Source organism: Rattus norvegicus, chromosome 1 (genome assembly GCF_021556685.1).
Source record: "Rattus norvegicus strain SHRSP/BbbUtx chromosome 1, alternate assembly SHRSP_T2T, whole genome shotgun sequence".
Taxonomy (NCBI): domain Eukaryota; kingdom Metazoa; phylum Chordata; class Mammalia; order Rodentia; family Muridae; genus Rattus; species Rattus norvegicus.
The window spans coordinates 259,784,315-260,071,220 of NC_141534.1; the positions used below are offsets into that span (position 1 = coordinate 259,784,315).

The 286,906-nt window shown below is 45.2% G+C and overlaps 6 protein-coding genes, 2 long non-coding RNA genes, 1 other non-coding gene and 2 pseudogenes across 28 annotated transcripts in view; 7 read left to right on the forward strand and 4 right to left on the reverse strand.

The window, feature by feature from the left end:
• The first annotated feature begins 14,782 nt into the window (after nt 1-14,782).
• LOC108349794 (40S ribosomal protein S8 pseudogene) lies at nt 14,783-19,015 on the forward strand (annotated as a pseudogene).
• An 8,658-nt stretch (nt 19,016-27,673) lies between these two features.
• Slk (STE20-like kinase) lies at nt 27,674-83,426 on the forward strand. 3 transcript variants are annotated; one of them, XM_087584761.1, is made up of 20 exons: nt 27,674-27,841; nt 28,062-28,384; nt 46,439-46,603; nt 49,090-49,138; nt 49,456-49,605; nt 53,459-53,531; nt 53,669-53,863; nt 54,614-54,695; nt 57,360-57,488; nt 57,796-59,148; nt 60,397-60,527; nt 60,730-60,853; nt 64,378-64,557; nt 66,756-66,848; nt 73,184-73,313; nt 73,991-74,115; nt 74,863-75,051; nt 75,554-75,679; nt 76,624-76,737; nt 80,152-83,426. In XM_087584761.1, exons 2-20 carry the CDS (start codon nt 28,235-28,237, stop codon nt 80,296-80,298), a joined length of 3,705 nt encoding a protein of 1,234 aa, XP_087440887.1. In that variant the 5' UTR covers nt 27,674-27,841; nt 28,062-28,234; the 3' UTR covers nt 80,299-83,426.
• A 1,835-nt stretch (nt 83,427-85,261) lies between these two features.
• Nucleotides 85,262-131,345, reverse strand: Col17a1 (collagen type XVII alpha 1 chain). Of its 2 annotated transcripts, NM_001415840.1 has the most exon segments (54): nt 85,262-86,186; nt 86,422-86,502; nt 86,635-86,697; nt 86,940-87,068; nt 87,517-87,858; nt 88,080-88,226; nt 88,764-88,874; nt 88,973-89,062; nt 89,461-89,601; nt 89,995-90,060; nt 90,561-90,698; nt 91,204-91,326; nt 91,780-91,830; nt 92,552-92,611; nt 93,259-93,312; nt 93,494-93,535; nt 93,650-93,703; nt 94,549-94,626; nt 95,247-95,282; nt 96,286-96,366; nt 96,603-96,638; nt 98,409-98,444; nt 99,279-99,305; nt 100,121-100,192; nt 100,421-100,456; nt 101,389-101,451; nt 102,048-102,083; nt 102,535-102,570; nt 102,818-102,871; nt 103,445-103,480; nt 104,025-104,087; nt 104,759-104,863; nt 105,385-105,447; nt 105,554-105,580; nt 106,385-106,411; nt 106,754-106,783; nt 107,063-107,281; nt 107,765-107,986; nt 109,109-109,153; nt 109,575-109,655; nt 109,992-110,153; nt 111,056-111,124; nt 111,937-112,008; nt 113,335-113,406; nt 114,020-114,178; nt 115,438-115,581; nt 117,100-117,147; nt 118,083-118,118; nt 119,375-119,422; nt 120,267-120,398; nt 121,673-121,777; nt 122,649-122,693; nt 125,121-125,183; nt 131,136-131,345. In NM_001415840.1, coding segments are annotated over 53 exon segments (4,398 nt in total). In that variant the 5' UTR covers nt 125,173-125,183; nt 131,136-131,345; the 3' UTR covers nt 85,262-86,133.
• Nucleotides 107,512-168,734, forward strand: LOC147997145 (uncharacterized). Of its 11 annotated transcripts, none has more exons than XR_015653503.1 (7): nt 107,512-108,055; nt 108,426-108,741; nt 128,934-129,097; nt 129,637-129,871; nt 139,621-139,667; nt 139,759-139,916; nt 140,208-142,626. It is a non-coding gene; the product is annotated as an uncharacterized LOC147997145 (long non-coding RNA). The 11 variants fall into 11 exon arrangements; XR_015653505.1 differs by having other exon boundaries at nt 128,975-129,097; nt 140,208-140,999; XR_015653508.1 differs by lacking the exons at nt 128,934-129,097; nt 139,621-139,667; nt 139,759-139,916; nt 140,208-142,626 and adding exons at nt 157,976-158,077; nt 158,184-158,348; nt 168,565-168,734.
• LOC120100451 (small nucleolar RNA SNORA17) lies at nt 151,048-151,147 on the forward strand (annotated as a pseudogene).
• Rnu6-982 (RNA, U6 small nuclear 982) lies at nt 155,233-155,336 on the reverse strand. Its single transcript, XR_015656074.1, has one exon. It is a non-coding gene; the product is annotated as a U6 spliceosomal RNA (small nuclear RNA).
• Nucleotides 168,735-172,994: 4,260 nt separating the features above from the next.
• Sfr1 (SWI5-dependent homologous recombination repair protein 1) lies at nt 172,995-177,010 on the forward strand. Of its 2 annotated transcripts, none has more exons than NM_001047856.2 (4): nt 172,995-173,071; nt 173,962-174,131; nt 174,760-175,152; nt 176,297-177,010. In NM_001047856.2, the coding sequence occupies exons 1-4, from the start codon at nt 173,059-173,061 to the stop codon at nt 176,489-176,491; spliced, it is 771 nt and encodes a 256-aa protein (NP_001041321.2). In that variant the 5' UTR covers nt 172,995-173,058; the 3' UTR covers nt 176,492-177,010. The 2 variants fall into 2 exon arrangements, with proteins under 2 accessions (NP_001041321.2, XP_087407311.1); XM_087551185.1 differs by having other exon boundaries at nt 173,009-173,200; nt 176,297-177,003.
• A 1,512-nt stretch (nt 177,011-178,522) lies between these two features.
• Nucleotides 178,523-266,058, reverse strand: Cfap43 (cilia and flagella associated protein 43). Of its 3 annotated transcripts, NM_001432356.1 has the most exon segments (38): nt 178,523-179,368; nt 179,493-179,646; nt 180,222-180,302; nt 181,779-181,943; nt 185,112-185,271; nt 186,290-186,402; nt 187,444-187,657; nt 190,042-190,130; nt 190,710-190,796; nt 191,896-192,003; nt 194,109-194,228; nt 197,277-197,402; nt 198,057-198,137; nt 198,346-198,435; nt 199,967-200,173; nt 202,876-203,109; nt 204,745-204,861; nt 206,509-206,613; nt 207,665-207,790; nt 209,272-209,349; nt 210,561-210,644; nt 213,419-213,569; nt 215,139-215,269; nt 218,072-218,221; nt 219,500-219,675; nt 220,740-220,880; nt 222,949-223,052; nt 228,841-228,989; nt 230,936-231,016; nt 236,287-236,403; nt 239,342-239,473; nt 241,012-241,079; nt 244,167-244,326; nt 250,407-250,557; nt 253,600-253,767; nt 260,081-260,177; nt 264,516-264,769; nt 265,905-266,058. In NM_001432356.1, coding segments are annotated over 38 exon segments (5,025 nt in total). In that variant the 5' UTR covers nt 265,994-266,058; the 3' UTR covers nt 178,523-179,201.
• Nucleotides 266,059-274,931: 8,873 nt separating this feature from the next.
• On the forward strand, nt 274,932-284,817 carry Gsto1 (glutathione S-transferase omega 1). The gene is made up of 6 exons (NM_001007602.1): nt 274,932-275,047; nt 275,140-275,248; nt 277,827-278,049; nt 280,024-280,122; nt 283,685-283,791; nt 284,594-284,817. The coding sequence occupies exons 1-6, from the start codon at nt 275,014-275,016 to the stop codon at nt 284,745-284,747; spliced, it is 726 nt and encodes a 241-aa protein (NP_001007603.1). The 5' UTR covers nt 274,932-275,013; the 3' UTR covers nt 284,748-284,817.
• LOC147997146 (uncharacterized) lies at nt 283,721-285,795 on the reverse strand. The gene is made up of 2 exons (XR_015653513.1): nt 284,218-285,795; nt 283,721-284,142 (listed from the first exon to the last, which is right to left on the reverse strand). It is a non-coding gene; the product is annotated as an uncharacterized LOC147997146 (long non-coding RNA).
• The window catches only part of Gsto2 (glutathione S-transferase omega 2), a 21,921-nt gene continuing 20,590 nt past the window's right edge, over nt 285,576-286,906 (forward strand). For 2 of the 4 annotated variants that reach the window (XM_087564708.1, NM_001419742.1), the window contains 1 exon segment: nt 285,950-286,077. The gene's annotated coding sequence lies outside the window, so the exon portion shown is untranslated. 4 annotated transcript variants of the gene reach the window in all.

The following is a 286,906-nucleotide window of genomic DNA, read 5'->3' on the forward strand; positions in this document are numbered from 1 at the left end:
GAACATGGGAACATCCAGACAGGCATGGTTCAGGAGAAGCTGAGAGTTCTACATCTTCATCTGAAGGCTGCTAGCAGAAGACTGACTTCCAGGCAGCTAGGATGAGGGTCTTAAAGCCCACACCCACAGTGACACACCCACTCCAACAAAGCCACACCTCCTAATAGTGCCACTCCCTGGGCCAAGCATATTCAAACCATGACAACCATATAGGCTCAAAGTAAAAGCTCATTAGGGTGGGTGGCAAGAGCCTTTGCTTACTGGGCTGTTTTCTCCTGCCTGTTTCTGTTTTAAATTTCAAAGTAAGTTTTATTTTCCCCATATTATGTTACTTTCTTTTCTGTAGCTGTGATAAAAAACCATGAACAAAGCAACTTAGACAAAGGAGTTTATGTTGACTTAACAGATCTAGACCTAGACAGATGAATCCATCAGGGTGGGAAGCAAGGCAGGGCAGCAGGAGCAGGAAGCTAGAGACCTCCGTTCTATCCACACACAGGAGAGAAGAGAGAACCATCTGGTTGTGGGTTGAAGCCATCAGGTTCCATAACCTGTGCCCTGTGACTTACTTCCTGCAGTAAGGCTTCACAGCCTAAAAATTCCATGATTTCTCTCAAATGGTACCACCAACCGGGAACCAAGTGTTCAAACACTTTAAGAGGGGTGTTTATGATTCAAACCTCCATATGTATGTAATCTGCAAAAATTTCAAGGGAAACATAGCTTCACATTCAGAAACAGAAGACTCCTTTAAGAAATCCTTTAGTCTGGACTGGTGTTGGTGGCACACGCCTCTAGTCCCAGCACTCAGGAGGCAGAGGCAGAGGGGCAGAGGCAGAGGCAGAGGCAGAGGCAGAGGCAGAGGCAGAGGCAGAGGCAGAGGCAGAAGGCAGAGGCAGAAGGCAGAGGCAGAAGGCAGAGGCAGAGGCAGAGGCAGAGGCAGAGGCAGAGGCAGAGGCAGAGGCAGAGGCAGAGAGGCAGAGGCAGAGAGGCAGAGGCAGAGGCAGAAGGCAGAGGCAGAAGGCAGAGGCAGAAGGCAGAGGCAGAGGCAGAGGCAGAGGCAGAGGCAGAGGCAGAGGCAGATGCAGATGCAGATGAATCTCTGAGTTTGAGGCCAGCCTGTTCCAGGACAGCAGAGAGAGAGAGAGAGAGAGAGAGAGAGAGAGAGAGAGAGAGAGAGAGAGAGAGAGAGAGAGAGAAATACTTTAGTCTTAAAGAATGATCATTGGGCTGGAGAGATGGCTCAGTGGTTAAGAGCATTGACTGCTCTTCCAGAGGTCCTGAGTTCAAATCCCAGCAACCATATGGTGGCTCATATGTAATAAATAAAAAAAGAGTGACCATATTTAGATGATGGAAACCAAAATTGTATATAAACGGGATTAACAAGCTTAAGTGAAGGATTTTCCTTACAAGGGTTATTTTACCATCTAACCCCTTTGTGGGGAATTTAACTCTTCCAGGAAGGGAGTTTATAGGGACAGTTTGATTTCTCAGTTAGATTGCAACCTAGGATAGAGCATTTAATCTCTTTTCATTTCCTTCCCTTTTGGAAAGTGTAAGGCATTCAGGCATGTATGGTGGTGCCAGTCTGTGATTTCAGTCCTTGGCAGGTAGAGGCTGGAAGATCAGGAGTTCAAGGTCACCCTCTGCTATATAGTCAATTCAAACTTTTCCTTAGTTTCGTGAGATCCTGACTCAAAAAAACCCAAAACAAACAAACAAAAAAAACCAAACCCCAAAAAAAAAAACAGTATGAGAAATTTGAACATACAAGCTACTATAAAGATTAACAAAATTAGCACCTATCTTCCACTCATATCCGTGCTATTTTAATATTTTACCAAGTATGCCAGAAAAAGTGCTGTGTTCATTAGATCCTATTTCCTTTTCCTTTCCTGGGAACACTACAAGACTGAACTTCCCAGCCTCCCCTGTGGTGACACTGTTACCATGGCGCAAGTTCCACCACCGGGCCACCGTAAGCAGAGTGGTATGTGTTATTTGCAGGGTGAGCCTAGAGGAATGACTGGATCCTTTTTATTACACTTCCCTGATGCATAGATCCTGGAAACCATCCTGCTTTGAAATAGCAAAGCCCAGAGACACTGGCTCTCCTGTAGGCAGCCCATACCCTTGGGTGGTTTTGTGGATTAGCGTTTGGGAATCTCCCTTGCCGCTTATCTTTACAAGCGAGCAGCGAGCGTTGGGTTTTGCCCTCTATATAACATTTCTCAGTGAGCGTGATGGTCTACAAACCATTGTTTTAGCTTGTGTGTGGCTGACCCTCGGTGTCACGAAGCAGCTTTTCGAATGCTTGTTTAGGATTTGTGGGCTTGATCTGCAAGTGCCCCAGTTGCCGTTCAGTCTGAAAAGCGCCCCACAGCGGCAGTGCTGAAGGCTTAGAGGGTCGTTTAGAAGTGGGTCCTGTGGAAGCTGATAGGTTTTCGGGGTTCTGACCTAGTGAACGGACTAATCCACTCGCGGATTCATAGATTTTTGTTTTTTTCTTGGAGGAACTTCACTATAAAAGCAAGAGGCTAGTTTCTCTCTCCTCTCCTTCAGCTATGAAGAAAGCAGTTACATCCCACCATGAGTTCCCGGCCAGGGTAGTTTGTCTAATCGGGTCCAAAACCTGTGACACCTAAGAATGTGGATTAAAATCTCTGAACCAATTATCTTGCTGAAGTGAACAGAAAGAAATGTTCAAAAGGAACACAACTGGCCGATTAACGGCTCTATTGAGTGTTCGACGTCCTTGGTTATCAGAGAAAGGAAAACTAACGCTACCTTGAGACAACGTCTCACCCTGTCAGAGGCGAGGGTCAAGAAATCTGCCAACAAATGTGCCTTACTTATTGTTGTTGAGGGAGCAATTTAGTAATGCTATTGTGGAAATCAGTTCGGAAGTTCCTCAGAAAGTTAAAAATAGTACCACCACATAACCCAGCTATTCCACTCCTGGGCACACATCCTCAAACTCCACATCCTATCATCCTATCCCAGAGCTATTTTATTTACTCATTCATTTTTGTTGCTACCGCACCATATACCATAGCAAGGAAACAGAACCAACATAGGCTTGCGGGGAATTTGCAGGGAAATTGGCAGATTTCTTGCTGACAGCCTCCGACAGACTTAGACATTGTCTCAGGGAAGCTTTACCTTTTATTTCCCTGGTAACTAAGGGCATTGAACCAACCCAGGAGGAACATAGGTGTTCCTCAACCAAGGGATGAATGAATATTCAGGGCATGTCCCAAAGGGAATATTTATTATTTGGCTAACAATAAAAATAAAAAATAGCGTTTGGGACTGGGCAAGTGTTTGAGTGGTTTCCTTAAACTAGCCATGTGATGATTTTATTTGTGACTTAACCAATATAAAATGGTTTTATTTATTTTTTAAAATTTAACTCAAGTCTTTTGTCACAGTTATGGAAACAGAGTTAGCCAACACCTCTTGTCTGTGTTCACTGCTCACTGTGCCCTTGGGAAGAGTTTCTCATTCTAGTTTTATTTTCATGTTTATTCCTTCTTCCGACATCAACAGCAGAAGGGCAATGGTGAGCCAGGCATAGTGCACACATCTGTAAGTCCAGCACTCGAGAGGTGGAGGCAGGGTGATGGGAGTTCAAGACCATCTACAGCTATATAAATAAGTAAATTGAAGGCCAGCCTGGGCTACATGAGACCCCTACAAAATGAACCAAGGCAACTGTGCTTGCTAAACACTGAGCTATTTTTGAGGGAATCACTTTTATTCTTTGGAACCCAATCTTTTTATTTTATTAATCTGCATTTGCTGCAGATACTTTCTTCAAATACTGGCTATGTTCCTGTGTTGTTTCATTGTCTCTGCTTAACAAGTTTCAACTGACCACGGTTTAGTTCTTAGGTTCTGTGTAAGAATCCTTTCTTATTTCCAGGTCATAAAGGTCCTCTCCTGTAGTATCTTTTGAATGTTTTAAAGACCTTTTACGATTTTTACTTCGACTGTAGTTGCATGGGGGTGGGGGTGGGGTGGGATGGTGGGTAGAAAGACCGCCCCAGGAACCGGCCAATTTCCCAAAGTAAACTTGTTACCTGCTCATCTGTTCTGTGGATAGTGAAACAATGTTGCCAATATCAATGGTTTGTTCATGTTGGGGTTTCTTTACAACAGTGGTTCCCAAACTTCCTACAGCGACCCTTTAGTGCAATTCCTAATGTTGGGGTGACCCTCAACCATAAAGTTATTTTTGTTGCTAGTTCCTACCTGTTATTTTGCCAGTTGTGAATCATAATGTAAATATCTGTAAGGCCGAATATGTGACCTGCGACCCCTGTGAAAGGGTCCTTTGACTCCTCAAGGGGGTTGCCACCCTTGTGACCTACAGGTTGAGAGTTGCTGCTTTATGTTGTGTTGGGTTAGTCACCTGTCCTACCGTCCTGCCATGTTTGCTGCAAGTCTTGTTATCTGGATGCACCTCGCATCTTGTTAGTCACTAGTCTCACGTATTAACATTGACTTTTTGCACGTCAGCAGAACTTGATGTCGCACTTGGTACGTTCTACACAAAAACCTGAGCCAGCATCTCCGTTGAAATTGGATTTGCATCTCTTGTTTCTGTAGCTTTCTGCTATTACATGTTGATGTCAGTGATGTGCGTGAATATTAATTTTTTTATGCCCGGGGAAAATTGTTGTACCCTTAGCGTCTGTGGAACGCTTTGAATTTGTCGATCACCTGTATTCTTAGTGAGACCAAGTAGTCTTTGGATTCTCCCTTGTTCATTCTGTACTATGCTGCACGGAAGTGGTGAATCTTATTCTTTTTATGTTTTTTTTTCTTTTTTCCGGAGCTGGGGACCGAACCCAGGGCCTTGTGCTTGTTAGGCAAGCGCTCTACCACTGAGCCAAATCCCCAGCCCCTTATTCTTGTCTTTAAAAGCGTTTCTAAGCATTATTCTCAGTTCTATAATCATTGGCCATTTGAGTCTTCTCTATGTTGTTAATAGCTATATTTAGGCAAAGAAAGCATATTCAAGCCCTCTTCAATACATAATATGATATCCATATTGCCACCCATCTTGCACACTTTATTAGACCATTATGAAAGTTTTTGTTTGTTTTTCTGTTTTTTAATTAAAAATTTTTTTTTGTTTTTGTTTTTGTTTTTTTTTTTTTTGAGACACGGTTTTTCTGTGTAGCCTTGGCTATCTTAAAACTTGCCTTGTAGACCAGACTGGCTTTGAACTCAGAGAAAGATTCACCTGAGTCTTCCTCCTGAGTTCTAGGATTAAAGGTACGTACCACCATCACCCAGTGACCATTATGAAGTTTAAATGAAATGCCATCAGAAAGTACCTCATTTCACTCCAGTGTTAGTTGGTATGTAGGCATACATATTTGTGCATTTGCTTTCTGTTGTGTGCCCAGTCCCTAGAATACTTTTTGAAAGATAGTTGGTATGCCACAAATAAATGTTCGATGGTTATAAAGAAAGAATTAATATTAAAGAGGTGCTTCGTGTAGTATAGAATTTTCTCACATGGTAATAGGAGTGAGAACACTGAGATATGCACACTGACATTCCCCATGTTGTCAGTTAGTGGCAAAATCCACTGTATTATCTCCGGACTCTTTCTGAGCTCAACCGTCAACCTTGGTGTTCTAGGCAGCTATTTCCAATCTCCTGTAACTGGCATAGGAACAATGACTTATTCGCCAAGCTACCGTAGGCTTTGTTAAAATTTAATAGCATTTAACCTCTAACCGGTTTGGCATTTGGTATTGTTATGAGAAAGAAATTTAGGGAGCGAGGGTTTCATTCTTCCAAAGGTATAGCCACAGGATATCCACAGCGCAGCTCAGCCTAACGACCTCTTCTTTGGATTTCTTCGTAAGTTGAAAACAGTGATATCTGAGTAGAACCCAGCAGCAGGCCTCCATACATTACCCCCCCCCCTTTATTAGTGAAGTTCTTTGTTCGTGAGTTTATCTTTCTTATTAGGTGACTGGCTGGAAATGAGAACTCCCAGCCCGATTTCAATACGTGGATTAAAGGGCTTTAAAATTTCTAAAAACTCTTCCAGGGAAGTCTGCCGAATCTTTTATTCCTGACGGCTAGAAATTGAGGTGAGTCATAAACAAGAATAAATGCACGCCGGATTTACAAAGCAATGAAAAAAAAATCCCATCACGTGATTTTGAACAGCGTGTTGCTTTTCATAGGGTGCACGCCATTTTCCCTTCTCTCCATGTTATCGTTCTAAGGTTTCATGCCCAGAGGACTTTGCTGCATTTCTCTTCTCAAACGCTCCCGGCTGCCACTTCTCTCTCCCCCTCCCAAGAGGCACAGACTCGGCCGGTTCTTGCTCCCGAATACCCAACACTGAGAGATTAAAGATGGACATGTAAGGCCCGTGTCAGTGTAGAGATGTGTTCATTTGTCGAAAAGCAAACTTGTCGATCAAGAACACTTAGGGTTAGCTGTGCAACAAGCCACAAACGCCTTCAGCCCAGTAGGACTCGAGGTCTTTTTACCGACTGATGCCTGTCGTTGCCGCACTGCCTCCTGGGAGATGGACAAGCTCCAACTTTGCTGTCATGCCGCTGAGCTTTTAGAAAATGTGTCATAGCATTAAAAATAAGATATATAAAAAAAAAAAGATCAGATGCTATATTCTCCACCAACCAGCATTGCCAAAACCAAGCTTTGAGGCTCTTAGAAAAAGATTAAAATGTCAAAGCCAGTACTTTGCAGCGAAGGGCGCACGTCACTACTTTGCTCTGATCTGCAACCACCTGACAGGCCCAGGGAGCAAGCACCCAGAATCCCAAAGACAGTAAAGGCATTGTTGATGCTCTGTATCGATTCAGCCGGTTCAGAAGCAATCAAATAAGGAATAGTTCGTGATACAAGGATTACATAAGAAAAGAACAGTTAAAGCTGTTGAAGGCATATGCGTCCGTACAAAACACCGAGCAGGTTAGTGGAGGTTTGTAAGCACCAACTTCCCCTCCTCTAGATCGAAAACAGTATAGAAATATAATAAATCTCATAGCATGATGACAGTGAGTGAGACACAAACCCAGGGTCTGGCCAGAATGTGTGCAGAGTCTTGCAGACATGCACTGCTGTCAGTATTCTAGAATATTCACAGGCTGAATATACACATCTAACCCACGCCGGCCATTTTTGGGTGCTTTAGGGTGAGTGCTACTTTCTTTCCTCTGCTTTGACAGTATTTCCACATGTTCTTCCTTCTGTAAGAAGACGCAGGCGTTCATCTCCTTCAACACGGTAGTTAGCCCACACTCACCGGGCTGTAGAAGATTTAGTAGGAGCATCAGTATCAGCGGCGAAGCGGATAGAACTGCCTGTCGTGTGTCAGCCGCAGTGAATGCCGTCTCTCTAGTCTTCAGTGTGACCTTGCTCTGCTGTTCTGACGAGAGCGCAGAGAGTCTAATTTCCCATCCGCGGACTCTGGGTTGTCCACGTGATGGTCTTTGACTCCCTAGGCAGAGTGATGCTATGTGGATCGTAGACTTTAAAAGGCTTTGCAGCTTAAGTTTTTAGCATCTTAAACCAATGAGATGCTTTGTGCAGTGGAGAAGGTCAATCTGTATTATAGATGGCGTGAACCCCACGGAGACCCAACTCCAGCTACCACACGTGTGAAGACACCATCTTGAACTCTCTAGCTCTGGGCAGGTGGTCACATGACCAGGGGTTCCTGAGTGACTCCAAAAGTGACTGAAAAGGAAGGACCCAGATGGCCAATGAATAGGACATACGATAGAACATCAATATTTTAAGGTCCTGTAATGGAGATTTTTAAAAAAAGATTTATTAATATGTATATTATATTGTTTATTTTGTGGCTGTCTTCAGACACACCAGAAGAAGGCATTGGGTTCCATTACAGATGGTTGTAAGCTACCATGTGGTTGATGGACTTGAACTCAGGACCTTTGGAAGAACAGTCAGTGCTCCTAACCACTGAACCATCTCTCCAGCCCGTGTGATAGGGAAATTTGTCCCACTGTATTCCAGAGGTGCCAATCCCACTTTAGAGAGACTACAAAAGGGACCGCCTCTCCAAATGTTTTATTAATTTATTAAATTAAAAGTGGAAAGTAAAAAAAATAGTTCTCTTTTATTTTTGCTTTACAACCTGAACGTAGACTGCAGTAAATGTATATGGTGGTTATTCGGTAACTGTAGAATTGAGGGTCCACTCATCAGTGAAGCAAGTGTTCACCTTATCCCACGGTGCTAGGAGTCCAATGTATGATACTTTCTAAAACGAACAGCTCCTCTCTGTTTCCCACTGTATGAACCCTGACCCTTTTTTTTCTGTAGGCAGTGGCTAAGATATCAAAGAAGCATACAGTAACACATTGGCTTGTTGATCTAGGTCTCAAATACTTATTGACCACACGCTGGATACAGGACTGGATTAAGTAACAAAAGGGTAAAGGACCTTAAGATATGGTTACTGCTCTTTGCAGCAGGGAATGTAACAGAGTTAAGGGCACAGAAGTTTGTGCTGCTAGATTGGCTGTACAGGCTTCTCACAAGTCATGCAACAGAAGACTTCCAACCAGGACAAGCAGAACTTCCTTAATAGGAAACATGTGACTTGAATTTGGCGTTAAAGATAGAATTAAGAGTCACATGAAGGTGAGAACGTTAAAGGTCTGTCCAGGAAATCTTGGTAGCGGGAAGCATATTTGAGTTGTTTCCAAGAAAAGTGTTCAGAAGATTTCATTGTAGTAGTGGGCTTCTTTACTGATGATCCCTTTGTGGATCCAGCGGCCAAGTGCAGAGTGTCTGGAAGTGTCAGAAACTCTGCCAGCTCTGAAAATACTGTTATGCTGATGTCGAAGAGCCGCCCGTCGAAAGGAAAAAATAATCTCGTGCACAGGCAGCAAACAGTCAGTGTAATCCGTAAGGCGACCGAAGCCTGTGGTTGAGAACGAAGTCTAGAAAAGTAGGCGAAGAGACGTGGCAGCCTTGGAAACTGAGATTTCCTACTCTGATGCAGATAATGAGTCACTTTTTGGAGAAACAGTAGCATTTTCTTTTTTATGTGAAATGTTACTTGAAGCAACCATGTGAAAGACAAGGTAGCCAGGTATGATGGCACGTGCCCCAGCTACTTGAGAGGCTGAGGTGGGCAGGTCTCTGTGAGTTTAAAGCCAGCCTGTTCTACATAATGAGACTGTGTCTCCAAAAAAAAAAAAAAAAAAAAAAAAAGAAAGAAAGAAAGAAAAAGAAAAAAAGAACTAAAACACTTATATTACCTGTTATTCAAGAGGCCCAGTGTAAGGCCCTGGTGCTCTATGCAGCTTGGCCTGAAAGCTGATCAGTGCTGTTTGGCCAAGGGGACAACTTGGAGAGAAACAGTATTCTGTACGGCAAACCCCATGTTCTGACATGACTATCTGTCCAGACAGTAGCAGCGGTCCAGGAGAAGGGGAAGATTTTAAAATTCTTTCCCTTAGACATGTTACATACAAAGGTGCTGTGGGTCTATGGGGACCCTAAAAATAGTATTTTCTACCTGCTACTGGCAAAGATGAAAATGTTTTGTTGTGTTTAAAGCTGATGAGCCTTCATGGAAAGAGGCACTCTCTTTCATCGGCTTTGGCACTCTTTGGAGTTTAAACCTGCACAGCTCTTAGGGGGTCAGGAGGAGATTATTTGGTAATATTTTTTTAAAAAAATTAAATCCCCATAGCTTTTGTTCCAAGAATTCTAGATCCTACCTTATGAATTTGTCTCATGGCTATAATACTATACAACTAGGCAACGAGTAGTTGAGGATCAGTTCTTTGAAATTAGTGTTCGTGAAAGGGAAACATCCAAATAATTCTGATATACTCCTGTAGGGAAGACTAGTTAAAAGCACGCTATAGTTATGTTACAGAGTGATTGGCATATGCTAATAGGAAAAGCTATTTATGCAGAATATATGGAGATGAAACCAATGCGAGAGTAGGGCAACTTATCTATTAAGCTCTTGTGATAGTTAATTTGAGTCAAATTGATTGGTTTAAGACACTCCTAGGGCATCAATAAAGGTGTTTCCTCCATCCCGTAGGCTGAGGTCCTGTCGTGAAGAAAAGGGCAAAAGGACAGAGTGAAAGTTCAGTTTGGGCAAATATTCCCTCATTTATGCTGCCTGGTCCGACGAGGCTAGAGCAAGAAGCCTCACATGGCCGTGTCTTCCTTCCAAACCACCGCAGATTGTCTCTCCTCAAATCACAAGAGAAAGGAACCCTTCCTCCCCTAAGCTCATGTAACAGGTTCGGTCACAGTGACAAGTAATACAACTCTTGTTTATATAAAAAGTAATGCGTAGGAAGAGAGGGGGCTCATGGGAAGGCGGGGGGGGGCGGATAAAAGGGTACATAAATGTTTCTGTAGATGCAGATTTATCGGATAGTTCTGGAAGATATCTAGGTTATAGTAATGATTTGCTCGAAGGAACAGTTTTAGTGGACCGGGATTCTGACCACTCACTAAAAGTTTTTGGAAGTCAGCGCTGGGGCCGAGGAGTGGGCTGTAGGGTGTTGGTTAGTGCTACTGGGTTCCATATCTGTAGAAGGGGAAGGAGGAAAACAGGATTGGGCAGGAACGTGGTGGAATAGTCTCAACAGAGGAAGGCCTCAGCAAACTTCACTGTGATTCCCAGGTTTGGGAGGGTCCTTGGGAGTTCTTCATATTAAGAGACCCTTGAAAGACCCTGGCATCATTCAGCCAATGGGCGAGCTCGTCCAAGGAAATGGGTGTGGCCTAGAAAGTGAATCGTCACAATTTTGAAGCGTTCTAAAGTGGAGCAGTATGGCACACTGAGCTCATTTCTGTAACAATCCCCCCAGCCCACTCACCACCCCCTGCTTTTAGATTAATGTCAATTTAAACATCATAAATTCTCTTACTTTCGGAACCACTGAATACAGCTAAGAACAGCTCTGGGATTTGACCTTGCTTTTACTTGGCCTTAGCTGTCTTGTCTGTTCTAAAGTACAGACCAATGTCATTTCATTGCTGGCCTCGGGCTAGGAATGTAGGTTGGTTAGTAGAGCACTTGCTTTTAGCATAGGCAAGGTCCTGGGTTCAATCCCCAGTACCGATAGAAAACCACCCCTACAACAGAACAATCTGCGGGTCTTTTATGAGCTTAATTTGTGCTAAGACATTAAAAAAAGACAACGATATCACTGGTACCAGAAATTTCTCTTTGTTTTGTTTTGTTCTCGTGTGTGTTCTGTTTTTAAACCCTGCTTCCATTCATTGTTAAAAATTCTTGGTAAAGTGGTTTAAAATCCTCTGGTTAATTTGCCTCAAGCTCTTGGGAATTAAGGTGCTATTGAATTGTTCCTTACAGAAACCTCATTAATAAAAAAAAAAAAAAAACAAAAAAAACCTGCTGTCTCCCTGAAGCGAGGAAGCACACCATCTTCCAGTGCTATTATATTAATAATTGAGCTGGTTCGCTTTGCTAGCTCAATAAAGTGGTGAGTGATTGGGAAATAACGCGGCTGGGTGGCTTTGCAGGAGCATGCCACATTGTGAATGAGTTCATCTGGAGGATCCGGATACTATCAAAACAGAATGGAACACCCCGCCCCCGCTTAGGGAAACCAAATCACACAGCTTGAGAGGTGGACAAAGGAAAGGGAACAAGGACTTCTGAGGCTGTTGGTTCAGCAGGATTGGTTCTGGCGCTGGGCCGCAGTAATACTTGGTTTCAAAGCAATCTTTATCCCCTAATAAAATCCCTAATCCTCGTTGTTAATGTGAACCGGGGAACATGTGAAACGCACTCGCTAAGATTAGAATCAGGATGGTCTCCTGAGTAAAGCAGAGGCGCGCGCACATGCGCGCTCTCCACGGAAGCGCAGGACTCAGAAGAGGGTCTGCTCACGTCTGCGAACTCAATGAATTCTGGTCAGAAGGGCGGTGTCTACAAATCAGCGAACTATCGGCGCAGTTGAAGTTCTAAGAACTAATGAAGTGGCTTCATGTTACAGGAAGGGTCACAATAGGAGGAAGGCCTTGTCGGGTGGTAGAGGGTTTGTTAGGGTTGGTTAGAATCAGACAGAGAACTTCTCTTCAAACCGCTTTCATAGCGTCTTATCTCATACCAAGGGGTGGGGGAAAGGCATCTATTCTATTTGTCCATTTCAAAGCACAGTGATTGCCAAGGAGGCTACGGCAACGCATTCATAACTGTGCACTTGGAATTAAGGAAGCCGAGGTAGGAGTATGGTGCAAGCAAGGACACCCTGAGTTTCAGAGACAGAACATGTTTTAAAACAGAGCAAACAAATTCCAACAGTAACAGAAAGACTGGGGATTGTTAACCGCAATGCTATTCAGGTCAAACCTGTCAGTTGCCTGTCAAGCAGATACAAGATTACACTGATTGCATTTATCCGCTGAGGAGACAACTGTTAGAAAGTACTTTTCAGTTCCGTTGAGGTATAATTGACAACTAAGTTACACAGATTTGAGGTGTGTCGTTGGACGTCTTGACCTCTGTGAATCTATCACCACAATCATTGAACATGATTGTCACCCCAAAATTCCCATGCTCCTCTGGAAAGTCTCTGTCTATGTCTACCCAGACTCTCTAGTCAAAAACCAGTCTCTCCTTTTACCTCTCTGTACTTCGTATTTTAATCTCCATTTCCTGTATGAATGGGCTGGAATTTTTTAGGGAGGAGGGTCTGCCTTTTTTTCACACAGTAATTCTTAAGATTTATTTGTTTGTTTACTTATTATGAGTACACTGTAGTTGTCTTCAGACACACCCGAAGAGGGCATCAGATCTCATTACGGATGGTTGTGAGCCACCATGTGGGTGCTGGGATTTGAATTCAGGACCTCTGGAAGAACAATCAGTGCTCTTAGACACTGAGCCATCTCTCCAGCCCATGCACAATAATTCTTTTGAGGTTCGTCTACACTACTGTGTGCAGCTGTAGCTCTTTTGTATTGCTAATTAGTGCTCCTTTTTAGGAGCATATCACAAATTTTTTAAAAAAATTTTTTCCTCTTTCTTTTTTTGGTTTTTCAAGACAGGGTCTCACTATGTAGCCCTGGCTGTCTTACATCTCTCTCTGTAGACCAGCTGGCCTTGAACTCAGGGACCTCTTCCTCCTGAATTCAGGGGTTTAAGGACATGTTCCACCGCCATCTGGCAATTTCATTATCCATTTCTTCATTGGTGACTATTTGGGCTCTTTCCAGCTAATTTGAACATTCATAGGCAAACCTTCATACGGCCATACATCTCCTCTCCTCTTCAGTAGATGTAGGAGTGGAATAACAGGATTGTATGGTGGATCTATATTTACTTTCTTTAAAAAAAAAAGATTTACAGGGGTTGGGGATTTAGCTCAGTGGTAGAGCGCTTGCCTAGCAAGCGCAAGGCCCTGGGTTCAGTCCTCAGCTTCAAAAAAAAAAAAAAAGAAAAAAGAAAAAAAAAAGATTTACTTATTAATAAGTAAATAATAATGTACACTGTTGCTGTCTTCAGACACACCGGAAGAGGGCATCAGATCTCATTACAGATGGTTGTAAGCCACCGTGTGGTTGCTGGGATTTGAACTCAAGACCTCTGGAAGAGCAGTCAGTGCTCTTAACCACTGAGCCATTTCTCCAGCCCATATATTTACTTCTCTATGAAACCATCAAGCTGTTTTCAGAGCAGCCACCTCGAGTTCTCGTACCCGGCAGTGCGGGAGAGTTGATCTACTTGTTCTGCTTCCTTGTTAATATCTACTGGGGAGTGTCCTTTAAAACCCTGTCACTCTGGTAGGTAGGTGAGAAATAGTATGTCATAGCGGTTTTAATTTGCCTTTGAGGATATTCACATATATGTGCCTTCTATATATTATCTTTGGTGAAATATGTGCTTGAATCAGTGAACTCGGATTCAATTGGAGATCTTGTCTCAAAAAGTGGTGGAAGGTGATTGACATTTACCTCTGACCTACACACACACATATATGTCACATATGTATATACACACACATGCATCTGTGTAAAGGCAAGATATATGTATCAGAATTATTTTAGGCTGTCTCTTTTTAAAAAAAAAACTCATTAAAAAGCAACCATAGGGGGTTGGGGATTTAGCTCAGTGGTAGAGCGCTTGCCTAGCAAGCGCAAGGCCCTGGGTTCAGTCCCCAGCTCCGAAAAAAAAAAAAAAAAAAAAAAAAAAAAGCAACCATAGACCAGGTAGTGGTGGCATACATCTTTAGTCCAGCTCTTGGGAGGCAGAGAGAAGCCTCTGAGAATACCAGAGCAGTCAGAGCTACATAGAGAGACTCTGTCTCAACAACAACAACAACAACAACAAGAAAACAATCAAATGTGACACAGCACTTAAGAAATGAGGCATCCTGGATGTTCTGTGTCGCCTACGGCAGGACATTAACCCTGTTAAAGTCAGCAAAAAGAGGATTGTCTGGGTGGCCACTTAACGGGACTCTGGCCATTCAGACTGACAGACAAATGAATTTCAGTCCCACCTGGATCCCCTTCATGGTGTGGTTTTGCAAGGCACACAGAAGCCAAACAAACGCTTATTCCACAAGCTGAGGAGAAATCTAGAAACCAGAATTCCTACCACAGCTGGTTGGTGAGGGAGATTAGAGTCAGCATACTTTGGACACAAAGGTTCAAAGAGGAAAAAAAGCCTGGTTGGGTTATCAGATCCGGGTCATCGAGGGTCAGACCTGGGGGGTAGTCAAGGCATCGCAGGCCCCCTGGGAGAATGGAGGAAACAAGACAGAGTGAGAGGGGAGCACCACTCATCTGTAGTCTCTGCTCTCTGGAGGTGAATGAGGAGGAGCAGGAATTCTGGGTAATCCTTGGCTACTTGGCAAGTTTGAGGACAATCTGTGTTACTTGAGACCATCTTCCAATCAAAACAAACGTAAAACTGAATGGAGGACATTTTGAAAGCAGGTTCTAGTAAGAGGGTCTGAGAGGCTAAAGAGGGATGATCCCCTGGCACCCGGAGATGGATGCGTGCCTTAGCCTTCTCAAAGCTATGCTTGGACCCTGTAGTTTCCATCCTCTAACCAGCCATGCTCAATGAACATGCCTTTTAAATATAATATTTTGATTTTTTTTTTGAGAATCCCATGTAATGTCTGCTGGTCATAGTCACCTCCACTGTTTCCCCTAACTCCTCCCGGGTCTAACCCCTGTCTCCACCTCCTCCCAACCTCATGTTCTTTCTTTAGAGCTCACTGTTCCAATTGTGCTCCCCAAATACTCCTAGGTATGGGGGATGGTTATGTTTGAGGAGAAATATAGAGGAATTGTAGGTGTATAGGGGGCTAGAAATGGGTAGGAAAAATAAAGCCTGTTTGGGGGTAATAACAAGAACAGACACTGTACCTTATTCATATATTTTCTTTTTGTTGAACTTTCTTTTTCTTTTTTTTTCTTTTTTTCTTTTGGTTCTTTTTTTCGGAGCTGGGGACCGAACCCAGGGCCTTGCGCTTCCTAGGTAAGCACTCTACCACTGAGCTAAATCCCCAGGCCCTTTGTTGAACTTTCTCTCTCTCTCTCTCTCTCTCTCTCTCTCTCTCTGTGTGTGTGTGTGTGTGTGTATGTGTTTACTAACTGATCCATCTCCTCAACTTCTTTTTGCTGAGTTTTTAAGGAAGAGGAATTTGATGAGTAATTCTAAACAGCAGTCATATGTTAAAGGAACCTGTGATTATTTGTAAAGGTAATCTAACATTATATTATGTGTCTGAAGAGGAAGGGCGTCATTTTCCATAAAAAAAGGTGGAAGTTTTAGAAGTTCCTTGAGTAGGGGTAAAACTTAAACAAAATAATACAAAACAAAACAAACCTGCACAAGTATGTATGGACTCTTTCCCCCACTACCCCAAGTCTGAGGATTTAATCCAGAGAGACACAGAACTTTACATTAGTGTATATTTAGGGAGTTGTGGGCCACTTGATGTGGGTTATGAGAACTGAACTCAGGTCAAAGCTGAGTCATCTCTCCAGCACCTAGAGTTCCTTTAAAAAATGTTTTTAATGGTGGTCGTGGTGACACACAATGGTAGGGTTTGCTGAAAGAGGCAGAGGCAGGAGGATCACGAGTTCGAGGCCAGCTAAATAAAAGAATAAAAAAAAACAATAAAAAGAACAAAAAAAGTTTTTAATTTAACATGCTTCCGGTTGCAGACCAAACTTCCCGAAGACCTAGTGGCTTTACCTAGCAGCAGTGGTTTACTCTTCAACCTGTGATGTGGGCAGGGCCCAGCAGGGCTATGTGTTTTTTCTGCACAGAGGGGCAGGAAGGGAAGTTTGTCTAGCAGCCTGAAGATCCACTTCAGAATTGTTCATTCACATGGCTGGCAAGGTGATGGGAGCTGTCTGTGGCAGTTCAGTCAGGACTCAGGGATTTCTCGAAGGCTGTTTGAGCTTCACCAGGTATGGTGTGGGTTCCCCAAGAGAGTGTCCCACTTAAGTACCAGGAGTGGGAGCTGCTCCTTTTTCTTTTAATATTTATTTATTATGCGTGAATGTGTGAGTGTGAGTGTGTGTATGTGCGTGTGCTCATTCTCACTCACATTCAGCATGCTAGTGGAGGTCAAAGGATAATTTATGGGAATTAGTTCTCTCTTTCCACCGTGCAGGTTCTGGGGATTGAACTCAGGTTGTCAGGCTTGGCAGCAAGAGCCAAGCTGAATCATTTTACTGGTCTAGAACTGCTAACTCCGTAAGTCCTGGCTCTGGAAACCCAAGCAACATTGCGCCTGGTGCATCCTGTTGGTTAAGTAGCCAGAGATCCAAGTTGCAAGAGGAAGGCACATGGGTCCTACTTTCTCTGGGAGGACATTCAAAGAATGTGAGGACTCTACACTATAATATGAAGAAAACACAAATGCAGGGTTCTGTGTTCAGTTGGCACCCAGGAACCTTTTTAGGCCCTCTTGCAGTCACCGCTCCTTCAGGGGTAGCCACCATCTTCCAACGCTATAACAAGGAACTCTTTTGAGCTGTTTATTCTGGGCTTGTAGACGGGTCAACAACATCCCTCCCCTGAACCCCTCAGATGCCGCTAGTTCTCTGCAGCCTAGCTATCCTAGCTATGACAACCCAAAACAGACTTCAGAAATTACCAGATGTTCAAAGGGTTGCTGAAAGCATGTAAAACCATCCCCCAACCTTGAGAAGAGTCAGTGAAATCCCGTGTGATCACCGGGATGTAAGTTTCATGTGTGAGTGTAAGATCTTTTTGGTTTATTTTGATTTTGAATGATTCCTGGGAGCCTGTCTGGCACGCCATGAAAAACCGATGCTCTCCTGTTGGGTGATAGAATAAATGGCGATTTGGAAATAGTCAACTTTGAGATATATAGTTTTTTAAGTCAACTGGATCTTTAATCACAAGTCATTTGACTCATTATAGTTAGTGATGTCCATTTTACGGAACTGGCATTGATACAAAATACACTTGTCTCTGACAGGAAGCCATCTTGGTTAACTGCTTCACATAGCAACATGAAATATGTACCATGGAGATAGAAAAGACTGTGATTTGCCAGACACGGAGGCACTGTCTTGTGACAGTGCCAATAATCTATCAAGGCTGGAACTGGTTTGTAATCGCTGTTCGTAGCAGTTTTGTGAATCAGAACTGTCGCAGAGATGATTCAGGAAGCTCTTGCTTAACAATAGTGTTGTGTGACAAAACTTTCCCTAGGGAGACAATACAAATCTACTCACCACAGACACCACCAAGTCTAACTTAGTGAACCATGACCTTTATTGGGGTTGCTTACAGGAATGTGGGTGAGGGGTCTCTTACAGGAGCAGAACTGACTCAAAGACAACTGCATCACCAAAGCCCACCCCAGCATGGGTGACAGCTCACAAAGGTGGGAACCTGGAACACTGCACAGCCTGGGGGTTGGTTTAAACCTCTTCCACACAGCTGTAGCTTCGCTGTAGCTTCTGAGGAGGGTGACTTCCAGCTTTTAGTGTTTGCAATAGAAGGCAGGGTGGGGCCTAGTGAATCTGGTTAGTTTCAGGGACTTCCTGAAGCTATTTTGAGTTGTTTACCTTCTGGTTTAAGGAGTATCCCTGAAGGATGGACTGATTTAATCTAGGAGGAAACTATTATGACAGCATGCAGAAACTTAAATACCTCTTTTGGAAGATAGACGTTGATACTATTTTAAAATCTCCCTCTCCCAGCCATCTCTTGGGATAACTGGAACAAGAGCCACAAGGGTTGGGCTGGAGAAATGGCTCAGCCAGTTAAGAGCACTAAAACTGCTCTTCCAGAGGTCCTGAGTTCAATTCCCAGCAACCACATGGTGGCTCACAATCATCTGTAATGAGATCTGATGCCCTCTTCTGGTATGTCTGAAGACAGCTATAGTGTACTTATATATAATAAATAAATCTTAAAAAAAAAAAAGAAACAAAAGTAAGAACTGGAATGGCCTGCTGCCAATGCTAAGATTGCCCCTTGCCGCATACACACCATCTGAGTTCGAGGCAATAAGAAGTACGTCGCCCTGAGATTGGATGTGGGGAACTTTTCCTGGGGCTCTGAGTGTTGTACTTGCAAAACAAGGATCATTCGTGTTGTCTACAAGGTATTCAATAATGAGCTGGTCTGCACCAAGACCCTGGGGAAGAACTACATCGTGCTTATTGACAGCACACCGTACCCACAGTGGAACCAGTCCCACTATGCATTGCCCCTGGGCTGCAAGAAGGGGGCTGAGCTGACTCCTGAGGAGGAAGAGATTTTAAGCAAAAAAAAAAGATTAAAGAAAATTCAAAAGAAATACCCGGAAAGGAAAAAGAAAGCCAAAATCAGGAGTCTTCTGGAGGTGCAGTTTCAGCAGGGCAAGCTTCCCGCCTGTATTGCCTCAAGACCGGCCCGTGTGGCAGAGCAGATGGCTTTGTGTTCGAAGGCAAGGAGCTAGATCTGTGGAAGATCAAAGTTCGGAAAGACAAATAAACCGCCATTCATAGTTCGTATAATAAAAGTGTTTGCTTTTGTGTGTAAACAAAAAAAAAAAATCTCCCTCTCTTCCCTCAGGGTCCAATCTCACTATGTAAAATTCTCATCTCAAAAAATTTGCCCATCTCACTATGTAAATCACTTAAGGGTACCCCAAAAATACTTTTCAGTGGGAGGATGGGATTTTTTTTCTGTGAGTTTTACCAGCTGTCCTTTCTGAAATGTACCCCTGCATTTATTCACTGGCCAGTCATAATTATGTCAGTAAAAAAAACAAAAATGGTCACCTTACTAATGCATAAAGAAATCAAACCTCGGGGCAAGGTGGAAATAGAACTGTATGCCCACAGAAGCCCTTGGAGATCATGTAGTCAGTTAACGTGGTGATGCTACAAAAGATCTGACCTTAGCGGTGATGCTGCCCTGTCACTCTGAGCTGCTTCAGTTCCTGGAAGCCATGTGTGCTAACAGTACAATGCACGCAAGCCTGGTGGTCAGAGCAGCTTAGTGACAGGACAACTACTTTAAAACTATTTTTATTTGGCAAGCGTGGTCATGCATGCCGTTATATTTTGTTTTGTTTTGATGCATTCCTTTAGTCCCAACACTTGGGAGGTAGAGGCAGGAGGAGTTTGAGGCCAGCCTGGTCTACACTGTGACCAGGCTAGCCAGGGCTACGTTGTAAGGTCCTGCCTCCAAAATAATCTTTTAAATTGAATTCTTCCTGAGTTTCACACAATGTGTGTTGATCACTTCTTCCCGTCCCCCCCCCCCCAGCTCTCCCATGTGTGCTCCCTCCTCTTGACCTTTGTACGACTTTGAGGACAAATAATTTTGAGAGGATGAACTGTCACACAGAACACAGAACAAATATAGTACACGCAAAGGAGAGACGGGCTGGAGAGATGACTCAGGCATTACGAGCACTTGTTCTTGCAAAAGACCCAGGTTCGGGGCTGGGGATTTAGCTCAGTGGTAGAGCACTTACCTAGGAAGCGCAAGGCCCTGGGTTCGGTCCCCAGCTCCGAAAAAAAGAACCAAAAAAAAAAAAAAAAAAAAGACCCAGGTTCGGTTCTCAGAACCTCCAAGGTGGCCCACAACCTTCCATGAGTCCTGTTCTAAGGGATCAGATGCCCTCTTCTGACCTCTACAGAGACCAGGCCAAGCACACATGTGGTGCACACATGTACGTGCAGCTAAAACAATTGCATGTCTAAAGTAAAATAACATAAATCTTCAAAACAAACCAGCTAACACAAACTCCCTCCTCCTCTTCCTCCTCATCTTCCTCCTCATCTCTCTCCTTTTGTTGATGTTGATTGGTTAGATCCTGAGCCTTACTGTGTTAGGCAATGCTCTGTCTCTGGGCTGCATACTCCGTGTCCTATTGACTTTATCAGGCCTACAGGGCTGGTTGCTAGTGGTTTCTACTCCTGGGTTGCTCTCACTTGGTCAATGTCAGAATAAAGAAAATTCAATATTGACCATCGTCTTAGGGTTTTACTGCTGGGAACAGACACCATGACTGACTAAGGCAAGTCTTATACAGGACAGCATTTAATTGGGGCTTACAGGTTCAGAGGTTCAGTCCATTATCATCAAGGTGGGAATACATGGCAGCATCCAGGCAGGCATGGTGCAGGAGGAGCTGAGAGTTCTACATCTTCATTTGAAGATGGCTAGTGGAAGACTGACTTCCAGGCAACAAGGAGTAGGGTCTTAAGCCCATGCCCACAGTAACACACCTACTCCAACAAGGCTACACCCACTTTAACAAGGTCACACCCACTCCAATAAGGCCACACCTCCAAATAGTGCCACTTCCTGGGCCAAGCATATTCAAACTATCCACAAGCAGCCAGGTGTTTGGGATGGGGTGGGTCTAGGTTTTTAAACAGAATTTGAATGTCACTTATAAGCCAATTGTGCCCATATTGTTTTCATTTTCTGTTTTCCCAAGGCTTTAATGTGTTACTCTTTTCCATTACACTGTCTTGAGTTCATGATTCATGTTAGCAGAAGTGAGGAGGAACCAGAAGGGCAGGGATGTAACAATTCCCTGTGACGCAGAGAGCTGAATTGGAAGTGAGGATATTTTTAGAATCCCTTTTTTTTTTTAAACAGAAGAAAGCTTAAAGCAGGTGACTGTTTAGTTCTCTTTCACGTTGAAAACAGAGAAAATGACCAAATTTCCCATTTGGAATGGTCTGAAGGACACGCACATCTGTCTCAGGAGATAAATTGCCATAACTGCAGGTATCTTTTAGAAAAGGACTTGTAAAATTCCTTTCCAGAAATACTATACCCAAAGATAGAAAAATGTGCTTAACCACTGAGCACATCAGAGGAGTTTGCTACCTCTGCAATACCAACTGACTGGCAAACTTACCGTCTAAATTAGAATTGCGGAAGTGGAAAGGAATGAATGTGTACTTTCTTTAACCTATTCATTCAAGAGAAGTTTGTGCAATAGAAAGACACTGGGATAGATTTAGGAGTCCAAGGATGAGAGGGTTAGCCCAGTCCCTACTCTCAAAGAGCTTCTACTCTGAACACAGAAACATATATACACCCTCACACATGTGTACTGACATACAATGTTCGCATGCAAACCCCCACACACAAGTCGCACATCTGCACATCCTTATACAATATACACAATACACACATCGCTACACATCGATACTGCGCAGATAAGCACATAAACACATGAGTGACCGTGTACGCACACTCACAAGCTTATGTGCTTGAGAGCTGACAGAGTTGAGGTTGGGAGCGGAGCATGCCTTTGTTAAGTTAAGAAAGGGAGGAAGAAGCAAGCTGGGACCTTAGTCAGAGAAAGTTACTACAAAGCGTAGTGAGGCCAGGGTGAGCAGCTTTGTGGAGTTGCTAATTACCAGATAGTTAGGTTTTTCGAGCTGCATTCAAACGCAGTTGCCATCTTTATCCGTGAGAAGTGAGAGCTTCGTTTCAGTTTCCCTCCCTTTAACACAGGTTATTATAGCAACTACCTATCAGCTTTGGTATGAGGCTAAAATGAGGTGAGGTACACAAACGGTTTAGCAAGGGCCAGCTGTGTAGGAAGCACTCAGTGTATGCTAAGTGTCTATTTTTTTTAATGTTGCCAGTTCTACAAGTGTTTTACTTTTTAATTTATATAAGTACAATGTAGCAGTCTTCAGACACACCAGAAGAAGGCATCAGATCCCATTTACAGATGCTTGTGAGCCACCATGTGGTTGCTGGGAGTTGAACTCAGGACCTCTGGAAGAGCAGTCAGCGCTCTTAACCACTGAACCATCTCTCCAACCCTAAGTGTCTATTTCTAATGACATCCTTATTATCAGAGTTACCAGGTAAATTACTAGTCTCCTCAGTGAGGTTAAAATGGAGCTAAAATTTGTTTATTAAGTGAGTACATGATGACTGGTTAAAGCTTACTTACGTTCAGAAAATTCAGGAAAGACAGACTTTGATTATAAATGATATAAATGTGTAGGTAGAATAGTTTATTAACAGAAAATCTGGATCAGCCTGAACGGCATCTCACCCAGCATCATCAAATAATTCCTGTGGCCTATGACTTCAAAGTGGAAATGTCCAAGCTATTATTTAGCTCTATGAACACATCTCCAGAGTAGGTCAGACTTGATCATCTCATCAGTAGGGTACCAACAAAATCATCTGGTAGCCATCATGGACCCGAGATAATTTATAAGATAGGAAATAAAAGTGGCTAAAAACCCATCTGAGAAGGCGTAATCTCACCAGTGATCCGAGCGTCGTTCATTAAATGAGAGGGGATTTGGGGCTGTCAGCCTGGCGATGATTCAAGCAAGTATGGCTACACTCGCTGAGGGTGCAGTGCAATTGCCACACCCAGGCATTGTTGATGGAAGTCTAAGTTGGAGAGAGCCACACTTTCAAAGCTAGTTTGGCAGTATAGGCAAATCACTTTAGTGCAGCTCTCGTCTTCTCAACTCTACCTGGATTGTGCTTTAAGGGAAAACAATCAGAAGAATTACACAAAGATGCTCGTATCTGCCTGCTACTGTACGGAGTGTTTATAATGGCGAACTCTGGAAGCCACCTGAATGCCACCAATAGGGAGGTGTCCAATAAATTAGGACCTAAGTAGATGTGGGGCTCTAGCCAGCCACTGAAAACAGCTAGAGAGATTGACTAATGACAGTGTTGAAAGATGATGTATATAAACGACTTAGGGCTTGCTATCTAATGAGCGCTTAATGTATGCTAAGTGCCTATTTAAACTTCTTTTATTTTTCCTTTTATTGAAAATTGATTTTTTTCTTACATAATATATATCCTGATTACACTTTCCCCACCCTCTACCGCTCCCGGCTCCTCCCCTCTCCCCTTCCCATCTGGATCCACCCCTTACTGTCAAATCATTAGAAAGCAAACAGGCTTCTAAGGGACGACAATAAGATAAAATAAAATATAACGCGATAGGGGTTGGGGATTTAGCTCAGTGGTAGAGCGCTTGCCTAGCAAGCACAAGGCCCTGGGTCCGGTCCCCAGCTCCGGAAAAAAAAAAAAAAAAAAAAAAAAAAGAAAAAGAAAAAGAAAAAGAAAAAGAAAAAATATAACGCGATAAACCAAAGCTATCACAGGGGAATTGGACAGAACAAAAACAGAAGGAAAGAGCCCAAGAGAAGACACAAGAAACAGAGACCCACTCATTTGTACACTTAGTAGTCCCATAAAAACTGCTAAACTAGAGGCCATAATAACATACACAGAGGACCTGTAGGGTGAAAAGGGAGAAGAAAAATATTAATAAAATAGAGTAAAAATAATAAGAAACCATTACTCCCAAACTAAAAGACAAAGAACACCAATGCGACAGACGTTATGAGTCAGGGAACCTCTAAAGATACCGTTGACTTCATTTTCCATTGGTCAACTACATTTTCATTTGCTAGTGGATCAGTTGGAGACAGGTTTTGGGGTATGGGTGGGGGCATAGGCCCGCTTCTCCTTTCTGCTCTAGGACCCCATCTCATGCGGAGACATGGAGGCTCTGCGCATGCTCCCTAGTCTCTGAGTTCGTATGTGTGCTGGCCCTGTTATGTTCTGAAGGCTTTTTTGGGAGGTGGTAGTGGCGGTGTCAGAATTCAACTACTTTTCCAGGGCTGATCTTGGATTCTTAGTCATCCTGTCTCAAGCTCCGGAGTCTAAGATTATAAGTGCGTTTTATCACTCGCGGCTTTGCAACAGCATTCTAGAACTTCTGTTTTGACTGCGTGTACCATATACCTTGTGCATGCTTTGTGTTGATGGAGGTCAGAAGAGGTGTCAAATCTCCTGGAGCTGGAGTTATGGAACATTGTGGGTTACCAGGTTAGTGCTGGCAACTGAACCTGGATCTTCTCCAAAAACAAAATGCTCTCGACTGCCGAGCCATCTCTCCAGTCCCAACTTTGAGAGCTTTTAATTATCTCCACTTCAAGTTACTTCATATTCATAGGCTTAGCATCTTTGGCCATGCCTAGTACTTTAATTTTAAAACATTTTCTTAAGAGGTTCACTTATGGACTGGAGAGATGGCTCAGCAGTTAAGAGCACTGACTGTTCTTCCAGAGGACCTGAGTTCAATTCCCAGCAACCACATGGAGGCGGACGACCTTCTGTAATGGGATCACACACCCTCTTCTGGTGTGTCCAAAGACAGTGACAGTGTACTCACATATATAAAATAAATAAATCTTTAAAAAAAAAAGAGGTCCACTTATTTTTTCCACAATATATGCGGAAAAAAAACTATGACAATATTTATAGTTGTTAATATATCTGAAATTTTCCTTTGCTTAGTGTTTTTACTTTTTCTTTTTGTAAGATTTATTTATTTTATGTATATAAGTACATTGTAGCTATTTTCATACACACCAGAAGAGGACATCAGATCCCACTACAGATGGTTGTGAGCCACCATGTGGTTGCTGGGAATTGAACTCAGGACCTCTGGAAGAGCAGTCAGTGCTCTTAACTGCTGAGCTGTCTCTCCAGCAGTTAAGCTCTCTCTCAGCTCCCATGTTTTTACTTTCTAAACACAGAGCAGCAGACACTTTCCTTAGAGGAGCCACAGATGAGATCCACTCACCTCCCTGGGCTTTGGTCTTCCTCCTTGTCCTCTGGCTATCTTCTTTACTATATTGGCTGCTTTTCGTTTATTTGAATTTACTTTTTTAGAAAACACTTTATTGAAGTATGATTGACACATATAAATCTGCTCGTAGCTAAGGAAGGGTTTGAAAATAGGTAGATACTCATGGAGCCATAGCAATGGTGCCTGTCAGGAATGTATTGAATATATCTACTATTACAGTCTTAGCTGTGTGCAAGTGCACATGTGTGCACTTTTGTGCATGTGGAGGCAGAGGCCAAGGTCGGATGTTTTTGTCTCTTATTCCCTACCTAATTTTTTTGAGATAGTTTATCTCACTGAACCTGGTGTTTGAGGTCCCTGGGGTCAGTCTGTCCTCTCCTCTCCCTCCCCCCAGCACTAGGGTTATCAAGGTACTCTGCCTGGCTTTACATGGCTGCTGGGATTGAACTCAGGTCCTCAAACATGTCCAACAGTGCTTTCCCCACTGGGCCACCTCCCTAGCCCAGCCTTAGCTTTTTACCAGGAATGAATCTGACTGAGGAAGAATTCAAACGGTGAGAGGCATAGACGGCTCCCTAGATTACAGTTCCTGTATTTTATTTTTGAGATGGAATCTCACACTGTAGGGTCAGGCTGGAATTAAAACCCACGAGGTGTTGTGGGTGGCGTGGAATTCATTGTCAGCCTCAGGAATGCTGGGATTACAGGTATGAACTGTCTCGCCTAACTTTTACTTCTTAAGATTTAACATGTATGTATGCAATCTTCTGGGAAGCCGAGAAAGCCTCTCCTATTCTGAAATGAACAGCAACGAGAAGAACCCCAGCCTTTCACCCAAGTCTGCTTCAGGTGCTTTACACTGAGGAAGTAATCATGTATGGTGGACTGTGAGAAAGGATTTGTATACAAAGGTATCTGTCGGTGATGCAGAAATATTGTAAACGATCCAAATCTGTCGTTATGAAACAGAACAATACAGATTATACTGGAACCCTGCAAGTGCTAGACAGACATCTTTATACAGAGTGTAATCCAATTTATATAAAAATATAAAGTTAATCCACGAAAAAAAAAGCCCTGTTTGAAAATATGAGAAAAATCTTACCAGTGGTTATGTTGGATGGTGAAATTGTAGTACTTTTTATTTTATTCTTTATACCTTTCTTCCTTTTCTCCATAAATGGTATTAAAACTGACTAGGTCTACTTCATGGTGTGTGTAACTTTAAATATATGAAAGTGTATATTTTTAATGTATGCGGTTCAATGTATATCAACTATACATAAAATATCTTGAACAATCAGAAGGATCTTGAAAAACCAATCTTAAGCCTTTTACTGGAAAGCTGCTACCTTTTGAGGTTGGAGCAAAAAACGTGGTTAAGAGTAAATGTTCTTAACTGTTGCGCTATCTCTCCAGCCCCAAATGTAAGCGCTTACTGTTGTCCCCTTTGTGGTCATAGGCTTCATCGTTTGTCCTCTACTATTTCAATTTTAAAACGTTTTCCTCGTGGTTCTTTCACTCATTTCCTGGTTTGCTTTCTACTCCTACCCTGGAATGTGGCCCAGCACTTGGGACACCTTGGTGGGTGTCCCCGCCTCTGACCGGAAAGGGCTTCTGTCAGATGGAGGAGGGGAAGGTAAATTATTTGACAGACTCCAGGCAACACCCACAAAGGCCCAGCAAATCTAGAATCCCCGGCTGGATTAGCTCAGGTGAGACTCAGGAAGGGCGGCACCAGTTTTCTGGCTGTGGAGGTGACCCGGAGGTTATCCTTAAGGGAGTGTCACCACTCCAGAATCGAGTTTAAACAATTTCCTCTTTACTTTATGAGACCGGGCTTCTTTATGTAGCTCAGGCTGGTCTCGAACTCGTATTCTTCCCCTGGCTCCTTCCCCAGGTCTCCACCACACCTATACCTTTTAAACAATCTTTTTACAACCTAGGTCTGCACTACCCTTCTATTGAGCAGAGTTAAGATTGAGCACTTGCTGGTGCAGGCCCCGTGCAAAGGGTTCCTTTTTATTGTCGCTTTTGATCTATGCTGCAACCTACCAGTAAGGACTATGGGGATCATCGCAAAGGGGAATCTGATGCTCTATTCAAAGTCACTGGACTGTGGCTTCCCACTCTCCCTCTCACTGGACTCTTGTACGGGTTCTGAAGCGGAAACAGTCCACTCTCAGGGACCAACTAGCATAAGCCTGTTTTCCCGCTTCCCCCTGTGCAGAATGAGGCAACATCCGCCAGCGCAATCAACAGGGTCGCGCCGAAGGAGACCTCGTCAACGACTCTCCGGCTCACGGAGGTCAACGTGAAACACTCTGGGAGGATGGAGGCGCTCAAACATCCACCACACCTCCCGCCGCAGGCGCCAGCGAGCCGCCCAGCCACCAGCCCGGCGGACCCAACGCGCGTGCGCGGGGCCAGAGGGTACGCCCTCGCGAGCGCGCGGTGAGTGGGGCGCGTCACCGGACGGGCGAGCGCGAGCGCGAGCGCGCGGCCGAGGAGCTCGGGCGCGCCGCGAGTCGGCGTCGGCGTCCGTGCGCGCTGCAGTCCGAGGCTGTGTGGGCTGAGGCGACGAGCGAGGCGGCGGCGCCCCAGAGCCGAGGGGACGCGCGGGCGTCGCGCAGCGGGAGCGGACGCTTCGGAGCAGACGCGGTGCCCCAGCGGGAGAGCTCGGCTTCGCCACTGCGCGCCCGGTGGGCGCCGGCCGCTTCCCGGGCCCGGAGCGGCCGCCGCCCCGGGAGACGCACGGTGACACGGGCCTAAGGCGCCGCGGGCCGCGGGCGTCCGCGCCGCTCGGACCCGTGCGGCCCGGTGCGGGGCGGGGGCGAGCGCCCGGGCAGGTGCAGCCTCCGGGGTCCACCAGCGAGGTGCCCACCGCGCCGCTTGGCCCGTCCCGGCTCGCAGCGGCCGCGCGCCCCCCTCCGGGGCCGGAGCCCTGTCGGCGCCCCGCCTTCTCCGGGGAGCGCCCGGCGGGAGCGGCCCGGACCCCGGGCTCGCGCGGGAGACGACGCGCCACAAACTTTGCCTTTTATTGTTCCTAGCCCTTTAAGTGCAAGGGGCTCTGTTGGGCTGGAAAAATGTCCTTCTTCAATTTCCGTAAGATCTTCAAGTTGGGGAGCGAGAAGAAGAAGAAACAGTACGAACACGTGAAGAGAGACCTGAACCCCGAGGAGTTTTGGGAGATTATCGGAGAGCTGGGCGACGGAGCCTTTGGGAAAGTGTATAAGGTAAGAGGGAGAAAACGGGAAGTTGGTTTAGGAGATGAAACGCCCGCCTGTCCGGAGTGGCACGAGGACTTCACCCCCACAGCCCTTGCCGTGTCTTGCCCGCTCCTTGGCTTTGTAGGTTGAAACTTCAGCTCAGCATCCAAGCAGCGGCTCGGAAGGTCGGGCTTACTGAATACCTTGGGGCCGGATGCAGCTTCAGTAGTGACGGTTCTGCAGTCTACCCTGTCAAACTTCCGAAAGGAATGAGTATAATTTAAATGGGAGGAGCGGGCGGTTGTGGCCCTCGTGTCTTTTAAAATCGGAAGCTCAGTAGCTTCTCACTGTGCTAGTGTTTGTTTACTAATGGCGTTTGCCTGTGTGCATGAAACAGGTAACTTTTTGGAGATGGGTACATCTAGCTGGCAGTATCTATAGTTGAAATAAAACGAGCACAAGATGATTGCCAGCTTGGAGTGTGTTCTTGAGTTGGTCGCTTGGCCACATGGGGTGGAATTTCTGACAGAATTTCCAGAAGAAAATCTGCATCTCACCCTAGTTTTGAAATATGATAAGCATTGGCTAGAAGGCAATACCAGTGCTTGAGGAATTAAAAAAAAAATACACGAGTATTTATTTATTTCAATAGAGGGTTGATGTTTCAACACAGAGGTGTGAATGTTCACTGTTTAGGAAGTATATGAATGATGTCATTGGAATACTTTTTTACTTCCTGAAGGGTGAGGTTCTTATGAGCCACATTTGAGGGGAAGGACCCACAGGTTGCCTAGAAGTGAAAACATAAATTCTAGACTTTGAAGTCTCATATAATTTGTGTCCTATGTAAGTCCTGGGAGGTGAGCAGGTACGTGGCAGTGTCCACCTAGTTCATGGCCACATTGGTTCAGTCTGGCCTTGAACTCAGGTCTCCTGTTCTCATATGCAGTTAAGTGTTTTTACTTTAACTCCATTCAGTAGAAAGCATGTCCTCTAATTTCCAAGCATGGTACACTTTGTCTTGTAATGCGTGCCTTGACTGCGTTCTGTCAAAATCCCAGTCATTTTTTTTTTTTATTCAGTCTGAAAGACATACTTTGATTGCTCTATGTGTTTTGAGAACATCTTGTTCACATGGCTACTCTAGCACTTGTCACATATTATAACTGACATTTTTACGTTTATATAATAAAATTAAGGCCCGACGTTTCACATTTGAATCTGTTCCTCAGTACATGCATTACCTCACGTATTTGTTGAAAGAAATAGTGTATGTTACCCTCAAATGAGTGCGGTGAAAGTGGGCGAATATATGGTTTCAGCAAGAGCTACTGTGTAAGGTGCACGATAGGAAGGGCATTGAAGTGTGGTAGGGAAATAATTCCAGAGGAGACTCTGAGTACTGGCCGTCATAGCCAGCTTGGTGGCCATGACCTCCTCCGACTTCGACTTTTCTTAGTTGTAAAACTATAGGCTTCCTTAAACATTTCTTCAGATCTTTCCACATAGTAATGTCCTCTGAATCAGCGATGAACTCACGAGGGACCTGGAATCTTGTAGTGAGAAGTGGTCGGTGACCAGGAACAGCTTTCATGGTGTGAAGACATTTCATCAAATGTAAACAGCACAGGATCAAGAGCATGGGCTTCCATACCAGAGTATTTCTTAAATAGCTCCCCAACTCAGAAGTCTGTGACCTTGGGCAAGGTACCTATTCATTCAGTGACTGAGTTCCCTCGTTAGAGGGCCTGCTCAGTATCTGTAGTATTAATATGTAGAAAGTATAAGGCAGCCAGAGGGGCTCAATAAATGGTACAATTTTTTTATTGTCTGTAGAGGCTGTAGGAGCCAAATGTGGGATGGGAAGCCAAATGTGGAATGGGAGAGAGGAAAGGGACCTAGAAGCTACTGACTTGGTTCCTAGGGCAGATGTGTAGTTGTACTCCGCAGGAGCTGATGTATAATCCTATTGCAATGGTAGTTGAATTTCCTGAGAAACTTGAGGCACTGTGTAGCTCAACATTACCAAGTGCCAGCATAATTCCTGGGGGCTCAGAGATTTCTTTACAGTGATGTGGACTAACAGATTCTCTGCATCTGTTTCTGAGGAGTCAGACAGGAAATTTTGTTTTGTTTTTTTAACAAAAATTTACATTTAAACCTCTCCGACTTTTGGCCTTATTTTCCCACTTCCAGAAATTGTTTATTTTTTTTTTAGAATTCTCTGGAAGTTGTAAACTTACCTGAGGGAAGCTAGACTTCTTTTTGTGTGGTGGATGCCATCATACCTTAATGTTTTTGGTAGTGTGCAGTAGACAACTATTTTAAAACTTGATTCCAGCTACCATTTGCCTATAGAAATTGGTGACTACTAAAAGGTTAAGTTATAGCCAGGCAGCCGCGTTGTGCATTCAGTTCTCAGAGTCTGCTTCCCATCGTATAGCTGCACTCCCTCCGCTCAGCCCACATCTGTGTGGCTCTCACAGTTACTCACATGCTTGAAAAGTCACCTCTGTTTTAAGTTTGTTTTCTGTTTAATGTAGTGTGGTTAAATGTAAATGAGGATATGTAATATCCTTCATTTAATCAGAAACAAAAAGGTAACATGAAAAATATGTATTGAGTTGCAAGTCTAGAAACTGTTACCTATTTAAGTGGTTGAAAGTCCTGGTTGTGTGTTTGTTATGTCACAACTGGCAGCCCTAGCTATCTATGCCTTATAGAAAGCAGTGAAATGTGTAATTCGTGTGTGTGTGTGTGTGTGTGTGTGTGTGTGTGTGTGTGTTTAGCTGATAATAAGTTTACATTGACAACATCCAGGTCAAGGAATTCTGTTGTACCTCAGACTCTCAATTCAGATTATAAGTGTTTGAGCATTATAAAAATAGAACACATTGAGTGTATGCCGCGTCTTCCCTCTCAGAGCCGTTATTGAGTGTGTGTTAGTTACATGACCTTGGTTATTATCTGTCGCTGTGGTTAGTGGTCTTCGTTGTTGTGCAGCATCCGTTATACGGTGTATTGTGCTTGTTTGACGTTTTACTGCTAGGAGGCATGTTGGCTGTTTCTAAGTTTTGATGCTGACATAAAACTCAAGGATACTTCACTAAGACATAATTTAGGAGTGGCATGGCTATGTTTCTGGAGAAGTATGACATTAATTTTATTAGATGCCGTCAAACTAACCTATTTTACATCCCTGCGGCTGTGTGAAGGTGTCTTTGCTCTTCATCCTTGCCAGCATTAGATATTTTTAGAGTTTTTGGGCGTCTGATTATTAATAAATGCCTTTTATGTTTGTCGTGGTTCACATTTGTTTGTAAAGCATTCTTTTGTTCATTTTCTTATTAATACCACTCTGCATCTCAGTGTAGTGTGCATATTTGTAGTATATTCCAAACGTGTACATGTGTATCATTTTAACTGTTTTCTGGTTATGGTTTCCTAAATACCTTCTCATTCTGTGTCTTGTCTTTTTACCATAATTACAGCGTCTTTGCTGAGAGACTTCTTCAAGTCAGAAGGGCACAATTTTTCAGTTCAATCTTTTCAAGGCATTCTTTACTAAAACAGATCGTGGAGATATTTGACTTAATCTTCCAAAAGCTTTAGAATTTTACCTGTAACAAGTCCACAGGCTACTAAGTTTTGTCCTGTGTGCTGTGTTCTATAGTCCTCTCACCAGTCAGGATCTCTCCCTTAAGGACTGTTACTGCTCTGAAGTGTTTTATCTACTATAAAACTGTGTCTTTCTGCAGTTTTCAGTTCATCAGTCTGTTCCTATCTCACTACCCCACTGTCTTAATTAGAAAAGCATTAAAGCAAGCTCCTAGTAGAATAAGACAGCTCCTTATTCTTTTCAAGTCTCTAGTGTATCCCTGGCCCTTAACACTTCCCTGTTTGTTTTACAAATACCTTGATTGAAGTTCAAAACAAACAACAAAAGAAAAAGCAACAAAACCCCACACACCATTGTGCTGTTTTTGATGTTATTGAATTTATTCGGTAGTGTTGGGAAAATGGTCATGTCTTGCTGTGTATATTTTAATTTTTGTTTATGTCTTTCCTCAGTAATGGGTTCTAGTTTTTTCCTGGAAGTCTTGGGAGCACAAACTACTTCCAGGGGTCCTTGTGTTTAGGATTTCTTTCTTGATTTTGTGTAAAACCTTTAGTAGCCTTCTGAGAAAGAATCCATAGGAAGTATATTTTATACCTTGCCTGTTGGAATATCTTCTTTTTATATTACTGTGAGTAGCATCTAGATTCTACTTCAAAACACAGGTTTTAAGAATGAGAAATTTTCTGATTTTGTTCCATTCATTTCTTTTGGTTTCAAGTGTTCATGTTGAAAATCTGATGTCAGTTTATTTCCTGATTCCTTGTGATCTTTTTCGATTCATAGCTTCTAGGATTTACTTTATTTTTATGGTAACATGAAACAAATATGTGCCCCTCACTTCCTGTCCGTCTTGCTGGACTTAGTCCTTGCAGTGCAGGGCTCATGCATGCCCTTCATGTCTGTGTCATTTTCCTATATTGTTTACTGGGCAGTTTCTGCCCCTGCCCCTGCCCCTGTCCCAATAGCTACTGTCTGGTTTTAAGATTCACTGTCTCTAAATTCAGTGGTTACTTACTATCCCTCCTGAGTTTTCAGGATCCTGTGACACACCTGGCCCCTCTTTCCTATTTAAAGCCTTCCGTTGGCTTTATTTCCTGTTTCTTCTGTGTTTACTTCCCAGGCTTCTTTGGTAGCTCATATTTAAGTGTTGAGTTTCTCAAGGATTTGGGAGTGCCATTTTCTCCCCCCAACACCTCTGACCCCCACCCTCGGATCCACAAGGTGGTCTGGAACTCCCTGTGCTGGTGAGGCTGGCTTTGAATTTACAGCAACTCTTCTGCTATTGCCTCCTGAGTGCTAGGATTACAGACATGCTACCACCTTAGTTTCCTTTTCTCCCTTTCTCCTTTGCTTATGAGGACCCTTTTTGTCTCATGCTTTAATTGCCACTGACGTGTAGTTTAAGTCTGTGCTCAGATATTCTCAAAATTTGAATTCACGTGTCTAGGTGTCCATTAGCAGTGTCTTGGCTCTTTTTTTTGAAACAGGTTTTGTTGTGTATCTGTGATTGGCCTTGAACTGTCAAAGGAGCCTAGGCTCCTTAGTTTCCTGAATGCTGGAATTTCAGGCTTGGTGATGTAATTTTATGTGGCTGTCAGTAATTTAGAATTGAGTCGACATTTACCTTGAACAAATCCAGAACATGAATTCCATATAGGTTAGCCCCTACTTTATTCCTGTGGCCTGTTCAGTATTTTCTTACCATCTGGAGCTACTGTTTGCTTAGGCTTACACATTTTCTGTTAAGATGGGGGTCTCATGTATTTAACACAGTGTGCTTTGAATTTTGCCTCTTCCTGCTTCTTCCTCCAAATTCTGGGATTACTGACCTAGTGGGCCATTTCTTGCTTTCTAGAGGTTATTATTTTTAATTTCATTTTTCAATTAGCTTACAAAGTAGGTTTCCCAGTGGCATTTCATACATGCTTAGTTTTGGTTGGCCCTCCCTTCCCGCTCCCCACTTCGCATGTTCTTGCTCTCTTATCTTCCTTAACTGCCAACTCCTACTCCCATTCCCTTCCACCGTAGCAACTTGTTTACCTAACACCAAACCAGGTGTACATTGTTATTTTCCATTTTGTGTGTGTGTGTGTGTGTGTGTGTGTGTGTGTGTGTGTGTGTGCGTGCGTGCGTGTATGTGTGTAGGTAGGTCCTCATGCCACAAGACCTGTGGTTGTCAAATGACAACTCTCAGGAGTTGGTTCTCCCTGGGATGGAACTCTTGTCGTCAGTTCTGCCCCTGATGTGCCTCTACCATTGCAGACATATGGCCGATCCAGGCAAAGCGTACCTGATAAACAGATCTTACCCTCCCCTCCTTACCCTTGCTCCCTTCCCACCCCTCTCTCTCTGTCTCTCTTGCTCTTTTCTTGCTCCTTCTCTCCACTCTAGTTTTTTAGGCAGCTGCTCTGTCTTACATGTACTACTGTGATTGTTATTGCTGTGTTTTGGGCTTGATATAAGTTTATTCTTTTGAGTAAGGTTATATATAAGGTTTTGATATAATGAGTTAGACCATTTGATGTTTTTTTCTACAGTATTAAAAATTTTGAAATGCTACAGTTTACAGTTTATTCTTTTGTTGGTAGCATTTGGATTACTTTTACTTTTTGTATATTAATAGTAAGATTAATCTATGTACATATGTGGTTTTTCTCATATATGTGTGTGTATGGAATTTTTCCTTGTGCAGTATGTGTGTGAAGTGTGAGTGCACAAGTGCACAAAGGCTCAGGGTCCCTACCTCTCTACTTTATTCACTCAGTCAAACGAGAGCTCTCTCAGTTGAACTCAGCTTGCTGGTTGAGCTAGTCTAGCTGGCCAGCTTGTTCCAGGACTCCTGTTTACCCTTTCCTAGCTGGAATTCAGTAGGCTACCATGACTACATAGAATTTGCATGTTTCAAAAATCTGAACTCAGATCCTCATGCTTCTGTGTAAGCCTTTTCACCACTGAGATAGAAGATCTTTCTGTAGTCCAGACTGGCTTAGAATTTGTAGCCCAGGCTGCCCTTAAATTTGTAGTCTTCCTGGCTTCTGATTCTCAAGTGTAGAGATTGCAGGCTTATGCCACCTCGCCTGGCAACATCAGTATTTTTGTGTTTGTATGCATGCCTGTGTGCATGTGTGCATGTGAACCTTCATTCATTTGTGTTGGATCTGTACCAATGGATTTTCTTGCTTATAAGTACTTTTGTGAATTTGCACTCCCACCAGGAGGATTCTAGAAGTATTTTGATAAATTTTTGATTACTATAACCAATTGAGTATAAAGAATAGAGTATTATTTGGTTTATGATCCTGGAGTTAGGCTCATCTAAGAGCTTGGCACATCTGCTTAACATCTGGTAAGAGCTTTTATGGCAAGAAACAGCACATGGAGACAGTAAATGTGTCAAGGTTTGCCTAATAGCCTAACTTTTTCCAGTAATCTATTAACCCATCAGTGGAAGCAGTTTCTGACTACGAAGTGTGTGCAAGGGAACTTCTTGATCCTGACAAACGGATTCGAAGCTTGACTGTGGCAGAGCCTTCATGATCCTGGTGCTTCCTTAAGTCCCATCTCCAGATACCATTAATGTGTGATTTTGGGACTTAAATATCCTGCCTACGAAGTTTAACTCAGACAGGAAAGTGCTTGTAAAGACCAGAGTTCAGTCTCTGAGCACCTATGTAGGAATCAGTTTTTTGCAACCTACTTTTTTTTTTCCTTTTTTTTCGGAGCTGGGGACCGAACCCAGGGCCTTGCGCTTACTAGGCAAGCGCTCTACCACTGAGCTAAATCCCCAACCCTGCGACCTACTTCTAATAAGGGTTCAACCTCTCCTCCAGCCCACCACCCAGCAGAGGCAGCGGAAGAGAAAAGCTATTAGGATCTGGGGGAAGTGGACTGTTCAGCAATAGTTCTTTGGGGCGAGCTTGATCTTCTTGGGCAGCAGTTCAGTCCCGTAGCAAACACCAAAGGCAGGCAGACACCACACAGGAACTGGCAGTTCAGTCCAGACTTTCCTCTAGGCAGACACCAGCAGGAACACCAACCGGCCTGTGGCGAAGCTGTGGAAGAGACTAGCTCCTTCCTGCAGGAGCCTCACAAGCAGTTCTTGGGCTAGTTTCTCTCTGACATCACCACTAGTGGTGATCAACTACGCTATGAAAGGTGAACCAACACATGCGTGTCATTAGTGAGGAATCGCGAGGGAGCAAACCAAGGCTCATGCTCGTCTCCCACTGTCTGTGGGGTCACATTTATACTCCTTCATTATGGGTTCTTTCATGTGTCTGCTCTATCCACACATCCTCTCACCCGTGTCTGCTTCAGGAAAACATTCTTTCTTGTGTCTGCTTTAGCAAGACGTCCTTTCACCTGTGTGCCCCAGCAGACCACCATTTGACATAACTAACTTTCCAAAGAAATAGAAGTTTCCACTTCACACCTGTGGAAACAGCTGGGACACTTGTGGTCCCAGAGCTGGGAAGGTGCAGGCAGACAAATCCTTTACCAGCTATCTCAGCTTAGTGGTGAGTTCCAGACCAGGGAAAGCCCCATCTCAAAAAGACCAAGATGAATAATACCTGAGGAACAGCCGTGAGGGTGTCTACTGTGAGTGTGTGCAGATGCTCACGCCAGTGTACACTTAGATGAACTTGTGCACACACGCAAAGAGTGCTTTCTTTACCCAGCTATTGTCTGATTCAGTAAGAGAAACAGTTCTTTTGCCAAGGTCCACAGCTGCTTGGGTATAAGATGCTGCTGCTGCTGTATAAATGTTGCTTCTTCATTATAAAAATTAGTGTTCTGTTAAATACTAAAATGGGAACGGAAAAGTTTTAAATTTCAGAATAGTTTTTAATGTATGATACTAACCTGAACTGCCGAATTTATTTTCATTCTAAAACTTGATTTCAGAAGGCTTTAAGTAAATAATTAATCTCAAGATTATGAAAAGAAAAATGTTAAAAACAAGACAACTTATTTTCTACCCCTCCATTTTCTTGTTAGCTTTCTGCTTTCTATGTGGTTATAATTATTTGTTCACGTAGAAGGAGTAAAACAATATTTAGCCTTTCTTCTTTTAATCCGTAAGATAGTAGTCAGCCTTGCCAGTTTATCAGTGTATTTCCTCTCGTTTCCCTATAAATTAGTGCTGGGATATTAGGAGTGCTTTTATGGAAAACTATTTGAATTAGTACTTCCTCTTTCTCATTCTTCTTTCTTTTCCCCATCTGTTTTCTTCTCTCCCTCTGGCCTTCCCATTCCCCTCCTTTTTTCCTCCATCTTGTCTCATCCCCCTCCCCCATATATATGCATGCTTGAAAATTGTGAACTTTTAGATGTAATATATATTTCTATATTAACAATGAATGGAATGTGCAATGTGTACAGATCAGTTAAAGTTACTTTTTTGTTTCTTATTTGAAGAGGTGAAATATAATGTCTTTTTTATGAGTTAGATTTATCATATGACCAAACTGTAATATTAATCTTCATTCATGCCATATGAAAGAGTATGGTCATAGTTATGTACTATAATGCTTAGCTCTTTTCTATTTTTTTAATCATCTTTACCTTTCTGCTTTTCAGTGTTGAACCTGAATATTTCTTTGTGGGGAGGGGTGGAGCAGTGGATTTTGAGACAGGATCTTGCTACGTAGCTGGTCTGGCATGGCTCTCACTGTGTATAACAGGCTGTTTTGATTCAGTTCTTCTTGCTTACCCTTCCTAATGCTGCGATTACCAGCATGCATAGCTATGCCTGGTACTGTATGTACTCTTTTAAGTGGGCTTAAATATGACAAAAATGTTTACCACCACTCCTACCTGGCTACATAACTCTTCATTTTGTAAAACTAACCCTCTTCCCATTTAAAGACAATAACTTCGGTCTCCAGCTCTCTGGGCCATTATTCCACTTTATGATTTTGATTGCTTTAATTACATTGTATAGTATATATCATTTGGGGTCATCAGAATTCCTACTTTTTTTTTCTTCTTCTGAGCAGTGATGGCGCATGCCTTTAATCCCAGTACTAGGGAGAAAGAGACAGGCAGATCTCTGAATATAAGGCCTGCCTGATCTACCAGCTGATAATCAGAACAGCTAGGGATACAGAGAGAAATACTGTTTTGAAAACAAAAAAATAAACAAAACTCTCAAACCGAACAAAACAATAACAAAAAGAAATTCGTTTCTACTTTTTAAAAATCTAAATAATATTCCTCTGCATATATTCATATATTTTACTTAGCCACTCCTTTGTGGATGGGACTTTGGGTCATTTCTATATTTTAACTATTGTCAATAATGCTTTTGTGAAGAAAAGTGTTGGACCACATGTAATCTCATTTTACCCTTTTGCGATGCTGCTTCCCACAGTCAGCTGTGTGATCTTACATTCTCACAGATGTGCAGCGTGGTTCAGCCTCCTCCACTTTTTTTTTTTTTGGCAAATGTTGCTCCTTTTGTAAGTTAGCTTCTCTGAGGAGTGAGGTAGCATTTGTTGTAGTTTCTTTTTGCATTTTTCTAGTTAGTGGTGCTCAGCATGTACCATATACTTATTGGCTATTCCCATATCTTCTTTGAAGGGATTTTGTTCAAGTTCTTTGCATATTTATTTCATATGTATATTATATTTATGTATACATGGTATATATGTTTGGATACAAATGTGTGCATGTGTGTGTATGTGTGTGTGTAGGCCAGAGGTTAGTGTTTGGTGCCTTATTCAGTAGCTTTCCATTTTGTAAGAAATGGTCTCTGGGGCTGGAGAGAATGGCTCAGGGGTTAAGAGACTGACTGCTCTTCCAGAGGTCTTAAATTCAATTTCCAGCAACTACATGGTGGCTCACAACCATCTGTAATGGGATCTGATGCTTTTCTGGTGTGTCTGATGGCAGCAACAGTGTACTCACATACATAAAATAAATTAAAAAAAAAAGATTAGAAAAAGAAAAGGAGGGGTTGGGGATTTAGCTCAGTGGTAGAGTGCTCGCTTAGCAAGCACAAGGCCCTGGGTTCGGTCCCCAGCTCCAAAAAAAAAAAAAAAAAGAAAAGAAAAGGAATGATCTCTCATTGAACCTGGCGCTTACTGATTTTAGATTAGTAGGTCTTAATCTGTAGGTGATCGATCCCCTGGGCTTGTCGGACTGATCCTTTCACAGGGTTTGCCTAACACGATCAGAAAACACGGATATTTACAGTACCCTTGATTCATGGTGTAGCCATATTACAGGTAGGAAGTAGCAAGAACAGTTGTATGGTTGGGGGTCGACGTAACATGTTTTTCTTTTATAAAGTTGTTTTGCCTATTTAGGGTTGTTTGGAATCCCGTATTTTAGGATGGCCTTTTTTTATTTCTGAAGAAAACCTTGAGATTTTGATAGTTTACATCGAATGTATAACGCAGAATATTAACATTATCGCCTCTAATTCATGAGCATACAGTAGGTTTCCACTTTTTAATGTCTTTATCTTTTTTCAGTAGTGTTTGGTTGTTTTCATTGTATAGATTTTCTATTTTTTTTTTAGAATTATTTATTTTATGTATATGAGTAGTACACTGTTGCTGTCTTCACACACACCAGAAGAGAACATCGGATCTCATTACAGATGATTGTGAGTCACCATGTGGTTGCAGGGATTTGAACTCAGAAAAGAGTAGTCAGTGCTATTAACCACTGAGCCATCTCTCCAGCCCCCTTTCTGTCTTCTTGATTACTTTTGAGATGTTTCATTTTTTTGCAGTGCAGTTGTAAATGCAATTAAGAGTGTTAAATGTTGAAAACATTTTTTTCTTAAATTCTAGAAGGTAGTATACCTTTGTCTTATTTTTAAACATATATCTTGAAACCCTTTGCTTTCTCAATTTTCCATATCTTATCTGTCACTGTTGCTTTAAGTATGTTCAGGCCGCTCAGAGTCAACAATCTGTGAACTCTGTGGGACGATGATGTAATCTGAGAGTTGGTAGACATTTTAAGTGTCTTTATGCTCTGGACAGTTGGGGTCTTACCACTTGTTGGGTGGTGGAAATAATATCCTTTGCTTTGAACCCCCAGAATCAGAAGCAGCCAAATTAACAGAATCAATACTAGATCAGTATTAGGGATTGGATTTCATTTTTGTCTTTTATTTTTTTTCTAATTTATTTTATATTTATCATGTATGGGGTTTAACCTTTCTCTTCAGATTGACATCTTTGTGGGCTGGAATCAACTTGATTTTGTGTGCAGAGCATTTAAATTTCTTTCTCTCATTCTTTTTTTTTTTTTTTTTTTTTTTTTTGGTGTTTAAATTTCCAGTCGAGATTCTTATTAAAATTTGCTTGTTTTAAAAATATTATGTAGAACTGTAGAAATAAAATAGGATTTAAAAATTCCTCACCACCCAGGAAGTGCAACCACTGTTAAAAAAGTAGTGTATGAGAGTCTAGTTTTTACCCTCCTTCATGTAGGCATAAAATCAGTAGAGAACTCAGGGAAATTATGCTTTTCCACAGTTCTCTGTTTATGAATAGTGGTCATATTATATTGTTAAGCTATGCAAATATAACTATAATGACTTTGAATGTCCATGGCTGACCCTTGAAACCTTTTATGAAAAGTCATATTTTAAATGAATTTTTACTACTTGTTATCCTGTTCTTATGTTTTTATTCATGTTTGTTTAGTTACTTCATGAAGTCTTTTATGTGGGGCTGTTAGAGCATGTGTTTAGCATCTTCAAGGCTGTGGGTTCAATCCCAAGCCCTGTATTAAACAGGACAAGACAAAACTAACTAAAAATACCTTAGGCCTCAAGTGAGGCATTTTCGTGCCTTGGTTATTGTTAGGTGACTTTAGGGTCATGTACTTAATAGTGCTTAGTGCAGCGTGGGTGCTCTAGACTCTTTGGAACCACATTCCAATGACTGATTGTTTTCAGGCAGAAAACGTAGAAGCCTTTTTTCTGTGGGTGTTTTTTGTTTTTGTTTTTGTTTTTTTTTGTGTGCCAGGAATTGGAACTAGGGCCCTCAGATGGTAAGTGTGCCAGTGTGCAGAGCTGTGCTTGCAGCTTTTTGATACGCTAATGTAACTTTGGTTTGTTATATTAAGCAGAAAGATACCATTGTTGGTCTAACATTATATCTAGGACGGGGATATAAGAATTTGTTACAATACAGAATTTTATAGATTACCTAATGTTAGGTGTTTTTTCTTTCTCCATTCTCTTCACTAGGGCTAACCCTTCACTGTGTTCCTCTCAGGATGGGTTGCTTTGGGTCTGCTCTTCCTACAGTAAAATAGAAGAAGATTTTTGTCTGCCTCAGAGGAAAAGTATTTTTTAGTTACTGGCTCAGCTGTAGTACTTTTCAAAGGGGACAAACTAAATGCTGCATTTTACCAGCGGTGATAAATTTTCTCTCTCTCTGTATTTTTTTTTTTTTCAATAACTATGAAAAGTAGCAAAGTGGGAGCTGCTTTTGTCAATGCCATTTTAAACTGTCATCATGTAGCCATTCCTGCATCATTTGCTTTCATGTGTCCCTAGTGTTAAACAATTACAACTCCTCAGTATTTTAGCCTCTAACCTATTTTCAGTTCCTTAGGAAGAAGCAATGTGAATACTACTCACTTAAAATTTCTCTCTCTCTCTCTCTCTCTCTCTCTTTTTTTTTTTTTTTTTTTTTTTTTTTGTGGAAAGTTCAAGAGAGCATCAGCAGTATTACCTGCAAAATAGGAGTCGTTATCTTCCAAGATCTTGGGGAAGATGCTCATTTAACAAGTGCTGAAGCTTAGCATGGTGTTCTCAACACTCCACTGGTAGAAGCAGGAGGAACCTAGTTTGAGGCTAGCCTGGGTTTCCGCAGCTAGCTAGGATCCCATCATAAAGCCAGTCAGTCACCCAGCCAGCCAGTCAGCCAGATGACCAAAGTGTCTCATTACTAAAGCTTCTGATGACCAGAGGATGATAGTATATGGAAAAACAGAAATATCTGATAATGGTTAGTCAAATGTAATTCACAGGAGTCAAATTCAAAGTTCCATATATTCACAGGGACCATAGATATACAAGAGCAATTTAGCTGGATTGGCAAATTTAATTAGTTTTTTCCTTTGGTCTAGAAAATAATAGCACATCTTTTTGTTTTGCTTTTATTGTTTGAAGTAGGGTATAATTTGGTTGGCTCTCACTGTGCAGCTCATGCTGGCCTCCAACTTGGAAGAAGGCACTTTCCTCAGCCCCCAAGGGCTGGAGCTGCAAATGTGTGTTAGTTTACTCAATTTATTTTTCTCAGTAATAGTGTATCTTAAAAGGAATCCTAGGTCTGATAAAATTTGATGGATTAGGGTATCCTAGAGTGGCAGAGCAGTAAGGGAACACTGTATATCCTACCCCCCAGGTGTTATGGCTACCATTACATTTAAGAAATGTTAATTGATTGATCAATTTTAGTGTCTGAGTTTCCATTTTGGAACTGTTCCGTGTGATTTAAAGGGGCTCTGATTAACGAACATTAAGCTGATCAGTTTTTCTAGCATCGTTGTAAATAATGCCTTGATAGCATTTTTATGTGTGAATCATTTATGGAATTACATTCTTCTGATAGAGTGTGGGATGTGTGTAAGTGTACAGTATTCCCATACTGAAGCTGTGCACACTTGTAGACAGATCCCAGGTATGCATGGCAATGGTGTGGCAGTGAGGATGGAGGGCCTGACTTGTGACTTCTGGTACTTTTCATAGTATTTGAATTCTCTAAATAGACGTGCATGTAAAAAGTGGGGCTTGGGGGTTTTGTTTGTTTGCTTTGTTATTTTGTTTGTGTTTGAGATGACATATCACTATGTAGCCCTGGCTGTTCCAGAACTATGTGTAGACCAGGCTTGCCTTGAAATCAGAGGTGCTCCTGCTTCTTCCTTCAAAGTGCCAGGATTAAGGGCATGCACCACCATGCCCACCTTGGAACGAGTAATGTTTGAACACGCATCTATCTATACACTCATTTGTTACTTGTTAGTAGTTTTCACACTTGGTCTCAGCTGAAAGGCCAAGAAAGACTGTTAGTAGTTTTTAAAAAGTGTATTTTATTTTTTAAAGGTAATAATGCAGTTTTGATAAAATGATAACACATAATATTAAAACATCTTATAAAAACGACCTAATTAGTATTTTAAGATCTGATTCCTAACGTTTAAAAAAGTGATCTTGAGGTGGGTGAATCCCAAGATTAGACACTTCCTACAAAGCCTGGTACCCAAGTAGATCCTGAGATCTACAGGCTAGGAGAGACCTGACTTCCATGTTGGTGCGTGGGTAATATTCATTGTTAGTACACAGCAAGATAAATAGAACTAAAAAGTAAAACAATAACAACGCCCCGAACTACTTACTCAGACCTTTAATTTGTAAACATTGGAAATGAGAAGTTATTCAGCTACAGGGGAAGAAAATGGAAAACAGCAAAATGGAGCAAGGAAAAGAAAGGAAGTACTGAAAACCTAAAGGATGTAAGGAGTTGGAACTGACCCTGTACTTTTAGAGTCCTAACTGGGTCTGAGAGTCAAACTGATGTAGGGTGATTACTAGGAGAAAAGCATACAGACGTCACCCAGGCTTTACATACATTCCTCCTAAAGGAACCAGGCCCCAGTGACGTAACATCATATGCTCCAGATTTTAGGTTGGTCGGAGGCAGTTGTGGAAAGCTAGACATGATGCACAAAGATTACAAAGATTTTTTTTTAAGATTTATTTATTATATATAAGTACACTGTCGCTGTCTTCAGACACAACAGAAGAGGGCATCAGATCCCATTACAGATGGTTGTGAGCCACCATGTGGTTGCTGAGAATTGAACTCAGGCCCCCGGGAGAGCAGTCAGTGCTCTTAACCACTGAGCTGTCTCTCCAGCCTGTGGTTTGTCTGTTTTTTGTTTTTTTAAACAAGATCTACCTGTATGGGATTCTCTGGGCTGTGGCTTCTATTAAGAATAAAAAGGGTGGGCTGGAGAGATGGCTCAGTGGTTAAGAGCACTGACTGCTCTTCCAGAAGTTCCAATGCCCTCTTCTGGTATACAGGAACAGCATACTCATATAAATGAAATAAATAAATCTTTAAAAGAAAGAATAAAATGGGGCTAGAGAGATGGCTTTAGTGGTTAAGATTGTTTACTGCTCTTATTAGATGATCCAGGTTCAGTCCCCAGCATCCATATAATGACTCTTTACTTGTACCTCTGGCTCCAGGGAATCCAGTGTCCTCCTGGTTTCCATGAGTTCCTACACACGAGTGCATACAAACTCATATAAGCACATATAAAATCAGTACATCTTTTAAAAAAAAAAGAAGAAGAAAAAGGACGAAGATGTTTCCTTTGGTGTACGGAGGAAAGATATCTTTCTTGCTTGCCTTAAAAGATATGGAAAACTCTATTTTCAGAAATGGGGATGGTGAGAATTTTTTGTGTGATGTTTTTCAAGGCGTGTAGTTGAAAGTAACCCTCGTGCTGGTGTGATGTATTTGGAGTACTCTTAGACAGTAATGATTAATGTGAGACCGGGCTTGGAAAGGTCTGGATTTACATCCTGATACCGCCTCTTCCTAAGCTGTAAGACTCGAGGAAGCCTGTTGACAACTCTCTTAGTTTGGGTTTCTATTTCTGTGAAGGGACGCCATAAACTTGGCAGTTCTTAATGAGGAAAACATTTAACTGGGGCTGGCTTACAGTGCAGGGATGTAGTCCATTATTGTCATGGTGGGAAGCATGGCAGTGTGCAGGCAGATGGACGTGCTGAAAAAGAAGAGAGCAACACTGGGCCTGACTTGAGCATTTGAAACCTTAAGCCCCACCCCTGGTGACACACTTCTCCAACAAGACTGCACCTATTCCAACAAGGTCACAATCCTAATAATTCCACTCCCTCTAACCTCTGGGGACATTCTCTCTCACACCACCACACCTATTTATTTATTCTCCTTTGAAGTAGGGGCGATGAAATATCACGGTGTTGTTTTAAGGATTAAATAATACTGCTGATACTTTTGATTTCTTACTATGCGTGCGAGACATATTAAATGCCTATATATATTTATTATATATATATATATTTAGATAATACATATAGTTAGTATGTGTTATCTTAGTTCTCAAAAACTGTGAAGTGTAGGTAAAATTCACTGATGAGGAAACTGAAACGGACTTAAAACCATTTGCTGAAAGCAACATAGCTTAGAAGTGACAGCTGCAGACTCTGAGCCCCTGGGACACTAGGACAGTGGGTGCTGTCCTCTTCCTTGTAGAGCTTGGAATCACTTAGCCCTCTGTATAGCAAGTGCAATTTATTTATTTTTTTTGCTTTGTAGCTCTGGCTGGCATGGAATTCTCTGTGTAGACCAAACTGGCCTTAAACTAGTGTTGGTTCTCCTATCTCTGCCTCCCGAATGCTAGAATTGCAGGTGAGAGCTACCTCACCCAGTCTGCGTAATTAATATTTATGTTTAAGTTAACTTTTAAAAATTGTGTGTCAAAGAATGAGAAACCACAGGCTGGGAGAAACTATTTTCAGAAAACATAAGGTAAAAGTTTGAAAACTCTAAAACTCAATAATTAGAAATTAAACAAAACAAAATAAAATATGAACAGCTACCTCACCAGAGAGAACATATAGAGACAAGCAAGTACCGAAAAGATGTCCCACACATATCTGTCGTGAATTATAATTTGTAACACCCAAGAGACTTGGAAATTACACGGACAGCATTGGGATGTGGAACCAGTAACATCACTAGTAGAGATGCAAAATGACACAGCCACTTTGGAATTCAGTGTGTCAGTTTCCTGTTTTCTTCAAAACTAAGCCCTCTGTATGCTCCAGTAGCTATGTTGTTTGCTATTAACTCAATAAATTGAAAACTTATCTGTATTGCCCACATGATACTTCATAATTCCCAAACTTGGAAACAGCACATATCATTAGTTAGGTGAGAGAGTGACAAGCTGTGGTACGTCTAGACAGTGGGAGACTGTTCAGCACTGAAAAGAAATGAGCCATCAAACTGTGAAAAGACCTGCAGGAACTTGACATGCACATAATTAAATAAAAGCCAATCTGAAAAGTGTGATTCCAACTACGTGTCATTCTGGAAAAGGTGAAAATATGAGCAGTTAGCAGCAGTCAGGCAGTTGTAGAGGTGACTAGCAGAGCGGTTATGTTTCGTTCATTACACATCTGTTAGTTCTCAGTGTGTAGCAGCCAGAGGGAGGAGCACTGATGTGAGGGTGCACAGAAGGGATAGTAGCATGTTAATGTAGGCTCATGGCCTGCAGCAATGTACCAGCCTGGTGTAGACTGAGCTGGGGTGGTTTGGCTGCTGCTTGGTGTTGATGAAAACCTAAACTGTTACTTTAAAAAAACCCAAAACATTAAAATATAAAAGCAAGCATTTAAAGTGTGACAGAATTTCTGATACTTTCATTTTTAGGCCCAGAATAAGGAGACCAATGTTTTAGCTGCTGCAAAGGTGATTGACACCAAATCTGAAGAAGAACTTGAAGATTATATGGTTGAGATTGACATATTAGCATCTTGTGATCACCCAAACATAGTCAAGCTTCTAGATGCCTTCTATTATGAGAACAATCTTTGGGTATGTAATTTTCATTCCTTGACCAAGAAGCTAAAATGATTTAATTAGATTGTGAAAGCTCCTTTTGTGTGTTACCTCTTCTGTTTAGTTATGTATATTGCTTGATTGAGGGCTGATCTGCCAGGGAGAGTTTCAGTGGATGTTCAGCTTAGATTTCAGATTAGAACATTTTATCATAAGTATTTGACACTGAGTCTAGGTGGGAGAGCTTGGTCAAGAATATTAACATTTCCAAAATGTGTCTGTCTGTAATTTCAATTTAAGTATTTTAAATATTTTTGGAGAGTTTTTCTTCTTGTATTTTGAGACAGTGTTTCTCTGTGTATCCTGGCCACCTTGGAACTCCCTCTGTAGATCAGGCTGGTCTCAAACTCAGAGATCCGCTTGCCTCTGTGTCCTGAGGGCCAGGGTTGAGGGTGTGCACCACCACTGCTCAGTGAAGGTTTATTTTTCTTTGTGTTATTTATAATTTTTACTCTAAAGTTTTTATGAAACATACAATACTGTAAGCTATGAGTAATGCTAAATATTAGGCTCAGCTTCTCTTGATGAAGTGGTTACAATTATATATAAATATATTGCTCAGTTTTAAGAAAATGGGCACAAATAGATTAAGCAGTAAAATTTTAATATTTACTATGATAACTACTTATACCAACCTAGTTTTATCAACAGTCTTTTTAAAAAAACAGTTAAAAAATATTGACTTATGTATGTGGTGTTGTGTCTGCTCACCACGCGTGCCTTGTTCCCGTGGTGGTCAGAAGAGGACGTCTGCGGACTAGAGTTACAAACAGTTGTGAACCTCCACGTAGGTGCTGGGAATCAAGCCTGGGCTCTCCGAGGCGCAGCCAGTGAGTGCTCTTGACTGTTGGCCATCATTCCAGCCTATCAAGAAAGCTTATTATAAAATAGCGTTTTACAGGGTTGGGGATTTAGCTCAGCGGTAGAGCACTTGCCTAGCAAGCGCAAGGCCCTGGGTTCAGTCCCCAGCTCCAAAAAAAAAAAAAGAAAGAAAAAAGAAAAAAAATAGCGTTTTAGATGTTTTTCTTAGAATAAAGATGTAGCTTGAAATCAAAAGACTTCTCTCTTGGATGCAGCTGCCGCTGGTTTGGAGCTTGGCTGGGTGAGCTCCCTCTTGGGCTTGTTTATTTCTCCAGAGGATAAAGAGTTTAGCTTTCAAATTAATTTTCAGATCACATAATGATTTTTGAAAGTAAATCGTTATTGGTGAACATTTATAAAAAATACTGTAGTAGCCTGGTGTGGTGGTACACACCCTATTCCCAGCGCTCAGGAGGCAGAGCATTTGGATTTCAGTGAGTTGGAGGGCGGCTTGGTCTGCATAGTGAGTTCAGGACAGCCAAGGCTGTGTAGAGAGATCCTGTCTCAAAAAACAAAAAGAAAAAAATTTTTAGCAAGAGGGAAAACATATGTGGAATTATACATTTTGCTAAAATACTATTTTAAAAAAGTATAGTTATTATTGGTGTGATGTCTTCTAAAATACTTGTTCAGGGTTCTATCAGAATATTTCTAAATATTACAAAATAAAAACTCAGGCATTTTAAGAAATAGACCTTGTTATTACTGCAAAATAAAAATTTAGTTTACTATGAGGGACACTTTAACGGGAGCCATTAATATAAATAAAATAATCATTCTAGGATGATAACTGTTAATTAACAGTTAAAGATGGGCACATGACAGTGATAATTGAGTTTGAATCTGTGTGCCTTTCTTTTTTTGACTTAAAGAAAAGGGCGTGAGAGATGGCTCAGTGCTTAGAGCACGTACTGCTCTTACAGAGGAGCCAAGTTTGGTTCTCAGCACCTGTTGTTTGGTAGTTTCCAACTGCTTTTAACTGCTTCCTGGCCTTCAAGAAAATATATATTCATATATATTGGCATAGGTACATACCCGTATGTATAGTTAAATATGTATAAATAAATCTTTAAAATAAACCTGCTTTTTTCAGGATTTATTTATTGAACGATAGACAATATATTTGGTTACTTAACATTATAGTAATTAATTGAAAAATGAAGGTAATGAACTATTTTAGTAATAAGATTAATAAGATCTTTTAAATGTGTATATATAATATTACAATGATTAAACAATGTATGTTTGCTAATTTTAGAAAAAAAGATATTAAAAACTTATTTATAAAAATGAGCATAACTGGGTGTGGTGAAACATGCCTACCAGTTTTTGGAGGTAGATACAGGGGGATTGCAGATTTGAGTCTAGCTGGGGAAACCTGACTCAAAAACAAAAAAGAAGAAAAGGAGGCATACTTGTATAGCGTTCTCCTTGTGAATTCTGCGAAGAACGTCACTTAAGGCCAGTAGCTGATGACAGAGAGCCCTTCATGTATGGCATGGTACTGTTTCTATAGCCTAGATTGAGCAGTAGCTTTTCGTTTGTTCTTGCTAAGCTTTGAAACTTGGTATAATTACAAACACTTTTTCATTTGTGTGCAGATCCTCATTGAATTTTGTGCAGGGGGAGCAGTAGATGCCGTGATGCTTGGTAAATATCTTTGTTTTTATGTTTGATTTTTAAATTGTTCTCAAATTTTAACCATAATGTGCATAAATGTAATTTTAGAATTCGGTACATTAAGAAATCAACTTAATTATATTTTTGATAAATATAATTATGTAATGTTGAATAGTCTGTCAGGAAAATAATTTTTGTTGATACTTAGCTCTTCTACAATAAATGACTGCAAATAATCTTTGAAAAGATCACAGTGAAGGAATGCACTGAAAAATATTTAATTAGCTGTATATTCTCATTGTAGAAAAATAAAAAAAATATATATTTTTTTTACTTTCTCCTTGTAGAACTTGAGAGACCATTAACTGAGTCCCAAATTCAAGTAGTTTGCAAGCAGACATTAGAGGCGTTGAATTACCTACATGACAATAAAATCATCCACAGAGATCTAAAAGCTGGCAATATTCTCTTTACCTTAGATGGAGACATTAAATTAGGTAAGTTATTTAAACCTTTGAATGACAGTGGAATGGATGACTTGATGCTGTTTCGGCCTACCCAGGTGTGGAGCCCTGGAGACTTCCTCCCAGCTGCTGCTGTAACACTGCGGTGGTTACACAGTTCCCAGTGTGAGCATCCCTAAGTCTGAGTGCCTAGTGACACCTGGACAGGAAGGAGGAGGGTGTGCTCTTTTTCAGAAGCATGAGTTTGTAAAGCACTAGTTCAGATTTCTTCCTGTACGTTTCTGAATATAGATTGAACACTTGGAAGCGCTTTATATTTGGAACATTTTATCTTTATGATAATGTATTTCATAGGTTTTGTTCCACATTTTTCTACCCAGAGCTGGGTACTGCTTAAGCACGTGCTATCATGTCAGTAACCCCCCACTCTGGTTTCTTCCTTTATTTTACTGCTATGCACTTACTAAACTAACAAGTAACTTCGGGTGTGAAAATAAAGTAAGTTTAAGGATTAGCATTTAATTTTGTCTTTTATACCAAAGGAATAAATGGTGAATGTCATTTATTAGATAAAGATTAAATATAGAATTAGATGTAGATTTCTAGTTGGAGTAGTTAAATTCACACGTATACATGTAAGTAGAAGATGCAGCCTTTTAAAGTTTTTCTAAACTGGGCAATTTTAAGTAGTGCTGTTTAAATTTTTTTTCTGAAAAAGTAAAATTATTCAAAAGCCATGTTGATGTTGGTTCCAGTGATTCTGCACATCTTATTCTACATTGTCACAACATGTAGTGGGATGTGCTAAATTTTATCCTTATTGTGCCATAAAGATACAGACATCCACAAGGAAGGCTGTGTAAGTTTTTAGACAAGGTGAGGATTAGACTCGGCCAGCCCCCACCCCTCCCCAGGTCTTTCACATGCTTGTCTGACCTCAGCCCCCACCGCTCCCTTTCCACTCTTGTGTTGACTTGTATCACCACTCATTTGTGTCTCTTTATGGCTCCATTATCCCAAGAGTTTGAATTTGCTCATATATAAATTTTGACTTTTCTTTGCCGTTTCTATAAATTACACATTTCTTCTCTATCCTTTTTACATAATAGCATGCATTCTCATCAAATTAACATTGTTCCAACCAAAAGAGTTATTATGGCAAATATTATAAAATGCCTGAACCTTTTATCCTGTGCTGGCGCTGGTACACATAGGGCCACACAGCACTGCCAGGTATCTTTATGTTAGCGGCTTCATGCTCCCCCCAAGTACTCTCTGACTCAGGCGGTCCTTGTGCCATTCCACCTTGCCACACTGGTCCCTGGAGTTAATTCTGACACTTGTGGGGCCACATAGAACTAACCATAATTTATCTCTGGTTAGTATCTCTCCTGGTGGCTCTCTGCTAGCCGAGAACTCTCTGGTTCCAGCTAGGATTTAGAAGTCCAGCATGGGGCTGGCCTATTGCGGTTCCCTGCCATGGACGCTGCCCACACTCCCAGTAACGGCCCCCTGGTAGTTAAAGTATAAGCTCTCAACTACCTGGGAAAATCAAGACTCAACAAACTGTAACCCAATAATCAGATTTATATATTAAATTCTCCATCCAATATGGCCGCACAATAAACTCACAACCAATAGATAAAGATATAAACTTCCCACCTAAATAAGATACATTGACCTATAGAAACCCATCCCTTAAATATTTATAACTACCTGTATCTATGTAGAGATGCATGGGGAAGATCGTTTACATCTGCCTCCATGTTGCCTCTCCCTTCTCTTCTGCTTCTCCTTCTAAAACGTCTGTTCCCATCCCCCTTCCTTCTCATCTAATGACAGGCCTTGTTTTATCTTGTGTCTGCCTTCACCTACATAGTATCAACCTACAGAGAGTAATATTTGATTGCTCGGAAGACAAAAAAAGAAAGAAAGAAAAGAAAAGCAGAAAGATTATCATAATGGTTGTGACTTCTCCAAAGTCTGCAGCATGCAAACAGATACACTGTACATATGTGGTTTAAATTTCCAGTGACTGGATGGTTAGGAAAATGTCTCTCTCTCTCTCTTTTTTTTTTTTTTCTGGAGCTGAAGACCGAGTGAGTCAGTGAGGGAGCGAGTGGTTGAAGCACAGGCTTGGTGGGGGCTTGGTGCGTCTCAGGCCTCATAGAACAGGTTGTCTTGTGCTGCTTTCTGAGCAGGTGTCAGGGACCTTTCTGCTTTGGTTAGCGTTCTTTTCTCATTACTGGGTATTGAGTCCAGGTCTCACATGTGCCAGGAAACCACCCTACCAAGACTAACACCCCAAACTTATTTGTCCTTGATATCCAGATAGTTTTTCTTTGAGGCCTCAAAATGGATTATATCATTTTTCATTTATTATTTTTGATAAATTTATAATTAGTTTATTCTTTATTACTGTAAGTTAATAATTTTATAAGAAAAGATTCTCTTTAGTTGTTTGATTATTTGGGACAAAAGCAGAAAAATGTTTTATTTAGTTTTTGTTATTTTGTCTTTTTTTTTTTTTTTTTCTTTTTGGAGCTGAGGACTGAACCCAGGGCCTTGTGCTTGATAGTCAAGCGCTCTACCACTGAGCTAAATCCCCAACCCCGTTTTACTTAGTTTTTAAGATAATTAGTTGGTTCTGAGTTCTAAGCTAAATGTAGGCTGAACCTCTGATAAAATTCAGTGGCACTGTTCTTTATGACTTAAATCAGAAACCATAAAGCTTCCCAAGTTTCTTTTGTAATATAATTAAGTTTTTAAATTTTTTGTTTGTTTGTTTATTTTTAGGTAATCTTACTATACAGCCTAGAGTAACTTTAAACTCCTGATCTTGCTGCCTGAACCTGTCACACTGTGAGCACAGGCTGCCTGAACCTGTCACACTGTGAGCACAGGCTGCCTGAACCTGTCACACTGTGAGCACAGGCTGCCTGAACCTGACACACTGTGTGCACAGGCTGCCTGAACCTGACACACTGTGTGCACAGGCTGCCTGAACCTGTCACACTGTGAGCACAGGCTGCCTGAACCTGACACACTGTGTGCACAGGCGTGCACCACTGCTCAGCTCAGCTTTTGTAGCGTGGCTTCCTGATGATGCTCATGAGATACAGTGCTGTCATGAGGGCGGCTTGGCTATAATTTCTGTTTTTCACACTACAGGAAGGTATCGCCATTGATTTGATTATAGCGTGCAAACTTGGCATTTGTTTTGAAGTATGTAATTGTTTTAATTTAGAGTGACTGTTTTTTGTATTCAATTCTGAGAAATTTATCATTACTTATCATTTGTGTATCTAGATGTGATCAGTATATTTGTGATGAGAAATTTAGCAATTGTTTGAAGGATGAGAGAAAGGAGATGGTTAAGATTAGAGAGGTTGAGATGGCTCAGTGGGCAAAGTGCCTGGTGTGGTATATGAGGTCCTGATGTTGGATCCCAAGAACCCATGGAAAAGCTGGGTGTGGGGATGATGCTCATAACCCCGGTGCTGGGTCTGGAGACGGGAGGAATCCTAGTGCTTCCTGGCCAGGCTGGTTTTGCCAAAATGGTGATCTCCAAGCTCATTAAGAGGTAACGTTTCCAAAAGTAGGATGAAGAAGAATAGGGGAAGACACCTGACATTGACCTCTGGCCTCCATGAGCATGTATGCACACACCCTATATGCACACATGAACACATATATGTACTACACAGTACACACAGAAATTTAAAAAGGAATTAGAATGGCAAAGAAATTCTTTGTGTTCTGCTTACCTTTTAATAAGGGAGGCCTTACTAAAGACGTGAAATACTTGCCTCTTTTACTCCATTGAATACAATTCATCATGCTTAAACGCTGTCATTAACATTGTTGTATGATTATTTATTTCAAGCGGATTTTGGAGTGTCAGCTAAGAATACCAGGACAATTCAAAGGAGGGATTCATTTATTGGCACACCGTATTGGTAGGTACTCGTTCTCATGAGTTTATGCTGTTAGTTGTGTCTGCAGTAGCTACTGTCCACACATAGTCATTATCCTGACTGTGGTGTGTAATGACCATTATTTACACATCTGGACTTTGATTTTCCTTTCTTTGTAGGATGGCTCCTGAAGTCGTCATGTGTGAGACATCGAAGGACAGACCCTATGACTACAAAGCGGATGTTTGGTCCCTGGGAATCACTTTAATAGAAATGGCTGAGATAGAGCCGCCTCATCATGAGCTAAACCCAATGCGAGTGCTGCTGAAAATAGCAAAGTCGGAGCCCCCCACACTAGCACAGCCATCCAGATGGTAAGCTGTTGTAAAGAGGGTCCTGAAAGAACCGAAATGAAGTGTCCTGTTCTCCTAGTTTGCTAAGGGTCTTTAAGTTTGAGAATGTGGCACAGAGACTGTCAGTGAGGAAACTGATGGGGGTCTGTTTCTAAGACTGAAGGGCCTGGGGAGGTTGCTCAGCCATTAAGAGCACTGGCTACTCTTGCAGAGGGTCTGGGTTGAGCCAGCACCCATTTGGTGGCTCACAGCTGGCTGTAATTCAGATCCTGGGGCTTTGATGCCCTCTTCTGGCCTCTGTCAGTACTAGACACATACTTGGTTATGTGAAATGCAGGTACTCAACATCTGTACATAAAGTAAAAACAAAAACACCCGAGAAAGACTTAAGGCTCGTGAAAACCGTTATAATAACTGATTGACAGGGTTCTGTGTGAAAGACATTTTCTGTTCTGTAAACTGAAGCCCGTATACAGTTGGTATGTATTTGCGGGACTTCGTGTGACAGTTTTTGTTACATTTTGACAACTTGTGAGGATGCGGCTGCACCTCAGTGTCATCCGTGTGCCCTATTGCTTATCTGTCTAACATATTTACAGAATATGTTTCATAAAGCCTTATCTTATTAGTTTTCTTACCTTAGTAAATTAATACTAATCTATACTAAATATAGTGAAACTAAACATAATTTATTAAGGAGTTTTATTTGATTTTTAAAATTAATAACAAAGAAGTAAAATAAAATGCTCTTGTTGACATTTTATTTGGCAGGTCTTCAAATTTTAAGGACTTTCTAAAGAAATGCTTGGAAAAGAATGTGGATGCGCGGTGGACCACATCCCAGCTGTTACAGGTGAGACAGGACAGTGTGATGCCAACAAGTCAGAGTGTCTTAGCATTGTCTTTGAGAGGATGCACTGTCAGAGCCCTTCATTGTTCACCCTGTCCACTTGGGTGTCTCTGTGGAAAAGCATTACGTAGCTGTTTACATGACCTAGGAGCACATGTGTTGTCATTATTCACAGGCATTTAGTCTGTAAATGGTCTCTCCTGTGTAATTATGTTCTGTTTGTTGTAATAGCTATTTGCATGCTCTCTCTAATGACTGAAAGCTAACACCTTATTGCAGAGGTTATGGGCTCATGAATCTTTTTTTGTTCCTTTTATTTCAAGAGTTAAGGGTACAGTTAATAGTGTTGACTTTTCAAAGTGCTGTAGGGGCTGAGGAGGTGGGTTATTCATAATGTGTTTGCTGACCAGACGTGGGGACCTGCACTATATCCCCAGAACCCATGTTAAAAAGCCAAGTGTGGTGGCACATGCTTTTAATCCCAGTGCTGAGGAAGCAGAGGTAGGTCCATTCCTGGGTGTGTTGGCCATCCAGTATAAACCAAAGTGGCAAGCCCCAGGTCAGTGAGAGATCCTGTCTCAAAAAAAAAAAAAAAAAAAGGTGAATGGTGCCTGAGGAACAATGACACCGAGGTTATCCTGGCCTCTGCACATAAGTGAACAGCACCTCCCCCCACCCCAACCCCTCTCTCTCTCTCTAATGGAAGATGGCTAGATAAATTGGATTTTATTTTAAAGTAGGGCCTGTTCCTTATATTTGAAATAAAAGTGTGTCATTACATTATCTCACAATTTTAGAGATAAACAGAATAACAAATCTTAGAGCAGTTGCTGTAAGGATGTATGTTGTGTAATGCCAGTGTGGTAGTGTATTAAGCTGACCTGTTTATCTTGGGATAGGGTGTGGGAAAATTGCCTTGCTCTGTTTTAACAAGTATATCTCTATGTCCCTAAACACTTTTAGTATTTCATTGTCCCTGTATTTGAAGATCTTAGCTCAAGCAGATGGTATTAGGTAGGGTTCCCTAGAGAAACAGAACCGATAGAGAGCAGAATTGATAGAATTGATCTGTGTGTACAAACAGGTTCTACGAGAGTGACTTACAGGTATGGTATGACTGTTTCAACAATGGCTGTCTCCTGTTGGAAAGTTTAAGAATCCAGTAGTTGTTCAGTCTGTAAGGCTGGATGTCTCAGATGGTCTTCAGTATGTGATGGGATTCCAAAAGAAGTAAGCTCTGATGCCAGGGAAGGAGTGGGTTTGCCAACACGAGTGAGAGGGAGCAGGCAAAGAGTAAAGTAAAGCTTCCATTTTCCACATCCTTTTTTTTGGGGGGGGGGGTTCTTTTTTTTTCGGAGCTGGGGACCGAACCCAGGGCCTTGCGCTTCCTAGGCAAGCGCTCTACCACTGAGCTAAATCCCCACCCCCCATTTTCCACATCCTTTAAATAGGCTGCCGGTGGAAAGTGTGGCCTGGGTTAAGGTGGATCTGCCTACTGCAGAAGGTGGAATATAGGTAAGGCCCCATTTCAAATGGTTTGATCAAGAAAAATTCCTCACAGCATACCCAGCGGCTTGGGTTTTAGCTAATTCCAGATGTTGACAACTAAGAGTAGCTACCACACAGACACTGTTATGAGCTAAGAGCACAGAGATGAGGGAAACATCCTTTACTTGACCTTAGGATCATTTTAAAAGGCAAGTATTTGTAGATACTGTTAGCATAAATGTAAAGGACTTTGTAAAGGTTTTTACTAATACTCTGATGGGATTTATGTAGATACTGATGTAATACAACTGTGTGGGCGTACATACCTGTGTGTAGTGTGGCTGCTTTTCCACAGCACTGTGTGTGTTTGGTGACTGTCAGGAGTTCTTGTCCTTCCAGGGTTGTGCTGATGCTCGGACTCAGGTTGTTAGCCCACAGAGCTGTCTCGCTGGCCTTAAGGAGTTACCTTCTTAAGGACATGATGCCTAAACTTAAAATGTGCTTTATTAAATCTTAAAGATTGTAATGATGGGCTGGAGAGATGGCTCAGCAGTTGTTGAGTTCAATTCCCAGCAACCACATGGTGGCTCACAACCATCTGTAGTGTGATCTGATGCCCTCTTCTGGTGTGTCTGAAGAGAACGAGTGACAGTGTACTCACTTACATAAGTAAATAAATCTTGAAAAAAAATTGTTAATGAAACTCTCAAACTTAGAAAAACCAAATTGTTTTAATTATTGACAAAATTCCTTCAAATTAGTAAAACAAAGCAAAACATAGAGGTCTGCAAGATGGCTAAGTACAGGTACCTGCAGCTGAGCTTGCAAACTGAGTTGGATCTCCAGGACCATATGACAGAGAAAACTGACTCTTGACACTCTGACCTTTTCATGTACACACACACACACACACACACACACACACACACACACACACACACTAAATAATAGTGTTTTTAAAAAATAAAAACTAAATTATACAAAACAAATTCCAGCTCAGGCAATCTTCCATTTTGCTCACTCCCCTCTCCATTTTGTTCCAGGTATAATGTTTGAAGTTGTATATGTTTTTATATCCATATTTCATAGTTTTTATCACAGGAGGATCTTTTTATATATTTAAAATTTACAAGCATTTCAGTTATCATTGAGCATGCTTTTTTTTCTAACGGTCAACAGCATCCCTTTGTTACCGTTGATTCCAACAAACCAGTCCGAGAATTGATTGCTGAGGCGAAGGCTGAAGTAACAGAAGAAGTTGAAGATGGCAAAGAGGAAGATGACGATGATGAGACAGAGAGTGCTCTGGTCAGTTCTTCAGGAGTCTTGTTAGAAGAGTTTTCGAGGCAGGCTTTGAGGTGTGGTTGCACATGGATCTAAGGGTGCAGTGCAAAACCTTCAGTTAGAAGTGACGCTAGTGACAAGGTTCCCTTGTCCCCTATTGTCATCATGTTCATTATTGAAGAAGGTCACTTTTCAAAGTTATTTTATAACCTCAAGTTTTATAGAATATAGCTATTAAAATACCATCTGAGTATAGATATATAAAGCCATTATTTAGATGACCATCTTGAGCTCACGTTTTAGTACTAATGATGTATAAAATCTTTTGTAGCCAATACCTGCGAATAAACGCGCCTCCTCTGACCTCAGCATTGCCAGCTCTGAGGAAGATAAGCTTTCACAAAATGCTTGTATTTTGGAATCTGTGTCAGAAAGAACAGAACACAATACTTCTGGGGATAAATTTAGCAACAAAGTTCTTAGTGAGAAGCCTACTCCTGAGGGACCTGAGAAGGCTGTGGATGTGGATGGGCCTGCAAATGATGTTAACTTAGAAACTGTGGCTGAACCAAATGACCAAGCGGTAGGATTCCATGAGAATGGGAGAGAGAAGAAAAGACCCAAACTGGAAAGTCAACCAGATACAGAAGACCAACAAACTGTGGATGTTAATTTAGTCGGTGAAGGAAATGACAGCAATATAGTAATTTTAGAAACAAACACTGATTGTCTGAAACCAGAGGAAGACAGAAATGAAGAAAACCAAGAGATAATTGAGAATAAACTTACACAATCTGAAGAAATTAAAGATATACATATTCAAACAATGGACTTAGTTTCTCAAGAAACTGGAGAAAAAGAGGCAGATTTTCAGGCAATTGACAATGAAGTTGGGTTTACAAAGGAAGAAACCCAAGAGAAATTGGGAAAAGATGATAAAACTCAAAAAGTTGTGATCAGTGATATAAGCAGTGAGGTGGGAACAGACGAGGCTCCAGGTGATACCCAGAAGGCTGCTGAGCAGAGCCAGGATGCAGAGGGTGGGGCTGGGGAAGAAGCCCCGGAGCCTGCCCAGACACTAACAGAGAAGGCCACTGAGGGCCCTGAGGCTCATGGTGCTGAGGAAGAGCCTCGTAGTGGAGAGAGAGTAGAGGATAAGCAGCTAGAGCAGCAGTCTGCAGTGTGTGAAGGTGAGGGACAGGTAACCAGCACTTCAGAGAGCACACGGGCAACCACGGAGGAACCAGAGACTGACGAAGTTGACCAAGTCAGCGAGTCAAATAGCATTGAGGAACTAGAGAGACTTGGAGTTACTGGTGCTGAGGAACAGGCTCTAGGGAGCAAAGGGGAGGCTGCTACGGAGGTAGATTTGGAGAGAGAAGAAAATGCACAGGAACTGCCAATTAAAGCAGAGCCCCAAGCTCCTGCAGCATCGCAGCCCAGCGAACCTCCCCCTGTCTTAATACCCAGTATTAATATTCATTCGGAAAACACAGAAAATAAAGGAGAAATGGGTGCTTTGCCAAAACCTGAAACCATACTGCCACCAGAGCCTGAAAATGGAAAGGGAAATGACACGGACTCAGGGACTGGGTCCACTGTGGAGAACAGCAGCAGTGACCTGAACTTGTCCATCTCTAGCTTCCTGAGCAAAACCAAGGACAGTGGCTCGGTGTCTCTGCAGGTAAGTGTGTCTGCAGCCTTGTTTGGCTTTGCTTTGTTATTTTGGCAATTTCTAGTTCATTGCAACCTAAAACACTATTATATCAGTGTAATAGTAATTCTATTAGTTCTTTTGGAGTTATAAGGCAATCAAAAAGAATTGGAGAGAGATTCTGGGAATAATCGTTAGAAGTTTTGGTAGAGCGTGCTCCTTTCTTGCACATATCTCAGTGTAGCTTAGCAGGTTTAACAAAGCTCCTGAGGGTTAGGGTATGTAGTAATGGGGGTGTTTGTTACTTTGAATGTTTATGGGCGAAGTTAGTTCTCTTTCACTGTAGCTATTATGTGAGAACTAAGGGAATGCTAATTGCTTATCCCTTATTGTAGAAACTGGAGAAATGTGAAATTTATAGGTTAAGGAATGTGTGTGCGTGCGTGCTTATGAGAGCGAGCGAGCGAGAGAGAGCGCGAGCGCGAGCGTGTGCGTGCTCTCAGGTACATGTGCATACATTTAAAGCATGCCAGTGTTAGCAGCTGGGGCTGCTGCCGTAGTCCAGTTTGGAAGGCACATTTTGGCCCTAGAACTGGAGGATGGAGAAGTGAGGTGGCTGGAAGGTGCTGGGTCAAACCTGAATTCTGACACATTTTCAATTTCATGCCTGTTCTTCCACCAGGGAGTTTTTGGTACTCCTTTTTTTTCTTTCCCCTTTTGGTCCCCTCCTTTCCCCTTTGTTTCCTTCTTTCTCTTCCCCTTCTCCTTTCATAGTTTTTTTTTTTCCCTTTCATTCCCTCCCTGTGTTTCTTGTTTCTTTCTAGAATCTTGTATGGAGCCCCCCAACCTCTCATCAGACTCTTGAGTGCTGGGTGTGGCTTTCTACACCCTCCATCTCCAGTAAACAAAGTAATTGTCTCCCTGTAGGGGTGAGAATCCACAAAGTGAAAGATGAAAAGGTTAATATGTAAAAGTTATCCTGTTTATATGAAATTTTTATTATTATTTTGCCAAATTATGCAGTGTCATAGGATTTTATATGCACATGACCAGAATGCCCAATTTCACTTAAAATTAAAGTTTTTTTCTTTCATCTTCAAAGTTGAGTGTGAGTTCTCAATGTAGGTATGAGATGATAATAGCTGTTGCACAGACGATTCCTATTGTTTTATACGTGCAGTATTCATGACTGTTGAGACGTCTTCATTTTTAAAGAAGAAAATATCTTTCATGGGTGATATTTATACAAAGCCTAACCCCAAATGAAATCTCACTCAGGAGACAAGAAGACAGAAGAAAACATTGAAGAAAACACGTAAATTTATTGTTGATGGAGTAGAAGTGAGTGTGACAACATCAAAGATAGTTACAGACAGCGACTCTAAAACCGAGGAATTGAGGTTTCTCAGGTAAGTAGAGAAACCATGTAATTAACATGAGTTTTAACCTCTTTGCTGTTTCTGGAACCTGAAGAATAGAGAAGGCAGTACATACTTGGTTAATTTTAGATTATTTGAAAATTTGTTTTTGGTTTAAAACCCTACAGTTAAAGCTTTTATGTAAACTGTTACTCCAAAGTACACTTTGCTTCTTTCTATTACACCTTGTCAGGCGTCAGGAACTTCGAGAGCTAAGGCTTCTCCAGAAGGAAGAGCAGAAAGCCCAGCAGCAGCTCAACGGGAAATTGCAGCAGCAGCGCGAGCAGATCTTCAGGCGCTTTGAGCAGGAGATGCTGGTGAGGCCTTAGGTCCTGTGTGTGACGTCAGGGACTGAGACCACGTGCATTTGAGACCCTAGAGTAGCTGCAGACACTGATCTCTGAGGAGGAGGTTTCCCTGCTCTTGTGATGGATCACTCAGGCCTCTGTTTCTGAGGGGTTTTTTAGAAACACAGCTTCTTGAAAGGGATTTCCAATTCCTGTCTTCTCACTGATTCATGTAAGCCAAGTTTCATTTGAAATGTCATGAAAGTTAGTATTAGGAGCCTGGTAGACTGTTTACCAAGGTTTTAGAGAGCCCTGTTACTGAATGCCTCTTTCGGGTTCCAGTTTTGTCTTCCAGTTTATAATCTTAGGGTTTTGCTTTTTTTTAAAACTATTTTGAAATTAAAATATTATTACATAAATTCCCCTTTCCCTTTCCTCTCTCCAACTCTTCCCCTTTAAATTCATGGTCTCAGACCTTTTTTTCCTTCCTTCTAGCATATGTGTATTCCTAAATGTACAACTGTAGCATGCCCAGTTTGTGTAATGTTGCTTATATGTTAAATGATTTCAGGGCTAACCACTGGTGTCATATCAGTTGGAGGGCTTGTCTCTGGGGAAGGCCATTTCTTCACTCTCAGCATTCCTTAGTCAACTAAGTTCTTTGTTCATGGGTGTAGTGTTCCTTACCTTCCTGGGAGACTCAGTCTCATAGCAGATACCCTGTTCCTCTGTTTCTTACGGTTGTCTGCTCTCTCTTCCGTAGTGTCCCTGAGCCTTGAGTGCAGGAGTTGCGTGTGGATGGGTCGGCTGGGGCTGGCACCAGATGATCACTCGTTCTCTGCGTTTTAGTTAATGTCGTGGTCTGTCATGATTTTGTTTGTTTGTTTGTTGCTGTGGAGGGGTGAAGGCTAGTTGCCTGTAGGTATAAAGACAAACAGTGAAGTGCAGTCAGGGATCATGCTGGGTTTGTGAAGTGATGGCTGTAGGTCTCCCCCCAAACCTACAGCTCCAGATAAGCTGGCTAGGTTTCCAGTACCAGGCATGTTGGTTACCACCGAGATATGAGTGCCATGTGGTTACCCTGCCGTGCTGGTTGGTGTAGTTCCTAAGCATCAGAGCTGGACACATAGGTGGGACACAAGCATCAGAGCTGGACACAAGCATCAGAGCTGGACACAAGCATCAGAACTGGACACATAGGCAGGATGCAAGCATCAGAGCTGGACACATAGGCAGGACACAACGCTTGCATGGGATTTTCTGGTACCATAAAAGCTGCTCCGTTTGGGAGGAGGCTTTCAGGTTAGATTCAGCCTGGGTCTTCTTCTGGTCTGGTGTATGAAATGGGTGGTGTCTTCAGCAATAGGGATTTACCTTCAACTTCTAGGAGGCAGCCAGAGGCAGCTGCAGTGAGCTATAGCATTTTGGGAGTTTCTTGGACTCCCCTGACCAACAGCTCATAAGGGGGCTTCTAATGCCTGGTTTTGGGGTTTTTGTGAGATAGTCTATAGCTTTTGGGGGGAAAAACATTGTCGGCCAAGGTGGGAAAATTTTATTTAGATTATGCGTGTGTGTGTGTGTGTGTACGCGCACACACACATATATAAACATAAACACATATAGACTTAGATATATTATGTGTATAATTTAGGTAAATAGGTAAAAAGATTTCTTATGACTTTTTCAGATGTTCTTACTATACCCTCCTTCCTCTTACGCATTGACCTTTGTCCCACTTCCCACTCCCACCACCACCCCATTTCTCCCATTTCCTCTTCAAATTACATTTACCCTGCTCCCTGCTACTCTCTTCTGTATTGTACTCACCTTCCCCCATGCTCCTTTGCTAGTTTTCTGGCTTCTGCTATTTTTCTGACTCTAGGTTATAGAGTAAAATGTGAAGATTTGAATTAAGAGCTATCGTGAAGGAGAATATGTGATGTTTGTCTTTCTGGGACTGGATTAACTCAATGTAGTCCTTTCTATTTCCATCCATTTGCCTACAGATTTCATGGTTTCATTTTTCTTAACTTCTGCATAGTATTCCATAGTGTGTATGTATCATATTTTCACTATTCACTCCCCAGTTGAAGGACATTCAGAATGGTTCCGTTTCCTAGCTGTGGTTAGAGCAGCAGTAAGCATGGCTGAGCAAGTGTCTGTATTTAGTAGGATCTGTCAGGTAGGTAGCAAGTATCTGCCAGGTCCTTTGGGCATATGCCAAAGAATGGTCTGTTCAGTCGTGTGGGAGATTTACTTTTCCTTTTCGAGGATTCTCCACGCTACTTCCCCTAGGAGCTGTAGCAGTTTGCAGTCTACCCACTCCCTCACTTCCCCTCCAGCATTTGCTGTCAGTTATCCCATTGGTCTTTTTGCCATTCTGATTGGGGTAAGATAAAAGTCTCAAGGACTTTTCTGATTTGTAATTTTCCCAATTGCTAGGGAGTGTGAACATTTATTGAACTATTTCTTAGCCATTTGTTTCTTCTTTTGAAAAGTCTCTACTCAGGCCTCGGTTTCAAATGGGTTGTTGGTTGTTGCTCTTTGATTTTGAGTTGTGTGTTCTGGATATTAATCCTGTCAGAGTCAGAGCTGGTAAGGGCTCTCTTCCATTCTGTGTACCTCCTGTTCAGCTCACTGTTTCTTAGCTTTTCAGGAGCTTTTTAGTTTTATGAAATCCTATTTATCAGTTGTTGGCCTTAATTCTTGGGCAAATAGAATTCTACTTAGAAAACCCTTTTCTATACCTTTATCATCTAGGAAACTGTCCAAGTTTTCTGGATTCTAAAGTTTTAAGGCAATCTAGCTCGAGCTGAGATTAGAACTTGTTTGTGGCTTTTCAGAATTTACTTTCTTCCCGGGCTCGTACAGTTAGTCAGGCCCTCGTGGCCTCGTCACCGCTGCTGTGCTGTGCACTTGTTTCGGAGACTTTGAGGGCTCACTGTGTTCGCAGTTGGGAGGGGAATTTAGGAATGTGGTACAGAATCTCAGTAAGGTTGGTTGAATATCTAGCTTGATGTATGTTAGAAGAAAAACATCATTTAGAATAATATGGAAGTTTAAGTTATAATCCTTTGCAGTCTTGTGTTAAGTGTTGAGGACTGTGGTGTGTGGCATTGTTGATTTTGTGTTTGGTCACCACAACAGTGTCCTGAGAAAATAATGAGAGATATTCTCACCCAGAGCTTTCGTGGTCCTTTTATTCTGTTTTCCATAATTTTAGAAATTATGTCTTCCCTGCATAGATTTTTGCAAACTGTTTTGTTTTCAGTTTCTTTTATTTTTGAGAACTTTGTTTTGTCTTTATTTTGTGAGACAGTGTCTCAGTATATAGTGTTCATTCTTATCTTTTCAGGTGCTAGAATTGCAGACATGTGTACCATGCCTGGCTTCAACTTCCTTCCTTCCCTCCTTCCCTCCTTCCCTCCTTCCTTCCTTTCTTCCTTCCCTTCCCTCTTGCATACTTTGTAATAAGTTTTTCTATATTGAAGATTGTGCCATACTTGGATATTTGATGATTAGTTAGCATGCTAGCAGACTGCATTGTTTTACAGAGTAAGAAGCGACAATATGACCAAGAAATTGAGAATCTAGAGAAGCAGCAGAAACAGACAATTGAACGACTAGAACAAGAACACACAAACCGCCTGAGAGACGAAGCTAAGCGCATCAAAGGAGAGCAGGAGAAGGAGCTGTCCAAGTTCCAGAATATGCTAAGAAACCGAAAGAAGGAGGTAAGGGTAGCTATTGTTGTTAACTACCACAGCCGCTTTTTAAAATGCAAATCGCAGACTAAGGAATTAGGGATAATTGTGGGTGACTGAATAGTACTCATTTATTTGTTCCTCTGTTCTGTCTTCCAAACAGTGATAGGCTGGCAGTTAATAAAGTCAGATATTATCCTCATTTTGCTGGCAAGAAATCGGGAATAAAAGAGGTTTCAGTGCCTGTTTTTGAACTAAGTCTTCAAATACAGTCCAAGCTGTATTTCTTTCTGCCATCCCTTCTTATTAATGCGATATTTAGGGCCTTCTTTGGAAATACCTTTTCAAGAGAACTTAACTTCTTTGGTATTTACTGGTAGCAGCCAGAATTATTATTTACAATTTACTTGACATTTGAATTTTTTTATTAGGTTTATTGATTTTTTTTAAGACATTTTACCAAGCAAAACCTGAATAGCTTGATATTCAAAATAGCACCTCTTACTATACCTTTGGGGAAAAAAAATTATGTGATTATAACAAGGTTTTGACTTTCCCGAGCTGCTTCCGGGTTGTTTTGTAGCTGGTTATCAGCTAGTAAAGAGGTTCCTAGATTAAAATCAAATACATCCAAGCGATTGCCAGTGATGATTTTATGATTTGTTTTACATCTGCAGTGCAGGTGAGGGATTTACATTTTCAGTATATAAACAACCCCAGGGGAAAATAATTACGGTCAGATCTATTAGGGTTGAAAGAAAATATCTCAGCCAAACTAGGAAATACATTTTCACTTTTGTTTCATGTCTCAGTTACCAAGATTTTAGCATCTGACTTACACATTTAATTAAGAGGAAAACTGAACATCATATTATTAACTCCTGAGGATATATTCAGGTAGGACTGAGCATTAACAGCAAGTACCTGATGCTGTCCTTAGGACTGAGCATTAACAGCAAGTACCTGATGCTCTCCTCAGGACTGAGCATTAACAGCAAGTACCTGATGCTCTCCTCAGGGCACATGTACATGCTGCTGTGCAGCTTTATCCGCTGTAGTTAGCATTTCTAAGAGGTTGTTTTATTGTTAGGTTTTATATAGAGTTGCTTCATGATAAAATCTTTGCTAATTTAAAAAAAACCCTGGGTCATTTGAGAGGCTAATATTTGCATCACATTAAATTAAAAGACTTAATTCTAGATGAGTAAGTCTGTAGTTCTGTTACTATTTTGAATTTGGGATGTTCTGTTTGAGATTGTGTTGTGTTTATATTGAATAATCTCATTGTGTATTTTTTCCTTACTGCTAAACTTCTTGCAATTTGGGAGTCTCTCGCTCTGATTGGTGATTTGGTTTCATGAGGAATTATTGTTGGGAACTTTAAGGACACTGTTGAATCAGAATCAGTCTCTTTCTTGGGTGCCGTGGCATGTGGTGATTTGGAGTCTGGGCTCTTTCTCTTGCGAACACGCGCTTGTTTTTCAGAGCTGGGCTCTGGAGCTTCTGCTGCGTGAAACTCACCTTTAGGCTTTTGATAAAGAAGAAGGAATTAAAAAATATGCTCCATTTTAAAATATATGTGGTTTAGTGTAACAAATCATAGTTTACCAAACTTTAAGATTCCTTATGTTACTGATTTTAAAGCTCACCAACTTGGCTTCAGTTTCCACCAAAGAGAATGTTATCTAATCCTACAAAAAGTTGTAAGCGATATGCATTTTGTCATACCATGTATGAATGGTATATTTTATGGAAAAATTGATTTTTCTCTTGTGCCTTTGAAGTCCCACTTGCTTCTTGACCCCTTTCCTACCCTTGCCATGATGTGGAGCATTTAGTACTCTTCCTCTGTATTGTCAAGTCAGTTGTAAATTTGCACCTTATAAATGGCATTAGCTTTTCGTGTGCTTTGAGTCCTAAATGTATGGATAGGTGGGTTTGTAGTTTCTGAGTCTGTCACCGTCCTCTCAGCTGTAAGCACTCTGTCACTGATTAATACGAGGGGACAGTCAGGCAGGGAGTAACCTTGCGTGCTGCTGTCTCTTTCTGCATGGAGATCAAGCATGCTCTCTGTTTCTGTTCTTCCCACCAACTCTCGCTTCTGCTAATGCATGCTGAAAGGAAGCTTTTTAACAGCTTTAACCTTGATCTGTAGCTTTCTGCTCACATACACGGCTTCTGTGGAGAAAGTATCATCTCCCCACCTCCTGCATGCTTATATACTGTAGGTTATAAATGAAGTGGAGAAAGCACCCAAAGAGCTGAGAAAAGAGCTCATGAAGCGCAGGAAAGAGGAGCTTGCACAGAGCCAGCATGCTCAGGTAACAGCAGCCGCTTCATGCTACTAAAACCAGGAAGCAGCCTTTTCTCTTGACTCAGCAAAGAGGATGAAAGAGGAGATTTTAACTGTAATTATTATTTAATGTCAAACTTTTCCCCATCTATCGATACCCGGGATCGTTTTTTAAAGTATGTTTGTTGAATTTATACTTGGTGATCTTTAAATTGCTAATATGAAAGTAAGTGAAATGTTTAAGAAGTTGATTACAGATAAAAGAAATGAATGCATTAGGGTAATGGCTACTGTTTGCTGGTTTTATCATGATGGAAGCGCTTGCTTGTGTGTGTGTGTGTTTGTTTTCATGTACGTGAGTTCACTGCTGCTGTCTTCAGACCCACCAGCAGAGGGCACCAGATCCCATCACAGATGGTGTGAGCCACCATGTGGGTGCTGGGAACTGAACTCAGGACCTCTGGGAGAGCAGTCAGTGCTCTTACCGCTGAGCCGTCTCTCCAGCCCAGCTTGTTTTTTAAGTAGTGGTTCCAGTGCTTGCTAGAAGACCTTTAGGAGAGAATTGGAGGGTAATATATAACCCCATGCTTAGAAAAAAAATGACTATTAGAAAACCATTTAGAATAAAAGTAGTAAATTTTAATATTAAATGATAGATCAAACATTTGCTACTTTTTAAAAAGATCAAGAACATAATCAACTTTAACAACATTTTTAGTATATTTATTTTTGGTTTAAGAATCTTACAGTTAAGTGAACAGTTTTTTGGTTTTTTTTTTTAACAAGAGGGACGAATTAACCAAATAAACGAATATTATAACAGAATTTCCATGTTACCTCAATATATTATTTTAATGTGGTTTTATGTGATAACAAATGATTTTTAAACTTTTGGACTTTATAGGACCCTAGAAAGAAACACATAAGTAACAAAACTCCATCAGGGACCATGGCATGCATAGACTGCTACTAAAGCTTAAATGACTGACTGTGTGCGTGCATGCAGTAAGGATATTTTAAAACTGTTTGCCTGTTGTCATTTCAGAGCTGATAATATTTTAATACTATGGAAAAAAAGGGAACTATGATCTTAGAATTTACAATTTTAATAAACTCAGGGCAATATAGCCAATATTTTCCTAGCTATAAGCCATTGAGACACTTTGTCTTGTGGTGTGGGGTGACTAGTTGAGGGACACGGTAACAGACATAGGATTTGCTGTGTACAGAACACTTACTCTGATGCCGCAATCTCTCACCCTGTCTTAGAGGTGAGGGAAGAAGCCCTGGAAGGTGTTTGGAAGGTGGCATGTTTGGCAATGGTAAAGCATGATTCCCGTCCAGACAACCTCAGCTCCAGGGCAGACAGTGGATCCCCACATAGCACGCAGGCTGCCTACTCTGCCCAGTCCATGTGCTTAGCCATCTGCTTTATTGGGTGTTTTTATGAACAAAGTGAAAAGGGAGCTGGCTACACGGATACTTGTGCTTAGTTTAGATTTCAAGCTAGGTAAGAGCAATGTAGTTTTGCCTGAAAAAGGACAAAGCAGATGGTTTTAGTTCCATAAGTATATCATACGAATACAAATTTATTGTTGAGTGAAATTGAGTGATCCTGTACTTTAATTTTAGTTCACCTTCTTAAATGACTTTACATGTTTTGGGGGCTGGTTTATGTTTTCCTACGAAAGATAAAACAATTGGTATATTCTTTCTGTAAATTTAGTGTTTAGAATGTAGCATTTCAAATGTATTTATTTCTTTGATAAATTTATTAAAATATGAAGCTGGTAATTTTGCAGTCTGTTTTAGATTTTGTTAGAGTTCTTAAGTCATGGCTGTGTAGCCGTGGGGTTGGTACATATTTGACATCTAGTCCACAGGCTTTCACACTGTCTTCAGAGGACCTTTTACTCAAAGGCAAGGGCTGCAGGGCTCAGGGGGCCGCTTCCCTGTGCACGAAAGAGAAGGATTTTTTTCTTTCCTTGTCCCATTCTTCCCCTCCCCCCTTTCTTCTCTCTCTTCTTCTCTCCTTCCCTCCCTTTGTTTCTTTTATTTTCATATTTCACTTGTTTGTGTTTTTTCAGAGGATAACATTGAGAGTTGTTGTAGGCTCACAGGAGCCTAAGCAGGTTCTGTACCCACTCAGGTTGGGTTGCAGGCCTAAGAACACCACTTTTAACCTGACTTATAAGCTGTCTGTCTGTCTGTCTGTCTACCAATCATTTATCTATGTATCTATGCTTTATCTATTATCTTTTTTTATCTTCTATCTATTATTTATCTCTATCTTCCTGTCTTTCTGTCTTTCAATCAGTCATCTATTCGGACGAGCTTTTAAAAGGGAAGTCTACTGATTTACAAATGGGTAGCACATTAGAGTTCGGAAGCTACTGACTGAGTTCTCATCTTTTTATTCTAGAGATGGGAAATAGGTTCTCCGTTGTTATAGGTCTAAAAGCCAGCATTTGTACAATTATTCTTTCCATTTACACAAAGCCATTCAGATACCTACCTGTATTCTCACCTGGGAGGTGCATTGTATTCTGATCCACAGGGTGTTGCTCAGGTCATGATTCAGTCTTTTCAGTTGTCATCTTGTGCAGTGTTCAACGCCCAAATGCAGGACGTAAGTCCGCGTGCTGTGGGAGGTGCCTTCTCTTACCTGTGCTTTCTTTGACTCACATGTGCCTTTCCTTATTAACTTCATTGACTGAAATGTGGAGCACTGACTGTGCATGCCAGGAATAACAGTAGTAGTCTGGCAGACTTTGTGTTAACAGTGATGTTGGGAGTTCCTATCTGGTTCTCACTGGCACCATCCTCATGGAGGCTGGAGGATGTCTTTCGTCCAGATGCAGAATGTGGGCACAGAAGACTGGCCATCTGCTGCAGGCCAGTGATCCATGGCATCAGTGCAGAGCTGGATGGAGAACGTGGAGGGCTCTGTTTTTCTGCCTTCCCACCACAGATTTTTAACTTGAAATTGTCATGATTTTTAAGAAAAGTAAAGTATCTTCCTGGTAGAATTTTATAAACTTTGCACATGTGAGGAATCGAATGCTGTGCTTAGATCTTTATCTTTGTGTGAAGTGACATTTTGATTATGTATATAATTTAGATGTCTTAATTATGGATATGGTCAGAAAAGCCATGGTAAAAGTAGTGATTTTACTCCTGTGTGTCCATTTATTCAAATTCTCAATAATAATAAATATTGTGGTACTGTTATAATTACTGTAGTTTGAAATTAAGTCTGAAATTTCAAACTGTATTCTTTCTCACAGTTGCCATAGGAAAGGCTAGCCAATATAACGTGCTAATTTTTGTTTGCGATGTTTGGTATGTATAACTGGAGTAGATAGAATACAGCTTGATTTCAGCCATTTCTGTTTTCCTTATTCCCAAATTAGATTTCAGAAAGTAATTGGCAGATATTTTTTAAATCAAGAAATTATGATTTATAATTTCTTTTCTGATCATTACCATTTCTGAGTAAATTTGTTGAGTAAGTGATTAAATTTCATACAAATAATTTAATTTGTCATAATCTTTTTCTGATAGTTTTTAGGTACAAAGCTGTAGTTTTAATACAGTTGGCTAACTGATATAAAATTACTTATGAGATCTTGAGCTTGTACTTTTAAAGGCCATTGACTTCATTGTTAGGCCATTGTTAGAAATGGCTTTGGCTTTCTTAGTGTGGGTTTTTTTGTTTTTGGTTCTTGTTACTTCTACTGATTAAGCCCATATGTATTTTTAAAGACAAATGTTTTAGAATGGGTAATTTCTCTTAGTTCCTGTTTCTAAGAGCAATTTCTAGTTACAAATTGTACTACAAATGTATTTTGAAGTTGATAGGTTTAGTGAATGGGCAGTAGTACTAAATTTGGATACATTTATTTGAAGTAAAGAAGTCTATTAATTTCTGTCTGGGGTCTTTTTAAGGTATTTATTTGGCTTTTAAAAATTTATTAAAAGATTTGTGTAGTGTCTGACCTGCATTATCTGCTCAGTCAGCTGCGAGTCCACCTGGTTCCTTGCTACCTCTGGTCAGGAAGCACTCAAGGCGCTTCAGCACTGCTACCTTGCAGGACTGTCTTGGGGGCAGCATGGGACCTGTTCTGAGGTCCCTGAGCCCTTCGTCCCCAGCTTTGACTTCCCTGTGGTTAGTTTTGAGCCTTCAAAAGTTTGCTGCTTGGGCTGAGAGATGGCTTACTAGTTAGAGCCTTGCTGCTCTAAAAGCATCCGGGCTTTGTTGCCTAGTCCCCAAGTGACAGCTCACAATCACCTGTAACTCCAGATCTAGAGGATCCAAATGTCTCTACTGATCTCCATGGGTCCCAAGCATGCACATTGTGCATGTGTGTACTTGGAGGCCAAACACACATACACGCAAAGTAAATAAACAAAAAAAAGTCTTTGATGTGGCTCTGCCATAAGAGACTAATGATTCAAGGTTATTGGCACTTGGGACCAATAGCTTGGTGCAATTTGAAGGCTTTTTAAAAAAATTTTAATTACATTGTACCTGACACAGGGCCTGGCATGTACTGAGTCAACCTGTACCTAGCACTGCCCAGCATGTACTAAATACCTCAAGAAAGTTCTCTTTGAACTGAACTCCCACCTTGTGTAGTCCTGAGTATAGCAGCATGGCCACCACTGTGCAGGGAAGCCAACACGCACTTATATATAGGGTGGCTTTGCTCACAGTTGACACGCACCTGGTAGCGTGGCCTTTGCTCACCTTTTTGTTTACACGTGTTTATTGCATGGGTCTGTGGGTCTGAGTCTAATGTAAAGTTGACATATATATTAGTTAAGCTGTTGATACAGATATTTTAAAAATCTATCATAAATAGATATAAATCTTAACCAGAAGGAACTCCTTACTGTACCTCGAGGTTAGACGTTTACTGAGCAGGTTTGCATGTTGACATCTGCATCAGAGGTTGAAAGAAACAGTATTTTAATACAAACAATTGCTCTAGGAAAAGGAGGAGCTTGAGTAGCTCTGTTGTTTGTTATAGCTGCTTGTAGGCAGCATGCAGATCTCACATCTCTTTAATAAAGTCCAAAAGACTTTATTCTAGACGATTACATAAATAGAAGCTTTTAGGCTGTGAGCTAATTGCGTTTTATAGAGACACTTCACTTGTCTGTCTTCTACTGTGTGTTTAGATTCAGAATAAAACATATATGACACTCCAGATGAACTGGCGGTAATATTTGCAACTCCACATCACTCCCTCACAGCAGCCTGAAATGACCAACTCGAGGCAGTGCCATTGGCTAGCTCTTGGAGGAGCTTTGCCAGCCTGTGCGCCTTGAGGATCAGGCAGGCAGTGATCCAGAGTGACAAAGGATAGCTCTGAAACAGAGCTGGGGCTTGACTGTTTCCTGGATACATGAGAGAAAAGGTTTACAGATTGATTAAGTATTGTTCAGTCCTAAAATGTAAACCCACATTTTTATTTGTGCATCCTCTTCACTAACACCATCTTCTATTGTTGCCAAAGGGGCTCAGGTCCAGACTTATTTTTTTAAAAAACGCATAAATGTGGCAAATGGTAGGCATTCAGTAAGTATATTTAAGTGAATGAGTGAGTCTCAAAATGTTTTGGTAGAATTCCTTTATAAGGAATTCCTTCATAAGGTGTCTCTTAGTCCTACCACTACGTTATGTCTCTCCAATGCATTGATTCTCACTAGGTCTTCAACCCATTCCTTTTAGGCACAGGTTATGGGTGATAAGCACTGTCCTCTTCTGTTAGTGCGGGTGTGGGACTTCTTCCTTGTTTTATTTCTTAGAGAAAAATAGGGTTTGACTGTGGTCTGTGTTTCTTCATTGCTTCTATTCTTAAGGAATTTCTTACTCTTGCCCTAGTTATGCTGCAGTGTAGCAAACATTCAGCTTTAGAAGCTGTCATTTTGATATTTTCCCAAAGCTGTTAATGGAATAGAGCATTTTAATTGAATGGGATGTATATTTTTATTTGTATCATTTTTAATAGTGAATTTAGAATGTTGTACATTTTAGTACTTTCTAGATGAGTGTTGGATAACTAATACATTTGTGTTGACCCTCTATAATATAATTTTGTGATTTTTATTTTAAATCCCACCAGCTTTATGAACTTCACTTAGAATCTTATAAGGAGATATATATATATATTTCAGTGCCAGAGTACTTGCCTGACATGCACAAGGCCTGGGTCTCCATTATCTGTCTTCAAACGAGAAGAAAGAACCATCACTAACCACTAATATATAGATAACCAAATACATAACTAATACATTGATAATTGAATGCTTAATTCAGTAGCTCTGTATTAACAGATGGTTAACCATGTCTATTAGGAACAAGAATTTGTTCAGAAGCAACAGCAAGAGTTAGACGGCGCTCTGAAAAAGATCATCCAGCAGCAGAAGGCAGAGTTGGCCAATATTGAGAGAGAGTGCTTGAATAACAAGCAGCAGCTCCTGAGAGGTATGTAGGAGCCCACAGGCACACAAGACAGGGCCTCAGCAACACGCAAAGGCTGCACTACTTATGTTGTACGCAAGAAGGCCTCATGAGATACAGTGGAAGTCTCCACAAGTGCATCCTTAAAGCCGACTGGGATGTAGCTCCGTGACAGCAGGTGGACTTAGTGTATGCATGGTGCCCTGGACTTGAGGGCCTGGCTCATCTCGGCACCTCAGACGTGAACTCCCTCCCTCCTTCCTTCCAAACAAACAGACAAAAAGCAACCACCCAACCAAAAACACTTCCTTCTAGATAAGCTAGAAATCTATTTGAATAATTTTATATAGTCACTATGCCTTCTAATTACTGGTGTGTGTGTGTGTGTGTGTGTGTGTGTGTGTGTGTGTGTGTGTGTGTAAAATGAGGAGATGATAGGATGGAATTTTAAGACCTTATTCCTCCTAACAGATTAGTTTTTAAGTTAGAATTTTGGCATTCTTGGTAGAAGATTCTTAGTTTAGGACATTAAAATAAAATAAAAAGTGATAATAAATGCTATTTTATGTTGGTAATATTTTCTTTATACCTTAGAATATCAATTTGTATGTATGTTAGTATATATAAAATACTTTAAATACTAAAATGAAGAGTGTTAGTTAAAAGAACCAAGTGACATTTTGAAAACTACTTCCTTGTAGCCCGAGAAGCTGCAATTTGGGAGCTTGAAGAACGACATTTACAAGAAAAGCACCAGCTGCTTAAACAGCAACTTAAAGATCAGTATTTCATACAGAGACATCAGCTGCTTAAACGCCACGAGAAGGTGAACGAAAGGGAACTTCTTTTGCTTCTTCCCACGTTTTACTTTAAAATTATTTCATTGCGAAGTTTATTTTCTTAGAGGATGGATTCTTGACTTTATTCCTGTCTTTTACCCTAAATTTCATTGAGTTTTGAGTAATTGATTATGCTTTATTTGGATAACTTTTTTGTTGATTATACAATAGTTTAAAGATCTTATGAATTGTAATCTTCATTGTATATCTCCCTCCCTGATTCCAGTTGTAATTCAAGTATCTTAATAACATGTTATCTTAGTTAGGGTTTTACTGCTGTGAACAGACACCATAACCAAGGCAACTCTTATAACGATCAACATTTAATTGGGGCTGGCTTACAAGTTCAGAGGTTACAGTTCTATCTCTTGTTCCAAAGGTAGCTAGGAGAAGACTGACTTCCAGGTAGCTTGGATGAGGCTCTTAAGAGCCCATGCCCACAGTGACACGCCTCCTCCAACAAGGCCACACCTACTCCAGCAGCCTCCTAATAGTGCTACTCCCTGGCCAAGCATATTCACACCACTACACGTTTTTCCTGAAATTGGGAAAGTTTTATTGTAACACTACTGTCATCCAATAACTTTTCTTATAAATTATTTTTGCCTAGTATTTTGTTGCTCATTATGCAGTGAGGGAGGGTGACAGTAACAAATGCTGTCTTAGAACATGCATGCAGGTTCTGAGAGTTAAGTTATAGTTGCACTGTTTACATCTGCTTAAATCCTTCTCAGGAAACAGAACAAATGCAGCGTTACAATCAACGACTTATTGAAGAATTGAAGAACAGACAGACTCAGGAACGAGCTAGACTGCCCAAGATTCAGAGAAGTGAAGCCAAGACACGAATGGCCATGTTTAAAAAAAGTTTGAGGATTAACTCAACAGCTACACCAGACCAGGACCGTGAAAAAATTAAACAGGTATTTGAACAGATTATTTTCCTTTTGAGGGTTTAGCACATTTGAATGACCTTTAAAAGTACCTCATAATTGGGTTTGGACATTTGGTCTCAGCTTAGGACTGTTACTTTAACTTTCTGGGATGGGCAGGGTGCATGCTATGTACCAATTAGTCTTCCCACTCAGGACCGCAGGGGGCAAATCGTGCTCTCTCATGACAGGTCTCAGAGCATGGGGGTGAGATAACTTGAATAGCTTTTGCAGTCAGAAACATGTCTGCCCCGTGATACTTGCCCAGCCACAGATGACCTTCTGCCACTGGAAGTCATTAAGCAGTTAGAACACAGAGGCTTGAAGTCAGAAGGTTGTCCCTCTGCCTTTACCTGTCATACTGGCTGCAGGCTATGTTACAGGGTAGTGTCCCAGCTTCGTGGTCAGTATCTCAGGCTTTGTTAGTTGTCACTCTGGAGTGTGCAGATCATGCTGCTTCCTAACTGAACTGTTTTGTGTGTCTTATTTATAGTTTGCTGCACAGGAAGAAAAGAGACAGAAAAATGAGAGAATGGCTCAGCATCAAAAACACGAGAGTCAGATGCGGGACCTTCAGTTGCAGTGTGAAGCCAACGTCCGAGAGCTGCACCAGCTGCAGGTCAGCTCGGGAGCCCGGCAGCAGGACGTGCAGGGGCTGGGCGCCCATGGGGCTAACTGAGGGCTACTGTGGGGAAGATAACTCAAGTTCCAATATGCTGGTTATGTAAGAGCTAGAATCAAAAGCTTGGACTGCCTGTGTAGACTCACGAGGAGAGCTGTGCAGTGCTGTAGACCCTTGTTTTTATTTCATATGACCAAGATGAATGTCAACGATAGAGCTAAAGTAAAACCTGAGAAATAGTTTTTGAACCTGTCGTTAAATATGCCTTCTAGTATTAGTGATGGCATGTTTAAGGTTCTGAATTTATTTTTTCCCATTTAAAAGGATATGGCTGGCTTTTTTGTTTTTGTTTTTGTGAACAAAGTAAACATGTGGAACATGTCTTTGTTCAGTAGTAATGTAGTGGTTTAGACTTAGAGAGGACGGCGTTCAGAGTTCATACTGTGTGCATACATAGTCCATGTAGTGAGTGCCGGCAATGCCTACACTTCCAGAGAGAAGGAGGTCACTTTGATACTCTGTATATTGGTTAATTTACTGGAGTAGAATGAATATAATTAAAAAATTTTTTACCAACTAGAAAGCAAAGGCCTAATGTATTTCTACTTAAGTCCTTTTTATATGTGATAATAACAACTTTATATGATATTTAGTATTTTTGCAGAAAGATATAAAAGTTTCAAAAACAGTGAAGGTATTTATACACTTATAAGATAGACTGTTTCACTACTTTTGGCACATTGTTTTTAAAGGAGAATTTGAACTTCCATAATAGAATGATGTTTAGCAAATAATTTGCTATTTTGAAAGAAAATTATATCTGTTAAAAAGTACTCCCAGCCCTTGGGAGGCAGAGGCAGGCTATACAGAGAAACCCCTTCTCAGGGAGAAAAAACTGCTTCAGTGATCTGAAAAAAATTTAATACCAACTTTATTTTCAGAATGAAAAATGCCACCTGTTGGTTGAACATGAGACTCAGAAACTGAAGGAGTTAGATGAGGAGCACAGCCAAGAGCTCAAGGAGTGGAGAGAGAAGCTGAGGCCCAGGAAGAAGGTAACGTGGAAGCCGTGCTTACACTGCTGTGTGGTCCATGCATTGCTGTCTGTTGCTGGTTTTTTTTTTTTTTAATATTTTATTTATTTATTATATATATGAGTACACTGTAGCTGTCTTCAGACACACCAGAAGAGGGCACCAGATCTCATTACAGATGGTTGTGAGCCACCATGTGGTTGCTGGGATTTGAACTCAGGACCTCGGGAAGAGCAGTCGGTGCCCTTAACCACTGAGCCATCTCTCTAGCCCCCTGTTGCTGGTTTTTTACTTCTCTGTCTGTCTCAGGCTCATGACAGGGATGGATAGAGATGAAAAGGCGGTACACTATCTCCAAGCTCAGGGGCTCATGAACAGTGAGTGCAAGCTGGGGTTATTGTGGAGAGGTAGGTAAACAGGATGCAGGGGAGCAGAGCTTGTGAGCACAGGAGGGGTGCAGAAATCTGTGAGGAGGCTAAAGAGGTAGAAGCTGGGTGAGGTATGGAGCATGAATGAGAACTGAGGCAGGTGGGTGGGCTGGAAGGGAATGGGACCAGTGGAGAAAATAGAACGAGCACAAATATTATCACATGTCGAAAATTACAAGTAGTTCTCCTGGCTGGCAGTACAGGGTCTAGGGCATTAGGGAGGGGACCGCAGAGACCGCAGTCTGCAGGTGTCAGCTGGAGCCACAGGAGCACGGTCCTTGAACTAAATTTAAGATATGAAACAGAAGAATGGCTTGTTTCCCCTTTCCCTCAATTCCCCTTGTTTGTAGGGAACCCCGCTGCTGGCCTGATTGCACTGGCTAACCACTGTGTCTGGCTGTCACTCTGCAGTGCACATCTTTGTGACATGAGCCTTGTAGCCTGGTGTACATCTCAGTGACTCTTTACATGTAAACATGTGCTTAGTTTTCACTATGTGCCCGAGATCTTGTAAAGGTGTCAGACTTTGTTTTAAGCACACTTCAAAGGTGACATAGGTTGTACAGGAGACATCTTTTTTTTTTTAAAGATTTATTCATTTATTATATATAAGTACACTGTAGCTGTCTTCAGATACACCAGAAGAGGGCATTGGGTCTCTTTACAGATGGTTGTGAGCCACCATGTGGTTGCTGGGAATTGAACTCATGACCTCTGGAAGAGCAGTCGGTGCTCTTAACCGCTGAGCCATCTCTCCAGCCCCCAGGAGATATCTTTAAACTTTTAAAAATTAGTATGTACTGAGGGAGGGCATAAAATCACAAAGCCATGTAGGTATGACTTCTCACCGCTTATTCTGTATAATTTTGACACTTAATATTTATTTTAATATTAATTAAATTCAATTTAATTAATTTAGGCTCAATTTTCCCTATTTGTATGAGGACGATACTGTCTCCTCATGAAGGTTATTAAGAAAATTAAGTTCTGGGGATGTGGCTCAGTGGGGTGCTTGCCTGCTATGTGCTCAGTGTTCAGACATGTACTACTTAGTAAGTAGAGGTAAGAGGCTCAGAGGTTCAAGGTCATCCTTAGTTACTCAATGAATTGAAGGTTAGCCTGTGCTTATGACACTAAGTCTTAAAAAGGAGATGGGAAACCAGTTGAAGGAGTGATGTGTATAGCAGAGTCTCAGGACTTGAGGCCACAGGGGTTTATATTGCTACCTCTCTTCTTTGGTGCTATTATTATTACTGTTTTGAGCCAGGGTTTGCTTGTGTCCCATGCTGGCCTCAGACATTCAGTTCTCCTGCCTTAGGCTTGGCAGTACTGAGATGCAGGCATGCCCACAGCACCCAGCCCATTGGTTTCTGTTATCAGTGTGAACTTCACCCTCTCATTTTGTAGTCTTCTAGATGCCCTGTCTTCCTCGTCTCATTCCTGCTGTGTGTGAGGTCCTTATCATTTGATTTCCACCTCAACTTTCTGTGTCATGGCGTATTTATTTGGTTTTCTGGATTATATTCTTTGCCACCAGGTTTGTTTCTCTACTGTTGTAGTCCATGAGAATATAGGCCCCTTTGAGACGGAGTTTGTCTCCGCTCACTGATCTGACCCTTGCTTAGAGTCCTTGGCACACCTGTTTACATCTGATGGGCGAGCGTAAACCCAGCAGATACCAATTGAGCTCAGTATTTATCTCCCCTCCCCTCCTTCCTGAGGCCTTAGCAACAGGAAGTGTGCTTTCCACATCCTCTCTCACGAGTGACTTCCAGATTAGAAACCCAGCTCACACAGGTTAGAAATCTGCGGCACTCAGCATTCAACAAGGTGTTAACTGTGACTCCTTTCCAATCTGTACTCTCTTCTGCTGCTGCTCAGCCGTGTCCTCACGGGTGTCACCCTTAGTTTCTCTCCTTATTCTTATTTGGCTGGTGTCAACAGAGTACTTCTCCTCATGAGCCACTGAAGGGGGTTGATACTCTTCAGTGAGACAGTGCGCTGTAAGCTTTCTCACTCTGTGTGCTGTGGCACGGGCAGACAGTTCTTCCTACAGCTTCTGTGTCTGTGTCATGGCTCCGGCTTGTCTTGTCTGGAATACATTCTCTGTCCTGCCTGTCAGTTCTAACCATTGCTTCATGGCTAAGCTTATGCTCTACGTCTACTGGGGAACCTTCTTGTACTTTGTTTCAGCCTAAATAATAGCACTTTTCCTTTAAATGACTGATTTGTAGTTACTGATACCATTCATTCATTCACCATAACAAAATACTAGAAGATGAAAGCTTGAGAAGTCCGTGTCTAGAGTTCCAGCATGGCCATGTTTTGGTGAGGGCCACCTTCTTCTTCAGAGAAGAACTCTCTGCTTCCCCCTTAAAAGAATAGTAATCCCGTTTAGAGGGCTCTGCTCTTGTGACCTCATCACCACTCAAACCGTCTGTGTATTGTGGGGATGTAAGATGAATATAGTTTAGATCTTAGGTTTATGCGGCTTGTAGTTCAGTGTGGAAGAGAGACATACGTGTCCGTAACTGACACATAGGCAGGCCACACTTACTAAAAGGCTTGCTCCCAGGCTGCGAGCTTAGTGTAATGCTCACGTGCATGCCAACAAGGTGAGTTAGCTAGGGCCCCTCTTCTGTAGCAGAGAACCGGCCAGAGCTGTTGCAAAGTATGTGAACTTAAGTATTGAATAAAATGTTTGGGGCTAGAAGTTTGTTTTTGTTTGTTTTCATTTTGGTTATTTTAAGATTAAAAAGTTATGCATTAGTATCTAGGTGTGGGTTTGTGCATGTGAGTTGAGGTGCCTATGGAGACCATCAGATCTCTGGAGCTGGAGTCACAGGCAACTGTGAGCCACCCAGTGTGGGCACTAGGAGCTGAACTGGTCCTCGCAAGAGACACTGAGCCATGTCTCCAGATCTTGGCAGTGGTCTAATCGTGGTTGTCAGGATAAATCTGTGTACGATGTGAAACAGTGCATAATTGTCTGTCTTTCCCTCTTAAGACACTGGAGGAAGAGTTTGCCAGGAAACTTCAGGAACAGGAAGTGTTCTTTAAAATGACCGGGGAGTCCGAATGTCTCAACCCCTCAGCGCAGAGCCGGATCTCCAAATTCTACCCTATTCCCACCTTACATTCCACTGGGTCATAGCGGCAGCAGTGTCCTCATCTGGATTTGCCTTCTGAGTGCATCGTTGTGTTCTCTCCCACGCGTGTGACTACAAAGACAATCGCCTGCTTCATCTTGGTTTTTAGAATTTCTTTCTTGGATTTTATTGTTAAACAAAGATGAAGGGCAAACGAACTAAGATAGATGCTAGGCCACGCTGCAGCGTAGATCTGCAGGGAATCCCTAAGGTGATTCTGTGTATCAACCTTAGATACTGTATTCTTTAACACTCTTAGTGAAAACTGCCAGAGACATAATGTTTAAAGTTATTTGGAAAACATATCTGTTACATCACTAAGTATTAAAAAATATTGTTTTATCTGATTTCTCAATGATGCTAAATTCTATAGATAGGATTCTGCTGTAGAATTGGAATAATTTTCTTTGGTAAACCAACTCTTAATTTAAAAAAGCCATGAGTTACAGAAATACATTATTGATCGAGTACATAGATATATTTTTATCACTAAACAGAATCAAAATCTTTTAAAAGAGAAAAGTTATTTCAGTAATTTGTCACAAACATTAGCCTGTGTGGGTAGGAGCTAATTATTAAGGTGCTAATTTTTATTAAGATAGTGCCTAAAACACTAAATTTTAAACATATGTAAATGGGGTTTTCCTTTTGGTCAACAGGAACAAAGTACCCTTCTCACTGAGCATCACTTCTCAATAGAAACTTACATCCTAAAACAAAGGAAAGATGGAAGGATTGGCTTTAAAATGTGAGTCGACTGAGCCTGCATCTCAGCGAGTTCTGTCCGTCACTGGGAGCTCAGATGGCACTGTGCCAGTCACAGCTGCAGTTCTGAGGCTGGTCTTAGGGGACATGTTTGTCCACAAAGGACATTCATATGCGTTCATATCAGGCAAACACACACCCAAAGTGACCCTGGGTCGTTCCCAGTGAGGTTAGTCAAGAGCATTGTGGTTTTAGTTTGTCTCTGTTTAAATTAACTGCTTTGAGTAGGAAAAGTCTGAAGTCTTTATCATGTGGCAGCTGGTCATGTGACTGTTGAGGAAATGCTCACGCTTAATTCCTTTAGAAGTTCAGAGTCTCAGCCCCATGTCAGGTCAACAGTGTTATAAACAGCGCCTTTGTGAACGCTGCTCACTGCCTGCCATTGGCAACCTGTTCTCTTCTAAGAGTGCTGGGTACCAAATTGTTACCAGTGTTTATATTTCAAGGTCGGTGAAAAGTAGAAGTCTCAGTGTAATGTGGGAACAGCAGTCCACGTAAGAAACTGTAGATGTCTGTAGTACTTTCTTGCAGTTCATTTGAAACTTTGGATGCTGAGCTTTATCTGGTTTAGATGGTTAAAAAATGCATGTGTAATTTTAATTTTATAATTATTTTGACAAGCATAATTTTTCTGGACAACCTTGTAGGTGGTAGCCTTAACTTTTAGCCAACTTTGTTTTTTTTTTATATAAATATATATATACATATTATATATATAATGTATGGTTGTAAATTCATACACTTATCACATGAATATGTTACTATATACAGAACTCTTAATGCTTTATTTTCAGATGCTGGGTTGAAACTGTTTGAAAGCCTTTAAATATATATCTTTATAAAGTAATATTTAGGATGATGATGGAAATTGTTTATATTGTTATGATAAAAGATGGTATTATGTTGCCCAGTGTGTTTAATGAGTTATTTGAGGAGGAGAGGGGAGGCAGGCTCTCAGACCACTTTCTCCTTTAAGTTTTACAGATCAGCTCCCCAGTCAGTGGGTTTTCTTTCCGTTGCATTCAGGTAATCCAGACATGATTTGATCTGAGCGTCTCCCCTTCCTGTTCTTGACATTCAGAGTATTGTATCTGGGAGGGAGGGCAAAGGGTGTCTCCCTGAAGCCTGCCCTCTAGAGTCCCTGCTCCTGCTTGGAGTTTTCTTTCAAACATGGCGGCTGCCTTCCTGTGTGTGCAGGGACTGTTAGTGGAGCACACTCATCTCAGCACTTCAGGTTATGTGTAGGACGTGTTTGTAACAGAACATGCTGTTTCCAAGCAAACTTGCCTACTCCTTCTAAGGCCTTACCCCAAGTAGATAATGGTGATTGTTCTCTCCTGCATGAAGTACAAGTGGGGAGGGGCCGAGGGGCAGAGGCATCCGTTCATACGGTGAGTCTGTTCCTGTTTAGGTCGCTTGGTTGCTGTGGCAGAATGTGCCATGCAGAGCATAAAGGGAATTGTCAACAGTCACCTCCCCAGTCCCTGCATGCTGTGGACACGCCTCACCCCTCCCCATCTCTGCAGGTCCAGCTCCTAGAGCTCGTACAGGGTTTCCTCCCTAACCCTGTCGAGGCTCAGGCCGTGGGCTGCTCCATCAGCTGTTGTATTAGGTGGAGTCGTATCCAGCTCTTCCTTACCTTTTCTGCGTGTGAGGAGGAAGTTGGGAGTGTTTCTAGGTTGCTGACGATACTGGAAGCTTCTCCCATGTTAGGACACAGTGAGTGAGGACAGCAGGAGCAGAACCAGAGCTACCTCTAAGCAGTGTTTCCTCAAGCACGCGCTCTCAGGTCAGGAGACCCTCGCGGAGGCTCTCTGATTTCTTGAGCATCAGCAAGTCTCAGAAGTGATTGTTTTTGTATTCTTCCCGCTCCCTCACACCTTCATACTTTCCCCATCCTACACTGTGCTTATTAAATGACAAAGACTCTTCTAAGAAGCCAAATTTGGCCAAATTAATAGCTAGAAACATTGCAGAATAGAACACCTAGAGCTGCTGTGGAAGAAGGGGCCTCAGCTCTCTGACCCTTCTGGTCCTCCCTGGAGACGGCCATGCAGGATGCGGGGTGCTGATTTTTAATGCTTCTCGTAAGACAGGCCACAGTCGATGCCTCTGCTGTCCTGTTCTTTGGCTGACATGGTTTTAATAATGCTTTAAAATTTCTGCTACAAAGCTTGGAGTAAAGTGTTTTACCAGTTTCAAATGTTGGCTGCAGCTTAAAAAATGTGATTCTTTGCAGTATAATAAGTTCACAAGCTAAGTTTTCAAAGAGAATTTTGTTTCACAGTGTGCTTCTTGTCTATTTGGGATCAGAAACATGCCTTTTCAATCATGGGATTGTTAAACAATAAAATTATTTCTTAATCTATTTTTGGGAATCATTTTTTTAAATTAAAAATCTTAAAAATGAATTGTCCTGCCTGAGACACTTTGAAGCTTTTTTTTTTCCCCTTTTGGTTCTAGCTATATTATTAAGCTTTTCTTTTTCCCAGTCTTCTGGCCTTCCATGTTTATTACTGATGTTGTCTGTATATATTTTTTGAGGAGGAGAGGGGAGGCAGGCTCTCAGACCACTTTCTCCTTTAAGTTTTACAGATCAGCTCCCCAGAGAGCCTGCCTCCCCTCTCCCTCTCCCTCTCCCTCTCCCTCTCCCTCTCCCTCTCCCTCTCCCTCTCCCTCTCCCTCTCCCTCTCCCTCTCCCTCTCCCTCTCCCTCTCCCTCTCCCTCTCCCTCTCCCTCTCCCTCTCCCTCTCCCTCTCCCTCTCCCTCTCCCTCTCCCTCTCCCTCTCCCTCTCCCTCTCCCTCTCCCATTACCGACAAATGTAAATTTTGCTTTGCTGGTAAGTACCTTCCAACCTGTAAACTCCTCCTTTGGGAGATGTTAAAAATGTTTATGTTGGCATGCAAATGAGTATGTGCTTTTATCTCCCTTTCTTCTCACTGGGGTAGATTATTTGTTTCAAATGGATGAAAAATCACATGCTAAAACCCCCTCTTGTCACTGTCATCAATATGGCCTGTACCACTCAGTAGACGCCGTGGCTGCCTGGTTTGTCCTGGGTACAGCTTGGCTGGAGGAGCTCTTGATGCCACTCTCTAGTCTCAGAGGGATCTGTGCTCTTGAGCTCGTTCCAATCACTCCCCACTCTCCCAGTGAAACGAGAGGTGCTCAGACCCACTGCTCTCCCGCCGAAGACATGGCTGATGTCTGTTGTCCTCTTCGGATTTTGTCTGGAGAAGGTAGCACAGTTGGACTTTCCTCCCATTTCTTCTGGGTGCACAACTCTACGAAGACCTTTAGATGATGTCTTTTTAACGTCTAACTACAAGGGAACATTTCCCAGGCCTGATTAATCAAGGTAGGAATCATGAATAAGTAATACTTGAGCTCCAAAGTAAAAAGTACTGTCTCATAGGGTTTTCATTATGAAATTGATAAATTCTTTAAAAGTTAAAAGATGCATTTATTATTAAACACAGTGGGTTCTCTTCCCCATGGGTAGGTAAAGCAAGTTATCTGAAATTGTGAAGTCCATATGAATTCGTTTGCAAATATTCTCATGTTGGTCCCCCTGGGCAGCCATCGGGATAGTCTAGCCAAAAGACCACGCAGCATTCTCATGCTTGGCTCATGCATTGGTGCCACTCGCAGCCGCTTGTGGGAGTGGACCTAAATTGTGTGTTTCCTCTAGGATGGCACGTAAGGGCCTCAGGAGAGAATATAGGAAAGTAAGTCCAGACTTGGAAGAGCAGAGGTGTGGAAGTGGGTTTCCGTTCATCCATGCTTAGCTAATTGCTCAGCAATTGAGAGTCACGGCTTGTAACCAATGAACAGACTGCCGTGCTGAGTGCAGACTTCTGGCTTTACTGTGCATTTTCTTGAGGCATTTTATGCATGTGTATTTTCCTTAGACAGACATCTTCATCTATATATTTGGCTTCCACTCATACATTCATTGCAGAGAAGCTTGCTAATGTGTTGAGATTTCAAGGAACTTAGAGACAACAAAGTGCTGTGTCTGGTGTGTCCGGTTGAGGAGGTAACTTTCAGAAGCCTGCCTTCAGAGACCCCGGTGATAAAATGCTAAAGGCTGGGCCAAAACTACAACCAGTCATCTTGTCCATTTGTGATAAACAGGGTTAGAAGCAGACCTATTTAACCCAGATTCTTTTTCTAAACTTTCTCACATGATTAAACGTACATTAAAAAAGAAAAAAAAACCTTTTAATTGAAAAATTTTACAATTGAAATGATTTCTCATCTTACAGATCACATACAAGTGCTTTTAGACAGTGAAAAGTGCTTAAAACCCACCGTACCCGGCTTTTATGCCATTTCCTAGTGCAGAATGGGGGTGTGGAAGCCATGTTTCCCCAGTGTCAAGAATTCTGTACTCTCTTTTCTTCCTTGCCCACTGCCCCTCTTGTCCTGTCTGCTGTGGCCTAGTGTGGTGTCATAATTGTTACTTCTGGCATGTAGCTGTGGACACGGGCCACAGCTACAACCAGTCAAACCGTGTAAGCCCGTGGGAAGGTGATCGGTGTCCGTACCATGATAACTGAAATGTCGCCGCCTCTGAGGAAGCGACCTTCCGAGTTTCTTCAGCTGCAAGAACCACTTCTGTGACTGGAGAATTCAGAGCGGACAGGGGAGGAAGGGGCTGACAGCAGCCTTTGTAACTTACCCAACCCATCATGCGTCACCCACAAAGGTCCCCATTCCCATTTTCCATTTTCTGGGCTTAATTTTTAGGCAAAGCTCCAAGATCCCACAGCCAGCATTTCAGTAACTGGCTTCTGAGGCCTGGCAGGGGCCTGAGCTAAATGCTGAAGAAGCCAGGGAGCTCAGATCTATATAGCAGAGAAGCTAAGTCTCATATTAAACACTGCAGCTATTCCGCAGGTCCACCCAACCAATGGAGCTGTTTCTTTGTGTGTCTTTGAGTTTGCTGTATGTATATATTTCATTCAGACTAAAACACGTGTTGCTGGGTGACTTGGTCTCAGCAGGATGGTGACTCTTGGACATAGGCGCCCAAGAACTGGTCCAGGAACTTGGCTCTGCCCGGTGCAGCTTATGGCTTGATGGCAATACTTCTCTTCCTCCTCCCAGTATAGACTTGGTCACCTGAAAGTCCAGAGACGAGTAGGGGTTAAATACCTCATGACCTATGACCTTGCCCCCTTCAAGATATCTTGCTATTTTGTTACCAGGTTCTTTCTCACACTGCAGCAGCTCTGGTCTTCCCTTTTCCTCAGCTATGCAATACCATTTTCTGCATTAGTTTTTGCTTGACTCTCTCAAATGACCCCTTCTCTACTGAACCCCAGAACCTCAGAAGTCACACGCTGCCCGTGCTTACCTTTATCCCCTTTCTCTCCTTTGTTCCCTCGGGGGCCCGGGGGCCCCGGAGGACCTCGTGGTCCAGCAGGGCCCCTGTCACCTAGAAGGACAGAAAGGGTATGACACTAGTGTCTGAGTACAGAGCCAAAGGCATGGCACAGGATGGCACAGGCGACCCCAGTAAGAGGCCGCATAACAACTGGTCCTGTGAGCCCTGCTGTCTGTCACTCACCTTTGGGACCTGGGGTTCCCATGTCTCCTTTCTGCCCAGGGGGTCCTGGGATAGCGCCATATGCTGCAAGGAGGGAGAAAATCTAGCCTTAGACTAGAGCTTGCCTGAGGCTTGGGAGGTCAAGGGTTTGTTCAAAGCTACACAGATAGTGATGGTGTCCAGACTTGTGCAAGGAACCAGAGCTAGATGTCACAGATTTTACCTTCTTGGCTACGGGGAGAAGATTATTAAGTTGGTATTTGTCTGTTGGGCCCCATGCAAGACTAAGCAGGCTAGTGCTGGAAGAGCCCTCAAGATATACTTACTTCGGAAGAAGTCCATGAGGTCTTGTGTCACGTTGCTGTAGGCAGAGAAGACCTTGCTGATGCCAGGAGGGCCTTGTGGCCCTGGTGGGCCCTGGACAGTGTAGGCCATCCCTTGTAGCAGACCCTGACCTGCAGAATACCAGGGTACCACTTCACTATCATCAGCAGGAGGGCAGCACCCTCAGACTGCCACACTCGAAGCAGCTAAACTAGATGAAACCGTTTGAGGGAAAAGCCGTGTAGCTTCCTTCTCTGATAGCTAAAGAACGAGCTTCTTGGCTAACAACTTCCACAAAGCCCACCCACTCCTGACAGACTTGGTCTGAGCAGAGTACCAAGCCCTTTGCTGTGTGCCCTGGTCTCCATTACTCAGGTATCAGTCTGTCTTGGGGTCCCTTGCACTGAGATGATGTAAAATTAGGATGGGGTCTCCTCTCTTTCAGTCCCCGCCCATCTCATTCCAGAGTTGCTATCTGCATGGTCCAAGTACATTAAAAGCCAGGGTCGTTCTGCGAAGCCCAGATGCTGAGGTGCACACGTGCCCCTCCCCCTCCAAGGTCCACAGGTTCCGACTTACGCTGCATGCTCTCCGACACCCGCAATGCCAGCGTGTTATAATCTAGGTCTCCAGTGAAGCTGCCCCGGAACGATTCGCCATTGGTGCCATATACACCACCACCTGCAGCTGCCCCGTAGCCTCCGCCTGGGCCGACGTCAGTGCCGTAGGGGCCCCCATCTCCTGCACCAAAGGCTCCACCTTCGCCCAGGGAGCCACCATTGGTTCTCCCTGTGCCCATGGAAGAGCTGTAGGAAGTGCCCCTTCTGGCTGAGGAGCCGCTACCCCAGTTGTAGTCTCCAGGTGGTCCCTGTGGCCCTGGAGGACCTGGAGGGCCAACGATGAAGCTGCGGACATCAGGACCTGTGGGGTAGGAAGGTGCATTACCCCAGACTGTGGGGGACAACATGAGAGCTAGGGATCTCTGGAGTGTTAACACCCCCTAGAGTGAACTTTGAGGCCCTTGACCATGCACAGAAGGATGGTGGTGAGCAAAGAGACTGGTTTGTCCACACTGCTGACCATCTTACATCCTGCATAAGGTCTAGCGGGAGAGCGCGGGAGACTGACATCAAGGCACCTACTTGTAAGGTAGCTAATCAGCTCACTGCGGAAGTTGTCACTGTTCTCAGCTGCGTAGGTGGCCAGAGCTGCTGACACACCCGGGGGCCCTCGAGGACCTGGGGGACCTGGGGGGCCCGGGGGGCCTGCGATGGAGGACAGACCAGCAGCTGTGTGAGAGAAGAGAAAGAGGAAGGTCAGGATCCTGGGCAGAACAGCTAGATTCTCAGCCTGGCCTTGGCCTACGTTGGGCCCCCCATGGATTGGGTGCAAGAGATGAGGGCTGGGGGTGGAGTAGAGGAGAGTGGGCGAGGCCTAGTTGGTCCCTTTCAGGCATCATCTGGGAATGGCTGCTTCCAAGGGATGCTTCCACCCCTCACCCCACATCCTGTGTCCTCTTAGACCATCACTAGGCATTAGAACATAATACAGGGCAATGCCTTGTTCAGTGACTAATCCCATAGTTCATAGGCTCTGCAAGGGCCATATTTAGGAGCTTTGTTTCTTCCCATTTCCTCCCCTGCCAAGGCTCATGGTTCTTTACAGCCATGTGGCTCTATCCAGGGCACCAGGGCTCTCCTGTGCATGCTCCACTGGGGAAGGGCACATTAATTCAGTTCTCCATGGCAGCCCTAGAGGACTAGGGGATGCCCTCAACGCCAGGCTGCAGCCCTCTGCTCTTCTCTCCCTGTTCTCTAGTGTCCTACTGTGCAAGTATGACGACAGGTCCTCCACACTGATGCTGGACCATGCACTGCCTGGTATCCCGGGTGGCCCTGGGGGCCCTGGAGGTCCAATGATGTCTCTGTAGTCAGACCCTGGGACATCGATGGGCAGTAAGTAGTCAGTCACAGCCTGAGCCAAGGGTTCAGTTTCCATCCCAAACCTTTTGATGGATGTTCCTGCTTGGCCTTACCTCGGAGCATGGTCAGTAGCTCCTCATAGGATGTTCCTGGCAGGCCAGGGGGGCCCGGTGGTCCAGGATGCCCAAAGCTGATCCCAGAACCTAGGGAACAAGATCCCAAGTAGTTGGAGACTCAAGTGGGATAGGGGAGGGTAGATAGCAATTTGGAGGAAAAGTGGGGTCTGAGGAAGGGAAAGCACGGTGGTAGGAAGGAAGGTAGAGAGGAGCGGGATGCAGACACACTGTAGGCAGTGGCACCCAATGAGGAGAGCACTAAGCAGGGCTCAGGTACACTGCCAGCTGCTGGGTGTGGTATACCCATGTGCTCCTCTTGGCTTCTTTTGCTGTGCTCTCAGGCTTGCTCTTTCTGAGCAACTCTGGAGACTGCTGCCTCTGCAAGGGTCAGCGCAGCTGGTGGGCAGGGGTGGGAGTGCTCAGTGGGGCCATCTCAGTGGCATTGGATGCCCTTGTCCGTACTCTGTGCCCTCCTGACCACTCACTTGACATATAGTTGAGAATGTGTCTGCTTAGCTCTCCATAGTCCAAAGACAGGAGGGACCCATCTCCACTGACTCCTGGTGGTCCCGGGGGACCCGGAGGGCCCACCAGGTGCTGACGTAGGTACTGCCACACATCATTGCCTGGAAAGGAGAGGATTCCTTATGGATCAACCTAGGAGCCAAGTTGGGTCTACCTGCCCAGCCTGGTTCCCAATAACAGCTGGGAGTTCCTGGTTCTTGGTGAGCACGCATTCGTCAGCGGAAGTCAGCCTGGCTCTAGGGGCCTGGAGTGGAAGAAGCTGTGAGATTCCCTCTCCCATTTTCCATGTATTTGTACTCAGCACATAAGGCAGAAAAGTGAATGAGCGGCTACTTGTCACAGAGGATTTCCTCTTGCTTGCAGCCCTTACAGAGCTCACCACCCAGTGACACATGTGCCCTACAGAGCTCACCACCCAGGATACATGTGCCGTCCTATTGAGAACAGAAAAAGAGTACAGAGGCCCTACTCTTTCCCCACTCTGTCATACTCACGTCTCAGCATGGCCAAGATATCTTCTGAGGAGGAGGCAGAGGACAAGCCAACACCATAGCCTGATGCTGTGGGAAGAAGACCTTGGCTGACCTCCTTGGTCTTGGAGCAGACCCTCTGCATCCAGACTATGAAAGGTTAAGTCGATTGGTCATTGTCTTTGGGTGAAATGAATGAATGGGGCATTTCAGGCTAGTCAGGAGGCCAGAAGAGGCCAGCAATCGATGTTGGCTTTTCATAGGGAGTGCCATGTTCTAGAATGTTCTTTAGCCTGACTCCTACTAAACACTGCCAAGCTGAAAGGTCTCTTTTTCTGAACAGAGATGAGTCCATACTTGGGCACATGGTGGTCAAATGCTTAGCATGCCCGCCCCTGTTATGCCTTTGTCCCAGTCTGACCCAGGGTTTGCTGAGGATGGGCACTGTGGCCCAGCTATAATGGGTGTAGAATCAAAGGTGATGTATTCAGGAGAAGAGTGGAACAACCCATGAATTAAGAGATGAGCTTCGGGGAACAAGGGGTACACATTAGGAGGGCAGCAGAGCACAAGAAGTTTGACAGACTTACATCGCAAGTAACTCACAACCTGGCTTGCCAGCTGGGAGTAGTCGAAAGTCTCCCCTGTGATGGTGATGACAGGCCCTGGGGGACCTGGTGGGCCGGGGGGACCCTGAACTCCTGAGAGATAAGTCCTGATGTTGTCACCTGCCAACAAGGGATGAAGCAGTCAGGCCTGCTGCCGAGAGCATCTGACTTCCGTATGATCCCAGGAGGAAGAGAGAGAACCTGTCCTGGTCCACACAGCGCCTGAGCCTAAGGCCTGTGCTGTTCGTGAGGTTATAAACAGACAGGGCTCCAATTAGCCTTCTGTTTGACACATCACCTATACACAGGGATGGGAGGGGCATGGACACTTCTGAAAATGTGTTCGTGTGCATATGTGTGCTCGTATGTGTGCTTGTATGCGTGCATATGTGTATTTGTATGTGTGCATACAGACTTCCAGGTAGGATGAGGATGAGGCACATGTATGGACAGGAATGTTGGTCAGCTGACTACAGGCCAGCCTTCACACAGATTACCACCCCAATATTCCTTTTCCATCCCTCTCAACCTCCTCTCTGAGGGGTGTATAGGGGTGTGTGTGTGTGTGTGTGTGTGTGTGTGTGTGTGTGTGTGTGTGTGTGTGTGTTGGGGGCGGGGCACTCACTTTGCATGTACTCTGCAATATAGCGCTGGAGTTCCTGGCCGGAGCTGCTGAGAGATCCTGGAGGCCCAGGAGGTCCTGGGGGACCAGGTGGGCCCTGTGCGTACATAGTGCCTGACGACGTCCCTGGACGGAAGAGAAAGCATCCTGACTCAGCTCCTTCACTCTAGGTCGGGCCAGGGCTTTGTGTTCCTGCCTGGTCTGAGGCTTTGTCCATAGAGGAACTAGGATGGTGGCAAGCAGAAGGAGCACATCTGCAAGGGGGCAGAACTGGGTGCTGGCCCAGGCCAGATGTCCTGCCCCTTCCTTTCCTTCAGCACTCTGCTCCCCACCTCAGCCGCCTTCCTCTCAGGGCCTGGGAGCTCCAAGGGCCTGCTCCATTCTCTTTGGTCCCCAGGCACAATCGATGACACTGGATTTGCATTTCTTTCCTTCCATCCCCACAAGCCTGTGGCCTCCTTAAAGGTGGCTCTAGATCGTTAACAGGCAAATCAGAGAAGGGAAGGATCACCACTGCAATGGAGCCCTCAGGCTCCCTCGGAGGATGGGAGAGGAACTTTGGTCTCTGTTAGTTCTTACCATGAGAAAGACCACCAGGGATGCCAGGAGTGCCTGGGACACCGGGGTCACCTGCAACCCAAATCAAGAGTGTTGAGTGTACCTCCTTCTCTGGGCAGCTCCCAGTGAAGTTTAGCACCCTTAGTGGGGGCGGTCATTCCATGCTTGCAAAGATACCGTATCTCTCTTTGGGAAGGCTTCTGAAGGGCCAGAATTGCTCCAAGAGGGATGCACTCTGAGCAGACACACGCTCATACACACACATCCATACACACGTGCACACACGCACGCACGCACGTTGACACTGCACTGAGACTTGCACACACTTGTCCATTTCACAGTCACTCTTTGATCCACTTGTGTGGACCAAATGCACTTTGAACAAGCTCAGAGTCCTTGGGGGACAGCTCTTGCCACCTCACCTCCTACCCCACGTAGTGTTTGATGTACCCTGATGTCCTCTGAGTCCTGGAGGGCCTTGTACAAGGACGCCTACCAGTAGCTACTGTGATTTCCACTGGCCACTGTGAGAAGGTATGGGGACTTCAGACAGAACTCATGGCGTCTTATTCCACACAGTCGGTCAGGTGGAGACTGCTGACAGAGTCCCTGACCACCCTGCCTCTCTCCTGCTCCCATCCCGTGCTGCAGGCTGCTGAGCTGCTCATAGGCCGTGGCAGGAGGATCAAGAAGCGCTCCTGCCTGACCTGTCTCCTCCACACTATTTGTCACCAGGCAGATGAGCAGAGGACACAACATGATGGCTTCTGGGACCCCAGGACACTGTTCTTACCTTGGTCTCCCTTGGGACCTGGGGGGCCAGGTGGACCTGGAGGGCCAGAGAAGAAGGTTTCTGCAAGGAAGGAGAGTGGGGCTGTGGATGAAGTGCTGTTTCTGAGGAAGCAGCAGCTAGCACAGCCGGGCACACTGCAGATGCTCTCTGACATCCGCTGTGCCTGTGAATCCGTAAGGACATGTGTGGGGATATCTGCATGGTCAAAGGGTTGGGCATGACTGGGAAGGTGACTATGCAGATGGTGGGTGGGTGGGTGCATGCATGGGTGAATGGGTCTTCCACAGTGGCCAACACTCTTCTTTACTCCATCCATTTCTTTGTTAGTGGACACTTTTTTTTTTTTTTTTGGTTCTTTTTTTTCGGAGCTGGGGACCGAACCCAGGGCCTTGCGCTTCCTAGGCAAGCGCTCTACCACTGAGCTAAATCCCCAACCCCCCATTTCTTTGTTAATGTTGCCCTGTTTGTGTGCCTGTATCCTTCCTACTTCATCAAATCCCCGAGTGCAGTGGCCATTCCCCAGGGGCAGAGCTGGTTCTCGCCCTTCCGGCCAGGTTGCTAGTATAGTTGGGTTGGCTCCCATATTTTCCCCACAAGCAGCAAGGGCGATTCTGTATTCACTCTCCCCTCAGAGAAGATCGATGTGGAACCACAGACAGGTTAGGTCTGAGGTAGGAGTAGGTGTGACTGGATGACCCCAATGTTACCCGAGTCAGTCAGGAAGGATCCTGGTGGGCCGGGTGGGCCTGGTACGCCTTCCCCTAGGGAAAAGAAGCCCAGGATTTAGTCATGCCAACAGGTGTGTCAAGAGCCCCACCAGGATCAAGTCAGGAACGCTCTTCCTGAGAACCAGCCCAGGAGAACATGGGCTCTGGGCTCTGGGTTTCCTTGTCTCCCACCCCCCTGTCTTTATCCCCTCATAGCAAGGAGTTCAGCTCTCACCTGGTGGGCCTCTGGGTCCTGGTGGGCCTGGAATGGAAGGCCCTGCAGAAGGAAGAGAACGTGCTTGCTTTAAGGGCATGATTAACTCCTGTGGTCTGAGCTTCCTCATGACCTGCCTCATGACTCCCCACCTTCCAAAGAGCAATGAGTTCTTACCTGGTGGCCCTCGTGGGCCAGGTGGGCCAGGGGGACCTCGAAAGTCAACACCTTCTGTGGAGAGAAGCAAATAGAAACAGAAGGTTGGGCCAGGTTCCTCACCAGGCTCCGAATCTTTTACCAAGATGGCTAGTGTCTGGGCTACAGCTCATGCCCCAGTTGCACAACTACCCCCTAGGTTCCCATCTGCTGAGATGCCACCATTCTGAAGCAGAGCAGGGCTGACAACTGACAGTATGGCCATGTGGAGTGATGGGTAAGAATTGGGACTTCTGTGTCAGCCAGCCAGAGTTTAATCCCCACTTCTGCGTATCTAGCAGGTGACTTGAGGCAACTTTGCAAATCCTCTCTTAATCTCTGTTTCTTCCGCCATATGCCGGGGTCACTGAGACCCTCTCCATGGGGATAGTGGGATGGCTCAGATCCAGCGAGACGCCAACCAAATGTTGAACCCCTAATGCGCTGGCTTCACACTGCTGGGGTTGACTGGCTTCACACCGCTGGGGTTGGCTGCTTCTTCATTGCTTGACAGCCCAAGCGTTCAGGTGGGAGCCCAACTGCAGTCCCCCTTGGGCTCTTTGCCGACAGGAGGTCACAAGAGTCAGCCCTCCTGGGACTGAGACAACTCCAGCCGGTCACACTCACTCCCAGTGTCTGACCTGACCCAGGTTCTGCTGGAGGGCCACAGCCTGTTGGCTGTCATATTCTTGTGACTGTGCCTCTCACACAAGACATTCTCTGCTGTTCTTACCGGCTCCCACTGCAGAGCAGAGGACATGGCCACTCTGACTTGAAACTTCTCCATGACTCACTGGTGTAGCTGCCCGGGCCCTGACAACACTGTAATCTCTTCCATTCCCTCCCCAGCAACCCCTGCCCTGGATGGCGTGTGCACTCACGGGCAGAGAGGACTTCGGAGATGGAACTGCCACTGTTTAGGAAGGAGTCCCCAGCAAGTCCCGGCTCCCCTCGTGGGCCTGTGGGGAAGACACAGGGTTAGCATGCACGCTGCTTCAGTAGATTTCTGTGGGGAGGGGACAGACTCTGGGCGGGGCCAGACTCAGGGCGGGGCCTAGTTGAGGAAGGGCGAGGCAAGGAAGGGCGGAATCTAGAGAAGAGAGGCTGCGTTCCAGTTGAAGGAGGAAAGACAGATGGGGGGGGGGGGGGGAGAAAGTAGGGCCAAGGCAACGATGGCTGCTACTTCTGACTTTGGCCAAAGCTCATGGTGACTTAGGTCAGTTTTTCAAACACCATCGTTATCCCGATACTTAGACAAATTGGTGGACGGTAATGTTGTTATCAGAGTCTGGTGTCTGAAGCCCAAGGACTATGAAAATGGTGGTCTGTTTAACCTTGGCCAGAATACTACAGAGCATCCTGACCTGAGGAGCCCTGACCCTCTCAGAAATATGGGCAGAGACAAAAGATGGTGGAAGCTTTGCAAGGCCCATGGTGAAGAGAAGCCCGATGTTTTGGAAAGTCCAGGGGGCCCTCCTATCCCCTCTCCCATCTATAACTGAAGGACTTAAACCCCACCCTCACCCCATCCCGGCCTCACCCAGCCCACAGCTTGTGATTTTTACAGAGGGAGACATACCTTGTTGTCCTGGGAGACCAGCAGGGCCAGCCGGACCTGGAAAGGGTTATAGAAAAGGCTAAACCACAGCCCCTCCATCCCCCAAAGCTGAGAAAAGGGCAGGCAACTGGGGACACAGGAGTCCTCCCAGAGTGAACTAGCTGGCTACCTTAGGATTAGCAACCAGAGGCCAGTCCTGTAAGGCTGACAGGAAGCGGACCCCGAGGTGGGCAGGGCTGCCTCTTTTGATAATTTCTTTACAGTTTGGGGACATCTAGGTCACTTAAATGTCCACCACTCACTACAGCATGCTTACATAGGAGCGCGGTACACTTGCATTGGGTATAAATTGTGTATTTAATTGGAATATAAATATTTTAAACAAAACATAAAACAAGGTAACTGGCATTTTGGAAAATGGGGGAGGGGCATCCCAATCACGATTTTTTTTTTTACACCGAAGCATTTTGCTTTGTTTTAGTTCGGCGGTATTTTTTGGTTTTGTTTACGTTTGTAAGAAGGCAGCTGTACCCAACTGTGAGGCTCTTTTACTTCCTCTTAGGTTTCCTACATAGTTCTGCAGCCTCACAGAGAGCTGGCATTTGGATGACCCAGACCCTCTTGTATTATTTTTCTAAGAAGCAAAGAGTTCAGGAGCCTTCCTTCTAGGTACCCTGGTTCTGGAGACAGAATGATCCAGATGGAGACCTCCCCTGCCCTTTGTCTGCTTTGTGACCTTAGATGAGTAATTTACCCACTCTGGGTCTCAGCTTCTCATCTCTAAGTGCTGAGAGTAGCACTGGGCTCCTCCGTTATGAGCATGAGCGTTCTCTCTCTCTCTCTCTCTCTCTCTCTCTCTCTCTCTCTCTGTCTCTCTCTCTGTCTCTCTCTTTCTGTCTCTCTCTCTGTCTCTCTCTGTCTCTCTCTCCCTATCTCTCTCTGTCTCTCTCTCTGTCTCCATAGTTCCTGCCTTCAATGTCAGGGTTTGAACAAATGTGGCTAGAATCCATTGTATCCACAGCCTGCTGCTGATTGGGGCAGAGCAAGAGAACAGACTGACCTGGAGTCCCTGGAGGTCCTGGGGGTCCCATGGCACCGGGAGGTCCGGGAGGTCCCGGCACAGTGATTGCTGAGGATCCCTCTGGAAACAAAACAAACATGGAGTACAGGTCACCTTCAGAGGTGCCAGGCCCCCCAGTAGGCTGCAAACCAGCAAGACAGGAGTCTCTGCTTCTCATCCCTCTGACATCCTTCCTTCCCTGTGCTGACCTACGGGTCAAGGAGCCACAACATGGTCTGTGCCCACCTTCGTCCCTCCCTAGATGACCCACATAGGACAGGTGAGTAGAACTCAGGGAGGAACCCTCCGCTGCCTACCTGAAGTCATGACTCTGCCTGGAGCGCCAGGTTCACCTGGGAGGACAGAGGGAGTGGGCGAGAGGATTAAATTGACTTGATGAGTCAATTTCAGGTTCTGGTTGCATTTGAGGGTCATTTGTGGTCCCCTTGCCCTCAAGTTATGGGATTTTAGTGATAAAGGGAGTCTACGCTACACTGAGCGTCTCTCAACTTAAGACCCAGGCCTTAGAGCATCAGTCATCTCTCAGAGAAGGGTTCTCCTGGGAGGCTGTGGAAGAATTTGCCCTTCCATGAGGCCAGAACGGGAGACTAACCTGAGACTCATCCTCAGCCCCCGCCCCATCTTTTCCTCCTGTCATGGTCATAGGCGAGAAAATGATCTGAAGATCACAGGGTAAATAAAAGTCACAATCCCATGCGCGAATTCCCTGGATGACAGGACAGGACACCAGGAAAAGAGTTTTGGCAACTGGCAAATCTGGTCAGTTCTGAGGTCACGTCTCTTCTGTGCCATTAGTCTCGAGGGACAAGAATGAATTCATGAGTGAAGGACTTCTGGGAAGAGGACGCCGGATTCATATGTTCCCCAAACATATCTACCACTCCAGCAGCTCTTGACTAGAGATCCACAGATGCATGGATGGGCTTGGGGCCAGCAAAGGAGTAGGGAAGGCCGTGCATGCTGGGGCTGGGAGCCAGGCTCAGTCAAAGAGCCTGCCTACCATACTTGAGCTTTATTCTCAGAACTAAACAAAGAGGCTCCCTTGACCAGGTCCTTCCATGGGCTCTAAGGTGTGTGGACAATTATGTTAAGCCCCACAGTGGAACGAACGGTGGCTTTGGTTTCCTCTCAGGGAGAGCACAAGGGTGGGATTTGCTCACGTTCCCACAGCAGGAGGTCAGGGCCAAGGCAGGAGAAAGGTCTGTGAGAATACACTGTAACAGTTGATAACCAGCCTCACCAGTGCATCTCCTTCAGGAGAGCCTGAAGTCCCTGAGGAGGAATACTTTGTGGTATCTCTAACCCTCTGAAGCCACCAGAGATCTACTGGCCCGGGGAAGTAGGAACTTGGCCGTCGTATTTTACACCTGCAATCATTTATCCTCCAAGATCTTTTTGGCTCAACTGCTCATTGAAAATAATAGTTTTTAAAGCCTTTTTTTCCCCATCTAAGGTCCCACTTGGGGGTGTTTGTAATGGTCAGAGTGCCGAGGATCAGGAACATGAGGACGCAGGACAGAAAAGAGTGTGTGTCCCCAAGCACTCCGCGTTCCTAGGTTTGCTCAGGCCTGGGGTCTGACAGGCAGGACTGAGCTAGAGTGTTACTTTGTGTCAGACCGCTTGGAGCCTTTGACTTGCCTCTCCCTTCCTACCTAGAGCTCTTTCTTCGTCTCTGCTGTCCTCGGTCACACCTGGGATAGGGTGGAGGGTAGAGCCAAGGGTGGCCCTAGTCTCAGGTAGCCTGAGGTAAGTGTGGGATGGGGCCTTGATGACAGGAATATTTTAGAGGCAATGCAGGCATTTTTAAAGGCAAACAGAGGTTTAGACAGCTTGGAGCAAGCAAACTTCCTTTCCTATCTTCTTGACACATGGACTGGGGGGAACTGAAAATGAGTCTCCGGTTTGAGCCTAGAGCAAGTGGGCCTGAGTTCTCAGGGTCTCAGTGCTCCCACCTCTCAGCTGCCCTTTGGAGCCACTAGATGCCACTGTTGGTCTAGGCTCTGGTCAGAGCAGACCTCCCACCTGCCAAACTCTCCCAGCTGTAAAAATGGCTGGTGAGAAGAAAAAAAAAAAGATCCACCTTATTGGGAGAAATCACGTACCTTTAGTCCCTGGTCGGCCAGGGGTACCAGGAAGTCCTGATGTGATTAAACACAAGTCAGTCAGGATGATGAAGGCCCAGGCTCTGGATCCCTGCCCTCCCTCCCTCTCTTCCCACTGGCAGTAACCAGCCAGCACTCTGCCACTCAACTTGGCCTCACTGGCTGCCTGACAGAAGCAACAGGATTCACTCAATGGAGCTCTCATCCAGAACCCTGTCTATCTCTAAGAAATGGAGTCCCATCAGGGTTGGGTTGAAGCAGACAGAGGCTGGGGGGGGGGAGGTTCCTGTCACCCTGTGTTACAAAGCCGTCACTCTCCCTCTCCCTGTTACTGCTGTGGGGGTCTTGCTGTGTCCAGAGTAGAAGCAATTGTCAACATTTTCATAGCCTGGGCTTGGTTTCGCTATCTTTGACTAGAGGAAGTGAGGGGCTGGGTGTGGTAAAGATTTCTTAAACCTGAACAGGTTTTACCAATGGGCTTCAATAAAGCCACCATCTAAGAGGGACCTCTGGGAGCCAGTGGCATGCAGGTGTGTGTGTGTGTGTGTGTGTGTGTGTAATCCACATCTGCTGGCTAAGAGACTTCCTAGCCAGCAGCGTCCTTCCTCAGTGTTCCTGCCAGAGACAGAGCGCACACCACAAACAGGATCTGACATTACTGATATCAGACCGTCACCTATATTGTTCTATGCATGGGGGTGGGGTAGGGGGGTTCCCCTTGTGGTCCTTCTCAGGACTCACTGTGATGGAGCCTGAGTCTGTTTTGCTAGAGACAGGAGAGGGAAGGACAGGTTCATGTAACTACAGAGGTGCTGGTCATAGCGTTTGGCCTGGCAGGAGATGGCATCTGGGAGGGACTGAATGACTCACCCTGAGGTCCTTGGGGTCCTGTGAGACCTGCAGAAAAGAAGCCATCGGGCCAAGAGTTGAAGGATTAAGGACTGCACCAAGAAGCCACAACACAACACAACCATGCCTGCAGAGCGGGTGGGCAATGCCAGTGAAGGGTCAGAGGCGACAGGAGGACACGCCTCAGAGTGGTCTGACCCATAGTCCTCCCATCTCTGGGCAGAGAGCAATTGTTGTGATATGACCCGATGCTCCATTGGGCGATGGTCTTGAGCCCATTTTAGTTCATAGATGCTTCAGGAACATAAGGAGAGCCAGGAGTCCAGAAAGTACTGGGTCCCCATGCACACGCAAATACACACATGACACCAAATACTGCCATCACCCCCTCCACACACACACACCACCACCACTACACTTCACCGAGCACCAGCTGAGCAGTCAGGGTTCCTGAGTGAATGGTCACAGTGTCTGGTTTTGACTTCTTCCTCCCACAGACCTGAGAATCCTGCTCTTGCCTCTCAGTGGACATGCTAACAAGGTCTCTCCTTTCTGACTTGTAGCTACTGGTGAAGGCCTGGGTACAGCCCCAGGAGAGGAGACGGGCAAGATCCTGAGCTTGAGTTCAAGTGTTCATTTTTGAGAGCACTCATGCCCCTTTCTAGAACTCCTTGCTTACTTTAATCTGTCCTTTTCGAAATGTCGACTTGTGGTCAGAGTTATGTATTGAGCCCGATGAGGTTCACGCACACACCATACAGCATCCGTGTACCTCCCACCTCCCCAGTGTGCAAACACGCACGGGAACATTCCCTAGTTGCACACACACAGAGGACCATGACGTCCCTTTCCTGTCTCATTACCTGGCTTCCCTGGGTCTCCGGTGGGTCCTGGTGGGCCCCGGGCTCCAGGCATCCCAGTCAGGCCTTGTTCACCTGCAGAGAGAATGAAATATGGGGATGGCTCTCCCTTGGGAAAGTGCCTCCGAGCCAGTGGGTTTTCCTCAGCGGCTTGCTGGCAGGTAGGCGGGAGGAAGCACGGTGACCAAGACTGCTGCATGTCCCTTTGTCATCAGGATGGAGGGCCCAGGCATGCGTGTGGGGGCAAAGCAAGGGCAGGCAAGGGCAGCTGGTGACCATGAAGACCACAGCATGGCGACTAACCTCTGGAACCTTGCTGTCCATCGGGGCCAGCGGGACCTGGTAGAGCAGAAAAGTAAAGTCTGTTCAATACACTCTCCTGTCCCACTAGGCTTGGAGCACATGGCCTCCTTGGTGGAAGGTTCATGCAGCTCTCCCATGGCTGCCAACCTCAGGAGCCCTGTCTTGGTGATACACTCCAACACAGTCTCCTCACAGCTTCTTTCTCCTAAGGCGTATTTCTGTGTCCCCAGTGCACCACCAGAGCAGGGCCTGCCTCGTTCACCCAAGGACCCAGATGTGAAGGTCCTTCGGGTTCCTGTCATTTCCCCCCTAAGCAACTTCCTAACTTCCTTCCAACGTGAGTCCCCCTAGGACTTCCCTCATTAGCCACACCATTGGTACCTCTGCACGGACAGTTTTCCAAACTGGCCATGATTAAACACTTTCTCGGATTTAAGGAACATCTGAAATGCCCTTTCTTCTTTCTGTGCCCCAGGCTATAAACCATCTCTTCTCAGGTTGTATTCTAGCTCTCTGTGCCCCTCGTGGTCCCTGTCACCACTGACAAGCTTTGTCGTAACTTGCAGGGATGAAATATGCCACACCCTAGTAGCTTACTGTCCGGCATACAGTAGGCACTTACTAATGCTTAGTCAGTGAATGGTAGTGAAAGTGCCATATCCCAATTGCAGGAGTGGGTGGGGAGGGGTGAGCTTCTGCGGGACTTGAGGCTGAGGCTGGGCTCCCTGTCTAGATATATGCATCTCAGTCATGGCTAGTCAAAGGGTGATGGCCTGGATCTGGCTTGGAAGCCATCCCTGAGGTGGACCACTGCAGGGTTTTGTGGAACCTCAAACCTTGGAAGTCCTTGGTAGACAGGAAGTAGCCAGGGAAGAAGGGCAATGCCTATTCCAGAACTATGAGAAATTCCCAGAAACCTGCAGCTAGAGAGCCCCTGGGGTGCTCAGCTCAGACTGCGGGACACTTACCCATTGCTCCTTTGGCTCCAGGTTCACCCACAGCTCCAGGCAGACCTCGGATGCCAGGCTCCCCTGCAAAGAACAAAGGACCTGCTGCTGGAGGCTAGTGAACTATCGAGTCTCCACAACTAGAAGTACACAGTTGCCTGCTTCCTCCTGCGTACTCTTCACCCAGAGGAGCTGAGAGGGGCAACCTCTGCGTTGCCACCAAGGTCAGAACCACCCTTCAGCTCTGCCCCGTAGGCAGCAGGTTCAGACTGACCCAGAAGCCATGGCTAATCTGAGGGGTACATGTATGAGTGCGGTTTCCTCTGTGGTCAAAGTGCTCTCACTTTCAGCCATCTTTAAGCCATGCAGTTGGCAGGATGTGAGCAGCAGTGGCGGATTGGTGTACACTTTAGGCTGCTTTGGGAATTGATTCCTAATTTCCCCAGCCGGATTCCCCCAAAGGATCAAAGACAGCTTTAGCCTTTGCACCAAACAGACACGGCTTGTAGCTAAATGGACTGCATTTAGACACATGCTTAACCTCCAACCCTGGTGTATCTAATTTTTGTCAGAGCTTTACTTAGAGTAGAAGTACTTTGACAGTTCTAAGACAGAAATTCTGTATTTGTCCTACTTCTGGTGATTGCTAGGTCTTAAAAGGTCATGAATGGGTTACTGACCTGTGAGGCCTCTGGGTCCTTTCTCACCCTGGTCACCTAAAGGTACAGGGGGAGGGGAAAATCATCAATTATGAACAAGGAAAGCAATCTCCCTTCATGACACGGATCACTGCAGCAGGATACTGGAGAGTCAGCTCACGGATGATGTTGGAGGAGCTGGTCCACCCATGATTCACCCACAACATGATTCCCCCACAACCTCTGCTGTGGCTAATTTAGGTGTCCTGGGCACACAGAGGGCAGACACCTCAGAGTGTGCCTCCTCACCACTGTGAAGACCACTAGACAATGCCTATGTGATGTGGATACTTTGTTTCCCTTCTTTGGGCCTCAGTTTCCCTTTCTGAGAAGCTGGGGAAGAATGGACTCTCAGCCCCCTCTCAACCCCAGAGCCATATGTGCCCTTGAACCCTGTACACAGGTTGTGTCTGGGCGCCTGGCAGCAGAACAGACCGTGGGGAAGACAGCTGAGGCGGGAATTGTATACCTTTGGGTCCTGGTGGTCCCACGAGTCCTTTGTCACCTGAAAGGGAGACAGTTACCTTAGTGTGGAAAGCCCTGTAGGGGATGGCCAACAAGGGCCAGTCTGTCTCTGTCTGTCTGTCTCTGAAGACAGCTTTTACCCCATACTGGTTTCACCTCCTGCCTTGCACTTGGTGGCTTGTGGTCATGTCTGTCAGACCCTCTCTGAACCCTGAGTCCCTGGACCTTCTTCTGGAATAAGAGGTCTCCACAGAATGCTTTTATTTCTTGCTCCTCCCCTAGCTTACCTTTGACACCCGGAAGTCCCACTTCACCTCGGAGCCCTTGGGGACCCACAGAGCCTGCCCAACAGAGGATAACATATAATCAGGTGACTGTCCCATCTTGGACACACGTGTACACTTAAGCCTGGATACCCTGAGGAGAGAACTGGAAGCCAGGCAGCACACATACACAGAGGTGCACATGCACCTTGAAGCAGAAGTCAGGGGCTGCTCCCGGTGGACTCCCTCATCTCTCTAGGCTCCTGCTGGCCCAGAGCCAGTCACCTTGGTCCCTGCCACTCACCAGGCTCAGGCATTAGAATGCCCCAAATGATGCTGACAGAGACACTGACTGTAGCTTAAGCTCTCCGGGTAACAGGATGGGTGATTTGGCACATATGGGACAAGACAGAAGCCGGATGGGAACTTCCTGATAGTGAAGCCACTGGGAGGTCTCGGACCTGACACCAGTCCCTCAGTGATCTGGATAGGACACGTAAGCTCAGCCGCAGGCTACACCGTGGACTTCCGTTTTGTATGTCCAGGAAGCCTTTCGTACAATCACTTCTTTTGCTTTCAAAATGTTTGGTTTTCCCTTCAACATCCCTTTCTCTACCACAGAAGCAGCATGTATTTACAAGCAGCACTGACCTGGGGGGCCCTGGGGACCAGGAGAGCCACTGGTACCTGAGAAACAGGAGAGAGACAATCATCAGAAGGCCAAGTACTGGCTGGGACAACTGACCCCAGTGTGAAAAGGGCATGTGAAGTTCCAGGAGCTCATTCTGAGGACCGTATGGGTCCTTGCTAGGACAGTACACCAGAGGGTCCAGGCCTGACCCTTGTGGGGACGCAGCTTGGCAGGGTCCACAGACCTCTGCTTCTTCCTAAGATATAGAAAGACACGTGTCTAGATCATAGGTGGAGAGGGGAGGCTGCCCCTGGGCTGCCCTGTGTGTGTATTTAGGTCCAAGTCAAGGCAGAAATCACCTGGTTTCTCATTAGACACCACATAATGTGTCACTGGACAGACATAGGGATCTGTCTCACATCCGGCTGTAAGGCCAAAATCGAAGCCCAAGTCTTGACAACCAGAACTCCTTTGTGGAGGGACACTTGTAGCCATCTAGTACAGATCTGGGGCTATCAACCAGCACTCTTGGGAAGTCCAGGTCCTGCTTCTCTGAATGCAGCCCCTCCCTGAAAACTTGAGATGGTCTTCACGACATACCTCTGAGACCCGGAGAACCCGGGACACCGGGAAGACCCCGAGGACCTTGTTCTCCAGCAATCCCTGAGGAGAAACAGCAGAAGCATGCTGAGAAACTCCTGCCCTGGCGGGGGTTTGGAAGGGAGGCTTCCCGCTCTGCCAATGGTCCACTTGGTGCCTCTCATGGTGAGACTACTAATGAGCCTCAGTCTCCATGAACTCGGGCACCCAGACATAGCAGTCCTCAGTGACTTTACCCGAGCAGTCTTTTTTAGGGAGGGGGAGGCACCAAAAGATTCCTGGTGTCCTCCTCAGTTTCCCGTAACATCTGTCTTATGGTTAAGAAGCTGAGTTCAAAACCTCCCCAGCTCCCTAAAGCTCTAGGCTTCTCTGACTCAGGAATTCTGCCTTTTGCTCTGCTAAGTCCCAGCCCCAGAGGCTGGAAGGCTCACCCCACACCTGGCTGTGCTTCCTGCTCTGTGGAGGACCTGGCTCTGCTCCTTACCTGCTCTGGGAGGGTCACTTCCCCGAGACCTCGCTCTCTGGGTAAGCCCGCAAATCACAGATTCTTCCTTAGCCCTGGATCAGACCCTGCAGCCTGGCCACACTTCACCCCTAGTAACTGGCCTTTGCAGGGTGTAGCACGGACCTTCCTGACTATCCATCCCTGCAGGCGTTCAGCCAATGCTGCTAGAGAAGGGAGGTGCGGTAGGGAGGGAGGGTGCATCCTCTTGGGGGTAGGCATCACGTCTTACCTCTGTCTCCTTTCTCTCCAGACCCCGGAGGCCCAGGTTCACCAGGAGGTCCCATGGGGCCTGCTAGTCCTCTCTGGCCTATGGGTCCTTCCATGCCTGGATCTCCTAAAGGTGGGAATAGTCAACCTCACAGTTAGGGTCCCATGCCATGGCCCACAGACAACCCCTCCTCAGCAGAACGATGGCCCAGTGCCTCTTCTAGACCTTTATTGTTTCTCTTCCTCTGCAGCCTGGCTCAACCCAGGACCAGAGTGACCCTGTGGGTATCTGACATCCTGCCTCTGCCCCAAATCTGTAAGTTCCTTCTCAGTTCACCAGGAGGCAAACTGTCTTTGCACCGGTTTAGCCTTGATGTCGTATGTTGCTTGCTGCCCTTAGCCGCTCCCGTTGCCTCTTCAGCTTCCAGCCCCCTCATCTACCTTCCAGGGCTTTGGCTTCGGTTGTCCCCTCTGTTCTGAATGTGTCCCTAGGTGTATGCCTACTGTGCCCTCTCCTTTTTCAAATTCCATGTCCAGCTCTCCGTCTTTTTCTGTTGTAGTTTCTGCTGCTGTCTTCTAAAACAGGGTCTACTGAATGGATGCTTAAGAGCGAGGAGAAAATGAACGCTTAGGAAAGGGGGTTCTTACCAATGCTGCCTTTTTGTCCCTTTGGTCCTTCCGGGCCGGGGTGGCCCAGGGGCCCAGGGGTACCTGTGGGTGTAAAAGAAGATCTCAGCCTGTGCTTCCTCCTGAAGTTGGCAGCTAGGACTGAGCGCACCCAAACCAACAGCACCAGAGATCACTGCAGGTTACACACCTGGGATCCCAGGAAGGCCTCGGTCTCCTGTGGGGACAAAAGAAAAGGAGATGTCAGATGGAGAACTGGCCCTGTCCCATGAGGAGCCACTAGCAGGATTCACATGGGGATCTCGGGAGCGGATACATCCAGTTCCATTCAAATTGCTAAAACCGCAGATACTTTCTTGTATCCTTAGGCCCCATAAGTTGTCCGGGACATAATTATAGAGAAAATTGGATGGTTTTCTGAAGTTCAGATGCATTCAGAAGTCCTGCCCTTTACCTGACATCATATCAGGCTCCAGAAGCACCAAGCTCCCATCCTACGTAGGGTCAGGAGGAGTGTGGGCTTGCAGGCGTTGGGAGGCAGACTTAAGTGGGGGGCCAGGGTGTGTGCTGAAGTTGGACGTGTGTGGGAACCATGAAGGAGACAAACGGGAGTGAAGGACTGACAAAGGAGGGTCCCAGTTCCTGCCTGGGATCTCTTGGGAAGTGAGTTAGAACAGAGTCAGGTCAGAGGGGAATCTTTCTCCTGGAATGGGGCTTCCTAGGTACGGCACCCCTGAGTGCAGAACCCCTGGGGGTGAAGACAGAAGGTTCCTGGGCCCATGTCCACTGGGAAGGGCCCAGAGTCTCTGGGTAGTTCCTTCCCACGCCAGAGTTCGTAAGACTCCCAGTGAAATTAGGCAAGAGAAGCTGCTTTGTGTCAGCAAGGGCCGGTGGGACCAGGTACCTCCTCTTCCAGCAGGTGAGGATTGTAGCTGGTTAAATCTTCTTTCTCAGCCTGAGGTGTTTCCTGCTTGCTTTAACCCCTCACCTCCCCAGTGTTTAAGGTCTTTGGAATATTTACCTTTAGGTCCTTGACTCCCCGTGTCACCTAAAACCAGAAAGACGATACTGTGAGATCGTGCAATAACCAAGAACCACTTTTACGCCCGTGTTTCACAGAGGTCTGACAACATATGAGCCACATATCAAAGGGAGAGGCCGACCCCTGCAGCCCTGCCAGACACACAGGCACAGACCACTAGGCTTCTCCTGTGTGGTGCCTAGGCTTCCAACCCTGCTGTGATGTCTGACTGACTGCAGATCCTTCTGACAGACAGTTAGGTGGTATCCACACTTTTCCGTTTGGACAGAGGAAAAAGATTCCAATCCCAGGGAAACATGCCTTCCTTCCAGGACTAAGAACAGGGGAAAGGGCGGGCCATTCCAATACCTTTTGGACCAGGACTTCCTCTGAGATTTCCTACAAGAAAGAGCGAATCTTGAGACACACACATACCTGCTAGCCATTAGAAACATAGCCTCCGCCCCCTTGTCATTCAATGCTCTTGAACAATTCTCTCCTGGACTCAGTTTTCCCACAGTGAAAATGGAGTCCCAGCCCAGTTCCCTCTTGCCTCTTAGAGTAATGAGGGACAGGATGGGAGGGGGGGAGAGGCTGAGTAGTGTCCCCAGGACAGACATAAGGCCACCCAAACCCAGTGTTCTGGGCTCCCTGGCCTTGTCCCTAGCCCGCTCTCACCATTCTCCTGCTCTGTCATCAGCTTGTTCCTTACAAACAGCCAGATGGCCTCCTGGCCGTAGTCATCCATTTCAGCCTTGCTTAATCCAGGTCCCAGGCTGGGTGCCTCACCCTGGAGGCGGTCCCTGCTGCTTCGGTCCGTCTTGACGATGTCATGATATAGCACCTTGGTCTTTTCCAGCTCCTCCACGCGGGCCTTCAGCTTCCTTACCTCCTCCGCTGTGAGGGACACATGTGAGCCATCCCTGAGGACTGAGTCTGGCACTTGCTCTGGGGCTCTGGGTCTGGGGGCCTTCTTTATACCCATGGGTACATATTCCAGCAATACGGATGCAGAGACAATCCTCGTGGCCGATAGTGACCAATGTCCTCCTGAACCTCAAGGAACCCTGGCCCTGTCACCACCGGAACCGAGTCAAACAAAGCTGGTTCTCCTTCCTCTGGGAGGTGGAGAGGTGGTAGCAAGGAAAGAGATTAACTGCTCAGGCAGAAATACCATGGGGCACTGTGGCCCTATTAAAGGCCACCCGTGAAGGAGCCTGGGACCTTAGACTCCCAGCGTTCTGCATGGTGATCTGTACTGGGTTCACGCTTGTGAGCTCCAGCCACGTGGACCCAACACTCAGGACCACTTGTGGTTTCCCATCCCTAGGAAAGGGTAGAGGGGCTGGGGACTAGAGGCTTGGCGGCCTTGACACCTACCCAGGGCAATGAGGCCGAAGAGCAGACCCAGCAGCAGCAGCCAAGTGAGCAGCAGGCCCAGCAGCCACTTCCACCAGCTGCAGCAGGAGCCGCAGGGACACCAGGCAGGTGCAGCCCCCCATGTTCCGCCGCCGCTGCCGCCGCCGCCACCACCACCACCACCGCCGGCGACTCCGCTTTTGCCTCTGCCACCACCGACACCTCGGTCATAGCTGTGGTTTTCTGAGGAAGAAACAGGAAGAGAGAATTGAAGGCAGGGAGCTCCTGCCTATCTATCTGCCTTTAGAATTGGTAACGTCATGTGGGGAAGAGGAGGAGGAGGGAGAAGAGGAGGAGGGAGAAGAGGAAGAGGAGGAGGAGGAAGAGGAGGAGGAGGGGAGGAGGAGGAGGGAGAAGAGGAGGAGGGGAGGAGGAGAAGAGGAGGAGGAGAAAGAGGAAGAAGAGGGGGGCAGGAGGAGGAGGAGAGGAGGAAGAGGAGGAGGAGGGGAGGAGGAGGAGGGAGGAGGGGAGGAGGAGAAGAGGAGGAGGAGAAGGAGGAAGAAGAGGAGGGCAGGAGGAAGAGGAGGGGAGGAGGAGGGAAGGAGGAGGGAAAGGGGAAGAAGAGGAGGAGGAGGAGGAGGATGATTTGAAATTACGTGCATGCAACTTTTCATGAACACAGGGTTACGGCTGGAGAGTAAGTCTGAAAACCCTAGACTTGGCTGTGTGACCCTGACACCTTATAAAACGAGGTTCAAAGAAGACCTGCTTCATAGAACGGGTTACGGAGTGAAATCATCGGAGGACTCAGCCCACAGCGCTGGCTTTAATACATCTTCACTGTTTGAGAGTGCCACACACATCTGTCCCAACGCCTTCGTCTGATTAAGCCTAAACCGGCACATTCTGGTCGCTGTGCCTCACTGACCGTGCCTGTGGTTCCCACAGTACTTTGGAGATACACTTAGCACCGTGAACCTAAGAACACGCTTCAAAAGGTAAAGCTGGCAGTTCTCTTAGGGAGATGGGAACTTCATGCATTCTCCCCCAAGGCTGGGGAGGAGGTGACGAAACCGCAGGGGAACAGCACCATCTTGGGCCTGTCCTGTTAGCCTATTCTGGTGGGAGACTCTGGGCCTCAGGGATCACACAGGCTGACGGTTAGGAGTTGGAGCCTGGGAAACATCGTCTTTGTGACTCCGTGGTTACCCACAGCCCTCAGCCTGTCGACTCCCTTTCTAGCCTTCTTACTTTCTGGCCTTTAGGAGGCCTGACCTGAACACCTCACATGCACTATCGTCTGCCCTGCTAACCATGGCCGGACCCTCAGATCCTTCCACAGCAGGGCCCCCCACTCTTACTCACCTGCCGAGATGGCTTTGCTCTTCGTAGACACAGTGTTTAGGTCTCCTAGAAGCACATACATAAGTTTGTAGCTGATCACGAGGAGTGGAAGATCACACAAGCATGTACATGTGTACCCCACACAGTTCACCCTCATACATGTGCACCCCCATACGTGAAACCCCATGCAGTGAATGCCCACATGTGACCCCCTCCACCTGTACACCCACACATGCACCCCTACACACATGCATCCCACACAGTGTACCCAACACACGTGCACACACACACACACACACACACACACACACACACACACACACCCATTCCCATATTAAAACTGCAGTTTCCCACCCAGTAAGTCTCTACATTCCTAACACTCTTGGGTGAGGTCACTTGACCCCACATCAGTGTTATGGTCCCAGAAGACAAAGCAATGAGATGCAACTTTGTTGACGTCAGGTGGACAGGGTCGGATTTGTCTCACCGTTCACATCTGCCTTTAGACATGTGTCAGCGGCATACGCAGCCTGCTTCTCCTTTTTCAGGGTGTCCTCTGAAAAAGAAGCTGTGCAGAGAGCTGGTGATAATCTGGTCTCTTCTCCCCCCACTCTCCCTGGGAAGACCAAGGTCAGCCTAGTAGGAAATTAGTCTAATTTTCCTGGGTTAATCTCCCTCACTGGGGGCTGTGGCTAGCCTCCTGTTGCCCATAGACTCCCTGTGGGAGCACTCAAGTTTTCCTGGCTTCTCTGCACTCCAGGCATGTCCAGTCAGTTTTTTTTCCCCATCAAAGTGAGATCCCTATGATTTGATGACTCAACCGGTTCAAACCACCTTGTGAGAGTGTTGGGCCTCCTGCACTTCTGAAGCGCACACCACCCGCTCTGCCTGCGTCCTGGCTTACTTGAAGAGATGCTGGCGGGGGAGGCAGTGAAGACCTTCCCACTGTCCTTGGACATGATCAAGAGCTCCATCTCCTTCTTGGCGGGCACGTTGTCTTTCTCCAGAATCAGGAACTTGCAGTCTTTATGCAAGAGGTCGTCGCTCTGGACACTGGTGGTGCAGGCTGTAGAGGACAGAAGTGGGTGAGGGGGGAGGAAAGGAGGTTCGCCAGCGTGTATGGGGGTGCTCCTGGTCTCTTAGACAGTGATGCTACGAAGCATCTTACCGGCTAGGTCTGGCTATCATGAGGTTAGACCAACATCAGCAGCGCTGGATGACTGGTTTATGGGGCTATCTCCCTACCTGTAGGCATAAGGCCTTCCTTGATTTTGTAGAGGTCTCCTTCACCAGCTAGGCCCTTCTTAAACTAATTGGATAGAGTTGTGTCATCCTGGGCAGCCCTATGCTAGCGCTCTACCCCCTCGTGCATGGACCACATGTCTACCACATCACTTGCTCGCTTGGGGACCATGTCATTCTCTGGAACTGTCTGGTGTACTGTGTATTTCTAATCTGCTCTACCTCCCTGGATTGTCCTGCTCTCCCCACGAGTCTTGTCCACAAAATTTTAATTTGAATGAGTGAACTTCTGATTAGGAGGTGACCCACCAGGATCTAAGCACTGGAAGAAACAGCTTGTTGTGTGGGGAGTGAACTCAAACTGATAAAGATTCTGTAGAAAGCAGTGAGGTGCTGGCAGCTCCTTTTGGGCTCCCTGCCTCTGACAAACCTATCGTGTAGGTTTATCACGTGATAGGAGAAGGCCAACAGCTCCCAGATAAGTGTGGTGGCTGGGGTGTAACAGACAGTAGGCAGGTGCGAGGGGTGGAGTTTCCTGCTCCTGGGAGGATACCAGGGGAGTGCTCATCTCTGTAGAGACATCCAAGAGACCTTTGGGGTGAGCTGTGTCTGTGGGTCCCAGACCACGCACGGATTCTCGCCTCTCTTCTAGGACACCATGTGTTCTACCAGAGCACTTCTTTCTGTGTGCCAGCCTGGGCCCTCGAAGCTGGTACTAGTACTCACCGGCAGAGGTGGACACGCCGGTGCTGGTGACAGTGGGTGGCTGGGGCACGTTTTTCTTCACACCATATGCTGCAGGAGAGAAAGCACCAATGAGCTGGCTAACCTGGGAAGGTGGCTCGGGAGCCGTCTGACCAGCCAAGAGGAAGCCTATGAAATCAATTCTCCCCAGCAGTGTGGGGCTTAATGTCCTATCTTGTCCTAGTTCTTTTTTTTTTTTTTTTTGGTTCTTTTTTTCGGAGCTGGGGACCGAACCCAGGGCCTTGCGCTTCCTAGGCAAGCGCTCTACCACTGAGCTAAATCCCCAACCCCCTTGTCCTAGTTCTTAAGCCCACTTCCTTCAGGAAGGCCTCTTAGACCTTATTCTTTACAAACTCACTTAATTCCTGTTGTGTTACGGGATTCTCTTAGTGCTTCCTGCGGGCTAGGTGTTTTCTACTCCAACTAAGGAACAGGCAAGTTGGAAGCAGGAACTGAACACCGCCATGCCCCTTCTCCTGCTCTAACCCCAGGTCTGCACAGGGGCAATGGCCCGGGTGGTACACCGTAAAAACGATCACTAAGATTTATTTGTGTGGCAGTGGGCTGCAGAAAAGTGAGTTGTGAGCTCAAGAGACCACTGCCCTGACCTGCTGGGCTGAGGGATGTGTGGGAAGGAGAAGTCGAGGAGTCGCAGGGTGAGGGGCTCGGTTTACAGGCTCCCTGTGTATTTTACTCATACCAGAGATGGTGAGGGATAAAAGTTGGCCTCTCTAGGCTCAGAGGGAGGGCTGTGTTTTATGGGTGGGAAAAAGACCACTCAGTCCTTTCAACTGTTTGTAAAAAGGTTTGTGGTAGGTTGTAGCCTCTGAGGGCTGTCAGTTCCCAGTTCTTGCGCTACCAACCTGTGGAAGCCGTGGTTGTGCCATGGGAGAGGACAGAAGAGCAGGGGGCCAGATTGTTCTGCATGCCAAACACTGTGAGAGAGACGGAGGATAGATAAGGAGATTCCCCGGGTGTCCGAAGGCTCCTGGAGCCCCCTCCCTCCCACCCCACACCCCAGATCATTTTCGTGAGAACTCTTTTTGGCAGACTGTAATAGTTTCCCGGTTTTCATTGCTCTTAGTAACGTGATCATTTCCCATCCAGAGTAAGCATTATTAATGACTGTTTCAGGGAAAGAGCCATGTGCCTTCATAGCAGCGGTGCTAAATATTAGCCTCCCTCGAAATCCTAAAATATCCCGTTCCTGTAGCTCTCTATGGCTAGCTAGTTGGTGCACAGTGTGGGAACTGAACACAGACACCTGAGCTGAGAAACACCAACATGGAGGGTTTCCACCTTCCCTTTCAACCCTTCTGACTCAAGCACTGAAACCTCCCTGGTCCCCCACCCACTTTTGAGACACACCATAGAGATAACACCTCGAGAAAGCACCGATAAGCTGGCTAACCCGGGAAGGTAGCTCGGGAGCCGTCTGATCAGCCCAGAGAAAGCCTATGAAATCAACTCTCCCCAGCAGCGTGGGGCTTAATGTCCTATCTTGTCCTAGTTCTTAAGCCCACTGCCTTCAGGAAGGCCTCTTAGACCTTATTCTTTACAAACTCACTTAATTCCTGTTGTGTTACAGGATTCTCTTTGTGTTTCCTGTGGGCTGGGTGTTTTCTACTCCAACTAAGGAACAGGCAAGTTGGAAGCAGGAACTGAACACCGCCACGCCCCTTCTCCTGCTCTAACCCCAGGTCTGCACAGGGGCAATGGCCCGGTTGGCACACCGTAAAAACGACCACTGGGCTTTATTTAAAGCGGTTTATTTGAAGACCCCCTCTTGAGTCAGCGTATCTCTATACAGCCCTGGAACTCACTGTGTACACCAATATGGTCTTGAACTCAATATTTACCTGCCTCCCCTCAGGGGTTCTGGGACCAAAGGCGTGCATCACCATACCCTGCTAAATCCTTGCCTCAGTTTCGACCTCATGGCTTGTCCAGTTACCTACTTGACGTAATCTAGAATCACCTGGGAAGATTCTCAGTGAGGGACTGTCTACCTCGAGTCAGCCTCTGGACATGTCTGAGGGGGTTGTCTTGACTGCCTTAACTGGTGCTGCTCTCAGTGCCTATATATGGATTCTAGCTCCCGGTGGTCACTCGCCCTCTACTGACCCCCACAGGCAGTTCACGGTAATGGTGAGCAAATACACTTGCAGACAAAACATTCATTTACACGAAATAAACACAAATAAACTCTTTTCAAAATAGCATAAGGGGACAACCAAGGTGAGAAGGTGGCAGGCTCTGACCTGAGGAGCAGCTGCTGAGTCCCGGGTGCAGGGTGGGAGAGCAGGACGCCATGTTATTTGGCACTCCAAAGACTACAGTGGGAAAAGAAAGCAGGTGACAATAAGGCTTAGGGCAAGGCAAAAGCTCAGACTCTGGGAGGGTCAGAAGAAATGCTGGGATCTGGCTTGTGTGTCTTGTTACACTTCTGTTGTTAGAAGAAAAAACCAAAACCTTAGTATTCAGTTCTCCCTCTTTGATGCAGAGAACCAGAGGCTTACCCTGTGGTATCTTATGTCCTAGACAAAGATGGTTTTGGACGGCCAGACCTGGAGTAGACAGGTGGATCCAGTTAATGGCTCTCTTGTTAGTGGCTCCATTTTGTAGAGTGGGGTGTCGGAAAATTGATTGAGTTGTTCAAGACTCCCACAATCAATTCACACTCATTGACACACGTTTTTCTGATCCCTTTTCTCCCATTATGTCTATCCCATCTAGAATGTTCACTCTACAAAAATTACCTGCTAGACTCTAGTTGATAAGGTTGAAATGAACGGGCATCTGGTGTGATATGCCTTGGCCAGTAGGCCGTGAAAAGCCCCTCCCAGGAGACTGTAGGGATGGCATACCACGAGGGAGATCGTCGTTAGCAGAGTAGAGCTGCAGCCGTCCCCATGTGGGGGTGACGAGCCCAGCCGGCATACCTACCTGATCCTGCTGAGTAGGCATTGGTGTTGACGAGGGATGTGCTCTGGGTCGCTATGTTGTTGTGATAGGTCCCCATGGAGGACCCTGCCGGCAAGGTGGAAGACCACATGTGGGGGGGAAAGTTGCTGTCCAGTATTGTTGAATCATAGGTTCCTGACACTGGGAACAGAACGCACACATACTTCACTGGGAGAGATCTGAACTCTTCCCTGCTGGGTCTTCCCTAAGTTTAGCACTGAACGTCCCATATCTTGAGAACTCCTATCAGTCACTCTACTTTTGACTGAAGTCAAGATGTGATCTCTTAGATCGCAAAACTCTTGCCAGTTCTTGGTGAGATTTAATATTGGTTTGCATTAGTGTCTTCTAAGCTTTTCTCCCCCCTACCTCTTGGTGGCCTGTCTCCATCAATGGGGACAACTAACTCCCTTACTGCCCCAATATTTTCAAAGATGTCAAGGGGTAGTTCACTCATAGTCACCCTTAGCAAATGCAGGGTATGGACTCAACAAAACTCCTCGATCACAGTAGCTTTCTTTTTTTTTTTTTTTTGTTCTTTTTTTTTCGGAGCTGGGGACCGAACCCAGGACCTTGTGCTTCCTAGGTAAGCGCTCTACCACTGAGCTAAATCCCCAGCCCCTCGCAGTAGCTTTCTTGCTTAGATCATTAAAGCATCTCTGTGAGTCAACCAGACCCGAAGGCACTCTGTCCATGACAAGGCTTTTCACAGATCTTCAATTTCTACCTATTACATGGGAGAGGGGGCTGGCCAGGCCGTTGCTAACATGCTTGGAGGCTTGGCTTTATAGGGAAGTCACACAAGGAAGGTCACAGTATCAAGACTTTCCCAGACACGCACAGAAGATGTCAATTCTTTTCTCATCCCTGCCCATGGCTCTGCCGACTCCTCTTTCTGTCATCCCGAAGAAGCATTTCTCTCATGGAAGACGCACGCTCCATTAAGGGTGCTGAGAATGCCTCGTCCCATGTGACCCTAGTCTTGGAATCCTGTTCAGCTTCCCAGCGACCCCTGTCCTCTCCATGGCATCGACTATGCCTCTCTTGTACAGAGCCTTCTCTCAAGGCTTGACGCACAGTAGGCGCAGGATAAATGCTCCATTCCCGATGATGACGAGAACAGTACAACTCTCCTCTCAGTCTCTTTTGGGGAACCCCACCAACACACCTAGCACTCTCAGAACCTGCTGGAGGGGGATCTCAAGGATTTAGAGTTGGGTACCAGATCCTCAGAAGATAACGAAGTGGGCGGATGAGAAGGCCCCGCCCAGACTTCCACAGTGTGGAAAGAGCAGGAGTTCAGTATTTTTCCCCATTCTGGCAAAACTGGAAGTTCTTCAGGGCACACCTGCCACATTGTCCCCATGACCTCCACAGCAGACTGGAGCTGCCAAGCTTACCTGAGTGGGAGCTCGCTGTCACCGTTTTGGTTTCTACGGTGCCTTTCTTGGGGATAGGGAGTGTGTTGGAGGTGTTCCTGGTGGGGCTGGCACTGGCAGATCGGCTTCCCTTCAGCAAGCGCTTCACTTCATCCAGTTCTGTCCCTGCAAAGAGCCCCAGACTTTCCCATCAGGCCCAGGGCCCTTTCCTAAGTCCAAAGATCAGGGAACGAATATCCAATGCCCTCTGATAACAGAGAGGCAGCTGTCTGCCTCCTCTGTGGGGACACTCTCTGTTTGCTTTATAATTTTAAATCGTGTCAATTTATAACTGTTATAAGTCTGACAGTTTGTAACCTTAACAGAGCCATAAACACAGGAGCTCCGAGTCCTTGGAAGGTATTTCCTGACTCGACCTCACTAGGCACCGCAGAGGTGTCTGTGCCTGGAAGACACTGGGTTTGGGGTGTTAGAGAGCTAGGCTCTTTAAGAAACTAGTTTAATAATCGTCCTTCTCCTGAATATGGTGCCTTGGATGACCTGGTATGCCGGTCAGTGTCAAAGGGACTTGAGGTTTATAACATCCAAACATTTCTCTTCATCTGCATTCGTGTCTGCTTTAGTTTCAGGTCCATCTGGATGGTTCTATTTGTAGCAAGGTGAGCCAGGAGAACCAGGTCCTTGTGACCCTCGGAGTGGCCAGCAGGAAGGAAGAGAGTATCGGGCAAGGACAATGAGCAGGGGACAAGCAGATGGATAGACAGCAGGTGTTGGGAGGTGCCCTTCCTCTCTCCCCAGAAAGCTCCATCCATTGGGATCAACATTAACATCTCTAAGCCTGGAAGGGCTCTGGTGAGAAAGGGTTAGACAGGGGCTCAGATCCTATGACCAGGTGTCAAGCTCTGGGGCCAGCCTCACTCGCTCAGGGTCCTAGGCCACATACCAGCTCTTCCTTCTTTTATGCCTCGTCCTTGAATCCCAGTGTGTGAGTGTGAGGTCAGGATTGTTTAATGTTGCCAAGGAGCCTCTAACAAGGGCAAGGGGGATCTAAAGTATCCAGTGCGTTGAAACTGGTGAATCTCTGACCTTGGAAATGAAGCTGAAACCCACGTTTTTCAGTTCCCAAAGCTTCTCTCATCTGAACCCTCCTTTGGGACCCCTTAGAGAACTGCCCTTGGGAGGTCTCTAGCTAGCTCTGTCTTCCGGCCCTAACCCTGACCCACCGTTCAGTTTCTCCTCAGTCAACCCCTAGCATAGGAAGGCTGTTTCTCTGGCCCTTGCCTCTGTCTCCATCCGCTGGGCTGTTCTCCCTTTAACGCTGAGCTACGGGTGTCGAGAGTGGTTTGCCACTTTTCCCATTAGACTCTGATCTACTAACCAGAGGGCATGTCCTACTCAGCAACCTGGCTCAAGACCCTAACCCAGGGGCCCACATCAGGAAGCCCTCAAGGATGTTTGATGACTGAGTACAATTGTGTGCACACATGCACACACACTCACACACACACACACACACACACACACACACACAGAGTCAGACAGACAGAGAGACAGAGAGACAGAGAGACAGAGAAAACAATATAGTCCCTAACCACCTCCCTTCCCCGCTCACTGTGCTGCACTTGTATCTGATTTACTCTGTTTCCTAGACACTCTCATGGTGGCAGGACAGTGACCACTTACATCTGGTGGATGGCGACGCACTCTGTAGTCGAACTCGAATTTCGCTCTCTGTAGAAGGGGAGAGAAGAGACACGGACGCTATGGATGTAGGAGTCTGCAACACTTTCCTGGACCCTGGGTTCTGAGCACAGCATGACTCACTGGGCTACTTTGTGATTTCTCAGTTCTTCACTAGGAAACCCCAGTGTCACTACAAAGGGGATGTCCCTTTCCCACTCCACTTGCCAACTGTGCAGCCCCCTCCCCCGGGAACCTGAGATTTAACGAAATCCAGGAGGCCCCGAGCACTATCACCACCCTCTTCCCAGTTCTCAGCATCCAGCATCTTCCTGCCTCCCAGCTCATTTAAGGTACAGGCAAAAGAATTCTAAACCCTCCGAAGTTCAGTTAGTCATCACAACAGGAAGTCCGTAAGCCGGCAGCTTAACAGTATTAGCTTGGGTTAGAGAGTGGGTGTGTTTTAGCAATCACCCTAAAGCTGTGGGTGGCTTGGGTAGCCTGAACTTAAGCTCCTGATGATAGTGAGGCATGGTGGGCCTGGCCACGGCGAACATGTTGAGCCCACAAAGGACTCTGCCTTTAGCACAGCCTGACACAGGGCTCCTGTGGCCACTCTGGGCTCTGCTGGGGTGGCTTCTCCTAGAGCCTTTCTCTCCTGCATCATTTTTAGACGATGGCTTTACAAAATTATCCCTTGCAAAAATTTGGAAAAGAGGGGCTTTCGTTTATATTCAAAGGGGCTTTCGTTTAGCAATCAAAGCACATCTGGAAGGGTAGCTGTGAGGACCAATGTGACGTCCAGACGGTCACTGGAGCCCAGTAGGTCATTATCATGCTCTTGGAGTTGGCCAAGACTCTATCAGTGCTTGAGGCTCCTCAAGGGGATGCTACGTGTTCTTATTCTGCGCTCGGCTTCCTGGCTCCAGGCTGGTGCGTACTAACTGCTCAGAGTGAGTTGAACTGAATTCAGTGCTGGTCCTCACCTCGTGTCTGGCTTCGTCCTCTGGTTGAAGAAGAGGCTGAGAAAGAGAGAAATATGGTCTTAGGCACGTTTCTGGCATGCTGAATACTTTTGACACTTGGAGATATTTTCAAAGTGACTAAATCTAGACTGGGGTGTTGGGGGGGATGTAGGGGAGTTCTGTATGGCAGATGCTGAAGAAATGTTTCCCAGATGCTGAAGGGGTAGATAATGTTTTTGCAAAATTTCAATGTGATTTAACTGAGCAAATGTTGAGTTAGCTAATGCTTAGAGCATGGCGTCTGAGAGATAGAGGTCTGTGTGTGTGTGTGTGTGTGTGTGTGTGTGTGTGTGTGAGTGTGACTATGTGTGAGTGTATATGTGTGTGTGAGTGTGTGCGAGTGTATATGTGTGTGTATGTGTGTGTGAGTGTGTGTGAGTGTGTGTAACTGTGTGTGAGTGTGAGTGTGTGTGTGGTGTGAGTTTGTGTGCATGTATGTGTTTGAGTGTGTGTGTATAAGTGTATGTGTGTGAGTGTGAGTGTATGTGTGTGTATGTGTGTGTGAGTATGTGTGTGTGTAAGTGTGAGTGTGTGTGAGTGTGAGTGTGAGTGTGTGTGTGTGTGTGTGCGTTGCATTTGGACCAGCTGAGAACATTGTCAAACGGACCCAATGACTGCTAAATCTTTATTAAAGCCTGCCTTGATGTTCCCAAGGTAAGCAAATACAGAAAATTACAATCACTCTGTAACCTCAGTTCTTCTGTACATCGAGAAAAGACTTAAGGTCAAGTGAAGACACAGCTTAGGGTGGCGTACATGAGTGATGTGGGCCCTGGGAAGGAGCAATGGAGGAGCTGGGGAGTGTTCCTTTGCACACGGAGGCTGCTGCTCCTCCTCGGTGGCCTCTGCGAAGCCCACGGAAAGAAGGACCCCTGCAGTTAGTGCTGGCCCTAGGGGTGTGTGTGTCCTAGTGTGAACTTTGTATAAACAGCTAACTATTTTAATGGTGTCATGAGCAAATGCTGCTGACAGCAAGCTAATGGGACTGGCAGTCACCCTCAGGATGCTTCAGAGTGGAGTGGAAAGCAAGTCAGCAGGAGCCAAACTCTTTAAAGAAGCTATTGGGCTCCTGGTATCCCTGCCCGGCATCCCACCATTGAGGCGTGTGTGTGTGTGTGTGTGTGTGTGTGTGTGTGTGTGTGTGTGTGTGTGTGTGCACGCGCGCGTGTGTGCGCGCATGTGTGCAAGTGTGTGCATGCATATGCACCATGCACTGTTAAAACATTCCACTGGAAAAGAAGGAGAGGGCTTACCGAGTTCCTTCCGTGGATACTCAGGTGAGGAGTTGCCACTGGAGCTCCCTGGAGAGGAGATGGACCACTTAGTACAAATGGCTACTTACCTCCATAAGGCTCCTAGTGCGCAGGGGTGCCAGCTATAGCAGTGTGACCCCCCATAACTGGAAGTGTTTCAGGAGAATTCCCTTAGCAGAATTCACCCAAGCAGGGCCTTCCTCCCAGAGTTTCCTGTTTCAACTGTGGGCACCATCATGAACCCAATACGCATTTGAAAGCCTAGGCTATTTCCAGATTTTCCTCCTATTTCATCAATGGCAAAGCCTGTCATCTCTGCCTCTTACCCCTCCCACCCCTCCTTCTCCACCGAGTCCCAGTCCAGAGTTTTCTCCACTATTGAAGATTTCCTTTTAATTTGTCACCTATCCACAGTGACAAGCTTTCTGGGGCTCAAATATGATCCACTGCTTGGTTCAAAATGCTCTGTATCTTCTTAAGTGGAGACTAAAGTCTAAACCTAGCACAGAATCTGGGCCTCCCAGTCCCGTTTTAGCTCTGGGCTGTCCTGTATGCCAAGGCTTCCCCATCCTGAACTGTCCTGTCCTTTGTGACTGTGACTAGGAGGCCCAGGCTTAAGTAGCACCACCTCCATAGTCGTCTTTGGTTTCCTTAGTGGAAAACAGAAACCTCCGTCCACTCAGCCTTACTGCTCTTTCTGTGTTCTTCTATTGATGACATGTCAGTTGAGAAGTGAATAGGTAGATAAAAAAATGAATGAATGGATGAATGAATGAATGAATGAATCTTTCAATAGTGTGGATGCAAGATGGGGAGGGGTGCAGACACACGAGAAGCCAAGAAGCCAACGTGCACAGGGCGAATGATGTTACACTGGGAAGAGGTCAGATACCTTCGTAAGTTCCATGGCGGCTCATGTGAGTTTTCCTTTCAAAGGTGGAGCCGGGAGAGTTGGGCAGGGTCGAGGCAGGTGAGTGAGCTCTCCTGTAACTGGAGGTGGAAGCGTTGCCTCGGAGGCTTCCGCCTGCAAGTGGGAAAGAGGGCATAGCCTCCCTCGTGGCACCGCCTCACCAGATGGTACCACGACATGGAAACACAGTGGTGTTAGCCAAATGACCCCCTGGATGCTAAGGGAGGGCCCTGGGAGAGGGGTAGGGGACTCCAGGGGAGGGACACTGTGAAAGGAATAGAAGGCAGGATGGCTGTTACAGACTTTTGGGGCAGACACTGAGAGGTAGGATGTCTTCACACACACAGGGTGCATGGAAGTGGTAAGGATACCCTAGAGTTGACCTGATGCTGGACCACTGACCCCTGCTCAGAGGGATTGGATGTTAACCCGTTGGACGGGCCCTTCTGAATGTTCCATTTGCCTTCTTATTTTCTCTCCCATATCTTAGTGACTTCCAGAACTGCTGCTGCTGCTGGAGTGTGTGTGTGTGTGTGTGTGTGTGTGTGTGTGTGTGTGTGTATGTGTGTGTATGTGTGTGTGTATGTGTGTCTATGTGTGTGTGTGTATGTGTGTGTATGTGTGTGTGTATGTGTGTATGTATGTGTGTATGTATGTGTGTGTATGTGTGTATGTATGTGTGTGTATGTGTGTATGTATGTGTGTGTATGTGTATGTGTGTGTATGTGTGTGTCTATGTGTGTATGTATGTGTGTATGTATGTGTGTATGTATGTATGTGTATGTATGTGTGTATGTGTGTATGTATGTGTGTGTATGTGTATGTGTGTGTATGTGTGTGTATGTGTGTGTGTATGTGTATGTGTGTGTGTGTGTGTGTGCATGTGTGTGCATGTTTTTGTCACACTTCTGTTTTCTTTTGCTTTCACATGAAGGATTGCCTCTCGGGAACAATAGGCTCACATTGGGTGCTCACCCAGCAGAAAGCAGTAGTAGCACAGGACGACATGTCACTAGCACAGGACGACATGTCACTGGAGTCTTTCTGCAGAGCAACTCAGCCTTCACCCTTCGTGTATTGCTGGTAATCTGATTGCAAACCTTAACCATGCACAGCCTTTCCTAAAAGCTGTGGCTTAAGTAGAGGGACTCTGTGTCCTGGGTGTTACCTGTCCTGGACATTCACCCATTTTCATGTAGGTGTCTAATGCTGGTGATTTGAGTGTGAGTCTCACCTTCCCTTGTCCTTTGGGTAACTCATTTGTGTGGAACGAGTCGTGGCAGACAGGGTAAAGGTCCTGCTCACAAGCTGACTGCAGATGGTGGGTGGGTTTTCACCGTTCCTCACCTCTGTCTACCACCCTGCCCCTCAGACACGCAGGCACCTACTTGAGTTGATGTAGCCGCTGCTTCCATGGGTCAAACTTTGTTTCTCTAGTCGGCTTCCTCCACCCAGAGAGCCTGTCTTAGTGTATCCATTGCTGGTGCTCCCTTCTGCAAGAGCACGTGACAGCTTCAAGGTGGAGCCCGGTCACAGGAAGGAGCCTTCCCTCCTTCTCACCAGCATCCTGCTGGCTGGGCTCTCTCTTTTACCACCCTCCAAATTCCAAGCTGACCTTTCTTTCCCCCTATTTACTTTCAGTACAGATGTCTGGAGGGAATGTCCTGCTCCGTGGGAATGGGAACTTTCTGGTTTCAGCCCAGAAAGTTATTCGGTAGGAAAATTAGCCTAGGCAGCAGAGAGATGCCAAGCTCCTTTATCTCAGAGGAAGTCTGTTCTTGCCTCTTGCAAGTGCGCAACAGGGACCTAGACACAGCAGCCACTAGAAGAGCTGGAAGGACAAGAAGTGGCTCTGGGCTCCTCTTGGCTTCTACTACCCTGCTCTGGCCACAGATGGGTGGGTCCTCCCTCTTCCAGGTTCCATCAGGGCCCAGGGGTAGTGTCGGGCCTAAATCTCTGCTGTTAGAATCCACCAATACTTAGGAAGTGCTGAGCCAAAGTGGAGTGCTCACGGAGGCTTAGGATTTCCAGTATTTTACTGTGCCGAATAGCAAATCCATAAAGACAGACAGCAGACGTAGTTCTTAGGGGCCAGGGAGAGCAGAGAAGAATGGGGCGTGGCTGTGAATATGTTACAGAGAGTGATGGGATTGACCTTAAACTACACTGGCAAACAGTTGCTACCGCGTCTCCAACCGTGAACCACGCAGCGCGAGCTGGTAGCCCTTGTCTGTTAACATCAGTATTGCAAAAGAGCATATTCCAGAGGGTTTAGATTTTCTCAGCGGGAAAGTAAACTCTCATGACCAAGGCCACAGATTACACACAGATTCACACGGGACCCGCTAGCTCCGAGCCACTTACTTGGTGGTAAGGATGTGAGTCTTGTGGTTACTGTTTCCGTGACAACTGTAAAAGACAAAGGAAAGAGGAGACACTGTAGCAGGCTCCTGTCAGCATGCACTTCTTGGCATCAGCAACATTGTCTGGGTTTGGTGGCTGTATATGGGCTGGATCCAGGGAGGCTCTGCCAGAGCATGACAAATACAGAGGCAGATGCTTGCAGCCAACCACTGGACTGAGAACAGGGTCCCCAATGGAGGAGTAAGGGATTTGCAACCCCATAAGAACAACAATACCAACCAACCAGAGCTCCCAGGGACTAAACCACCAACCAAAGAGGACACATGGACAGACCCATGGCTCCAGCTGCATAGGTAGCAGAGGATGGCCTTCTTGGGCACCAATGGGAGGAGAGGCCCTTGGACCTGCCAAGGCTGGACACCCCAGTGCAGGGGAATGTCAGGGTAGGGAGGCAGGAAGGGGTGGGTGGGTGGGTGGAGGAACACCCTCATAGAAGCAGGGAGAGAGAGGATGGGATAGGGGGTCTATGGACGGGGAAAGGGGATAACATTTGAAATGTGGGACATTGGCACTGCTGGGTTTTGGCAGGACCTGCAGTCTGCCACAGGTTGAAAGAATTCGGCTCAATTAAGGTTTTGGGTAGCTGTGTCTTATGACAAGGAATCTGAAAATATGAACAGCAACAACAATGAGGCTCCATGAACGCAGAATATAACATTTCCTTTTGGTGCCAAAGGACGTCATCCACCGACTGGAAGAATGAGTTGTCTTGGCATCAAGGCCTCCCACTGATCCCGTCAGTCCAGGACTAGCTTTGAGTTTGAAAGAGGGCCAGCTTCCCTTTTCTCATATCCCCAAAGACTATCTCGGCTCTGTTCCTTCCCAAAGATTGGTAGGCCAGCTGGAGCCAAGACCTGGCTGGTCTCACTCTGGACGTCCTGATGAAGTGGAGGGTGTCTCTAGGCTGCCATGGTTCATTTCTGCAACCCTCAAGGGCATTCACCAGTGTGGACAGGAAGGGCAGCCTGAGTAGATCACTTTTGAGGTCAGTGAAATTAGCCAGGCCTGTATCCCAGGGGCTGACTTTCAGGAGTGTCTCCTTATGTTGCTGGAGTTCCTCTGGTGTCAGGCAGAGGTGCTAACAGCTTAGGGGATCCGAGGGAATCCCTTCAGAGGCAGGACCCCATTCCCCCGAAGTAACATGAGGTTGGGGTGGATTCCCAAAGCCATACCAGGACCATCAGTACTCTCTCATAGTTGGGGCCTCATCTGGCTGTGGTCACTGTGTGTGTGGGCACGAATGTGTCACAGCACCCATGGGCAAATCAGAGAACTATTTGTAAGAGTCAGTTCTTTCCTTCTACCGCTCGGGGCCTGGATCTCACATTTAGCCAGCAGTGTGGGAGGAGGGCCGGAAGGAGATGGTTCAGGCCACTGTGTGCTGCGTGAAGCCAGCGGTTGGCGCCTGCTCCAGTCACACCGTCCATCTGTCTCTGTCCTCCACATGACATGCTCCCAGTCAGTTCTCCCTTCCTTCTGGAAACGCGGGATTTTGAACGCAGTGGAAACGGCAGTGAAGACATAGAGGGGGATAGTTCTTCACTCACAGGAAGACGGCGGCTTCATTTGAGTAATGGCCTTTGAGCTCCCAGTAACCTCTCATTGTATAGGCCTCTGGGATTTTTTGACACATAAAAATAACTTATTTTCCAAGTCTTTGGAGCTAGAATTTGCTGCTGTTGTTGTTGTTTTTGTTGTGGTTGGACATAAATGGAAGTCACACAATAAGTGAAAAAAGTTTCCTAATTTAGAGTTGCTTGAGAGACAGTTTAAATACCCCTCAATTTATCATCTGGACAGTTCCACACAGTAAGTGTCTGTTTTCCGGTTTCAGTGTACATTTGGATGGTGAGACCAGACTTGTGTCAGCCCCATATTAAAAGGCATAGGATATTATACTTTTAGATTTCTGTTGTCCTATATGCCTAGGTAGAGAAAGAGCTAAATAAACCAGAGAATTGGGCAGTCACTAAACCACAGAAGATTAGGCATGCATTAAAACTCTGCTCTTTGTAACCCTACTCAGGAAAAAAATATCCTTTTCTCTTTCTCCTCTCATCTCTACTTCCTTCCTCCCGCAACCCCTTCCTCCTCTCCTGTTTTTATTTCTCTTTCATTTTCTGTGGTACTGAGGAGAGCGCCCTGATCTGAGGCAGGTGTGTGCTAGGCAGGTGGTCCTCCATCGAGCCACACCCCTGGGCCCAGAAATGGCAATTTTCATCCCGGAACAAGACACAGAACTCATTTGATTATAATCAAATGTATGAAAGTAAAGACTGAGTGGAGCGCTCCTGGGAAAGGGTGTGGCGTCTGTGACGCTGCGCAGAGACACAGCGGTGGTGGGGGACTTAGAGGGACACTGTTTTCAGATGAGCTGAAATGGTTCTGAGTAAAAGAAGTCCGGCCACTTACTTCTCTCAGTGACTTCAGTGCCATCTCGCATGCTTTTCTTGGTCACATCCATCCCATAGCCACCTGCAGGAACAGAAGCCACTGCTTTTAGCAAGTCTAGTCCACACCTGACATACATGCATACATGCACACATACATGCACACACGCACGCACACAGAGTCAAGCTAATAAAAAACCTGTTTCCTAGCTTTCAACGGCTAACTATTGTGCATGACTTGTACAGACATCAGCCTCCACTCTGGCCATTGATTGTAACAGACAAAGCCCAATGATTCCCTTCTACGGTCTACCCCTTTTAGAATCTAGTGAGACAGCTTGCCTTCTGCTGAGCCTCCAAAGGCTTCCACAGCCCAGGTACCCCACCCTTTGTCTAACTGTAACATCCATGGTCTCCCAGGGTGATGAACGACTGGAGGGTGTGCTGTGAGGCACTGGGGGTTTTGACGAGTGCATGTTCGTGTGCCTTGCACTGTTCTCTGTTCCAGTCCTGGAGATGGCTCTGTGGATTAAATCCTTGTGAGACAAACATGGATCACCCAGGACCCTCAAAAAACCCAGACAGGTATGGTGGCTGCTTGTAATTCCAGCACTCGAGAAGCATGGGCAGAGGACAGGAGCTCCCCAGGACAAGATGGCTCACTAGATTAGCTAGAATTGACAAGCTCCTGGTTCAGCAAGGGACCTGGTCTTAATAAATATGGTGGGGAGTTGTGGAGGAAGACACCTGTTGTCAGCTTTAGGTTTCTACATGCACACACACACACACACACACACACACACACACACACATGCTCACACAGGCACACACACATGCTCACACAGGCACACACAGGCACACACACACACACATGCTCACACAGGCACACACACACATGCTCACACACACATGCTCACACAGGCACACACACACATGCTCACACAGGCACACACAGGCACACACACACACAGGAGCACACAGGCACATGCACTCACACACACAGGAGCACACACACACATACACACGCATGCACGCACACAGGCACACACACGCATACAGGCACATGCACGCATGCACACACACGCACATGCATGCATGCACACACACTTAAGCATCCCGTGTTCTAGGTGGACCTCTGTGAATATATGACTTCCACACTGCGCTAGGGTTTGAGTGTGAGAACAGTGCACACGTACACTTGCCTAGATCATTCTGGTTTGCAAAGTCTGAAATGTGCTCCTCATAACAGACTAGTCCCAGAGATTGACAAGCAGACACAAGCAGGACAATGCAAACCAACAGCTGTACTCTTGCCCTACTGTGGAAGGAAAAGGCTCTGGGCTGCTGTGTTCCTACGCACAGGTGGAACAGGTGGGGAAGACAAAGGGTGGTGGTGGTGGACTATGGGCTGAAGGCCCACACAGAGGAACGGACAGGAAGGATCCCCACTGAGCTCTTCTTGCCTGAGTGCTCAGTGTCAGCTTGTGGGAGGACTCCCTCACCACTTTTCCCTGTGGTCCTCCCCTTCTGCTCCCGGTCTCTTCCCCAGCTCTTTAGTGCATTGCTGTCCGCATTGTAGAACTGGAGCCATTTCTGCCCCTTCCTGAGCTCTCTCCTGCACTCTTCACTTGCTTTATGGCTTCCAGTCCCCTTACTGCTCTGGCACAGCGGTGAGTGGGCCCTACAACATGGTTTTTGTTGTTTCTTAAAATTTTGTGTATGGATATTTTGTCTGCCTGTGTATCTGTGCCCTGCGTGCATGCCTGGTGCCTGTGGAAGCCAGAAGAGGATCCTCTGAGATGGGAGTGACGGTTGTGAGATGCCATGTGGGTGCTGGGAATCAAACCTGGGCCCTTCTGGGAGAGCAGCCAGTGCCCTTAACTGATGAGCTGTCTTTCCAGTCCCACAACATGGTTTTTTGTTTGTTTATTTGTTTGTGCTGTGTGTGTGTGTGTGTGTGCATATGTGCACGCACGTGTGCACATGTGTTTGTACATTGAGGAGGAGCCATAAAGTTATTTTAATTTCTTTTAAGCTCAGAATGGAAATAAATACAGTCTGTTCTGGATTATATTTTCTTGGGAGGTTTTTTGTTTTGTTTGTAATGAAGGAAGGGACCCACAAAGGCAAAAGTGTCTCAGAGTCATCTATACAAGTCATAGTGTAGCCTGAGGTGACTTCCTTGCTGAGACTGTGACAAAATGAAAGCAGCTTGGGGAGCAGACTTGGAATAAGCTGAGACTGGCAAGAGTTAGCTTTAGGGCCTGGCTGAGTGTGCCACCTCCCTGTTCATTGGTGTCTCTTAAACCTCGCTCCAGACAAAGAATGCACCATCATGTAAAAAAAAATGTTAGCTGAATCCGAGATGCCTTCACAGGTATGCTTCCCGGAGCTAAGAGGAACAGCTCCATAAAACAGCTTAATAAGGGAGTCTAGCCTCATTAAAGGCAAGAGCTGGCTGGTGACCACGCCGGAAGACTGGCGGTGGTAGACTATAGAACGGCGCATGCCAGTCTGTGTGAGGATGGGTGTCCTCTTTGAGATCCTTAGTTTAAGAATTAATAGTGTCAGGACCGCTGCTTCAAACTAACCACGAGCCACGAACTAGGAGGCAACTGAGGAGATACACCAGTTCAGCACACTTGGGTGCTGGTTAGCGAGATCATTGGCTGTCTTGGATGGTACTTAATCAATAGGAAATTTACTCTGAGATAACTGTTTGTTTTAGTGTTGGAGTCTTTTAACTATACATGTGTCGTTTTTTGATATTTCCATGATACTGATGGGATTGGCTGACTCTCCTGGTAGCTATGAGGGCAGGTGGGTGTGAGCTTGGAGAAGTCCAGTCTCCCAGAGCTAACCCTGCCTGATTCTGCTGGATTTTCTGTATCCAGGACAATAACTGGCATGCCTAGGTCCTTCGTCTACTCCCCAAATTGTAATGACAAATATTCTGTTTCTATAGTTTCTTTAGCGAAAAGCCAGGGTTTCCCCAGCTTCCACAAGGCACAAAGCAATAGGTGCTTTGTGGCTTCCTAGGTTTCATGATTTTGAGTCATTTCTTAGCCCGAGTTCCTCAGGAGAAAGTGCACTGTGGGTAGAACCTGCCCCAGTGGGCACATTCCTCTTAGCATTCTGTCTTTCTAACGTTGGCTATGCTATAGCTGTGCATTTCTGGGTCCTGCCTGACTGTTGGAGATGGCAGGATTATTTTAAGTCAAAGAAGAGACTTGCTATGAGTTAATGATTTCATGGAGGATGACAGCTGCAGACAGGACCCTGGGGTAGGTTTGTTCCCCAGGACAGAGGTTTTTCCTCACAGGAATTCTGTCTGAATCATTCCAAGAACTTGTAGGGAGAAGAGAGTTCAGCCGGGTTCGTGCCCGAGCCTGCCGTTCCTGGCAGCCTTGTCCATTCTCTGGAATTCCCAAAGTACCACTTAATGGAAGCTTTGTCAACCAACACAATTCTTAACTTCCTAGAATTTTGGGGCTGCTTCATCCCTGACAAGAAGGAGTGGGTCGTTTAAGTTCTTAATTCCAAAGTTATACCAATTTCCATCTCTAATGTTTTCCTGACCTTCGTTTGTTTTTATTTACTTATGACAGGGTTTCATTTTGTAGCCCTGGCTGGCTGGAGCTTGCTGTGCCGTCCATGCTGGCTTTGAACTCATAGAGATCCGCCTGCTTCTACCTCCTGAGCGCTGGGATCAAAGACACGTGCGGCCACACCTGGCTCTCAGGGGTATTTTCAAGTGACATAGGCAATGTGCGTGTTATGATTAGGTGCAGGTACATGCAATGGTCTCGTCATGGTAAATGTTTCCATTCCTTAGACCCTTCTCAGAGTCTTGGTACCTACAAACCTTTCTTCCAGTCGTTTATGAAATACTTAACAAATCATCGGCGACTCTACGGCGCCCAACTCCATGCACCCAACTCCACCGCGCCCAACTCCACCGCGCCCTGTGCTGTGGAACAGGAGAACCAGTTCCCCGAGGTGTGTTTTGTCAGCTGTCAGGCAGCCTCTGTCTTTCCCATTCCCCTACATTTCTCAGCCTCTAGCGCGCACCCTTCTCAATCCTCGTATGAAGTCAACCTTTCTTAGCTTCCCATGAGTAAGAACATGCCTACCCTGTGTTCTTAACAACTGCTTCATACTTACTTCACGGCTAATGTTCTTTTTTTTAAGTATCCAACTGACCCCCATTCGACTTTCTTATGTCTGAAGACAAAATTTGGAGACAGTTTTCTACTTCGACTAGTAGTTTTTCCTTTACGTTTCTTTTCGAATGGTGTCAGATCCACTTGCCACAGCTCTGACAGGGCTATGGTCTGAGACATACAGATAAGGACCAAGCACGGTCAGTGCCAGCAACCCACGGCCTTGACCTTATCTTCTAAGGACACACAAACACCTGTTCTTGAGACAGGGAGAATAATGAAGATACATTTTTTAATTTCTAGCTTTTAGTCTTAGGAATAAAGGCTCCTATATTCTGCTAAAGAATCACAAGTATTTCTTTTTTTTTTTTTTAGCTTTTTGTTACCCCAATCTCTATAAACTGTAAATTTTGAAATAAAGTAACACTGAAATTGCTGGAGAATGAAAAACTCATGCCTTGGTCATTGACCTGACAGCACCCAGGAGCCAAGCAGGTTGAGGACCAGGGAAATCAGAGTCCTGGTGCTCACATCGTGGGTTTAATCTCAACATCCAGAGACAAGCTTGCTGCCTGCTACATTTGGTCACCTTAGAGTTTCATGACCACAGGTAAGACGTTGACTTGTAATTATGTCAGCTCTTTGGCCACTGTGGCTGCCATTGGTGGTGGCAAATAAGCCAAGCGCTGCTAACAGACCTCTTCCCATTGGTTACAATCTGTGTTTGGCAACCTGATCATACCCCCACCCCATCAAAGGAGCTTCCCTGCAGATTTAAAGTGGGCTTTTCACTGACTCTGACCCCAGTACACGCTGGTCTGATTTGCGTGGTATTTTGCAAGGTCTAAGAGCGAGGTAGAACCCCTAATTGTCTGAGGGCATCCAGGAGCAGATGGACAAGTATTGGGTTAGTTTCCACTCAGATCCGTGCCTCAGCTCCAAGAACACAGAGGGGGGAAGGAACAGGCCTAGTTTTCCAGAAAGCACCTGGAACAGCGTCAAACTTTAGACTGTGGAGTAACTGCTTCTAGGGAGAAGTGAGACGGCAAAGGCTTGCTTTGCTCCAAAAGTGAAGGGATAACGTGCCAGTTAGTTCAACTGTGGTCCAGTTAGACCTAAACTGATAAGTCTAAACTCATTTTTTGGGGGGGGGTGAAAGAGAAAGACCAAATTGGCCATCAAGGAGTGGAAGCATTGAAACACTTCTCTCTCTCTCTCTCTCTCTCTCTCTCTCTCTCTCTCTCTCTCTCTCTCCTCTCTCCCTTCCAGTTTGACTCTAGAAAGTTATACCATTCGAAGATTTCACTTTTTCTTAAATTAGGGGAGGTATAACAGGGTGAAGAGCCATGTCTATTAATCCCCCGTGCTTAATGTGACCCTTCCACAGCAGAGGCCTGGACAGCCACGGCTGTGCCTGGGAGGCCACCACTCACCTGCACTCCAGCTCCCCTGCTGAGCCATTCCACTGTCTAGTGGAAGAGAGAGAGGGTGAGACTGCCAGCAGGCGGGAGCAGTTTACTACGAGCCATTTTACAACACTGACAAGAGCGGAGGAAAGTCCTTGCGGGAGAGCCCACTGGCTCTCCACTGACCTTCTCTTTGCCTCCTCACATGGATCTTTCTTGGTATTCCTTAAAAAGCAACCAAATCTAAGCAGCGTGCACACATGCATGTATGATCAATAAACGGGTTCAGACAGAATACCAGACAGAATGCCAGGCACGAACTTCATCTTTTTTTCCCCAGTAAACATTTTACAATCGAAAGCAAGCCTCAACCCAAAATCTCAGAGGGAAAGGAGAGAGAGAGAGAGAGAGAGAGAGAGAGAGAGAGAGAGAGAGAGAGAGAGAGCGCTCAGTGTTCCTGCAACTCACCTGGCTTGGAGTCTGGAGGAACTGGAAAAAGCTTCAAGCAGACACCTTCTCTCTCTTTCTTCCTCAGATGCTTTTCTTCTAGAAGTTTGCCGTGGCACTATTTTTTTTTTTTATCCAGACCTAGTCAAGGTGTGTTAAAGCTGAGTGATCTTTCAAAAATGTTCGCTTCTTCTCTCCCTCCTGTTTCCTTCAGCGCTTTGCTTCAAAAACAAGTCCTGACAAAGGTGCGCCGTGGTTTGCAGCCTCACTCCACCCTTCCAATTATCTGACACTTGCTGGATTTAAAAAAAAAAATCTGCCTTCGGGAACCAAACTTTATAGACGGGCAGAAAATTTCCCCTGCCAGCTCAAGTAGGTTAACCATTTATAGACCCGAGGGAAAAGGGGAATGAAGGGCTGGCCCACGGGAAATACCCTTCACAACTCCTCCCTACCCTCACAGCTGAAAAATAACCATACCCTAGCGATTCCTAGAAATCCCCTCCCTTGGCAACATAGGGTTCCTGAATCCCAGCACCCGTGTGTCCAGTAACATCTCTGCTCACAGGGACCTGTGGCCAAGATACCTGAGCTCTGAGCTCTGGAAAGAACCATGGAGAATGTGTGTTCAAGATCTGGTTCTCCTATCTGTGCCTTTGACCTCTCTCTTCCAACCTGGCCAAGCCAGACCCCACGCACGAGGGTCAAACAGCGAACCGATGCATAGGTAAATCCCGAGAGGTTGAGTAGCTGGTGGAGTGACTGTTGCTCCTTTGAAGAGGTGACCTGATCTATGAGGGTGACCTAAAAGGAAGAAGATTGTCAGCAACGGGCATTCAGTCACCCATGTTGGAGAAGGATGCTCGAGAAAGGGTAGAGACCATCTTGTCCTCCAAACCAAGTGATCGCACAGCCCCTCATTTCTTCTTGGAAGGCTATCAGTCAGATTGGATCAGGTCTCCTTCCTAATGTCCCCGTTTTAAAATCAATCACTTATTTAAAGGCTTTTTATCCCAATACAGATACATTCAAGAGATGTTGGGGGCTAAGACTTTGCACATGACCTGGATGGGGGTCTGTGTCACAATTTGGTTGTCAAGAAAACAATATGTACGGTGACAAACTTAGGAATGGGGCTTTTTCTTTGAGAAAAAGCAGTTCTGGGGACTGTGAGCGAGGAACCATGAAAGTATACAAAATCTTGAGCAGGGCTAAGTAAGTGTCATTTACATTGCTCTGTGACGGAGGTGACAGAGGTGAGCGGAAGGTCTAGAGTATTGTAGAGCCTGGACAGAGAACAAGACTGCCAGAAGGCTCTGAGGTGGGACAGTCATAACGGTTGGAGGAGCAGGGATGAAGTCAGATTGTGTACAGACTCTATACAGACTGTGTACAGAGAGAAGGGCGGGGTGGCAGGCGAGGACCGGACGGCGAGGTTCTCTCTTCACACAAGGATTCAGGGGTCACGAAGGGCTTTGGTACCTGAAAAGTGTTCTTAAACTTCTAGTCTTTACAGGCACTTTCCAGGAGATTGGACTGTGGATCCTTGGGGAAGAACACCGGGGGCCCTAATCTAATTTCTCATGGGGCCTATTATACGCCAATTATTTTACACACATTCTCTTATACAATCCCTGTAGCAATTACTACATTTATTTATTCTCCCTCTCCCTCCCCCTCCTCCTCCCTCTCTCTCTGGGGATGTGCACACACCAAGGTTCACGTGTGGAGGTCAGAGCCAACTTTGGGCAGTCAGTTCTCCTTTCCCGTGGTTCCAGGGTTTGAATTGCAGCTCTCATGCTTGGCAGCGAGCATGTCCGTTCACAGAGCAGCTCACTGGTCTCCTCATTGTCATAGAAGAGAAAGGAGAAGTCCTGAGCTGGGAAATCTGACCAAAGGTTGCTTTATATCTCATAGATGGCTGAACCTCTGTTCCACTTGACCTCTGAACCCTTACACGTTGTTACATTTAAGTCTATTGATACTTATTTTGCGATAAGTTCTCATAATGTAGACTTGGTTTGTCTGAAACGTGCTTCGTAGACCAGGCTGGCCTGAAACTCCTACAGATCTACCTGTCTCTGTCTTCCAAGTGCTGGGATTAAAGTGGGCAGCATTGTGCCTGGCACACCCAGAGTTTCGAAAAGGAGGAAAATAGGCATTACCAACCAGATCAGACTGATCGCAAAGAATAAAAACTGAACTTCTGCAAAATAGTGTTTTTTCCCCAGTCAGCAGCACTATGACACTGGTGTGAGTTATGGATACTAAGAGTAGATAGAAACCTGTTCATTAAGACAACTGTCTAACCATGGCTACTGTATTAAACATGCCAAGCAACCATTGCATAAACACGTCCGGGTTTCCCACTTTCTGGATCCTATAGTATTACTGATATTCTCCACATCCCGTGGAAAATCGGGCCATTGAACTCTTTGGGCAGGGAATAAGCTTATGTGTATATATGAGGACACACGTTCCTACATATCTCTCTGTGTGTGTGTGTGTGTGTGTGTGTGTGTGTCTGTGATGCTTACAGATCCTACACTGGGCACTTTTGGGGGAGAAGGAAAAGAAAATTCAGTACTCACTCTCTACGTCTCCCGGCTTCATAGTTTACAGCTCTTGACAAAACTGTGTATGAGACTTACCTTGGTGCATGAGGAGAAAGAGGCTGTGTTCTGTGAAACTCTTGGTACTAGAAATGCTTTAGAATAACCAGAAAATGAAGGGATTCCTGTTGAAATGAGGAAGCAGAAGTAAATAAGACATCGGAGGGAAAGGGGTCTGTCTCTCCTGACTGCAACCAGAGCCACGTGAGTGAGCCACCTGTTGACTTTTTAAAAAGATGGGTTTATTTCCATTCTATGCACACGTGTGTTTTGCGTACATTAGGTGTGCCACATGCATGACATACCCTTTGAGGCCAGAAAATGGGCTTGGATCCCCTTAGAACTGGAGTTGTTGATGGCCATGAGACATTTTGTGGGTGCTGGGATCCAACCCCGGGTCCTCTACAGCAGCAGTAAGAGCTCTTAACCACCGATTCCCATAGCCTCACGCTGATTAATTTTTGATGGGCTGGGAGTCAAATCCAAGTTCCTTAAAAGGCATCCGGAAAAACAGTCCTATTTCTGAAATCATCTGATGACTTTAAAATAGGCCGAGGAGAAAGGACGCCTGCTCACATGTGGTGCAGGTAGGCAGCATGTGACCAGACTCCTTCCGGGCTGAGCAGGACCAGAACAGGTAGATTCTGCAGTCTGTGATGGGCACATTTCTGAAATATGACAGAGAACCCCAGGTTTGGTGGCCTGGGTTGAGGGCTTTTGCTAAGCACCTCTCAAATCTTCATGAACGCACACACTTTCCTTTACTTGTTTGTTCTTGATGACTCTGTCCTGCAGATGCCACCTCCTCTGTTTCCTCCCATAAAAGCATGTCAGCAGTGATGTCTATAGTGCTTTCAGACAAAGACCTTAAATCCCGGGGACTCATTTGCACACTGCTTCTAAGAGAAAATCATAAGTAAAGGGCATATACCCCAGCACTGGAGAGGCAGAGGAGGCGAATATCTGAGTTCGAGGCCAGCCTGGTCTACAGAGTTCCAAGACAGTCAGGGCTACACAGAGAATCCTTGTCTGGGGTGGAGGTGGGGGTTAGAAAAGTAAAAGACACCAAGAGGGAGCGGGGGGGGGGATAAAATAGTTTTAGATTTTTTTTGTATATATTTTGGGAAACCACTCCAATATTATATCTGATGATTCAACTCTTTTTTTGAATAGCAAATCCACTGATTTAAAAAGAACTAATTCACTAATTAAAAATAATACAAAAATTACTTCTGTTTTGCAATTGTTGCTACTAGGACTAGATGACAATCCGCCTCCCTGGACTTCCCTAACGACCATGGTTTCTGGGGAAGAGAATGTATCATCTATAAAGAATTATCAGGACATATGCTACAGTTTGTGGAGAAGCTTGGCTACCAGAAGGATGTGAGACGGTCACCAAGAACAGTCTCCCTTTCCATGTGGCTTGAGGTCAATGACAAGTCCTGAATTGTCTGTCCCCAGCTGTGCTCCTAGCTTCCTTTATTATAACAACAAATGACCTGGTTTCCTTTCTTCAGATTCCAACCTCAGATCTATTAATTCATGTATCCACCCTAACCTCACACATATTTGCTGGCCAACAGAGGAGAGCCTCCGCCTGCTGATCCTGCACCAGAAGCAAGTCGTTATAGCATGCGTGCACCAGCTGAGGTGGACTTCGGTTGTACAAATCTACTCATTACGCATACGGCACAGGGGAGACTATAAATGTCCAGAACTTTGGATAGTCCCGTAGGTTGGGATATCACTGGGTGGGTGTTAGAAGCTAAGGTTGAAAAAGAACCTCAAGTATGGGGTACAGAGGAAAAGAGTAGGGCTTAGGGAAAGGTGGTTCAGCATAGTGTGGGCACGGAGATTAAAGGGGTAGGCTAGTAGGCTTGGATGTGGCAGTCTGATCGTTCCAAAGGTGAGGGGGATTTCTGAAGGAGGAAATGGAGCGGCCAGCTCTCTGCTGAGGAATGAATGCCACTGATAGCACAGAGCGAGGCACAGCACAGTGGGACAAAGTATCCTATCGAGGCTTCAGGGAAATGGTGAAAGATAAAAGGAGGGGCCTGGGAGAGCACTCACTTGACAACACACCTGCCACTCAAACCTGAGGGTCCAATGGGAATCCAGATAAACAGCGGGGCACAGGCTCCTGCTTGTAATCCTGATTCTGTAATCCTGAGTCTATGGCTCACGCCTGTAATCCTAACGCTAAGAAGGCTGAACCAGGAGGATCCCTGGAGTTGGCTGGCAAACTAGTCTAGCTGAATAACTGAGGTGGAGGTTCAGAGAGAGGCTCGGTTTTAAACAGAGTGAAAGGCTAGAGCTGCCGTTCAGCAGGTCAAAGTGTCTGATGCACTGAATCTCATCTCTGGGAGTCACCTGATGGGAGGGAGGACAAAACTAACTTCCAGAAGTTGTCTGTGATTGTGTTCGTGAGTGCGTTCGTGTGTGTGTGTGTGTGTGTGTGTGTGTGTGTGTGTGTGTGTGTCGCGCGCGCACGCGACACACACACACACACACACACACACACACACACACACACACTTACAAAGGAGCTCAGTGTGGGAGGCAATAACAGTGAGGCTGGACAGACAATAGCACTTAGTGATGGCCTCTGGGCTGCAAGAGACACCCGACGCTGGGAGGATGCTGGGATTTTTCCAAGCCGACTGACTGAGACCGCCGACCACAACAATTTCCCTTCTCTGCCAAGTTACCTTCCTCAAGCCTAGCTGTGTTAGAGCTTCCCTTCCAGGGGGTATGAAAACAATAACGAGATTATTACCTTTGTTTCCAGTCCTTCTTTTGTTCATGCCCCATCACGTTGAAAATGGGAGAATTAAAAGTGGCTCATTTCTGCTTGAAGAACTTAGGAGCCAAGCAATAGAACAACACTAGAACATGTCACCTGTAGGGAACACATACTAGAACATGTCACCTATAGGGGACACATACTAGAACATGTCACCTATAGGGGACACATCTAAGTGGTCAGAAACCACCATATGCTATTTCTGACACATACCCTGTAAACACCCTGACATTTATTTCTAATTATTTAACGATCATGTTCTTGGAACAAAAGAGCTCAATCTACTCCAGAGAAATACATGATGTGTTCACCTTAGCAATTGCCTGCTTTTGCTATGGCCAGAGCCTGTCCCACTAAGGCCATGTGTTAGAAACTTAATCTCAGAGCAGTATTGAGAGGTGGGACCCTTCAGAGACCTTGCGGTCACAGGGGACCCGCCCTCATGAACAGATCGGGGCCACCTTTAGTTAACAGTTCCACCAGGAGTGAGCTCAGCCTTTCTCTTTTTCTCTTGCCCATGCGATGCGCTCTGTCATGTAAGGAGAAGGCTCTCACCAGGTCTGCTCCCCCAATCTTGGACTTCCACAGAGATCAATCCTTTTCTTTACAAAGTATCCAGTTTCTGGTATTCTGATACAGAAGCACAAAACAGATCTTGAAGACACCTTTTCTAACCTGATGAAAGATTTCTCTCATTGTTAGAGGGAGAAGGAAAAACATTTGTGTCTGCCACGATGGGGAGTCCTTGGTGGCCTAGAGCTCGGCAGCGTGCCTCTGCCCACCCTGGTGGAGTTAAACCTCTAGGGCAGACAACTCCTCCCCATGTTGTTTGCTTAGCAATGTCCCAGGAGCCTGTCAGAGCCTCAAGCTCAAAACAGGGGAAGATGTGCCCTCAGAACGGAGTTATCTTACTGAGTTGTTTGAAATGTGTGTTCCGCTTGATCCCTATTGGGGAACAAGAAATAAAAACAGTTCGACAAAACGGCAGGAAGCTACTTGACAGCTGGATTAATTTCCAGATTTTTATGCTTTTAGGCCAAAAAGCTGAAAAGCCTGAGTCAGGTGGTGATCACTCCTTTGTGCTGCAGGCCATGATTCAAGAGCTGGGCCTGCCCTTCACAGACATGTTCACACAAAGACTCTCTTCATTAACACAAAGGCCGCACCCTATTATCTATCCTGTGGTTGCCAGTATATTCCCCACGGGTATGTCTCCAGCGCATTCACTCAGGCTGAGCATCAGGTCTCAGTGCCAGACACACCCGTCAACTCCACATGCTAATGGTTAATAACACTCATCTAAAAGTTCCCGAACTAATCACACCAGTGGTCTCCGACTTTGAGGACCCCGGTGCTTTAGCGGGCCGTGGTGAGGTGCTACTCAGCTGTTGACATTCAGGAAAATCCACCCTTCGTGATGTTTGGGGAGTTTGCTTATGTGCTTGGTTTTGTTGCTGGGGACTGGGCCCGGCCTTTACCTGCTCTACCACTGAGCTATACAAGCTTAGGCCCTAGGGATTTTAGCAAATGCTCGTCCGGAGTAACTAACCACCGTGGCATTTAAGATGCACAGAATTCCCTTACAACCTCAACTTCACTTCTGTTCCACTTTAGTCCTGTCTCCAGCCCCTGACAGCCAAGGATCTGGTTCTAGTCTCTCTCTGACTTTGCCTTTTCCCGACTGTCATTTACATGGGCGAAGCAGTGTATCATCTTTCCTGTCAGTATCCGAGGTCTGTCCATGTTGTGGGCTGACTTTGCACGGAGTGATCTCCCACTGCTTGGCATACGTTTTTAATTCACGTTCTTAAAGCGATGGACGTTGGATTGTATCAGTTGTCTTGGGATACGTACCTTGAAGTGTAATGGTGGGCCAGGTAAATACATATTTAGCTTCATAAGACATAACAGAATTTTGTGCTGTACTACTGGGGTTCAGTAAACGATACCTCAAATTGTGGTACTTTGATGTTTTTACATGCTGAACTAGAAAAAAATATAATCTTAGAATCAAGGTCCTTGACCCCCCCCATTGCCCTCCCCCATCTCCTATTAGGGCAGCTTTGGTGGGGAAATGGTACTTCGTCATGTATCATGCCCTCCAGATTGAACCAAAAGGACTTGCTAGCTTTCTGTTTCCGTCTTAAGGTTCCACTTACAGAAAAAGAGGCCATGAAGTGCAACCTGACCTTTGGGGACTATGTCACAGGACAGTGCCTATTCCCCGGGCTCATTCACATCCCAAGGGGCCCATTTGCTCCCCGATAATGATTTACCACCTTTCTGAATCATCTATATGCCCACACGTCCTTTCCCCTGTGATGAGATTATTACACATGGGGCTCTGACTGGCTTCATGTGTAATCACACTGCGGTGACTCACTCCTCTGCAAGCTAGGACATCTGCGTATCTTTTCTCCCGTTGATTTATTGTGTTGTTCCAGCAAACCTTCCGAGGGCAAACCGAACGCTTTCCCTGCACCCCCACAGCACTCTTTCTTCTCCCAGGAGCAATGTAAGAGAATTCTAGTGTCCCGCATCCTTGTCAGCTCTTGGTATTATCTGGTTGATTTTAGCCATTCCAGTGATTGTGGAGTGGCGTTTTGTTATTGTTTTAGTTTATAGTTCTGTAGTTGAGTAGATGCGGACCATCTTTCCATAAGATTGTTTGCTGTTCACATATGTTCCCTGGTGAGTCTTTGTAAGGGTTTTTGTTTTGTTTGTTTGTTTGTTTTTTGAGACAGGGTCTCTCTGTGTGGCCCTGGCTGTCCTGGAACTCACTCCCAGGCCAAGTTGGCCTCAACTCAGAGATTAAAGGTGTGTGCCACCACCACTCAGCAAGAGATTTTGTCTATTTAGAAACTGGCTTGCTCTAGTGTTGTTGAAATTTTATACTTCTTTATACATTCTGCATATACATTCCTCATCAAATATCTAGTTTTCCTTGTCTATGCTTGCTGTTCTCCTAACGGGGTTTTCTGAAAACATGGACTAGATTTTTTTCCTACAATGAATTCTACCATTGTCATGATATATAAGAAATTAACAAAGTTCATGAGATTTTTTTTTCTGATATGTTTTCTTACAGAAGTGTTATCATTTTCGGCTTCAAAGAACCATTCTGAGGACTTCCATGTATGAATCAGCATTCTTTGTCTCCTTTCATCATTTTCCTCAGATCAGGCCTTGCTGGATACTTGGGCTAAACTTTCTGTTTCTGTGACAGAATGCAGAATTAAGTGAGAAGCTGTCATCTTGACTTCAAGCATAGCAGCTACTCTTGTATGTCTGGTTTGCCGGGAGACCATACCTCACGATGGCGGAGGGGGATAGTAGGACAAAGTTGAAATCATGGCAGCCCAGAAGCACACAGAGTCTTCACTGGTGAACTCTTTCCTTTCCTTCCTTTGAGCTCATCTGGGCCCCTGGTCAATGGGATAATGCCATTCAGATTCAGGGCGGGGCTTCTCACCACGGTCAATCCTCTTTGGAAATGGCCCCCATCCAGAGATACGTTTATTGATCTCCTAAGCCTCTCAGTCAACGATCAAAATTAACCATCTAAGTTTAGCCCTTGTAAATTTAATACCTAATTACGCCCCCTTAAATTGTAACATTTCACCCTGGACCTAAAATCTTCTCATCTTCTAATGCAAAATTCATTCTATCTCTCAGATCCCTCACTGGCTTAACTCCAGGGTCGAGCAGACTCTCCTCTGAGACACAAAGCAAACATTTACCTTGAGTTCCTGTAAACCTCAAAAAGAAATACAAAGACCAGTACAGCATACAATGGCACAGAGTAAACATTTCCATTTCAAAGAACAGGAGACCAGCAAGAAAAGTATCCAATGCAAAACCAAAACCTGGCTTGGTTCAGCAGTCAGCAGTCGCTAACCGCTAACCGCTGGGTGGGGCTGGGGCGGAGAGACCGCCATTGGCCATTGGCGGGTCGGTTGTTGTTTTTTTAAACTACTCGCTACACTTTCCTTCGAAATCTAAGTGGAAGCCTCCATGACCTTGTAACGTTGTGACCTTGGAACGTTGTGTTTTGCCTACAAATCCAGAATGGAGTTGATTGGTGCCAGGGTTTGCTACTACCTTGAGGAGTAGCCAGGCCCTTTGGGTCCAGGACTGCAGCAGCTTCCCAGTACTTAGACGGAGAAGCCTGGAAAACAAGTGGCCCTGAAACTTCTTCTCAAAGCAAATTCTTTCCAGTGAATCAAAACTTCATGGCTTTGAGCCTGTGATAGGTCGGGGTCCAGCCTTCTTCTGAGATGCTCTGACAGCATCTTTGCTGTTGATCCAGTGGAGAGATCATGGCTTCTATTTAATGAACCTAATCTCTTTGACAGCCACACTCTCCTTGGCCTCGACTTCACACATCTCCCCCTCCAAACCATTGCCCTCGTTAGTGTCAACAATTCTTACTGTGAACTCGGGTAAATAAATACCCACGCCACAGCCGAGAATGCCGAGATGCCTCCAAATTCCTTCCACCAGTTTAATTAGTCCAGCACCTTTAAACTCAACCTCCCACAAAGTGTCAGAGCACAGATAAAATGTAGACAAGTCCTTTCCTTAATGTAACACAAACAACTCTAGTCCTAATGGAGTCTGCATTGCCATCTGAAGCCTCAGGAGCACGGTGTAAATTTCCATGGGCATTGTGATCTTTTGAGTTCTTCCTAGAATTGACTGTTAGGCCACTTACTTAGCAGTCTAGGTTCCCCTTAGGCAACATTTCCAAAAATCCAGAATTCCTCCAGCAAATTCCTTCTAAGCTGCCCTTTAGGTTGTCGCAGGGGTGACCTACTTCTGTTATGAATTTTCTGTGCTAATCTGACTTTCTGTGGCTGTAGGCCATAGAGCTGAGGAGCAACTTAGAGGAAGATGGGTTTATCTCTGCTCATGTTTTGGAGGGTTTCGGTCTGTTAGTTTTCTGGGTTTGTTCGAGGACACTGTATATCATGGCAGTAGGGCATGGTGGGAAGAGTCATTACTGCCTGGTACACAGCAGCCAGGAACAGGGAGTGGGAGGAGACAGAAAGACTCACACAGAGAGATGGAGCTCACATTTCAATATTTTCCCCCTAGTTAGCCCTTCTAGAAATGTTTACGTAGACACCTCCAGAGAAGTACTTTACTGATGCCCAAGGCCCTCTCAATCCAATCAAGTTGGCAATCTTGATTAGATATCAGTAGCCCAGGCTGGTCTTGAACTCATAACCTTCCTTAGCCTTAACAACACTGAGGCAGGAAATGCTTAGAATAAGCATTACAATGTCATGCCCAGATTGCACCCAGATGTGGGGACAGAGAACTCAGCATTTGAATAATACAAGGATGATCTTTACAGGATACACAGTAACATTATGCCTTTATGTCTTCTTAGAAACCGTTAGCCTTCCTCAAAAGCCCATGTCAGACTTCTCTTCCTACACCTTAGCTAAGAAATGGGTTGTGCTTATTTCTAAGCCCTTCGCTAATAAGGACAATGGATGAAGAATAACAGTTTGGATGACACAATGAAGAGGCAGCAGCCTCATCCGTGTCCCCTGTGATACTGAATATTCTCAGTCTGTAAGAATGCTGTGCACATAACGCTGCTGTGTTTCCCACGTCTGTGTCTCCCAGGTACCCTGAAAATTCTGGATTAACTCTTCTTTCTAGGAACAAAGTCTATTAACACCCAGGACACCATTAATTATTTATATTCTTGTATGGAGGGAAGAATGAAATGAACAGTTCTGCAATGCTGGAGATGTTCTAACACCAGAGCATAAATTATACAACAGAGCCTTAGTGACAAAGACAAAGATAAAAAAGATACAATGGGGGAAAAAACCTCATTATAAAGCAAGTGGTATTAACTTCAGTATAAATATTTATAATACTCTCATGTAATTTGTAAGTGCATCCTCAATAAGGTTCAAGTAGTTATTAGTAAAGGCAGGCCTGGTGGCTCACGCCTGTAATTCCAGGATTTGGGAAGAAGAGGAAAGAGAATTGAAGTTCAACGTCCCCTTTGGCTGTTTAATGAGTTCAAGGCCACCCTAAGCTTCATAAGACCCTGTCTCAAACAAAGCAAAGCAAAATAAAACAAACTGATTAGTAATATATTGTCACAATGTAAATTATGAAATTTAAATGGGTGATTCTGGAGGCAAGGAAACAATTTTAACTGGAAACCAGGGTGAGCCTGGGCACTGCTGGGAAGAGGCATCCCGGTTGATGGCAGCCACACTGACATCCTGCAGAGAAGCCTTCGCACCAGCACTCAAGGCTGTTTGCTTTGTTCAGTGACACTGCAGATATAAAGCAATGCTTTTGTCACAGAAACAGAAAAAGGACATCGAGAAGACTTTTCCTTCAAGGGAGTAAAAATGCTCCAATATGCTCTTTGAATTTCCAGTTTTCATTTGTTTTTTTAATTTATTTTTATTTTTATTTTTTGGATCTTAATCTTCCACTTTATTTTTATAAATATTATTTTTATTGGATTTTTTTATTTACATTTCAAATGTTATTCCCTTTCCAGGTTTCCTGTCCATAAGCCCCATATCCCTTTCCCTTCCCCTTCTTCTATAAGGGTGTTCCCCTCCCCATCCACTCCCCCCTTCCCACCCCCCTGACATTCCCTTACACTGGGACTCCAACCTTGGCAGGACCAAGGGCTTCTCCTTTCTTTGGTGCCCAACAAGGCCATCCTCTGCTACCTATGCAGTTGGAGCCCAGGGTCAGTCCATGTATAGTCTTTGGGTAGTGGTTTCGTCCCGAGAAACTTTGGTTGGTTGGCATTGTTGTTCTTATGGGGTTGCCAGCCCCTTCAGCTCTTTCAATCCTTTTTCTAATTCCTCCAATAGGGCTCCTGTTCTCAGGTCAATGGGTTGCTGCTAGCATTCACCTCTGTATTTGACATGATCTGGCTGTGTCTCTCAGGAGACATCTATATCCTGTTCCTGTCAGCATGCACTTCTTAGCTTCATCAATCTTATCTAGTTTTGGTAGCTGTGTGTGTATATATATATATATATATATATATATATATATATATATATATATATATATATATGTGTGTGTGTGTGTGTGTGTTGTGTGTGTATATATATGTATATATATATATGGGCCACATGTGGGGCAGGCTCTGAATGGCCATTCTTCAGTTTCTGCTCCAAATTTTGCCTCCATATCCCCTCCTCTAAATATTTTTGTTCCTCCTTTTAAGAAGGAGTAAAGCATACACACTTTGGTCGTCCTTCTTCTTGAAGTTCATGTGGTCTGTACTCAACAGTAAAAGAACTTCTGGGGGAATCACCATCCCTGACCTCAAGCAGTATTACAGAGCAATAGCGATAAAAACTGTATGGTATTGGTACAGAGACAGGCAGGTAGATCAGTGGAACAGAATTGAAGACCCAGAAATGAACCCACACACCTATGGGCACTTGATTTTTGACAAAGGAGCCAAAACCATCAAATGGAAAAAAGATAGCATTTTCAGCAAATGGTGCTGGTTCAACTGGAGGTCAACATGTAGAAGAATGCAGGTCAATCCATGCTTATCACCCTGTACAAAGCTTAAGTCCAAGTGGATCAAGGACCTCCACATCAAACCAGATACACTCAAACTAATAGAAGAAAAAGTGGGGAAGAGTCTCGATCACATGGGCACAGGGGGAAATTTTCCTGAACAAAACACCAATGGCTTATTCTCTAAGATCAAGAATCGACAAATGGGGGGTTGGGGATTTAGCTCAGTGGTAGAGCGCTTGCCTAGGAAGCGCAAGGCCCTGGGTTCGATCCCCAGCTCCGAAAAAAAGAACCAAAAAAAAAAAATCGACAAATGGGACCTCATAAAACTGCAAAGCTTCTGTAAGGCAAAGGACACTGTCATTAGGACAAAACGGCAACCAATAGATTGGGAAAAGATCTTTACCAATCCTACATCTAATAGAGGGCTAATAACCAAAATATACAAAGAACTCAAGAAGTTAGACACCAGAGAGCCAAATAACCCTATTAAAAATGGGGTACAGAGCTAAACAAAGAATTCTCAGCCAAGGAAGATTGAATGGCCAAGAAGCACCTAAAGAAATGCTCAACATCCTTAGTCATCAGGGAAATGCAGTTTTCATTTGTGTAGGTCGGGGAGGGGGGAGGCTGGCTCTTTGTCAGCCGGTGGGACCGTTTTGGGATAAAAGGACACAAAGGAGTGGCTGGTGGAAGGCCTGAGTCTGTTTTGATGCTCAAAGACATGGAGTTGGAGAGGTGTCCTGTGGGAGGTTATTTCCAACTCCAAGGTCTGACTAATCAAGGTCAAAGGGATTTCAACATAAAAACTGGGAAGTGTTTCTAAAGCAGAAAATAATTTCATAAGTTCTCATAAGATAGGCTACATGGCCTACAGCAATGAAGTACTTATATGATGGTAAAAAAAAAAAAGGTTTGAGAGAAGATCTTGGTATATAACCCAAGCTGGTCTTGAACCCACAATCCTCCTGCTTCAGTCTCTAGAGCCTTAGGATTATGTGTTGGTCAGATTTTGTAAACTTGATACAAACTAGAGACTCCTGGGCAGAGGGAACCTGAGCTGGGGTTGATTGGCCCATGGGGCATTTTCTTGATTAATGATTGGTGTGGGAGGGCCTAGCCCTCTGGAAGGGGTGACACCCCTGGGTTGTTTAAGAAATCAGGCTGAACAAGATGTGGGGAAGAGAACCAGTAAACTCCCTTATGACCTCTGCTACAGTTCCCTGACTTGACCTCTCTCAGTGATCTGGACTGGTAAACCAATTAACCCTTTCCTTTCCACGTTTCTTATGATCATGGTGTTTATCACAGCAATAGAACAAAGACGAGGTCAGATTACATACAAACAAGCACCACCATAGAGCTGTACCCCCTAGAAATTCATGCTCACTAGAAAAGGTCTGGGGGAACCTAACCTTGTCCTTAGGAACTGAGGCAGCAGCTAGGCACTCTTCATTGCTTTGAGAGCTGCTGAGAGGGTTGGTTTTGTACTAAGCTGCGTGTTACTTTATTGTAAATACTCTATAATGTTTTGCGTTTTCTTCTGAAAATGAGCAAAATCAATGAGCGGGACCCTTGGATGGCAGTAGATAGACCCTTTATCCCTGGCAGACCTGAGCTGCATACCCTCTTTACTACTAACTGGATGGATGTCTTATTTGTCATTGTTGCTGGCTAATTTGGACACTTTACACACTCCTGATAGCTGCGGCTGAAGACATGGTTCAGTCCTAATTTCCTCCAGACAGCCTACACTAGCTTTAGAAAGCAGTGTTCCAAGCACGTCAACTCTTGACAGACTCCAGGTCTCTGTGCCCATTTTCCCCAAAGCCAAAGAGAAAACACTTCCCGTAGTGGCCCACAGAAGGCTTATGATTGGTGCAAGCACACTATTTCATTTGCATGAAAGACTGCTGGGATTGGTGGCAACACTTTAACCCCACCCACTCCTGATCATATGACCGGGCTGTTCAGCCTACTTTTCCAGTCAGCGGGGAGAGCACTTCCTGCCTCATCATCTGGTGGTGCAGCATTCAGTCCACGAAAGCCTTCAACGTGGATTTTCTTTGTCTCCTTTTGATTTTTATCCTAAGTAGAGAGGGATGAGATGAAAATACTGCGGGAAACTGCTGAGCAGTAGAAATACAATGGCAGCAGCAGTGGTAGCAAGTGGACAACTCCAGACAATGGCTCGGGGCAAAGCTGGTAGAAAGAAGCAAAGACTGGCAGAGGGAGATAAAGTCTGGTAGGCGAACAAAGGAGGCTGTGAGAGCTAAAGATGGGACTTGTGATACCAAGGTTCATGAGCTGTAACACTCAGACCAAGCACCGCAACATACAAGGCTCAAGAGCTGTAACATGGGCTGCTGTTATGAACTGTGGATTCCAGTATCCATAACTTAGGAACTTTGGCACTAGCGGGTACCAAGAGCTACTGCTGTTAACTGCTTCAAGTCTAGGATGTGTTAGCTACTGAATACTAGGCCACTGATGATCAAAGCTTAGAGCAATAAGCCTGGGCATTTAGAAACACAAGTCTTTGCCCTACAGCCTGGAGCCATGAGCCGCTAGTTCTCAGTAACTGTAAGCTTTTGAGTCTGCTGGTCTAGCTCATAAGCTCTTGGCATTGAAGGACCCTAGCCTGCCAACGTTAGAAGAGCTATTCCTCTTCTAACAGAGTATCTTGTATCGAGTAGAGCAAAAAGGCTTCAGCCAGCTGATTGGTAAAGCTGACCTTATTGAGGTTGGCAGACTTATCCTTCCCCAGGCTTGTTCCTGGTCCTGCAACATGTATGGAAAGAAATGTAATGAGGTTATTGGGTATTTGACAAAATCTCCATTATGTGAAGTCTCAAGAGGACTTAAAGTAGCCATGGATTTATTTTTTTTTATTTTTTTTTACATAAAGAATCAGACTATTCTCCAGCCAAAAGATCAATATGCACCAAAGCAAAGAAAACTAACATCAGAAGAGCTGCCATTCATAGGCAAGGCCAGCTTCAGAGTTTAAGGTCACAGTGAAGGCCTATGGAGACCATCCTGGCTGGTCGGCCCCATGAAGAAGAATGGCTGACATTTCCCACTCCTCTACATGGAGTAGATCTGACCACTTCCATTGTTCATCCTCAAGACCTTCCCATACACTTACATCCTGGCTTCTGACACATTCATAGTCCTTAAGCCCCAAGAGAAATGTTTTTAGTTTCATCTTTCCCTGGATTGCTAATTACAGGCATCACACATTTGCTATCCAATACAAATTTCTCTCCCAAGGATGTCTGATTAGCATTTCCGATTTGCCCTACCCACCTTTATGGATGTCTTACTGACAGTCAATGTCAACATGCTGAACATGGGACCCACGGATTCTCTCACTCCCGTCAATGGTGCTCCCGCTCTTGCAGTCATCTGTGTACCTGCAGGACCTGTGCACAGAACTCACTGAAAGAATTATTGGGAGTGGGAGTAAGGGGAGGAGAAAGGAAAGAATATGGAGAGATACAGTGACATTAGGTAGAGTGTGGAGAGATACAGTGGCATTAGGAAAAATATAGAGAGATACAGTGACATTAGGTACAGTATGAAGAGAGAGTGACATTAGGAAGAGTGTGGAGAAATACAGTGACATTAGGAAAAATATGAAGAGATACACAGTGATATTAGGAAGAGTGTGGAGAGATACAGTGACATTAGCCAGGAGGTGCTGGCAGGCATCTTTAATCCCCTGCACCAGAGGAGTAGAGGCAGATGTTAGAGGCCAGCCTAATATACAGAGCGTGTTCCAGCACAGCCAGGGCCACATAAAAGTCACAAAATCAAGCTGGAGTGGGGCTGGGGAAGGTGAGAATGAGGAGAAGGGAGTTGACTAGGAAGGAAAGAAGGGCATTTTAGGTTGGAGATCCCCAAATTTGAAGGGGCGGGTGAATTCAAGAGCCTTCCCAAAGGAGACCTAGGACACATGTTCACCTCCTTTACTTCCTTTCTGGTATTTTTCTTCAACTTCATCCAGTAAGTTAGACTTTAGTGGGTGTGGTGGGACAAAGGGCTTGAAGGCATGCTTCCTGCACACAGGCATCAGGAACTGAGTTAATTTCCACTGTGGAGTGTGAGTTTGTGTAACAGTTGTTGTGAGCAGAAAGTGTGACCAGGCCCTTGTTTCCAACCTGTCAAGTTCTTTTCTTGACTTTAGGGGTGGAACCCAGGGCCTCCCACAAATCAGGCAGGAGTGGCACCACTGATCTACACCCTGCCGCAGCCTCCTGCTTCAGATCATGATTAGAAGTGAAGACTGGCTTTCCCACGGGGACCATCCCCCTTTTTGCTGTAGGAAGGTAAAGAAACAAGCTCCTGCTTGCCTTTTGGGTCCTGGAGGTTTTACTACCGTGTAACTGATTGTTATGTTTGCTTAGGCGCTCCGTTGCCAACGCATTTAAAGTTTGATGCGCTAATCTCTTTGAATGATGACAGGTCAGAACTGTAACCTCGAGACATTTTCAGGTAAAGGCAAGACACAGGCACTCCTTGATTTTGTTTGTGGGAAGTCTGTTCTAGCCCACAGGGAACCAGGGCCATCACCGTGAAGGAATTGGAAAAGCCAGAGAACTACTGAGATCTGGTAGTTTTGAGGGGTGCTTAGAACTATGGGCAGAACCTTTTTGGGAGAAGTGATTTTAAGTACTTGTTTGTAAGCGGGGCTTAGAGGACCCTCTGGTGTGTAAGCCAGCATAAGCAGGCATTATCCCTAAGACAGCGGTGCTCATTTGCTCTGTGTTGATCCACTCACTAGCTTTCTGGGACTGCTGGATTTTTTTTCTCTTTCCAACTGGATGTGGTTAGTAAAATGCAACAGGAGAGGATGCTTCCAACTGGAATCTGTAGTCCAGAGGGACGGAAGTGCCCCTCTTCCCCTTTCGTCTCCTCCTTTCCCCATTTTTCCATATAAAACGGTAGGAGTATTTGTAGAAATAAACTTTACACCGTGGAGAACTCATCACGAGTTTTCTATAGATTTTAAATATGATGAATATTGAAAACACAACTCTGTTATCTACAGGCACAATTCTAGAAAATTGTGCAACAATGTAGGTTGGGGCTCGGTCTAACCCAGAGAATTGTTCTAGAAAGAAAAACCCCGGAAGGTTTTCATGGTCAAGAATCATTTTCATGTAAGAACAACCTATTTATTCATCAGGTTTTCCATTACTAATTCATTCATTCTGTGTATTTCATTCAATATAAGCCATTTCTTTCTAGGTATCCCAGGCTGGCTTTGAACTCATCAACCCTCTTGCCTCTGCCTTCTAAGGGCTGGGATTACACACATGTGCTACCACATCTGGCAATAAATCCATTCTCAATAAAACAATTTGCAAAAGCATCCAATAAACAGAGTGAACACATGGCTTGTTTTAATTCTTCTTATTATTTTATTTAGGATTAAGTTTTTAGACCCCACATCTCACTATGTAGCCCAGGCTAGATCAAAAATCACAGAGATCTGCCTGCTTCTGCCTCCTGACTGCTGGGACTAAAGGTATTTACCATTATGTCCAGTAGGGCTTCTTTTTTTGACCAGGTCCCAATAGCATAAAAATTCTATAAATCCACAGATGAGCATTCTGATCCCCTCATTTATTTGTGTAGCCAGGGGCCCTTCAGACAGAGAAGAGATTTGACTTGGTCAGAGTGGGGGTTTCCACTTCTCTTAAACCTGCAGGTTATGGCAAACTGTTGGGTAACTGTATTTTCAGAAAAGAAGGGCTGTTCTATATATTTTCTATGTTGAAATAAAACTTGCCACCTGCTGGATGGAATCACTAATAAGAACATAGATGAATGATACAGAAGAGAGAGTCCTGTGAGCTTCAGGAGGAAGAGTTGGAGAAAACAGAGTTAACGTGAGCGAAGCATTCACGTCTGTTTTGCCATAATGAAATTCAGCGTTCACGCACACTGCCTACTTGTACATCTCGGAAGAACCATGGGGGAAAGTCCTTATCATAGTGATTGCAGGTGTAAAAACAGGCGTTTGAATGATCGATGATTTTATTTTCTTAGTGTTTTTAGTTATCCCCCTATAATTTTTTGTTTTAATAATAATTAAAACCAAGCCTCCCATAGATCTAGTCCTTCCCAATGCTTTGACGTAAGATAAAGTCAATGCTATTACTGAACGCAGCTCAAAGTTTTTGTGATGGATTTCCAACATGGTGAACTGGATGATTACAGGAGGCTAAGTAACTTCTGTATATTCAGTTTAAAATATTGGTAAACTCATCTCGTAGCAACTTTGGACTGCTCCTTTCCCCTTGAAGTAAGGATGGTGTCCCAAGTTGCTATTTCTAATAACTAAAAAGTGAGCTAGTTACTCTCTGGCCAGTGCTTAGGGTGAACATGTCCAACAAAGTGCTCTTAAGGACCAAAATGTTGTCTTAGAATTTCCCCTGTAGTCTTGAGCATTTACCAGAAGCCAACGTGACCTGCTCCTTTTGGGCAGAAAAGAACAGCTGTCTACCCTTCCTGTCAGCGTGTTAGTCATCTCAGAGATGTCATCTTCAGGAATGCCGCAGAAGGAGCCAGCGATGAACCCTCTCTGTGTAGAGGTTCTGTAGTCACGGCTCACGTGCTGAGCCTCATGAGGTGGCCAAGCCAGGAGCAGGAGCGGGCACATCCCTGTCCTGAGCATGTGTTGATTCAGAATCAACGCATGAGTCACATAAGCCTGAATGTGGGAGATCGGTCAGGACGGCACATGGCCAGTGCTCCCTCAGACATTCCCGAGAACGCTAACGCATCTTTCCGACTAGCGAAGGCAAGTGGAAGGTAGACTAGCTCTGAAATGTTAGGCCTGGAAACTAACATCTCAACTCCTTGGCTCTAAATTTTCGTATACCTGCTATTTCACTTATGCGTTTAACACTCCCAGCATCCCCAGGAGACGCATAGTTATGGTAATAAAGGTGATAAAACCAATCAGTAATGACCTGCAGGTGGCTGCAGTGTAGGCCGCAGAGAGGTGGGAGTCTATGTCTACGCTCAGTGTTCTGACCTATGTACATCTGAATGATTAACAGCCTACCATTCCCTGAAAACGGCGAGCCCCAGATGACACCAGTTCAGCACCAGGCAGGCCAGGGTGGGCTCCCAGGAGGGTTAGCAAGCCAGGGACTAGAAGGAGCCCACCTGGGACCTCTAAGCCCCAGGCAGGAGTGAGCCTGAGATAGACAACTATTGCATGGGGCCACTGGGGGTGTGGGGGAGCTGGGTGACAGTCTAGTACAGTGCAGGCCTGGGGGTGGGGGCAGATCATGTCTGAGATGACCCCTACCTAGCATGACCACTGCCCAGAGCCATGATGCATGAGTGGGGCATGGCACTCCCAAGACCACTCCTGAGATGACCCCAGACGCTTAGGACTTGGGGCTCCATTAAGAGGAGCAAGTAAATGGTGGAGAAATGGAAGAGAGAGAGAGAGAAAGAGAAAGGTGTGGGCACAATGAAAAGAAGCAGAACTGGAGACTTGAGGGTAGTGAGGAACAGTCTGATTTGAGTGGCTGGTAGCCACCTGGGACCATGGTGGTTTACGTCCTGTGCTGCCACCAAAGCCACGTCAGGGTCCCTGGTCCTGCAGCAACATGGGAGACCTGTGGTGATTTGGACTAGGGTTCCCTTCTCCTCCTCCCGCTCATTACCTGCAGACCTGGCCCTGGGATCATGAGAACAGGAGAGTTGGCCCTGCCCCTCATCAGCTGCAGTGCTCAGGAGAGCCAGCCCGCACCTTGCCTGACCTTGACCTTGGTGGCAGAGGTTTGGATGACTCCAGGGGTGTAAGCGGGGGAGAGCTGGCCCTGCCTCTTGTCTGTCATGGAGTGACAAGGGGAGAGGTGCCACCCCCTCTTACCCCTTGCCACCTATGGCAGGCAGGAGAGCTGGTCCCAGATTCGTGAGAGTGGGAGAACAGTCTATGTCCTTCACCAGCTGCAGGACCTGGGAGAGCCAGCCCCGCATCTTGCCTGGGCAGCAGGCTAGAGCTGGCCCTGCTTGCAGGAGTTGCTGATGAGCCAGCCCTGCGGTTGTAAGGGAGAGAGCTAATGGGCTGACCAGCTCAGATATCTCTCAGGTCCAGATCCAGGAATTTGAATTGGCCCTCCCCAGCATCTACCCCATCCATGAACTGCTGGAATTCATGAAGGGCCCAGTCCTACAGATTCCCAAAGTACAGGATCTCCATGACACAGGGCAACAACAGGATTTCTGAGAGGAGTCCCAGTGAGGATCCAGTATTGACAGAGTAGCAGAAGCCAGAGGCCTCGAACCAGACCAACAAGTCATCGCAATGCACATTTGCAAGCAAAGACGTGTGAACCAAAGGGTATAATACCGTGGGACACCCTGTGACGCACTGCAGCTTCCACCATGAGATTTTTCTTTTCTCTGTTTGGGGGTGGGGAGAGATTGTAAGGGTGGTTGGTGGTGGGAGATGAGTGGGATTGGGGTGCATGATGTGAAATTCATAAAGAACCAATAAAAAGTAGAAACAGAGCAAAACCCAATCGGTAACGGAAGTGAATAACCACTGTAGAAGCTGGATGCAGCTGAGGAACGGAGATCAGCTTAGAACTCCCTGTCTAACTCTAGTGACGAACACCCCCCCCCCCCCCCATTATACACCTGCTTAGATCCATAGAATGTAACGAGACTGGGTTTCCCACAGGAGTGGTTACAACTTACATTCCCACTAGCAGGGCAAAAGAGTTGTAGTCTATTCAATATTGGCCACACTGACACTGGTGTGACCAATCTTTCCCATTTTGGCCTCTTTGGTAGGTATGAGGTAGTATCTCACTGTGACTTTAATTAAAATTATCCAACCACAATGGGGTTTTCTAATTTTATATTTATTGGGCATTTAAACAGAACCAACATAATTGAGTAAATCCCAATGTCAACTGTGGCCTTCAATGAGTAATAATGTCTCAGTTACCCTCAGCAATTGTAACAAATTATACCCCAGTAATGATGCTGGATGCCATTGAGGTGTGTGCTTGTGTCTCTGTGGTAGAGGTGAGGGCACATATGAAAATATTTTCCTATTCAATCCTTCAGTAAGCCCAAAAGAGTTCTAAAGATAATGTCCATTAATTTTAAAAGTATTTCAATGTGTACCTATTGTGTAACTGCCACATCATTTGTAGAAAACCTCCAAGCTGCTTCAGAATTGCTGAGTTCTGAAGCAAGGGTATCTCTCGAAACACCTTTAATTATTTACATTTTTTTATTTATGTTTTTATTTTATCGCCTGCGGGTATGTCAATGGACCACATTCATGTGGCTGCTGGAAGTCCAAAGAGGGCGTCAGATCCCTGCAGCAGGAGTTACCGATGGCTGTGAGCTGCCATGCGGGTGTTGGGAACTGAATCTGGGTCCAGTGCTCTTAACCGCTGAGCCATCATCTTTCTGATCTAATTTTTCATCATTTTTGACATAGGAGAACAGTATGCATACAGAAAAATAGACCATAAATATCCAGCTCTCTGACTCCCCACAAAGTGAGTGTGTGTAAGCCCTACTCACAGGAAACACCAAACGCTGCCCACACCCCAGAAACCCCACTTATTAGGAATCTCTAACACCATAAACTAGTTTAGTCTGTTTTTTAAAATTAATAAAAGAATAATGTTGTCTGCTTTGTTTGGGGGTTGGGGAGGGTCTGGCTCTGTTCGTTGAACATTATATTAAAGAAAGCTGTCTGTGGGCTTTGTGTAACATATTTCTATTCCCGCACACCCTTCATTGCGTAAATAGATTAAAATTTATTTACTCTGTGTGGATAGCAGCTGAGTTGTTTCCGACTGTGACAGTTATGAAAAATACAGCTACAAAAATTCTTGTGTCCTTTTTTGAACATGTGCATAAAATTCCCACTGGCTGTGTGCCTAAAGCTACGGTTTGTGGATAAGAGGGTGCATGTGCGTTTAGTTTTAGTGGTTCCAGGTTTCACCTGATAACGGTGCTGATGCCTTCCCTTACCACCAATGGCTACTCTGTGTCCAAACCGACCCTGGCCTGGGCTGCCTTTTGGTCTTTCTCACTTCTGCCGTACAGATGAGCATGTGGTTTTACCTCATTGTGGTTTAAATCAGAATTTCCATGATTACTGACTATTCTATTTTCAATATTTATAGACCATTTACATATCCTTGCAATGAAATAATTACTCAAAATTTTTGAGCATTTGAATTGGAATTGGCTTTTTCCTTATTTGTTTTATTAGTCACACACACACACACACACACACACACACACAAACATGCACACATGTGCATGCCTTTGATAAACACAACTTTACTAAATGCCTTTGATAAACACAACTTTTAATGTAGCTGACCCAGTCAATCTTTTATTAATCAATTTATGTCATATTTATTTTCATTTCTTTTTTTTTAAATTAATTTATTTATTATATACAGGGCATTAGATGCCATTACAGATGGTTGTGAGCCACCATGTGGTTGCTGGGATTTGAACTCAGGACCTTGGGAAGAGCAGTCAGTGCTCTTAACTACTGAGTCATCTCTCCAGCTCTTATTTCCATTTCTTAAGGCCAGGAATATGTTTTCATTTATAAATTATCATTGAAAATTCCACCAACCTTCCCCCATTTGCTTCTAAATCCTCATGGAATGCTGTGTGTGTGTGTGTGTGTGTGCTTGTGTGTGTGTATTCACTGTAGCAAGAGGTCCACCATACAAGGCCTTGAGTTCAATCTCCAGCACTGAAACAGGTAAGTGTTTCTCCCATCTCTTTGGGGGCTACCATTCTTGTGAGAGACATCTCTATGTGCGGATGCTTCCGGACTCCGTCTCCCACCCATTCATGCACTGTGCTTGCCCCAGCTCCAAGTCTGCACTGCCTCTGTGTCACATTAGCCAGTGGAGCAAGGCATTGACCTTTCTGTTCTTTCCCAAGACATCCTGGCTGCTATTTTCAGTTACACTTCAGTACCGGCTTCTTAATTATAACGATACAGAAATGCATGCACATGCTAGAACCTGCTAAGATTTTTTTTTAACACTGAAATTGCACAAAACCCACAGGTTAACTAGAGGGAATTGACATCTTTAACGTATAGAGTCTTCTGGTTCATGAGTCCCCCCACCCCTTAAAATAAAATATGGAAAGTTTTATGGATTTGCGTGTCATCCATGCACAGGGGCCCTGCTAATCTCGCTCTTAATTCAATTTTCTTATGTGCACTACTGAGCCAAACACTTACCTCCATTTCCTAAGGCCCAGGGTTTGGGAAGGTATTTCATGGGTTTATGTATTTTATAGTTTATATGTTTTATAAACATATGGTTCTTATGTCCTAATGTTTATGGTTTATTTGTCTGTTTTACAACAGCTGTTTACGTGTTCTATAGTTTATCTGGACGGTATGTTGCCCTGCCCGAGCTCCAACTTTTGGCCTCAAGCACTTGAGTAGCTGGGAATGGGGACCTGGCGTCGGGGTGATGACTAATGTGTTGGGCACTATTAGAAATCACATCCACTGAAATTTCATTTTCTGTTAGAAGTTTAAGAGTTTTTTTTTTTTAATATGTATTGACCTTTTATGTAGTGAACTTTCTGTATGTATGTTGAGAAATTCGTTTGGAGGTTCGTTTTGGCGTTTGATAATCCCATTTCTATCTTCTGCAAATGTTTTGTTTTCCTTTTGAGCCTTATACACTATGTCTCTTTTATCCTTCCTCATTACGTCCTCTTGGGCCCTCAGGAGAATCCCAAGCAGAAGTGACTGCAGGGAGCATCTTTATTATCCTGAATTTTAATAATTTTTGTGGCCCTGGGGATTGTTCTCGATTTTAAAGAAAAAAAAAATTCAACACCTCACCACCATACTTACCACGAGTCTTAAAATTAAATCCTTTGTCAGATAAGGAAGCTTCTTTAACCACTAATTTCCCTTCCATCATTATATATTATGTCTTCTGTTTTGTGTGAACGCCCTGTCACTGAGCCACACCCCTCTCCAGTGCTTTTTGTGTTTTGTTTTGAGAAAGTTTCTCAAATTTATCCGGCCTCCAGCTCATCACCTTCCTGTCTGAGCTTTTAGCATTCTGGAATTAAAGGCCTCGCCCTCCCTCCGCCTCCCCCTCTCCCTGCCCCTCCCCCTCTCCTACTCCCCATGCGTGTGTGTGTGTGTGTGTGTGTGTGTGTGTGTGTGTGTGTTACGCACACGTGCCATGGCACAGGTAATGGTGGTCAGAGGCCAGTTGTAGAATCATTTCTCTCCTTCCACTTTTGAGTTCCAGAGATCAAACTCAGAGCATCAACTTTGCATCCTCAGGCAGCGAGTGCCTCTACCCACTGAGCTGTGTGCTGGACCCAGGCCCTGCTTTTTATGTAGATGCTGGGGACATGAACACAGATTTGCATAGCAAGCACTTTCCCTGTGGAGCCAGTGCCTGTCACAACTGTCTGTTTAGCTGGTCATGTATGTTTTAAATGTTTCATTTTGTTACTATCACACTCATTATATCAGTAATAACCAGGGGGACGGAGGGAAGGTTCAGTGGTTAAGAGCACTGCCTGCTCCTCCAAAGGACCTGGGTTCAATTCCCAGTACACATATGGCAGCCCACACCTGTCTTTAACTCTAGTTGCAGGGGGCTGAATAGCCTCACATAGACATATATGTAGGCAGAACACCCATGGACATTAAAAAAAACTTACTCCTTTACTCAGTTTGATCATTCTTTTTTATGCCTCTTGAGTTGGTTTTGTTGTTGTTGTTGTTTACTTAAGAGGAAAAAAAGGATCCAGTTAAGTCCCAGGCAGAGAAGAGCACAGGGAAAGGTTCCGTGGACTCAAGGCCTTGTTTATGATAGTCTTTTTTTTTTTTTTTTTTGGTTCTTTTTTTTGGAGCTGGGGAACCGAACCCAGGGCCTTGCGCTTCCTAGGTAAGCGCTCTACCACTGAGCTAAATCCCCAGCCTGTTTATGATAGTCTTACAACACTAAGGGGTCAGAAGCTACAATAAGAAAGAAGACCTTTCTAAGAAAAATTTCCCAAAGAATTCTGAATTCTCCTTGCTTTTGGACGTAAAACTAGGGGTTGGAGACATGGCTCGGCTGTTAATACTGCAGAGGGCCCAGGTTTGTTCCCCAGCGCCCATGTTGGGCAGCTCACAACTGCATGTAACTCAAGTTCTGTGGGATCGAGTGCTCTCTTCTGGCCTCTATAGGTATTGCACTCACATGGTGGGCATGCAGGGAAGCAGGCACACGTACATAGACAAAAGTAAATAAACCGGAAATGGTAAAGTTAACTATCAAGCATTTAAGAAGAGAAATCTAACTGTAACCAGAAAGTGGAATTGCTATATCTAATTTCTGTTAGCCTATCAGTTTCACTTCCAGTAATAACACCAGCAATTAAGACAAAAATAAGCAAAAAGGGCAAACTAAATGTATAATTATGATAGCTCCTTCAATGTAAAGCATTATTTACAAAACCAATGCTTGGCTCAAACCGATGTTTTCATCCAGGTGCTCAGTAGGATGAGATCATCCAGAAAAGCTGGACCCTAAAGTAAAGCTTTATTCTTCAAGCCTGTCTATGTATCTGAATAATGAAATCCCCTAGTCCTTGTCACACCTCGGGATGAGCAAGAGAAACACAGGAGGATAGACACCAAAAAAAATAGCACCAAGCTCTATCATTTGATGAAGGTTGTTGCCCAAGGCTGATCAACAGATGGGTGTGTGTTCTGCTTATCGAGAGAAATAGACAAGTAACTCTGAGCTTCAGGGAATTTCTCAGTCAAGAGTTAAGGATTGTGGTTTCCAAGGGGTTGAGCAGCTCCCTGCTCAGCTGCGAGATGGTCATTGCTTGTTCTTGCTTTTCAGGGACTGGTGGAGCATGTAGCTACAGCAGGGCATCCTTCCTCTGACGTCCCCGTTTCTCCTTGTGCCTATTCCTTGGGATGCTCACATATAGAGTGAGACCAGGTATCCTCTTAAACCTCATTTGTAAGTAAACCCCAAAAAGTAGAACTACAGGCGGCAGACATTTTGTTGTTTTAAAACTGTATTTATGAAGAAATACACCTTTAAGGTATGAGAGCTGAGGAGAGGACCAACCCGGGCTGTCCAGGGACATTTAAACAGTCTTCTTTGGAGCTCCAACTCGGCAGACAAGGTGTGGGCAGCCACACAGCTCCATAGATGGTCAAGGTGCTGTGGATCTGGATTTTCCTGGCGCAAAAGATCTGGATTAAAGGTGTGTAGAAAAACACGAACTAAAGTCATATCTCACCTTGTTATACTGTGGCAGACATGGGGTCTCTCTGTTCTAGTCGTCACAGGTATGAATTCAGTCAAGAGACAGTGTTTAAGTGAGAATTTATCCAGCAAGGGGGCAGTTTAGTTGGAGAAGCTGAGCAGAGCACTCTAAAGAACTGGAGTCCCAAGGCACAGAGGTGTATTGGTGTCTGTGCTGTGGGTTTAAAAGAAGTTTTAAGGAACTTACGACAAGGGTGACATGCTCATTAGGTAAGGTGACTCTTTTTCTGTCACAAACTATGGTGGACTAGATCTTCCTTTTGGAGTATTTTCTGCCGTGATCTACACAACAGGAGAGGGGTTTAGAAGCCACAATGTAAGCCGTATTCATGACTTCATGAATCCCATAATGAAGATGCAGACCTTTTGTGTGTTAGTCAGGGTTCTCTAGAGTAGCAACTTCTAAGATGAGTCTCTCCGCACATAGGAAGTTTTACTAGAATGTCTTACAGGCTGTGGTCCCGCTAATCCAACAAAGGCTGGCTGTGAATGGAAAGTCCGAGAGTCCAGTAGCTGCTCAGTCTATGAGGCTGAAGGTCTCAGCTGGTCTTTAGTGCACTCTAAAATCCTGAAGAAGTAGGTTCTAATGTAGTGGATTTCAACCCTCCTAATGCTGTGACACTTCGATATAGTTCATTATGTTGTGGTGATGCCCAGCCACAGAAATGATTTCCATTGTTAGCTTATAGCTATGATTTTCCTACTGTCATATGTTTTGTAATATAAACATATGTGCTCTCTGATGGCCTTGGGTGATCCCTATGAAAGGGTCACTCAACCCCCAAGGGGGTCACAACCCTTGGGTTGAGGACTGCTGCTCTGATACCAGTGAATGGACTCATCTGCAAGGCGAGGGCAAGCAGGCAAAAGGCACAAGCTTCCTTTTATGTCTCTACAGTCTTCCAGAAGAAAGTGTGGCCCAGATTAGATATGCATTAAAAGTGTGTCTTCTTGTCTCAAGGTTCAGAGTAAGGTGTGTCTTTTCCATGCTCAAAAGATCTGGATTCGAGGTGTGTCTTCCTAACTCAAAGATCTAGACTCGATGGAGGCACGTTGACAACCAAGACTAGCCGTTATGAGTGTGTGAGCAGATGTCCACGTGCCCTACTTTCTGATACAGTGGGAACAGCCCAACTGCAATGTCAAGGACATTCAACCTCCAAAAGGCATCTTCCAGGAGACACAGCGCCCACAGTGCAATGGTTATTTTCCTTTGTTACCCCCCCATATCTATCCCCTTGTCTGTGGGTGGTCCATGGTTATCCCATCCTTACGTGCAATTTAGTCAGTTGTGTTAGAGGAATTAGAACAATCTGGAAGGGAAACAGTGCCTGTATATGTTCTTCAAGGAGGCCTAGTGGTGCCAGTCAGAGGCTGCCAAGACTAAGACTGACTCTGTTCCTTTTCTCCTGGAGTCTGGTCCTTCACGTCACCTGGTCAGCTTGGTTTTTCCATGCCCAGACGTCTCAGTTCTCTCTAGCATTCCCGACCTTGTCATTTGAAGCATAATGGCCCCTTTAATCCTAACATCATATAGCAAGAAAATGGCCAAACATAGTAGGTATTCGAAAAGTATTTGTTGGGCTTGGGGATGTTTACGTATCTTTAGAATTGTTCTTCTCTATAGCCAAGGCTAGCTCCGAACCCTGACTCTCCTGCTTTATCCTCCTGAGTGCTGGGAGTGAGGGGCAAGACAAATTCAGGCAAATAAAATGATAAATGGGACAGATCAAACACCTGTTTTTCAGAGACATTAAACATGTGCCTTCTCCTGTCATTCCTGAGAGACTCTTCTATCTTTTTAGATATTGTTCTATTGGCATAGCAAACTTGTATATTTTCCTAAGTTGTAATTTTTAAAAATTTATTTAGTTCATGTATGTACACCGTCACTGTCTTCAGACACACCAGAAGAGGGCATTGGATCCCATTACAGCTGGTTGTGAGCCACCATGTGGTTGCTGGGAATGGAACTCAGGACCTTGGGAAGAACACTTAGTGCTCTTAACCACTGAGCAACCATGCCAGCCCTCTAAGTTGTATTTTTAATTGACAAATAATATTTGTATGTTAACGGAGTGACATAGGCCAATAGGTACTTGTATACATACAAGCTTGAATTTAAAATCGGTATTTCTGTGGGCTACCCAACATTTACTTACACTGTATTGTCTGACTTGTTTTCTTATAGCTGGAATAATGGACTGACGCCTTATCTCTTAGTAGGTCTCAACACCTTACTTAGCACAACTGACGCCATAATGCAAGTACTATTCAGGTCATATCAGAAAATTCAACATGTAGACAGTACCACTTGTCAAAGTGAAAACAAAGACCTGTTCTATCAAAGTACATAGTTCTGGGACAGTCTCTAAATGCACCAACCTTGCTTTCTGGCTTCTGTAGTTCTGCAAACTGTGCTTGTTAACTGAAGTATGTCAGCCTAGAATATGGTTCTTGTGCTTAAAAGCCCATGAGGAGGAAGGCTTAGTGCTGCACTGGGATCCCAAACACCAAGGGCAGTAGCTGGCTAACTAATAAATACTTTGTACTGGCTTAAACCCATGCCTAAACAGTCTTCTTCGGTGGATACCCTAGGACATTTCTAGAGCGCCTACTGAGATCTCCAGAGGCCAGAACTCAAGACACTAAGAGTCAAAGAGTCCCTCAGAGTAGGGAAGATTGAGGTCAAGGAGCTCCAAGGGGGTGCGCAGCCTCAGTTAGGGGATGTGACCCCTAATCCCTTCCACTCCCTTTGATCAATCACTGCCCAATGCTTTGAGTGGGTCTGACACCTCCACCTCAAAAGAAATCAATTAGAAAGTCGCCTGGTCTGTCATCCCCGGAGGTGAGTCTGGTTAAGGTACCTTGGGCAGGGGTGGCAGGTGACACAGTGTCCAGGATCCATGTGAGATGTCATTAGATTCTCCCAGTCTGTTCATGTGTATGGATGTGTGGTAGCCACCCCTGGTTGTCCCTTCCCCTCCCCTTCCCCTCCCCCTCTCCCCCCTCTGTGTGTGTGTCTTTCTATGGATTTCTGTTAGTTCTGTTTCCATGTATTGACCTGCGACTTTCTCTGAGACCTACCCTGGCTTAAGACCTGCTCTTTCTTATTGGGGATCCGAATCTTTTTGGCTCTGTCAGGTCATAGTAAAATCCCCAAATCCCCTGCCTCGTGAAGCGCTCAGTTGACTCCATGCTCAGGGTTAGACCCAGTCCCTGTGTGGAGGTGAGGAAGGGTTGGGCCTTCCTGCCATCTAAAGGGAATGCACACAGGGCTGGAGAAAGAGTTCTCCAAGGTATGCATGCACTCTCTCTGCTCCCCAACCTGCTCTAAGCACCCAGGGTAAAAAAAAAAGAGTTCCCCTGGGCTGAGCTCAAAGGAAAAGAGAAAGTTCCACACCTTCCTCTATCATGATTCATTTCTTCTTCTCAACCAATGATCTATATAACTGGGAAACTCAAATCCCACCATCCTCTGAAAAAAAAAGTAAAAAGACCACTCCCAGGTCAGGGGAGGGGATCATGGCAAGACAATGCAGCCTGGACAGAACAGGTTTTCCCTTCTGCCTGACACTGACCACGGAGACTTTAAACAATGTTCGCTAGGTCCTGTCTAGAAGGATTAAAGGCAGTTGCTAAAAAGATTTTCATTGTCACCCAGTTGGCTCCAGATATTAGAAAAAAACCTTTAAAAAGTTAGAAAATATAAAGGTCTAGGTAGATCCCAGTTGACAGAGGTAGCTCAAAGCTTTGTCAAGTGATTGGGACAAGACGCTCTGTATAAACTGAAAGCCATTGTCACCTCTGATGATGATGAGACATGGTTATGCTTACAGATACCCAGCTTCTTACCCTCTGTCAGAAGAGTATCTCCTAGATGAAAGTTCTGTCTCCAATCAATAGATATAGTTAGACTATCTCTCAGATTGACAACAAAGATTTCCCGGGGTATGGGCAGAAACCAGTGCCCCAGGATTGGCCCAACATCAAGTTCCTGTAATTTTTCGACTAACCAGTTCAGTTACCTCCATCCAGATTAAACAATACCCAAAGACAAAAAGGAAACAAAAAGAAACTTGCAGTCCATATTGCCTGGCTTTGGAGAGAGATAGACATCCTTGTGCTCCATTGGTCATACTGGGATACGTTTCTCCTGCCTATGAAGAAACCCGGGACCTTTGAATCTCATGAGTCTGATTCCTCTGGAGTAACAGGTGCACAGTGTCTTGGACCTGAAAGACGCAGGCTTCAGCCTACCATTGGCAGAGGTCAGTCAACCTGTCTTTGCTTTTAAATAGACAGATTCTGAGAGAGGTTACAGTAGGCAATCTGCATGAACCAAGTTGCCTCAAATATTTTATAAACCTCCAATCCTGTTTGATGAGACACTAAATGCGGACCTCCTGCCTTTCTGTTAGAGGTTTCCCACAGACCATATGCTACAATATGTAAATGAGTTCCTTGTAGCCTCTTAAGCTAAAATAAAGTATAAAAGGACCACCAAGGAACTGCTCCAAGAATTACAGACCTTGAAAGCCCAACTTTGTGCATCAGAAGCTACCTATCTTGACTGCCAGCTGAGGGGAGGCCAAAGGAACCTCTCCAGAATAGAATTGATGCTATCCCCCAGATCTCAATTCTAAAGATGAAGAGGCAGACGCAAGAGTTCCTAGGAGCAGCAGGATATCGAGGTCTCTGATTAGCAGCTTGTAGAATTAGCAAGTCCTCTATACACCAGCACAAAGAGAGGCCCTAAGCCCCTAATCTCGACTGAGATTAAACAAAGACATTTGAAGCTTTAAAGACCCAACTCTGACTTCAGCTCCTGCCCTCATACTTCCTGATGTACTAAACCCGTTTGTCTATAAAACAAAAGACAAAAGGGGGTTTAACCCAAACTTTGAGGCCATGGAATTGCCTTGTGATGTACCTGTAGCCACAGGATGGCCCACCTATCTAAGACCTGAGGCAGCTACTGTTGGTCTAACACAAAACAAAAAAACCAAAAAGGTTAACACTGGGTCAAGATAATATAACCACAATACTCCGTGCCCTTGAGGCCTTCCTCTGAGAAACAACAGAACGCTGGCTGTCTAATGCCTGTGTGAATCAGTACTAGGCCCTACTCTGGACCACCCTTGAGTCAGGTTTGAGAAACCCACCACCGTCATCCATCAATCCTGCTTGATGATGACCTCTTGTCAACCTGCAGGTGCCAATCCATGATGTCCCAGATGAAAGATGAAACCAAGTGCATGGGAGCAGTCTTCTCTGGATACCCTACAGCATTATGGCTGGAATATGAAGTCTCCCCACAGGTTCACTTGCTGAATGCTTGCTTTCCAAGTGGTAGAGCTACTTTGGAGGCTCTGGAAACTTGGAGGTGGGATCTAGTTAGAGGACAATCTCTGGGGCCATATCTTTGAGGGGATATACTTGGACCCCCGTCTCTCACTTGCTCTCTGCTTCCAGTTTGACATGAGGTAAAGAATCCCTTCTGTCCTTCCCTCAGCCAATCATGATATCCTACCCAAGCACACAGAGCAAAGCAACCATGGACTGAGCAAACCAAACCTCTGAAACTGTGAGCAAACAAAACCAACCAAACAAATGACTACAAACCCCAAATCTTTTCTCCCTTAAGATTTCTGTTTTTAGACATTAGGAACATGTCTGGAATGACGAGGATTTCCTGATGAGAATTAGTCTGAAGGGTTGGGAAGATGATCTACGAAGAGTGGTCTTCAATCTATCTGAAATCTTAGCACTCTGGGGACTGAGACAAGAAGATCAATAGTTGTACGCCACTGGAGAGACCACTGGCTCAGTGGTTAAGGGTGCTTATTGCTCTTGTAAAGGACCCAAGTTGGTTCCCAGCATCCATGTTGGTTGGTTCACACCTGCCTGTGACTCCATCTCCAAGAGATCTGATGCCTTTTTTGGCCTCCACAGGCTTTTGCAAACACATGGCGCATACACAGATACATATATAAGTGAAAACATACATAGAAGAGTTAATGACTAGCCTAGACTACATAATGAAGCCCTGTCTCAATGAATAACTAAGGAAGGGAGGTCATGAAGGAAAATATTTCTATGCTAACACTCTCCAGGACTGGTTCTGGTCGAATCTGTGTAGTACACAATCTGTGAAATCCTTAATATATGTTTACTTTCTCTCCACAGACACTAGTGTATCTTGTGTTGTGTTATCCTAGTCCTCGTTTCTAGGACACCTTACCCATAACCATTTCTCTGGAGGAAACTGATGGTTTCTGCAGTACCAAAACACATCCAAATTGGAGCCACGGCAGCACAGATTTGGATAGCGACCCCATTCTGTCCAAAATCCCATAAAAGAGAGAACTAAGGGTGAGGAGTTGCATTGTGTTTGCTAATGGGAACATCCGTAATTGGCTGCAAGGTCAACTCAGAAAAAGAGCTCAGATCCTCTGATTAATTCCTTCCTCTTCCATGCTGAAGCCATCTTGTCGTTGGGAGAAAACAAGAAGGGGAAATATTGCAAACACAGCCAGTATCATTTCTATACGGCAAAACTTACACACCCAACCGCAAATCTCCAAAGACTTCCCCACCGGTCTCAGACCCACAGCCCGTGAGCATCTCTATTTAGAAAAGATTTGAGCAACCTCCCCTCCCCCACTGGTACCACAACCCATCCCGCCCCCAACTCAGTGCACACAGTGAATCAACACAGACGAGGTCTAGAGCATAAATGGAAACGCAAAGGAGCAAGGCTTGACCACCGAACCCATTCAAACTTTTCCTACCATAAAGTGCAGCTTATCAAACGTACAAGGTGTAGTCAGGCTACACCTGGTTATGATGGCGTCACACCCCCTCCTCAAAATGCACACATGTATCTGTGGCCCCTGCTTAATGGCATTCCCATTATTAATGGCAGAATATTGATGTCCTATAAGCATTTATGTCCATTGATATGAAAAGGCCTTAAGAACATGACTTCCCCAGAATTTAGTTACGCCAATGTACTCAAAATTAATACCATTTGGTCTGCTGCTTGTATCTCAAAATCCAGTTTGAATCTGCAGAATAATTAACTTCATGGAATAAACAAGTCAGTAATTTGCTATGAAAAAAAATAAGTGTTCTAGAACCAGAATTGCTTCATAGCAAGAAACAGTTTCTCTCTCTCTCTCTCTGTCTGTCTGTCTGTCTCTGTCTCTCTGTCTGTCTCTCTCTCTCTGCCTCTGTCTGTCTCTGTCTGTCTCTGTCTCTCTGTCTGTCTGTCTCTGTCTGTCTGTCTCTCTGTCTGTCTCTGTCTGTCTCTGTCTGTCTGTCTCTGTCTCTGTCTCTCTGTCTATCTCTCTCTGTCTGTCTCTGTCTCTCTGTCTGTCTCTGTCTCTCTGTCTGTCTCTTTCTCTCTCTGTCTCTGTCTCTCTCCCTCTCTCTCCCTCTCTCTGTCTCTCTCTGTCTCTGTCTCTGCCTCTCTCCCTGTGCCCTCCCACGAAGGTTTTGGCGAAAGAGTGTTTGAACAATTTCGAGGCCTCTCTTCATTTGGGGACACATGGTTCCGGAATGTGCTTGAACAATCACTGACGGAAAGGGGCTGGGTTTGGGAGGGCTGCTTTGGGAGCTGCTAACACGCCAGCACTCAATCCCAGCTTCCAGAATACTCTCCCTAATTCACCCAGTCCTTACCTGGGGTCTTTCAAACATGGGACGTGCCAGGGTTTTCATTTGTCCAGATCAAGCCGCCAGGTACCCATTCACTCTACCTCCTGTTTGATAGTCTTGAACTTTTTTTTCCCCTCTGGAATAAATGTTCTTTTATTCGTTCTGGGAAGCTTAATTGTATCACAAGGAAGGAAAAAAAATTATAAGATGGGATCTTTTATGTTGTAAAAATAGGAAGCATTTATTGCAGACAGGGTGCTGTTGATTTTTAAAATGAGTTGATCGATCCATTCTGAAAATTAGTGCCGAAAAACAATACCCGAAAAGAAACTGTCCCTGTAGGGAGTTATGGAATGACACGGGGTTAGCTTCAAAACCTGTGGCAAGTGGCCCTGAGGAAAATATGAACCTCTGATCCTACTTTCCTCCTCTGCCTCCTCCCCTGTCTCCTCCTCTCCTCTCTCTTCTTCTTCAAGAGAAGAGAGCACCTTGCCAAAGATTCAAATTCATTCCTTTCGGCGTAGTTTAATTACACAAGCCTTATGCTAATTATTGTTGTGCTGAAGATTTGGCAACTTTACAAAAATCTCAAACGTGTGCACACAAGTTCAAAACTCTGTTTCAGTGGCCCAGAGGGGCTACGAAGGCATTTCAGAGGACGCCAATCCACAGTGAGGCTGGCTTCTTTTTAACTCACGTGTAGCTTGTAATTTGTAGTTTCGTAGGGATTTGTTTAACTAATGTGTGTATGTGCTTAGCTGCCTGCTAATCTAAATTCCAAATCTATCGTCCTTAATATCTTGGGATGTTGACTGCTAAATGATAGATTAAAAGGCTGAGAGATCCAAACTTCCTCACAGTGCTACTCCTGCACCGGCCATGTAGTCAGCTGCATTTCCAACATCCAGCACTCACAGAAGGGTGTAGGTCGGGAAGTCCCAACAGAGCAAGGAGGAGATGTAGTGATGTCACTGTCCTCTCTGAGTTTGTGTGGTTGGGCGTTGGGGAAGAGTTTTTTCCTTGAAGGGGCTAAAAGGGCATGTCAGGAAAGGACACTTGACTTCGAGGAAGTGGGACCATGGGGGTGCTTGAGAGGCAATATAATAGTAGCTAGAAGGGAAGCCATTAGCAAGAAGCAGAACTAATTGGAAACTGAGTTAGAGGTTTGCATTGTTGAAGGCAAGGCATCACCTTTCTTCATGTTGTGTTAACAGAACCCAAATAGCTGGGTAAAGCCATGAGGACCAGGTAAGATCTATCCTATGCCTCTTTTCCATAAAGCTGTGTACTGAAGTTCAGGGGTTCGGGGAGCTACAACTACATTAGACAGTCAACAGAGAAGCCTGCCTGGTTAGAACTGGAACATGGTGTTTGGGGCAGCCTGAATCTGTGTTCCCAGGAAATTGTCACTCATATCTGGATCCAAAATAAATTATTTCTTATTCCCTGTGAGATGAGAACTGTTTTTGTGTAAAAAAAATATCTATGGCAAAGACATACACACACACACACACACACACACACACACACACACACACACATATATATATATATATATATTGCTATCAAAAATTAGTGAAGTCAGGGCTGGAGAGATGGCTCAGCGGTTAAGAGCACTGACTGCTCTTCCAGAGGTCATGAGTTCAAATCCCAGCAACCACATGGTGGCTCACAACCATCTGTAAAGAGATCCGATGCCCTCTTCTGGTGTGTCTGAAGACAGTGACAGTGATATATATATATATATATATATATATATATATATATGTGTGTGTGTGTGTGTGTGTGTGTGTATGAATAAATACAATCTTTTTAAAAATTAATTAAAAAAATTAGTGAAGTCATACCAATTCTGGGCCACCAGCACCATCCTTAGGCTGTGTGTTATTTACTGATGACACCAGAAGTGTAACGGGGCTAGAAAGCTAGTTAACAATATCGCTGACAAGTTGTAGGACTTGGACACAGAGCAGGACACAGAACAGTGAGTAGACTCCGGGAAGCAGGAAGATGAATGAAGACGTGAGCCTGCCCAAGCCCCAGCTGCAAATCCTTGAGGCACAGGTCTTGTCTTATAATCATCTTTAACCACACTGAAGTTTGCGAGAGGAGAGCTCCCGTGATAATTTCACAGTCTTGAAATCTGTTTGATGTGCTGGTAAACATGTCAGTTCAGAATTCTCTCCCTGCCTCTCATTACTGTTTCAGTGCTGAGGGTAGAAGTTTTATTGGGGACATCCCTAGTTGGAAGGGAAAGCAGGAAATGGGAGGTAAGAGATCACTGTGCTTTAGATCTTACTGCCGCGTGGTTCCTACTCTTCCATACCTTGACAAGCTTTGATGATGTAGAGATGTAGAGTACACAACAGAGATCAAATACGTGAATTTAGGTTACATGGACTTTTTCTTTCCTCAGCCGAATTCGGGGGTGACATTTCAGGATTTGAGGAGGAAGTGATCCTGAGCACTACCTTTATTTTCTCTTCTCATAGCCTCATACTCCTGCCACCCCTGCTCTCTCAACCACACGGCCACCTCCTCCATCACCATCATCACTCAACCCGGATCTCCCTAGTCCTCTCTGAGGGAGAAGCTCGCCCGGCAACAGCAGTGAATCCTAGATACTCTGGTCTGTAACGAACTTGAACAAAAACCAGATCTGGTAAGAGGAAAAAGCAGGAACTCATTGGGTTTTTGTTTGTTATTCTGCACCTTAGAAGCTTTCCCAGGTGCCCTGTGTTGGAAAGGTTTTGTCACAGCAATAATATTGACCTTCCTCATCATGTTATCTCCTCAGTCTAGGCACCCATCCTATTTAGTGAGGCGAACATCTTACAGATGCCTAGAATTACTAAGAGGCCTTTCATCTTGTGGTTTAAAATACAATTCCTTCATGATTGGTATATGATTGATATACCTGAAGAATAGTGATATATATATATATACACTTATATATATATATGTATATATATAGTGTACAGAGGTCACCCTATGGTATTTGATAATCTCTAAAAATAGATTGACCACACATTCTTGAATTTCCCGTGAGATCCTTAGGCAACAAAGAAAGAACAAGAAACAACACAGGGTCGATTTCTCAAAAGGAAACTTAAGAATTGACAAAGCAATAGGTACCCATCTTCCACATCATGGAGAGGTCTATAAGATGCTGCTGGCAAGAGAAACCTAGACAAGAGTGTTTGAAAGTATTTTTCCATTTCCACACAATAAGAAAAGGTCATAGTAAATAGTTAAGAAAAACCTACTGAATTTTTTTAGAATGTTCTTTTTATTTTTTTTTTTAAGCTGTCTTCAGACACACCAGACGAGGGCACCAGATTCCATTACAGATGGTTGTGAGCCACCATGTGTTTGTTGGAATTTGAACTCAGGACTCCTGGAAGAGCAGTTAGTGCTCTTAACCGCTGAGCCATCTCTCCAGCCCCTACTGAATCTTTTTTTTTTTTTTTTGTGCTGTACATCAACTTTACTGTGTGGATTTTATGTAATTCTTCACTTAGATGGTTTATAATCATAGTTTTGCAAGTGTTTATATCTTAAGGAAAAAAATCTTTTGGATATTAGCTATGTCTTCATGAGACAAAATTTTTGTCAATATAGAAAAGTCTATGAAACAAATCATGCTACGCTCATGCTAGGATTTAGAAAATGCTAAAGTTGAAAGGTTAAAAGAAAAAGAAATCTGAACATTTCGACGGTGCTTAAAAATACCTTTTTGTTGCATAGGAAGAAAGAGAGAAATGGTGAGCAGGGGAGAGGGGGAAAGACTACATAATATTGTTTTTTTGCACTAAAAAATGAACACTAAAGGGTTGGAGAGATTGCTCAGTGGTTAAGAGCACTGACTGCTCTTCCAGAGGTCCTGAGTTCAATTCCCAGCAACCACATGGTGGCTCACAACCATCTGTAATGAGATCGATGCCCTCCTCTGGTGTGTCTGAAGACAGCTACAGTGTACTTATTTATAATAATAAATAAAATCTTTTTTTTTCTTTCTTTTTTCGGAGCTGGGGACCAAACCCAGGGCCTTGCGCTTTCTAGGCAAGCGCCCTACCACTGAGCTAAATCCCTAACCCTCATAAATAAAATCTTAAGAAAAATGAACACTAAAACCAAAACCTCATAAAGACTTCTAGGCCCATGTCATCATCCATCAACAGTAATCAGGGCTCGATGGAAGACACATTTTACCACTCCCTGGTGAATAATAATGGAGTCAACAGTAGCCTCGGGAATTGAAGAAACTCAAAAGCACAGAGAAAGTCTGACTTCGGATGATAGTAATTACTATTATTCCTGAATCCTGGGACAATTCTCCCATTGTTCTCTGTGGTAGGGTAAGGAGTCTTTGTTCTCTGGCTCTGGCACGTTTTACCTCTTGAAAACGTCATACGAAAGTAAAAATGTCCTAGGTGACAAAGACTAAACTCTTTGTAGGCAAATAGGTTTCAGGTCACTAAAGACAGGAAAATATTTGTCTAAAGTAACATGGAAACTATAATGGTTACTTTAGTCCCTGTCCCCCAACCCCAGGGCTAATGTTCGAACCCGGGGCCTCATGAATGACAGGCAAGCATCCTAGCACAGAGCTGTGTCTCCATTTGTGTAGGGATAATTTATACACATTCCAGATCCTTTGCACTAACTTGAGTATGGTAAGCAAAACACAAACATATGGGAAGGCCATTGACACCTAAAAGCACACAGAAGAGAGAACGGCCAACGGACACACAGGTTTTCCTGAGAGCTAGTTCACAGGTCCTTTGAAAGTCTGGCCCGTCTTCATTTAATATACCAGTTTCACATAAAAACAAGTCAGAACATCTGCAAGGGAAGATGTTGTTTTCCTCTATGCAGTCAGTCAGCTCTAAGATGAGGCTGTAATAATAAAAGAATTTGGGAGCAGCTGATTTTAGACGTACAAAAACAACTCACCCTTACGCCTCAAGGCATCCTGAATATGCAGTGTGCACTGGGCTTCAAGTGTCAAGGCAAGTGAGCCTGCTCTTTTGTAATGAGATGAACTCATATCAAGGAAAAAATGGGAAGAAATTATTGTACAGAGTGATCTATGAATTAGTGAGTAACACTTGTATCATAAAATCACGCATTCTACTGCCCTCCTCATAATCTCAGCACTCAGGAGACAGACGCAGGAGGATCTCTGTGAATTCCAGACCAGTCTGGTCTACATAGCGAGGTCCAGAACTGCCAGGGAGGTTACACAAAGGAATCCCGTCTTGAAAAGTCGTAAAACAAAACAAAGCAAACTCTCTCCCCAAATTATGAATCCTGCTTTGCTGTTCTAAAGTCCATAAGGTTAATTTATATGGTTCTTAAACATTTAGGGGTGGAACATTAATTTATTAATGTCCATATGTGAAGGCTCAAAGTTTTCTGGTAATTATGGCTTAAGATGTGTGGAATTTTAAATATCATAGCACTAATTTTAAAAATCCGTGCTTTTGGGAAAGGTAAGTGGTAAAAGCTTCAAGTCAATTAGGAAATGATGAATAAGCTTGAATAAAGCTGCTAAATGTTTCTTTGTTCTTTTGGTACCTAGCTACCTCTCATAAATTATCATTTAATTTCTCTGTCTCTAGGAGGTAGATATTATTCTCATTTATCAAACCATCAAAATGAGGTACACGTCCACATTACGTACACGCTATAGCAAAAACAAAGCAAATAAAAAACCACAATGCCAGCACTGGAATCTAGGCAACTGCAACATTTGCAGATCTAATCACCTCCAAAAGTTTCGTTAGGTTCTGTATTTATAACTGACTGCGTAGGATTCCGACCACTTCTTTCGGATTACTTTAAAGCCACCATTAGCAGATATTCGGAAAGAGATTTGTCCTCTCTCACAAACTTCCCAGTGACTCACAGGTTACTCAGCTGACTTCTCTACACCCAGTGCTCCACCCAAGCTAGTTCACTTTGCTGTTGCATAGCAACAGAACATCCCTAACACCAGAAGGCGTTGCAGCCTCTCAGGGTCTAGCCAGGGGCCTCCCAGGGGCTCCCCAGCGTCTAGCAAGGGGCCTCCTAGGGGCCTCCCAGGAGTCGAGCCAGGGTCTAGCAAGGGGCCTCCCAGGGGCTCCCCAGCGTCTAGCAAGGGGCCTCCTAGGGGCACCCCGGGATCTAGTTCTCAAACTTCTGGATGCTAGACCGACCCGATCGGATCGACAGTCCCGCTTCCTGTCCTGCGCCATAATACACTTCCTTAGGTTACATTTTCTCAGATTGGACCAAAACAAGTGAAGCCAGTGGGCATAGACCAAAATAAAGGGGCGAGACTGCAAAGCAAGCTGGAGATGCTCTCTACTGCACGTGCAGAGACGCCGGGATAGATTCCTATCAAGCTGGCTTCCAAACAGACCACAAAAAGCTAAGGAAGCGTTCGCCAGCAGGGAGCCAAACGGGCCCCGCGGCTTCCGGTCCTGCCACGTCTGAGGAAAAGCCTCTGCTGTTGTGAAAGCGGAGACTGCCAGGGGGCGGGCGCGCGGGGGCGGTGCTCTCAGGCCCATTACCCAGAGGATGCACCCCTCTCCCTTCCCCCAAGGGAAGCTGCTTGGGAAGGCGGCTGGCACAGCAACCCTCGTAGGAAGTGGCGAGCGGAAGCGCGCCCCCCTCAGGCCCGTCCAAAGGCCTGACACTATTTTTTGCCTTGGAAGCCACCCTTAGCCTGGCGGCCTTGCGCGCGTGGCCGAGCCCTGGAGCGCGCCGGCCAGTCCTGCCAATCACGAGCCGCGCCCGCCTCCCCCCTGGTCCCGCCCCGCCCCGTGGCTGAGGCTCGTGGGCCTACGCGCACGCGTAGTCGGAATTGGACAAAGCACATCCGCCCGCTACGGTCAAGCTAGCCAATCGCACGTCTCTCCTCCGGTGGGGCTCCGCCCCCGGGGCGAGGTCAGTGTACTCCGGGCGCTACGCTGGTTGTGTACGCTGTGTCTGCTGTGAGCATGGCTGAGGAAGGTATTGAGCTTTCTCCCTGGGGCTGGTCTGCGCGTCAGGCCTGCGGGTGTCTGCATATCTGATAGAGAAGCTCTTCCCGGCGTCGCGGGGGCTCGACTTCCTGCTCTGTAGGGTAGAGGGCTTTCTATGGTGAGGGAGGTGGAGGAGAGGGGGAGGGAGAGGAGAAGGAGGGGGACTGGGCTTAGAAAAAAGAGCGCGGGAGGGAGCAGCGGGAGAGCGCTTTCTGTGGTGAGGGGGCGGGGGAGGGAGTAGAGAAGGGAGAATGAGGGGGGATGGCTTTCTGTGGTGGGAGGGTGAGGGGAGGGTGCGGGGGAGGGAGTAGAGAAGGGAGAATGAGGGGGGAGGGCTTTCTGTGGTGGGGGGGTGAGGGGCGTGGCGGAGGGGGCGTGGCGGAGAAGGCGGGGCTTGGTGGAAAAGATAGGGCGGGGGAGGAAGGCAGAGGCCCTGACCCTAGAAAACCAAAAGGGGCCGACGCTGCTTTCTGGCTCCTTGGGACTCATTCTTCTAGGCACAAAGCTTTTAGGATTCAAGATTCGGACTGTATCGCTTTTATTTACGAAATTATAACAAAGATTAAAATTCTTGACTACGTAGAGTTAGTTCCCTTCCCCGAAATCCAAATTTTTGGAGATGTTTTGAAGGAGAAAAATGAGTGTCAATAAGATACTAGCCGGTTTATTTGTCGTGAAAGAAACAAAATTTGGTTACTCCCCATGTGGAGAAGTAAATGGAAAAAATATGAAAAGAATTAGAATAAATTACAGGTACAAAAAATTGGAAGAAATTGCTGGCTTTTTTGGTGTTTAGTTCACTGAAGAAAATTTTGTTGAAAAAATTGAGGTCTGTTTTGAGATAATTAATTTATCATTCTCGTGTCTTTCCCTTTCTAGAAGGAAATCAGGAGATCACTTCCAAGATGGAAAACCCCTCAGATTCAGCATCCACTTCACCTGACATTCCTCAGACCAGTGAGAATCCACCATCACCCCCAACCTCACCTGACAAGCCTCAGACCAGTGAAAATCCACCATCACTCCATTCGAATAGTTCAGGAAAACAAGTATGAAAATTTTGTGTTGTCCTTTACCCCCATCTGTCCTGTGTTTCAAAGTATTCCAATAGTGGCAGTTCTAAGGATACTGGAGTGTGAGTTAATATATAGCCCATACCTTGCTAACTGCCAGATTTTCTTCTTGAATCAGTTCATTTCGTTTAATTTCTTACCAGGTTACTGAGATGCTCCAAACCAAGGAAACATATCTGTACCGTATTTCAGGGGGAAGTTTTTGGTAGCAGGTCTTCTCCTTAGTTTATAGTTCTGAGACATTTCTGTTTCTAGTATTGTCAGGCAATTACTAGCTGCCAATGACGGTAACCTTGCTAAAGCAAGACTAAAGGTAGCCTCTGGAACTTAGATACATTGGTGATGCCCACTTGAGGTTTGTGGAGACCAAAAGCAACCCATTGTACCTACCATAGAAGCGTACAGACTTTGTTTCGAATGCATTGATGTACTTCAAGAATATATTCTTTTTTTTTTTTTTTTTTTTTTTTTTTTTGGTTCTTTCTTTCGGAGCTGGGGACCGAACCCAGGGCCTTGTGTTTCCTAGGTAAGCGCTCTACCACTGAGCTAAATCCCCAGCCCCAAGAATATATTCTTAACATTTGATGTTTTGTGTCTTTTTCAGCCTATGAGTGGGACACTTAAAGAAAGATTAAAGAAAGCAAGAGCTTCATCTCAACCTTTTTGTAGTGTGGTGAAGCGTATTAAGGTAGAGAATGAAGAAAATGATCAGACCCTTTCAGAACCAGGAGAATCTTCAAAAGAAGAAAACTGTTCAAAAGCCCAAGAAAGCCTGGAAAACAAAGACAATGAACCTGAAAAAGAGAGCTCAGAGGATAAAAATACGAGTGAATCTAAGTCACTTGATACTGGGTCATCCAGTGTCCTCCAAAAAGATTCTACTGAGAAGACTATAAAGCAAACTTTGAAGGAAGAAAAAGCAAAACTGACTAGGCAGGTTCAAGAGAAGGAAGACCTTCTTCGGAGGTTAAAGTTAGTCAAAATGTACAGAATAAAGGTGAGAAGAATTTCAGAACCATTGAACCATTTTTACATAAATTGCTGTAAATTCAGAAATTGGAAATAAATTTTAGTCTGATAAACAAGAAGCCGAAAAACCCAGAAACCTGAGTTAGTTACACCAAGAGCTTTGACTGAATTAGAAATAACTGGTTCAGAATGAGGCAGATAAGCCCCTTCAACACGAGGTAGAACTTAAAAGCTTCAAAGCTTCAGCTCTTGTTTAATGCACAGATGAAGCTTGTGGGCTCTAATTTCTAGCCAGGAGCAAGATTAGAAGTGTGAGGTGTTGGATGGAGGTGCAGTGGGAACAGAAAGGGATGTCGCTAGAACTAAAAACACACCACAGAATGCTGGGTGCTGCACTTTCCGTAACGATCATGTGTCTGATAAAATGTCAGGCATTTTATTTGAGAAAACACAGATTTTAGGTTTCAGCTCACACATGTTGAGTAAAATAGAACATGGATGTTTGGAAGGAGGAGACATCGCTGCTGCTCTTACCCACAGATCACCTCGTTCTATCCCCAAAATGTGGAGTAAATGACAATAGCGTATCTTATATGTGGTTTTGAACTTTTAGGACTTTTCTAAATGTAACTGATGCTAAATGTTGAAAATGCTTTAAGCTTGAATATGTTTACCTTTAAGAACAGTTTGCGGTTCACAGAAAAGTTAGGAAGGTACAACACGGCATCATAAAAGTGTAGTTACAATACAAAAAGCGTATTGAGAACCTGTTTGTTCTCATATTTAATATGTGACTTCAATCTCATTGTTAGTCTTTTCCTTGCAAATCTGTGTTGAAATCTCCCTCATGCCCACTCCTTTCATCCATGTCCTATGCCACCATCTGTGACTAGATGCTCGCAGCTTCAGGTATGGTTTGCCAGATACTTTACAAACTGCTGTCTTTTCACCTTTCATTCTTCATTGTATTCATCTTATGGAAATCCTGTAATCACCATTTCTCTACCTCTCCAGGAAATGTCTTTTTCCCTAAGGGTAAGGTTTACCCAAAGCTTGTACTGCCCTTTTGCACTACTGGCCTTCACAGTTAGACAGGGACGAGTTAATTTAGCCACTTTGGTGTAGGTTAAAATGCACGGTGTCTGATTGCTGGCTGACTTTTTATGTTTCAGAATGACGTGACTGAGTTAGAGGATTTAATAAAGAAGTGGAGGAGGTGTGGCCAGCGGCTGCTGTGCGAGTTGCAGTCAATCATGTCCGAGGATGAGGACGAGAAGCTGACCCTCACTGAGTTGATCGACTACTATGGGATAGACGACAAATTGCTGCACTATAATAGAACTGAAGAAGAGTTCACAGGGGTTTGATACTGTTGTTTTTTTTTTTTTTCTTCTTCAGGCTTTTGTCCCCCTCTCTTCTTGGGGGCCTCAAAAAATGTGCTCTGTTCCTGAGCTGTACAGTTAGCCCCTTTACAGAATATCTTTGAGAATGGCAATGAAAAGAGAAATGATTTAAAGGGAAAAAAGATCTAAGCTGTTGTGGCTTAGGCGGAGGAATGTTGAACAGTTCGGGATATTCTGACACAAAATTATAAAGCGAAGCTTAGTATTTTGGATATGTTTGCTAAAGAAAATATTTAAGTATAAAAAAATTAAAATTGTGTTTAAAACAGAGTTTGGATAATTCTAGAAACCAGGTTTAATACATTGATTTTTGGGGCAAAAGGTTTTATATTCAGTATTAAAAAGTAGTCTGTTGAATGTCTAAACCTCACGTGACATAAATGTAACCTGACTCTCTTAAGTTTGTGGACCTATCCTCATATGCTTAACATCTGTCTGCTAACTTAGCAGCTAATTAAACTTACCTGTGTACAGTTTTCTCCAGTTTGTTTTCATTTTCTTCATTTACTAAACAAGCAGCTGCTTCTGGGGATGCTTGGCATGAAAGGTTCCTCACAGTGTCCTTGGAGCTTTATCTGTGATATAAACTGGAAGGATCTGTTGACTTCATATCCCTCAGCCAGAACCCTGTCTAAATGACTAGGATACCTGTCAGCTATATGTGAAGATGTGACCTAAGCTGGCCAGTTGCTGAGACTTTAAAAGAGCCCATGGGGAAAGCATGTTGTTGTAGTTATTGTATGAACTTGGAAGACAGGGCAGGCATCTTTAAGAATAGCGTGTCTGTATAGATAGGTAGATGGAGGGAGAGCCTTGTGGCTTCCTTGTTCTGTTAATCATTCCTGAAGCCTTCATGATTTCTGCTTTGGGATCTAGAAAAAGTATTAGTTTCTAACTGGCCAGTATTCTAGAGTCTCTCTCAAGAACTTTGCTTTTAGTTGAGCATACCCCTTCCCTTCTGATCTAAAAACTCTTGATAGAACAAGGGATTCAAACTTGTACACACCCAACTACCATATATACATGTGTAAATTCCCTCTTGCCATCTGCATTTGTGAATCTGTTCTTCCTCTACATAAGGCCATGTTATGCTTGGCCTAATTGACTATATCACTAGTTGGTAATGAACTGTAGAGAAACATGAACATAATTGCTGTTCAGCAGAAGCTGAGAGGAGTTGGTATCATGAAGAGTATTGAAGGAGGGGCCAGAATGCATGGCACACGAGCCCTTCTGGGGCACCCATCAGACCATTAAACTGGAAGGGATCTTTGGAAAGTTGTCCTCCAAGCTTCACTTATCCATGCTTCAAAGCTGAGACAGCTGAGGAAGGACCACCACCTAGAGTTGGTGATAAGCCAGAAGCGAGTGGCATAGGCTGTTTGGTCCATTAAGACCAGAATTAGCCTGTTAAATTTAGGACATTGTCTTTTAGCTCATGGAGTATTAAAGCAACTCATTTAAGTGAAGTGACATAATACCAAGAAAGAAAAACCAAATTGAGTATATCCGTGGTTGACTACATTTGACAGAGACCTGGCAATTCCATGCTAAGTATAGGGTGCCTGCACCTCTTACATACCCTCTGTGCTGCTCAAAAAAGCCTCTCAAATCATACAGGAAGTATGGCTTCTCTGCTAAACTGACTGCCTTAGACTCATTCCAGTCGTGAGGAAGGGTCAGCAAAGAGATGCTGGCCCTGCTGTTCACATGCGAAGTGCTGAGCAGTCATGGAAATCAGTTACGATGCCTTGAGTTTCTTCTAAGTGACATTTTTTCTACTTTTCACATCAGCGATAGTTGGTAGTTTTCATTTTTTCCTTTTATTGGAAATAGCTTGTTTCCCTTACATGTATTCTGATTACAGTTTCCCTTCCCTCTACTCCTAGTTTCTTCTATCCAGATCCATCCTCTTTCTGTCTCATTAGAAAAACTAAAACAGGCTTCTAGGGGTCACAGTAACATAAAATAAGATTGAAAACTAATACACCAGAATAAGGCAAAACAAACTTAAGTGGAAGTTTTTATCTTTTGAGGCAGTCTCATGTAACCCAGACTGGCAGCCAATTCTAATGATGAGATTACAGGAGTATGCTCCTAAAGGAAAGATTTGTTTTGATTATTCTTTTTGCCCATTCAAATATATGTTAGATATGACAGTGTACATTAAGCTTAAATTTAGATTATAAATTGCAGGAAATTGGGATGTTGACATCCTGTAGAGATGATAAAGTGATCCTGATGTCACTTGGAATTGGCAGACCACAGCTATGTGAGGGAAGGTGGCTGGGTTATCGTTTACCAGTTGTCTTACAGGATTAGCATATTCAAATGAACTATTTCAAGGGAATGAGGACTTGTTTGCTGAACCCTTTTAGGGTAAAAAAATTGAGTTCCATAGGGAAGGAAGGAAGACTGTTTCCAAAATAAAGTTTACAATCCGGTGTTTCTTGACTGAAGACCACTGTTCTTTAATAATTACAAACGACACTGTGATATTTTGCTCATTTATTCATGGAGGACAGGTAACTATACTGAGTAACCACCTAAACTGCATTATTAAAAACGTGCGGCTGAGAGATGGCCTACTTAAATTTTGTGATAAGGGAGAAAGAAGTTTCTATCCAAGGGACGTTAGGTCAGCATTGGTCTACCTTCTGCTCCTGCTGGTATTCTACATTGGGACGAGAGCAGGGAATGTTTTCATCCTCAGTCTTTCGACTTCCGCCTGCAGAATTGAAATCTGCTCAGCTTGCTGCTTGGAGATGTTCGTCAGCTTCTGCTGTTTCATCAGGTTGTCATAGCGTTCTCTGGCGATCTTCTCACAGGTCAGCTTAGACCCTAACCCAGAAATGGAGAACGGACTTAGTTATTACCAACTCCTTCCGTATGGAAGCAACACAGTTGTTCAACTATTGGGGAAACTGGTTAGTGTCCCTTTAATGGATTGGGAAAAAGAGCTCACCTATTTCATTACAGATGTCTTGTCTCTCTGAGACGGCCACCAGTTCCTCCCGTAGATTACAGCTTAGGTTATAATTTGCTACATCTTTCTGATTGCTGCATTTTCCCAACTTCTTGAGTAGTTTTTTGCAGTTTTCTACATTCTTCTTGTGATTCTGAAATTTTCGTTCCCACAAAACCCCAAAACAATGTTGAGAAAAGTTTATAAAAAGATTTGTACTTTTAAAATACTTTTATCATCGCTAAGATAATTCTGTATATATCCCTTGCGTCTGTTGGATGGTCTGTCTAAAGTAGACACTCAGGGTTTTTGTTAAAAGATAGAATGTTAATACCACACTTCAGATTGTATATTGTCTTAACAACAAGCATTTTAAAACCTTGGCAGTTACTTTCCTTCAACCTTACATGCTATATAATAGTAAAGCCAGTTCTGTTACTAAGTTATACTAAGGTAAAAAAAAATCCAAAATGCCAGGGAAACAATTAGGACTTGTGTGGCTCAGCTTTACTATGAAAGTGAATCTACATAAATCCCCAGGGATTATTCCCAATATGGAGGGAAATGCTGCTGACTTATCAATAGCTATGGCTACAAAGACACCGTTCGGGAACCTCTGATTTTCGTGAGTAGCAGTAAATTACCAAGTTTCTGTTAGTTTCTGTTTGCGTTCATGACTGCAACATTACAGCTGTTGGCTTTATAATAATTGATAGGCTTGAGGCTGACCTTATCTATAACACTGATGGTTTGCTCCATTATTCCAATCTGAATAGCAATCACGCCCTCGTAGTTGGGTTCATTTAGGTACTTTAAAAAAAAAAAGGAAAAGAAAAAGACATCACAATACATGTAAGGATAAATTCTTCTGTTTCTTTTAGGTAACTACAAACAGTTTTGAAAATTAGTTTTTATAGCTCATGTTAAGATTAGTTTGTCTTTCGTGCTATGATATTTACTTGTATTTAGCTGTCAGCACACTCATCTATGTACACACTGATCAGTACAAATACTTAATTCTTTTCATTTGTTCAGCTCACCAAACATAGTGTCTGTGTGACCCAGACATGTGACCTAGCTTCCAAGAAAAAGAGGACTAGCAGAAACCACTAGCTACCAGAAGGTACATCATGTGTTAGCAGAGGCAGTGTGTGAGGGGTTAGGGTTTCTCCAGACTTGGGAGATCAAGGAAGACTTCATGGAGAAACTGGCATAAGCTGAATGTTGACAAGCCATGTAGACAGGAAGGAGGAGGGCAGGGGACAAGGAACATAGGAAGGGAAGAAATGGGGGGTGGGGGTGTTCCAGGTCCAAGGGCCCCTGTGAACAAAAGCCCTTGGGAGATGGCTCAGTTAAACAATGCTAGCCACGTAAGGATGAAGTCCTGAGTTCAGATTCCCAGCACCCATGCAAAGACTCTAACCCCAGCACTAGGGTTGCCCTGGAGCGCTGGTCAGCCAGGCTAGCTGAATATGTGGAAACACTCCTGAGAAAGACACCCAGGGCTGATATTTACTCTCCCCCTCCCCCCACCTCTCCCTCCCTTACTTCCCTCCTACATTTCATTTGAGAAGAAGGTATAGCATTTGGTCCTCTTGCTTGCCCTAAAGGCAAGTTGAAAGACACTGTCCACCTAGGCACCTGGTAGTCTATTTGGCAGCTAAAGAGTATTGTTTAACATATTTGAGATGTTACTAGAATCAAGTAGGAATTCAGTGTGACAGCAGGATACAAAATAGTAAGCTAAGTGGATTTTGAAAGGGAAAGGAGGGGTTGGGGATTTAAGGTAGAGCGCTTGCCTAGCAAGTGCAAGGCCCTGGGTACCGTCCTCAGCTGGGGGGTGGGGGGGAAAAAAAGGAAAGGAGGGGAGAGGAGGGGAGGCGAAGGAAGAGAGACAGAGACAGAGAGAATGAGAATGAATGAGAATATGAGAGACCCCAGGCCAAGAGACTAGTTAAAGGCTAATTGTAAGACAGTGTATCTTACTCTTAACCCGTGAGAATGGAGGACTGGCCAAACATTGGGAGAAACAGAGGAGACAAAAATAGCTAAACTGGGAAAGGCAGGTACAGAAGAGACACCAAAGCTGACTCAAATTTTTAAGCCTGAGTGAGTATCTAGAGAGATGGGAAATAAGTTAAAAAAAAAAAAAGGAATTAGCAAATTAAACCCCTAAGAAAAAGAACTTAGTTGTGTTCACAGATCTGGCTTGGCGTATGCCATTAGGGAGGCTTCCTATTAAGTATTGTGCACGCACGCGTGCACGCAGGGCCAGGGGAGACTTGCCTTTTGCCGATCTCGTGAGAAGAACAGCATCTGGATGTCCCAGGCCTTCTGGTTTAGGTCCTCCATCTCCATCTCCATTTTCTTGTGCTCCCACTCAATCTGATAGATCCCTTTGTGGACCTCTTTACTTTCCATCATGCTAGCAACTTTCTTTTGTCCTTGAGTCTAAAAAGGTAAAGGAGTGGTCACGCTCTGATTCTGTGTATGAAACTGCAGAACACCGCAAGCTGCTCTCTAAGCCTCAGTCTGATAACCTTTTAGGGTTTGGAAGCCTTCATGTCTTCGCATAAAGCATGATTAGCATGGCTAGGCACACAGCGTCTGTCTCATAGCTGGTAGCAAAGCAAAATGTCAGTTATGACACGTAAACACCCTACTGCCTTGTTCTTGGAATAATGGTTATTCAGTATTTCCATATTAGGTTATAGATTCGTATCTTCAATGTATTTATATAGGTTATTTAATAACCTCTATGAAATTAAAAAAATAGTTAAATAACATTTAAATTAATTAAACACTAAACACACCAGCTTTAATTATCAAATAAAATATTAAATACTTATTCAGTTAACTTAAATATTTAATATTACATGATCTCAATAAAATTAAGGAGCATTAATACAGATGGTATTTTATTTAAATAAAAATGATCCTAAGATCAGTAAGATGAAATTACTGTGTCTCTAAAATGAATTTATAGCCCTGTGTGGTGGCCCCTACCTGTGACTCTAGTTCTTTGGAGGCTACGACAAGAGGATTGCTCTAAGTGCGAGGCCAGCTTTGACCACAAAATAGTCTCTGAGCCAGCCTGGGCTGTACAGTCAGTCAAGCAGTCAATCAATTTACTGTCAGATTTATTTACTCATTACCATTTTACATTCTTCTTTTTCTCCTCTTTTTAAAATCTAGCTTTTTGAAGCTTGTACAACTGAGCTGCGCCCCACAACGCTCTACTCCGTTAGTATTTTCATCTTTTGCTCAGAGCGTGGTCTCTCAACTCCCTGCATTTCTTACTTTTACTCATCTTTTAAAATCGTATCTCAGTCACGCTACCTCCTCACTCACTCATTTCAGCTGGCCATCAGCAGCTAAAGTCCTCTTTAAGTTTGAACATCTCTGTACTGAGGAGAGCATGTGGACCCAGTCGAGGGTCCTGTGCTTTGGTTTATGTGGGGGTTGACACAGCCAGAGAGGTTGCTATTGGCACATCGTGAGTGGAGATCGGGGATGCTGCTAGCAGCCTACACGGGGCAGCCTCCGTAGAAAATAATCCGTCCTGGATGTCAGTGTGCTAAGACGGAGATCCTCTGTTTTAGAGCTACGTCTCCTTTCCCACCTTCCTCTCAGACGGTGTTGTGGAGTCTACGTCCCCATGTCCTCTTATTTCACACTCATGAGTGCTGCCCCTTCTTTAGCCCTCTCCTTAGACCACTCCTGTCATAGTTGGCACTGCACGAATCTACTCCTTGGAATCTCTTCTCTTGGGGTTTCTAGGAGACCGTGCCCTCGTTTTCTCTCCTACTTCACTAGAAGCTCCTCCGCCTCCTTCCCTGTTTCTTTCAGAGCTGGACTGGAAGTGTAAACATACTCCCTATTTTTGGTCTACCTAACTTCCTGGGTTTAAAATTACCCATCGGTAGATATCTGTGCAATAATTTACATGCAGTTATTTACATGTGATCTATAGAGAGGACTCAACTCTGAACTCTGTCAAGTTGGACATCCCCCTGAAATGTTTTAAATACATCTTAAATTAACAGAGGTCAGCCAAAGCTCCCGTCTCCCAGTCTTCCCACCAACCCTTATCACTCCTATCCTCTGTTCAGCTACTCAGCTACAGTTGTAACAGTTTTAACATTTTCTGAGACAAGACCTTGGTGTGTAATCCAGACTGGCACTGAACTTGCATCTTTCTGCCCTGGCCTCTGAGTTCTGGAGTTTACAGGTCTCACCAAACCTGGCTAAGCATGACGTTTGCTGCAAACCTCCACTGCATGTTTACCAAGAACACTTGAAGAAGGTAGAAAGTTGGGGAGTCTACTTTGATTGTCTGGTTTTGGAGCACGATTAGAAGCAGCACTCAGGAAGAGCTTACAGTTTTTAAGCTGGTTTTCTTTTTTAGAGCCACCGAGAGAACAGCAAACCCTGGCTCAGAAGAATGGCTTTGGTAGGGAAAGGGTAGAAGAAACCAAAACAGAAAAAGCAAAGCGAAGCGAGCTGTATACTCCTAGAGGAAAGGTCAAGGAGAAAATATAGAACAAAACAAAAAAGAAAAGACACTGCCCCTGCCCCACACAAATCCCACCAACCAAGAATTTAAGAATCTTGCAGTTACAAAAGCCATGTTCCAGAGATGAAGGCTAAACTGGAAGAGCCCTGAGTTTGAGGCCAGCCTAGGCAGCGGAGCGAGACCTTTCCTCAAAACCTAAAGGTAGAGTGGTAGGCGTTAATGCACATGTTCTTGCTGTACAGTTACGGAAAGAGAAGTCACTAATAATTTAACTTCATGTTTGGGAAGGGGGGAGGATTAGCTCAAGTCAAAGCCAGCAGAAAGAGTAAAATGGATAGAAGGATGGATGGAGATACATATAGGAAAACATGAAGAATAAAACCCATGAAATCAAAAGTTGGTTATTTGAAAAAAACAAAAAAACAGTAAGATTGGGAAAGCTTGGGTAGATTAAAGCATTGGTGAGGTATGGTAGGGGCAGGGATGCTCATATCCAAAACTAGAACTGTAAATAGAGACATACCAGAGCTATATAAATCAAAGAGGTTATATACTAAGGGTTGTATAAATGAAGGTATATTAATTGGAGAGGACATTTAACCTCACTGTCCTGAACTTTTCGTTCTTAGAATCATGTAGAGAGATTTAAAAAAAAATACATGTAGGTGTGAGGTCTGGACACATTTACAAGTTCTACCGGTGATTCTGATGGCAACTACCGAGAAAAAACACTGATACGACTAAATTAAATACTGTCTTAGTCAGTAACCATTGTTGAGACGAAACGCCGGGTCCGAAAACAACTTGGGGAGAAAGGGGTTTACTTGGCCTACACATTAGTGTTCCTCATCAGAGGGAGTCAGGAAAGGAACTCAAACAGGGCAGGAACCTGCAGCAGAAGCCGGTGCAGAGGCCATGATGGGGCCCGTTGGGAGCTGCTCACTGGCTTACTCCTCGTGGCTTAGTCAGCCGAGGCTCTCTCTCTGTAGTGACTCCAGCTCGTGCTAAACTGACATAAAATAACCAGGTCGCTTACCATGGAAACCAGAGGAACGATAAAGCATTTTATACAAAAGGCAGTATGTTGAAAAAACTATAATTACCCGAATCACAGAATTCAACTCTTCGATTATATTCTTATTGATGAGAATCGCGTCAGAATATTCCAGAGTCAACTGGAAATTCTCCAGTTCCACTTGTCCTTGTTTAAGAAGAATCTGCACTGTCAAATTCACCTGGAATTTTACTTTCTCGTCCTGTAATCTAAATGGAAAAGGACTTCAGAGGAGTTTTTGTTACACGTTTTTTGTTTCTAACTTCACCTATTATCTGAGAAATAAAATTCTGACCGAAGGAATGAGCCCTGAGTGATACGAAGAGTTGTCCCAAAGATGAAGCGTTCTAGAAGAACCCTCTAAATGCCTCTTCCTTGAGCAGGAACTCTACTTGGACTGTTGGAACAACAGTATGGACAAAATTACAGTCACGAACTCTTACTAAGATTAAGAAAAAAAAACTGTATAGTTTGTATTGTAATGAGAATTTTAAAATGCACTAGAAATACTTTAAATGGAAACTTGACCTTATTGGTTTTTGATAGTGTAACAATATTATATATATGCTACTTTTCAAACCTATTGCATAATTCGTATTCTTCCTACGGCCTACGTCTGAAACTGACATACGATGATGAATTTGGGAGGCTCACAGAAGTATTTATGCATGTGGTTGTACATACAGCCTTTTGAAGTCAAGGCTTTATACAAAGCACCCAGGCTCCATGAAGAAAAACGTAAACCTGGTGGGTGTTAATGGAGAAATTATTTGGAAGTCTGCTTGGTCTCCTACTCCAGCCTTGAGCTCAGAATTCTCCATTGGCAGAGACGGGTTTGTTGCATTTTTTTTTTTTTTTTTTTTTGAGCTGGGGACCGAACCCAGGGCTTTGCGCTTCCTAGGTAAGCGCTCTACCACTGAGCTAAATCCCCAGCTTGTTGCATTTTTATATGGCGGGAGCATGTCTCCACAAGAGTACAACCCCCTGTCCCCAAGCTTGCTTTTGTTTCAGACAACACATGGCAAATTCTCTTTTGAAACAAGTCTTGTGTAACGAGGCACACGTTATTAAAAAAAATAGAACATTTCAGACAGGGCCAGGACTGCAACAGACAGAGCCAGCAGTGGACCAGCCAGGCGGGAGGCTGGCTCTGCAAGACTGCCCTGCTTTAAGTGAGCCCAGGTCACACCGCGACTATGAGTGGAAATCCCAAGAAGCTAGAGTTACCGGACGAGCTCGTGGAATACCCTCTCGATCTCATGATGTACGACATCGTCATCTTCCATTCTCTTCCGGAGGAATGTGGTCATTTCCAACAGGCAGGCCGCCTTCTGCTTCACCTGAGAAACACAACCGTAATGTGTCAGGACACACGGACACTCGACTGGAGACATCTGCCTTTTGACTTTTTTTTTTTTTTGTGCAAAACCTTAACAAGCCCACCTTTCTTGGAGACTAATAGAAGTTTAAATCTTTTTACAACCCTGTTGAGTTATGCAAAACATGGCCGGCATATCCAATGAGAAATCTAAAGTGTATCAGGTTGGTCTCTGGCTGAAAATCAAGTATGCAGTTGCGTGCGCGAGCATGCGTGTATGTGTGCCCGTGCGTGTGTATGTGCGCGCGCGTGTGTGTATACATGTATATATTCCACTTTGAAATCTGTTCCTATCACTTTAGATGAAATTCTAGACTCATGAACACTTAATAAACATTTGCCAACTGACTTTAGGGAATTAGGAGAGAGGAGACAGAGGTGGTCGGGGGGCAGCGGGTCTCTCAACAGCCAAACGTGCTCTCAGACTTTTACCTTTGCTTCATCCCCATCACCTCTTCCAGCAAAGGATGAAGCTGCTTCTGCCCAGCTAACTATGCACAACCCTATGCAAAACCAGATCGTTCCTGACAGCGCTGCCCAGGAGGAAAGCAATGAGAGCTGTCTGTGTGATTTAGATTTTCCTGTGGTCACTTTATCAGGAGTGAATGAAACAGATAAGTTTAATTTTACTAATATGGCTTATTGGACACGATCTCTCCAAGATACCATTCTGCTCATAAGCAATGTAAAAATTATCAACGAGACATTTATCACCTGTTTCATGGCAGGTCTTCTAAATCTGTTTGTGTGTCCCACTCCGAGGACATCACGGTATTGGACACATCTATTTCCAGTGCACAGTGACCGCTTAGCCCTAGTGGCCATCATTTTGGACCTTGAGGATCTACGTCATCACAAATAATATCGTGCGACTTTCGTTATGTTACTATTGATATTGCTAACTATGACCCAGCAAGAGAACCTTAGTCTTCCGGGATATACTGACAGCTGCGTTATTTCCCACTCGTATACTTAAGATACGGTTTAAGATGAAGTTGTGTACTTTGTACTCATTTTCCACTTTTGCTCGTCTAGTCGCGCAGAAATGTTCCCAGACTGAGGGGTCCAAGCCTTCTGGCATGTTGCTGACGTTGTCCAACTCGTCCATGGACTTCATTAGCTGGGCAAAGGTTTCCTTATTTAACTTGCCAGATCCTGGCCGCTCTCCATAAGGAACAAGAGTGTTCACCTCTGTCTGTGTTTTCTGTTTGGGAACCCTGGCATTAGCAAGAAAAGATCATCAACCTTTAATACTCTCACAAATACCCAAAACCAAAAAACCAACCAACCAGCCAGCCAGCCAGCCAGCCAGCCAGCCAAACAAACAAAAACCACCAGTTAAGTAGCAGACCATTAGCATAAGCCTGACACTGTATGCTAATTTCCTTTGTCACTTCAGGGATGGTGAGTGGGTTACTCCAGGGACCAGTGCCTGCTTTGTCTGTTCACACCCTAGGTCCCTAGACATGCCCTGGAATTACAGACATCTGTTGGCACTGGCAGCTTTTGCTATGCTATGGAAACCAGTTTTTTTTCTGTGTATTGCGAGCAGGCAAACAGACAGCCAATAGTAGTGTGAGTGGCCCGGGTCAGTCTGGCCTAAGCACTTCCGGTATCTTTTCCTCAGTAGGACATGCCTGTGCATATGGGGAATTGGAGAAGGGCCCTTTTTGTCTGCATTAATAAATTAGCTTAGTTTTCTTGGGCTGCATCTGGCAAGGGAAGACGGTTACGAAGAGGGTGCTAGGTACTCCCTGTGGAGACACTTGACAATGTACAGCCAGTGATGGTTCCACTCATGTCTCTAGACAGGGGAGTCGGGTTCTGGGAGAATCTACTGGCCCAAGGCCAGCTCTGGGTTTGCCAGACAGTGGAATTAGATTTCAAAGTAAACTGTATTTGATCATAAGTGCTTGCCCTTGGTTTATTATCTAGCCAGACCTTAGCCAAACCTGGGAGCTCATCACACTGCAACCTCCACACTCAAGAATCTGAAGCAAGAAAACAACCAAAAATTTGAGCCAGTCTGGACCACATATTGAGCTTCGGGCACTCATGTGAAAAATGTTGTGGGAAACGCTTGTGACCCACTGGATGTGCAAAGAGCCTGAGGCCTCTGGCTCATCAGCCTAGGAAAACTGACAAGATCCAGGCCAGGGAGAGACTCTGTCTCAAAATCTAAAAACACTCTTTTTTCTTTCTCTCTTTTTTCTTTTTTCTTTCTCTCTCTCCTCCCTCTCTTGTCTCCCCCTTGTCTCCGCCATCCCAATGAACCTTTCCAGGTGGAAAAAAAATAAAAAATAAAAACAACAATAATCAAAGAAGTGGAAAGGACTGAGGAATCACAACCCAGGCTGATGTCTGGCTTACACACACACACACGTTTACACACACACGCTTACACACCCATACATACACATTCACACACACACTTACACACTCATACACACGTATACACTAACACACATACACACATACACACTCATACACACATAAACACACACATATACATATACACATTCATACACACACATACACATTCACACACATACACACACACACACACACACACACACACACACACACACACACACACAGTAGGGATAAGGTCTGTGGAGAGAGAAACTCAGACATGAGACAAGTCCTAGGCTACCTTCCCAGCGTTTCACTTCCCAGCATTTGTCATAACCTGTCTGTCAAAGGTACAAGCTTTGTATCCCTCACACAAATCACTTCACTCCTTTGTGACAAACAGCACGATTCTGTCTTGCATTCGTTTGAAATTTAAATTTATTACGTTAGAAATCAGCAAACTATTTCAGTACTTCTCCCAGCTTAGAAACATATTTCAGAACTCTCGATAATCATTATTTTGAGCTATCTTTCTTTTGCATTTTTTAATTGTAAACTTTACTATAAAAATATTGCAGATAAAAACTTTGGTCTTGATAGTCACATGAGACTTTTCTGAGAAAAAGCAATTTGTGGTCAAATCCATGGAGGAAATGTTGCTGTTTGCTCTTCCTGGAAATGCAAAAGCCACTAGCAAGCTTTGGGAGGCTCTGCAATAAAGAATGCCACTTAGCCGTAAAAACCAGTATCTCCTCAGATGTGCTGAGTCTTCCAAGCCTGTCTCGTGGAACTCCAATTCACACCACAGAGACAGACTTACGTCCGTTGGAATACGTCTTTGGGAAAGACGTACGCCAGCCTGATTTAAGACATTTCATGTGTGAAGTGAGAGCACATACACTGAATTATCATCCTGACGGACACCCTCACCTCGGGATGCCTGACTGATCATTTTTATCTGATCGGGAAAAGGTAAAAAAAAAATTATAACTATTTTGCTAGTTGACATTTGCTTGCTAATGGTTTTGTTTTTGTGTGTGCGTATACATGTCTGTGTTGTGGTGCACGGTGAAGGTCAGAGGGCAACTTGTGGGAGTTGGGTCTCTCTTCCTATCCTGAGTGAGGACATCACTCAGGTCACCAGGTTCAGCTCTGCTGGATCATCTCTTTGGCCCTTACAGTTCTTTTAAAATGACCCTGTCTCCGTAATATCCCCCACCCCCAATTCGATAGCATAAGAGAAACGGACCTTGGCCGACGTTTAAAAAGTTTGTAGAGGACGTCCACCTGGTGACCAGAAATGTCAGAAAATTCCTTTTTGAAGCTGCGATCCAGAACCTAAGGACGAACACATCATCTCCAGGATTGCGGAAACACAACGGAAGTTTCTGAACTGGTTAATTCAATTTCTAAAATGCACATGGTGCTGCTGCGGCTTTAAGACCTGGTTTTTACAGTTGTTGGAGAGCAAAGATATCGTAGATGCAAAGACTACCTCAAAGATTTGTTTGTAGGGAACATGCCAGTATGTGAGGAGTGCTATTTTATATGATAGTTTTTTTTTAAAGTCATCTAGAAGTGTCCCCAAATAATGTTTACTCAGGAAACATGCAGGTTTTGCTCCGTCCCTTTATCCTGTCCCTACCCACCTCATTTTATCCCACTGCCTTTGTGTTTTTCTAGCTATTGCTTCTGCTACAACATGCTTACTACTAAGTTGACAAGCCCATGTTTGAGAACTTAAATGACCTCTCTAACATATTATTTTCCCTTCAAGATAAAGCTTAACCTAGGGAAGTTTACAAAGATTCCTTCTAACCATGAGGAAACTAACTCATGTCCTGTTATGTCCAGCCTCCCCCACCAATCCCAAGTGCGGGGACTCTGCATTGCCAAGTGGACGTGCCCGTCACTCACTTTGTCTTCTGCCACTAAGGTGTCATGGTTCTCCTTGAACACGTCCAGGTCTTCTCTTGCTTTCTGGATGGCTTCTGAAGTCTTGGTCTACAGTAAAGGCAGATAGTTCATTGGGAACGGAGGGTTTTCAGGTCAAACGAAGCTGTGGGTGATTCCAAGAATGAGAAGAAACCTCACAGCATACCTCCAGTGTCTCTGAAACGGCCTTCCGCTCCTCTGTTAAAGATGTCTAATATTCTGCAGGACTGTTACATTTCAGACACAGTCTTGCTATGTAGCTCAGGCTGGCCTTTAACTTGTGCCCCTCCCATAGTGTTGGGTTATAGGCATGTCCTACCGTGCCTGGTAGAAGTTCTTGGCATATGTTATAAACAGACTTTTTCTTTTTTTCTTTTTTTCTTTTCTTTTTTTTGAGACAGGGTCTCTTTCTCTGAAGTCCTGGCTCTCCTGGAATTCACCGTGTAGCTCAGGCTGGCCTAACTCAGATCTGCCTAACTGCCTTCTGAGTGCTGGGATTGAAGGTGTGTGCTACCACAGCTGGCTATAGAAACAGACTCTTAAGGGAAGTAGATATGTCGTTTATGATGCTGTAAATGTGTTGGTGATGTGCTTAATTAACACTGTGGACATAGGTTGACATCCATTGAGAGGTATTGATAATTAGCATTGTCCTCTATTACTTTAATAAAACTTATCTATTCACATTTATACTGTGATTATGAATATGGACATTTTCATTCTAAGTTTATCATCTTTATGTTCAGTGGCACTTGGGAACACCGCAGGGTCCACAGAGGATGAGTTTCCGTCTATGAGAATGTCCAGTGATCAGATTCAAAGACTGCATGTCTTGATCAAGGTCTACAGCCAGTCTATGGTTAAACTCTGTATTTTAAGAGGGGAGGGGGGAGGGAGTATTTCTCTGTGTAGCCTTGGCTATCCTGGAACTCACTCTGTAGACCAGGCTGGCTTTGAGTATGGCTAAAACGGACGAAGGAAAAAAAAATGTGAGGTGAACTAGCCACGTATTATTGTAATGGTCCCTACTTGCCTTTTCTTTAAAGCATCCTTCCTGTCTCACCAGATTACTTGATTAGGGTGGGGTTGAGAAGACATCAGATAAGCCTCCCGGAGTGGGATCTGTGTCTAAACATGGGGCACAGATGCAGGAGAGCCCCGGACTTACTTTCTCATCCTGCTTCTTCTGAAGGTAGTTGTTCAGGAACTGTTCCCTGGAGCTGAGTTCTTCATCCAGCAGCAAAGAAAACACAATGTTGTTTATTTTCAGCTCCTCCTGTGGAGACACGAGGAGGAGGGGCGTTGGAGTTCGGCATCCCTAGCTGAGAGGCAACTTCCGGTGGATTGGCATAGGGAGGGAACTTCCGGTGGATTGGCATAGGTTTGGCACTCATCAAATGAGCTTACGAGACAAGGATGCCTTAAACAAATGCCTTAAAGAAAAGTCAAATGGGGATTCCTACAACTGTATCTGGTTATTTTGCTTCATTTCTCCTTTCACTGTGAGCAGAACACACACACACACAGAGGAATAGTTAACACATGTGGGTTATATAATGAGGCACTATGCAGCCCAATGTCCTTGTCATTACCACTCAGTTAAAAAAAATCATTTTTGCCAGTGTCATCAGAGGCTCAGCCCCAGTAGTGACCAGAGCTTTGACTTCAACAGTAACCAACTCCCGTGTTTCTGCCATTCTCTCTTAGTGTGAACCCCTGGCATGGTGGCACTGCTTGTCATTAACAATATTTTGTCACATCCTCATGTCCTCCTACGTCCCTTCTCTCCTTCACAATTCATTGGCAGTCATCAGCGGTTTGTAGACAGGTTTTGTCTCCCCCAGCTGCTTACTCATACCACAGTTTATAAGGCTTCCAAAGTCCTTTTAAGTCCTTGAAAATTGGCCTCTGAATCCAGAGGCCAAGTCAGACCTTGGCTGGACCCTTTTGGCGAAACTGTGGTGCCTCCGTGTCCTCTGGTCAGGGCGTAATGATATTGTGTTGTCTTTGGGGGGATGTTTATAGTTCCGGATGCTCAAAACACAAGCCCAGTAAATCTGCTGAGGGTTGTGAAATGGTCGTTCTCTGTTCTCACTGTCTTAAAAGTTTACTAATCGAAATACCTCATAAGGAAACACACCTGCTTATAATTGTGCTCTCAGGGGTATAGTTTGCACAGGTGAGTCAGAATCGATATTAGATAGTTTATCAGTTGGGGGCATGCCCCTGTTGTAGGTATCTGAAGGTGACAGGTGGTTGCTTTTGACTGTGAAATTCAAAGACTCCAGGATCTCAGGAAGAGGGGCCTCAGGGCATGGCGTCCAGAATTATCTGGATTAATGTATCGGGAAAGACCCATCTTGATCGTGGTCAGGATCACTTACTGGGCAGGGACCACAGACCATATAAAAGCAGGAGGAGACATGGGCAGGACACACACATCCGTTGCCCTTCTGACCGCACAGTGTGAGACCAGCGCTGATGCCCAGACTTCCTGTACGATGGTCTAAAACCTACAGCTCGGAGCTACTGTCAGCTCTTTGTCCCTGAGTTGTTTTTGTCAGATTATTTTATTGCAGCAACAGAAAAGGAACCCAGGATAATGAGCGTCTGGCATTTTCTTCTTAAAATGTCGTCAACCCATGAATTTGGAAGAACTTGATGAGTTTCAACAAACCGCAATGATACTTATTAATATTGTTAATATTCTTATTATTGATACTTATTAATAGTGTTAATATACTTATTATTATTGATGATAACTATTAATATTGTTAACATAATTCTTGGTGCTGGAGCTGTGCCCATGCAAAACAAGCATTCTGCCCCAACCCTTTATTTTTGATTCTTAAATGTCGTCCTTTAGAGAAGAAGGGGCAGTCGCTGCCGAGTGGACATTGCCTGTACTCTGATACCCTCGTCCCATTATCTGTACGGGAAGATATTCTAAGCATGTCTTTAAGAAGGAAACCATAGTAGCTCTATTGCAGCGTTTCCCATAGGCCACGCATTCTGCCACGTACAGTGTATAATCTGACGCTCTGACACATGCGCACAGCTATGAAGCCACCACCACAGTCAAATTTGGAGCATACTGCCATTCCAGGAGAAAAACCTTTCCACAGCTACTTCATAGCCACCTCTCTCAGCCTCTCAGAAGCTCTTCCCTTTCCCTAAAGCAGCTACTTATCAGGATGCTGGAGAGGTCAGTAGGAGGGAGGGAGTGGGCATAGCAGCACCAGGCTGGGGGGAACCGGGACGGACCCACGGGGCATGCAAAGTTGCGGCACCAGGCAACTGGGCTGCCCAACTTCCTAAGGAGGACTGATGTCCTGCAGGCTACTTAAAAGGACAGGATACAGAAACGAAACGGTCATTTACCTGGTTGATGACCATCTCTGCCTTCACTCTCCTTTCAAAGAGTCTCTTCAAATGCTCATCGAAGTTCTGTGTGTTCTCTTGAATAGCATTTTGAAGTTTTTTCAGTTCCGCTTCTAAAGACTAAACGGGAGGCGATGGGATAATTAAATGCTTATCGCAATTGGTGTGCGTGTTTTGCCCCATGGAAAAAGCAGGGAAAGGCAGGGAATACTACCTGGACTGATCTAAAATACCGCGTGTTTGGGATTATTACTCCATTTTTCATGTTATTCCCTCCTCTTGTCTGTCTCTCAATCTGTCTGTCTGTCTGTCTGTCTGTCTCTCTCTCTCTCTCTGTGTATGTGTGTGTGTGTGTGTGTGCGCGCACAGTCACGCCTGTTTCAAGGTGAGATCTAAGAATTGGAACTCAGGTCCTCATACTGGCACAAGGAGCGCTCTGCAGTGCGCTGAGCCATCTCCCCAGCCTGGATGTTTGCTTTTAGAATTACACTGAAGGAAGATCATGTTAACGACCACTCATCGGGCAGGCCTAATCAATCAAGCTGCAGCAAATCTTTCCAGAAAATTCTGACCACAGGTAGCGATTCACGGACACACAATTTAGCCCTGACCAAAGGGGGAAAAAAAAAAAAGATGCTTCCCCTCCCCGTTTATTGAATATCTTGGAATTTTTTATGTTATCTATTTTTTTGTTTTGATATTTAAATAAAATTATTTATGTGTGTGCGTGCGTGCATGAGTGTGTGGGTGTGTAGCCTGATATGGATGCTGTGATCTGAACTCCCACCCTCAGGATTGAGCAGTAAGCACTGTTAATGGTGGAACCTTCTCTCCAGCCTGCTAAACTTGGTTTTATATTATGGAAAAAGTAGTCCAGAGTCCGGCTTTGGAGAGGGACGCGGGAGGGTGGGTGATGGGTGTGTGCAACATGAGACAAGATTATTTGGGAGGAGATTCACTGTGAGAGCACCAGGCTGAGTAACGCCAAAAGCACCGTGCAAAGGCTAAAAAAACAAATACCCAAGTGAGGCTAGGGTTAGCCATTGAGGGCAAAGCTGCCCTTTGCGTTACTCACCACTGGAGAGCCGGTGCCCAGTGAGAAGGCAGACACCTGCTGCTTAGCTTTCTGTCCACTTGACACAAGTCTACTTTCTGTCCACTTGACACAAGAAGACTCTAGTCTTCTGGGGAATAGGATGTGTGGAGGGCTCGCCACCATCACACTGGCTGTAGGCAAGCCTGGGGGACGTTGCCTCGATTACTGACCAATGTGGGAGGGACCCTCTGTCTGGCTATGGGTGGTGCCACCCTGGGTGAGTGGTCCTGCGTTTTGTAGAAAGCAAGCTGAGAAAGTTGTGGAGAGCGAGTTAGTACTCAGTGTCCTCTCATGGCCACTGCATCAGCTTCTGCTTCTGGCTCCTTCCCTTCGGGACAGACCACATGCTCTAAGATGAAATCCATCCCTTCTTCCCTGAGTTACTGTTGGTCGTGGCATTTTTATCACAGCAATCGAAACCAAACCAGGACAAATAGTGATTGAATCAAGCCCCGGGTTTCACTGGAGGATACAACGGACAGACACTTGGGAAAGTGAGGCTGAAAGTAAGAAACTATTTTCTTTTTGTACGTTAAAACATGGCTGGAGAGATGGCTCAGGGGTTAAGAGCACTGACTGCTCTTCCAGAGGTCCTGAGTTCAATTCCCAGCAACCACATGGTGGCTCACAACCATCTGTAATAGGATCCTATGCCCGCTTCTGGTGTGTCTGAAAACAGCTACAGTGTACGTACATAAAATCAATCAATAATCAATCAATCACAGCCTCACAGCCACTGCTTGTACTAGTTTGCTTTCTACTGCTGTGATAGACACCAGGATCAAAGGCAACTTGGGGAAGGGCATCAGCAGGACCAAGGCGGGACCAAGGAGGAAGCTGCTTATCTTCAGGTGTACATTCAGCTACTGTAGACCACCCAGGACCACCTGCCCAAGGGGGCACCAACCCCAGAGAGCTGAGTCCACCCATACTAATCAGCAATCAAGAACATATCCTACAGACCTGGTGACCGGCCAATCTGATGTCCTTTCCCCACTTGACTCTAGCTTGTGTCAAGTTGACAAACACCACCTGGAATGCTTGATCTCCTCACTCTTCTGTCCTTTGTCCCCTACCTCTCCAAGCCTTGACTTCTTCCAAGATTAGTGAGTTGGGCTCCTTAGCCTTTTGGCTTTTTATACTTTTTTTTTCTTTTTTTCGGAGCTGGGGACCAAACCCCAGGGCCTTGTGCTTGCTAGGCAAGCGCTCTACCACTGAGCTAAATCCCCAACCCCTTGGCTTTTTAAACTTAGTTAAAAACACACAAGTGAATAAAAATATAAGCAAGCTAGCAGCAGATTCAGAGGAGTTGCTGGAAAGGTAACGCCGTGACAAAGCTGAAGGTTGTACTAGTTTGTCTTGAGTGATGGCATGATTTCACTTCTATCACAAGAGAGTAAATATTATTCACTCTGTTGTATAATCACGCACTCGTTTTGGAGGGGTCTTACTATGCAGCTCAAACTTCCCAGACACTCACTGGTGTCCCTGACTCTGCCTTTCAGGTGTTGGGATTACGCGTGTGCCCTACCATGCCTAATCACCATCAACTTCTATTTCTAGCCTAAAAGTGTAAGGTATTTGAATGTGGGCATGTTGCTTCTTTGAGCTGGAAGAACATAAAAATAGAACGACATTACAAAAACCTCAAGTAAGAACTGAACTGTGCATTGTGGTGACTGTATTTCTCCCTACCCACCGCCCCCAAATCCTTTCCCTGGGATTGAGATTGAATTAATCAGAAGCATTGCTGAACTCAAATGGCTGGAGCCAAGAGATCACAAGACCTGGTGATGTCTTACATGTGCTGTAATAGGTGTTCCTTAAACGTATGAAGAAAGAACAAATTATCAGATGAATGGTAACAATGTGGAAAGTGTTACTATTAATAAGAACTTAAAAAAAACTGTTATATATTTCTTTTTAAGTAAAATGTCCCCAGTCTTCAATTGTATCTCTCTAAGTTCTCAAGAGAATTTAAGTCAAATCACTACCCCTAAGCTAGAAGAGGGCATTAGGAGAACACTGACCTAGGAATCTAGAGAAGTTCTATTAATGGTCTGTCCTGCTACCTTTCTGTATTTGTCTCTCTCTTCATTCAGCTCCTTGACTTTCTTCTCGTACTCTTTGAATTGCTTCCTTTCCTCTTCGCTCCACAGAGCATCAGGTTTGCTCATGAAAGGAGGCTGAGGGATCACCTGGAGATACAAGGGAAGAACACGCTCTAGCACACAGAAGCCACACGATGTCGCAGTACAGTGACGCCTCCCAGCTCGGATGGCAGCGAAGACACAGAACTGTGTGGGAGCAGCCTGACGCTCTGGTCGAAGGCTGTGGGAAAGTCTTACAACTAGGTTCCCATGACTCTGAGGGGGTGATGGCGTTAGGGTTGCCTGGACGCTGAAGTGACAGAATCGGATGCACGTTGGTATCTTTGCAGCTAGAAATTCAGGAAGAGACCTGGAACGTCGCATCTGAACAATTGTAGGTGAAGCAAGATCATTATGCCTGCTTGTTTGTACTAATTTCCTCTTTAGTCGTTGTTGTTATCTCCTCCTCTTCCTCCTTGTTTCTTTCCTCCTCTTCCTCCTCCCCTTCCTTCCTCCTCTTCCTCCTCTTCTTTTCCTCCTTTTCCTCCTCCTCTTCCTCTTCCTTTCCTCCCCTCCTGATAATGGTGAGCGTATGTGATAACAGCAGGCAAGTTTCTCATTGGCCCACTGTTGTATCTTTCTAAGGTCACTGAATAATGGGGCTGTGGAATTCCTAAAACTGAGTTCCACAGAGAACAAAAGGGATTTAAGGAGCGCCTTCTGCCCCATTCTCTCTCCCACAAAGATGGCACAACATCTCACCATCCTTAGGATGTCTTCTTTCTTGACTTCCAGAACGCCCCCCATCATGTCCATCAGGCCCCTGTGCCTTGCATCAGAGAGCTGGAAAAGAACCGGGATCAGAGAGGGCATTTGAAGCAGAGAGCTAACATGTCAGGCGGCTGCCTGCGATTAGAATGACTACATTTGAGACTTGGCAAGTGACGGGGGGGGGGGGCATGGGGAGAGGACAGAAGGACAGCAGCTGAGACCCCAGTGACCTCCAGAGGGAGGCAGGGGCTTCAGGTATTATTTGAGCAAACCCGCGTACCCGAGCTTGTTGCAGTCGCTCCGCATCAAAGGCTGTGAGCAATTCTGCTTTGGTTTTGTGCCAAGGAGCAAAGTATTTCTGAAGTGAAATCTGAAAAAGAAAGTCGTTTCCTGCTGAGTTTCTTTTAAAAAAAAATCAAGCCAAATTTTCCTTCCATATTCTGGGGAAAAGTTAAATGGTATTAAGAGGATTAAAGGGAACATTCCAGATTTTCAAGTAGTTACTGTGGGATCTACGAGAGCGTTGGAAGAATGGACCCTCGCTTACCTATTAACTCTAAAGGACTGTCTCCTCTAAAGGGGGATTTTATTTAGATTGAGACGGAATGGTATGGAGTTCACAGACGTATCTCTTAACTCTTATCTTAAAAAAAAATGAAGGTCTTAGAGTTAAAACCCTAGGGTGTTTAAGGAACCATGAACCAGAATGTGTGGTTGCAGCAAGGGAACCCCTAGACGGGAAAGAGGTGAAAGTAACAGCCCAGAGAGGCCTGTGGGCTATTCCTAGTGGTGGCAGTGGCGTGAGTAGCCTGGGCAGGGGCTAGGAAGAGCAGAGCCTTCCTGTGTGGAATGATTTTGAGCTAAAGCCAAGCAGAGCTGGGGTCTCACTAACATGGCCAAAGTGTCTGCAGTGACAGGGACCACAGAGAGTGGCAGAGTGAGGTCTCAGTTGTCACTTTGCTCCAGGACTCAGGACTCACAGCAGTAGTAAGGAGAACTATCTTTATTAACAGCAGAGTGCCCGACGTGACAATGGACAGTGCTCAGGTCCTAGCTCTTACTCACAAGCTGGGAGACTGGGCACAAGATGCTTAACCTCTTGGCACCTCACCCTCTCTAGTTGTGAAATGGGGGGTCAAGCTTTGATAATCACAGATGCCTTCTGGTCTTTCTGGGGCCCTGAGAATGGTGCCTGGCACCTAACATAGATTACGATTGTTACTTCTGGCCATGATCACCTTTTGCCCCTCCCCGAGTCACTTGATTTCACACAACCAGGGTTTTCTCCCTGTGTGTGTATTTTCTCTGTGTTTTTAACTTTAAAAGGATGGTATGGTTCCTTCTAAGCACTTCAGCTCTTTATCTCCTACTGCTTCCGTGGGACGCACTGGAGACTGTACAGTGCCCCCTTTCCCTGGGTCCCACAGCATGACAAATGACCTAGGGGATCACTGGATCTCCATGAGCTCCACTGACCAGTTGGGGCTCTACTTATAGTGCCTATTCTGGCCAAGGGGCTGCTTCTTGGGCGACCTAGAGTTGGAACTAAGAGAGCTTTGCTCTTTAGCAGATGAGGTGCAAAATGGGCATTTCCACAAGAGGTTAAACTGCACAGACACATAAACTAACGCTGAAGACAGTCCTCTGGACACCCCCACAACCGCCCGACCTTGCGTTCCCGCTCCCTCTAGGTTTGGTGTTTCAATCGTCCCTGGGTCCGTGGGATTTATAAAAGAGACCACCCTATGGTTGAGGCTGGGCCACCTCTGACTGTTTCGTGGAACTCGGGGCTGCCTCGTGCAGCTGCTTCCAATAGTACAGAGAGAGGGGGCGGGGCGAGCCGGCGCTGGCCCGATCGACCGAGGGATGAGATGGGAAGGGATAAGACGGCTGGCCTTTACCTCGTCATCTTCCACAACAAGGGCTCTTTCTGGCTTCTCGCTGTCTTCAAACACTGGCTGCCAGACTTTTTCTTCCAATTCCAGGTCTGAAATGATTTCTGCAATCCTAACATTCTTTTCTTGTACGCGTGCAATTTCAATCTCTTTTTGCTTATAGGCAGCATCAAATTCACTATTGAAAGTCTTTTTTATATTGTAAATGATATCCTGAAATATCAATAGGTTATTGAAAACATCATATCTTATGGGGTTTTCTTTTTCATAACATAATCCCATACACACCTCTAAGATCATTCCAGGGATTGTCATGTAGGAAGGTCAGAATCATCTTCCCGGACTGGTGTTTACTGGTGAGTCATTTCTAGGTTTACAAAACTACAGTGCTTTGTAGTCAGGTTTGAATTAAGGCAGCAGCAAGATTCACACCTTAATGGTCTCCTTCATAAAATGTGAGCTGTAATTCAAGATGCAGGTCTGCTGGCAAGAACTGATGGGTACTTAAAAGCTCATTGGACACCTCTCTCTACTTTTTTTTTTTTGCATGTTCTTAAACGTCTGGCATAAAATATTTATAAAGCAATGCACAAGGTTCAGCACTTCTTTCTTGGGAACTTGATGGAAGAGATGTGGAAGGAGGAAGCAATGGTGCCTCAGAGAGCCTTACAGAGAGGCCCACTGGGCCATCTGCTTCTTTACAGAGTTAGGAAACTGGAGTTAACTGGTTAGGCCAGCCAATAGCTGTGCTGGCAGAAGGATCAAGTAGGTCACCTTAACTCAACTCAAGGGCTAAAGGTTCAACTCAAAAGTGACTACTCTGACTCAAACTCTTGTTTATGTTACAACCATGGTGCAGTCTATCAATTCCTCCCATTGAAGAAGAAACCATTAAAGTAGTCTGGAAATGATTTAACACCTAGCAGCAGAAAGGTATTTTGGGCTCAAATGGCTTCCTTATAGGAACATGGCAAAGATGAGGCCCAGAGGCTGAGCAAAGGTGACTGACAAAACACTTCTATGTGTAAATGAACAGAGGTGCCAAGCATTGGAGGAGGAGGAGGGAAAGGAGGAAGAGGAGGAAGAGGAAGAGGAAGAGGGGGAGGAGGAAGAGGAGGAGGAGGAGGAGGAGGAAGAGGAGGAGGAGGAGGAGGAAAAGATTGGAAGCTTAAGCAGAAATTTCTGGTTTCTTTGGAAATTCACTTGTGTCATGGAACTGAACAGTTTCCTGGAAGGTGTCTTAGGAGAGGTGGTGTTTTTCTGGAAGCTGCCTGGAAAAGGGGCATGTGGTGTTTTGCTGGAGCAGACGCTTGAGAGAACACGTGAGGTTTGGAAAGGGTATTAATAGAACACGACAGACCGTGGACAACGCTGTGGCATTGGTTCGCCTTGCATTCTTCGCTGGTCATTGTTTGTCGTGACCTCACAGAGAGAAACATACCAAAAGAACTGCTTGTGACATTCTGGCTGTTACGGCAGGATTGGGCTGATTGGCAGAGCCTAGATGTTTTTTCTGGAACGAACTGCCTTTGCTGATTCAGTAATGGTGTTTGCAAGTGAATCAAGCTACTGCTCCCGATTCATGTGAACTGAACTGCTGATGTCCTAACAACAAAAACCCAACTGCCCCAAAGAACTATTTCTAAACAGGTTTACACCTCCCTCTGCCCTATTAACCTTTCCTTTTCACCACCTCTGGTGGCTGGTGGGCTAGAAAGGAGGTTAATGCATTTAAGAACCCTTATTAAAGTAGGTTTTGAAGAGTCTAAGCCTACAGAAGCAAGCACTGAGCAACATGGAAAGTCAAGAAGTAACTGAAAGGGGCTGGGGATTTAGCTCAGTGGTAGAGCGCTTACCTAGGAAGCGCAAGGCCCTGGGTTCAGTCCCCAGCTCCGAAAAAAAAAAACAAAAAAAAAAAAAACAAAAAAAAAAAACAAACAAACAAAAAAAGAAGTAACTGAAGACAAGGTGGAAGGACCTCTGAGCACAGGGAGAGCTAATGGAATTTCAAACTACCTACTATCTTAGTTGTTGATTTAGAAAATATTCAAGAGCCTTCTCCATTTCCAGAGTGTTCTGAGACTGACTTGTTTAGCAGAAATCAAGGAGTGGTATTTTATGGCCAGGGGGACTTCATACCTTATCGTGAGGCTATTGTACTTCTCTGAGTTAAGCAGACAGATGAGCAATCACTTTCTGACCTTACAGATCCTCAGTGATATCTAATGAACACATCTTTGGTGAAAGCATTTCTCTGAGCTAACTAAGGTTTTATCCCGAACGTCCACTGTGTCAGTCAGGGAAAGCATTCACCACAAAACTCGGTGTCATCAAGCCCAGTTTGATGATGGGTTGGAGTAACTTTTGCACACAAGCTCTGTCTACAAGAAACCTATGCTAGTGCTGGAGGGGTAGCTCAGCGGTTAGAGCACTGACTGCTCTTCCAGAGGTCCTGAGTTCAATTCCCAGCAACCACATGGTGGCTCACAACCATCTGTAATGGGATCTGATATCTCCTTCTGGTGTGTCTGAAGACAGCTACCGCGTACTCATATATATAAAATAAATATTAAAATAAAAAAGAAACCTATGGTAGTCATCTATGTATTTCTCAAGGTATATAGAGATATAACTTGGTTACTGCTAGTGGGTTTGTTTGTTGGTTGGTTGGTTGGATTATTTAAGACAGGGTTTCTATGTAACAGAGCCCTGGCTGTCATGGTACTTGTTCTGCAGACCAGACTGGCCTCCAATTCATAGGGATCTGCCTGCCTCTGCCTCCCGAGTGCTGGAATTAAAGGTGTGTGCCGCCATACTGGGCAGTTACTGCTAGGCTTTAATGTAAGCCTTTGGAAGGCACCTCATGGGGAATCACATAGACTTTTTGTTTTTAATAAAAAAGGTAATTCACTTACTTTTAGCAATATAATTTGGTTGATTTTCTCCTCTCTGGAATGAAGTTCCAATTGGTTTGTCAACAGAGACGTGTCTGCCCCAAAATCAGTGCTCAAACTACCAAGTAGGTAATTGGGCAAACTGGTACTTTTCACTACCTTTTCTTCATCCTCTTCCTCTTCCTCCTCCTCCTCTTCGTGGTGCTTTTTAACCATAGTGGCTGCAGACTGCGCCTCTACGATTTCCTTCCGGAGCTTTAAACATAGAGCAAAAGATGACACAGAGATTATGCAATCAGAATTCCACTAAGGACAATTTTCAGGTGATTTAACTGTTTCAACAATCATTTTAAGAGGTCAAATTATCTTGCCAGCAGTTCATCTCAGTGTGGTTCGTGCTGAAATGGCCGCAGAAGAGAGATTCAAGTTCAGAGACTGACTCGCTGTAAGTCAAAAGAATAGAAGTGACCCTCGCTAGTACATATTATTTACGTTTTTGTGCCAGAGTGACACCTGCTTGTAAATATTCTGAATCTCTCATAGCGTTCGAGCATGGACAAATATCTTCTCCTCATATTTTATCAGGGAGCTTGTTCACATGGGATTAGAGAATGTGATTTAAGTATGCCTTCGTTTTATGTTTCAGAAAAAGAAGGGGGCAAAGTTCTGGCCAAAACTAAGTTATGACAAAGGGACACATTTTATTGCTTTGACAGAAATTGTTGTTTAAAAATCATAGTCCGGATAGCTTTAAGAAAACCATGAATTCCATCAACACAGAGTCAGTCTGATTTTTGGTCGGTGACCATAAAGCCTGGTCCCTATGTGAGAGAAGACAAGGAAGGGATGTTCACATCAAGACAACCTCTCAGAGGGATGTGAACAGTACCCTGTCTCCTTTGTCAAAAAGCATATAGGATTTAGACTCCATTTTTTATTATTTGGATATAATATATATTTATGACGTGTCTTAGGGTTTTACTGCTGTGAAAAACACCATGACCAAGGCAACTCTTATAAAGGACAACATTTAATTGGGGCTGGCTTACAGGTTCAGAGGTTCAGTCCATTATCATCAAGGCAGGAACATGGCAGCATCCAGGCAGGCATGGTGCAGGAGGAGCTGAGAGTTCCATGCCTTCATCTGAAGGCTGCTAGGGCAAGACTGACTTCCCGGTAGCTAGGCTGAGGGTCTCAAAGCCCATGCCCACAGTGACACTCTTACTCCAACAAGGCCACACCTCCTAATAGAGCCACTCCCTGGGCTAAGTATACACAAACCATCCTAAGATATAGTATATAAATTAGCCAGAAATACAAATACATTACATGCAAACTTAATATTAAATTTTATCTCGGCACAAATCCACATGTTGGGTACTGTCCTAGTCAGGATTTCTATTACTGTGGTTAAACACCGTGGCCAAAGCAACTTGGGAAGGAAAGGGCTTGTTTGGCTATTACTTCCACATCACTGTTCATCACTGAAGGCAGTCAGAAAGGAACTCAAACAGGGCAGGAACCTGGAGGCGGGAGCTGATGCAGAGGCCATGGAGGATGCTGAGTGCTGGCTTGCTCCTCATGGCTTGCTCAGCCTGCTTTCTTATACAACTCTAGGCCACCAGCCCAGAGATGGCACCACCCACAATGAGCTGGGTCTTTTCCTATCAATCACTAATTTAAAAAATGCCTTATGGCTGGATCTTATCAAAGTATTTTTTCAACTGAGGTTCCTTTCTTTCTGATGACTCTAGCTTGAGTCAAGTTGATATTAAACTGGCTAGCATAGGGATCCTTGATAAATTACACCATACATGTGTACACGCGCGCGCGCACACACACACACACACACACACACACACACACACACACACACACACACAGCGGTACCTTAAGACACTCTATCTCAGTCTTCTTTTGCTGTATAACTTTACTCAGCTCCAGCAGTTCTTCTTCTGTGCGCTCCTTCATGGGGAAGTTGTCAACCACATAGGGTATATGAAAACACTTGGGCGGAAATCAAGATTAAGTAAGTTAATTTTCTACTAAACTTGCAGCAACTTGGGGGAAGCATAGGGGGATGCTTCCTCTCATCAAAATTAACCCAAAGGTTACGTGCAATGAGTGACATTGACACTGGAAACCTTTAGAATAAAGCGATGTAACGCAAGTGTTGCCCGAAGCAGGGAGTTGTAAAGGATTCTTTGTAGAGCAACGGTTTTCAAGAATAGCTCCCACATTCTCTTTTCCCCGAGCTACTTCAGAGATGTCTAAAGACCTTTTCTATTGCTACTGCAGTAGTGTGGAGATGTTAGTAGACAGACGCCAAGAAGTTGAGAAACATCCATCAGTACACAGGACAGCCCTGACAACAAAGAATCGCCCACCGTTACATGTACCACTCTTGCTACCCAAGCACATAAAGCACAGTGAGTGTGAATGTGGTCATCCAAATGGGGATCGGTAGGGAGAGGCACATTTGAACGAGAGAAAAGGTGCTATTAGTAGCGACTGAAGGATGTAAGCGTACACTTTGATAGTTGATTGCCCTGTGTGTACCCTACAGGAAGAGGTTAAAAAACGGCGATTTAGAACACGTGAAGGTAAGTGGAGGCACAAGTGTGACAAGTATTTTGTCTTCTACCTTTTATCTCTGTGGGACATGAGGGAGATCCTTTTGGGGATGGAAGTCTCTGAGAGGAGGATACAGGGGCGTCACAGAAGAGAGAGGAAAGTGTGCTAGGAAATGCAGTCTTCAAAGCACCTGAGGCTGAGCAGAGGGAAATGAACTGAAGGAAGGGGACACACCTGGTGGAAGGGGACACACCTGGTGGAAGGGGATACACCTGGTGGAAGGGGATACACTTGGTGGAAGGGGATACACCTGGTGGAAGGGGATACACCTGGTGGAAGGGGGATACACCTGGTGGAAGGGGGATACACCTGGTGGAAGGGAACACACCTGGTGAAAGGGAACACACCTGGTGGAAGGGAACACACCTGGTGGAAGGGAACACACCTGGTGGAAGGGGACACACCTGGTGGAAGGGAACACACCTGGTGGAAGGGGACACACCTGGTGGAAGGGAACACACCTGGTGGAAGGGAACACACCTGGTGGAAGGGGACACACCTGGTGGAAGGGAACACACCTGGTGGAAGGGGATACACCTGGTGGAAGGGGACACACCTGGTGGAAGGGGACACACCTGGTGGAAGGGGACACACCTGGTGGAAGGGAACACACCTGGTGGAAGGGGACACACCTGGTGGAAGGGAACACACCTGGTGGAAGGGGACACACCTGGTGGAAGGGAACACACCTGGTGGAAGGGAACACACCTGGTGGAAGGGGGACACACCTGGTGGAAGGGGACACACCTGGTGGAAGGGGACACACCTGGTGGAAGGGGACGCACCTGGTGGAAGGGGACGCACCTGGTGGAAGGGGACACACCTGGTGGAAGGGGACACACCTGGTGGAAGGGGACACACCTGGTGGAAGGGGACGCACCTGGTGGATTTCAGTGGAGGGAGTAGCAAGGTTTTGTTCTGAGTAGATTTTTCTCTACTTTTAAAAATGTTATACGACCAAGCTTTCTCTGAACACCCTCACCAGCTAGAATACTGTGCCCGGGGCTGTGTGTCTCTTACCTTTAGAGCACGGCCCTTCACAGCCATTGAGTTCCAGCACTCTTCCTTGATAAGCTCAGTTAAGTAGCTCTTGGCTAAGTTGTGCATCTCCACATCTTTCCTAATCTTGGAGAAAGGAAAAAGATAAAAGTGGAAATATGACCACGTAAGGAGCAACACTATGGTCAGCCCCTGATCAGCCAGGGCTCCCTAAAGCTTGTGTGAAGACTTAAGATTCTCTGCCTTAGGGCTGGAGAGATGGCTCAGCGGTTAAGAGCACTGACTGCTCTTCCAGAGGTCCTGAGTTCAAATCCCAGCAACCACATGGTGGCGCACAACCATCTATAATGAGATCTGATGCCCTCTTCTGGTGTGTCTGAAGATAGCTTCAGTGTACCTGTATAGAATAAATAAATAAATCTTAAAAAAAAAAAAGATTCTCTGCCTTAAAGATCGCTGTGTCAATACTAATGCCGGTAAAGGTGTTACTAGTTGGCTAGTGTTACTTCGTTGGCTCTGTCTGCTGATGTCCCTTAGTAGATAAGCGATTAAGTGTCCCTATTTAAGAGTCTGCCCAGGCGCATGGTATGAAAGTGGCCCACCGCAGTCCTTAGTCCTTAGGATCCTTTCCAGAAACTTCCTTGCATTTCACTTGGTTGACACTGTTATTTCCAAACTAGCTAAGAATCATCTCTCAGAATAACCTTTTCACTTTCCTTTTAATTTATTTATTTTTCTTATCAATTTACTTTTTCTTTTTCCTTCTGATCCATAGAGTAGAGGGCTAATACAGTTGCCCTCGGCGTACCAGTCATCAGAGCCTGCTTGAGTTCCAGGCTTTGTGTCTGTCTCTATTGTGGAACCCCGATGGCTCCAACTGACTATAGTCCCGGGCTCTTTAGCATTGAGACCCCTGACTGGGAGGTGCCAATTCTCCTCCTGGGGGTTCATATTCTACCCCCAAATCTGCTCATAGCTATCTGGGCTTATGCCGCTGGCTGTCAGTAATTCTCTTCAGGAGCCCTAAAGCCAGGGCTGGTGTTTCTACCAAAGATGAGAACTTTGGGAAAGTACCATGGGAAGAGGCTTTCACAGCATCATGGGGGTGTTTGTTTTGTTTTGCTTTGTCTTGTTCTTTCGTGCCATCCTTAGGGGCTCTAGTGAGGCACTTGCCTACCTTCGATACCTCCTCCTCACATTCATCGTGAAGCCTTTCCAGCTCTTCAGCATCCAGGCAAAACTCCTGCTCATCCAGCTTTGCAATGGTGTCCAGCTTTTCATTTTCTTCCATCATAGCTGCAATCTGAGTTTTGAAATAAGGAAGGACGGTGACAGGCAAAGACTTGAACCATAAAATAGGTACTGCAATTCTCTAAACATACACTGGGATAGAGAACTTGGTCACAGGCTTGTTTGTGGTCATTGAAGTCTTAAGGATTGATACTTGGAAGTTCACTGATCTAATGACAAAACCGGGAGCAACCACCTATCACGGTGTCAGACAGGATTCGCCTAGAAAGTCTCTTGGCAAACAGGTTGGGAACTTTTTGTGTCGAGGTTTGGTCTGTTGCTGTGCATTGTATAAACTAAATACTGGCTTCCAAGGTCTGGTTGACCCCAAGGACGAGAGAGTCCTCATGTGGACCAAGTGATGCTATGTGACCTTGCTCCTTAGTTTAAAAACGATTGGTTGAATAAAGATGCTGAAAGCCTATGGCTGGGCAGAGTTGAGGTAGGTGGGGTTTGGGTTCCTGGGCTTGGGGTCTGAAGAGATCACGAAGAGAAGAAGAGAAGAGAAGAGAAGAGAAGAGAAGAGAAGAGAAGAGAAGGGAGGGGAGGGGAGGGGAGGAGAAGGGAAGGGAGGGGAGGGGAGGGGAGCACAGGGGAGGGGAGGAGAGGAGAGCACAGGGGAGGGGAGGTAGGGGAGGGGAGGGGAGGGGAGGGGAGAAGAGAGGATGAGAGAGGAGTGAAGTGAAGACGCTGTGGGAAATGACTGTGAGAATTAACCATGAGGCTGGCCACTCTGAATAAGAGCAGCCCATAAGGAATATAGCAACTTAGAACTCAGGGTTACTGATAGGAAAGGAGACATTAATAGCTTAAAAGGTAGATTCCTGCCCAGTTTGTAGTGCTTTCTGGGCTTATCATTAAATATAAAGGTTTTATATCTTTTATCTAGGAACTGAATGATCAAAGGTGGGGTACAAACCCCTGATTGGGATTAAGTATTTACTATAACATTGTTTTGCTTCTGGAAATGGCTATAGAGAATGGTGTTGGTTAGGGGTTATTTGAAGTGGAAAGATTCTTAGGGAAAGAGGGTGCCACCATCCTCTAGGCTTGGGTCCTGAACAAGCAGATAAAGCTCGTTGAAGTAACACATGGGTTTCTGAGTCAAAAAGAAAAAAGAGAGAAAGAAAGAAAAAGTAAACTAGCTAGCCCCTGGATTAGGGAGAATTCTCTTCATTGTGGATATAAGTGACAGAGAAACTAAGAAAGCATTCACCGTTCTCATCTTCCTGGCTGCACGGGTGAGGTAACCAGCAGCTCCAAGCACCTTCCAACTTGACTTCTCCAAATATATCCCTCCTCCCTTAAGTAGATTTCCTCAGGGTATTTTACCATAACAACAGAAAAGCAACCAAGGCTCGAAAATGGATCTTAGCATTCAAACAGTGGAGTAAACGTCCACAAACATTTGTTTTGAAAGAGGAGTGCAGAGTCAGATTTACTCTCGGGATATCAACACATGCGTGCAACTATGCATGTGACCACTGTACTTACAATTTGAGCGAGCTCCTTGATTCCTCGTTTGATCTCCTTTCGTCTAGGGGTAAAAATCCTCACCTCCTTTTTGACGGCCTGAAAGGGGGCAAGCACCTCACTTAGTAAGGCAAGGGAAGACGGTGGGGAGAGACAGCGAGAACTTTGGGCAACCGACAGGTAGCCCCTCTTTAAGGCTGAAATAGAATGCTTGCAAAGACTATACTATAAAATATAGAGGGTGCAAGAGAGCGGGGCGTGGCTCACTCAAGAAAGGCTTGCTGCACAATTGTGAGCAGCAGGATGTGGATTCCCCAGAAACACACACAAATGCCGGATGGGAAGGGCAGCCCACCTGGCTGCAGAAGGTGGATTCCCAGCGCAAACTGGCTAGCAATGCTGACCATATCAATCAGCTCTGAGTTTGATGGAGAGAGCCTGCTCTGGTGATTAAGGTGGAAGGGTGATGGACGTTCTTCCTGGCTCAACTCTGAGCCTTCACATGGGAGCACCCATCTACACATGAGCTAACACACGTTTAAAAAGCATGAATATGCATGCCGTAGAAAAAAAACCAAACCATGAAATTGTATCCCCATGACACTCTGCTTAATTCTAACAGTGTTTGTAAGGGAAACATTGAACGCGTTCAAAGAAAGTACAGAAAAAATGAAATGCTGAAAACCTGACAAGGCAAAACTAATCTATCTCGAGTGAGACTGGATCCAGACCTCTGCTCATCTACTCAATGTCCTTAACCATGGTAGCCCTTCTGCTCCCAACCCATCCTTCTAAGACAAATATCCTTCAAATCTCAATAGCGCAGTCTCTCGGACCCTTCTTGGCTTTGGCTTTGCTGATCCTTTTGTTGGGTTTCAGGTTAAGCGTAGGCTTGTAGGACTTAATCGAAAAGGCTGGGTCTGGCTTCAGCGTGAATTTGCTTTTAGGAGAGTCACTTTAGTGTACACTGCAGTGCACTGCCCGGGAGTGTCTCAAGTAACATCCTAACCTTCCCCGGGGGTTTCCATATGAACAGGATGCAGTTGGCGCGTCACAGAGTGTCAGACCCATTTCACGATTTATAAACAGTCTTCGGAGATGGTGGTGGGGTTGGGGTGTGGTGCACACCTTTGATCCCAATGCCCAGGAGGCAGAGGCAGGTGAATGCCTGAGTTCAAGGCCAGCCTGGTCTACAGAACAAGTACCAGGACAACCAGGGCTACACAGAGAAACCCCGACTCAACAGAATTAGTAATAATAATAGTAACAATAATTATAATTATTAATAATAATAGTAAGAGCATAAATACCTCTTCCATTTTTCGTTGGATCCAGGGAATTTTATTGAGATCGATGGCTAATTCCTCTTGGGATGAGTACAAGCTCAACTTTTTCTGAGAGAGAATAGAAAGAGACAGGCAGTTCTTAAAAACTGTCAAATCCTTCTCTCTCTCTCCGCTTCCCACCCTTTCGCTGAACCCCTTTGCACTTGTCCCAGTTAAAAAATGACACCCATCTAAATGAATTCTTAAATCCTTACATCTCTGCCAGCACAGAGATCAAGATGTTTTAAAGACTGATAATAGGACATTAAACGAAACAAGAACACTTCAACGTTGCTACAAACCTAACTGCTATTCTGCAGGTGACAAGAAAGTCACTCAGAAAGGGTTAAGGAGGACGGACACGGTTCCCACTGGGGTCGGGTTTCCCTGCCTCTTTCCTGCCCTGTGGACCACAGGCTTCTGCCCATCAGAGTCCATTCTACTACTTAGGAGCTTACTCCTCCCTCCTCCCCACTGGGTGTTGTTGTTGTTGTTGTTATTGTTGTTGTTGTTGTGTTGTCTCACAATCCTCACCCCATTTCCTCCTGCATCATGTCTCCCTCCTCTCCCGGGGCTCTCACCCTTAGGCAGACACTCTACTGTGTAGGAACGCTGCCTTCAGCTCACTGCCATGCTCCCCTTCGTACCCTGTGTCTGAGATTCTCGTGGGTATCTCTGCGCTATGGTTCTGCCGTTGCCTTGCAGGTTGCCTTTCTCTCTCTCCTCTGCTCCCCGGGATCCTCCCTTTGGCTCTCTAGGAGCATCCCACCTGCTCCTCTTCTGCTTCTCACCGTTCGTCCGTCGCTATGACCTTCCCGGGGCTTTCGACTCAATCCACATACCTTTGGCTCTCAAATCAGCATCCCCAGTGCTAGCCTCTTCCAAGGACTCAAGGTTCATCTGTCCCACAGCCTGGGCTTTTTGGGATTGCTTCATGGATGCTGTATAGACTTCTGACCCTCAGCATGAGTAAAAACTGACCTTAGACCCTGTCCTTTATTATTATTACTATTGAAGCTGCTGGCTCTTTGACAGCGCATCCCATTCCTACTCAGAGTGCTGTCTTTCACACAGCTGTTCAAAGGTGTCTGTGAGTCATCCTTGAGTCTTTTCATCCCCCTCTATGTCCGTTCCTTGGTTGGATCTCCTAATCTAGTCTCTGACACCGACCTCAGCACTTTCTCCACCGTGGCACTCCCTACTGCCACTTTCTCTCTAGGAATCTCCTTGCTCCAACTCTGTGGCCTCCAGGGCACATTTTCCTCAAAGCAGCAAGCTCTCACTTCAAAGCTGGAAACGAAAGCCCAGTTCTGTTACCCCTCTGCTTTGGTAGATACACGTGTGCAACACAAAGCTAGACTCTTCTTCTCTTGGTCTACGAAGCCTGTCCCTCAGGGCTTTGCCTGCACAGGCCTTCTGCTGATCCCTGCAAATCACACACCAAGCTCCCTGCTCCTCGTCCCTGACTTTGCTGGCCCTTCTGCTTTCCTGGGGGGCGTTGTCTTCTAAGTCTGATCTCAGCTTATGGAGAGGCTGGCCCGGCAGGCCCTGTCGTTCAACCTGTCTAATGTCACAAATAGCACCGGCTCACTAACCAACCTTGCCTGTTTGCTTATGCACCCATCTCTCTGTCCGCCAGCTGCACCACTGGAAAGGGAACACCGAGAAAGCAGAACGTTCCCTCTCGTCCATCGCTGTGTCTATCACAGACTAACGCTTTGTAGGCACCCAATAATTATTTGCTGAAGGCCTTTCAGTTCTGTCGGAAGGCCTTTTCTTTTTGTGGTGGAACCATATATAAAAATGTACTAGGCAGAGGTAGGCCGATCTCTGAGTTTAAGGCCGGCCTATTACACAAGCAAGTTCCAGGCTAGCCAGGGCTATGGAATGGGACTTGTCTCAAAAACAGAAATGACAAAACAAAACAACAAAACAAAAACCAACCAAGTCATAATTGGCACCTGAAGTATAAAAATACCCAGGAAAGCCCCATTGCTTCAGAACGGCCACTTTAACTGTGTGAAGGTCCAGTGAGACGGGGTTAGAGAGGAGTATTTCAGTAGACACGTATTCCTAGAGGTACGATACTTTCATATATGAGTTTATTATGACAATATGATTATATTTAATTTTAAAAAGCTATTCGCTGAACAACCAACTAAGCCTGTGTTCCAGGCTGAGACTTCCTAAATCATGAATATTATATGGAGGTAGAGGGACCTGCTTCCATCAGCCGCCAATATTTGTAGACAGAATATCTTGTGTCCAAGTGGGTGTGGCACCTGTCAGTAAGAAATCTGATGGCCTATGGCTCAGGCAGGAGCTAGGAGGTGAGACATGTGGGAGGGAGAAAAAAATTCTGGGATAGAGCCAGGTGTGGAAGGCTCGCCCAAAGCCGTGACAGGATAAACGTGTGGTTCCTGAGCACGGGTAACCAGCCATGCAGCAGAAAACGAATTAGGACAAATGGGTTGAATTTAAGTTATGAACTACTCAAAGGAGAGTCGAGGGTATCTGTAAATATATGGTGAGTCTGAGTCTTATTTCTGGGCACACAGGGCAGGGAGGAAGCACCAGGCCAAATTTCTACAAATAATTGATTTTTTTAAAAAAAGTTTTTGAGCATGTCCGGATCTTACTCCATCGTTTAAGTGAAATCTGAGATATAACGTTTGTGATCATTTTGAGAAAAGCTTAATTTTCGATCAGATGTGGCTTACATTCTAGTTGAAAAAAAATCACTGGACATCTGGGTAAGAAAAAAATAGCATTGCCTATGTACTTAGAAACGGTGATGGAAATCTGCATATTGTTTATGGAGAGGGAGAAGGCAAGCCAGCTACCTGGAATTCAGTTGTCTCTTCTTCTGGAGGTACACACTGGTAATCTGGCGAAGCCAGGTAGTCACACTCTGTTTCCACGGTCTTGGCCAGACTGAGCATTAGTTGATGGCAGTGTTCAAAGATCTCATTTGCTATGTTTGATCCAAGCCTCCTAGAGAGAGAGAGAGAGAGAGAGAGAGAGAGAGAGAGAGAGAGAGAGAGAGAGAGAGAGAGAGAGACTTTAAAATTCCGCATTTACCAATGTTATTTCCAGACAACTACACAAAGAAACATGGGAAGTTCTCCACAGTGCCCTTTAATTGTTGGGCCTCTATTTCTAAGAAGAGGACCCTTCCATGGACTTTGAAGGACTCAGGCTCCTGACCCTTCTTGGGTGATCCTTCCTTCTGCTATCCTGTACCCTTCACCGAGCATGGCCTTGGGCTAGGCACAGAAGAGCCGCTGCTGTGAGCCCCCAGAATGCAACAGGCTTTGTCACATGAGCACTGCCTCTATTAAACTGGCCTATGAGCAAGGCTCTGGGGCATCCTCCTGCTGGCTGACAAACAGTCGCCCAGCATATAGTGACTGATGCCATCCATCCCTTGGTAGGTGAGCCAGGGGAGGCAAGACGGCTGGCAGTGCTCTTCTGAGGTTTCTCCTTCAAGCTCCTGCCTTGAGTTTCTACCTTGGCTTCCCTCAATGGTGAACTACAGACCTGTAGGCTGAAACAAACCTTCTTTTCCTTGAGTGGCCATGGTGCTCACCAGGGTGACAGAAAAGCAAACTGGGTCAGTGCTGACGCTGAGGCAGGCAGAGGAAAGGGCAAACCGAGATGCATTGCTACCGAGACCACCAAAGCTACAGACCTCGCCACCCTTTAATATTAATTCTTCATGTTGAGGTGACCCGGGCCATAAAGACGACTTTTGAGAGTCACGACCCACATGGCTTGAGGTAGAAGTTTCGTCGCATGCCTATAGTTGCAAGGCTCATTAAATCCTGAACCAAGGTTCCAAACACAACTCTGTTAGGTGTGGGAGTTCAGGCGATTACTGACTTCTGGAAGTGTCTTTCCTTTTTAAACAGGGCTCCTGCACTGTTTGCTGTTGCCTGAGGCACTGTTTGTCCATTCGCCGTACGGCCGTGTCAGGACTTGTGTATTGAGGTGAGTCTCTGTCTTACTCATGGCTCTCATATATGAAATGGGCGCGGTCACGCCATCTTGAAGTGAGTCTTTGAAATAAGCGGTGCTCCAAAGTGTTACAACAATCCCCATGCCTCACCAAGGAAGGCTGTGCTTTAAAATTACGTTTGCCAAAGGGAGCTTCCCTGTGAGACTGCGCTTAAAGTCCAACCCGTCTTTTGGTGTCCTGTTACTGACCTGGGATGAGCCAGTTCCCAGCGATAATTCCCTCTGAACCACCCTTTCACACGAAGCCAACTAACACCACGGCCACACCCCAGCCACCCGCACACATGACACTCTCAAACCCGGGTCACTAACAACCTCAGGGTCAAGTTCCAGTCAACAAGAGGTAGCCAGTATGCCCCAGAACCCTCCCTGTGGCTTGTGCAGCAAGCATGGTGTGTGTGTGTGTGTGTGTGTGTGTGTGTGTGTGTGTGTGTGTGTGTGTCCTCCTCTCAGAACCCTGTGCACGACAGCCTCTTGCTGGAGAGACTGCCCTTTTGAACTTAAAACAGGCATCACGTCACGCTGCGCCACTGTGCACATACTCACTTCCACTTGAGGTAGACCAGGGTGTTGTCGTCTTTCCCATTCACCAGGATGTGCTGTCCGTCCATTGACATTTTCATGTTCTGAATCCCTTGACCATGGTGAGAATGACTCCGACATCGAACAAAGGTATCCTCAATAAAAGGAAGAAATTATCTAATTCTCTGTTACATGGTACGTTGTGTGTGTGTGTGTGTGTGTGTGTGTGTGTGTAGTGTGTGATTGAGTGTGTGTCTGTGTGTGTGTCTATGTGAGAGTATGTGAGTGTGTGTGTGTGTGTCTCACATGGTCACATGTACCTTTGCTTGTGGGTAATTTTCTTCTGTACTTCTGAAGACATTTTTATTGGTACAAAAGTAGCTCTTGGTAATACTCGGCACTTAAAACTTCTAGTTCAAACCAGGATTGACTTATTTTCCCACCACTTTATGTAATGTGGGTGGAGCAGGATTGGAACCAGTGGCTTAGGCCAGCCCACCAGACACCCTGTCTGTGTACTTGCTGAAGGCTGTGGAGTTAGGGGAGGGACCTTGGGTGAGCAAAGCTGGGCGCCTCCAATGAGTCGGGCGGGATGTGTTTTCTGTAAAGTGGCTGAGTGTGTTAAGGGAAGGTGAGGAGAAATCCGGGGAAAGAAGATGACAATGCCCTAGGGTGTGCTAATGAAACCAACTAAGACATCCACACCAGCACATCACGGATGTGTGCAACACATGACAACAGTTTAGGCTCTTCTAGTGAAAACCTACAGCTGTCACCCCGGCCCTCGAGCCTGACGTCTTTCCACATAGGTTTTTAAGTAGACAAGACTTTCAAGTGGTTTAAAGCAAGAAAGCTATCAGAGAGGCTGGCATGAAATTTCCTCCGACTCCATGGCCAGCATTTCCCCTGGAAGCTGTGAGTACAATACCATCCAGAGCCATTCGGAAAACTTTATGTAAATATAACTTTTCCACTGATAATATTTGCAGAATATTATATGCATATGCACTTACTTATACACCTTGCTTTTCTACTTAACAATCAGATTTCTTGGGACTTTTTCCTCTTGTTGGGTTGTCCCTGTTTTGTGTCATGGCTGCCTGATAGCACTTAAGTACTGATTTTGTACCAAAGCTCATTTAATTTACGATGTCTTTGTGCAGGAAACTCAGGATTTTCTTTTCTTTTTTTTTGTCTTGCAACTGTTCCATGAATAACTTTATCTATGAGGTGCTCTGCCTTGTCGTGTCGGGTCACTGTCAGCTGCACCGAGCTTCTGACGGGGTAGCATAGTTTGCAATCATTCACTTTAAAAAAAAAAACCCTCTAGGCCTGGAGAGATGCCTCAGGGCATAAAGTGCTTGCAGCGCAAGCCTCACAGCATGAACTTCAATCTCTAGAACCCACTTAAAGGCTAGAGGAAGCCATTCGAGGAGCATCCAGATCCCTGCCTGTACCCACAAAGACTTCGCCAGAAGCCTGTGGGCCAGCTAGCCCGGCTTTGGTGGCAACAAAGGGAAGTTTGTGTTCTGTGTGTTCTGACATCCTCACTATAGTGTGTGTGGGCCTGCACGCCCCACCCCAGGGAACATGATAACACACACAGGAGAGAGAGAGAGAGAGAGAGAGAGAGAGAGAGAGAGAGAGAGAGAGACCCACTCCCTAAGAAACTCAACGGTTTTCCTCTAGAACCATATTGAGTTCGTCCAAATTTGCTTTCTTTCTAAACGAGAAGAAAAGGAACTACTATGTGCCCAGCCAGAGACAACGGTATCTGTGGACATGTGGGAGTGTTGTCTCATGGGTGGGTATGATATTTCCAGTGTGTGGAGGAGACGAGTGAAAAACTGGGAAGGAATCACTGGGCAAATCAAGTCACACAATGGACCATGCAGCAGTCTCAAACCTAGAAAAGCACGCCCCACTTTCTGACCGGTTTCTCAGTGTCTCAGAGGTCTGCGGGCTGTGGAAACCGGATGCTAGTGCCCGAAGACTCAGACAAGGGCTCTCGCTGCCACCTTCTGTTCCCCCAGCATCTTTGAAGGGTTGAGGACAGCAGCAACAAGCCAAGGCCCTCCAGACTAGGCTAGCACTGTTACTAAGCACATCATTTTCTTTCCCATGAGCCTCTAGGGGCCAGGGAGCAGTTTCTCTGACGTTGCAGCAGAGAGTCAGAAGTTAAGCGCCCCTCCGTGAGTCTTTAAGGGACAGCTTGCAGATAAGCTGGGCAGCAGCCCATCTGCGGTGCCCTCCCTGCCCAGTGTTCTGTGTGCAGGCCTCGCTGTCCTGGCTGGTGTTTCCTTCTTTAGAGTGATAAGCTGACTGACAAGAATGTTAAAAAATGGTCACACGCACGCACAGAGAGTTTACAAAATTAGAGAGAAAACAGGACATTGAGTCAATTTACTTACGGAAGTCCCGATTCCTTTTCTAAGTGGTTTGTTCCTACCCAAAATCCGAGAACATGCCCCACACTGTGAAATTTATTCCTATTTAATTGTGAGCATGCATGGGTATATACACAGGAGCTTAGATGCTAGAGGAGGCCAGGGCACAGGAGCCCCTGAGAGAGAATTTACAGGCAGTTGTGAACCACACAGCCCAGGTGCTGGAGCCAAACCTGGGTCATCAGGAAGAGGTAAGCAGAGCCCTCTCTCTCTGCCTCCTACACCGTGTGCTTTTATATAATTAGAAAAAGCATTTATTTTAATTTTACATGTATGAGTGTTTTGTCTGCGTGCATGCATGTGCATCACATGTATGCCTGGTGTCCATGGAAGCAAGAAGAGGGTGCCGGGTCCCTTGGGACTGCTTGTCAGCCACACGCAGATGTTGGAAACTGAACCTGAGTCTTCCCCGAGAGCAACAGATGCTCTAACCACTAGGCAATCTCTCCAAGTCTCCCCCCCCACCCCGCCCCACTTCCTCCACTCAGATTTTCTTTTTTGTTAATTTACCAGACTGAACATATCTCGGATACAGAGAACTCCACATTTAGCTATTGTTATAAGCCATAATCCGTGAGAGGACAGATAGATTGTTCCGGCTCCATACTGTTTGCTCTGGACTTTTTGTTGAGGCTTAAGGATACAGATGCCGGTGTGCTCCTGCCAATCAAAGCAAAGGAGGACATTATTGAAAAGATTGGGCCAGTAGCAGTGTTGGTTTTGCGGGTGTGTGCTACATATGTGTGCTACATATGTGGTCAGGTTCAAATCTGGGGACTCTATCCTTGTGTGGGTCAGAGTAGGCACCTGTGTTTATACCGTGTATCAATCAGAGTTACATATTTGCAAATTAAAGCTGATTTTTGCCAGCTAAAGAGCTCAATCTTCCTTTTCCTCCCTCCCTCCCTCTCTCCCTCCCTCCCTCCCTTCCTTCCTTCCTTCTTTCCTTCCTACCTTCCTTCTTTCCTTTTTGGTGCTGGGATCAAACCCAGGCTCCTTTGCATGACAAGTGGGTACTCATAGCCACTGGTCTACATCTCCGCCCAGGACTGGCTTCTTTACATGTAATTCTGCCATTAAGGCTCCAAGCCTACCCTGGCTGACACTCTTGGTTTCCCGCCATCGTATACCATCATGTGCGAATCGAAATACAAGTTGCCAATTTCTCACTGTGCATCTTCCCATGCAGCCCCTTTCTCCAAGCCTCAGACATGACCTTCCTTCTGTCTGAAAGATCCTTGTCAGCTTCCCCCAGTCCTCTTCCACTTCCTCTGTCCACGCTCCTCCCTTGGGGTGCACGTGCTATTTCCTGGCTCCAAATCGGACCCATCCCTCAAAGACTCGTGGGAATCTTGCTTCTTACAACACTTCTCTAATATCCCAAGTTACCATGAACTGTCTCTTCTTTTTTTTCTTAATTTCTATGTCTAATACCAGTCACACAGGGAAAAGACCAGAGAGATAAAAATAATTTAAAGAAGCCTAGGGTGGATCCTTCTCCCCAGGATCTGAAGGCAGCATCAGTGGGTGGTGAATGCTGGAAGGCAGCAGGCAGGGCACTGGGCTTGGTATGTGCAACAGGAGCTGTCACAGAACGGTAGGAGTTTGAAGAGAGATGAAGGAACGTGGCAGAAGCATGGTTTAATTGTTTTGTGAGATTTTACTTAGTGCCAAGGTATCGGGGTTCAAAGGAAACGATCTACCTGTTAGCTCCTAGAACATCTATGGAACAGATCTTATACCAGATACTTTTTAAGGCACTAAGCAAACACTAATCACCTGCCTACTTATCTGACATGAATGATGTGTGTGGCATAAACGTGAGGCCACTCAGTTGTATTCGGGATGGAGGAACCAGCCATGTCAGCCACTCTAACTGAACGAGAGGCTGATATGACCCCTCCAGTGAAGTCATGTGCTGACCGGCGGCTGGCTTACCTTTACAGGCATTGTATAGCTGCAGATGTACGGCACCTGGCTGCAGAAGCCATAGATTTTGGATTCTGAGAAGCCCAGCACGGCAGAGGACAGAGCGTGCTCCACCTCATACAGGTACCTGTGGGTGAAGTTGTCCTTCAGCCGTCCTCTTTCATCAGCGAAGTTTTCAGGGACCACTAGATTAGGAAAAGAGGAGAGCTCACATACACGCACCAGAACGTTCATGCCAAAAACCGTTACGCACAGTTATGGGATGAGAAAGAAAGTTGTAAACGCCTGATTAACAGGACTGGGGCTATTTGCAAATTTTTAAAAATGATTGTTTAAAAACAATTTGCCTCAACCAGGGATACTGAATGCTGATAGTAAACTATATTATCACAGCCTTTTGTTTCAAATTAGCTTAAAAATTAAAATAAACAGGACAATACCAAGATTCTCTTCTTTCCTTCCTTCCTTCCTCCCTTCCTTCCTTCCTTCCTCCCTCCTTCCCTTCCTTCCTTCCTTCCTCCCTCCCTTCCTTCCTTCCTTCCTCTTTCCTTCCTTCTTTCCTGTCTTTTTGGATAAAGGTGGCCCTGGCCACCTTGGAACTTGGAACAATCCGGCCTCTGCCTCTCAAGTGCTGCTGAGATTACAGGAATGGTCCTTCCACCCTCTCCTTCTTCCCTACTTCCCTTCTCCTTCTTCCACTCCCTTCCCTTTTTATGTGAGAAAGGGTCTCATTATGTACTCTGGTTGGTCTGGAATTTGCATATAGCTCAGGCTGTCCTTGAATTCACAGAGATCTGCCCTGTTCTATATTTTCAAATTTTCTGGCTAGATAAATTTGCCATCTGAGACAAAAAGAGTATCTGTTTTCTCTCAGCCTTTTAAAGAACCCAGTGAGCTGTTTTATAAGACTAGGTAACTGCACTGTAATGTATCTGAATTTAACGGGGACTATTTAAAACCACAGAACAAAAACCATCACAAAATGACAGATCAACTTGGCGTGGCAGCTGATCTTGTTCCTTTTCTCATATTTAAAACAAACAAACAAACAAACAAACAAACAAACAAAGAGACAAAGAAACATTTCTGAGTCCCGAGGCACAGAGGAAGCTACACTTCACACATTTCACAGCCAGAGTATTGCTTTGTAAAGATGCAAAGAGAGCAACCACTTTACCAAGAAGCCAGAGATGGACTAGAGCAATTTATGGGGGCAGGGAGAAGGGGCTGGGCTGCTCAATTAAGTCACCTTGTGGTAACATGATAGGCAGGGTGAAGTACTCCAGCCTGCTTCTGCCCGTTTCTGAAAGCGGGGACAACACCAGCACTTCGACCACATCCGATTCCACGTGTGACACCGTGGATATCTGCAGCATGTCCTTGCTTGACTCTGAAAGTGAATGGGGATTGACTCTACAGGTGGTCGCTGACTGAATTTAAAGAATCACGCATCATTCTAAGATGTACGAGCGATTACTTTGCCCAAATCCTCAGCATGGTCCTTTGTTAATATTTAACATTTTAAACTCGCACACACACTTGCACCGACTTGTATTTCGGTGTGTCACAATGGCGACACTTCTTCACTCAGTCCCAAGTAGCACATTTTGTTGACTGACTTTTACAGTGACCCGTTAGCAGGAGTTATGGGACCTATTCGATAAACCAATGGGGGCATATTTCTGATTATCTGGTCAGGTGGGTTTAGTCATGCCTATGCTCCAACAGGGATGCCTGCCGTCTTTGTTCCGCCCACTGTATCTATGTGCTCATGCCCTGGCTCCCATCTGGGTGCCATCCAGTTCCAGGGCTCTTCCACTGGGTAACTCAGACAGTGGTGTTCTCGGCATCCTTACGTGTGTAGTGGAAATGCCCCTGACACTGAGTCTGACCCTTGGGAAGTACCAACTCTTTCCTGCATGACCCACTGTCTCTCAGGGAACATCTGTTAACTGACCAGCATGCCCTACTCATGCCTGTCAGGACTCTGGCCCAGCCTGTCTTCCTTGAGCTGTTTCTGGAAGGGATGACACAGGCACCCCACTACTTGGGACATCCGTGGTTTTCTTCACCGCTTTGTTCTCTGCCTGTGGTTTCAGTGAGAAGTGAGGATTCCTGTGGATTCCCAGTTTCCCCCCTCCTGCCTGCAGGCCAGCCTTGTGGCACAACCAATTAAAGCTTATCCCTGATGAGCTTAAAAAGAAATGAGACTCGGATTTTTTTTTTTTAATTTGGCTTTGACAGTTACCGGGAGGTAACCCCTAATCTATGCTTCTAACTGCTGGCCTGGCTACCTCCCCGGTGGTGTACCCCAGATACCTGCTGTTTCTCCTGCTGCGTGCTCATGGCATCTCCACTCTCACGTAGCCTTCTCTTTCTTTCCGCCCGATCAACTAGGTAACTGAAAGACCTGCCCGACTCTAATTCCTCTAGCGATTGGCCGTAGCCGTTTTTATTTGACTAATAGTTTTAAATGAAGGAGCACGGTTTGCACAAAAGCTGCTAACCGGCAACCTAGAGAATTCACTTGTAGGCTAGACCCTCTGGTACAGAACTTAGCATGATAATATATAGTGACAGATCAAACCTCCCAACCTCATTAGTTAGAAACTGGACTGTTGAAGCAGCAGGTGCAGCCTCTCTGCTGCCAGCCTTAGGCTCTACTGTACCCACAGCTAACTTACAGACTGGGTTTGCTGTTTGGCCCAGTGAGCAGTTAGGTCACTGTCTTGACAAGATGGAAGCTAATGGCCCAAGAAGACAGAATGCCATGGTTATCTGCCAAAACCTTCCACTTAGGTCTTCTTGAGTTGTAGCACTAGTGTGTCCCATCCCACGCATATGAAAGTGTTCGGAATCATTACTTCCCCTGGGATAGATACAGTCCCCCTTTGTCTTTGGCACCCCTCAGCTGGAGTTCCTTCATCCCCTCTTGCCTTCTCTTAGTATTCTCTGAAGAATTACACAGCACTTAATTGTTTCCTGGACCTTCCCATCCCCCACAAGAGCCACATTCAACATTTTGTATTTAGTAGGTACTTAGGAATTTTTTTTTAATAAATGAATGAATGAATTTATGAATATATCTTGGGGAGCACACACATTTGAGACTAAAGGTATGTAGAAATATTAATTATTAAGCATAGGTCAGAGGTAAAAAGTTTTTAAAACTATTACAGTCATAAAGCATCTATTCTTTCCCTTGTCATATCAAAATGTTCAAACCTTTTACCAACTCAGTAGTTGATACAAGGGTTTTTTTTTTTAATAGCATCAGTTACATATTAGACAAGTCTAATACTCTCAATTTCTCTAAATATAATATAGAAGCTTAACTTCTATTTAAAATTTCATTTTTCAGGGAAATACAACATACGTAATTGTTTTGATATAATTCAAAATCTTAACTTTCAATTATTCGGCATAAATTTTAAACTCACAAACATCCTGTATCATACCAGTGTATCCAAAAATCTGGAATGACTTTGAGGGTCTGGCATCGATGACAAAGATTTTTCCCTCTTCTGTACCGACTAACAGAAAGATTCCTCGCTGGTCGTAACTGGAAGAGAAGAGACCCAACGTGGCCATTGTGCTTCATTTCACCCGCTTGGTGGCAAGCAAGCTTGCCAGATGCGCGACCACAGAAACACATTCAAAACCAGCCACTCTTAGCGTGGGTGGCATTTATCTATGGATTCAGGTTATTTATGTTGTGCTTTGCGTGTCCTGTGCACGCAAGGTAAGCCATCTGCCGTTAGGCTACACCCTTAGCCCCATCGTTTGTGATTTTAAAATATTCTATGACCTTATAAAAGCGGACATCTTACATGTTGATTCCCCTCTGAGCCAATGCTATCCCAAAGTTAATTTACAAATACATAATCAAGAAGCCACAGGAGGGTTGGCAGAGGTCCCGCCCACCACACACGAAGCCCCGCCCACCACACGCAAGGCCGGGGGCGGGGGGTGGGGGGGTGGGGGGTGGGGGGTGGGGGTGGGTTTCAGTTCTAAGCACTGAAACAAAACAAAAGCCAACAGCCAGCCAATCAAAAAACTCCCAGGCCGACAACTAGCCAATCAAAAAAGCGCTCAGGAAAGATAGACAGGTCTTGGGGTTGGGGATTTAGCTCAGTGGTAGAGCGCTTGCCTAGCAAGCTCAAGGCCCTGGGTTCGGTCCCCAGCTCTGAAAAAAAAAAAAAAAAAGATAGACAGGTCTTTCATTTTGGTAATGGAAGGAGTGTGAGTCCAGCATCTAACGGACAACTTATAAAAAGACAGTTATGTGAGTTCGGTCATCTCAGAGATAACTTGTAAGGAAAGCCATCTCAAAGATAATGTCTCCATCTTGTGGGCTGGGCGAAACCACATTCATGTTCCCAGGCCCAGAAACCAACTCCCATCCTGATTGGCGGGAAAAAAATGTAATAACTTGGCACAGATATTTATGATTTGCACTTAAATATTGATATCCTGGCTCGTTGTTTTAATTCAGAGTCTGTTCTGTGGCCCTGATCGATCAGTAGGGGTTTGATTACAATAGATTTTTGTCATCTGCATTGACCTGGTGTTTAAGTTATGCTGGATTTAAGCGGACCCCATAACAGTAAAATATATTGGCAGATTAGCTAGAGATGGTCTGGCATTTCAGTACCTTACAACTGCCCCATGGAAAAAGAGGAACAACTTGGTGAAACACTTGTACATGTTTCTCAAAATAGAAAAGAACAGAGCAATGTGAACCACAGGAGAAGGAAAAGGTCTGGGAAAGAGGCGGCCCACAAAAACACACAGTACAGAAGAGCAGGGGACAAGGAGGAGGGTCACTCCTGCCTCCCCACTGCTCTAGGGGCCTCAGAGATCCGCAGGGACAGTTTGGATATCATGAATAAATTGGTTTCATCTCCGGGATACAATGTAGGTTCAAGATCTGCAACATAATGCAAAACAACATACAAACATAGACTTAGGGGTAGAGATCGCACAATCTCCTTGATGCACACAGAAAAGGCTTTGACGAAATTTAATGTCCCTTTTCAATAAAAGGACAGAAATTCCAAGGAGTTTCAGGAATCTTTCTGTGCCTAACCAAGAGTACGTATGACAAACCCGTAGTCCAAATTCTACAAGTTGGGGAACAATCAGAGCATACCTGTTAAAATATGGAGAAAAGAAAAGAATGCCAACTCTCTCCGCTATTTAATGTGAGTGATGCCCGACGTCTTAGGACAATAAAACAAGGGAGTGAAATAAGAGGGATACAGCTAGGAAAGGAGGGAATCAAAGCGTCGTTATTTGCAAGTCACATGATACTTAAAAGATCCTACAGACTTCATCGGAAAACTCCAAGTAGGTAATCCTTTTAGCTGAGTAGTAATATAAAATCTACATGCAAAATCCAGTAGCCTTTATTTATACCAATGAAAATAGGCTAAAAAAAGGAAATTTGGAAAAATATCCAATTCACAACAGATTAAAACAATCAAACCAAAACCCTAAGAATAAACCTATCCGAAGGGGAAAGACCTCAGTGATGAAAACTTTATCCCCTGGGAAAGAAGTTGAAGTCGCTGGAAAATGGAAAGAGTTTCAGCGTTCATGGATTGGCAGGACTAGTGTTGGGCAACGCCCCTCCCAAAGCCCATAGGAGCAGAAAGGCCGGCTGAGAGACAGTCACACAAGCCGAGCTGCGCGCACAGGAGGCTCGCCCGGCAAAGTACACAAAGCACACTCTGCAACCTGCCGGGCTGTCTAGGAGCTGAGCCATGCGCTCCCGGTTTTCAGCTTTAGTCAGCTGTCTCACACTTGGGTGGGCTTTTGCGACGCAGTCTTTGAGTCACTTCTGCTGCCTATGGGTAACCCTCGTCCATATTCCTGTAAGAAATTCTGCGGGCTGAGGTTTTGTTTGTTTATTTGTTTGGTCAACTTGACCCAAGCCGGGGTCATCTGGGAACAACAGACAACTTCGACTGGAAAATGGCGGCATCAGATTGGCCTGTAGCCAAGTCTGCAGGGCCATTGTCTCGATTTTGTGCCTTACGTGTGATGCGGGGCGGGGCAAGCCCACTGTGGGTGGTGCTACCCCTGGGTAGGTGGTCCTGGGCTGTCTAAGAGAGCAGGCCGAGCAAGCCTTTGATCTACAATGGTGACCTGCCTGCAAGACATACCAATGAAGTAGAGACACAAAGCTTGTGGGGGGAACCAGCCAACATCTGACTAGACTTAAGGCCCTTCTCGTGAGATGGAACCCATCTGTGGCCAAAACCTTGAGACTAGATAGGTCAGGGACCTAGGGGGAGCCCATATATTACTGTTCTGCTAAAGGAACGTGGTCATAAAATGACTCCTAATGACATTTTGGCCTCTCATGTTGCCTTGCCCAGCCAGCACCAGAGAAGTTTCCTCCTGAAGTAGATGGGAAATGCGGAGACCCACAATTGGACAGTGTGCAGAGAGAGAGAGACCTCCGAACGCTCAGTCAAACATGAGGCATCTTCAATAAGTCCCTCCCCTTAAGACTAAGGGGACCCTGTGGAAGAGGAGATTGTAAAAGCAGAGGGGAGCGAGGAGGCCAAGGAAACGAGACCTTCTACACACACAGCAGGGCAGACACACACAGGAACTCACAGACTGTGGCAGCGTGCACAGGGCCTGCATGGGTCTCTGCCTAATGGGCTCCCAGTGCTGAGGTAAGCGGGCATGTGCCCCCTTCCTAACCCAGAAGCATCTTCAAATGGATCATTACTTGCAAATGAGTAACTAGAGTCTCCCTGGGGATACAAACTATTCGGAGGGCAGAAGCCATGTCCAGTAGTATATGGTCAACACAGAAAGAATTTAGTGGCCTCTTTGAGGGTTCTATGTCTCAACGATTATTCAGGGTACTTTAAAAAATCTTTCATTTTTTATTTTTCATTATGGGTTTTTTGCACATATCTTATGGCTTCACCTTTTGTGTTTTTATTGGAGTCGTGTGTGTGTGTGTGAATGTATGTGTGTGAATGTGTGTTTGAATGTGTGTGTGAATGTGTGTTTGAATGTGTGTGTGAATGTTTGAATGTGTGTGTGAATGTGTGTGAATGCATGTATGTGTGAATGTGTGTGTGAATGTGTGAAAATGGTTGGAACGGGAAACTGTCATGGTGAATTTAATAGCCCAGACTCAAAAAGACAAACACTGCTTTGTTTGTTTGTCTGTTTTGGTTTTTGAAACAGGGTTTCTGTGCAGGAACTCTCCCTGTAGACCAGGCTAGCCTTGAACTCAGCGATCCACCCACCTCTGCTTCCTGAGTGCTGGGATTAAAGGTGCAGTGCGGGCTACCAGCATCTGGCTCACAAATACTGCATATTTATCTCATATGCAGATCCTAGATGCGTGTGAGTGAGTGTGTATGTGTGTATGAGTGTGTGTATGTGTGTGTATGAGTGTGTATGTGTGTGTATGCGTGTGTGTATGAGTGTGTATGTGTGTATGAGTGTGTATGTGTATATGTGTGTGTATGTGTGTGTGTATGAGTGTGTGTGTATGAGTGTGTGTGTGAGTGTATGAGTGTGTGTATGCGTGTGTGTGTGAGTGTATGAGTGTGTGTATGCATGTGTGTGTGAGTGTATGAGTGTGTGTATGCGTGTGTGTGTGTGAGTGAGTGTATGAGTGTGTGTGTATGTGTGTATATGAGTGTGTATGTGTGTATGAGTGTGTGAGTGTGTGTGAGTGTGTGTATGTGTGTATGAGTGTGTGTAAGTGTGTGTGTGAGTGTGTATGTGTGTGTATGTGTGTGTGAGTGTGTGTATGTGTGTGTATGAGTGTGTATGTGTGTATGAGTGTGTATGTGTGTGTATATGAGTGTGTGTATATGAGTGTGTGTGTATGAGTGTGTGTGAGTGTATGAGTGTGTGTGTATGCGTGTGTGTGTGAGTGTATGAGTGTGTGTGTATGCGTGTGTATATGAGTGTATGAGTATGTATGAGTGTGTGTGTGTATGTGTGTGTATGTGTGTATGAGTGTGTGTATGTGTGTGTATGAGTGTGTATGTGTGTATGAGTGTGTGTGTGTATGAGTGTGTGTGTATGCGTGTGTGTGTGAGTGTATGAGTGTGTGTATGCGTGTGTGTGTGAGTGAGTGTATGAGTGTGTGTGTGTATATGAGTGTGTGCATGTGTGTATGAGTGTGTGTGTGAGTGTGTGTGTGTGTGAGTGTGTGTATGTGTGTGTGAGTGTATGTGTGTGTGTATGCTTGTGTGTGTGTGTGTGTGATGAAGTAGAAGGGGCCATAAAGAGGGAAGAAAGATCTTAAGGAGGGGAGCAAAAGAGAGAGGCTAATGAAACATGAAAGTAAAAAATGTATCTTATGGGGCAGCAAAAAGGGAATGGGGAAACTGGAGGGCAAGAGTATGGCGAGCACAGCATGAGGTGGGTCTGGGGGAGGGGCAGGAGCGGAGGCAGAGAGCAGGGGGGCGGAGCAAAGCATGGGGAGAGGATGGAGATGGAGCACGGGGCGGGGCAGGGCAGGCGGGTGGGGTGGGGTGGTGGATAAAAATGGCCCACAAGACTCATCACCCTGTATAAAAATGTTCAAAATAGAAGTATCTTTGAGACTATTGCTTCAAGGGTTTGAGATAATGTATGTGTCCGTCAATGTTGAGAGAAATGATGAAATGTATATGTAATGGGGTATTTTGCCACCATCCAGAAGAATGAGACTCATCTCTAACACGGATGTTGCACATTTTCCAGTGGGGCTGGGGAGATAGCTCAGTGGATAAGTTCTTTCCCCTCAACCATGAGGACCCAAGTTTGAGCCCCAAAACCTGCCCAGAAAAAAAAATCCACAGTGGCCTGTGTACTGTGATCCCAGGGCTGGGGAGGCAGAGACAAGGTCTGTGGCCCTCACAGGCCAACTGGCCTAGCCCAGTCGGTGACCGGTGAGAGACAGCCCCCCAACAAAACAAAACACCTCCAAACCAAGGTGGATGGTGTCTGAGGAAACACACACACCCAAGGTTGACCTCTGGCCTTCACATGCTCCCACACATACGTGTACCCTCACACAAGACCACACACTGTAGCCTGCTCTCACTATTCGGAGACCGTGTAAGTGAACAAAAATACTGATGTTTTTGTTTATTTGTGGATAAGAATGCCTTTGAAGAGGAACATTGGAAATTGGTAATAGGCTGCTCCTGGGCGGGAACTGTGTGCGAGGGACTTAGCACTCTACCTGCCTTCCTTTCGAATGCTGGACTGAATGTACCACATGCGAGGAATGGGTAGAGCTGAAAAGCAATGGTGTTTCACTTGCGCCCCCTATAGGCAGGTCTGAGGATAGCGTGGCTAGTGTAGGTGGAGCTTACATCAGTATCTTCACAGGCGACTTGGAGAGGAAGGCCTGGTGAATCAGCTGAGGGGACTCCACGTCAAGGATGTTCAGGAAGTACACAGAGCCATCCACTGTCCCCATGGCAGCCGATGAGGAAGAAGGAGAGCACGCCAGAGTTGTTGCCTATTTAAGAAAAACCCCAGAGAATGAGGGCTGCTCCGTATACAAGAACCCTACCGGGCTGGGCCTGAAGCTCAGGGCTACAGAGCTCGCCCTTAGCATGTTCCAGGCCTTCAGTCTCATCCCCAGCCCACCTCCAACCCTGCCTCCAGTGCTTGGAACATTTGAAAAGCTTGCAAACTTGGTTTGGTCCATATTTCTGGACAGAAAGTCAACATGCCTGAATCTGACCAGTTGCATAAAGCAACCGAGGGAGTCTCTACGTTGTATTTTTATGCTAAAGCCAGAATGAGAGAGTCCAAGGGGCATTTAAGAAAACTAAGCAGGAGTGTCCCAGGGAAACACAGGGTCCCGCTTATAGGTTCTAAGTCTCGGATACACAAGGATGCAAAATCGGACTCTGATGAAATCCCAAGGATGCTTTTACTGTGGTTTGAGAAGGAAAACGAGAGTAGGGGTGGAGGCTTGTCTGCTGTCGTAAGGACAAAGATGGGAAAGAGAAGTTAGGTTGGTGGGTAACAGGGCTTGCATGAGCATCTGAATCTCAGAACAGAGCATTGTCAAAACCAAGTGAGCTTTTCCTGCATGTGTTTGTGGGTGCATGTGTGTACATGTGTGGATGCGGTCTACATACATTGTGTGTGTGTGTATGTATGTGTGTGTGTGTGTGTGTGTGTGTGTGTGTGTGTGTGTGCATATGTAGGCCAAAAATGGTCATCAGCTACCTTCCTTGATGTCTCCCCACCTTAAATACTGAGGCAGAGTCTCTTGCTTGAACCGGAGCTTGCTGGCTTTAGCTGGCCCAGCCAGCCAGCATGTGCCACCGAGGCCTGTTTCTGACTACCACAAGCTGGGATTACAGGAGGCTGTCATTTCTGAAGTTCACAGGGAAACACCTACAGCAGAGGTATTACTGAGTCTGTGGAAAGATCACTTCCCTGTAGTGCACCAGCTTTTACCATAATGAAAGACCTATGTTTCTCCAAGCACAGGCTGGACCACAACCAGGTATCAGGTCCGATATCAGCTCAGTGAGGGCTGGCCAAGACCTTCGGTCGGTGGCTGTATCTGGCCTCGTTCAAGAGGAACAGGTTAGGTCCTGGTTACACAGTCCGCTGGGGGTTTTATTACACACTCGCTTCTTGTTTTCAGAGACCTGGTCTCTTACTGGTCTGGTGGGTATGTAATGGCGTTTTAATTCTAGAAATTCTAATAGAAATTGATACGTACATGCCTTTGCCATACAGATTATGTGGTGCTGTATGTTTTGTGGCCTTTTAGACAAGACTTTATATTGTTACTTTTCTGGCAGGGGACTTGTAATTGCAACTTGTAATATTATATGGCCTAGTACTTGCTTAGTATCATGCCCTATGTCATTGGTGTAAGTACTCTATAATTGAGACTTTGAATTTGTAGGAGAGAAGGGCTGGGATTTCCCTACCTTCTGAGATGCAAAGGAAAAAAAATCCAGCATTATTATTACTTAGGTCTTTACAATTTTTTTTGCATTATTTTATGCAAAATGTATTGTGGATTATTCAGAGGCAATGACATACTGAAAACTATGTCATGGGTGTTTGCCAGCTAGCACCCAGATGTCTTCCTTCTGTGGTAGCCTTGGACACCCACGGAGAAACCTTCACCCCCATTATTTCCAGGGCTCAGAGGGAAAGGAATGTGTCCCCTCTTTCAGGGCTGAGCTTTCGGGGAGCATTAACTGTCCTCTTACTCACAGGGATTGCTCCCTTAGGAGGTACGCTGAGGCCTCTGGCTCCCTTCTCTGGTGCCGTGATGTGAGCTTGGCACCGTGGCAGGCGGGTAAATCCTACCTCTGTATGTGAGCCAGCGCAGTAGGGAGGGTTGCCAAAGAGCACTGGATGTGAACGCTGAAAGGCGAGCAGAGTTAGAATGGGCATTTTGTGCTTGGATTTATCAGGCACACTTACGTGAGTCCTCAGGAAAATCCTGCCCGTACAAGTGCCATCTTCTATCGAAAAAATAGAAACTTCCCCCGAACTCGTGAGCGTCTGTGGGAGGAAGACAGGTCCACTGAATGCACGGTCGGGCTCTACCGTGGGAGACCATGCTGACCGGCTAGCATGCTCACCTAAGGGTCAGTTAATCGTTTATAAATTCAACATTGACTCTTATTTTCTGAAGAAAAGGAAATCACCCTTTTCTTTATCCTCTCGTTCTCTGCCCCCCCCCCCCCCGCACCCAAACAAGGTTTCACGGATAAGGCAGGCCCGGCGTGAACTCCCAGTCCCCGCCTCCCTTGCTAAGGGAGGATTACACTGTGGTAGGATTAATTGTCCCTGGATTACAGGCACAAATGGTCATACCTGGGCTCCTTCGGAGTTTCTTGGTTTTTTTTTTTTTTTTGTTTGTTTTGTTTTTTTTTTTTTTAAACAATTATCTTTAGCACTCAGGAGGCAGAAGATGAGTACCACTGTGAGTTCGAAGCCAGCCTGGTCTATATGGTGAGTTCCCTGCCAGGCAGGGCTACAAATTATAGACATATTTAGTGGGTAAGGGCACTTGCTACCAAGCCTGATGACCCGAATTTGATCCAGGACCCACATGGTAGATAAAGAGAGCCAAGTCTTCCAAATGAACACCTCTCTCTCTCTCTCTCTCTCTCTCTCTCTCTCTCTCTCTCTCTCTCTCTCTCTCTCTCTCTCTCCCACTGTTAGCAGCTTGCATCAGACCTAGGGCATGGGCTACAGCATCTAAGTCCACACTGATACAACGACTGCCTAACGTCTATACATCGGGGCTCCTTCAATCTTTGGGTTGTCCTTTCTGAGAGTTTTGATGAGTTTGTAATGACACGCACAGTTTCTCTGCCTTAAAGATCTCTCCGTCTCTTCCTGCCTCCCTCCCTGCATCCCTGACAACCACTGATCTGTTTTACCCGGCCCCATGGCTTTGCCCATTCCAGAATATCCTGTTAGATTCACGCGGCGTGTAGGCTTTCCCACACCACTTAGCGCTATGCATTCGCGATCCGTCCAAGCCTCGCGGTGGCCTGACAGCTTTATTCCATTACCCAGCAAGGGCGCGCTGAGCGGCTGTGCCACAGTCTCTGGTGCGTTCGCTGGTGGATGGGTGGGCACCTCAGTTGTTTCCCAAGTCTGAGCCATTAGGAACAATGCTGCTGTAAACATTTACGTGCAGCTCACTTGGGTGGCGTTATGTTTTCAGCCCATTTGGATAAATGCTACGGAGCATAACCGCCGGAGCATATGGTGCCTGTTTAGTTTTAAGAGAAGCTGACAAGCCATCTTCCAAATTGGCTGCACCTCCATTCAACAAACGAGCGCTTCGCGCCTCGGCTGCTCTCCAACAGCCTCTGTCGTTGCCAGCACTTCAGATTTGAGACATTCTAATAGGCGGTGGCATCTCATTGCCACGATTTCCAAAGGGCGGATGTTTACAGCACCTTTTCATAGACTTATTTTCTGTCCCTATGCCTTCTTTGTGTTGCGTCTATCCATCCTACCCCCTCCTTATTTCTGAACGAGATTGTTCACTTTTTAATTGTTGAATCCCACATGCTTTCTGCAGATCTGGGTCCCCTGTCCTCTGTCAGCTACCCCTGCTGCAGACGTGTCTGTTCCTTCAGTCTGTGGTTTGCTTTTTCTGTCTCTTAGCAGAGAATGTACCAGGGCTTTCTACTCTGGAGGTTGTTCCACAGAGCAGAGGTTCCAGTCAAATCCAACCCGCTAATTATCCCTCTGCAGGTTATATTCAGTACTGTGGCTAAAGAGTTTGCCATCGAGCACAAGGTAACTTGGATTTTACCGCCATCTTTTAATAACTTTATGGTTTTGTTTTTACATGTCTACAATTTTGATTTTTTTGGAATGTATACGATTTGCATCTAGGTTCAAAATATTTGACTTATGTGTGTGTGTGTGTGTGTGTGTGTGTGCGCGCGCGCGCTTGTGTGTGTGGAAGTTCCTCGAGTGCAGGAATTAATTGTTTCAGCACCATTTGATGAAAAGAAGATACTACTTTAACAGAAATGTCTTTGCTACTTTTCACATGTCAGTTTGCTGTGTTAGGCATGGCAGGAGCCCTTACCTAGAATCTCAACATTTTGGGGCATAGAAGAATGAAGTCTGTAAGTCCAAGGCCATCTTGGGCAACTCAGCAAGACTCTTTCTCAAAAGAAAGTTTAAAATCCAAAATGATCATTTGATTACCTTCATGTGGGTTTCTCTATGGGCTCTGTTTTCTACCGCATTTAGATAATATTTTATTCTTTTGCCAACACCAGTCTTTATCATTCTAACATCGGCTCCGACTATATTTATTTCTCAGTACCTCCACATGCCTCCTTCAACAGGATATTGATTGTTTTTGTGTTGCCATGCAAATTTTATAATCAATTTTTTTTTTTTTGCAAAATAACACTGATATTTTGGCTAGACTTAGACTAAGCCTGTAGCTCAGCTTCGGAAGAGGCGACTTTTTTTTTTTTTTTAGTTTTTTTTCCCATTTTTATTAAATTGGGTTTTTCCTTTTTACATTTCAAATGTTAATTCCCTTTCCTGATTTCCTGTCCATCAGCCCCCTAACCTCTCCCCCTCCCCTTCCTTATGGGTGTTCCCCTCCCCATCCTCCCCCCATTACCGCCCTCCCCCCACCAGTCTAGTTCACTGGGGGTTCAGTCTTAGCAGGACCCAGGGCTTCCCCTTCCACTGGTGCTCTTACTAGGATATTCATTGCTACCTATGAGGTCAGAGTCCAGGGTCAGTCCATGTATACTCTTTAGGTAGTGGCTTAGTCCCTGGAAGCTCTGGTTGCTTGGCATTGTTGTACATATGGGGTCTCGAACCCCTTCAAGCTCTTTCAGTCCTTTCTCTGATTCCTTCAACGGGATTTCCATTCTCAGTTCAGTGGTTTGCTGCTAGCATTCGCCTCTCTATTTGACATGCTTTGGTTGTGTCTCTCAGGAGAGATCTACATCCAGTTCCTATCAGCCTGCACTTCTTAGCTTCATCCATCTTATCCAGTTTTGGTGGCTGTATTGTATATATATGGGCCATATGTGGGGCAGTCTCTGAATGGCTGTTTCTTCAGTCTCTGCTCTAAACTTTGCCGCCCTATCTCCTCCTATGGATATTTTTAAATATCCATAAAGAAGGAGTGAAGCATCCCCATTTTGGTCATCCTTCTCGAGTTTCATGTGTTCCGTGCATTGCATCTTGGGTAATTTGAGCATTTGGGCTAATATCCACTTATCAATGAGTGCATACCACGTGTGTTTTTCTGGGATTGGGATTTACCTCATTCAGGATATTTTCTAGTTCAATCCATTTCATGAAGTCATTGTTTTTGACAGCTGAGTAGTACTCCATTGTGTAGATGTACATTTTCTATATCCATTCAAGAGGTGACATCTTAACAAAGTTGCCACTTGTTCTCTGTGTCAGGGTGACAGCTTGCCACAGATTAAGATAATCATCTTAACCCTGCGGTTCCCTTTCCCATTGGATGTTGATGCTGGTCTTGGAGGTCATGAAGGAGGAAGAGTGTACTGAAGGTGGGCTCAGAGTTACAGAGCATGGGGCAAGAGTCAAGCATGCCTGGGCTCCTTGTGAAATGGGATTACTTAAGAATTAAAAATGCCTCAGGGTGGGTTCGGTCCCCAGCTCCGGAAAAAAAAAAAGAAAGAAAAAAAAAGAAAAAAGAAAAAAAATGCCTCAGGGAAGTTGTAACATTGATGACTAAGTACTTAGGTTTCTTTCATTTTTTTAGGGGCCATGCAACAAAGGAAGGGGCCATCATCTATGATTTGGTCTACATTTGGTTGGAAAAATGCAGTAAAAGAAGCCGTCCTGGAAGTAAGCAGAAGTTTTTGGCTAATGTTTAGCCAGGCAGCCTTAAATACCAGCACTTGGAGGCAGAGGCAGGCTGATATCAGAGTTCAAGGCCAGCCTGGTCTATAGATAGAAACCTCATCTTGAAAGAAAAGTGAAATATTTTGTGATTTAACATGTAATTGGGTCAATAACAACTTTTTTGTGGGGGGAAGAGATAAATGTTTTAGTTATTTCCCTAGATTTTATGGCTTTTCCCATAGAATGCCCACCTCTCTTTTGTTAGGAATATACCTAGCTCGTTTTATTGGCACGACCATAAGCAGTATTGCATTTTTAATTTCAAATTGTAATTGCTCACTACTGGTAACGTAAGAAAACAATTCATCTTTTTGTGTTGTAACTGTTTCTCCTACACCTTTGCCATGGTCACGCAACTAGGGTGTTTGCTCATTTGATTGTGATTTTTTTTGATGGCAATTTTTTTTAAGATTTATTTATTTTATGTATGTAAGTACACTGTAGCTGTCTTCAGACACACCAGAAGAGGCATCAGATCTCATTACAGATGGTTGTGAGCCACCATGTGGTTGCTGGAATTTGAACTCAGGACCTTTGGAAGAGCAGTCAGTGCTCTTAACCACTGAGCCATCTCTCCAGCCCCCTTATGATGGCAATTTTGTCACCAGAGAACAGAGGCTGTTCATTTCTTTCCAGTCTGTATACCTTTTTACAAACAAACAAACAAACAAACAAACAAACAAACACAACCCCCCCCAAAAACAAAATAAAAACCAAAAACCAAAAACCAAAACAAAACAAGCAAACAAAAACAACAAAGAAACAACAGCAAAACCTTAGAGCTCAGACTTCAGTATGATACTGATTAGGAATTAGGCATTTTATAGATATTCTGTCTTTGGAGTATTTTTATAAACAGGTAACAGATGTTGTCAAATCGTAGTATGAGAGATTACATTAATTGACTGGTTAGTGTGGAATCAGTGTTTCAGGGTTGCATACCTGAAATAAATTGCCCTTGGTTGAGGTGTGTAATGTGCTGCTAGTGTTTAATGGAGGGTGCCGTGTCTTCATCAGGGGAGATACTGATTTGTGGTTTCCTTTTCTTGTGTTTTGTGTAGCTTGGGTGGGGAAAAGCATCAGAGAAGGAGCTGGGAAGGAATCCTTCTGCTTCTAACTTTAAAATGGTATCGTGGGAAATCAGTGTTACTTTTTTCCTTAAATGTCTAGTAGAATTCACCAGATAAGCCATCCGGGCCTGGAACTCCCATTTTTGGAGTGTTATTATGAGTCCAACTTCTTTGACATAGGCCTTTCAGAAGATCACTTTCCTTGAAGGTGGTTTTGAGGTTGGTCTAAAGATACCCAATTGTGTATGGATAGAGATTTAAACCTTGAAATACAACCACTGGAATCCTACCGTGTCCCACCCGTACACCGTCTCTTACCAGGAAGTATTTGTTCCCAGGCGTGATAAAGCTGATGGCCTGGACTTTCCCGTCACAGGCCTCTAGGAGTTTATCGAGAACCGGCTCCGTGCCAAACGTGTAGATATAAACAGACCCCTAAAAAGGCCACAGAAGAAAGTAAACAAGATTAGTGCACATGTCATTGAGTCAACAAATACTTGTTTAATGGCCATGGTGTGCAACACACTGGGACCAGGCGAAGGGAGACCACAGACTTAAAGAAGGTCCCAGAGGAACTTAAAATATAGAAATCTTATCTATTAATTTAAATGAGCACAAGTCTTAACAAATCAGCAGGTACAGCAAGAGACAAGTGTGTGGGAGGAAGACCAGGGACAGGATACGGAACCTAAGCTGTGAAGGGTCACTGAAAGCACAGCCAGTGTTTTGGGCTTTTACTCAGAATGAGAAGCCACCTTGGGTTCTGAATGGTTGAGATAAAAGTTCAGTTTGTTTCTGGCCACTGTGCCAAAATTACATTGTTCATTCCATCATGCATGTAGAGAAGTCTATGAAAATGTCCTGCTAATACCATATCTCTCTTCTTCCTAGCCATTCCACCATGAATGTAATCTATCTATATCTATATCTATCTACATCTATATCTATATCTATGTGTCTATATCTATAACTATCTATAGCTACATCTATCTATATCTACATCTATCTCTATCTCTATATCTATTTATATCTATCTCTATCTCTATCTATATATCTATCTCTATCTATATATCTATCTCTGTCTATCTCTATCTCTATCTCTATTTATATATATCTATCTATATCTATCTCTATATCTCTATCTATACCTATCTATATCTATATTTATCTATATCTATATATCTATATCTCTATCTCTACCTATATCTATCTCTATCTATATTTATCTATATCTATATCTATATCAATCTATATCTATCTATATCTATATTTATCTCTATCTCTATCTCTATCTCTATCTATATCTATATCTATCTATATCTCTATCTCTCTCTATCTCTATCTATCTCTATCTATATCTATATCTATCTATCTCTATCTCTATCTCTATCTATATCTATCTATATCTATCTGTGTCTATGTCGTTAGGCGTCTGTGTGTTTTACATGTTCACACATCCTGGTAAATTTCAGATTCTGTCATCTGAAAACGAGGGATTTTATTTCTGTGTGATCTTCACCATGAGGATGTATTCATACAATGTCAACAGAGCACCACTAGATTCCTTCCCATTAGTGCCTGAATAATACACACGCTCACCCATTTGCTGTCATCTCACTGGACCTTGAGCCTTCAGATGGGCTGTCACAGAGAATGGTTTGCTTCTTTGATATATCACACACACACACACACACACACACACACACACACACACACACACACACACCTTCTAGTTGGCATCTTTCCCCCTGGGCCCTCCTGAAGTACATATTTTAAAGAGTTTTCTCTAGTAACAGCCTGCGACTGGTATACCTCAGTGTTGGAGTGTTTGAACATGTGTTTGGAGTATTTGTTTCTTCTTGATTCATGTAACTTTTTAAAGAGACTGTTTTTCAAAGGGTCCCTCTTGGGAACTATAAGTGTGTGTGTCATTCGGCTCCCCCTGGGACTTATTCTGTCTCTGTGAACTCTATTTAATCAGTTCTGTGAATTAGTATCTTCTGAAGCCTTACCTCTGCCCACCTCATCCTCTCTAGGACTTCAGTCAGACATGCTAGGTTTTTTTCAGTGTGTAATTCATACCTCTTATCTTCTGCAATTCCATTCAGTCTGGTTTCCTTGACAACATTCCCAATAACCTCTTCCTTTATCTTCCGTGTCAAGTGTGTCCATTTAACTTTTAAACTTTTTTTTTAAATGGGTGCTTTGCCTGCATCTGTGTGTGTGCACTTCTTGAGTGGCTGGGGCCGTTTTTATTTCATGTGCATGAGTGTTTTGCCTACATGTGTGTCCATGTGCCATATGCATGCCTAATGCTCGTGGAGGCCAGAAGAGAGATCTGACGACCTGGGATTGGGGTGACAGATGGTTGTGTGGGTGTCAGCCATCCAACACGAGCCTTCTGGAAGAGCAAAATGTGCTCTTAATGATGAACCACCTTGCCGGCCCTCACGTATGTTCATGTAGTGTTTGTGTGTGTGTGTGCGTGTGTGTGTGTGTGTGTGTGTGTGTGTGTGTTTTAGTAGTTTTGTTTGGCTGTTTTCTTTTTCTATTAGGATTCTTTCAAGAAAATAGTTTCTTCTTTACAACAGATATATTTAATTTTCCCACTTATTTATAAAACAAAGTACCATTGTTCCAACTTCTGGTAATTACCAGAAACTTAAGTCTCCCCATAGATAAAACCAAAATATTTGACTTTATTTGCAATCTGTCCAATGTTCTTGCCTAACAATAAAATGACTGCTAATCTTGACAATTGGGAGTCATTTTATTAATCAGGGGTCTTTCTAACTATATAACTCAGAGAGTCACTCGTTCAACTATACATTGATTCTTCAACCTTCTTTTCATACAGAACTCATATCTGGGTGGGCTGACTGGAACGAAACTATACAGGTAGATATCTGATTGCCCGGGCCAATGAGAGCTCAGACTTCTCCTGACCAGACTGGCTGACACAAGTAGATGGGTGACTGAGTTAATCCACCACATCTATTTCAGAAAAGTTTTCTTATAGCTGGAAACTTTCTTCCAAAGTTACCAATAGGACAGAAATTAAATACCAGAGGGTGAAAGTTTGCAAGGAAAGAGAGGCAGCAAAGGGGAAACAGAGCCAAGAGATGTGAAAGGCAAGCCCCTGGAGGCGGGGCATGGAGGACCCTGCATTCAAATTCCCTCTCTCTGTGTAGGTGTGCGTACATAGTTAAGCATGGATTTTTAATTCAGGCCTTGGTTCACAGAGCGTTCCATGTGCAATAGGGGGAGCACTGATGGGCGGAGAATCATTACGCACACACACCCCTTTCTTTATTCCCACCATGCACTGCCAGTGTCTGAAGATTGTGCATCAAGAAATCACTCTCTGATGTACCTTGTCTGTTTGAATCAGCAACATTTTGTAACTAGGGGAGAACGCCAAATGTGCCACTGGCCCATCAAACTCAAGGAAGGGCTTCACTTCGTACTTTGTGTCTTTGATGATGAACGAGTATATCACACCGTCCTGCAGACCGAACACAGCGAGACAGACACAAAGTCAGTGTTTGCCCAAGCATAGACTGCGTTTCACCTATGTGACATCAAAGTAGAGTCATGCTTTTTATTCACGTCATGTTCTCTTCTCCAACCCCCAATACAATGCTTAAACACGGCAGGTGTTCAATAAAAATGGGCTGGACAACTGGAGGCCGATAAATAGACTTTACCGAATGAGTCTCAAGACGAATGTGAACTGTTTCTGCAATAGTTAAGAGGCTCGGGGGGTGGGGGAAATGGAGAGATGGCTCAGTGGTTAAGAGCACTGACTGCTCTTCCAGAGGTCCTGAGTTCGAATCCCAGCAAACACATGGTGGCTCACAACCATCTGTAATGAGATCTGATGCCCTCTTCTGGTGTGTCTGAAAACAGCTACAGTGTACTTATATAGAATAAATAAATAAATCTTTAAAAAAAGAGGCTTGGGGTCTGGGGGTGGGGTCTGGGGGTGGGGTGGGGGGAGGTAGCTATCATTTGCTACATGGAACCCCAATGTCACTAAGCTGGACATTTAAGAGATGCGACTTCATATGACAAGGTGCTTTCCCCATTTCCCCAAGATGATGGCCATTCTCCATCCCTCACCAGCACAGGTAAGAAGCTTAAAGGTCGCAAACGCAGACTAGATGTAGGAAGTGGAGGGGGAGGGGTTCTCTTGAAAACTCCAGGAAGGAGAATCTAAGTGGAGGGTAAGCGTAGACGCTCACGGTGGCTTCTGCTTGGTGGAACCACATTCGTCCAAATGGTGGAATCTTTCACCCTGATGTCAGGGCCTTAGGGAGACCACTGGCAGTGAGACTGACAGACAAAGCTGACAGCGGACTAGGGGCAGCTTCACCTAGACCTGAGATTTCTGTGTTATGATGTCACCAATCTCAACCTGGATGGCGCCGATCTCAACCACATGGGGACACGTGGTCTGCCCCCATCTAAAACCTCCTGGAAATGCGTGTTCTATAAGACAATAAAAGCATATTCCACGGAGTGCAACGTCCCAGGTTCGCTTTCCGGTGACTGCCAGGAGATGAGGCACTTTCACCGATGTGAGGAGCACGTCAGATTTCCACCTGACAAAGTTGTGAGGGTCAATAATGATATACTCTGCATAGTGCTCTGTACAGCCTGTGGAAACCCCATCTGCTCAAGCAAACGGAGATGGAAGATGCTGAGTTTCATTATCAGCTGCAACAGACCAAAGACCCAAGTTCACTTCTGACACAGGGCTGGGCTGCAGGTAATTGTTCCCCCTGGGTAGGAGGGACAGCAGCGTTTCTAAAGTCCACTTTTGTCCATTTGCAACAACAGAGACGTAATCGTTCATCACCTGTCTTCTTCCTTTTTTTTTTTTTTTTTTTTTTTGCACATAATGGGAAGTTTCCCTAGGAACATTCAACAAGGAAACCATTTTAATTGCTAGTCTGAAAGAACCCAACATAAGCAGCAGCAGAGGGGAACTGCTTTTTTTTTTTTCTGAAGTGAGGAATTCTGAGAAATAAAATACATTACAATTCCAGAAGCGAGTATGCCGTCCTTTTGGTACACCAGCGTGAGTGGATTGATAAGCTGGGCTCCATCTGTGGGAAAACAAGAGAAAGTAGACGACGGCATCGAAAGGGCAGCAACTCTCGCAGCAGCAACAGCTGTTTTTATGGTTACAGAAGTTAGACTGAGCACGGGGATCCCAAAGGAGGAGTCAGAGGAAAGACGGAAGGAGCTGAAGGGGTTTGCAACCCCACAGGAAGAACAACAACATCAACCAACCAGAGCTCGCAGGGACTGAGCCACCAACCAAAGAGGGACCCATGGCTCCAGCTGCCTATGGAGCAGAGGATGGCCTTGTTGGGTGGAGCCCTTGGTCCTGTGAAGGCTCGATGCCCCCGTGTAGGGGAATGCCAGGGCGGTGAGGTGGGAGTGGGTGGGTGGGGAGCGCTCTCACTGAAGCAGGGGGAGGGGGATAGGGGGTTTATAGTCGGGGAAAACAGGAAAAGGGATGACATTTAAAATGTGAATAAAATATCCAATAAAAGAAAAGAAAAAAAGTGAGACAAGCTGCCCTGGAGGGCTGGAGCACCGGCCTGTGGACTCCTGTTAGAGATCTTTACAGAAACTGGTGAGAGACGAAAAAGCTGGTGTCAGAGACCAACGCAGTCAAACCACGGGGCTGTGTACTTAAGATGTATGCATTTATAAATTTATAGTCTATATCAAACGGTACATACATCGTTATCAAATAAAGCACATAGGAAACCTTTCTGCAAGAACTTCTGCTATTGATAAGACTTTTGTCTTTGGGGAGGAAATAACATAACCACGTGACCGGTTTGTGTAGGAAAGTACAAATGTGGTAACTATGCGGGCTCAGACGGCATCCGTCAAAATGTTCGTCCACTGCACAGAACAATGTGATGTTGGCGGCTGGGAAATCTGTCCTTTCCTTATGTCACTGTCCCCACTGCTATAAAGCTGCCACTGGAGTCTTCAGAGTCCAGGCCTGGGAGAGGGGCTGCTGATACCTCGTTTTGAAGACCTCCCTTCCCAAACCGTGGCTAAATTAATCTGCAAAGCACAATTCTGATCGATCTACAGTCCTACTTAGATGTCTTTTTACTCTCAGACCCCTGGCTAAGACTATTTGTCAACCCGTATTTACTAATGTCATTGTCCATAGAGGACGGAAATTGTGTGACATTGTACTTGTTAATGTATAGGTTATCTCTGTTGTCCCTTGGCTGGCTGGTCCCTTCCACAATATGCATTAGTCTTCAAAAAATTGTGTGTGTGTGTGTGTGTGTGATCCAGGCTGGTTTCAAACTCATAATCCACCTGCCTCAGCCTCCCGAGAGCTGTGACTACAGGTTCTTGTGCCACCGCCCCCAGATTGATAAATGCGTATTTAAAAGCCTTTATAATACAATGCAAAAGAAGAGCCTGCAGGAAAGAAATGGCGAACGGTGCTTAAGACATTCGAAGTGTGGTGGGTATCCTGAGGGTAATGCATTTGTTATCTAGTTCTTTCTGCAAGCCCTTGCAGAGGCCACGAGATTCTGTAGCGGGATTAAACAGGGTCAAATAATGAAGTGACCTCAGCTGATGACCAGGAGAGGAGAGAGGTTTGGGGCCATTGTGCTAACACGGGGCGAGGCTCCAGCTGAGTTGTGGAGCACATGGAGTTCCAGTGTGGGCACCTAGCGCATCTGAAGGTGGAGGTGGGGCTGGGGAAGGGTCCGCACAGAAGTGGACAAGAAAGAAATGGACGCTCTTCACAAAGGTAACCTTAAAAGGCAGTGAGAGAGCACAGGAACAATAAAAAGTTTTAACAAGTTCAGGTGGAGGTCTTGACGGAAGGAGCCGACAGAGGCTTGCTCTTGGAAAGTGTCCGGTAACAGGGCTTTAGATTCCCTGTTGAGAGAAAGAGCTGGAGGGCCAGTCATAACAGGGAGAGCTCTTTGCCAAGGAAGAGAGAGTCGGAGATTGGGAGAGCGACTCTGCGAAAGATAAGAAAGCTGTGGAAAATTTGCAAGAGGGAGTGACATGTGAGCCAGACCCTGGGTGAGATGGAGAGGAGGAGAGGCAAGAAAATGAGCAGGAGGCAGATCTGTGAACCGCCAGGAATAGACACTGCTTGGCAAAGGCACATCCTGGGGCTGATGGAAAATGACGTCACAGGCAGGAGGCGGGACCTTAGGAGAGCAGAGACCCTGAGGTGGGTGTTAAGCATGAGCCATTTGACCGGTAGCCAGCTGCTTGCTTTGGATTAAATGTAGATTCACGTCAGAAAGGGTCAGGTTTGCTGCAAAGATTGTGTGAAAGGATGACCTGGAGGAGAGAGTTTAGTGTGCAGGTTTGAGTAGCTGGCCCTGGAGAAGCTCCCTCTTTAGATCCCATACTCGGGTGGGGATGGGTTCCTGTGGTCCAGGCCTTACGAGGGCCACATCTGATGGAGCCAAGAATGGATACTAGATATATATAAGGGAGAGCTAATAAGGTCCTCCTTGAAAGAAATGACACAGCAGGGGGGTTGTGGCATAGCACACGTAAAGAGGTAGCTGTCACAGAAAGGGGGCTAGAAGGGAATGGGACAGAAAGGACATGACTAGCTGACTAAGTGGAACAGAGAAGGTTACCGGATCGGAGATCAGAACTTGGGAGTTCGAGGCCTCATTCCCTGGACTCTAGTGTCAGCCCCACAGCTCACAAGAATCTGAGCTTGTGTGTTTAGAGATTATGGGTGGTGGGAGGGGAGGGTACACTTTGTATGTGGACAACTTGCAGGTTTTCTCTGTCCACCCGTGGGGATTCTGGGGATCAAGCCCTGATTGCTGACAAGCACCCCAACTTGTTGAGACATTTTACAGAATGCGAGTGCTCTGTGTTGAGGAGGTACAGGCGTATCTCCTCGTGGTGTCCTGAAGACCTTATGACATCAATATATAAAGCGGTATCTTTTGGTATCCTCACATTAGAAGCCAATTGGCTCTTGGTAAACAGTGAGTAGCTACAATGTGTATCCATAGGACTTGGTAATACAGAATCGAACTTAAGGAGGCCCCAGGATGTCTCTAAGGGGGAAAATCAGGGATTCCAAAACCACTATCTTGAAGGATATGCAAAGCGAACACTGCAGCTGTACTTGTGGACCCTGGGGCAGAGCAGTTTCTTACCCAGTACTGGAAACTCCTCCAGCTTCTGGAGCACAGTCACCTTCAAGGTTTCCGTGTTAATCATCAGAAGATGACCCTCCTCACACCCAACGTACAGGTCGCTTGACGGAGTCCAGCAGTGCATAGTTGGGTGAAGCAGAGGATATATATCATCTTTCGGCTTCGGGAGAGAATAGCATCCACGTGTTAAGACAGCAATCATGCTCAGGGGCCACAGGACACCCACCAAAAGAACCGTCACAAAGAAACCAGAACGAGTGGCCAGTGGAAACGCATCAACATCAGAGTCAGAGCTCTTTCTCCTTTGCTCTATTCTTTTTTCACTGTTACCAAGGCTCTCCTGCTAATACACCAGAGTTCTCTTGTCATGCGTTCTGATTAATACCCTATTAGCTAGTTCTTAGTGGCCACTTTCGGCATCTCCAGTCCCCCTTTCAGGGAAGACTGTCATTAGCACCCTTGTCTTCTGGTCTTCTCACAAGGCTCACTTTCGAAGGTTAGCTTGGGGCTTTGGCTGAGCTGGCTTTCAAAGGCAAAGAGGTGACCTTTGGCCTGAGGCTGATGTTCCTCTTACTTGGTCCACGATCACGCCGTGTGCCTTCCATTCCATACAAACAATCAGAATGCAAGTAGAAGTCGACTTTGGGCTCCAAAAACAGCTTGGACCAAGTTTAAAGCAAGTTGTTTTCAAAAAAAGCCTAGGGGATGGGTCTCTCAGGTCCCAGCTTTCCTCTGCATGACCTCAAGAGTGTAAGAACTATTCTTGGACTTGGGCCACAGAAACAGGCCATGATTTGTTCAGGCTGGCCTTAGATGGTGATAGTGACTCCTCTCCCAGAGCCTTTACACTTGTGTTCAGCAAAGAAAGGCTGGCCCTTGTCAGCGCAGTGCTGGGCTCCAGAACTTCTTCCTAGCAAGCCTTGGACAGACCGAACACTCTCCTCCCTGAGGCTCAAGGTGGCTTTGACAACTGTGACAGAAATGCTGCCTACAGTGCTAGACTTTCAGTTCTGGATACTAGCATATGGCCTCCCCCACCCCTCTTCGTCCCTCCCTTTTCCCCTCTCCCTCTCCCCCTCTCTTTCTCTCTTTCTTCTTCCTTCTTTTTGAGGTGTTGGGGCCTATTGCGTGTTAAACAAGCACTCTACTTCCATATTGAAGTGTACTAGTGTGAGTGTGTGTGTTTATGAGTGCACACCTGTGTGCATACTTACAAGTACATATGTGCATGTACATAGATGTGCATGATACACCAACGTGTGTTCATACATATATACAGATGTGTACACGTGCATGTGGATATACACATGTGTGTGGATGTGAGTGTACATGTATGTGCATGTGTGCACACATGTGTGTGCCTGCAAGTACATATATGTGCATGTATATATGTACATGTATACACCGATGTGTGTGCACACATGTATATGGATGTTCACATGTGTGGGTGGATGTGTGAGTGTGCATGTATGTGCGTGCGTGCGTGCGTGTGTGTGTGTGTGTGTGTGTGTGTGTGTGCGTGCGCCTATCTGTGTATCGTTGAGCTTCCTGTGGTTTTACATGGCTAAGATTTGTACCTTGTTTTCTTCTGGCATCCTTGCACCCACTGACATAAACTGTGTTAACAAATTAGGGGCCGATTTCCTAGCATGCTTAGATTCTTTTTTTTTTTTTTAAAGATTTATTTATTTCATGAAGAGGGCATCAGATCTCATTACAGATGGTTGTGAGCCACCATGTGGTTGCGGGGAATTGAACTCAGGAACCTCTGGAAGAGCGGTGGGTGCTCTTACCCACTGAGCCATTTCTCCAGCCCATGTTTAGATTCTTTAAGAGCTTTGTGTTCATGTTGCTGGGTGGTGGTGACACAGGCCTTTAATCCCAGCACTCGGGAGGCAGGGGCAGGGGGATCCCTGAGCTTGAGGCCAGCCTGGTCTACAGATTGAGTTCTAGGACAGCCAGGGCTACACAGAGAAACCTTGTCTCCAAATATTAAAGGGAAAAAAATTCTGCGTTCATGCCCTGCTTTTACTTGAGCACTCATTCCTCTAACCAACGTTCAGGGAGCATGGGCCTTTTTCAGACACTGTTCCGAATAGCCACGTGATATTGAATGATAGAAAACTCCCTTTGTATGGGGTTTACCTACCAATGATGGGGAGGTGGGGAGAAATAGTTAAGCTGTGAGGTTGAATATAGAGGATGTTATGTGCGGAGAAGCATGTTGAAGAAAGGTGAAGTGGGAGCCGGTGCTGTCACTGGGTAGTGCCGTCAGCTGTGTGCACAGCGATCATCCATTCTAAATGCTGTGCTGTGTGCCAGCCACCCTAATAAAGCCCAGTTGTCTGACAGCCGACGACACGTGGCCCTTCACTGATGAACGACCCTACCAGATTCTCAACTGACATAAGTTGCTGATGCTGCCTATTCCAAGGGACGCCTATCAGCTCCTGGTTCTATGTCAGCCAGTGTGCCAGTCTGGTTTCCCCTCAGTGAGACAGTCACGAGGCGAGGAATTGGGGTGGGCAGCAGAATCGGGAAGGAGAGAGGTAACGGCTGGGACGGGCGTGTGGATCACAGGAGCACTGGTTATGAAGCCACAGGTTCCTCCTGGACCAGGGAGGAGAGTGGAAAGAGGAGTTAGCTGTTCAGGTAGACCCTGAAATGGCCAGTCAGAAGAAGATGCAGTGCGATGGTATTTTAAAGGGGGAGGTGACTTTAACGGTATGGCTGACCTATTTTAGGTCTTCGTAGACGTGGACAGAAAAACCCGAATAGTCACTACTCACCCACCAACTCCCAATTTAAACAAAAAGGCACCACCAACCAACCCAAGGGATTGGACTGTCACCGGTGAATGGCTTTTCTGCTGCACCAGCCTAAGACCTGACCCATCAGACAAAGAGACACTCACCGAAGGACAATATTTACACCCTCAAGTGCTTCTGATGGCATCTGACAGAGTATGCATGACAAAAGGACTCTTTTGTCATCGTTAAGTGTACCTAACTTGTTTGTTTGTTTATAGGATCTCACTGTGTAGCCCAGGTTACCCTGGAACGTTTGATCCCTCTGCCCCTGTCTACCTAATGCTTGCATTTGGAAAATCTAAACAAACAAACAAACAAACAAAAAACAGAATGTGAGGATTAAACTTAGAAAGTTTTCGGCTGTGGAAAGTTAAACTACAATTAGATTTTTTTTCTTTCTCATTTTTCTGTAGGTTTGATCTTGTGTTCCTGTCTTTAGCAATGCATTTGGTATTATGTAAGAATAGACGTCGGGGAATCTGGACCGTATGAGCAGATTTTCTCTTCCGAGTTTTAGAAGAGACGGGCATGTTCGTGATTGTGTCTCAAAACATCTGCCCACTCAGCCTCCATTTCTAGGCCCCGGGGATCAAGCATCAAATGCTCTGATCGCCTCAAGCCCACCGAGGGGAAACTGGATCTAACCCGTACTGTGCTGAAGGCTGGAGCAGCACAAAGGTGCTGAGAAATTTTTGAGTTCACAAAGAGATTCGTATTTAGCAAATTTTGTTTAAAAGAAAAAAAAAAACAGTGGACAAAACACAGAAACTGGACCCTTGAGCTTAAATTCATTATGTTGGATCCAGTTTCTGTCCAGATAACATCTGCTTTTGATTTTCCACACACAACAACTGGACAGTTTTCTAATTCCTCACATAACTTGCATAATGTGTATTGGGATTTTTAAAGACCTACGGCGTGCCATTCTGTCGGAACCTACTAAAAAGATGAGATTATTTAATGTCTGTAATCCTGTAAAAGTCCCCAACTTAGAGACTGTCACGTACATCAAGCCGTCATTGATTTCTTTGCCATTCGTACACAGGTCACAAGAAATGACCTTCCGGAGGCTCGAGAGCCCACTGGCTGCTCTTGCAGACGATCTGGGTTCAATTCCCAGCACCCACGTGGCAGCTCACAAGCGTCTGTAACTCCAGTTCTGGGGAATCTGATGCCCTCTTTGGGCCTCCATGTGCACGCCTAATGGCACACAGATATACGTGCAGACAAAACACTTAGGCTCATGAAATAAAATTCAACAGATTTAAGAAAACAAAGAGGTGACATTCAAGATTAGGAATGAAATCGAGACATTTGGGAGAAGCTCTGCCTTCCACTCACTGGACGATCCCTAGTCAGTGCTTTATCTGTTTTCACGTGATATATATGTATATGTATGTGTGTATATATACAAATTAAATTTCTAAGCTAAAATCCAAGTAGCATGTATGTGTATGATGTAGAGTCATAACACACATTACATTTCTGCTTTCAGAAAGTGATGAAGGGAGCCCCAGGAAAGGAAGCTATGCAGCTTATACAAGAACCTTGTTTAACACAGCAACCCCACTATGTGAGGCATTCTTTTCTCTCTGTGTGGTGTGTGCGTATGTCTGTGTGTGGGTGCAGGTGTACAGCCTCAGAGGCTGGAGGTCAACAGCAGGCGTCTTATCCCGTTTCACCTTTGCTTCAAGGCCAGGGCTCTCACTGAAGCTGGAGCTCCTCGCTGCACCCCCCTGCCCCCATGCTGGTCTGACAGTGGCACACCGCGGCACCCAGGGCCTTGCACTTGGGCTTCATCCACTGTCCAACTCCATGGCCACTACACAGAGGCATTTAAGTGACGTTTGAAATATTTCATAGTCTTCCAAAGGCAAAAGGCAGTTGCCTGGATTTTAAACGTTTTCTGTTAGGCCCATTATTGAGTGGGAACTGTGGACTATTAGGACTCCTACAGATTTACTGGAGGGAGGAAGGGAAAGAGGGAGTGGAGGAGGAGAGGGCAGGGAGACAGACAGGAAGGGGGAAATAACTGGTTGAGTGCCTTGGTTTTTACTTTGCTGCCCCCTTGTGACTGAGAGGGGGTGGTGCGCTTTCCATGGCTAGAACCTGGGCTGAACAAGAACTAATCAGGCTTCCGCATGAACAGAAGTGAATTTCTGCGGTTCATTAGAGGACATACTGTGAGCACGGACCATTTCTCTTGTCCACCGCAGACAATCTTGTCTTTCGTGGCAAGTTACTTCACGTGCTTTCACAGTGGGATAGCTTCATTTTCTGCAGTGCTGTTTCACTTGGCCACATGCCCATGGCCTTTATCCACGGCTTGGTTCCACGGGACATCATCACAACAGGTCCCAGTGGTCCAGAGGACTGATGGTCCTCATCTTCGTTCATCCCAAATGATTTGCCCGGTGACTCCCTCCCTCCGTCTCCCTCCTGACCACCACTCTGAATCGTATTTACCATGTTGGCCACTCCAACCACAGGGCTCTGTTCTCAGTCCCTCAAACATGCCAAGCTGTCTCACCCAGAGCCTCTGGACATGCTGTCCCCCGCACTTGAAACGTCCCTTCTTCTTTCTTTCCTCCTCCTCCCCCTCCCCCTCCTCCCCCTCCCCCTCCCCCCTCCTCCTCCTCCTCTTCTTCTTGTAACAGAAATGGCTCCTTGTGCTTCAAATCTCAAGGAAGAGGCTCAACCATAAGGTGATCCTTTCCGTGCCACCTCACCCGTGTGAGGAGTTTAATGTCTCCCTTCACTTTGTTGTTAGCCTCTCTCTTCTGACAGGAACACTCATGCCTGCTCACCACGTGGGCCTACTGCCTGAAAGAGAGTCGGTTGGCTGCCTGGAAGGAGCTTGGTGTAAACGTGTGGAAAGAAGCAAGCAGCAAGCGGCAGGGGTGGGGGGAGGGGTGCGAGGCTGGTGGCAGATTCTGTCATTTAAAAAACCCTCCACTACGCTCCACTCCCCTGCATTTACTTGTGCTCAGATGCAGACTGCTCTTTCTTCTCCTCCTGTTAGCAGTGGGCTTCTTCCGCCCTCTTCTCTCTCCTCCCTCAGATGTTTCTCCTCATTCACTAGCCCCGCCCCCTTTGCTCCCAGGGGCTGCCGGGAGAATCACACTCACTAAGGTTTACATCTCCATCGCTGCCACTTGGCTCCTGTTGGGGAACAGGGGCTCTACTTGCCAGCTCCCACCCTGCACCTCTCCTTGCTTCCCAGTCCCTCAACATCAGCTGGTCCAAAATCAGGGTCACAGCCGCCCTGCCGCCATCTCCCCAAGTATCCACACACAGTACCCATGTATGTGGGGTCTTTGCTTCCCAGGTGATTCAGAACGAGCAGGACGGTCCTGCGTTCCCAGCTGTCCTATAATCAAACGAGATCTCACTCCCGAGACAGCCGCCTTGAAGCAAGCGAGATAATTACCCTGAATGTCTCTGCCTCTTCGCCCACCAGCCCGGCAATGGCCGACAGGGGCAATACGGGTCCATAAATGAGATCCTTGGGCAGAGAGGTGGGGAAAAGCATGTCGGTTTCATTTGAGAGCGTCCCATCTTCTTGAGGCAGCTTCACCAGCCTGTGGAAAAGGGACGCATCAGATCAAGTGGAGTAACAGGGGTTACGCCACATGGGTGGAGGTTCTCTCCATCAGTGGGGATGGAGAGGAGGTGTTCTGTCATAAAACACACACAAGAAGATAAGGGCCGAGCAGCAGCTTTTGAAATACATGCCATACAGTGACAAGTCACGTGTAGCTAAGAACTAAGGGCACAAGGATTCTTGAGAAGATTCAAAGCTAATGTGCGAAGCGGGAACTGTAAACTTCAATGTTGTGGGGGAGGTCTGGGGCGCCGTAACCAGCAGAAGAGCGTCCTCTTCTTGTAGAGGTGACAGGTAACACTCAGTTCTAGCTGACAGAGTTGCTGACGTGCAAGAGCTTTCGGTTCTAAAATAGTATCTGGGTATTTGTGAGAAACATCTCAAATTTTGAATGTTGGCAACTAAGTAAAATAAAAAATATTGTGAGCTGGAATAAAAAAGAACCCGCAAACAGAGCCTGAATCCAGCCATCTCGAAATATCTGATGACAAAAAAAAAAAAAAAAAAAAAAAAAAATCCCATCTTCGAGTTTATCGTTGATCTACGTTTTAAAGGTGGGTCTCGGGGCAGGTGAGGCAGAAACGCTGAGACACCTCGGGCAGTGCCCAGCCCAGCCTAGGAGCGCGAGCAAGGAGGCGGTGGAGAGATGGGAGTGGAAAAGAAGCTAAGTGATTTGTGTGCTCAGAAGAGAAGTGGAACTGAAGACACGACAGCAGTGGGAACAGCCTGGCACGACCACCCCAGGACCACGGTGATGTCACTGCCAGCCATGTCTAGGTTGGTGGTCCTGTTGCAGCTGGGGTCAGTGTTGACGTCGGTGGTCCACATTACCACCAAAGGCTATGAGGATGTCCCGGATTTGTAAATGCAGCCTGAAGCCATGCTGCTGTCTGAGGGCTGTACTGAGATGGCTCTCCCCCACCCCACCCTACCCCCAGCCACCACATATTGGTGCCAGTGGTCACATGGGCTCAGGGGAGTTGGCCCCACCCCACCGAAGGAGAGCTGTCACCTGGGACGGTGCTGGAGAGCTGACCCTAGAGGTGTGGGCATGGGGGATGAGGACAGCTCAGCCCCTCACCTGGTCAGTGGGAGAGCCAGCTTCGGTGGCGTGGGTGTGGGAAAATTGACCAACTCAACTACCACTGAGGCCCAGAGTCAGAGTTTTAGATTGGCCCACCCGCAACATCCTCTCCATCTAGGACCACCAACCTAGAATTAATGAATTAATTGCTGGAGCTCATGAAGGGGCCAGTCCTGTGGATCGCCACCAGTCAGGGAAACAGCAGGATGTCTGAGAGTCTCTGTGAGGTTGATGTTGTAGCAGAAGCCAGAGGCCTTGAAGTAGCCTAATGGCTCACTGCAATGAATGCTCACAAGCAGAGCTATTTGGATGTGTGATGGAGATGTGGGGAAGAGAGAGGTGCAGAATGGTGTACCCACAGAGTACTGCGCTTGCTAGAGATTTTTAAATTTCTTTTCTAATTTTTATTATTTTATTTACTTGGGCAGGGCGGGGCTACGAGGGTGGAGGGCGGATATGGAAGGGCTGGTGAATGAGTGGGGCTAGAGTATAAGAGGTGAAGTTCCCAAAGAGTCAATAAAAAGTATGTTTAAAAAATATATAGGGGCTGGAGAGATGGCTCAGTGGTTAAGAGCACGATTGCTCTTCCAGAGGTCCTGAGTTCAATTCCCAGCAACCACATGGTGGCTCACAACCATCTGTAATGGATCCAATTCTCTCTTCTGGTGTGTCTGAAGACAGTGACAGTGTACTCACATAAAATAAATAAATAAATCACACACACACACACACACACACACACACACACACACACATATATATATATATATATATAGAGAGAGAGAGAGAGAGAGGGTTTGGAGAATTCATGGCATTAAATCAGAGCTTGCGTTCTATGAAAGGAAGACAGTTTTGGAGATTGGTCATATAAGCAGAGTATGTGAAGGCATGGCTAAGTGCATGTAAGTCCTGAAAGTCCTCTCCCGTGTCTCTTGCTTTGTTTGTCTATGGAGAAGTCATACCAACAATATTCAGAAACAGTCAGCAACAATTTTGCAGTGGAACGTTCAAAGGTCTCAAAGGGAGAGGTGATGGGGTGGTAAAGCAGGTGCCTGTCCCGATGTACACCTGGTGGACCATTGTCCACTCTGTTAAGAGACAGTGCTTTGAACCGTGACTGGAGACAGACCTATCTCTGGGTGCTTCTGAAAATGATCTTGAAGGAAAAAATGTGCTAATCAGAACTCTTAGATGCTTCTGGTTTGGACAGGTTGCCTTTTTTTCTTTTTTCTTTTTCTTTTTACCCCTTTCATTTCTTTTTGGCTTCACACGTTACCTAAGGTAGAGGTTCAAAAGTTGCAATTTCAAGAGTATGCTTTTCCAACATCTCTTGGTCTTCAGCCAAAAAAAGTCAAACCAGTAGCGCTTTGGGACTTTGAAGTCTTTGCTACAGCCCTCCATTATCAACTATCACCATTTGTTCCAGAACTTTCCTTGGACACGTTTCTCCTTTAAATGGGTAACGCCCATGATTCTGCTCTGTGCGAACCTTGGCTTGAGTAACATGGCTGACCGCATGCTGTGCTGTACTTTTCCTGTATCTAACAGATTCTTGTTTAACAGACTTTACTAGAGCAGCAAGGAAACAGGAGCGAAAGGTCACTGGTGTCCTTTTTATATAGTAGTCACATTTAGAAACATTAATTTGAGCAAATCAAATTTCACAAAAATTAAGCACGCTGGACAAACTCTCAGAGGACCTGGGGAGTCAAAGGGAAGCTGACGGGTGAGCAGCCACTCCAAGCTCATTACAGATGCAGAAAAGTGTGATTGACTTGTAACAGGCTGTGTGTGTGTGTGTGTGTGTGTGTGTGTGTGCGCGCGCGTGCTTGTGGCTATCCCAAGAAGCCACTTAATTCATCAATGTGGCCCAGTGATGACGGCGAATGCCAACCAAGACCAGCTCATGGGTGGGGAACAACAAAGGCCCCCTACCTTATCCTGAAATGATGCTCCTGGTTACTTCTTTCAATGGTCCACACGCTCACGGCGCTTGGACTTGACAAGCACATTTGGCGCCAGTTCATGGGGTTGAAGGTCATCTGACTCACATCCATTCCAGGATTCGATTTCTTGCACAAGATGACATTGGCTTCCCAGTTCCTTCAACGGAAACGGCAGTTGATGAAAAGGTAAGCTTTGTTTCATTCTATGTCTGGGAAATATCTAATTTCATGCAACTTGCATCAGCCAGGACACAGGTTGTGATACAACTTCATAACCCGTGACGTAAACACCAAGCTTTTGAGTGACTGCATTCGAATGAACCCCTCTAAGGAATGAAATGATATATATGTTCGAATATTGCACCATCATCCCAGGGTTACTCGGTCCTTCCTGTTTGGTCTGAATTTGACTCACTCACACCTGGGGAATGGAAGCATCGCCACATTAGTGTCTACATCGCACGTGTTGGACCCGAGTACTGTGTGTGTATCTGGGTGTCCTGCACTCGTAGATCATTTACTGACTTTTTAAAATATATATATATATCATTTAAAAATCTGCTACTTGATTTGTTCTTTTGAGGAAATAGCCTCAAATTCTGCCAGCTATGCTCTTTGCTGGAGGAATGGGGAACACACACACACACACACACACACACACACACACACACACGTGCATGCACAAGTACACAAATGTGCACACACATACACATGCATGCAAGCGTGTACACAGTGTGTGCACACATGTGTACACAAATGTGTGTGTGCGCATCCCAAGATGTCGAGGTTCCTTTACCCTACTTGCCAGCAGAGCAGTGGTCAGAAAACTGTCTGGTGTTTCCTGAACTTGCCCTGCTCCTGGCTGCCCTCTGCCTTCCAGGCCTGCCATCCCATCTGAGTCCCTTGCCCAGCACAGCTGGAATCTTGCTGGTATCTTGCTGGTTATCTCTGGCTCCCTTGACCACTTTGTCGGGCAAACCTGTCAGTCCTCCACAGATACAACTGGAAGCCTGGGTCGCTGTGAGCACAGCAGCAAGGATCACAGGGCATGTGTGTCACTGGTGCTATGGCGTCTTCGCTACTTCCAGGGAACTCACACTGACACAAGCTCCATCCTCCTGTTCTCTGGATGGCTCTATCTCCCATGTGCTATGGGAGCCATTTTAGATACCCTGAGGCCTGTAGCCCACCCACTCCTTCCTTCATATTTGTGAAAAGTCTCAATTCTTCTGAGCAAAACAGAAGCAATGAAATGGACTCCCAAATCCTGTGTCAAACTGTTCATTCCCACCCCCTGCCAAGTTTAACCTCCACTTCGTCTCAGGCATACTTACAACCCCCTTCTGGGAGAACTCTGGCCCTCTGTCACAGTGTCTATGTGAGACCTCACTATCCCCTCGCCAAAGCTGTGTCTGGTACCTTGACCAACTCTTCTATTGATGCAGGGGCTGTCCAGCTCTGCGGACAGCTCTCTTCTGACTGACTCTGTATGGTGCGTTCCTTCACACCTCTGATTCCATGTGCCCAAGGACTTCCTGTGGGCCCTTGGTATAAAATCTAGGAGGTGGCAATAAACCTGAGAGTACAGAGGAGCCAACACCCTACACAGTGAAACTTTCATCCTTGAAACACAGGAGCCACTGGACAGAGTGACTCCACCCACCTTCCCAAGAATTCACCTTCAAGATTCAGCAGTCCACTGCACTAGAGGCCAAGCAGTGGCCGGCCGAGAAGTGTGTGCTCCTATTGGCTCCTCCCCTCTCTGCCTCCTTCCCAGCTTTGTGCTCCCCCCTGAAGAACTGGTCCCTGGTGTTTTGCTTCAGACATTAGATTGATTCTATGGATTCTGGGGTGAGGTAGTCTGAAAGCCATGTCACCAAGAGCTACTCCCCATTTTTATGACTGCTCCTTTTGAGTCCCTATTGGGGGCTCTTCTTCCTGGGAGCTCTCACGGGTGTCCCTAGGTCTTTCTTTAGGTGTTCTTGTCTACTTTCAAAACTTTGACCGTTTGTTTTAGCTAGTCTCAAGTCTTCATCTCCAGCCTCCTTCCTCCTTCATCTCCAGGAATTCAGTCCTGGATGCCTGGGGCAGGAACGTACTGTGTTCTGTTTCTCCCGCTGAGGAACAGAATCCCTGGAGTTTGTCCAGCTGCATGCCTGCCCCACACTGCTCTTAGGCGTGGTCAGTGGGATGTAAGTGGTAGTGTTATGTGCAACCCGGAAGCCATGAGTCTCATCAGAAAGTCTTTTCCTCTCCTATGGTTCCTCCAAATTTGTGGGTGACACATTTTGGAGGAGGCACAGGAGCAGGGCAACACCCAAGCAACAATGTAACAACAGGACAGGAGTGGGGTTGGGCGGCCACTCACACCCAGACACCTGGTGAGAGAAGACACTTCTGTCAGTGAGCTGACTCCCTGTTAGTCAAACCCCAAAGAATGTATCAATTGCCTAGCAGACACCTTCACTCACATCCCTCCGTTAGCCTCAATTACCTTGCCCCTCCCCCAACTCCCCTTCCTCCATCGCCTCCCTCAACTTCCTTCCTCCCAAGTCCTTGACACCTTCCATTAATCCTGCCTTTTCATGACTTCCCTTTGCCTAAAGGATAAACAATGATGTGTCCTTTAGCATGGCTTATAGGTAGGTACGTCCAGGATGAACCCACTTTAGACCTGTTATTCTTCATTAATTATTAAGAGCTTTTACTCTCAGAAGTGTCCCGATTTAGATGGTGGATCCGCATGTATTAGGCTGCTCATGGGTTAGCCTCACACTGCATCTCTTTTATGGCTAATTTTTTGTTCCTTTTACACTTGATCTTAGCCAAAAGGCCGAGAAGCGATTTTTTTTTTGTTCCTTTTATTGTGATCTCTTGACTAAACCTTTGACATGTGGGGCAGCAGTCATGGCTTGCTTTGCAAAGTGCTGGCCTTGGAAGCAAAGGGTCTGAGTTAGAACCCTCAGAACCCAACTTAAAAACAAGAAGCTGGGTGTGACATTAGACACTTGTAATTCCAGCACTGGGGAAGTAGAGACAAGCTGATATATAGGGGCTCACTGCACATCCATGCGCGTGCGAGCGTGCACGTGCACACACACACACACACACACACACACACACACACACACACACACACACACACACCCTGCTCTATGTTCTTTGACCTTGTGACCTTTGCGCACGACACTCTCCTGCTTGACATCCTTGCCTCCTTAAGGCTGATCCCAACTTACCTTATATGTTAGGATTGCTATAGGTTACTGGGCGAGGCAAGCATTTATATAGTAATGTCCTAATCTTCAGACTATGACCTTATTTGGAAATAGGATTTTTTTTTTCTTTTCTTTTTTTCAGAGCTGGGGACCAAACCCAGGACCTTGCGCTTGCTAGGCAAGCGCTCTACCACTGAGCTAAATCCCCAGCCCCAGGATTTTTTTTTAATAGAGGTAATCAAGCCAGACTGCAGACGTTGGGGTTGGCTCCTAATTTAAAATCATGGATGTCTTCCTGAGAGGGGGAGCATTATGAGACAGACACATGGGAAAACGCCATGTGTGAATGAAGACAGATCAGGCAGTGCATCTACAGGCCTAGGAGCATCAGAAATGGCCATCAAGGCAGCTATGGGAACTGACCAGGCACAGAACAGATTCACTTATAGCCCTCAGAAGGGCTCAAACTTGCTCGCACCCAGAGTTTAGAATTCTGGTCTAGAACTTGAGACAAGGAGTTTCTACTTCCTAAGTCATCTGCTTTGTAGTATTTGCTATGGAGATCTCCACTCTTAGATTAGATGGTATGATGATTTGTATATGCTCGGCCTAGGGAGTGGCTCTATTAGAAGGTGTGGCCCTGTTGGAGTAGGTGTATCACTGTGGGTGTGGGCTTTAAGACCCTCATCCTAACCGCCTGGAGGGTGGTATTCTTGTCTTAGTTAGGGTTTTACTGCTGTGAACAGACACCATGACCAAAGCAAGGCTTATAAAGGACAACATTTAATTGGGGCTGGCTTACAGGTTCAGAGGTTCAGTCCTTTATTATCAAGAAGGGAGCATGGCTGCATCCAGGCAGGCATGGTGCAGGAGGAGTTGAGAGTTCTACATCTTCATCTAAAGGCTGCTAGCAGAAGACTGGCTCTCAGGCAGCTAGGATGAGGGTCTTAAGCCCACACCCACAATGACACACCCACTCCAACAAGGCCACACCTCCCAACAGTGCCACCCCCTGGGCTAAGCATATATAAATCGTCACAATTCTGCTAGCAGCCTTCAGATGCTCATCCTGCACCATGCCTGACTAAAACAGGTGGGGTGCTCCTGACACATGGTACTATGTACCTAAGATCACGTGAGCTATCTCAGTCTCTCCAGGCTTAATCATTACCCAGCAATTTAACAAGTAGCTTAAGAATAAAACAATTAAACGTGGAGAGAGAGAGAGAGAGCACTGGAGCTAGCTGTTTCCAGCATGAGGCTGGGAAGCATTTTTCCCACCAGCTTTCCCTGACAAAACGTAGACTCTGTCCCTTGCTTTGACCTGTGTTTGACACTCCAAAGAAATGGGACTTTGCCCTCTTTGTGTATTGATTAGCAGGCCCCAGTGATAGGGACAGGCACGCTTTACAGAGTGGAGTGTTTACAAAACAGCTGATGCTGTATCTGTATGCCTGGCCTCGGAGAAGAGTGTGGTCAAGTGCTTTGGCATAGAGACGTAATTATTCTTGTACTTCACCTACAAGTACTTAGCCATGCCCTCCTCTGTGGGCCAGGCTCACGGACTGCTGTCCCTCCCCCGAGTCATGTGTGCAGGCTCTCTGGATCATGAAGACATCTGTCATAAAAGGATGACAACCCTCATAAAGAGAGACTCTGGAGAGCAGCGTGCAGATGCACACATCCTCGTCCCATGGAACAGCAAAGGAAACTGCTGAGATGCACAGCATTAGCCGACTTCCAGACCCTTGAAGGAGCATCTAAGCAGACAGAGCAGGATGCGTGGACAGGACCTTACATGAAATGTGTCAATCCTGAGTGACAGAAACACACCAGAGGCTGACTGGGGTGACCGGGGGTTAAGAGTGTGTGGGGCCAGGAACCGGGATGTACAAGGAAACTATGGATAAGGGGTGTATTTGTTGCTCTATGACGATGGCTTCAAGGGTGCTTGCACCACCCCAAATTTAAACTGTATACTTAATATATGAACAGTTCGGTATACATGAGTTATATCTCAGTAAAGCTCGCTCTCTCTCTCTCTCTCTCTCTCTCTCTCTCTCTGTGTGTGTGTGTGTGTGTGTGTGTGTGAGTGTTTGTGTAATCTGAGTGCATCAGGTGTGATTGGAAAACATTTTACCAGTGCACTACATCACAAGTCTTCAATAGATTGCTCCCTTCTTTCCTCTTCCTTCTCCTTCCTCCCCGTCTCTCTTCCTTTCTCTCCACGCCCCCCCCCAGAGTTTTCTACTTTAGAGCAGGTGTCCAGGTTGACCCAAAACTTCATAGCCAAGGCTAGCCTTGAAGTCACCACAATCCTCCTATCTCAGCCTCTCAGGTGCTGGGACTATAAAATGCTAGACTATGCTTAGCTTTTGATGGCTCAGCAGTTAAGAGCACCTAGTGTGCCCTCAGGGGATCTAGGTTTGGTTCTCAGAACTCACAGGCAAAGAAAATGCCCACTAAAATGAAATACTAACGTATAGATAGATATCTACATAGATATCTAGATAGATAGATAGATAGATAGATAGATAGATAGATAAGTAGTGTGAGAGAGAGAAAGACAGGGTGGCAGGGGGATTACACAAACCGTAAGTTAAAGTTGGCTCTCTGAGCCAGGAATCTTAGATTTTTGTGTAGAAAAGCTGGTCTTCAAAGGGTGTTCTCAAGTCACCCCAGGAACATTTAGCACTTCCCATCGGTAAAACAAATCCCAACTCTCTCTCCAGAGAGGTTTGTGCCAAAGAGGGCAGAGAATGCACCCACAAAGTTGGCCTCATGAAAGGACCCGGCATGGACACGGATGTGTCTAACCCACAGGTTTCTCTGCCTGGCTGGCCAATGAGGTAGAATGTTCCAGTCCGAGTGAACTGCTCACTCCAAACTGAGCTCGAGCACACAGACCATCTTTGAGCACAGGCAGGAAGCATGCTGGTAAGTCAAAAAGATCCGTTTGCTCTGGGGAAAGAAAAGACCTTTAGGCACTTGTGTTCCTCACCCTGGTTAAGGAAATACTGCGCATGTCACTAAGAAGGGAAGGTGGTAGTTCGGCTGTCACGGCTTCTGTCCTGACACATTTCATACCTGAGCATGAAGATGTCATTAAATCACCTGATCAGGAGAGTGGTTCTTCCCTCTATCCCTTGTTTAGGGTTTTCCATTTGGATCCCCTTTGGTAAAATTCAGAGGTGGAAGATTCTGGTGAAACCTGGGCTTGCGGGTTGGGGAGCACTGCAGGGTGCTGGGACTTACCAGAGGGCCAGCTCAAACTCTGGGAGAGACGAGTAACTGGCCAGGTAGGTGCCACAGTAACTGAAGCAAAGCAGATTGTAGTCTAGGAGGATGTCGCCTAAAAGACAAAATCCAGGACTCGACTGTCACATCCAGATGAGCTCACTGCCTCACAAATGCTTCCCTTCCTCAGAGATTGGCATACGCCTCTAAAGTACTTCCCCAGGAGGCAAGCTACCTTCTAGCCCTTGCCTGAGAGGTGTTTTTGTCCTATTTTGTTACAAACAGGCTCTTCCCATGTAGTTGAGGTTAGCTCAACTGTCTTCAGACTTTGGTGCAGTACTGAGCAAAGTACACGGAGTGTCTCAGCCTGATTTGAAATGAATGGCCCCGACATGTCTACAAATATGAACACTGGGATTAGAACAGTTACTGAAGCGTCAAGTGTCTCAGACATTATTAATACGAATTTTATAAGTCCTTAGGCCGTATCCGGCCCGCAATTCAGTTTTTTTCCAGTCGTGAGAACAACTTTCTTTATTCACGTTAAAAGCCTTGGCAATGAGATGCTCGAAAGGCGGGTCTTGGGGAGGCCCAATGAGGGGCAGAGCTGACTTCTCCTTGACCTGCTCTTTAGTGTGGTGGCTACACAGGCCCGAGCTCGGCCTTGGTGTTTGTGCTTGTGTGCTTACTCTGGGTACTTTAATGACCGTTTCTGTTTTTACATATCTCCTCTCTCTCTCTCTCTCTCTCTCTCTCTCTCTCTCTCTCTCTCTCTCTCTCTCTGTGTGTGTGTGTGTGTGTGTGTGTGTGTGTGCTGTGTGCATGTGTTAGACTGTATGCCACTTGTGTGCAGATATCTGCAGAGTCCAGAGGAGGGTGTTAGATCTCTTTCAGCTGGAGTTATAGGTGGCTGTGAACTTGGGGGTGCTGGGATCAACCCTTCCCCTGTGGGAACCGTATATGCTCCTAACTGCTGAATCATCTCTTCAGCCCTGTACTTTCTACGTTAGAGAGACCAGAGTATATCCCTAAAATGTGATTGTCATTGAATTTATTTAGCATGGACTAACAAAGAAAACAATATGTATTTATTGAGAATGAGATGCAAAATGAAAAATAAATACATTTTCTGTGGGATGAGACCTTAATGCAACTACTTTATATCCTGCAGTCATTTTCTTAATTGTCAACATTAGTATTCTAATTGCTATATAATGTTATATTACTATAAATTCAAATATAGTTTTTGAAGAGAATTTTTACAAGCCTAGAGAAAAATATCTATATCTATATTTCTAACATCAAATTTGGTAAATTTCTTCCTGATCTTTTTTTTTTTTTTTCGACAGAACCCGATGGAGCCCAGGCTGGCCTTGGATTCACTAGGTAGCTGAGGATAGCCTTGACTACAGATCCTCCTGTCTCTTCCAACCTACTGCCGGGCTTACAGGTGTGCACTATGATGTTCAGGGTCTTCCTTGTGTGTTTACACATGAAGTCCATCCCAATATACCCTCTGTATACAGAACTCTGCTATTCACAGTTGCAGTAAGCATTGATTGAATATCATACGCGGTATACCTCATTTTAAAAAGACAGTTGAGCTCATGCACAGTGTTCTATTAGTTTTTCGTAGTTTTTCGTTTACATTACACTGAACATTTTATCATGTTCCTAATTTTTTAAAAAAAATGTAATTTATAATGTTTGCAATAATAACCCTCCCTGGGGTTCTTTTAAACATGTTTACCACTGTTCATGTACCAGGGTTTAACTCCTCTGTACATGGACCTATAGCTGTATCAGGTCACTACATTTCCATAACACTGATTTCCGATCTCACAGCGGACCCAGAAGGGCTCCATCAGTTTATCAGCCTGCAGGATCCCACTGCCAGCAATCAAGAGGCTACCAACTTCCCAACGCTCTGACTGGCTCCAAAACCACCACTGAGGCAGACTGGAAGAAACAGCCCCTGGATTGAAGCCACGATCATCTATGGTGCCCTCATGCTTGCGTTTATGTGGGTGAGCATGTGTTGGAGTCTCCCACATGGGGTCACTTTCTGTCCTTCCAGTTTTACATGGGTTCTGGGATTTGAACTCTGGCTTAGGAAAGGAGAACTTTTATCTGCGGAGCCATCTTGCCGGCCCTAAGCTTTTCAAAAGCAATTGTCATCCGATAGTTTTAATATAATTGATTGCTTACGGTTTGTGATCTGCCTGGGAAGTCCCTTGCCATGCATTCTTATGAGATGCTACTCCTTTAAGGTTCATAAGTGCCGTGAGGACGTTCAATGATATTTTAAAATATATTTTCCTCATTCTATGTGCATGCTATTTTTTTTTTTTTTGTGATCCGGTGTTTGTGGTTTAACATTTGTTAGTAATATACCAGCCCTTATACATAGGGTTGTAGGCTCATCTCTGACCTGAAATAGCTATAGCATCCTTTGTACTTTCTACTACTTTTCCATGGCCTTGCTCATGTTGAATCTCGTTTTTGTGTGATGTGTGTTATGACGAGCAGGATGCCGATCTTGACACATTAGTTCAAATATTCGATTTTTCTTAACATCGCTGTTGAACAATCTATGTCCTTTGGAGTGTGAGTTTCTTCATCATAGATCTCATTGTTCTGGATCTAGTCATCCTTGCGCCTCTACTGACCTGGGTGGCCCCAAAGGAACACTGCTCTCCTAATTCCTGAGCACCGTGATGTGACAAAGACCCTCTGCCTTGCTGCCTTCTTCTCTTGTTTATTCCGGAAACTCTGGAATCATTTAGATCCTCCCTGCTCTCAAAAACAGTGAGCCCATGACTCTGTGACAAATATTAGAAATGTATTTATAACAACCTTTTTTTCTATTCTGGACTCTGCCCCTACAGATATACATACATACATACATACATACATACATACATACACATACATATATATATATAGTGCATGTGTGTGTATTACATTTACCCTATGTGCATGGGCGTTTATTCTGCACCCATTATCTAACCAAACATTCCTTACTAAGTCCTAGCAGATGACCGCATCACCTATAATGTTCTGTCCCTAAGCTATATATTTTTGTTAAAATTTTATCATATTGGTTAGGCCTTCTGGATGATCTTAATGACACTGATGATAACAGATTTCCTCGATGATTAATCTCAGTTTTTACCACGAATTCTTCTTAGACTTGTGATTCAATATGGATGCTGTCCACTGGTTTGAATTAACTTCTGATTAATAACGCCCAGGGCTGGAGGAACAAAGCTAAGCTGAGGGCATCTTAGACATGAATCGTGGTTGCAGTCCACACAGACAGTTCCCAGTTTAGGACTGGAATATGTTTTCATTAAGGCATCTTAATCTGGGAAGAACACTGAACTGTTTCCCCAGAAATAACTTGTAAACTACAGAGATGGAGATGACTTGACCCAGTGTGGTTCTGAAACTAAGGCACTGCCAGGGATGAGTTTCCTGACTGCGCTGGGCACGTGGGCTATAACTGTTAGTTTTGTCCCAGGCAGAGCCTTATTTTTCGTTGGGCTGGTTGTAGAATCTGGACCTTTCGTCCTCACCTTTCCAAAGTCTGGATTACAGGCCTGTGTAATCACCACTCTCCCATTCAGGTTGTCCTAAATGGGGGCAGGGATCGTTAGTTAGAGGCTCCTGGAGGCATAGCTGCGGATAAGTGCCTGTTTTGTGTGTTTAGCCCCATTTGTGGTTAAGAACCGGGAGGTTCAGACTTGTTTTTGTGTTTGCTATTCCAATAAATCACCAGGAGAGAAGAAGAAACATTGTTCCAGAAGAGGCCAGGTCTGCAACCCTGGGTTTCTCATGGTTTAAAATGCGTGTGAATCACCTGAGAAATCTTGTACAAACTAAGGTGTTGGTTTATTAGGTCTGGGCTGGGAGTCAATTGGTGTGTTTTTTGAGGAAGTAGTTGTTTCTAACTTGCCCAGGCTAGTTGCTAGCTCACAGGCTCAAGATAAGCCTTCCTTTTCAGCCTCTAAGTTTCTGGGTCCACAGGTGTGTGCTACCACAACAGGATGATTGTGCCCTTTTAGCTAGTTTCTGGAGTAATGCAGTGTTGGCAGGAAGCACACCATGGTTAAGTCAGAAGGCTGTGGCATACTGGGTTAAACCTTCTGTGGTCAGCTTATCAGCATGCGTTTAAAACAACCTTTCACAACACAAAACACCTTCATTCATAAGAACTAGATTTCTTCACATAAAACTTTTTCTCAGCAGCCAGCTAGGCGTGGTGGTGCACCCCTTTAATCCCAGCACTTGCGAAGCAGAAGCAGGTGGATCTCTCAGTTCTAGGCCAGCCTGGTCTACAGAGTGAGTCCCAGGACACTCAGGACTACACAGAGAAACCTCAGAAAAACAAACAAAACAAACGCCCTCAGTTCCAGGGGTGGGGGTGGGAGGGGGAGGGTCTCCCAGATACCTTTTAACTTGATTTTTCTGGTCAGTGAAGGAAAGCTGTATATGTAGATGATGGGTTTAAGTCTGCGGTCAGAGAAAGCCACGACTTCACCGGGGACATTGGTTGCCATGACGCCCACGATCCCATTAATACACTGGAGTACAGTCTTCTTCTTGGTTTCCAAGTTAATGAATATTACATAGTTCCCAGAAGGGTAGCAGATGGTGTTGTCATTGACAAAATGAACGTTCTGACTAGGGAATCCTTGCACCCATCTTTGAGAAAAGATAGATCACCATCAGTAAAAATCCACGCTCGTTTCCATTACAGCACAGCAACTGCAAAGCCATCCCAATCTTTGAAACACATCTGCGCCATTTTTTTTTAGCACCCTTACTGTTTCTGTCCTTTGGGTGGACACACATGCTCACTGTGAGACCAGCATGAGTCAATGGCCTATAGAAATGTAAAAATCAATAGGTCTGGGGCCAGTGAGATGGCTCACTAGGTAAAAAGGAACTTGTAGAAAACGAAGTATCCAGAGTTCTTTTCTTTTGACTGTTCTTTTTAAAAACTAAACTCAAAATCAATTTAAAAAATCAACTAAACAAAAAACCCCTTTGAGTAGGACAGCAGGCTATGTGGTTGCAAGCCCGTGACTTGCTTATAATTTACACACATGAAGAATACGTGGCTATTTTAGACCTAAAAAAATACAAATTAAAAACAGGGACGGATAGAATATGAAATCCACAGGGACAAAGGAGTTAGAACATAAAAGGTACATTTAGGATTGTGTAGTATGTATGTGATGGAAGGAAAGTCTGAGATAAGGAAAACTCTAGTTTATTTAAATATTAAAGATATATTTGAAAATGGAGGAAAGAGAGTGAAGGACATAGGTTTTCTGAGTCCCCGCCCCCCACCCCAATGACATGGAAACGCACAGCAGTGACAGAGGACGATGCTGAATTGCAAACAGTCCTCCAGAACGTGGAGGGACAGAAAAGTCTTGTTAGAGCTTTTCCAGATGTCTAAGGCCCAGCAACTGTGCACCTGAATCCGGAGTGAGAAGGAAGGAGTTAGAAGGGAGGGAGTCGCCTAAGAGGATGCTGATGAAGAGGAGGGCGGAATGGGCTGCAGGAACTCTGGGGCTGACCGCTGTGGGGAATACCGAGGCGGGAAAGGATGCAGAAACGGAAGATGGAGGAGAGAGATGCTGGGCAAACAAGCGAGGGTCCATTAGCAGGAGAGCAGTGTGGTGAGGTGGGAAGTTGAGCGCCGGTCATTTGGTCAGGTGACCAAGAGGATGGGGTGGGGTGGGGAGGTGGAGAAGCAGAGCGAGTCTGCTTGCAGGGTCCGAGGTGCTCCCACCCCCGCCCCGAGCTCCGTGCGGCCGCGGTGCCGCACCTCACCGACAGGGAGGCTCCGGAGTAATGGGCAGAGGCAGAGGGTATGACTGTGGCAGAGGCCTCGTCGCGCTCCCGGCCTTGCGACATGCCGACTCAGCCCACCCGGGGCTGCGGCCGTTACTCCGTAGCCCTGCCGGGTCGGGCTAAGACGCCCGCGAAGACTCCACTGTTTACATCTGTATCCCGGAGACCGGGAACCCCGCGCCCATTGGCTGGCTGGCCCGCCTATAGGCGAGCGGCAAGCGAAGCCGAGCCAGGGGACCCTGGGCTGTGGATGCTGGAGTGGCTCCTCCTCGGCAAATAGTTTCAGTATTAATAAATGTCAAGGCCGCTATTAATTTTGCATGGTGCCCCTGCCATGCTGCTCCTAGCAACGCGCCGGGAGTATTTCATTTATTTCCCAGCACTGGTTGAGCCCGCTCGGAACCCAGTGGACGGAAAGCCAAATCAGAATCCAAAGGGCAAGCTAAGGGATTGGTGGGATTCCAGTCAAGTCAGGGTCACAGTGTTCTTTCCCTAGCCCTTTTACCCTATAGTAATAAACTATGGGTGTGTTCAAGTAAGTTGAAGAAAGGGGATTTTTTTTTTAAAAGAGAGACAAAGGAAGAGAGTATCAAACATTTGAAGAAATAAATCCGCAGCGTCAGTGTGTAGTTACAAGAATGATACTGAGGTAGGACAGAAAGATGGGGAACCGTGGAGCCAAGAGAAAGGAAAGCCCGTTAGCTAGAATCTGGCAGCTGAGAATCAAACATCCCAAATGTAGCATAAAACTCACCAATCCCTGATCAGGAAAACCCACCAATCCCTGATCAGGAAAACCCACCAATCCCTGAGCTCAGGTATTGAAATCTCACCAATCACCACCCTGTAAATCTTCATTCTGGAAAGCGCTGCCCCCCCCCCCCCAAGAAATCATTTATAAGCCCTGGCTTCGGCTTGGGTCGCCCGGGTTTTTAACCTCCCAGGAAGTCTCTTGTGTGAGGTTTGCTATGCAGTGTGACTTCGTCGCTCCGGTTTGCCAGGAGACCTCTCAGAGCAGAGCTGTAACACTTTTTGCCAGTGCAGAGTTTTGGCTGGGGAACCTTCCCCCTATCTGAGCAGAACTCTTAACACCTTCATTCCAGCAGAAATGTAACACTTTCGCTGGGGAAATCATCCCCTCCAGAGAAGCAGAACTTCTACACTCCCGTTGGGGAAACATGGCAGCATCCGGGGCAGAGCTGCAACACTTATACCAATACCATTAGCATTGGCTTGAGGTTTTACTGCTTTCCAAGCCGTACACCTGAAGTTTTCTAGGACTCTCATCAGAATTTCCTTTCACCCTACAAGTCATACATCACCGTTTTAACTTCATTTAAGGGACCTCCTATAATTCTCTCTCTCTCTCTCTCTCTCTCTCTCTCTCTCTCTCTCTCTCTCTCTTACACACACACACACACACACACACACACACACACACAGTCTTTTGAGATGTAACTGAAAGCTGTCAAAATTTATATAAGGTTAATGCTAAGACACTCAGTTGGGACTCTCTTGAGAATCCCACATCCACACTAGTCTGTTTTATTTTTTATCTCCTGGGAATCGTTGTTTCTCTTAAGCTCTGTACCCAAACATCTATGCTAAAAGTAAGTTTTAATAAATTCTTCTTTGAGAAGCCCATGCCCACACTCTGGGGTGTGCTTTGTTCACTCCTTGCGTTCTTCTGTTCTTCCGTTTTTTGAGACAGGGTCTTAGTCCTGTCTAACCTTTTGTAAATCCAGGTTGGCCTCAGATTAATAGAGACTGGCCTGCTTCTGCCTTCTACCACACTGGGCTTATCCTTAACAAACTCTGAATCTTCTTCCTATTGGTTTGTCCTGCAATTCCTGTGTATGCATGCATGGTTAGGTTTATGAATGTCGGTGTGTACATGTCCACTGTGTGTGTGTGTGTGTGTGTGTGTGTGTGTGTGTGTGTGTAGGTAAGACCCAGATCCTGGTCTTTACCTGAGTCTGGACACTTCTCCACTCCCAATTAGGTGAAACAGCATGGAGATGTGGAGCAATCCTTCCCTCCCTGACATCACCAACAATGGCAGTGAATGAGTTACTTCAGAAACATAAATGACCATTTGTGCCTTCCTATATGCTATGTATTTTAGAGCAATGAGCTCACAAGTAACATCTACTTTGTGGTATAAATATAGACTTTTGACAGAGCATACGTCTGAGTCTCCTGCTGCTGACATCACCAGGACATACAGTGACCTGTGACTAGAAAAGAATGCTTTATGGTTGAACAGCCTGGGTGATGGTGGGTCAGACTAAGTTAGCAGTGATTAAACCTTGGCACGAGTGGCCTTTTGGACTGTAGTAGGAGGATGAGCTGCATCTCTGACAGTAGCTCGTCCACTATTGTGAATAGCCAGCGATGTCTGTGGATGTTCATGGGAAGGGGCAAACAAAACAAAACAAAACACTTAAGGTTTCATCGCTGTGAGGAGAGACCATAACCAATGCGACTTTTATAAAGGACAATATTTAACAGGAGCTGGCTTACAGGTTCAAAGGTTCAGTCCCTTATCATCCAAGTGGGGAGCATGACAGTGTCCAGCCAGACATGGTGCCAGAAAAAGGAGGTGAGAGTTCTATAACTTGGATTGGAAGACAAGACAAGAAACTCTCTTCCACATGCAACCAGGAAAGCTTCCATACTGGGCAGAGATTAAGCATAGGACTTCAAAACCCACCCTCACAGTGACAGACTTCCTCCAACAAGGCCACGCCTACTCCAACAAGGCCTCCTAATAGTGACACTTCCCGTGCCCCAAGCATATTCAAACCACCAAACTCTCCGAGTTGAGGAGATATGAAGTCAGAGTATTAAAAATGTCAGTATGTGTCATGAATACCCTGGTCTTCTGGTTTTCTCTGAGCCTAGTAATAGAGTGAGGGACAGATGCTGAGGCACCCCAGACTGGAGGAGAAAAGGTGCATGTTTGCTCTGATAGGCACTAAGGCAAGTTCTTTCTGTACTGTCGTCTTGAACGAAGCATTTTCAGACAATCGGCCAGATGGCAGGCGGAGCTAAGCAGTGTCTACTCAGTGGTTGCAAATGGATCAGACACGACATAAAGACATCAGGCCTTTTATCTCATTCTTGCCGCCCACTAGGTAGCTGTGCAGGCACCAGGAGAGAGTCAGAGATTTGAGCAAAACGCCTTCATGTTTCTGCAGAGTAACCAGGGCAACCGTTACCAGGCATGTCAGAGGTGTTATTTTTAAAGCCAGCCTGGTGAGAATCCAATAATGGATCACTCAGTGGCATGACCTCAGAAGCGGTGGATTTTGTGTCAGTCCCAAGGGAATGCGGAGATTCTGCTCCGACAAAGTGTGTGACACTGGAGTTGACTCTGGACAATGACTGAGGAAGTCCGGGGGGTGGGGGGATAGGTTCCTTGCTAACACTCCCTCCTCTTTGTTTACCGTGTGTGCAGCCATCTGAACCCCACTGGTTTCACCTTGGTTCAGTCAGGAGTACATAGAGTATAAACGTTCTGGCCTCGGTTCTATTATCTTGTGATAATGCAGCTGTTGACAGCGAGTTTAGTGGGTAACCAGTCAGAACCTCTGAGGTTTGGGGTTTCCTTTCTCTCTCTTACTGGGTTCCCTATTTATTTCAATTTGTCTTAACTTCTCACAGAAGCTTAATGACAGTGACACCCATCAGCACCTTCTATTTTTCTAATCGTTTAATCTGACTTTTCTGCTGATGCCTAGTCCTCTGGGGTCTTTCATGTTTCCGAGTTCCTTTGGACTAGAGCAGAGGGCTTGCCTAAACCAGCGCGCATGCTCTGTGGCTTTCCTATCATTGCACTGAGAATAAGCGCCATGTTGCGCTCTCAGATAAAAGCTAGAGTCGACGAAACCACAGTGCGAAGAGACTGTATCTGCCTTCAGATGATCTACTCAGAACCTAGCATTTAGAGAAGTGAGCTCTCAAACTACGAGCTCAGATTCTCTCTGTGTGTCTCTTAATAGGCTGTGGTAACTGAGAAGACCAGCAACATCTCCTAAGTTCCCATGCCTTTTTTTTTTCCTGATGACATTTCCCTGGATGCCCTCACGGTGCTTTTGTGAAGATCAGATGAAACAGTGCAAAAAGAACTTTTAGCAACTTGGGGATTTGGGGCAGGAGGACCGGGAAATCAAAGCCAGCCTGGGTTATACAGCAAGAGTCTGTCTCAAACAAAACGACCTGGACTTTTATGTAAAATGTTTAGTAAAATGTTCAGTACAGATGTGTGGCCCCGTCTTGTAGTCGGTCCAAATGGAGAGCGGAAGTGTGGCCGATGGGGCTTCTGTTTGCTCTTAGTATTCAAATAAGCACAGTTTTCTTAAAAGATACAAAGCAAATGAGGAGGAGAACCATGAGGAAGTGGACTGACCGCCTTGAATTAAATATAAGATGAGCTGGAAGGGGAAACTATGTGTCAGGTACCTTACGACAGAATTGGAGGGCTTTACTTTGCACTCATGGAAATCACTTTTTAAAGCTCAGCCAAACTTGTTTTCGTAACACAACTAACTCATTTAGGAATAGATTTTTATCCTGTCGAGCCTAAAATAAGGAAATGGCAGATGACAACCTGCTCGTTCTGAACCCAGCTCTTCTGAATTCAGTTTCAAATCTTGCCTGTAGTCTCCAGGGTCTGTTACCTCTGAGTTCCGGCCTCTGTGAGAATTATACCTTTTAGTTTAAGGGAGCAGCGAGTGCGGTTTTACTCTCTGGGGATTTTATCCCAGGCCATAGGCGTTCATCCTGGACATTCAAACAGGAGCTGGGTGGTCACCCAGCCTACAGCCTTTTTTTTTTTTTTTTTTTTTTTGGTTCTTTTTTTCGGAGCTGGGGACCGAACCCAGGGCCTTGCGCTTCCTAGGTAAGCGCTCTACCACTGAGCTAAATCCCCAGCCCCCAGCCTTTTTAAGATATGTCCCTGTGTTTGGAGATTTTAAGCTGTGAAGAGATGTGACTCTTAGAATGGATACAATACGGTAGCAGTTTTAGGAGAGTCTAGGACCAGACTGCAGTTGGAAGTCCAGCTCTGCTCTTTTAAAGTGTACTGATTTTGAGAAAGTCGCTTGACCTCTGACCTCTAAGTTTCTCATCTATGAGCTGGTATTATTGAGACGGCACTCAATACTTAGGGAATAAAAACCCTTATCTCTTACATACTTATCTGCAGTATTTTCATTTAATAATGTATTTAAACATGTTTTCATAATTGCCTATATAGTTCTACTACACAATTGCTTTTTTTGTTTGTTTGTTTAAAGACAATGTTTCTCTTTGTAACCCTGGCTATCTTGGAATTAGCTTTGTAGACCGGGCTGTCCTTGAACTCACAGAGACCCTCCACCTGCCTTTGCTTCCTAAGTGCCGGAATTAAAGATGTGTGCCACCACCTCACTGCTGACAGTTGCCTTGTAACAGTAGAAGGTTTTACACTCTTTTTTTACCCCACGAGCCAAAAATTTTATTTATTTATTTATTTATTTATTTATTTATTTATTTATTTATTTATTCATTACTTGCATGCAAAGTATGCTTTGGTAACATCCTTGGCCTGAGATCCTTTGCTGTAATCCTCAATCACTCCCCAACTACAACCAACCATTTTACACAGTTTTCCCTCCCCATCATTTGGCAGAGGGCTACCCATTCCCCTAGTTTCCAGTTGTGATTAACCTTCATTAAGTTGATTTGGTGCTCAGAATAAGTGCCTCCACCAATGTCACATATGTGGGCTCATCACAATGGGGTGCAAGTATGGCATAGAGGGGCTTGGTGCTTGTCTATGGCTTCGGCAGCTTTATGTGAGCTATGTGCTGGGCCACCGTGGACAAGGGTGGTCTTCAGCACCTCTTGGAGTATTGACATCCATCACACCTCTAGCAGCAAATGCTTTCCTCAGCCATGGTGGTAGACTGCAGGCCTCAGCAGTGGCAGGGAAACGGTGCTTGTCCATTCTAAAGACCCCAGGTTCTTAGCTGGGCTCAGAGCACACTTTATCTCAGCGTGCAGCAAGGCAGGTGGATCTCTGGGAGTTGGTGGCCAGACTGGTCTAAGAAGTGAGTTCTAGTATAAACAGGACTATGTAGAGAGATCCTGTCTCAAAAATAATAATAATAAAAGATCACGTTCTTAAATCATTTTTTCCAAATTACATAGTAAAAAATTGCACAGGAAGTTCCCTTGTGTCCTGTCCCCACTTCATCCTGTGTCACAGCAGGGCCATTGGCTACAAGCTGTCTTCCAGAAAGTGGCCAAAATCCTTGAATCATCCCTTGAACAACATGAACTGGCCCTCCTCCATTCTCGTCCTTCCTGTTGGAGGGACATACTCTCCTAAAGGATGTTGATGGGGCTTTTTTTGTTTTTGTTTTCTAATTCTGCCACATGCACGTGTGCTGCAGTTGTCAATGTCTTTCACTTTACATGTCTAAAAGGTGATGTCCAGTCGTAACACTATTGGGAGGTGTGTGTGTGTGTGTGTGTGTGTGTGTGTGTGTGTGTGTGTGTGTATTTAATTTTTTCACTGATCAGACTAGCTTTTTAGCTTGTTCACTCTGTCATTTAGCCAGTATCTTTCCATGGAAACTCTTTGATAAAATCTGTTTCCCCTGCTGTGGGCAGCTCCAGAATTAATGAAACCAAACAGAAAAGCTTATGTAACCAAAGCCTTAGGCTAGAGGACCAACTCTGACTCAAAGAAAGAAATGAAAGTAATTGTAAAATTGTATGAAAAGGTTTTAAATAAAATGGCCATTTTAGTATTTTGTCCTTCCTTCAGGGTGCTAACATGGCTTTAGATTTAAATAGAAGAAGAATTTGGGGAGTGGTAAGAGGCATGCTCCATTAAACAGTGTTGGTCAGGCTGTGGCTTGGTCAGGCTGTGGCTTGGACAGGCTGTGGCTTGGTCAGGCTGTGGCTAGGTCAGGCTGTGGCTTGATCAGGCTGTGGCTTGGTCAGGCTGTGGCTTGATCAGGCTGTGGCTTGGTCAGGCTATGATTTGGTCAGGCTGTGGTTTGGCCAGGCTATGATTTGGCTGAACAGTGGCTCAGTGACCTTGAAGGAGTCTTTATCGCTTGTGTGGACAATTCGGTTCCCCCAAGATGATGGCTCCTGTTTGGATGATCTTATGAGATGATCTACCTTCCAAGTTCTTTTACTCCCGGCATGCAAGGTGTCTTCAGGTTTATAGAAATGGCTGGGGGCTGGGGATTTAGCTCAATGGTAGAGCGCTTACCTAGGAAGCGCAAGGCCCTGGGTTCGGTCCCCAGCTCCGAAAAAAAGAACCAAAAAAAAAAAAAAAAAAAAAAAAAAAAAAGAAATGGCTGGAGCTCATCTTGAGCAGTCCCTGATATCTGGAATGGGGTGTTGTAAAAGCTAATAGTCAGATAATTCAGTTATTCATAACATATAAAAATAAAAGTTTTTATTAGAACATCATCTGTGAGGCAGTTAATAAGACCTTCAACAACCTGAACTTGATCCTGTCAATACAGAGTATAAATTGAACAGTATGAAATTACCCATCGCTCTCCTGAAAAGGGGCAGAAGATTGCTGTATCAGACAGACAGATCTGGGCAGTGAAGGTAGGCATTGCATGGAAGGTTGGAAACTATTTCTTGTCACCAGGGTTTTTAATTTTTCATCTTCTTGCAATGTAGTCGGTTCAGATTAATCTCTTCGGGCTAATTATTGAAGATTACAGCTACGAAATGTATCGTTCTGTGGCATTTTAACTGTGGCCAATAGAGATATCTGCCCAGATATTTGAGTGCTATGTTCTCAGCTGCTAGGACCTGGGCATGATCTCTAGGATGACCAATAATGTCTTCTGTAACTGTATATTTTTCTTTCTTTATTTGAAGAGCTCATGTTTGCTAGTCCATCTAGATGGAAAGTTCCACCTGCTGCCATTTCTGGGCTGCAATCGTTAGATGCATCAGCCACTTAAGTTACTTGACACTTTGTTCCATAGTTCTGGTGAAGCCAGGATCAACACTGGAGCTGGCTCCAAGGGCATTCTCTGCTCTTCCAATAGTAGAGCTGGAAACAAACCCCAGACGTATTCTTTCGTAAATAGCACCGGAGTTACTAGCTTTTAACCACTCGCTATGTGGATCCTGGCAGGCAGACTCTCCTCACGCCTAAGAAAGAACACAGCAGTTTATGCACACTCTCTGGCCAGATCTTTTTTTTTTTTTCTATAGACTCAAAAGGCTAAATTCCCTCAGCCCAGTGTGCTTAAATCAGCTTGTGCTCTTTCTAGGTTTCCAAACAAATGTTTTGTGGATGGAATTTTGAAAGCACAATCACATTCTGAGGCTAATAACATCCAGACATCCAGATGTGTGCTCTTTTGTATATGCCGAAATGCGCCTCTGTGGGTGACAGTAGGGTTGGTGGCTTATAGTAAGTTAGTACTGACAGAAAAAGGAAAAGACCCTCCAGGTGGCTAGGCCATTTCCAGAGAGTCATAGGCTACAGCTAGACCCCTCTGGAATGTTGGAAATCTTGGGGGCAGAGATGGGGCTGAGAGTAGGACTCAGGGGTTCCTAGCTAGCACCAAGGGTCGGAAGCCCGATGTCAGTACAATTTGCACTACCAAGGCATGTCAGTGGAGTGGGTGTGGGAGGTATGGAGGTCGGGGCTGGAGTCCTGTGTGAAGGCAGACAAGAAGACCTTCTGCCTGGAGGGATGGACTGACTCTGAGCATCTCTGTTTTGGCCATCTCCAGGTGGTCACCACATGACACAAGAAATCACAAGTCCCCTTGTGTGGAGGCAGGGTGTGTGTCTCTGTGCTATTGTCCCTCCTTGCACTACCGCTTCAGCGAACGTGGGAGCCCATCCGTTATGGTCAAGCAGCAGCAGGATCCAGAGGCGGATGCTTTTCCTTTAAGGGAGGGGTGGGGGCAGCTCCGGGACAGGAGGCGCGGTCTGGGCGGGGCTGAGTTCTAGGCCACCAGGCGAGACTTGGCCACGTGCTTCCTGAGTCACCCGCAAACGAGAGCAGGACCCTCTTGGCTCTCCGTCTGCTCGGCGCAGCGATGTCCGGGGCGTCCGCCAGGAGCCTGGGGAAGGGTGAGGCTGCCGGTGGCGGGAAGGCTCCGGGTATCGGGGATGCCTAGGATCCCCGTGCTATCCGGGACGTGACCGCCTCCTCTCTCCTGCAGGAAGCGCGCCCCCTGGCCCGGTCCCGGAGGGCCAGATCCGAGTCTACAGCATGAGGTTCTGTCCCTTTGCTCAGAGGACGCTGATGGTCCTGAAGGCCAAGGGAATCCGGTGAGGACGAGGGCGAGCCGCGCGGGGCTAGTGGTGGGGCAGGCGGCTCCGCTTCTAACCCTCGGGGCGTCGGCTTTGTGTTCAGGGGGAGATAGTCTCTGCCTTTTGTAAGAGACTTCAGTTGCACACCCTCTTTTCAAGGCGGGGAGTTGTCACGGACTCAAGGGCTCTAAGGCAGCCTGTTTAAGCATTCTGTAGTTCAAAAAAGCTGTTTTCTCCTTGAGGTTACATGGTCACAAGATTGCGGAACACTGAGGCGGCTGTCTCAGCTCGGGATTCTTGGTGAACTAGAGGCTTGCTTCGCCTTGCACAAAGGTCAACCGCCTAGCAGAGTTCTAAGTCCTGTGCACAGCTATATGGGTTGTAAACACAGGGAAGTGTCTAAGTCAAGTCTCTTTGCAAAGCCTCATTGGTCAGTCATTGACCTACCGGTTATCTACACTTGGCAAGTCTCTTAGCTTTTATGTTACCGTGTCCACCGGATCATTTTCCTTCCAGTGTCTTAGGGAATCTTTTGAACAATTATTAAACACCTGCTGTTTGGAAGCTCACCCTTAAGAAAAATTTCATGTTTAAAGTTAAAATTGATAAACGACTTTTAGTTCATGGGGCGAAATGGCTAGACAGGCAGTTCTTTTCTCTAAGTATTAAGATGTAACCTAAAGAAGTATTTGAAAATTAATTGTCACTTTGTAATGATTTTTAATTTCATTTGGATGGGAGATTGTGGTTTTGAACATAAGAAAACATTTTGTGTTTTTTGTCTTTTTTTTTTTTAAACCTAAAGCAATTTCTCTGTATTAGTCATAACTTTTACTATAACAAAAACTCAAACTGAATTGAAAAATAAAAGATATTTATTGTCCTCATACATAAAATGAGAGAGTCCAAAAACAGGGCACAGCTGGGTTCAGGGAGCCCAATGATTTGTGTTTTGTGTTTTCCACTGAAACTCTGCGTTGAAAAGAATTATATTTCGCACCAGCACTTTTCTAAAGCAAAACTGAAATGACTACCTTAACAGCGGGGTGGGGGTTCTTACTGGGAGAAGGGCTACCTTCAGATAGTGTGTATAACCACACTTCCATGTTCACAGACGATTTTGCACCTCAGAAAACTTTTTTGGGGGGCAGTGACATCTTAAACAGGTCCTGTGTGTTGCATACTCCCTGAAAGAAGCATCCTCCAGCCTGTGGGCTCAGCCGTGCTGAGTGTTGGCTCAAACCGCCAAGCTTCCAGCCTTCACCTGTGTTCTTGATCACCAGGGCCCAGGACTTGCCTTCCGTTTTCAAAATGTAATTCTCAGAGATGGACGTTAGTCTATGACAGAGGGTTTTGTCTTTCCCATGGTGGGTGGCCTATGTGTTCGTTATTCTGTAAACCTTTCAGCATGCATGTGTGTGCACAAGCACGCACACACATAAGTGTTCACCCTGACTATTTGTTCTTGTGAACGATTATGCACTGAAATCCATAAACTTAACCCGATCTGTTGTGGGTAAGGACACAGGAAATCAGACGTGACGGGATAGCTTACTTTTGAGTGGTCTCTCCTAATGGACGTCGCGCCTGATTTGAGTTATACAGACATCGCTGTAAGGATTAGAACTCTTTCCTTTCTCTTACAGTCTCTGCGGGATACAAGGCATACACAATTACAATCTGGATTTAGCCTGGCTCCAATAGATTCTTTCTTCTTTTAATTTATTTTGTATACTTTTAAAATATTATCTTCATGTGCATGTGTGTGTGCACGCGTGCATGAGTTTATGTGCTTGCAGGATCCCACACAGCAAAAGAGGACATTGGATCCCCAGGAACTGGAATTATGGTTGTGAGCCCCAACGTGGGTCTTGGGAACGGAACGCAAATCCTCTGCAAGGGCAGCAAGTACCCTTAACAACTGGGCCGTCTGTCTTGTCTCATACTTTTAAGATTTAGAAACCTTTTTAAGGAAAACATATCAAAATGTGTGGATTTAATGTGGTTCGTTTTATGAGATTTTTAGGATTAAAAAAAATTACCCTTGCAAACGAGGATTCAGAGTTCATATTAGCAAAATGAATTCAGTCGAGTCGGTTCATTTTGAACCGAATCAAAATGAAACGAGGTTCTGTCAGGCTGATTCTAATATACTGAGCCGGCTTGTGCACGATCCAGTTGGTTGCCTCCTGTCAGGATGCTGAAGACACCAGCCTTCCTGTGTTCAGTACAGCGCTGTCTACAAGGGTGTGCTGTGATGGCCACTGATGGACAAGTGGGTAAAGAAAATGCTCTACATGTGGTGTTCCATTGTTGAAGAGAAGGAAAGTCTACAGTGTGTGACAGAGGTGGATAATGGGTGGGGACGCTAAGTGAAACAAGTCGGATAAGCAGAAAAGCGAGCATTGGCTGCTTGCCTGCAGGAGGGCATCCGAACCAGGTTCTTGAACCGTAAGTGCAGCGTGGTTCGAGGACCGAGGCAGAACTCTTCTTCTCCACCCGGGGCTCATCGACTGAGTAGATGGTAGAATCGATCCACACTGATGCGGGGGGACAGGAACTGCCGTGTTCTCTTCAGCAGCCTTGTGTCTTTCAGGCATGAAATCATCAACATCAACCTGAAGAATAAGCCCGAGTGGTTCTTTGAGAAGAATCCCTTTGGGCTGGTGCCGGTTCTGGAGAACACTCAGGGTCACTTGATCACTGAATCTGTCATCACTTGCGAGTACCTGGATGAAGCATACCCGGAGAAGAAGTTATTCCCAGATGACCCGTACGAGAAAGCTTGCCAGAAGATGACCTTTGAGTTATTCTCAAAGGTGGGTGTAGGAAATTCCAGCTCTCGTTTGGAATCTTTCAGTCACCCCTATTGGCTCTTCCTCCTGACCCGCCCCTGGCGATTTTTTTTAAAAGTCTGCTGCACATCCTCCCTTCTCTCCCGGTTCTCGTTGTGTGTCTTCTCTCTTTCTTAACAATGTTAGACATTTTTGATATTTCTGCTTGGACCTGCTGCCTTCCTGAAACATAGCCAGGCAGCTCAGGACCCCAGCTCTGTTTCCCGCTGAGCGTCTCCTCAACAAGTCTGTTGGCCCTCTGCCCTCAGAGCTGCCTCCCTTCTTTTTTTTTTTTTTTTTTTTTGGTTCTTTTTTTCGGAGCTGGGGACCGAACCCAGGGCCTTGCGCTTCCTAGGTAAGCGCTCTACCACTGAGCTAAATCCCCAGCCCCCCTGCCTCCCTTCTTGATCTTGTTACCTTGAGAACATGAGGACTGAGCTTCCCCTTCAATGGCTTCAACTACCTGGTTGTGCGATCAGCTTGGGGAACGCCATTCCATTCCGTGTGCTCTGGGACTGCCTCCTTGTTTTACTTCTATTGTGTTAGTTCACCTGTAGGCAGATCTAACACGAATTGCCTAGAGCAGACTCTGACACATGGTTCCTACCAGCGTCAGCCCTTAATTGACACTGCCAGCCTTTAGCAGGGACAGTGCACTGCCTTCCTGGGTAGGGTGCCTGCATCTCAGTTGTGCTCAGAGTGATTCATTCGAATTGGTATTAGCAAAGAGATGACCAACGGGTATGTATTTAGACACCAAGAATAGCAAGGCTCTGCTACATACATTCAGATGAATTACTTTGGTAGCGTGGTAAATATATAAAGGAACATTTTTGTCTACGAGGAAAGATAGAGTTTTTTAAAAAAATATTTAGAAGATGGGAGAGGGACAGGGAGAACGTTGTGTTTTGGAGACATTGAAAAATGGCAAGGCAGTCATCTGGCTTAGTTGGATAAAGTCAAAAGAAGAGTGGAAGTGGTTAGAACACTCATGCGTAATGCTGGGGAGTTTAAAGATGGCTGAGGGAATGCTCTGCGGGCGAGAATGCTTCTCTGCAAGCACGAGGACTCAAAATCCTCAGCAACCACATGAAAAGCCAGGATGGCAATGTGTGCCTGTAACCCTAGTATCTGTGTGTGTGTGTGTGTGTGTGTGTGTGTGTGTGTGTGTGTGTGTGTGTATGGTGGTGGCTGGGGCTGGAAATGAGCAACACCCAGATCCAGAGAGCTCAAACCCCAGTCAGCCCAGCCTAAACAGCAAACTTCTGTTTGTTGGCTCAGTGAAAGACCCTGTTGTAGCCGTAAAATGACAAGCGACAGAGGAAGTCACTGATGTTCTGCTGACCCCGTGCGCACACATGGGTCTGTTGCACTGCACACTTCAGTGCACACACACACACACACACACACACACACACACACATACACACATGTACGAGTGCGGTTAGGACATGCCGGTTACACAGTATTCAGGTGGCTGAGACAGGAGGTGGTGGTGGTGTCGCTTGCCTGTTACAGAGGTAGTGGCAGTGGCTGCAAGGTTAAATTCTAGGGGAGCAGTAGAAGGGCAAAGATGTCTGGTCGTCTCATATGAGATGGTGCCTCTTCGTCGGTCTATTTCTCAGTATGACTTTAGAAAATTCCCATGGTTCCAGGCCTATTTGTCCCAATCTAGGCCACTCAAGGGTCCATTTATGAGGTTTCTGGCTCAAACTTGCTAAAGTGGGTTCCATTACCTGCAAATTACAAAATCTGGAGCAACCCCACATCCTAGTCTACCAAAAAGGTTCGGAATATCAGGCCATGGTTTCTGCAAACACTGTAGCTTGTCTCTGCAGCACTCTGGAGGGATTCTAGTATGTTTGTTGTGTGTTGTTGTGTGTTGTTATGTGTTGTTATGTGTTGGCAGGGCAGGGCATTACCTCACCTTGATAAACTAAGCACTCACTCTCCCTTCAGGTGCCGTCTCTGGTTACGAGTTTTATTAGGGCGAAGAGAAAGGAAGACCATCCGGGCATAAAGGAAGAACTGAAGAAAGAGTTCAGCAAGCTAGAAGAGGTACTCACTTGTCTTAGCTTTCACCATAAGAAATGTCAATTTATGTCTGCATTTCTTTGCCTTGTGCCTTCACAAGCTCACTCTCCGAATCACTGACAATTAGAAATAGTATCCAGTCTGAGGAGGTCACAACAGATTTCTGATATATCTTAACTGATATAAGTTAAGACGCCTAAAAGTACCATCGTTGACTATATTCTCATGGAGTCCTTTGAGACGGGTGTGGAGTGTGCAGCCCATGCTGGCCTTGAACTCCTCATCCTCCTGCCTCAGCCACGTGAACGCTGGTGTTGCAGGCTCGCCTGACCACACCTGGCTTACGGGCTTGAAGTACTTAGCAGCACATCAGCATTAAAATTATGAGAAATCGCACCTAGGTTTCCACATCACTTGTTCCCATTTTCTGTCTTGTTTTCAGTCCATGTTCCTATATTTAAAGTAATAATTTAACCTAGTTGCAATCAGACAGTAGATGCCACCATATTGCTTCTCCCTGCTGCTGATGTAATAAAGACTTCCCACTATGACACTATGAAGTCTGCCAGGAATGCAGGCCCGTGTGCCTTTCATTCTCCGTGGTCTTGAGATACTGTCCCCAGGTTGCCACGGAGAAGCAGGGGTGCTCCTTCAGTGGGGATATGTCCTTCCATCCTAAGCAGCTTGTTCCAGTATTTTTTTTCCACTCTATTCTTGTTACTAATTTGCTGTTTTTAAGATTTTACTTTGATTACTTTTGATTATGTGTATGTGAGGGGATGGTGCATGTGTGGCCATAGGTGTTGGATCCCCTGGATCGGCGATTACAGGTGTTTCTGAGCCGCCTGATATGGTTGCTGGGAACCAAGCTCCAATCCCCTAGAGAAGCAGTTTATGCCTGTAAGCTCTGAGCCACCCATCTCTCCAGTCTTAATCTGCTAATTCTTGCACTGTGAACGCTCAATGTTCCTGGCATCTGTTACATTGACGGAAAGTTCACAGAACCAGTTCCCTTTAGCCTGATGCTTGTGGTCTCTTGGGTGTCCCTGCTTACTTACCAGGTCAAGGTCGCCTGATATGGTGACGTGAATTAAACCAAGCCAGTTGAAGGGTCCACAGCAAAACTTACGCTGTGGCAGTTTTTATTGGGAGCAGACTTTTTATACCTTTATCAGAAACAGAGTTATAATAGCATTGTCAGGGTCAATACAGTTGTAGGTGCCAGGATACAATGACATTTGCAAGCCATACAGGGTACACGAGATCAATATCTAAGAGCAATTGTCCTGTCATGCTTCCACACTCCCTTGACTACTAAGGGAACATCCAGAGATCCACAGAGAGGCCTGGATGCTTCACTGACTGAGGGAACGCCTCGGCTTCTCAGGAACTGAAAGGCACACGGTGGCTGCGAAGCCACGGGCTCTAACCTGAAAACCCTGTGACTCCTGAGGGGCATCATTATGATTCGCCGCAGGGGTCTTACAGAGAGATCTTTCTGGTTCTGAGCTGTCTTAAGTGTTGCTGGGGCAGCCGTTTGGTCTCAGTGGACTCTCATGTGTATTATAGACTTAATAAAGGATCTCTCTCTGTGGGCTCATGGGTTTGAGCCATAATTTAGCATTCTGATATCTTTATTTGGGTCTGGTATCATGAACTTCCTAGTCTCCTGAAATAACTTTCCTTTAATGGGGCGTTTTAATTTGTGCCTACAGCAGTGTGTAGCTCAGCTCCTTTACTGGTAATTCTTTGTGGATATAGATGTATAGATATAGATATATAAATATTTGTTCTTAAATCAAATTTGCTAATTCCTGCTTTTCTGTGGGACAGCACGGAAGCTGGGATCAGGTTCTTATTTTAGTGAGAGAAGGCAAAAAATCAGAAAGACACAAACCATCTTTCCACACTGCATAAGCCTGCAAGGATCTCTGAGGAGACCCATGGAAGCTGTTTATAATGGGAAAGCTGGTTTGGTTCTGGTCTTTTAGAATTCCTTGTGTTACAAGTAGATAATGAATTTTAGTCATATGCACCCCACCTCCTTCAGGTTTGATTAACCTGCAGGTTTAATTGACCGAATAATACTCAGTTTCCCTCTTTGGTGAAACCTCCGTGTCGATTCACCTTACATTCCAGAAACGTCCCCTTTGAGCTTTACTGTTATTCAAATGATTGTTACCTGTTTAATCATCAATTTCTTCTACTCCTAGGATGTTTTAACTATGTCTTCAACTAAAAACTACGTGCAGAGAAGCACCCCATGCATGAAAGTACAACTTGACAACTTTTAAAAAAAAGAACGCATTCTAGTACAGAGTGTCTGTGTTAAGAGCCAAGGGCTAAGTTTGGGCCCTACTTTATACAAATGTAGCCGAATCCTGTGCAGGTTTTAATGGCTTCTTGCACTCTGTCTTAAGGTTATCAGATTCATTTACACTATGTATCCTTCCTTCCTGCTTGCAGCCCAGTGTTTTAAGGTTTGATTGTATCAAAACGTCTTTATTCTGGACAAGTGATGTGTTCACAGTTGAGCTATTCCATCAGCTTGGGGAATCTCTGACCACCAGGCTTTCAGCAGAGTAACAATTTGCATGAAGCAAGAAGGAAATGTGGTTCCACATGACTCGGGATTGGTGGTGGGTTCGAACATCTAGAGTCAGACACCAGACAGTTTCTTTTGTAGGCATTTTAAAGCACGCTGCAATCTTCTGTGCGCAAAGGCGTAATTACAGTGAAACTCTTCTCAGAGTATATGTCCATGAAGAAGGGCTCTGGAGACAGGCTACATGTCTTATCTTAAGGGCCTTGGGGAGGATCTGGTGTGGCCTCGGTCATACAGATAGCGAGGTCATCTGGGTTTTCAGCCACCTCCCGCCCCAGTTGTAGGAGTGTGGGAGAGCCCTTGGCTATGCAAATGACAAAAAAGGTCATCTAGACTATTAGCCACCCCCAGGCCTGGTTGTGAGAGTTTTTGGGGAGCCAGGCATAGCCTGACCCTACAGGTAGCACAGGAGTTACCTAGGCTACTGGCCACCTCCACTCCCAGCCTTCTGGGAAGAACAGGTTATACATCTTTTCCTTTGAAAAGACAACCCTGTGTGTTTAACATTCCTGGTTTCCCTAGTGCTGTCTGTGAGCACAGGACCTTTGTACTACCAGCGTATCGTTATATTATGGCAGTTTTAAACCTGTGGGTTTCGACCCCTTCCGGGCTCAAATGACCCTTTCACAGGGGTCACCTAAGACCATTGGAAAACACAGATATTTACATTATGATTCATAATAGTAACAAAGTTAGCTATGAAGTAAAAATGAAAATAACTGTATGGTTGGGAGGAGTCCAACAACATCAGGAACCGTAGTAAGAAGTCACAGCATTGGGAAGGCTGAGAGCCACCGGCTTACTGTCAGACTTGCTGTTAGAATTGCTGGGTTATGGGGGGCTTTGAATCACATTAAAACCCTCCTTGACTATATCAGGATAAAAGGGGACTTAAGACATTCTCTGCCTAACTTGCCTCTGTTGCTTTCAATGATGTTGCTCTGTTTGCACAAATAAACTTGTTTTCGCTTTGATACTCAGGCTATGGCTAAAAAGAGGACAGCCTTCTTCGGTGGGAATTCGCTCTCAATGATCGATTATCTTATTTGGCCGTGGTTTCAGCGACTGGAAGCACTGGAGCTCAATGAGTAAGGCATTTGGATGTTTGTGCACAGGTCAAGATGAGGGTTGTAATGTTACTTATGGAGCTCTTTCTGAACCAAGATAAATAGTGAATGTCGCTGCCGTGAATGTGGGCCAGCGAGAGGGGAAAGTCCTGGGTGTGCAGGACCTGTCAGGTCACCCCTACACACCCATGCTCAGCCCAGGGGAGGAGGAGACATCTGTCTGCGGCATCCGTGTCTTAAAATTTACCTTCTGCTGGCTAAAAGTCCACACGGATGTAGTTTGAGTCACACGTACTCTCTTACTTCCCACCTACTTGTACGAGCTTCACGCTGCTTTTTTTTTTTTTTTTTTTTTGGTTCTTTTTGTCGGAGCTGGGGACCGAACCCAGGGCCTTGCGCTTCCTAGGTAAGCGCTCTACCACTGAGCTAAATCCCCAGCCCCTTCACGCTGCTTTTTAAACTCATGCTTTGAGTCTGCAGTCAGCTACACTGGCTTACTTCTACGTCCTAGAAATCACGGCAGTCTGGGGCTTACCCCCCCCCCCCACCCAGTTCACATTTTCTATAGAAAACTGCCATTTTAAGGCTGTTGTCTGTCAGTCTCTCAGTTCGAAGTTCTAACTAACCACGCCACTCTCAACTCGGCTTTCTCTTCTGAGAAACAAACACCTCAGTTCCACTCAAATCTAAAAGCTTTTAGTCTGTGGCTTACATGTTAAAAGACAAAATTTTAAAGTCTAGTGGGGGATAAACTGCGGTGGTGAGACCCTGGGATGCCGGTCTGGTTCCTCTGGTTCACAGCTCTCATGTTGTCTTCCCACAGGTGTATAGACCACACCCCAAAACTCAAGCTCTGGATGGCAACCATGCAGGAAGACCCCGTGGCATCATCCCACTTCATTGATGCCAAGACCTACCGTGATTACTTAAGTCTCTACCTACAGGACAGCCCCGAGGCCTGTGATTATGGGCTCTGAGGGGCAAGAGCCCTCAGCGAATGATGTTTTCCTTCATCGATTGAATAGCATGCTTTTATTTTACCCATTATTCTCACTGGCTTGTTTCTCATAATTTGACCTAATGGCCTAACTGGGTTTCTTTCTTCCGGACCTGGCTACTGCCATTTCTATTTCAGAACAATCAGTTCTAATGGCCCAAACAGTCTTCACTGACACCCCCAAAGCCATCACCTCTGGTTTGATCCAGACTTCTAATCTAGATTTGGATTTCAAGAATGTCAATTTCAGATGTTCATGGGTAGAAGGGCATTAAAGATCTCCTGGAGCGGTGATACTGGCAGAGGCCATGGGTGATGGGAACCGAATCACCCCCTGGAAGAGCAGCAAACACTTAACCGCCAAAAGATCTCACTAGCCCCTACTTAAAATAGCCCTTTCAATCCTTCCTTCCAAATTCCGTATAAGACAGATATAGAGGTGTGTCATATGCAATACCACAAGATCACACCAGCCAGTTCAGTATATAAGACGGAGTGGGTGAAATCTCTATTGGGAAAGGTTAATCGTAATACTTTTATCACTTCCACAAGAGAAGGTACTCGGGGAGCACCTTCCCATCCTCCGGGTGATGCGGCTGGTCAAGAGCTTAAGTGAGGCCCCTAAGATATTGGCAGGAAGGTCTGGAAAACATACCCCGGAGGACACTGCCCTTAGCAACGGCACCCACCGACCGGCAGGTTTTCTGTACTTGTTTTCTGGTTTGCCTGCGAAAATCACGGGGTGATTCGTTCAGGGCGCATAACAATCAGGCAAAGCTCAGAGCTGCATTTAGGGTTTCGCCTCCTCACAGTGCTGTGGGGCCGCTGCACCCTGGGGAGCCAGGGATTGGCTGACTTCACAAACGGGACAACCAGCGTCCCGCTCCGAGCGAAGCCGTCTGTGCGGCCGACCGCCGGCCGCTGGGCGGGCCCTGGCGGTTCCTCGCGGATTTCCAGTAGGATGTGAGACCAGCGGCTGAGAGGAACGGCCTGCTACCGACTTCCTCTTGCGGTAGCCCTAGATTTCCGGCCTGACTCTCGTTTCTCTAGCTAGCTGCTGTAACGCGGTCGCCTATTGGTTCGTTCTTCCAAATGCGCCAGGTATTGGCTGGAGCTCAGGACTCGGCGGCCAATTGCGGGGTAGGTCCGTGCGAGAAGGGGCGGGCCCGCCTTCGCGTCGGCAGCCGGGCGACCCGACTCCGGCTTGGAGCCGTAGCCGCCTGAAGGTTGCTCGGGGATGCCTTTTCTGCCACCGCCACTGGGTGGTTCGGTCTCACTCGCGCTGTATCGGAAGGGAAGAGGATTTTGAGGTCAATTCTGAACTTTGGGAAATTCTTAAATTTGGGCTTTTTAGAATAGGATTGCCAACATTTAATTTTGCACTTTCATTTTAAAAGAAAACCCAAGTGTTTAACCATAGCTAATGTTTCTTTTTCTTTTTTTAAATTTCCACTAAAAAAAAAGAAGTGTAAGGGAGCTTAGACTATAGCACTAGGGTAAAGAAATCGTAAGAAGGAAAGAACAGTCAGTAATCTTAGATTAGTGGATGCTCTTTAAGACAGAAACCTGTAATTAACATTAATTTTCTGGTTTGGATGGAGACAGGCAAGCAGAAGCAGAGCTCCACAGATCTGGAGTTCGTACCCTCAGTTCGGCACTACTAGTTGATGACACAGACAGGCAGAAGAATTTCGTTCCTGGGACTGCCTGTTCTTTTGAAGGCTACGAAAGTCCGTCCCTGTTACATTCAAATAAACGTAGTAACAGCTAGCATTAAGCACTTGCTAGATGACAGACACATGCTAAGTATCAGATGTTTGCCATACTGATCCAACTAACATTTCCCTAAACCTCATGGTACTCACACCTCCACATTTCAGATGAGAATGCCAGTGTGTTAGAAAATCAGGGTGTTGGAAGTTTTCACTGTTTGCACAGACTAACCCAGCTATTAAAAGGTGAAGTGATTTCAAATGCAGCCTATGCTTGTTGTAAAGAGACTGCTCTTCAGATAAGTTTACACATCTGTAAAGTTCCTTTTCTACAGCTCTTAGAGATTGAGGCAAGGCTGAATAATACGATCTGTTATCAGACTTCTCATGTCAGTAGTCAGTGTAACAAAGTTTACCATGTCTTGGC

Bases quoted from the DNA above. Each gene is read 5' to 3' on its own strand.
- Slk (XM_087584760.1), top strand. From the start codon at position 28,235: ATGTCCTTCTTCAATTTCCGTAAGATCTTCAAGTTGGGGAGCGAGAAG. The intron at 46,604-49,089 runs GTATGTAATTTT...ATTTGTGTGCAG, and splicing joins ATTATGAGAACAATCTTTGG to ATCCTCATTGAATTTTGTGC. The intron at 75,052-75,553 runs GTATTTGAACAG...TCTTATTTATAG, and splicing joins ACCGTGAAAAAATTAAACAG to TTTGCTGCACAGGAAGAAAA.
- Sfr1 (NM_001047856.2), top strand. The intron at 174,132-174,759 runs GTATGAAAATTT...TGTCTTTTTCAG, and splicing joins CGAATAGTTCAGGAAAACAA to CCTATGAGTGGGACACTTAA. The intron at 175,153-176,296 runs GTGAGAAGAATT...TTTATGTTTCAG, and splicing joins TCAAAATGTACAGAATAAAG to AATGACGTGACTGAGTTAGA.
- Gsto1 (NM_001007602.1), top strand. From the start codon at position 275,014: ATGTCCGGGGCGTCCGCCAGGAGCCTGGGGAAGG. The intron at 275,249-277,826 runs GTGAGGACGAGG...TGTGTCTTTCAG, and splicing joins CTGAAGGCCAAGGGAATCCG to GCATGAAATCATCAACATCA. The intron at 283,792-284,593 runs GTAAGGCATTTG...GTCTTCCCACAG, and splicing joins GAAGCACTGGAGCTCAATGA to GTGTATAGACCACACCCCAA.